Below are 288,358 nucleotides of genomic sequence, written 5' to 3' on the forward strand. Positions count from 1 at the left end.
AGAAGAACCTAGCACTGCCCTGGACATATATGTAGTCTCCTTATGTACTGGATAGTGTGTTATTATACAGTATTAATAATTAACCCTATTGATGGTCTATAGCAGTGCACCCCTAACAGTGCATGTTTCCACATCTCCTAGCACAGGTATATTTATTACTGGCTGACACATTTTAAAAGATCCACAGGTGGTGCTAATAATTTCATTTGTGATACTGAGAAGAACATGCAGCACTAGTAACATTTATTATATTACTATTTTCTATTGTGGTCATGGTGTGTGCTGGGGAGGGGAGTTTCCAGGCAGACGGAACCCCCCCCCTGCGTTTGCCTATGATCATTAAGTTTATAATATAACTAATTATCACACTTTTCTTCTAAAAGAAAGGAAATTATTTGTGCCCCCCCCCCCCCCCTCTCAAGCTTCTATTATACGATTGGAAGTAATAATAAAACAGGACAGAATTCATGTTTTTTTCAGAGCATGATTTTATTCACTTTATAGAATCCTAAATATCCAGAATTTCAATAGCATAGGAGTGCACTTCTGCTGGTTGCATAACTAATACATAACCTTTGTTAATACTAACTGTTTAATTAAATTAATAGCAATTCTGGAAGACAAACTCAGTTGATAGAAAATATAAAAATTTTACTGTACAAAATTTTACATCACATTCAAAAAGATACGTGTCCATTACACCATAGTACAGACTCCATTTACATATAGCACTGAAGTCTCAGCCAGTAGAGCAGTATTGTACAGCATTGTCCACATTTACAGATCTAAAAGGATACATATTTTACAGTTCACTCGCTTACACCACAAGAAGAAATATTACTTAAAAACAGTCACATTTAATTTAGTGGTCGTCAAAATAAAAAACCACATCTAATGAAAAAAAAATGTAAAAGCAAAATATAAAAAGTACATAAAATCAAGACACAAGTGCATAAAAGCAAACATAAAACTGAATCATAAGAAAAACACACATTTTGTTGTCAGTGTTGGGTACTGTGCTGTTCAATAGTTGAGGGTATAGCTATAATCCCTTCCATTCTCTCATCTGTAAAGCCATGTTTCTATAGACCGTTACCTTTTCATGTTATGCTTGGCATCACTGGTAGACCTTTCCAGACAATGTTATTCCATGTCCACGTGACGGTTTTCCATTATTACCATAAAATTACTACTTTTTGTATTGCTAGTCTACAAAATGGTGATCTAGGTTTGCACAATGTAGTAGGTCATTACTTTTACAAATTTATCTTTACCACATTAATTACCAATTTATATACCATCTTTCCAGATATATCTCATGAAGCCAGTTTATGAACTATTCCAGTAATGTTAAATGTGTAATTGTTTCTTGTTTCCATGATCTATGATAAAAAGGTTATTCTATAATGGTAATGTGAAACACACATTTGTATATACGGCAGACATTGATTTTTGTTTTTTCTTTACTTGGGACTATTTTGCAGCTGGATCACATTTAGGCCTCTACCAGTGAAATTGAGATAATGAAGGAGGGCAGTATGGTACATGGAAAATAGAACCCCCGTTTAGTTTGGTCAAGGAAGGACCATACAAATATGATGTAAAACGATCACTTGCAGCACAGTATATGGAAACAGAAGAAAGAGGAAACACCAGGTTTAGGAATTCAATAAAGTCATGAAGGTAAATGGTACTTTTCAGCCAGACAGAAATTTAAACAAAAGGTTTTGAAAAAATGTAAAGACCTTCACATCCTTATATAAATACACACCCTTTTTCTCTGAATAGTGCTAAAAGAAGCTAATAGCCTATATTTAAGTTAACATACAATTTGACTTGTTTGTTGAAAGAACATAAAATGCACACCTAGAAAACAATAAACCATTAGAATTTAGGGGATATTATTATAAAGGTGAATGCTTAACGGTTATTTTTTTTGTACAAAGGAGCATTGTAAAGAAAAGATATCCAGTGCTATTCAAGTTTTAAGTTCATGAGCCAACTGACTGAAACATTGACATTCTTCACCAATTTCTCAGTGAACCATAGGAAATTTCTGAACAGCTACTTGTGTCTGACAGCCCACGGAGGTCGCAGGCTGGGATCACCATCGCGACCATCGGTGAGCGATGGTCTTAATTGTGGATGGTGCTGGGCAGCCAGCCAGCTGAGTAAGCCTAGCTTATTCAGGCTGGCCGGCTTGCGAGGCCAGGACATTGCATCGATCGACGCAGTCCCTGTCCTTGCCACTCCTGGAAAAATGGGGCGCTACGCCCCCGTTTCCGGGAACGCCGGCCGCCCCCGCACCGCCCCTTAAATGCCCTGCCTGTCAATCAGACAGAGGCACAGAAGGGGGCTGCATGTGACTACGCAGGACCCATTCTGCTCATTTGCAGAATGGGTCCTGCGCACACGCAGAATCCTGATGATCGGGTATCTGCGTGCACTGCTAAATCAGCCCCACGGACCAAAGAATTGCTATGTAATTCACAGATGTGTACTTAACTCAATTGTAAACATTTTCAATGTTTAACATGAAAGAGGACTAAGAACACTTTCAATAAAATCTTAGCCATGAATTACTAATCTTTTTAAACTGGAGGCTGAAGTGCAGAGAAAAAGCATGCCTATAAAACTTATCTAAGGCATTGTTTTATGTTAGTAGACAAAGACCTTTCACACCCTGTGTATAAAATATAGTAGCATGACAACATTCCGCTCCAAGATCTCTATAACCTGAAAATGGCATGCAATAGCATTTGTATGGCGAAGAGTTGCCGAATCACTGTATAAATAAGGTACAGTGCGCAATCCTGACATGGTTGACACGCTATTTAAAGCATACAGGCCCTGATTCAGAGCCGGACGCTCTGACAGAGCGCTCGCTCTGAATCAGGGCCGTCCTTATCTGTTTTAAGAGCGGCCTCCTGGCCGCTCGCATAGCTGTGGGTGACCACCCACAGCTATAGCGAGCGGCCAAAATGATGGTCGCGATGGTCAAGACCATCGGGCTTGCGACGAGACCTTTGCGGTAGGGTCTCTTTGCCGCAAGCCCTGGAGTGCTTTTGGCTCTATTAGAGCCAAAAGCACTCCCACTGACATCACTAGTGATGTCAGTGGGGCCGGCCCCAGACAGCTGGCGTTCCCAAGGGAACGCCTCCGTCTGGGCAGCCACGCCCCCGGCACGCCCGCCAAAGGGGGCGTGCTGTCACTCACCATCGACAGCACGCCCCCTTTGGTGCAAGACCCATAACGACGGCTCGCGAGCGGGTCTGAATCAGGCCCACTGTGCGGTATTAGAACTTTAAACATGCTGCTGTTTAAAATTAGAATGCCCACACGGATACAAGGCTTTAAATTGCATGTCAAGCATGTCGAGATGGTGCTAGCTTTCTTAAGTCGACATAGTTACTGTAGACAATTCGCATATAATAATCAGAAACGCCATTGCTTAGTCCAATTCTCTGTTCTTACATCTACATACAGCAGTACAGTGGTGTAATAATAGGGGATGCAGTGGTGGGAATGGTGACCAGGCCTTAGTCACAGAGTTATGGGGACACAGACAGACACAAAAATTTAAATTCTAGATGCTGTTTATTGGTATCAAGCCACAGGCATATTTCCTCCGTATAGCATGTACTCACTGCTGTATTAAAAGTAATGATGTTTCTGATTAAAGTATTTTATGAAAAACTATGGTTAAAAGTTGTCAACTCTTCCAAACTTCCATGGACAGTCCTAGTTTTAAAGATTTGTCCAAGTGTAGGGAATTCAATTCAATCGCAAGTTTTCCCTTGCACCGCCATGGAGGCAGACACAATGTGCCATGCAAGAACAACACATCATGTCAACCTCAGGGAATTGAAATCCCCCATAAAAGTGTGTGTCAGTGGAAATGTCACTATTTTTAGTATAGATCAACTGCACAATAAAATGATCTTGGTCTGCATGATAGATACAATTCTTACAATGCATTCTTACTTCCTGCCCTTTAAAATTTGATATTTATTGAAAGTATTTAAAATGCACAGAGAAAAGGACATTTCTATTGAAATCAGATTATACAACTTGTTGTGGATTCTATTGCTCCTAGGTCCACCCAGGGCCAATGTTTCAAATGTTATTGACAAAGGTACATTTCTTAAAATCCTTTTTTTGAATGTTTCAATTTAAATTTTTGGTTAAAAGTCATTGCTTCTTGATGCCCATAAAAGTCATATTTTCTTAAATATTGTCCATTGGCATTTTGGGTGAGAATTCCTTAAAACTAAAGCTTGAAAAGTGCACGATAAGCAATATAATCACCAAGTACAAAATCACAATGCTGGAGGGAGAAAAAGGAATTGGGGCTAAACTATAACACCTTTTAGACACTAGGTCACAGGCAATTAATAATTTAGTAACTGATTGTCTATTTTGCAGCATCATATAGGGCCCATACATCTGAGATGGAATGCCCCAATTGCATGTTTTGCCAACGCCAGGGTCGTGAAAATGGGGAAATTCAACATGTTCAAAAATATCGATTCCCTGTTCCCAAACCGAAAATGGTCAGAACCGGCGAGTCGGGGGGATTTTTTTTAAATGTTAAGTTTCCTCCCGATCCATTGACGGATCGCTGATCTGCGGATCGGGAGAATTGGGGCCGTATATGTATGCATAGCTCCCAACTTTAAGTCTCATCATGTGGAACATTTTGCGTGCCTGAAAAGGGGGCGGAACTTTATGTAAAGGGGTGGAGCATCTGTGAAATGGGGCGGAGCCTCGTTGCACCCCCATTTGTTACAGACCTCTCAGAGATCCTTGGCAGGCCCCAGTAGATGCCGTGCAACCCCCAACTCCCCCCACCACCACGGGACACTGCAGCTCACGGGTGGGACAGTCCCAGAAAAACTGGACTGTACCGCTTAATGCAGGACAGTTGGGAGATCTGATGTATGGCCTGCATTATTTCTATTGGGCGATCCAGAGAGTTACATTTTAATGACTGCATACTACAGTGAGTTCAGAAAGTCTCTCTGCAGTGACTGTGTGCCAACCGTGTGACAGACAGTGGCGGCTGCAGAGGTGGGGCTGCAGCACAGTCCAAAACTCAAATAGGTAGCCACACCAACTGTGGCTCCCTTATTTGAATTTTGGACCGTCACACACTTAGTACACAGTCACTGCGGACGGACTTTCCGAACTCCCTGTACAACCATCACATTCTATTGTGCAATGCGGTGTTCAATTCAAGCAATTATTCACAGCTAAAAAGGTAAGACATCCATTATTTCTTTTGGTGAGCATTGTAGGGCAGGAAGTGTTAGTTTGATCTGTATAATGAGATTTCAGAGGTTATTAATAAAACAAAGTACCACAGTGTTTTATAAGAGATAAATCCCGTAAAATGAAAATTGCAGATTAAATATTGCCCACATTATTTAGGCCTTAACATGTAACAAATGTAATTAGTTTGCCAATAAAGAATGGACTTTTTTTTAATAATTACATTGGTACAAAAAAAAATATAAAAAAATTTAATCACAGAATAAAATCACAAGCGGAAAACTCTTGTTTATTGGTAAAATTAAAATTAATATCTTAATGGCCTACAGTACTGCCTATACAGTATGTGAAATCCCATCATACTATGACAAAGGTGACAACGCACACCCCGGTTATCATTAAAACTAGCTAATCATTCACCAAAGGCTAAACATTAAATAAGGAAACACCCTTTAGGTCAGGGGTTTCCAAATACTTTAACAAGCCTTTTAACTCTGCCCATGTTTATTATAGGTGGAACTTCATATGATATTTATGAGGGTGTGAAATGGAAAAAAGAAAAAAAAGTTTATTTTAGGAAAAATATTATACCAATTTTCCCATAGTATTACCATACTGCAATATGTGCATAAAGTTATATGGCATAATTATCGCACTAATACCCACACTTGGCAAATATCAAGGGACAAAACAGCTACTGTACAAAACTGTGGAAATACCCTATATGTATGAAGCAAAATCAAATACAAAATAATACAGGAGTGTGGGAGGCAGCTGTCATGACTGCAAACAATAGTATAGCTTTAGTAGCAAAAACGTATATTATGTACTAAGGTACATGTCGACTTAATCCAGGGTTTCTCAAATCTGGTCCTCAGGAAACCCTCCCATAGCGGTTTTCCAGATCCCCTCACAGAATCACAAATTACATAATTAATACCACCTTTGCACTGTATCGTTTAAAAGATGTTAGTCAATAATTAACACGCCTGTGCTCCAGCTAGATGCCATGGAAAACATGCACCGTTAGGGTTCCTTGAGGACAGGATATGACAAACACTGATTAATAAATGTAACTGATATTAGTGGGGAATATGCAAAGGAGTAGCCCAGTGCAGCCTGATGTCTCAGTTATTTTGATGTTTCAATTACTGTAAGCAACAGGTTTAGATGCCACACACTGAGCAACGCAGAATGATTATGATTAATTTTATTTTATTGGCTACTAGCATTTACTTTATTACAATTATAATAATTATAATAATAAAAAATAAAAGTATTATCACTATGACTTAGTAATATGTTCGCAGATATTATTGTTGAGAAGATCTGCTGATATATTATACTCTGCACCAAAACCCTATTATATTGGCCATTCTGCTTATTTAACATGTTTTGCTACCCTGACCTAATTCATCTTTTTTAGGGTAAATACACTTACTGCAAAGTTGGCTGCAGCGTGCCGGGCCTATGTCGTTTCTGTACAGTAGTGTCATCAGTGATTGCAATCAGCTACACAAATCACTTTGCCAACTAAGGGACCTATGTATCAAAGCTAGATGAGAGATAAAATTGTGAGATATAAATCACCAACCAATCAGCTTCTAACTTACATTTGATAGGCTGTGTTTGAAAAATGACAGTTAGGAGCTGATTGGTTAATACTTTTCTTCTCACAATTTTATCTCTCATCAAACTTTGATACATATGCCTCTATGAACACATATGTACTGTACACCCACTTACAGATACTGCCTCAGGATAACACGGGTCCATCCCAAGACCTCAATGAGAGAGAGGGGGAAAGAGAGAGGGGCTAGGACACAGACAGAACAATACTCATAGGTCTGTGCGTTTACCCTATATTAAACACTTATTAGCTTTGTTATGTTTTACAGAATATGCGCCCAGATTACTGAACTGAATATGCTGCAAAAGGCGTAACCTTAGATTTTTATCAAACTCATGTTTTTAATAAACATGTATTTACTGTATTTTAAAACTGGTCAAATACAGCAAGACTTGTACAGTTCCAAGAGTAGCTGTGGCAAATGTTAGCAGGCAGTCTTTAAAACATAACATAAGTGGAGCTAAAAGTGTCACTTGATATAAAGGTTTTGCTGTATAACACAGTAATAAAGTGCTGTCTGGCAGACCCACACCTCTGGTTACTTCATCTTGAACCCTGTATTGCTTTTTCAAATTATTTCCTAAAGTGCTCCTGAAGTGGTTATTCAAATATCGCTGAGTATGTGCATACTGCTGCCTACCTCACCCCATTGTGTTGTTCCTGACAGGAGAGTGTTCACCGAAGATCTGTGTCGAGTAATTTAATGAGAGCTTATCCCATCCTAGGCTCACTTCTCACTTGGAGAGATTATGTTACAATCTAACCTCACATTCTTATTGGACACTTACACATATTTTCAAGAGGCCATCTAGCTATAAAACAAGGAAAAACAGAACTAAATATAGTCAACCACTGTAAAACCTTCATCTAAAACCCTTATTGCCGGTACAGTGTGTACCGACCTTGCAAGCGACGAGCCCGGGCGGAATGCAGGCATCAGCAAGTGCGTACACACTTGCCGATGTCGGCAGCGACGGCGGGGGCCATGCTGCATTCGGTAGCATGGCCTTCGCTAATGATGTCGCCCATCGGACCTGCATGCAGGCCCCACGGTCGATGTCGCCAACGACGCGCGGGAGCAGGCATCGTCAGCGACATAGCAGGTACACACTAGATGATGTGCCCGATATCGTCTAGTGTGTACCCGACTTAAGTTTTATAATGTAGTAAATATAGCAGTAGATAAAATAGGCATTATACTTCGTACTCAGATTTTACTTTACACCTGACTATAATGATCACTAATGATAGAGCAGGATCATAGAGCTCATTTTAGAGTCTCAGGTAACCAACAGCACTTCCCAGCTACATTTCTAAATGTATACATGTGTATAAGTACTGTGCAACCACTGTAACCAAACGCATAAGAGATTCTACCTACAGGGTAATGCACTCTAACTATAGGGTAATGCTTCTACTGTCCAGGGCCATATTTTAGGGTCAATTCTACACTGTATATGCAATACCATCAACTTCATATAATACAACAGTCCTTCCTTTATATTGAACCATACTTGCCAACTCTCCCACAAGGCTCCCGAATATCTTGGCATTGTAAAGCGGGGGGAAGCAAGGCTGCCAAGACGCAATCACGCCGCCATGCCCCTGCACCACCCACCATTACTGTCGCCATACCCCTAGGGCCGTAGACCTGGCTAAAGTCAGCAAGCATGTATTAAACACATCTGTGCAGAGCAGACGGCTATAGAAGACGATCCATCGCCATTAGTACAGCCATCTCATCAGGTATGGGATCTTTAAATAATTGCTGCTCTGTGGTATTTCCACAGTATGATCGGAGTAGCACGCAAGTCAGCAGCAAAAGTGGCTGCACCGCCCCCATCTATCGGCTTGTGAAAGCAGCTGTCATCACGCGCACTTACACCAGTCTGTAGTCAGATGGATCTCTTCATAACCTCAACTCTGAAGAGTCACAACTCAATCTACACGCCCATGGCACACTGTGTGTAAATGCCCTGTTGCCACCCAGTCACACCCTATCAGCTGCAAGTGGAGATGTGGCCAAGGCGAATGACTCTGAACACTCAACTCGTTCACATGCGCAGTGCAGCAAATCACAAGAGCCATACAACAAACGGATTTAGCTCTGAATCAAGCCCTCAGGTCACTTTGGGGAGCAATGCAACAGGAGGAGATGATCGTGGTAAAAATGGTTTGTGAAGCACGGTAAGAGACCATGCACATTCCAAACTGGTGCTAGTGATTTAGGCATAATGTTTAAAAGGTCCCAATAATTGTATGTAAAAGGTCTCATCCAGTTATCAGTGTTACTGTAGCATCGGTTTGTGTAAGTTGTTAGCAGCAAGGATCACAGTTTAGCCTAAAAAGGTGAATCTGGTTTTCATTTAACTGCAGTTATGAATTATAATAAATTGTTGTTGGAAAAAATTCTTCTAACAGCCAAAACTTCTATAGACACTGCATTAAATAAACCACATTCTAAATGGAATTACTACGTATAGATTTATACTCCCTTCAACGCAAATATTTAAATTCTATGTATAGCCTGTCATGAGTAAACTAGGTTATAGGCATAAAAGGACAATTTCGATGTATTAAGGGAACAAAACCAATTGCTACACCTGTATAGTGATTGAAACGGAATTCTATAGCTTATAAAAGGAGAGAAAAAATCAGTCACATTTATTCATTTTCATTACCACAATACAACTCACATGCCTAAAATAATATGTAAACAACAAAAACAGCAGGTAGAGTTAAAGCTTAAGCCATTCAGTGCTGGAAGGGATAGGCAAAGCAAAGCTTTGCTCCTGTTCAGTGCAGAATGGGTTAATGCAAATTCAGTAAGAGAGAATGAGTAAATCCAATATATGGGGTCATCACTGGCTGCAATTCCAATCTCTGCCGGTTGCTGCAGGACCAGTCATGACATAGACATTGAGATATCCCACAGCAGACTAGATCTTTTGGTTACCCTGCTCCAAGACTCCCAGGCCAAACCTTTCAAAACGGGGGATACTTTTGCTACTGTTAATGCTGGAAGAAGGGGAACAAAACAAACATGTCTACATTAGACCAGTTAAAACCATTTCAAGGTGCATTTCATCCACTTTACAAAATATATTATAATCCATTATTGGTAGAAGATTGTCCAACAAAATGGCAGCAATCAGGCAAATGGCGGGTGACTAGGTCTTGTGCAGGTGACACATAATAAATCACTCACAAATATATACATCTGTTTAAATCACAGTTGCAAAAGATAATGTATACATGTAAATTTACAGTTACTTTTTGTACAGTGTGGTTCTTACACAACAGGAAATACTCTATTGAATAACTGTTCCTCCATCAACCAATATGTTAAAAAAAATGGCCGTTATTTTATAATTTCTAACTTCCACATTGTTGCCTGTGATGACAGAATTAGTCATTAAACTATACTTCCTACTTCTTCTGAAACAATGCGGAGTAGACCACAAGACACAAGAATAGGTCTGGGTCATTGGTGAAAAGAGGAAACAGCTAAATATTACACGGGCTGCTGATCCCAGGTCAGGTGGAGGACAAGTGATGCAGTTGCAACATGAGGGGGTGCAGGTCAAGTGATGAAGAAACATACAGAGAGCAGGGAAACCATGGCCCTATAGATTAATAACCAGCTGTTTGAAAACACAGAGCTCAATTGGGAAAATGTATTGCTATTTATGATAAAGTTATTGTCCTGCAGTTACTTAACTTTACATTTTACCAATGGAAAATAGAGCGGTAAAAGAATTCTACAGTATTCTTACATTTTGTTTCCCCCATCTAATAAAGCCACAGCAGTCTCATCCAATAGTGACCAACTGTGCAAGGCCGGCATAATCTCAAGTCTGCAAAACAGACTAAGGATGTGCAACTGGAGGCCTGCAGGGAGGCTAGGGCTGGAAACCTGAGGTTTTATAGCTTGTGGTGACAAGAGACTGGTGTCCTCTTATGTGACTGCTGATTTGTACATATGTTATCAAAGAAAAACTTCCTGCAGAGGTAAAAGATTGTATACATCAATGAAGACACAATCCATTCCAGAAACAAACCATCAGCATTGCATTGATATATATAAAACATTGTGCTAGACGTCCTTAGATTCTAAATGTTGAGGCTTTTTTTTAACTGGATAGATGAAATCAACCAATAGGACAGATATTCACCCTTAAAATATTTAGGAAAGTTAAGTAGATTGTAACACAGTCCAAGGTGACTGTAAAGGAGCTGTTATTTGGTGGACAATCTTAAAAAACACACATACACAAGCACACAGAGGCTGTAAAAGTGCTTATTAGAAGTACACAGAAGGAAAGCACCCAGTGCAATGATCCACTAGGATGCCGATAACCCTGCTTTAGTAGAAGTTACTGCTGGCTCAGTGCTTGAGGGATTAGATAGACAGCTGGTCCTATGATTAGTGCCAAGAAGATTTCTTGCAGTCACAATCTGTTATTGAAGCAAACAGCCTACACCAAGAGAATAGCGGCGGGAAAAGATCAAAGCGGTAGATACATCCAAAGGGTTAAAAAGGTTTCTTATTATTGGTGATTAATTGTTTTGTGGATGGAAGGTAATGTCCACGAAGCTGAAGATTAGCAGAAGACGCATGGAAGCATGCAAGGCAGAACCCAGTTAGATGACCAGCAGCTATAACCTATGACAAGGAGAAAACACAGATAAATTAGCCATCGGCAAATTTGTTATTACGAAACTATGATTAGAGAGGACATTGTATTAGTAACGTCAGCATACGGTTATGTAAAGTAGCACATTTTTGTTGTTACAGTGATAGAAAACACACATAACTTACAGCATCTTTGCATAAAGTCCATTAACAAAAAAAATGACCCCAGACACTACAAATCTACAGCTAAATTACAACAAGCCCCAATGTAAAAAGGAAAAAAATAGTATTGATCATTTATTTCCTCAAATAGGTTTCAGCTGCATGGCTGATTGAATAATACTGTTGTCTAATGAGCAGTTCTATCACAAATCCGTACAGTACAGTATATGTACATATGTGTCCTCATACACCTACCCTCAATATGCCATGCGAGACGTCTGGTGCGCGTGAGCTGCGTTGAGTGGTGTAGCATCTTTTTCGCTCGTATGTGCGTCTTCGTCGCAAAAAAAACAATTCACGAGACTGCACTGATCAATTTGATATGAAACACTTTTATATCTGTGTGCAACAGGGGGCCTGATTCAGAGCCGGACGCTGTGACCAGATGGTAGGCGTTCCCATGGGGGGCCATCAACAGCACGCCTCCATTGGTGCGAGACCCATGGCGACAGCTTGGCTGTCGCTATGCGGGTCTCGCGCATGCGCACGACGGAGCTCCCTCCGTCATGCGCATGTGCACTAGGGCACCATCGACCCGCTTGTGAGCGCTCAGCGCTCGCGAGTGGGTCTGAATCAGGCCCAGAGTCTGAATCTGTACAGCGGAACTTGGGTGTGAAAAAAAGCCACAGCCACTATATCGTAGCAATCGGTCACACACAGGTATACAACGGATGCATATCAAATGAATCAGTGCAGTCTCATGAAGCGGTTTTGTTGCACTGCATTGTGACTAAGAGGCACTTTCTAGCTAAAAAGATGCTTGGCGCAAGCAGAGCCACACAGGACCTGGCGCTCCGAGAAGGGCTGTTTTACGCGATTGTGGCAATAGTGTATAAGGACACATCTGTATATAGGAGCAATTTGTACTTTAGCTATAGTTGTTTTTTCTTTATAACCATGAGGGAGATTTATAAAACCTTGGAGAGAGATAAAGTGGAAAGAGATGAAGGACCAGCCAATCAGAACCTAACTGCAATGTTACAGGCGGTGTTTGAAAAATAATAGTTAGGAGCTGGTTGGTTGGTACTTTCTCTCTCTCCAAGCTTGATAAATCTCCCACCATGAGTGATAAAATGGAACATATATAGTAGCTTTATAGGAACGGAAGCAATTGCATTTAAGTGAAACAACAATATCAGAAATAATCAGGATTACAAACCTACATTATGTGATCCTACAAGAATTAGGAAGTGAATCCTATGCTACTAGCGGCACACAATCCTGACACCTGTGGCATTCCAGCTGCTGTGGAACTGCATATCCCAGCATGCATTGCCAGTTTTGTTGATAGGGCATGCTAAAACAGTGGCAGGGCATGCTGGGATGTGTAGTTCCACAGCACCTAGAGTGCCACAAGTTGCCTACCCCAGTGTTATGTTTCACTGTTCGCCTTACACAACGCGTGAGCTCCGTGTGACTCAGTAGCGCTGAGCATCTTTTCGTGCAACTTTTTAACTTCAAATGTGTCTTATTTGCACAGCGACACGAATAGGACACACAAGCAGTTGCACAAAAAGACACTCTGCGCTACCGAGTCATGCCACGGCATGGTGCGACTAGAAGGGCTGTTTAGCGCGCAAGGAGGCTAGATATAGGAGGACACATCTGTAGGAAGCTGATGAACATGAAGTTTTGTGTTGGGTAATAATGTCAGACTTATTTTTGGAATAATTCATATAACGTTGAAGCAAACCCCAAAACTATTATGACATGTTGTAAGAGGAAAAGCAGAACTGGCCTTTCAGTGTCACAACAACTCGTGTCCTCATCATTCATATGACAATCACATTTCTCTGCGTTGTCAGATCACATCCCTAGTCACATATTGGGATAAGTATTACCAGCAATGTATGCTACAGCAAAATCTTTTATTCACTTTTAATATATTCTGCCCTTTTGTTTTTTCAGTAAACACTCAGAACAAAGTATTTTTATTAATAAGTGTATATGTAACACCGTATTGCCCACTTTGGTAACTGGACGGTGTCATGTCTGTAAAAATGGAGATAGTAGGAAGTAGGTTTCGGTAGATGTTACACTTCAAATGTAAAAATAAAGGTTTCTAAAACCATGTTCGAAAATACATGTCATTTAGGGTTTAGTTCACTACAAACAGATTTTGCTTTCACAGAAAACATACAGCTTGTTAAACATTGTGTAACTAGTTAAGCAGCAATGTGTTGTGCTATGTTAGCACTTCATTGGGAAAATCAGAAAACCTTTTACCGGGTCCAAAGAAGACACAACTAGTTTTAAAAGCTTACAACTAAAAATCTATTCAGTAAGCCAACGTTACTTTCACTCTCTTCCCGCAAGGTATAATTACCTAGGACTCTGCTATGTCATTTGGGGGTTTTATATATAATACTTTGAAAAAAAATAGTGCATAGAATGCAATGTATATTAGGGATAAGCCTAGCAATTTATTAGTCAGCAACTGGGCAGTGAATGTGACCACCATGATTGTAGAATTGGCCATTAGTGTAAAAATTGTGCCAATGACTTTTGAATGTACAAAGCAAAGTATAAATGATGTCATGTGGAAACATCAAAGTTATAAGAGAGAACAAAGCAGAGTGATGACAAAATGAAGGATCAAATCAGTGCAGTGACATCCAAGGTGTGTGCCCCACAGCAGGATCACGGAGAATGGAGAGAGGAATAGCAGCGATGAGGAGATCAGGAAAAACACCCCAAAGAGAAAGGAAGGTAAAGATAGTCCATTATTACTATAGTGACATCATAGCTAATATATCTGTGCAGCATCACACTGATTCAAAGGTTTTAGGCTTATATGTAATACAGGGTGGTAGAAAGGAATGTTCTAATCCAGTGGTTCTCAAATTCGGTCCTCAGGACCCCCCGCAGGTGCACAGGTGTATGCATTACTCACTGACACATTCTAAAAGATCCACATGTGGAGCTAATGATTTCACTTGTGATTCTGTGAGGAGACCTGGAAAACATGCATTGTTTGGGGTCCTGAGGACCGGGTTTGAGAACCTGTGTTCTAATCCATTGCTGCCTTTATTTATACATGTTGCATAGTATAAATTGTCCTGAAATGTTACTGCACTACCTGATACCTATATCATAGCTTAGCAGCTTGCAAAATATTATGTAAGGTCACTATACTGCCACAAATGTAAAAACACAAAATGTGTTCAAGATAAAATGCATTTAATAGAGTTGAGTCCATGCCACAAAATTAGCTTGATGTGGAGAACATACGATATAAGTGTCTATCTCTCTCTCTCTCTAGTTGTATTGTTCTTTTGCCTCTGAAGACAGTAGTGGAGCAGTACCATATTCTGCTAATTAATTCTGGAACACAATTTGCAACAATGGCATCACAGCAAACAATGTAGAGTTCATATTTGTGCTTACTAGTTATTATGGCTAGCTAGCATCTCACCACCCACAAAGACTTACTCAGGAGCAAATCAATATCCAAAGCATCCAATAATTACACATCAGCTATTCTGACTAGTACCCAAATGTATATGTGTTATATATGTTATCAAACTAAGTTTTCATCTGTGTCTTGGATTTTACATCACTTAAGGGGGGAACTCGATTAGCAGCAGGATTTGCCACGCGGGGAAAAGCTCTGCGTTTCACGCCCAGAGCTATTCAATAAAACTGCCTTTTCCCCGCATGCTAATCCATTCATTCTGTGTAAGTGCAGAATCAATGGGTTTTCCCTGCGTGTTAAGCCCCAGAGGGTGCCTGGTCTCGCAGCTCCTGAAGCTGAGAGGAAAAGTCCACTTCTGGGTCTTACTGTGCGGGGTAAACCCTGCTAACTGAATCGACTGGCACAGGTAAACCCCGCAGCTAATTGGATTCCTACCTAAGTGACACCAGCAGTGTCATGGGATGCTTTATTAAAGGAACACACTTGAAATCATTAATTTGAAACAATGTTCTCTACCCAATACCACAAGTGTCAGTGTTTTCCTAGCAGTCTATTTAGAAAATAATATTTAGCTACTCACTCTGCAGATTTCCAGAAGTGACCTGGATGGGACAACCTGCGATTCAGTTTTGGCAACTTTTCGAGCATGTCCATGAGGAGTGTAAAGCTTGGTCTTTCGCTGACATCAAAGGCCCAACATGCCGCAAGAATCTCCTGAATGAAGTCAAAGTTCAGAAAGATTGAAGGCACTCTAACCTCACAAATGTACTTTTCTTATTTGTGCCTAGTACAGGGGAACCAAATTGCTTCTTAGATTTAGGATAATACTCTGTGTAGGACTAAATCAAACAAACACACCGTACAACAAACTATTGTGGGACATTTATTGGATGGAGGGTCTTAAGAAGAAATATATTATGAGACAGCAACAAAAACATCGGCTTTTTATTTGCAAATATTACGCTGCCAACAATTCGTTGCACATTTTATAGTTCAAATAAACTATAGTAATTCCTTCATCTCAATATTTACAATACACATACAGTATAAAAAGGGAAATTAAAAGACACGTAACTCTTTCCAGCAGACAGAACTTGACTGTTAAAGCCAAATTCTATCAATAAAGGAAAAAACAGTTTCTTGCATCTTAACTCAGGGCAACTTAAATATACTTACAGTGACTTCTTTGCCCAAGCTTATAGTAGACAACACCTGCTTTACGCCTTCACCACTTCCAACTTGCCAGATAAGAGCCTCAGCTGCTTGGATTTTAAAAGACCAATCCCGAGCTTGCAGTTCATACCACACAGTCCTTTATAGAAACAAAAAGTAAATGTTTTCATTTATGCTATTTACATTTTAAATGTTCATCGCTCTATTTTATGAACTTTATGCACATACACAATATAAACATTTATACAGGGGCGTAACTAGGTATTTGAAGGCCCCATAGCAAAAAGTTTGTAAGGGCCCCAAGGTACCACCCAATGGTGAAAAATGTATATAACACATGTAACTTTGACAAGGAAGAGGGGCCCCCTAGCAGCTGCACCCTTTGCACCTATGGTAGTTACGCCCATGCATATATAGAATACAACTATGGGAAAACAAGTGAAGAGAATGGGAACACAGTATTTCAATGCTAACATAAACTATGGTAATTCACTCATCAATACCAGATTGGTTTTTTACATTGGTAAAAATGTCACAGAAAATGCAGCATGTTTATTTAGAAAAGGGGTTCTCAAACTGTGGGTCGCGACCAACTCAGCATGGTGTTGCGAGAGTCGGGGGCAGGACGACTCGAGGAACAGTCCCCACAGTGCCACAACATAGGCCTGCTCCCTGCTCCCATTTCCTCACTGAAATATAATTACTTCCTCAGATAAAAAGTAAAATTAGTACAATGACCATATAAACAGTTAAGCACAAAAGTGTTAATATTTATTATTCTATGCAATAAATTCACATCACAGTAGAGATGTAAATTTGTTTGAGACCAAATAGGGAATAGGGGAAAAGTATGGCACTTATAAATACGCGGGGGCACTCTTCTGTAGTAACTTGCTGGGGTCCTGTGATCATTTTTATTGGGTCCCAAAGCAAAATAGTTTGAGAACCCATGATTTAGAGCAGAGGTAGAAGGAACATTCAAATGTTACATAGGGAAATGTGATACAGTACATTGTAGCTCAGACTGAGCTCATCTTAATGGATCATCACATGAATAAAACACAGCACAAAGCATCGGTTTTATGCGAGTCAGACAGTGGTTTCAAACACACCCAAAAGCATAAACGTCGGCAGCCTTGGAGAAAGGGAGCTGGTCTTCATCTTTGCCAGGGGCCATCTGTCGCACTATTTCAGGAGCCAAATAACACAGCCAATCATGGCTTAATTTCAGCTCATTCTCCCGCCTATTCAAGAAAACAAAAAGAGAAAAAGATGGCATCCTGAATTGGGATTGGTAAATACACATTTTCTTACAGTTATATATTCATACACAAATTCATTTTGCAGCAGGATATTGGTGATCATTGCTTGAAGGTTCCTAGCAATTCATAAATTCAATGGGAGATGTGTAATCTAACAACCAGCTGTTCTACTTAAGCTCATGGAATCCTTATGCATTCAACATAGCTGTGATATAACAGAAGGTCTACGTGATGGAGTTATCCTGGGCCAGGTAGTCAGGACATCATCCCTTATATCATCACATTACATGCTCTCACCTTCCCTCCTGTACAACTCCTGAAATTCCAAACAGACCAAAGTCTGTGATGATCACTTTTCCATTTTCATAGAAAACATTCTTGGATTTCAAGTCTTTGTGAACGATGCCCTTGGCATGCAGGTAGCCCATACCCTAAAAGAAAGGTACAATATTACATAGGACCATGTGCGTTATTGAAAGAGCTATCCATTCTACAGGTGCAGAGCTAGGAAGAGTGGAATACAACATGCATCGCTTTATACAATACCATAACAGACATAGACCAGTCTGTTAGCCCTGGGCCCTCTACACAATAGTAGATACCACAAAGAAATCTGCAGGAAGTCCGTACAGAGTTTGCCTGACTGCACATGCTGGATAGGGGCACCGATGCTGGGAGAACAGTGCTATACTTGTGCTGCTTAATATTCGTTTATTTCATTCATTTACATAAAGCTACACAAACATCTAAAAGAAATGTTTTTAGTAATATGCTCCCCCTTCCTATCTGGTTCTCTTACAGCACAAATATGGGTGCGGGTGGGGGGAGGGTGGAACAAGCATGGTCTGCAATTAAGAAAGTTTGTAATTGGTCCACCTGCTCACACATACTATCACACATAATTTATATGTGGTGAACTATATTGATGTGCCAGTTCTGTATTACACGGCTCCAAGACCCATGGCTACAGGGCTCTGGCTGGGCTTTTCTGTAGATGGAAGTGCAACTTTACTTACTTATTTACCTACTTATTTTATTCTCCCTTAAAAAAAAAACAATACTATCTGTCTGCAGAGGCTAGTAAAATGCTGGTGCGCACATCATATAAGAATAACAGGATATTAGTTTAAAGGAAACCAACAAATCTTCATCTGGTACTACTACAGTTCATTAAACTGCTAGACAGTCTAGTTGCCTCTAGGAGATGTAATTTATCTTAATGTCTAATTGATTGTCTTGCAGCTCAAGTAATGCTTTACCATATATACATTTAATGGAGCATACACACGGTCAGATTTGTCAGATCTGTCAGATGAACGATTGAACGATTTTACCAAAGATTTGAACGATTTGAACGATTTTTGACTGCATTAAAATGAATGGAATCGTCCAAGTCTGACTGACTGCAAACATATCAGATGTCAGATATCGTCATCTGACCATCGGGAACAAACATCGTTCATCGTTCAGGCATATCAGGTATGTCAAGATTTTCCTTCAGATATGAACGACTTTTTAAATCGTTATCGTTCAGATCTGAAGAAAAATCTGACCTTGTGTATGCACCATAACTTGCCTCTTTATGGTTCTTTTATTTTAAGTGTGTTTTAAATGTGTTATTAACCACATGTTAATACAAACAAGTAAACTGTAAAGCGGATTAGTTGCAATATTATGGCAACACCAATATTTTTACTTCAAATGTCAGCATCTATTTAGGATAATATGGGGGAAATTCAATTGTTTTTTTGCGTGCCCGTTAGTAATGGGTGCCCAACGGAGCAATTCAATTGTCGCTCTGATCAGGCACAAGTGCCGCAGCTACCCAGACTTCTGCTCGCACCCTCCTGAGGTGGCGTGCAGAAATCTGCGAAAAGCCAGGCTTTTGGGTGCTCTAACCAGGACTTTAGATGTGTTTAGCCACTTTACGTAGCTAAGCTCTGTACATTTGGGCGTGACAAGCGCGATAAGTAATAGACGCCCGCAGCTCTCACGCCTAATCAGAGCAACAACTGAATTGAACCATCGGACACCTATTACTTAATTGAATTCCCCCCTCTGTCTCCAGAAAGGATTAAAAAAAATGACAGAATAAATAAGATAAAAAGACATGGGGTTGTTGGCATCTGTAAGAAATACAGGTCCATGTATACACAAAAATAGCAACAATGTGTAAGATTGTGCAATTACAGTTGAATAAACAAATATACAATAAAATAAAAAATATCCCACACTATATTGCAATATTACAGCCTCCCTGGTGTAAATGTGCTCCAGATGCTCATATTGGACATCATTCACATTGCTTATACGATACATTCTAATACATGCACATTGCTTACTCTGATTTATACATGTTCAAGGGCTAAACAGATATGTAAATAACGGTTATAAACATTGTGGTATATCAGTCGGACTGCTACATAGAATAATCATCAAGTACAATGTCAGATAACTATATAAAATTACCCACATTCACATGTATATGTTTAAGGACTACATCTAGATATCACTATGTAACAAAGTAAACCGTACTTAGGGCTCTATTTATCAACATTATTTTTACTAAAATAATGTGAAAAAGGGTGTTTTCACACCCTTTTCACATTATTTTAGTATCAACTATAGTTATTACAGGGCAATTGGAGTAGAATTCGTAAAATTCTACTCCAACCCCTAAGTATCGCTTATTTTTAGTAAGCAGATCGCATTTCCCATAACTGTAATGGAGGGGGGATCGCGGGGGGGGGGGCTTAGCACCGGGGGCGGGGCTTAGCGCCGGAGGGGGGGTAGCTGCGGGGAACGGTCGGCGCAGGCACTTAATCACGGTATTTTTTGCGAAAATACCGTGATAAGGCTCCGAAGGGGATTAGCAGGGACAGAGCTTTATCACAAGCTCTGTCCCTGCAAGGGATTTGTAGTAAATCCCTGTGATATTGCCTGAATTCGCAATGCGAATTCACTCGGTAATATCACACTACAATCTGCATTACCAATGCGGATTGTAGTAAATAGAGCCCTATGTAATAGAAGATTGAAAGGTAAGCAAATTATTCACCCATACAGCAAAACTTAAACCATCAGAAAGCATTTAACAAGTGGAACATCACATGCCCATATGGATTACACATAGGGAAGAACACACAATCCATAAATGACAGTATATGTTAACATAATCCTACCCATTTAAATCTTTATTTACCATATCACTCCACCACCCTTAAGTCTTCCAATATTAAAATACACAATACAGGTGTTATAGAGCTGATCACTGCTGCTCACATATCTGGGTACCACCTTTAATGGCAAAAGGATCACTTTTAAAAAACGTTACTAAAATAAAATATGAGATATGGTAAGAACTTACCCTTGTTATCTCTATTTCTACGAAGTCCATAGGGTTCCACAGGATACCTTGGGGTATAGGTGTGACGTCAGTCGCAGGGCACCAAAGAGTTAAGCTTTCAGCCTCCCAGGATGCACTAGGTCCCCCTCCTATACCCCGCCCCCGAGCCAAGGCACCTCAGTTAGTTACCAAGCCATAGGCCGGAGGAGGAGAAGGAAGAGAGAGAACAAAGATCTGGACACATACAAGAATCACATTCTCACCAGAGGGAGACGGAAAACCGGTGACCAGAGCAAAGCCCATCTGCAGCACAGGTGCGACAGGGCGGGAGTCCTGTGGAACCCTATGGACTTCGTAGAAATAGAGATAACAAGGGTAAGTTCTTACCATATCTCATATTTTCTACTTCAGGGTCCATAGGGTATCCACAGGATACCTTGGGGATGTCCCAAAGCAGTATCCTTTAAGGGTGGGGACGCTCCTGTGCAGAAAGGAGAATCCGCCGCCCGAAGGAAGCATCCTGAGAGGCGAAGGTGTCAAACCTGTAATACCTCACGAAGGTATGGACAGAAGACCACGTAGCAGCCTTGCAGATCTGAACTGCCGAGGCACCACGTCGAGCTGCCCACGAAGGACCCACAGACCTAGTGGAATGAGCCTTCAGAGAAGGAGGGACCGGTAGGCCTTCATGAAGATAAGCTTCAGAAATAGCCATACGGATCCAGGCTGCCAAAGTTTGCTTTGAAGCAGGCCAACCCTTTTTACGGAAGCCAAAGAGGACAAACAAAGCGTCCGACTTCCTAAACGAAGAAGTGCGGTCAACATAAGTCCTTAAGGCCCGCACAACATCCAAATAGGCCTCACCCACGGAAAGACCCGGTGAGTTAAAGGCCGGAACAACTATTTCCTCGTTAATATGAAACTGGGAAACAACTTTGGGAAGAAACTCGGGCCGAGTGCGGAGCACTGCCCTGTTCCCATAAAAAACCAAGAAAGGGGGTCTACAAGAAAGAGCCCCTAACTCAGAAACATGTCTGGCCGAAGCAATGGCCAGAAGGAAAACAGTCTTAGCTGTTAGCCATTTAAGATCCACTGAGCCCAGTGGTTCAAACGGCGGTCCTTGGAGAGCCCTCAGGACCACAGCCAAATCCCAAGGCGCCACAGGTGGAACAAAGGGCGGCTGAATGCGGAGAACACCCTGCATAAAGGTGCGCACATCCGGGATTGTAGCAATCCTACGGTGAAACCAGACAGATAGGGCCGAAACCTGTACCTTCAAAGAAGCAAGGCGAAGCCCATGATCTAGTCCCGCTTGCAGGAAGGCGAGAATCCGAGACAGACGAAACTCCCGCGGTGCATAACCTCTCGGTCGACACCACTGGAAGAACGTATGCCACACGCGATGGTATATCCTCGCGGAAGACGGTTTCCGAGCTCGTAACATGGTCCGCACCACAGAGCTGGAAAACCCCCTGGACCTCAGCATGGCCGTCTCAACAGCCACGCCGTCAAAGACAGCCGAGTCAGGTCCGGGTGAAGGCAAGGACCCTGAGACAGAAGGTCCGGTCGTAGCGGCAACCGCAGAGGAATGTCCACGGACAGACCCTGAAGGTCTGAGAACCAGTGCCGTCTGGGCCACGCGGGAGCTATCAACAGGAGCGTCCCTCCTTCCTGTTTGAATTTCCGGATTACCCGTGGAAGAAGGGAGACCGGAGGGAACAGGTATGCGAACCGGAACGTCCACCGGACGGACAGAGCATCCACCAGAGACGCCCCTTCGTCTCTTGTGCGAGACCCGTACACCGGCAACTTGTTGTTGTGCCGGGACGCCATGAGGTCGATTTGTGGAAGACCCCACCTGTCCACCAGTAGTTGAAAAACGTCCGGGTGCAGGGACCATTCCCCCGGATGAACGTCCTGGCGACTTAGAAAGTCCGCCTCCCAATTGAGCACTCCCGGGATGAAGACCGCTGATATGGCCGGAAGATTGCGCTCCGCCCAAACCAGGATCCGAGAGACCTCTACGAGAGCCGCCCGACTGAGAGTTCCTCCTTGCCTGTTTATGTAGGCCACGGTGGTAGCGTTGTCCGACTGGACCTGCACCGGGCGACCCTGGAGAAACCGCTGTGCCTGCTGGAGAGCATTGAAGACCGCACGGAGTTCCAAGATATTTATTGGAAGCTCCGCTTCTGTCGGCGTCCACCTGCCCTGGAACAAGTGTGGACCCGAAACTGCTCCCCAGCCCCGAAGACTGGCGTCCGTTGTCAATAGGACCCAATTTGGAACCCAGAACGGACGTCCCTTGTTGAGGTGGGTCGTCTGTAACCACCACGTAAGGGACAGGCGAACCTCCTGGGTGAGCACAATCGTCTGGGACTTCAGAGACTGAGTCAGCCCGTTCCACTTGGACAGGATCAGGTGCTGCAGAGGTCTGGAGTGAAACTGGGCGTATTCCACCATGTCGAACACCGACACCATGGAGCCCAGTAACCTCATCGCCGAGTGTAAGGACACCCGGCGGCTGTGCAGACAACTGCGCACCCTTGACTGTAAAGCAGAGATCTTGTCCTCCGTCACGAAGATCCTTTGCTGTCCCGAGTCCAATAAGGCTCCAAGATGCAGAATCCTCCGAGACGGGATTAGAGTGGACTTCTGCCAGTTGATTAGCCAGCCGTGCCGTTGCAGCAGTGCAATGGTCAGGTCCAAGTGGCGTAACAGGAGCTCTGGAGATCCTGCCACCAATAACAGGTCGTCCAAATACGGCAACATGCGGACTCCCTGCAGTCGCAGAGAAGCCGCCATGACCGCCATCACCTTGGTGAAAACACGTGGTGCTGTTGCCAGGCCAAAAGGTAACGCCCGAAACTGGAAGTGGTCGCTGCTGATTGCAAACCTGAGGAACTGTTGATGGCGCCAAAGAATAGGGACATGCAGGTAAGCGTCCTGTATGTCCAATGACACCAAGTAGTCCCCAGGTTCCAGCGCCAGAATGATGGACCGTAGGGTCTCCATCCGAAACTTCGGGACCCGCAAAGACTTGTTGAGTGCTTTGAGGTTGAGAATCGGACGATATGACCCATTGGGTTTCTGTACCAAAAATAGATTTGAATAGAAACCCTGGCCCCTCTGGGAGAATGGAACCGCCACTATAACTCCAGCCTGGAGCATAGTGTGCAATACCTTCCGCAGCTCCGTAGCCTTGTTCCGGTCTGATGGGAGACCCGTGGTGAAGAAGCGAGCCGGGGGTCTGTGCCTGAAGGAGAGGGCGTATCCGTGGGAAACCACCTCCAGAACCCAAGTGTCTGTCGTAGTGGTCGACCAACACTGGGCGAACTGTAGCAGGCGGCCTCCCACCCTGGGATCCCCCAAAGGGAGGCCCGGACCGTCAGGCCGCAGGCTTGTCATCTGGCTTGGGGGCCGGACGTCTGGTACTCCATGCCTGCTTCCGGGGCTTGACCGATTTCTTAGGGCCAGCCTGTCGAGGAAACGACTGTGGTTTGGGCCTGCCCTGGGCCCTAGATGACCGAAAGGACGATGGTCCCGAACCAGAAGGAGCAGCGGCCGACGGGAGACAGGCAGATTTGGCTGCCGCCAGCGTGGCCACAATCTTATCCAGATCCGGACCGAAGAGAACTTCTCCGGTAAACGGCAACGCTTCCAGACCTTTCTTGGAATCTGCGTCCGCCTTCCAGGATCGCAGCCACAAGGTGCGACGAGCAGCTACCGCTGCTGAAGAAATTCTAGACACCAGAGTACTAATGTCTAGAGCCGCCTCGTTGATGTAGGTGGCCGAATCACGGAGATTGCCAATCAACTCCGCCTGATCGGCCGGACAGTCGGATTCAAAAGAAGCCTCTAATGAATCCGCCCAGCGCTCCATCGCTCTGGCAACCCAGCAAATGGCCATAGCCGGCCGTGCTGCCCCCCCTGCAAGGGAATAAGCGGACTTCAGGCAGATTTCTACCTTGCGGTCCGTAGCATCCTTAAGGGAGGACATGGATGGCATCGGCAATGTGGCACTACGGACAAGACGGGTCACGTGAGAATCCACCTGTGGAGGGGATTCCCACTTCGCAAAATAATTATCCGCGAACGGATAAGCCACCGCCAGGCGTCTCTGCGGCTGGTATCTTTTGCCAGGTTGTTTCCACGCCTCCTCTAAATGGTCCACCAACTGACCCGAAAGAGGAAAGACTGTGGCATCGCCCTTCACATCTTTGAAAAAGGCATACTTAGATTTAGCCGCTGGGGGAACTTCGTCCTCAATCACCAAGGCTGTGCGGACCACCCGAATAAGTCCAGGAATATATACTTTGGACTTAGCATCAGCGTCCTTAGTATGGAGAGGTTCCTGATCGTAAGGATCTAGAATCTCCCCATCATCAGACGTCCCTTCGTCATCCTCATAAGGAGCGGACAGAGACGCCACCGGCCTTTTATGAGACCGCATCACAGACTCCCCTTGCAACACATCCGACAAGTGCTGTACAGAACTCGTCAGGGAGTTAACCCACGCTGGCTCCTGAGAACCCGGGAGCGGGGAAATAGGGAGACTGTGGGGTACCACCAATTGTCGTGGGAACCCCTGCATGGGTGACGACACCACAGACTGCTGGGACAAACCCATCGGAGTAAACGCGGGCTGCGGAGCTAACTGGCCCACTAAAGCTGTTAACGCCTGAGCGAAACAAGCCCAGGGCGGCTCCTGTACCGGTGCTGTAACCGTAATAGGCCGCGCCATGGACAAACACTGCCGGCAAAGGCCCTCCGCGCTACCCTCCCCCTCCGCTAACGGTACTTTGCACGTGGTACACTGTAGCCGGAGGGGAAAATCACTTTCAGACATGATGGCACCACGTATGTGACCTCTCTCACCAATTAAGTATTAAATAGGCGAGAGACCACCCTGCAGCACCGCACCGCAAGGGCTTTAGCAGAAAGAACAGGGACAGTAATAAAGCTGACAGTTTAGAGAAGAAAAGATTACAGGCAGCAGCGCTAGCACAGTCACATACAATGCAGAAAAATAACAATTCCTGCACTAACAGCGCTGATCACTCAACTACACAGACACAGGGCCTGGTAGGACACAGCGCTGCATACACAGACCTGCCACAGCGGAGGAGAGGTATGCGGGGGGACCCAGACCACGATGCTTCCTTCCAGCGCTTCCAGCAGCGTTCACCATGCGTTCTGGAGAAGATGGCCGCCGAGGAGCAGAGAGGAGGCTGGCCTGGGGGAGGAGCGCTGCCACAGGACCAGTCGGCAGCATGCAGAGAGGGCTGTGTGCAGCGGGGGAGGCGCCGGCTGTGAGACAGGGAAGGCGCGCTCCCCTGGCATGCATTTAACCCCTGGGACGCCGCAGCGCTACCGCTCTGCTGCGGTCCGCTGTCCCAGGGGGTAGTGGAAGCGCAGGTTGGTCGCCTGGCTCCACGCTGCAGCCAGTCCCCAGGGAGCCCCCTGCCTGGGGACTTAGGACCATGTGATCAGCGGGGACCCACCGCGGGACCCCGCTGCTTACCTCTGTCCCCCTTGAATCCGGCCATGGTCCGGAGCATCTGGGGTCACCGCTAGCTGTGACCCCAGACGCCCACCAGCATCCCCGGATCAGTACCGGCGTTCTGGTACCGGCGGGGTGTAGGGAAGACAGCATGGACGTCAGGACTGACTGTCCATGCTGTTCATCCAGTTGTGCAGCCACAGCTGCATGAAGAATAAGCTTCAGGGGCTCTTCTAGCCCCCACTCCAACAGGTGCACCCGACTCCGGCCGGGCACCAAACTAAACTGAGGTGCCTTGGCTCGGGGGCGGGGTATAGGAGGGGGACCTAGTGCATCCTGGGAGGCTGAGAGCTTAACTCTTTGGTGCCCTGCGACTGACGTCACACCTATACCCCAAGGTATCCTGTGGATACCCTATGGACCCTGAAGTAGAAAAATGTATTTTTCCTTGAATAAGGCAAAATGTTGATGTCACTGTGCCCTTTGTCATTGCAAACGCATCTGACAGATGGAGTGGGAGTTAAGAAATTAGGGACATTTTTGGCACGAAGTGTTTAACCTTCATAATATATGTGTAAGAAAGCATGTCCATAAACGTCAAAGCCTCTCACACTATATACATACTAGTTTTATTTCTTCAGCTCCTTTTGAGAGATCTGAAGGACAATCATTTTTGTTTACATAGCAACAGATGCAGAACATGAGCCATAAACGGTCAGTATAAATAAGCCTTAGTCACGCATATACCCAATCATCCAAAAGAAGAACGTAAGTATTCTGCTGTCTAAATCAGCATTTAGGAGTATGTGCTACTCACTCACAAAGTGATTGTTCTTAGTACCTAGAAGCTGGAAGAATTGTAGCCAGGAGGCCTCTGTCACAAGAACAGAGGGGGCTTCAGTAAGTCCAATGTAAAAATGATTTAATCAGTAGAATAAAGTATCACTGGCAATGAGCACACATCTACAGTAGCTGCTTAACACCACATTCACATTGAAGTGCACACTCTTACTTATAGAAACACAGGGCACTTGGCTTACAAATAGCATAAATCAATCCTGGAGCGAATGCCAGAAAAGCCTGCACATGAAAAATTACTCGTAATGGTGAAAAAAGCATTCTTATATATTGCATTACACTTATCAGAGCAGTGGTGTATACCAATCACACGTCAGCCATTTCAGTGCACAAACTGCACTTTTGTCCAGAGTGGCCACACACCCCAACTACACAATCATTGCTTAATAGCTTCAAGCAGTGCCTTTTCTCTATGTTACACAATAGGATATATAACCATTTACTCTGCTACTGCTGAACCACTTGCCAGACGACTTTGGGGTTACATTATATGAAAATTAAATTGTATCACAGCAGATGCCAAGACATTTTCAACTTCATTTCTTTCTACTGATGAACTTAATGTAACTGTCTCAGTGACTTCAGATGATGTAGTTACCGTTGGTGACTGGTTCTATTATGAAGATGATGTAAAGAGTTACCCAGCTGAGATTAAGGACATCAGAGATGGTGAATACTTAGTGAGCACAATGGAGCAAGCTGGCAGCAACTGGAAATGGCCATCATCACCAGATTAAATATTTTATTCATCTTCACAGTTAATCAGGAAGATAAACAGGCCTACATTGATTAATTCACGTGGATTCTACAGGTTTGAGAAATTTGTATCGTAGCCCTTTGACTGGGAGACAGGAACGTAATGTGAGTCACATTCGTATGTAACACAACTCACACGTCAAAACTGATTTTAAGTATAGTTTGAATAACATTTATTTTTTTGTTTGTGTGTCAATCATAAGTTTAGGGTCTTATAAGTGTATAGTATAACAATAATATTGTAAAAATAATTAGGAGAGCAAGTTTAAATATATAAGTCCCCTCAGTTCCATAGAAACATAGAATTTGACGGCAGATAAGAACCACTTGGCCCATCTACAGTAGTCTGCCCTTTTTTACCTTTTGGTAACCTCAACCCTATGTGATCCTCGGTTCTTTGTAAGGATATTCTCATGCTTATCCCAAACATGTTTAAGTTGTTCTACTGTCTTAGCCTCTACCACCTCTGATGGGAGGCTATTCCACTTATCTACTACCCTTTCTGTGATGTAATTTTTCCTCGAATTTCCTTTGAATCTACCTCCCTCCAGTCTCAGTGCACGTCCTTGAGTTCTAACACTTCTCTTATTTTGAAGAATGCCTCCCTCCTGCACCTTGTTAACACCATCTATATATTTGAACGTTTCTATCATGTCCCCCCTATCCCTTCTCTGCTCCAGACTATACATATTAAGATCTCTTCGTATTTCCTGGTAAGTTTTGTGGTGTAGACCTTGCACCATTTTAGTTGACCTTCTTTGTACAGTCTCTAATGTATTTATATCTTTATGGAGATGTGGCCTCCAGAACGTAACACAGTATTCTAGATGAGGCCGTACCATTGACCTATACAGTGGTATTATCACTTCTTTCTCCCTGCTACTGATTCCTCTCCCTATGTAACCAAGCATCTGACTTGCCTTCCTCATTGCTTTGTTACAATGGTTTCCTGACTTTAAGTCACCTGATATAGTGACTCCTAGATCCCTTTCCTCCTCTGTATTTTCCATTAGAGTACCCATAATACTATATTTAGCTTTTGGGTTCTTGAGACCCAAGTACATAATTTTGCGTTTTTTAGCATTAAACTGTAGTTGCCATGTTCTTGACCATTCCTCTAGTCTACCTAGATCCTCCATCATTTGTCTTACCCCTCCAGGTGTGTCTACACTGTTGCATATTTTTGTGTCATCTGCAAAAAGGCATAATTTCCCTTTAATACAATTTGCAAACTCACCAACAAAGATATTAAAAAGCACTGGTCCAAGTACAGAACCTGTGTTTCTATAACTTGTCACAATTCCTTCCTGAGACTGCACTCCATTTACTACAACTGTTTCCTATTCTGCAACCAAGTTCTTATCCATTTAACCATCTTAGAATCCAGTCCCAAATTTTCAAGTTTATCTATCAGTCTGCAATGTGAGACCGTGTCAAAAGCCTTACTAAAGTCTAGGTGACCTACATCTACAGTCCTACCTTGATCTATTACTTTAGTCATCCAGTCAAAAAAATCTATGAGATTTGTTTGGCATGATCTCCCCCTAAAAAATCCATGCTGTTTGGGATCCTATAAATTGTTGGATTTGAGATGTTCCACAAATCTTTCTTTTAATAGTGATTCCATTACTTTCCCTACTACTGATGTAAGGTTCACTGGCCGGTAGTTACTTCTATGTCCATCCTGTTGTAACATGAGTCACGCACAGAAACAATATTATTTAACTACTAAGTGTAATTTTTGTTTTGCTTCTAAGCATTAATTATTACTACCTACCCTGTATATTATTGTCATATTTTTAAAAAGTTGAATTTCAATTTTGCGTGTGGTGCATTTAAACGTCTAAAAGTGAACATGAAATGTAACATGAGTCACATGGAAAGAAGCATGATATGATGATGTATTATGTGCATATACCCTGTGTCTCAGTTTCCAGTATACAGTATATTCTGCTCTTGCTAGTGGTCCTTATTAATAAAACCGATTACTGTGGGTATATTATTTAATACTATTTATATACACTACTGACTTGAGTTTGCACTACCAGAGAACTACCTGTTTCTGATATTGTGCTATTAATATTTTCATAGCATATATTAGATATTTATACTTTGATTTATGTTCTATTGAATAGTACTTTGGAGTTCATCTTATTAGAACCTGGGGTTTCTGTGCATGGGGTGATAAGGCCTAGTGTTTCAGGGTGAAACTGCAATCAACAGGTTAGCCGAACCTTACAGAAACGTAAACAATAAAATAGCGCTTAAAAACACTTATGTATGTTGAAAAATCAATAACTAAGGACAGATCAATGTGTAAAGCTTTACTAATAATACAATTGCTTAGCAATATACACGAAAATCAATTAACTGGTGTGATATAACAAAAAAACAGTGATATGGCCGGACAGTGTCTGCAACATGTGCTGGTACTAAAGTGGTTCAGGTATAGTGGGCTGGACCCCTACCTTGTATAGTGCATGCCAGTACGTGCAAAGTTTAACTTCTGGTGGGCAGAGAGCAGCGTCATGCGTCTCCAAATGATTTTGAAAGCTTTTGAATCTGATTAGTGTACCGTTTATCTCTTACTCATAATACCAATCTGTGATATACCATTACTGCCTAAGCCGAATTCCTTGTGGTATCAAAGTACTGGTAAATATATATATATTACTTCCTGATTAAAATCTATAAAGATTGAAACGTTGAAGTTATTTTTATGTGCTGGTGATTGCTTCTTTATGCCGAGAGTGCTGCACCTCTGTGGGGATATAACCCCCTGTTTCATTTGACACAAAATGAGGGAGATCTGGGGTATAGTTCCCTCCTACCTGTGAAAAATAATTTTTTTTGTGTACTGTTTTAGATTGTCTGGTGCACGCCAGCCATAACTACAGATGTGTCCTCATACACTATTGCTGCAGTCACACCAAACAGCCCTATTCAGCGTGCCAAGTCCCGTGTAACCCAGTTTGCACTGAACGTCTTTTTTGCCTGAAAATGCGTCTTAGTCGCAAACAGATGCAACAAACTGATTAACGAGACTGCACACTCCGTTGTTGAGGACAAGTGGGGCTCATCCTCTGCACTTTGTATATGCATCCCCTGCAGCAAAGGGGTTAAAATGTGTGTTAGAGTTAAATTTTGATTGTGATTTACAACATCTAAAGCTAAATAGTTTTTCTAAGCAATTACCACATTGCACCTCATAAGGTGGGTCCCTAAAATTGACTTACTCAAAAAAGGAGAGTTATTGTAGACTTACGTTTAACTCTCTTTCTTCGAAGTCCATAGGGTCCACAGGGGAGACAAAGGGGGTATAGGTAGTGGTTAGGAGGACTGGACACCAACAGTTAAAGCTTTTCTGTCCAAGGATGCTCTGGTCCTTCCCTCCTATACCCCGCCCACAGCCTGAAGCAATTCAGTTTTGTCAACAAGCCCAAAGCAGGAGCAAGAGAGGAGAGAAGGAAGACTGGTACACTTAAGAATCACACTCTCAAATAATAGAGAAGGAAATAGGTGACCAAGAGAAGAAACCCATGCAAGGTGCGTCAGGGCGGGCGCCCTGTGGACCCTATGGACTTCGAAGAAAGAGTTAACAAAGGTAAGTCTACCATAACTCTCCTTTTCTTCTTCAGGGTCCATAGGGCTCCTCAGGGGAGACAATGGGGATGTCCCAAAGCAGTTGTTCAAGGGCGGGGACGCTCCTGAGCTGAGAGGAGAATCCAGTGCCCAAAGTAAGCATCCTGAGAGGCAAAGGTATCAAAGGCATAGAACCTAAGAAAAGTGTGGACGGAAGACCACGTGGCAGCCTTGCATAGTAGTTCGGCAGACGCACCACGGTGGGCTGCCCATGAGGGACCCACAGAGCGAGTAGAATGAGCAGATATGGTATCCGGCACAGGAAGGGCAGCCTGTGTGTAAGCCTGTGGAATAGTCATGCGAAGCCATCTGGCCAGAGTCTGTTTGTTAGCTGGCCATCCCTTCTTGTGGAATCCATATAGGACAAAGAGGGAATCTGTTTTCTTGATGGAACCAGTACAGTCTACGTAGATCCTCAGAGCACGGACCACATCTCAGGAGGCCTCACCTTCCGAGAGGCCTGGTGATTGGAAGGTCGGAACTATAATTTCCTCATTAATGTGGAAACGAGAGACCACCTTGGGAAGGAAGCCAGGGCGAGTTCGAAGAACAGCACTGTCCTGCTGAAAGATCTGAAATCTAACACCCTATGGGCAGACGCAATAGCCAGAAGAGTCTTTGCAGTGAGCCATTTGAGGTCTACTGAGTCCAGGGATTCAAACGGCAGCCCCTGAAGTGCATGGAGAACCACTGACAAATCCCACAGATCCACAGGAGGGACAAAGGAAGGTTGTATATGGAGGACACCCTGGTTCACACCTTCCTGAAGGAAGATGTGAACACCTCGCAGTGGAGCCACTCTGCGCTGGAACCAGATGGACAGAGCAGAGATATGCACTTTCAGAGAGTCCAAGATCCAATACAGCTTGAAGGAAGACAAGGATCCGAGAAATACGAAAAACCTGAGGGTCATAGCTTCTAGTAGCACACCACTGAAAGTATGTATGCACACCCGGTGATAGATCCGGGCGGAGGCCGGCTTACGTGCTCTGAGCATGGTCTGGACCATGGAGCGAGAAAGCCCTTTGGACCTTAGGAGGGATGTCTCAAGAGCCACGCCATCAAAGACAGACCCGGCCAGGTCCGGGTGTAGAGAGAGACCCTGAGACAACAGGTCCGGCCATTGAGGAAGTTGGAGAGAAGCGTCCATGCAGAGTGGTTGTGTCGTGAGGCCATGAGGTCCACACCCGGCAAACCCCATTTGTCCACCAGGAGCTGAAAGACCTATGGGTGTAAAGTCCACTCCCCAGCGTGCATGTCGTAATGTCAGAGGAAATCCGCTTCCCAATTGAGAAGCCCCGGGATGAACACAGTGGAGATGGGCGGGAAATGACGTTCGGCCCACTTGGAAATGCGTGCCACTTCTGCCATTGACGCCCGACTGCGGGTGCCTCCCTGGTGATTGAGGTAGGCCACCGCCATGGCGTTGTCGGACTGTATCTGTACTGGCCTGCCCTGAAGAATGTCCTGAGCCAGAGTGAGGGCTCTGTAAATGGCTTGGAGCTCCAGGACGTTGATTGGTAGGACCCCCTCGGTGGGAGTCCAACGACCCTAGAATGGGCCTGGAGTGGAACTGCACGAACTCCACTATGACGAAGGTGGATACCATGGACCCCAAGGTCTGCATTGCTGAGGGAATTGACACTCGGCAACTGTGGAGTAACCTGCGCACTCACTGCTGTAGGGCAGAGATTTTGTGTGCTGTCAGGAAGATTTTCTGAATTTGAGAATTCAGAAGGGCTCCCAGATGTACCATCCTTTGAGAAGGGGTCAGGGAGGACTTTTTCCAGTTGATTAACTAGACATGTTGTTGTAGAAAGGCCATAGTTATCTGAAGATGGCGGCGAAGGACCTCTGAAAAGTGTGCTAACAGCAAGAGATCGTCCAAGTATGGGAGTAGTCTGACCTCCTGACGACGAAGATGGGCTGCCATAACTGCCATGATCTTGGTAAAGACCCGCGGAACTGTAGAAAGCCTAAAAGGCAGTGCTTGAAATTGGAAATGTTGCTGTAGTACAGCAAACCAGAGATATCGCTGATGAGAGGGCGCTATAGGTACATGTAGGTAAGCGACATGTACCTTTATGGTGTCCAGAGACACCATAAAGTCCTCAGGTTCCATAGCTAGGGCAATAGAGTGGAGGGTTTCCATACGAAACCTGGGCACACTGATAAACTTGTTCAGAGACTTGAGATTGAGGATAGGCCGATGAAACCCATAGGGCTTCTGAACCAAGAAAAGGGTAGTATAATAAACGACCAGAATTATCACCCCCGAGTGCAGCAAGGACTGAAGGGCCGACGGAAGGAGGAGAACTTTGCTTGGGTCTGATGGAGGGCCTGTGTAAAAGAACTGCTGGGGTGGCCAACTCAGGAATGAGAGGGCGCACCAGTGAGAGACTACTTCTTGTACCCAGGTGCCTGTGGTGGTCAGATGCCATAACTGCGTGAACTTAAGAAGTCAGCCTCCCTCCATTGGATCCCCAGTGGAATGGCGCCCTGAGCTGGAGGAGGGGCAGCGGGGAGAGGGCTGACCTCCCCTATGCTGACATCAACCACCGGGTCCCCTGACCTCTGTTATACCCTGCACCAGTTTAATTTTATGCCCTGGTGGTCTAGTGGAGTCCCGGACGAACTGAGACTGGAAGTAAGACTGCGTATAGACGCGGATTCCCGGGAGCGTCCCCGTGTCCAGGCTACAATATGTGGTCTTCCCGTGGAGCCATGCTAGCCAGGCCTCACGGTGCTCCGCCGTAAATACCAAGCCTGGGCAGCTTAAGAGCTACCCCACTGTGTAATTGGTGATCCAATCCTGCCGGACACCATCGAAAACTGAATTGCCTCAAGCTGTGGGCGGGGTATAGGGGGAAGGACCGGAGCATCCTGGGAGAGAAAAGCTTTAACTGTTGGTGTCCAGTCCTCCTAACCACCACCTATACCCCCACTGTCTCCCCTGTTGAGCCCCATGGATCCTGAAGAAGAAAGCATGTTAATAGTTGGAGTTTATTATAAACATTTGATCATTAGAATGCTTAGTGCTTATAGTGTGTACCTAGTTGTGCTCCCTTTTTCTTCTGCTGTAGAACTACAGGTCTCAGCATGGTAGCACCTCTTATGTTTAAGATTAGGCTGTGCAGCACAGACCCCTCTTTTCTCCTCTGTGTATGTGTGTATTTAAAGTACATTTGAAGATGAGACCCCTCTCTTGGGCTGGCACTCCACCTACCTGCCCGAGGTGATTTTAATTGGTATGGGTCCTTTACATTGCAGTACACACATTTAATGGGCTCTATTAAAGGTGAGTCCTAGATAAATTATTTCATGTGTCAGTATTAGTGATGTTAGGGACCGACCTTATGAGGTTCACCGTGACATGATAGATGGGCAAACATCTTTGGCCAATCACCACATTGGTAAATTCAAGATCTACCCTTTATATACATAAAAATTATAGTTCTTCTTTACTACCATCCTAGTCCAACCAAATATGTGTACCACCTGTATAGGTTTTCATTAAATGCTTATTGCCCCATATGTGTTTAAATCAGGGCTCGACAATTTTTTGTAAAATCTAGGAACCATCTTAAAAGTTTAGGAGCCATACCGTGACCAAAATAAAAACTTGTATAGGCCACCACACATGCTGCTTCAGTGCCCCTCAACCTCCCCACATGCCATTAGACTGCCACACCTGTCTATTCATTGGTCAGCAGGTTCTGCCACATGCCCATACTTGCCCCAGTTTCAAAATATGCCATGCAGTAGGGCTCACATTCATATTAGGAAACACAGTTGGGCCCATATGCACATTATACCACACAGTAGGGCCCAAATGCACATTATACCACACAGTAGGGCCCATATGCACATTATACCACACAGTAGGGCCCATATGCACATTATACCACACAGTAGGGCCCATATGCACATTATACCACACAGTAGGGCCCATATGCACATTATACCACACAGTAGGGCCCAAATGCACATTATGCCACAGTAGGTACCATATGTACATTAATATAATATATATTTTTTAAAAATAGCATTTGGACAAAAGTATATGATGGCCCAGAAGAAAGGTGCAGGAGTCTTATTAATTATATTACAGGGCAATGAGGAGTGCAGCTGATAGTGTATGTAGCAGCAGCCGCCGTGTGGCACACAATCAGTGATCGCGGAGAGAGAAAAAAAATTGTGGGTCCCATGGGCCCCTCACTTTGGGGTCGTAATCCATTGTTTCTGGGTCCCATCAGATATTATGCAGGGTGAAGGCAGACAGCAGCTGGCGCAGTACTCGGGGGGGGGCGAGGAAGGGGGGGGCAGGCAGAGCTAGGGGTAGGAAGGGGTGGCTAGGTTATACAGCAGCTGGCACAGTAATGGGGGGCAAGGATGGGGTTGGGGGTCAGGATAGCAGCTAGGGCCACCCTGGGAGTAGGGACTGCGCAAATGTAGATAACAGCAGGGTCAGTACAACGGACAGTTAGGGGGCATGGGTAGATAACAAGTGGCGCAGTACTGGGGGAAAGAAAAAGGTTAGGGGCAGGCATTACTGGGGTTAGGGGGGGAGGGTAGATAGCAGCTAGAGCAGTATTTGGGGGCAAGGAGGGGGTTAGGGGCAGGCAATACTGGGGGCAGTGCTGGGAGTAGGGAGGGGGTCAGGATAGCAGCTGGGGCAGTACTGGGTGAGGAGGTAAGGGTAGATATCACTTGGGGCAGTGGTTACCTCCTTTGCTCACTGTTGTCCGCCTGCAGTTCCTTTCTGCCTCGGTTAAAGGACATAGGCCCTGATTCAGAGCCGGACGCTCTGACCAGAGCGCTCGCTCTGAATCAGGGCCCACCTCCATTAATATGGAGCGTCCTCCTGGACGCTCGTATAGCTGTGGGTCACCACCCACAGCATATATGAGCGTGCAGGATGATGGTCGCGATGGTCTTGACCATCGCGACCATCGAAACTGCGAGCAGAAGCCTGCGGTTGAGTTTTCCAACCGCAAGGCCAGGAGTGATTTTGGCTCTATCAGAGCCAAAATCACTCCCACTGACATCACTAGTGATGTCAGTGTGGCCGGCTTCAGACGGTAGGCGTTCCCTAGGGAACGCCTCCGTCTGGCAGGCACGCCCACCAAAGGGGGCGTGCTGTCAGTCAACATCGACAGCACGCCCCCTTTGATGAGACACTACGAGCGAAGGAAAGTACTTCACTCGTCGCGTCTCGCGCATGCGCACGACGGAGCTCCCTCCGTCGTGCGCATGCGCAGTGCAGACCATCGACCCACTTGCGAGCGGACAGCCGCTCGCGAGTGGGTCTGAATGAGGGCCATAGTCACCACCCCATTATGAACTGTTCCCCATGTAGCATCTTTTTGTTGCCCTCCTTTACCCACACACTGGTCTGTAATGAAACAAACATCCACTAATACAGACAGCACAGAAAGTTGTCAGTGCGGCTAGGTGGGTCATTTACATTTTCAACACATGCCTGTGTTACCCGATAAAACTGGAGTTTTAGTCAGTGCAGTCTGACATCACACTCTCCATTACAGTGGTGTGAATACGCTGGGCTAGCCATCTTGTGGGGTGTGGTATGACAATCAATATGTAGACATGGTTAAAATACTGACATGTTTACACCAAAAATGCAGACATATATATTTATATTTTAGCCTAACCCTATAAATCAACAAAAAAAGGTTAAATGTCGACATTCTGAACATCGACATTTTAATCATGTCGACCTAATGCATGTCTACATATTTATTGTCGACCTAATGCCAATAGTCAGAATATGTCGACATTCTGAATGTTGCCAAGTTGACTGCATATCGTCTTGTGTTAAACACAGAAGCCAGTGCGTTATGTGTAAATGGAAGGTACCAAAGGGGAAACCATCACCACTAAAAAACTATATGGGAGGTGAGGACACAACCAAGGATATAAAGTAAGCACATCAATAATCGATAGAGAACCCCAAATTATTTGTTGATTAGGGGCTGCTGCCAAATGACACAATATATAATTGTTTGCAGGAATACCAAGAAAAGAAGAAATTATATGTCTATTGTGCGGAGCACAGTCATAATTATTAATATAAATAAATCAATCAATTAGGTATACACTAAAATGTCTCATTATAGGACATGACCAACGAAATAGAGGTTAAAAATAGAAAAAAGGAGGAATAAATGTGATAAAAATAGTTTTTGAAAATCTAGGTTGAGTAATAAAAAGGACATAATAATGGGACATTTTAGTGTAGATCTAATAAAGATTAATTTTTTATGTTACTAATTATTACTGTGCACCGCGCAAAGGAGATAAAGTGCAGCTACATATGAGGATGGGTTGGAACTACCACTGTGGAGCTACATGGGGAAACCCCTTCTAACTGAATGCTGAAAGTGCATTTTTAACATATTTCAAAAATAACCTTATGAGTATACCTCATTGGACAAACTCTGGCCCAAATTCAGCACATGTTCTTAGTACGCAATACATTATTAGGATTTTCCACATTTGCAAAGAAGACCAATGGCAGGCAGATCTAAAGTCTTATTTTATTTTTCAACCATCATCAACTAATGCCAATTTCATATACTTGCCACAGAGTATGGTGTAATTTCAATATACAGTACATTTATGGTACCTACAGTATTTTGTTCCTCCTCCCTTCTTAAGAATTTTACTATTCACTGAGATACAGACACACTGTCCTGTGTTTGGCCATTTCCTGGTACATGTATACATGATACTCCAGTACCAATGTGTTTTGTCATTTCCATTTCACCATCCATTTGATACGACAACCGCAAATTAGATTACTCAGCTGCCAAAATATCATTTGCAGAACACAATATCATGTTTTATTAATGGACAAAAGATCTCTTTACCTTGATAATTTCTTGAGCAATCTGTCGTGTTTTGTTGATGTCGAGTGATGCCTTGGGATCTCTAACAAACGCGTGAAGGGTTCTCCCTTTGCAAAAACTGAAACAAAATAGCAAAAACTTTAAACAAGAAAATACTAGGGATGTGCAGGCTCGGATAGGTTCGAATTTCCAAGCCGAGTTCGGATTTTTCCTCCAAAAAACGGGTCTCAGAAATAGGCAAAACGTCATCTTTCATGAACAAACATCATCTTCCATGGACTTTTTTCCAGGAATGATGATGTTTGTCCATGAAAGATGACATTTTGCCTCTTTCTGAGACCCGTTTTTTGGTAGGGAAAAATCCAAACTCAGTGTGCAAATTCGAACCTACCCGAGCCTGCACATCCCTAGAAAGTACAAAATCATTTTATGAAAATTAGCTTATTATATAGATATAATTTGGGGCTCAGGGACTGCTGCACTAACAGAAGGCTGTCCTGGTAATATCAGTACATAATGACCATTCACAGACTCTTTCTTGTACCACCCAGAGAAGCATGTTCAAATGTTTAGGAACTTATAAATTCATACTGTCTCTTCCCCAAGCCTCATGAGTTCATTTATAAACTCCCGATTGCCCCCTAATAGTTGAGTGGCTTATTTCAATGCACAGAGACCTTTAAAAACCCTTAAACACTGGCCAATGGGCCTGATTCAGCAGAGGATGGAAAAACAAAGGCGCACACAAGCAGCTTTGCGATTCCGTCTGACATCTCCTGCTGCATCTGCGATCCCAGCACTGTGACCAAGATTGCAGTCTGGGAACACTATCAGGACCATCGGTCGCGATGTTGGATTTCACCAACCATCTGAGTAAGCCTTACTGTGCACATGGGCAGAACGGGTGCTGCGCACACGCAGAGGCCAATATTTTACATTAATGGATTATATTATAATTCTAAATTGATACATATATTATCTCTACAGTTGTGACTTGCAAGGAACCACAGCTAGTCTGAGCTATATTCACCCAAATTTTTAAAAAGAAAAGGTCTCACTTTGCACTTTGAATAAACCGCTTCAATAAATATTCACTTACAAAGTGCAAATAATATAGATAACATTTCATCTAGTGTACAAAATTAGAGCAGTTGTACTAAAGAGAGAGAGACATTTGACACAGATATTTTATATACTGAGTCAGTGTATGACACATGGAATATATCTATAGGAGTCATAGTTACATATACAATAGTTTACACAACAGGTAATGTCAATATTACCAATTTAAACTACACAATAAGTGCTTATCTTATCTTGAGCATATAAGAAGAACAAAAGGCCAAAACAAAAAGAGAGAGAACCTGATAATAATCAGTGGAGATATGGTCATAATATTGCAAACGCCCTTCCTGGGGAAAAGTATATTCTGACGTGCTGAAAATCACTCACCTAGTGATGATGGCCAAATGGGGAGGGTGCATACAAGCCCCCATGAAGAGCACCACATTCTCATGCCGTGTCTGCCTGTAATTCATCACCTCCTTTTTAAAGAGTTTCAAATGATCTTGATTGTTTCCATCTATCTCCAGTAACCGGATTGCTACCTCCCCGTGCCACTTGCCTCTGTACACCTTCCCCCATCTTCCTTGACCAATGAGCTCCTCAAGTTCAATTTGTTCAAAGGGTATGTCCCATTCTTGTAAGTACACGCTGGTCTGGCTGGCCTTGCGAAAAATCATTCCTCCAAAAGTACCACTTGTCGACCTCGAGGACGGGAGCTCATCCAGTTCATCGTCATCATACTCTGGCTCAGATTTGTTGGCTTCTTGCTCCTCCACCTGTTGAAAACTGACTATAATCATTTCCTCCAGAAACAGTACAGAGCCTTCATTAATAAATAATCATAAGATAGGTCACAATTAACAAACATGAATTACAAGAATAACAGCAATATATAGATGTATCAAGCTTTTAAAATAATGGAGAAGTTGCCCACATAAACCTATCAGCAGCGGATTTTATAAAATGTACTTGATAAACGCTACCTCACAGCTGATTTATTGCCACGGGCAACTTTCCCCATATCCCACTTCTCCACTCTTAAAGACTTGATACATCTCCCCCATAATGTTTTAATAACAAGAGCAATGTTTAACTATGTGAACAAACTTTAGGTAAATGTCTGCATGGCTTATAAGCCCTATACAGATACCTATTCAGTCTCTTCACTGTGTAATTCTTGTGGACATTTCCTATTCTTTTATGTCAATGAATTCTGACTATTTTGTCAATAGGAAGGATATGGAAATATTCCCTCCACATTGCAATACATACAAGGGAAACAGATAAGATAGGAGATGTGAGGAATCTCAAGTTCCAGAGTTCTTGCAGTCGCAGGGTGAATATGTGCATACACTCTGAAATTGCATAAATGTTTAGGTTTACAAAACGCATTTCTAAAGTTAAAGCAGTATCTTTAAACAGTAATGTGTTTTAAATCACCCAGCTTATTAAAACGAGTTGGGTAAGGGAGCCCGGCACATGGGATGCCGGCTGTCAAAAGACCAACAGCGGCATCCCCATGCTGAGAATCCCAACAGGGGAAACGTAAATATGCTAACCCTCCCCCCTTCATCCTCTAACCCTAACCCTCCTTTTCTGCACTCTAACCCTCTCTACCCCGCACCCTAACCCTCTCGGTCAGTGCCTAAACCTAACCCTGCCCCCTTAGTGCCTAAACCTAACCCTCCCTTAGTGCCTAACCTAACTCCCCTCTGGTGGTGCCTAACGCTAACCCCCCCTCTGTCCGCAGCCTAACCCTAACATACCCCCTCCCGCAGCCCGACCCTCAGCTAACAGCTAATGGTGTCTGCTATACTTTTATTCGGGATCCCGGCGTCGGCATGGGATTCCGGTAAAGGTCTTCTGTCCACGGTTCAGGATTCCGGCGCCAGGATTTCGTCAGCCGACATCCAGATGTTAGGTAGTGTAACTACATCCCAATTAAAACTATAGGTTTCACTATTATAATATTAATATTGCAGACGCTTGTTGGTTTTACACATATATAAACTAATTACCGATTGGTTGCTGTGATTCATTTTTGCACCTACTTTTATCAAGCAACTATACAATTAATGGTCTAATTTTCTTATTGGTTGTAAGTCAGTAGATTCACTTTGTTTTGCAAATATATGCACAAAAATTTCTAAGCACAAATTTGCTTTTTTTTAAAAGTAGTTTTTTGCCTCTAAAGGTGCATACACACGTAACGATTTTGTTAACAATTTCTGAGTTATAACGATGAATGATTATCGTTCATGCGCGTTCCCGTTTGTAGTTCATTCTGAGTGACCAACTGAATGATTTTCATTAAGGGAAGTTACAAAATTTGTTTGTAGTTCAAAAAATTGTTCATTACACTTTAAAAACTCTGACAGATAATCTGACAGAAAATCGTTCATAAAATCGTTGGTAACAAAATCGGTGTGTGTACGCAGCTTTAGTTCAGTAAAATAAGATTTACATTGAGTTGAGGAACGATGAGGTTGCTCTATACATACAGATATAAGGTGCATACACACAACAATTTTTTGAATGATTATCGATAATGATATTGTTTATCGTTCAAATGTTGAAAAATCGTTCACTTTCTGAGTTAAAACGATGAACAATTATCGTTCATGCGCATTCACGTTTGTAGTTCAGTCAGACCGACCAACTCAACGATTTTCAGTAAGGGAATATGCAAAAATCGTTTGTAGTTCAAAAAAATTGTTCATTACATTTAGTAAAGGAACGATTTTGGTAAACGATTTTCGTTAATTTTTCCCTTGGATAAATGAACGAAAATTGTTTATTAAAATCGTTCATTTACTAAATCGTTGTGTGCGTGTGCAGCTTTATACAGACTTAAGAAATAGGGCAACTTGTATTTCACTACAGAACAACAGCTCCCTCTAGTGGTTCAAATAAAACAAAATTGGTTATATGACAAATTCCCGCAAGCTTGAGCACATGCTGTAATAAACAACAGTGCAAGCAAATGTTACTAACATCAGCAGTGGGTACAGTTTCTAGTGTCATTCATTTACATATGTTTTATTAGCAGTTTTAATTCCCGCGGGTATAAAGACTACACATGCACAACTACTTTTATCAATTTAAAACAGAACAAAGCTTGCATATAATCAAGAATCTAAAATATATTTTAATTTATCTTCAAATTCGTTTTATGAAAACCACGGATGTAAAGAGCATCAGTATTCTTCTACAAAGTACCAGCTCCCTCTAGTGGCTCAGACATCACAAAATTGTCTTTACAATGTTATTCACAGTACCTCTGCTTCCTGTTCTTCTGCTACATCTGTTTCCATGTCAGCCTCGGTACTAAGGAGAAATGTTCATTGTGTTAGTGATGTAAGCAAAAGACTTAATAATGTATAAAAATAACCCACAGAATTTAGCAAGCCCTAAATCTTTCGGTAAGTATATAGTTAACAAGTTCTATATGACAAGTACAACAATTAGGAATAAAGCATATATTTTACATTTCATCAGAAAAAGGGGTTAGTCATTTTAGAACCCTTTATGCTTGCAGAAAAATATATATCTACATTTATTGGTAACTAACTGGATATATATATATAGTATATTCCAATTCAATATATACTGTAGGGGGCGATTCAATTCAACAGGAATTAAATAGTGCCGGGAGGGAGCTCTTCAATTCACCGCGATGTTTACTAAAGTGCCAGCCACAAGACTGTTAGCGCTGCGCTAAGCCGGAAATCAGCCTAGCGGCCGGCACTTTAGTCAGATTTCTCCTCGCACCCTCAGGAGGATGAGAGAAGAAATCATTAGTCCGAATAAAAAGCGCGCTAAACTGAATAGCTCCGGGAGCTCCCTCCCAGCACTATTCAAATCATGATGAATTGAATCGCCCCCAAAGATAGGCAATTTACTACTTTGTGCAACATGGTAAACAATGTACGTGTTGGAATAGAAAATGCATAAAATATGTATTTGCATACCATGCACAAAAAAGGACATTTAGGGGCATATTCAATTAGACGCGAAAAGTTCCGTACTTTTCGCCGTCATTGCTGGTTTTCCATGCGAAAAAGTATCGCGTGCGTCCCCGCTTATCTCCGATTCTATTCCAAAGGACGCGAAAACGCGTCCTGGCGAAACTCAAACAGGCAAAAAGTCCTGTCAGATTTGGGGAAATCAGCCTGACACCCCCAAAAGATGCATTAACATTGGGGATCATGGTAGCTGCCCCAGAATAGGCCTGCTGAAGGTATTTGGGGTACTTAAATGCTCTCATTAGCTGCTAAATCGCGTCTTTGCACAAGCGGTGAAGAATAGCATTTAGCAGGTTTTTTGGGTGGAAATAACTAGTCCCAGCAAATTTGGGGTACATGAAAATGGGTGCAAGCATGGTTAAAAATTGCAAAAGTGAGGTCTTAAAAAGCGTGAAAAACGCATCTTCAGCAAGTCGCCACAATTGAATACGGGGATAAGTTTCCACTGGCGAAATGGCATCGTTGAAACTTTTTCGCCGCTAATTGAATACGGCCCTTAGAGAGGTAGAACGGGTTGGGAAAAGTAAGGCAAGTGTAGACAGGCTTTTTTTTTTAGGCGCAAACTCATATGCATCTGTTATGAGGCCCTTCGTAAAAAAAAATGCACTGATGAACTTCAGCGGCTTCCAATTGGCTGATTGTGTCTTGACTCCCCCCTACTGTATATATATCATTACATTTTACCTTTATTACTTTGATAATTTTCATTCACATTGTGACAGTTACAAATAATTCTATTTGCCTTTTAAAAGGGATTTGTATTTAACTGAATTTAAATTGTACTTTTACTTTGTATTTGTTTCTGTATTTAATTGTATATACTAATGAGATATACTGTATTTGACTGTATTTATTCTAATTTTGACCTAATTGATGTGCTTTTTGTTTCTTTAGTATATGGTTTGTACACCCCTGATTTTACAGAGGCACATATACAGATTTTTTTTTTTTTGTTTTTAGTTGCATCAGACATTGTCCTTAAATATTTATGCAGAATTAGACAATTCTTTATTACCTCGGATTTTCAGGAGGCTCGGGTGGCTGTGTTATTGGTGGTGGATTCAAAATTTCTATAAATGACAAAAGAAACACATACATCTAAACTGCAAAATGGGCTAATTTAATGAAGAAAAAAAAAACATTATTGCATGATCTCAATCTCAAAGCAGGACTATTAGAGATGGAAGCCAGACCACGTCACTGTGAAGATGTTAGCATTGCTGTAATGAAACAGAAGCAGAGAATTGGTTTTCCATTACATAGTGCACAAAAGTGATGTTCATTGATCAGGGAGGAATATGTGTGTTCCAGTCTATACCCAAAGGAATATCCTATATGTCTGAAAGTGTCACAATCACGTTTAAATACATTATTAAATATAAACTAATCCAGTAAAAAGCACAGGGTAGGCAACCACAGTCCTTTCCCTAACCTTACATGATCCCTAAAGAAAAGTAAATCTTTCAAGCACAATGGAACGGGGGCTATTTCCAAAGGTTATTCTATGTTTTCAGTTTATTTACTTGCACATCAGTAAATAAATAGAGAGAGAGACTTGTATAAAGGGGATGCGGTCAATATCCCACCTGCGGGGATTCCGGCGCTCAGAATGCCAGTGCCGTAATCCCGACATTTATCAGAATCTCGCCGCCGGCATCCTGAAGGTAAGTAGTGGGGTTAGGGGGAGAGTTAGCGTTAGTAGTGATGGTGTTATGTTTTATATGTGCATGGGAAAAGAAAAAAGAAGCACTTTGTATCAGAATACAAAAAAAAAACAACTATAGGTATATAGCAAAGTGTTAGCAGCACTCCCAATGTTGTTTATATCTCTCTACATTTGTAGATAGAATTTGCAACACTTTGATGTTTATAGCTCTTTTTTTGGCTTGTTGTGAGGAGAGACCTTCAGTCTCATACAGATGGCAGGCAAGCCTTACAGTGGGGACAGAGTTTGGAGGTACTTGTAGTCCCTATCTATCCCTCTCTTACTGCCTACGCGTCCAAAAGTGCGGCAGGTCTTCTTTATTGCTGCTGCCGGGGTGATACGCTTCAGTGTCCGCTCTCAGTTGGAACAGCGGGGCGGGTGAATGCATTCACCCGCTGGAGTGGAGACTGCAGGTCCCGTAAAGAATGATAAATGTTATCTTCATCTCTCCAGCTCCAAGAGAGCTTCACGGGAGCCGCAGTTTGCACACCAGCGGGTGACACTTCGCTATATACCTATAGTTGTTTATTTTTAATTCTGATACAAAGTGCTTCTTTGTTCTTTTCCCATGCAGATATAAAACATAACACCATCACTACACTAATAGTATCAACTTCATCTAATCCACACATAATATTTTTTATATATATTTGTATTTTTATATTTTAAATGTTTTATTATTTTTAGCGCTCGTATACTTCTCTTCAAGTATTCCAAACCTATCAATACTGAGCTGCTTTTAACATTTAGCGCGGATATATATATTGTTTCTGCTTCATATACATTTTAAGGTAGACGGGATTAGTACACCCTGGAAGCTTTGGCACACGTATTAAAACCATGTTTCAGAAATCTTTCATCATATGAAGTATCAATAGTTTTGGTACATAAATATACTACAATGTTGAGTTGCCTGTCATTTACTCAGTAAACAATGCTGAGTGGATGAGGGGAGCGTTAAGGAAGGTCTAAATCCCTGATGTACTAAGTGATTAAACAATAACGATTGAATGATCATTCCTATAAGAACGATATATGTGCTAAAGATCGTCAAAAGTGACGTTTGTAAATGAACTATTGGGCAGAAATGAAGGACAGATCAAAATGTACACAATAATTGCTCAGCATTTCCAACCAATACTGCGCAGCAGGCCAGATCAGATGAATAGATCCGAATGGTTCTTAAACGATAATCAGTCCTGCTTGATAATGTTTACCTAGAACAGATGATCCTTGAAATCTTGTGCTTAGGGCATTTAATACTATAGTTCCTTACAAAAGACATGGCTTTGTACAAACAAACAAACTGATACACACTAACTGGAAGGTTAATGTGTCTTCTTAATTACTAGTATACAGGAAACAGATTACAGCTGTATCTCTTATCCATATAACTGCTGAGTACACACACAAAGGAACATTTCCTGAATGAGTCTCAGTGTGATATGCATTACAGGATATTTAAAGCCTGATAGACAAAGAGTCACTGGTCGCACAACGAGGCAATGACCATACAATTCAATCACATCAGGCACAGTGCTATATGACGCACTTATTAGAGATGAGCACGACTTTACTAAGGTTAGCCTTTGATGCCATGGTAATTTACTGCTCTATTTATAGCCACCCTGCAAGGAAACCAGAATAGGTCACAACCTGATCACTGCAGATGTGAGATCCTAGATAGTTAACGTGCCTCAGAGACAATAAGGCTCACCAGAAAAAAATATATATGTATATAAAAAACATAGGGTCAGTTAGTAGGATTAAAGTGTTAAACTCACCTGGGAAGATAAATTGTTGTCTATGCTGAATGTAGTAGGCAGCTTTTAATAAAAGATGACAGCAACCACCCAGGCAGAATAAGAAAAACAAGCAGTTAGAGAGTATCAGGAGACCTGTCAGAGACTGCCCCACATGTGCCTAATGAATATAGTCACCATGCTGACTGACTGAACACAGCTCTCGTCAATAAAAGAGTGTTTCTCTGCCGAGTCCGGTGGGAGACAACCCCGGGTGGATACAGACAAATGTTAATAGGATTTTGCCAGCTATTACACACTTGCGTGGCTCTCAGAAACATCTTCATGCAAGCAGCTTTCACTTAAAATTTCAATTGCTAATTAAAAGCAATTGAGTAATTCAGCTCAAGTGGCAATGAATAGCATTGTCATGATTATTTCTAGTCACTTCCTGGGAAATGACCAGCAGGTATATTATTAAGGAACTTCATGGTTTAATAATAATGTAATATCAGTGCAATATGGGCTCATTCATACAGATGGTTTTATTTCTCCCTCCTTTTGGCACAGTAATGTTAAATGCACCTTTTATAGGACAAAAGTTAAACAAAATAATGTAAAAATGACAAAAAAAAATGGATAACAACTAAATGTATCAGCAGGTCACTGAATATCACATTCTTCCAGGTGTAAAATAAAACCTTAAAAATGCTTAGCATACATTTTTCAATGCATCCACAAACGTTTAATAATAATAAAATCACTGAATGGATAAAATAAATACTGGGTCTGTGTTGATAGTAAAATTTGTTGCAACCTAGTGAAAAAGTACTTTGTTTGATGCTTTTATGTAGTTTTCAATTTAAAACTTTGGGCTAATATATGCATATACATCACATTCAATGGAGGAGAAAATAATAAAAACAACCAAAGAAAACAAACACAATCTGACCAAAATAATATATATATATAGAAAGTATGGATGTTATCTATGGGATTATTATGTATAGAATACCTTAAATGCATTATGACACAACCACACAAGAACTTTCTGTCTACATGTTACCTCTCAGTGCTATATATATTAGACTATTAATTTATTACTGTTATGTCCACACAAACATAACATAAGAAATACTCAGATTTATTTTCATGTTGTTATTTTCTTCCTTGTAAAAAATAAAATAAAATATTTAATTGTAATGTGTTATTTGCTGAATGTCTTTACTTCATTTTTCTATCTACAGCTACAATTTAGTACACCAGCGGCAGCTTATAATAAGGACGATCGGGGCAGTAGCCAAGAGCGCTCTACCCTACTCATGGTGCATACTGTACGCTACTCATGGGAGGTTATAAATCTACTGCAATACACTGTACTAAACTGCATTTACTGTAAGGTTTGCAAAACTGATCCATCAAATAGACCAAACAATGATCACTCTACATTTATTGTCTGACTAGAACATGAAAGCAATTCCATAAAAGTTAACAGCACAGTCCTCATGCTGTATGAAGTATTATGAGGTCGGTATATGCATTTTCACTTTCCAGTGAATGCAGCCAAGGATAATGCTGCAATACCCAAGAGTATGAACTTAGTTGTGCAGAAAGATACAGTAAGAGCGAATGGCCAGAGCTGCACAGTCTGATGTCAGGTGACCAAATTCATTTCAAGGGGGCTTCACTGTTAGAGTACAGGATTTTTCTCACACCTTGAGAATGATGTAGTATCCAATGTAAGCTCCCCTGTGTACATTAGGAATTAAGGTCAGATTTTAAAAGTAATCGCACATCTATGAGTAAGTGATTGTTCTGCCAAAAATGTGACTTTAGTAACATTTATCTATTTTTGATTAAAAAAATAGCAAATTTTTTAGTAAAGAAAAAAAAATTATCATTGCAACTGTGTAACTATTCTCTTTATTAATCACTCAATAAGTAGGATAATTATTCAGTATACATTAGATAGTTGTATTCAGTGGGGGAGGTTTTTTTTATATTTTGTTCAAAAATATATACATTTAAAAAATTACAATATTTTACATATTAAGGGAAAGAATATTAACAGTAAAAAGGAGGTGTATAAGGGAATGAGATGCTGTTCATTCAAATCTACACTCATGGACAGCTTTAATAAGTGGTAAGGTCCTGTGCAGACACTACGTGGGATAGTAACACAATAAAACCTTGCTTGTTTTTGCTCATAGAGGTACAAGCTACAAATAAGCAAGGTTTCCTTACCATAATAATCTGAGATGTGCATAGCCACACAACACGAAATGGACCCTAGGGGCTAATTCAATCTACCTCTTCCACCTCAGAGCGTTTGTAAGTGCTAGATGGATAGAGGCAGATTCAAAGTAAGCCTTATAATGTCAGAAACATTGCTCATTTCTGCTTGTGTCGTATGGAGGTGGGGGCAAAAATAAGTCATATTTTACCTACTCTAAAACCCGGAAGTGCGCACAGCCTCACTTTACGCTATGCTCTTACAGGAGTTGGTGGCTATCTGAATCTCCCAGATAATTTTCATTTATCATTCCAACTGTGTTGTACTTTAAGCATGTGTTATAGTGTAATCATTGCACTATTATCATTGTGCTGGGTGTGTAGGCAACGTGTTCAATTGCACACCCTGTACGGGTAGGGTATGTAATCTCGGCCTCTGCATAGCCGACACTGGAAGACCGAACAGTCAGAATCCCGACGGACAAGGTAAGTACCTTATCCATACCCCCCGCCCCCCCAACCCTAACCCTCCCTTAGTGGTGCCTAACCCTAACACTCCCGGGGTTTGCCTAACCCTAACCCCCGCCCGACCCCTAAACCTAACCCTTCCTGGGGGGTGCCTAACCCTAACCTCCCCCCTGGGAGTGCCTTACCGTCCCCAGGGGGTGCCTAACCCAAAGTCCCGCCAGGGGTTGCCTAAACCTAACCCTCAAGCCCCCCCCCCCCCCCGCGACTAACGCTAATCCCGTCCCCGCCTACCTTTGTTCGGAAACCCATCTGTCGGGAATCCGTCATCGGGCCAAAGATAGGTGTCGGGATTTAGACGCCTATCTTTAGTCCTATGTCAGGATTACTGCATCCCCCCTGTACATCACACTTCAGTGGTAATATATGAATACTTGCTAAGCTCAAGTTATGAGCTGGATAATTGACAGTCTATACTGAAATAAACTGCTGCACAACAACACGTTACCAGGAACAGAGAATTAATGTAAGTCAATGCACAAGTCTAAATAAAAAATGAGAATAAAGATATATTTGATGTCTCAATTTTTCCATGGTCACATTGTTTAAATCTCATGGCAGCATTTTGATGGCAGAGGCCAAAAATCTATATGAGTCCTTGTGTCAGTGATTGAGTGAGGGGAGTGCACAGCTGCAAGTGAACCCAGGCAAACAGCTGTTGGTCTTACTGGCTCCACTATGCTATTTTTGTTTTGGCATCTTGCTGTATTAAATATGATTTACATACTTAACCCTATCAATACTTGAATACATATGCTAGAGCATTAACTGAGATAGATTCAAAATGCTAACAGTAACTTTAGAGAACCTGTAAAGTATTTTACATATTTATATTTATTTGCAGATAATGCGTCACAAATGGCACATGGAATACATCAGAAGATGTCATTCTAAGTGGATTACTAATACTTATTTTAAAACTTTGGGGTTGATTCAATTAGATTCACCTGTGAGTCTGTTCAAATAAGTCCAGCCAGACTAGCTGATTTTTGTTCATCATCCCCGCGGGGCTTCGTGAGATGAGGTGCGTTACCTGCTTTCCACGCCACTGCAATGGCAGCTGGCCACCCTCGCGGCTAATGGAACCAAGCCCTTTGTTTCAAATCAATTTGTATTTAATTAATCCCATAAATAATGATAAAGATGGAGGATCATTGAGTAGAGAGACATACACCAAAGATTGAACAGACCACACTGAAACACGTAAGCTTTGCTATGCATTCACACATTTGATGCTGTTTCTGCTACTCATATTAATGTAGGCGCAACATTGATGAGAAAGATTATTCAAATTTGGATATTCCAGTATTTTACCATAATAAGTATATTTATTTTTTAAACACCCGGTTTGGCTAAAGCTGTGTTCATATGGACTCATCACAGTTTGTTACTCACGTAGCATGCAAGGAGGATGAAAGGTATATTACATAACAATAAGATACATGCAGAATGCAGCTGTATTCTAAAGCATTCCACAAGAATACAAGGTTGTGTGCTCACTAGTAAGTTGTGACCTTTGCTTCTTTAATGTACCAGGGTATTCAATTTCTGTGTCTCACTTTTAGTTTGGACTGGCTAGGCAGTATCGCCATAAAATATACAAAGGATCTCATTACAGTAATTGCACACTATAAGAGGTTTAGTGCATAATGGTTTAAATTGTGATATCCTCGTCAAAAGTAAATTCCAGTTGGTCTTTGAGGCTCATATTTGCTAACATGTCCTCTTTTATTAAATTTTTCATGGGGATTGGTACATACACATATGTATATACTCACATACCATATTCCTTTAAACATCTTTTTTTTTTTTTTTTTAATATAATCATTTCAACCTAGAGTACATAGGCATACTTAAAAGAAAAATCCTTGGAGAGCTACATGTTAACCAAGGACACCAGCTGTCCAACCCTGGCTTCAATACTTCATAACAACCATGACATTTAAATAGCTCTTGAATATACTAAATAATAACTCCTATATGGTTCCATAGATGTCCCACTTGGACATGTCGCCACTGCTTATGCTATGTAATGGTGACAAATATTATAACTGGTAATGACATCAACTACTTCATCAATACAGGTTGAGTCTCCCATATCCAAATATTCCGAAATACAGAATTTATTTAGCGTGACTGGGATAGTGAAATCTTTGCTTTCTGAGTTCAATGTACACAAACTTTGTCTAAGGCACACAATTATTAAGAGTATTGTATAAAATTGACTTCAGGCTGTGTGTATAAGGTGTATATGAAACATAAATTAATTTCATGTATGTACACAAACTTTGTTTGAGCCACAAAATTATTGAAAATAATGCATAATATTACCTTCAGGCTGTGTATAAGGTGTACATAATACATAAATGTATTCTGTGTTTAGATTTGGGTCCCATTCCCAAGATATTTAATTATGGTATGGAAATAATATGAGATATGGTAAGAACTTACCCTTGTTATCTCTATTTCTACGAAGTCCATAGGGTTCCACAGGATACCTTGGGGGTATAGGTGTGAAGTCAGTCGCAGGGCACCAAAGAGTTAAGCTTTCAGCCTCCCAGGATGCACTAGGTCCCCCTCCTATACCCCGCCCCCGGGCCAAGGCACCTCAGTTAGTTACCAAGCCATAGGCCGGAGGAGGAGAAGGAAGAGAGAGAACAAAGATCTGGACACATACAAGAATCACATTCTCACCAGAGGGAGACGGAAAACCGGTGACCAGAGCAAAGCCCATCTGCAGCACAGGTGCGACAGGGCGGGAGTCCTGTGGAACCCTATGGACTTCGTAGAAATAGAGATAACAAGGGTAAGTTCTTACCATATCTCATATTTTCTACTTCAGGGTCCATAGGGTATCCACAGGATACCTTGGGGATGTCCCAAAGCAGTATCCTTTAAGGGTGGGGACGCTCCTGTGCAGAAAGGAGAATCCGCCGCCCGAAGGAAGCATCCTGAGAGGCGAAGGTGTCAAACCTGTAATACCTCACGAAGGTATGGACAGAAGACCACGTAGCAGCCTTGCAGATCTGAACTGCCGAGGCACCACGTCGAGCTGCCCACGAAGGACCCACAGACCTAGTGGAATGAGCCTTCAGAGAAGGAGGGACCGGTAGGCCTTCATGAAGATAAGCTTCAGAAATAGCCATACGGATCCAGGCTGCCAAAGTTTGCTTTGAAGCAGGCCAACCCTTTTTACAGAAGCCATAGAGGACAAACAAAGCGTCCGACTTCCTAAACGAAGAAGTGCGGTCAACATAAGTCCTTAAGGCCCGCACAACATCCAAAGAGGCCTCACCCACGGAAAGACCCGGTGAGTTAAAGGCCGGAACAACTATTTCCTCGTTAACATGAAACTGGGAAACAACTTTGGGAAGAAACTCGGGCCGAGTGCGGAGCACTGCCCTGTTCCCATGAAAAACCAAGAAAGGGGGTCTACAAGAAAGAGCCCCTAACTCAGAAACACGTCTGGCCGAAGCAATGGCCAGAAGGAAAACAGTCTTAGCTGTTAGCCATTTAATATCCACTGAGCCCAGTGGTTCAAACGGCGGTCCTTGGAGAGCCCTCAGGACCACAGCCAAATCCCAAGGCGCCACAGGTGGAACAAAGGGCGGCTGAATACGGAGAACACCTTGCATAAAGGTGCGCACATCCGGGATTGTAGCAATCCTACGGTGAAACCAGACAGATAGGGCCGAAACCTGTACCTTCAAAGAAGCAAGGCGAAGCCCATGATCTAGCCCCGCTTGCAGGAAGGCGAGAATCCGAGACAGACGAAACTCCCGCGGTGCATAACCTCTCGGTCGACACCACTGGAAGAACGTATGCCACACGCGATGGTATATCCTCGCGGAAGACGGTTTCCGAGCTCGTAACATGGTACGCACCACAGAGCTGGAAAACCCCCGGGACCTCAGCATGGCCGTCTCAACAGCCACGCCGTCAAAGACAGCCGAGTCAGGTCCGGGTGAAGACAAGGACCCTGAGACAGAAGGTCCGGTCGTAGCGGCAACCGCAGAGGACTGTCCACGGACAGACCCTGAAGGTCTGAGAACCAGTGCCGTCTGGGCCACGCGGGAGCTATCAACAGGAGCGTCCCTCCTTCCTGTTTGAATTTCTGGATTACCCGTGGAAGAAGGGAGACCGGAGGGAACAGGTATGCGAACCTGAACGTCCACCGGACAGACAGAGCATCCACCAGAGACGCCCCTTCGTCTCTTGTGCGAGACCCGTACACCGGCAACTTGTTGTTGTGCCGGGACGCCATGAGGTCAATTTCTGGAAGACCCCACCTGTCCACCAGTAGTTGAAAAAAGTCCGGGTGCAGGGAGCATTCCCCTGGATGAACGTCCTGGCGACTTAGAAAGTCCGCCTCCCAATTTAGCACTCCCGGGATGAAGACCGCTGATATGGCCGGAAGATTGCGCTCCGCCCAAACCAGGATCCGAGAGACCTCTACGAGAGCCGCCCGACTGCGAGTTCCTCCTTGCCTGTTTATGTAGGCCACGGTGGTAGCATTGTCCGACTGGACCTGCACCGGGTGACCCTGGAGAAACCGCTGTGCCTGCAGGAGAGCATTGAAGACCGCACGGAGTTCCAAGATATTTATTGGAAGCTCCGCTTCTGTCGGCGTCCACCTGCCCTGGAACAAGTGTGGACCCGAAACTGCTCCCCAGCCCCGAAGACTGGCGTCCGTTGTCAACAGGACACAATTTGGAACCCAGAACGGACGTCCCTTGTTGAGGTGGGTCGTCTTTAACCACCACGCAAGGGACAGGCGAACCTCCGGGGTGAGCACAATCGTCTGGAACTTCAGAGACTGAGGCAGCCCGTTCCACTTGGAAAGGATCAGGTGCTGCAGAGGTCTGGAGTGAAACTGGGCGTATTCTACCATGTCGAACACCGACACCATGGAGCCCAGTAACCTCATCGCCGAGTGTAAGGACACCCGGCGGCTGTGCAGACAACTGCGCACCCTTGACTGTAAAGCAGAGATCTTGTCCTCCGTCACGAAGATCCTTTGCTGTCCCGAGTCCAATAAGGCTCCAAGATGCAGAATCCTCCGAGACGGGATTAGAGTGGACTTCTGCCAGTTGATTAGCCAGCCGTGCCGTTGCAGCAGTGCAATGGTCAGGTCCAAGTGGTGTAACAGGAGCTCTGGAGATCCTGCCACCAATAACAGGTCGTCCAAGTACGGCAACATGCGGACTCCTTGCAGCCGCAGAGAAGCCGCCATGACCGCCATCACCTTGGTGAACACACGTGGTGCTGTCGCCAGGCCAAAAGGTAACGCCCGAAACTGGAAGTGGTCGCTGCGGATTGCAAACCGAAGGAACTCTTGATGGCGCAAAAGAATAGGGACATGCAGGTAAGCGTCCTGTATGTCCAATGACACCATGTAGTCCCCAGGTTCCAGCGCCAGAATGACGGACCGTAGGGTCTCCATCCGAAACTTCGGGACCCGCAAAGACTTGTTGAGTGCTTTGAGGTTGAGAATCGGACGATATGACCCATTGGGTTTCTGTACCAAAATTAGATTTGAATAGAAACCCTGGCCCCTCTGGGAGAATGGAACAGGCACTATAACTCCAGCCTGGAGCATAGTGTGCAATACCTTCCGCAGCTCCGTAGCCTTGTTCCGGTCTGATGGTAGACCCGTGGTGAAGAATCGAGCCGGGGGTCTGTGCCGGAAGGAGATGGCGTACCCGTGGGAGACCACCTCCAGAACCCAAGTGTCTGTCGTAGTGAACGACCAACACCGGGAGAACTGCAGCAGGCGGCCTCCCACCCTGGGATCCCCCAAGGGGAGACCCGGACCGTCAGGCCGCAGGCTTGTCATCTGGCTTGGGGGCCGGACGTCTGGTACTCCATGCCTGTTTCCGGGGCTTGACCGATTTCTTAGGGCCAGCCTGTCGAGGAAACGACTGTGGTTTGGGCCTGCCCTGGGCCCTAGATGACCGAAAGGACGATGGTCCAGAACCAGAAGGAGCAGCGGCCGACGGGAGACAAGCAGATTTGGCTGCCGCCAGCGTGGCCACAATCTTATCCAGATCCGGACCGAAGAGAACTTCTCCGGTAAACGGCAACGCTTCCAGACCTTTCTTGGAATCTGCGTCCGCCTTCCAAGATCGCAGCCACAAGGTGCGACGAGCAGCTACCGCTGCTGAAGAAATTCTAGACACCAGAGTACTAATGTCTAGAGCCGCCTCGTTGATGTAGGTGGCCGAATCACGGAGATTGCCAATCAACTCCGCCTGTTCGGCCGGACAGTCGGAATCAAAAGAAGCCTCTAATGAATCCGCCCAGCGCTCCATCGCTCTGGCAACCCAGCAAATGGCCATAGCCGGCCGTGCTGCCCCCCCTGCAAGGGAATAAGCGGACTTCAGGCAGATTTCTACCTTGCGGTCCGTAGCATCCTTAAGGGAGGACATGGATGGCATCGGCAATGTGACACTACGGACAAGACGGGTCATGTGAGAATCCACCTGTGGAGGGGATTCCCACTTAGCAAAATAATTATCCGCGAACGGATAAGCCACCGCCAGGCGTCTCTGCGGCTGGTATCTTTTGCCAGGTTGTTTCCACGCCTCCTCTAAATGGTCCACCAACTGACCCGAAAGAGGAAAGACTGTGGCATCGCCCTTCACATCTTTGAAAAAGGCATACTTAGATTTAGCCGCTGGGGGAACTTCGTCCTCAATCACCAAGGCTGTGCGGACCGCCCGAATAAGTCCAGGAATATATACTTTGGACTTAGCATCAGCGTCCTTAGTATGGAGAGGTTCCTGATCGTAAGGATCCAGAATCTCCCCATCATCAGACGTCCCTTCGTCATCCTCATAAGGAGCGGACAGAGACGCCACCGGCCTTTTATGAGGCCGCATCACAGACTCCCCTTGCAACACATCCGACAAGTGCTGTACAGAACTCGTCAGGGAGTTAACCCACGCTGGCTCCTGAGAACCCGGGAGCGGGGAAATAGGGAGACTGTGGGGTACCACCAATTGTCGTGGGAACCCCTGCATGGGTGACGACACCACAGACTGCTGGGACAAACCCATCGGAGTAAACGCGGGCTGCGGAGCTAACTGGCCCACTAAAGCTGTTAACGCCTGAGCGAAACAAGCCCAGGGCGGCTCCTGTACCGGTGCTGTAACCGTAATAGGCCGCGCCATGGACAAACACTGCCGGCAAAGGCCCTCCGCGCTACCCCCCCCCTCCGCTAACGGTACTTTGCACGTGGTACACTGTAGCCGGAGGGGAAAATCACTTTCAGACATGATGGCACCACGTATGTGACCTCTCTCACCAATTAAGTATTAAATAGGCGAGAGACCACCCTGCAGCACCGCACCGCAAGGGCTTTAGCAGAAAAAACAGGGACAGTAATAAAGCTGACAGTTTAGAGAAGAAAAGTTACAGGCAGCGCTAGCACAGTCACATACAATGCAGAGAAATAACAATTCCTGCACTAACAGCGCTGATCACTCAACTACACAGACACAGGGCCTGGTAGGACACAGCGCTGCATACACAGACCTGAGCCACAGCGGAGGAGAGGTATGCGGGGGGACCCAGACCACGATGCTTCCTTCCAGACTTCCAGCAGCGTTCACCATGCGTTGCAGAGAAGATGGCCGCCGAGGAGCAGAGAGAAGCGGCCTGGGGGAGGAGCGCTGACACAGGACCAGTCAGCACAGTGCAGAGAGGGCTGTGTGCAGCGGGGGAGGCGCCGGCTGTGAGACAGGGAAGGCGCGCTCCCCTGGCATGCATTTAACCCCTGGGACGCCGCAGCGCTACCGCTCTGCTGCGGTCCGCTGTCCCAGGGGGTAGTGGAAAGCGCAGGTTCAGTACCTGGCTCCACACTGCAGCCAGTCCCCAGGGAGCCCCCTGCCTGGGGACTTAGGACCATGTGACCAGCGGGGACCCACCACGGGACCCCGCTGCTTACCTTTGTCCCCCTTGGATCCGGCCATGGTCCGGAACATCCAGGGTCACCGCTAGCTGTGACCCCAGATGCTCACCAGCATCCCCGGATCGGTACCGGCGTTCTGGTACCGGCGGGGGTGTAGGGAAGACAGCATGGACGTCAGGACTGACTGTCCATGCTGTACATCCAGATGTGCAGCCACAGCTGCACTGAAGAAAGCTTCAGGGGCTCTTCTAGCCCCCACTCCGACAGGTGCACCCGACGCCGGCCGGGCACCAAACTAAACTGAGGTGCCTTGGCTGGGGGCGGGGTATAGGAGGGGGACCTAGTGCATCCGGGGAGGCTGAAAGCTTAACTCTTTGGTGCCCTGCGACTGACATCACACCTATACCCCCAAGGTATCCTGTGGATACCCTATGGACCCTGAAGTAGAAATTCCAAAATACGGAATATTCAGATTTCCAAAATACCCCTGGTCCCAAGCAATGTAGATATGGGAGACTCAACCTGTATAAGCAGCACAAATGATATACAAATGGGACCATTATTTACAAAAATGGAATTAAATAAAAAGAAAAGCCTTCCATGTCACTTTATAAAAAAATAAAAAAACAAGCACTTTATGGTCTCGTTCTTCCTTATGAGCTTTGTAAAAATGGGCAAAATGTTTGAAAATATTTTGCTTTAGTTATGCATTTTTAACTGTTTTCCATTTCCTTTTAATACACCGCACTACTACCAATAAAATGCACTTCGCTGGTAGTGTGAGTAATACTGTGTTCTAAAATTTTTATAGATCTTCTTGAAAACTTCTTGTTAACGACTGAAAGCCATATTAACTGTGGATAGGTTTAAGAGGACTAAACAGTCTCTTCACAAAAATAAGCTTCATAGCACCGGACACCTTGCTGTACAGAAGCTTGCACAGCAATGTGCAACTAGAAAACAAATTGTTGGACTGTGCCCAGAACACATACAGTATATATTGGAGATTAATCCAATTTGTGTGTAGGGCGGGAGTTTCTACAAATAGTAGTTTACACAGTGCACCTCTCTGTACCTTGCTTAGAACAGCAAGAGGAAGAGTGAACACAGGGCTGGGCATACCGATATGCAGCAGGGGTTGAACGAACAGTAGGGGCTAAAATAGGGTTGGGCAAAAAAGCTGCCCTCCAGCTGTTGTAGAACTACTACAAGTCCCAGGGCTAAAAGGTGAAAATAATACTCTCTTATGACAAAACTTACAAACGCTGAAAAATTAAGCTTTCGATTAAATGTGAAGACAATTTGTTGAATTGGCCCAAGTGCTTGTAAAAATGAGAGAATAAAAAAAAAAAACCACTTAAAACAAATGGTTCTAGCAACAACATTCTATATAGCTGTTCTAATTCATCACAACCTTTTTATTTTCTTGGTCACTTACGACACCAATGACATGGAAACGTCACCAATGCAGCATAACCATTAAATATGTTACCTGGAAAATTGAAACGACTATCTTTGTAACCCATGGGAGATGGGTTTGGAGGGGTGGTAGCACTTGGAGGATTTGAGGACTGGAAGGGTGCTGGTGAAGAAGGTGTAGAAGAAGTGGTTGAAGATGGGTTGCTGCTTGAATCCAAGTGGTTTATTGCTGGTGGATGGTCCTATATATATGTAAAAAATAAATAAAATGGTTGAAAGTAAACTAAATTCACATAATATTATTTCCAGTCTTATCTCCAAATAAATAAATTTTCTGGCACAGACAGAGAGAGAGGAAAAAAAAAAGATAACATACAGAAAAAGCCAAAGAGACAAAGGGCCTGATTCTAGTACTCATCGCACCGCCCCACTACTTCTGTGTCCAAGAGCAACTGTTATCATTTGTATCGGCATTTACACCTTACCCCACGAGATCAGACTGAATTGGGCTTTGAATAGGATGCCTCTCTTACAACACGCCCACCAACACTCCCATGAGGCTGCTCTCTTGCGTGCATATGCCCAGTTGCCACACAGAAACAACCATTACACGGACAAAATGAAAAATCCAAGGTGTGCCCAATTCAGATGCAAAGATGAATATGTTGCCCTGATTGCTATGAATTAATGCACCAATAAAAAAGGCTCTATGATATGACTAGACAGAGGAAATCATTTATGATAAACAGCATTCACACAATGCTTAAAAATCAGATTGCAAATAAAAGGAAACTTATGTACTTACCTGTTAATCCTTTTCTTCGATTCCTTAGGGGACACAGGCTTTATGTTGGTTATAGGTTGGTGGGTTGGTGTCTGGGCACCAAATAGTTAATATTTGTTCACCACAGGTCAGGCTCCCCGCTCCCCCCCACACAGTGGCACTTCAGTTAAGTTAGCAAGCCTAAGGCAAGGAGCGAGGAGAAGGAAGACCAGCACGCACTCAAGTCCAAACACACAGCAGATGTGAACAGGAGAACACTGCAAGCCAGGTGTGTCAGGGTGGGCGGCCTGTGTCCCTTATAGAATCGAAGAAAAGTATTTAACAGGTAAGCACATAAATTTCCTTTTCTTCTTCCTCCATAGGGGACACAGGATGTACGCTGGGACGTCCCAAAGCTACAACCCTAAGGGAGGGGATGCTCAAGGGCTGCGATGAGAACTCTTCGCCCAAAAGCCACATCAGGGGAGGCAAAGGTGTCAAAGGAATAGAACTTCAGAAACGTATTGGCAGAGGACCAAGTAATCGCTTTACACAGCTGGTTCACAGAAGCACCACGTCTCACTGCCCACGAAGTTCCCGCCGACCGGGTAGAATGAGCAGTCACCACGGACAGGGCTGGAAGCATAAGCATGACGACTAGTCAAATGGATCCATCTGGCCAGCGACTGCTTAGTAGCCGGCCAGTTCAGTTTGTGAAATTCATACAGAACAAAGAACAAAGTCATACAGAACAAACTTCATCCTACGCAAATCCTTTGTCCTGTCCACATAAATCCGGAGAGCCCGCACGACATCCAAGAAGGCCTCCTCCGGTGAAGAATCTGGAAAGAAGGAACCACAATCTCTTGATTAATATGAGACATGGAAACAACTTTAGGAAGGTATCGTAATCACGTTCAAAGGACAGCTCTGTCCTGGAGAAAGATTAGAAACAGAGAGCGACAGGACAATGCGCTCAAGTCTGACACCCGCCAGGCAGAAGCTGTGGCAAGAAGGAAGACCGTCTTCCAGGTAAGCCAATGAATGTCCACTGTGTCTAGAGGCGAAGACTGAAGGACCCTAAGAACCGAAGACAAATTGAAGCCACCGGCGGTACAAATGGAGGCTGTATGTGGAGGGTGCCCTGAAGAAAAAAGTCAGATCATCAGGTAACAGCACAATATATCTCTGAAAGAATGTCCCCTGTAGAATGTGGGCTCTCTACCCTCTTGTGCTTTTGCATTCTCTACTTTCATCTACTTTTTACTCGCTACTAGGGCACCTAACACTTGGTTGCTTTACTCTGTTGCTTATCTGGGTATTATGGTCGCGAATGTGGCAATGTGTATTATCCATGTCCTGTATTGTATTGTACTGTAAGTCATTGGTCAACCTATTTGTTAATGTACTTTGTAAAGCGCTGTGGAACACTTGTTGCGCCATATAAATAAATGAAAATAATAATAATGAAAGAGAACAGAAAGGGCTGAAACCTGCACTTTCAGTGAAGTAAGGCGGAGGCCCAAATCCAGCCCCATCTGCAAAAAGGAGCGAACTCGAGAGAGTCGGAATGATCTGGGGTTACGATCCCTAGCCGTATACCAGTCAAAGTAAGTCCTCTGAACCTAATAGGAAATTCTAGCTGAAGAGGGCTTATGGGCATTGAGCATAGTGTTAATGACTGACCTTAGCTCTCAAAACGGATGTCTCAAGAGCCACCCCGTCAGAGCAAGACGAGCCAGATCTGGATGAAAGCATGGGGCCTGAGACAGAAGATATGGCCGCAGTGAAAGACGCAGAGGAACGTAGATGGAGTCCCTTAAGATCTGCGTATCAAGCCCTTCGCGGCCAATCGGGAGCCACTAGGATCACCGTGCCCCCCTTCAACTTTAACTTGTGGAGGACCTGCGGAATCAGAGAGATTGGAGGGAAGATGTACAGGAGCAGGAAGGTTCACTGAACCGAAAAAGCATCCACAAGAAAGGCCTCCAGGTCTCTGGTGAATGAGCAGTACCTCGGAACCTGGCGTTTGTGTTGAGACGCCATCATGTCGATGTCCAGCAAGCACCAGCAAAGAACCAGGAGTTGAAAGACATCCAGATGTAGGACCCATTCACCTGAATAAACATCCTGGCGGCTTAGGAAGTCCTGTCCCTGTTGGCGGTTTACATTCCCGGAGTGCAAAATTGGGAAATGAAGATGCCTTTCGACCCGGAGAAGAATGCAACTAACTTCCCTCATGGTGGCGCGACTGCAAGTGCCACCTTGATGGTTTATGTAGACGACAGCCTTCGCATTGTCAGATTGTACGACTCCGGAGGAGAGGCAAAGCCAGACAAAGAGCTCTAGAAACTGCTCGGAGCTCCAGAATGTTGATCGGCAATTGGCTCTCCTGAGCCGACCATTGACCATGAAAAGTCTGCTGGCAGGACACTGCCCCCCACCCATGAAGACTTGCATCGGTGGTGAGGAGAACCCAGTCCTGAACCCAAAAGGGACGTCCCCTGGACAGATGGGACCTCTGGACCCACCACAAGAGGGAATGACGCACTTCTTGTGAGAGAACAATCACTTGAGACCTGAGCTGCAGATGGGATTTGTTCCACCGGGCTAGAATCTCCAACTTGAGAGGCCAGGAATGAAACTGGACATATTCCACCATGTCGAAGGTGGAGACCAGAGAGCCCAGAATCTGCATGCAAGAGTGTACTGACAACCGGCAAAGAAGCAGAAATAAACAAATTTTGGTCTGCAAGTCCCAAACTTAAGCAGCCACCTCACGGATATGCTCTACAAGAGACAAAAGCTCATTCCTGTGGGTACCTGAAGTGAGGCCATCCTCCAGGGCATCAGTCCAGCGACCGATGGCCTTAGCAACCCAGGCTGATGCGAGGGACGGACAAGCTGCTCCACCTGCATTAGAGTAAATAGACTTAAGAAAAGTTTCCAACTTCCTTCCCTCGGATCCTTAAGGGATGCTGTGTTAGTAAGAGGAATGGTGGTATTTTTCACCAGACGGGCCACATGCGCGTCGACCGGAGGAGGGGACCCCCATTTAGCCCAATACGCAGTAGGCAGAGCATAAAACGAAGTAATGCGCTTAAAGACCTGGAAGCGCCTATTAGGATGGGACTCTGCCTCTACCAAAAGGGCCTCAAGCTGTACCGAAGAAGGGAACTGTGAATCTGCCTTCTTTTGATGTTTAAACACAGGAGCATTGGACATAGGGGCCGGTTCCACATCCTTGATCTCCAGAATAGAAAAGGACTCAACAACAGAGTCTACAGATATGTTTTCCTCATGGTCTGTGGAAACTTCAGAATCTGAATCAATATCAGACAAGCGTGTAGAGCTGTCCCTTCTAGAGGGCTTATGTACATTTAGAAACGCGCTCCCTGTCCAGCATCTGTTTGAAAGATTTTGACACCTGTGCCAAACCCTGAACTGACTGCGTAAAGGATCCAATGAGGTTCCCACACACCAGAGCTAGGAACTGTGATGTGCCAATAAGGGTAGAGCAATGAATGCGAATGCACCACAAATAGAAAAATAAGTGGGGCTATACAGAGACTGAGACTATGCAATGTACATTAAACAGTCATACACACAGAAACATTCAATACACAGTAGAAAAGGCAATAAGCTCTCAACAAAAAAACCCCAATAGGGAAGGAAGGAGCTATATGTATAACCTGACCACTGAAGGCGAGGAATACAGGGAGACCGCGAGCCTGCACTCTATGGAGACGAGCTAAACCAGCAGGCACTATGAAAATGGCTGCCCAGCGTCTATGAAGGAGGGAAGAGAGGAGAAGTCACCCTGGGACAGAATGCGTCTTATGAGGGAAAGGGGCCAGGGGCGTGGGAGGAGGAAACTAGGAGAGCCTACCTCCCCCTTCTGGCAGGACAAATGGCTGCTTACACCGCGGCACCCCATTGCTCACCTGCCCTAGTGGTCTAATGGGGATGCAAAGAGGATCTAGGTTCCCACTGCCAGCACCGCTTGTGTTTTTGACCTGTGGTGAAAAGCTGCGACAACGCGTCTCCCTGCAAGCAGGGAGCTACCTTACCTGTCCCCTGGTGTGCCAGCTGCGGCTTGCAGCTTCCTCCTGTGTCTGGAGCTCCTGCCGAAGACGCTGACCCAGTTGCCAGCGCTGCGGCCGTCGGCGCTGAGGTGATAGAGCAGCAGTGTTGACGTCATTGCGCTGCAAATCTATTTGCACAGCTTACACAGTGTGGCAATCTGCTGCAGGCACCAACAAAAAACTGAAATGCCTGTGGCTGGGAATGGGGTATAGGGGTGCCTGGGCTGTGGTGAACAAGTATTAACTGCGTGGTGCCCAGACTCCAACTCACCAACCTATACCCAGCGTAAAAATTGTGTCCCCTATGGAGGAAGAATATATCTATATTTTGTCTAAAGGTTTTTCATAAAAATATTAGAAGTGGTAGCACATATAAACCTTTAAGTCAATGGCTATTTTTATAATATGGAAAACAAAAAAAACACACAAAACAATCTTAGTGAAAGTAAAACAAATACAATTTAATGTGAGCATATATAATTATAGTGTGAGCAATACTCTGCTCTGGAAAGCAGTCACTCATCATTTTACAGTACTCCACGCTCTAGATACCTTCTTAGTGAGGGCTTTTGGTAGAGTCCCAAACAGCGGTTCTGCAGGTCTATCCACCTGGTTGTTAATATCCGATGGCACAGACTCCGTTCTTCTTATTTTTGGTACTGCAATTAAAGCAAAAAAAAACAATAAAAAAGTATGTGTTTGTTTACTGCGACTTAAGCAGTGATCTAGAATTGTGAGGGCTACCACCCCTACCCCTATCTCAAACTTGTAACTTACAAGGAAGGAATGATATTCTACACGGTGGGGCTTCTTTTGTGCATTTGTTATGACATTTTAACCTGCAGGTTGAAAAATAAAACAAAAAACATTATGTTCATTTCATAGTATTTTGCCAGCACCACTTCAAGGACTGTATATATTATTATATTAGGATGAGAACAAGGTATATTGATGAGGCAGAGAGATCAAGAAATGGATATACCCACAGGCACTTTAGTTACAGATAATGAATAAGGGACAAAGCAAAAGGGAATTACACCTCTAATAGAGACAGTGATTTTGCCATCACTGTGGGTGATTAATAAGACCCAAAGGGAGGCCTGTCACCCCAGCATGGGGGCCAATACTAGAAGCTCCAAAAAGCAGTTCCTATTGCGGCATCCTGTGCCTAGAGTGGCGGATCGGGTCATCCAAGAACAAGTCACTTACATTTTACATCTACTGTACACAAAATTGTGTCATGCTCTAAATAATGCCCATAGTAACACATATTGCAACTGTTTGGGCATACTGGTATGTTATTTTAAATATTTAAAGCTATATATTTTTTCAATATTACACTATGATGTGCTTTGTAAGTTGAGATACATGAATCTTCATGGAGTTTTTTTGACAACATTGCTCTCAGTGCAAGACATATTCAATAGAGTGGCGTGAGATGGCGCACTGTGGCAATGACACTCTCACGCTAAGGTGCTGTGAGTGTATTTTTGCACTACTAATCTTACATTTGCATAGCACTTTCAATTTCAAAAATTTGCACAAAAGTAGCCAAAAATTTAAACAGATCAGCAAACAAACAGCAGAATACTAGAGAAAAAGTAGCAGGATATAGGCCCTCATTCAGAGCCGTACGCTCTGAGCAGAGCGCACGCTCTGAATGAGGGCCGTCCTCCATAACTATGGAGCGTCCTCCTGGACGCTCGTATAGCTGTGGGTCACCACCCACAGCCTATACGAGCGTGCAGTTTGATGGCCGCGATGGTCTTGACCATCGCGACCATCAAAACTGCGAGCCGGAGCCTGCGGTTGAGGTTTTCAACCGCAAGGCCCGGAGTGATTTTGGCTCTATCAGAGCCAAAATCACTCCCACTGACATCACTACAATCAACACAATCTCCCACTGACAATCAACATCGACAGCACGCCCCCTTTGATCAGACACAACGAGCGAAGGAAAGTCCTTCGCTCGTCGCGTCTGGCGCATGTGCACGACGGAGCTCTCTCCGTCGTGCGCATGCTCAGTGCAGAACATCGACCCACTTGCGAGCGGACAGCCGCTCGCGAGTGGGTCTGAATCAGGCCCATAATACTTACAGAAATCTGTTGATATTCTGACAGTTGGGATCCCTTACCCAGCCCAATTATTTCTATCTATAATCACCTTCTAATATTATATTAGTAGTATTTTTAAATGCTGTCAGACTTTAAGCTCCCTATAGAATGGCATGCTTGCTACTGCACGCTACCCCTCCAGTACACACTTGGCATCAAAACACAACAAATACAATAAAAACAGACAATTGGGTATAAGTTACCTGCAGTGTTTACATTTAACTCCGAACATCATACTCTTTTGACAAACGTGACACATTTGCGATAACCAAGATTTTGTAGAAAATCTGTTAAAATAAAGAAAAACATGAATAGGCCGCTGCAAATAATATATAAAGCTAAAAGAAAAAACAAAAACATGTTATTCAAACCATAAAGGTGGCGCCACATGGCTGCTTTAAACCATACCGCTCATTCACTTAGTTAAACTGCCATATTCCCATTTTACAAATGTTTAATTACTGCTAAAAGAGGACACGGCATGCCACAAATAAAATGGACGCCTGTAGAACAGCATATTATGTGACCACTGGTTTTTACACTTTCCCCAAAACACTTCATTTAATAATCTGCTCCAGTCCTTAAGTTACTGTATGACACACTGTTTAAAACTCATTGCCATCTATGTAAAGTTCAAGTAGCACTTACACAGCACAAAAATTACCCTCAACAATACTTTTCTCGGTACATCTACTGTAAAAAAACAACAGCATAAAGTATGTATGCAAACAGACACATGTCCATAGACTTTTGGCAAGGTAATTTTTTTAAAATATTCAGAATTACAAATATATAAAAACACAAGACAGTCAAAAGTACAGCTAAGTAGGTTTTATTTTCTTTCTAGAAAACGATTAATTGAACAGTGCTGGATTGTGGAAAATGTAACAAAATCTTAGCCACAGGCACAATGATCAAGAAATATATTGGAATACACTAGTGATAGATAATCACAAGGCTTCCTCTTTTAATTAAGGCTCTCATGTCCTATGTGTTGCAGAATATCACTAATTAAAAACAGAGAAGCCATTAAGTATTCCACAATCCATCAATGCGAACTAAAAAGGTACACGTACACCTTCTTAGCAAGCAGCATGTTTTCTATGCCACACAGGGCTTCTGTAGTGTTATTTTGTAATCATGAATAACACTTTGTGCTCTCCTCATTCTATATTTCTCTGGCGGTCCTCCTGGCAAAAATCCCCGGTTGCCTGGCACTGTGATCTGGTGCTCAACTGACGTTTCATATAAAAACGTAAGCACAGCGCAACTTATTGGCTGTGTCATAGTGCTGGCCAGCATCAGAATGGAGTGCAGAAAAGATCGATCCCCCATTATAGAAGGAAGGGAGCGGTTGCCAGCGGGAACAGCAAAAAAACAGCACTTAACAGGGATTTTGTTTTGCCTGCCTCCGGGCAGGTGGAAAAAAATTCACCGATAGTGCCGGCTAACGGGGATAACTGAATAACCCCCGGGGGATCAATTAGCTGCGGTAATTTACAACGGCTAATTAAATTCCCCCCCGAGAGTTTAAATCAGAAAACAACAATCTTAAGTTTCTAAAAGAAAAATGAAGGTTCAAACTCATGAACAGAGCCAGAGATTCCCAACAAGGACATTGCACACTGGCCTGGTCTATCTTATGAATTACCGTCTGTTTCGCATGAAAAATGTTTCTCTAAACAACGCACTAAACAGTGACAGCTTTAAAACATTTCAGTGGTTGTTGGTAATGAAATTATGTGTTCCATGTGTATAAAATATGCAAAGAGACGGCCACAAACAAGGAAGTGACTTGGGTGACCATTCCGTGCAAAATACTTTGAAAAGAAAGTTTAATTGACCATGAGCAAAGTAAATTACACACTGTTTCGTGTTCAAATATACTGGATAATAGAAATTAAACAATGCATTTCAGTTTTGATTAACTTGCAGAGAGATGCTTTTGTGGGAGCTTTAAGAACTATGTATGGGTTGCCAAACTACCACACACTACATTGTACAGAAATGTGCTTGAGCACTGCAAGGCTATGGGTTATACATACATACATAAAGCATTGTGATATTGGAAATAATGCAAATTACTCTTTGGAAAGAAAAATGCAAGTATTGCTTGAGATCCTAGCTTCACAAATGTAAAATACTGCAATATTTCCATTCAGCAGATTATTTCATTGTTTTGTGTGATACGAAAGACATCTGTGTTTTGAAGCAGCTATGCCTATATAGGGTAGATAAAGTGTAACTTGGTGGGTCTAGGCTGATGGGGCAGCTGTCATGATTAGGAAGCACAAAGGAGAAGCAAACCTGCGGCGTCTCGGCCAACTGTCATTGTATGAACCACCGACTGGCTTTTGCTAGTGCCCAAGAGCTGCTCAGGTGCCTTAATTAGTAAAATTGAATGATATCTTAAGACAACTGTTCTTTTTTCAAAATGTCCCCATTAGAATGGCCAATTTCACTGAAATGGGCAAAATAAACTGAACAGTCCTCAGATTGAACGTAAAATGGCTAGTGAGGTGGCCGTCTGTTGACTTTCTGTACAGCCTTTAACCACCTACCTGGCATGGTCGCATTGTTTATGACCACACCAGGCAGTGCGTTAACTGACTTCTCAGCCCCTCTGTATCCTCCCCCAGTGACTGCCATGCTGCAGATCAGTCAGCATGGAAGGACTTCTCACCTGGAGGCTGCAGAGAGCAGCAGCCGCGGGGGAAATGTAAATTAAGCCTGCCCTACCTCCGTGTGTGCGTTAAGAGAATCCTTGGGTGGTGTCATTGCTGAACTAGAAAGAATCCGCTGAATGAATTGACGACATCACAGCTGAAGGTCTAAGCAATTATGAGAACATACAATTTCATAGCCTCACTTATGATGCTTTCAGATGTGCTGCCTCATTTCTCTAAATTATCTAATTGACAAAAGCAAGATGTTCATTTAACAGATATAGACCCTATCTAAGAAACTACAAAACTATGCATTATGGAATTGTAACACAAACCTGCTACTCATTTTAAAAATCTCCATCTACGTCTTGCTTGTGAATGGTCAGTCCTTAGAATAAATTGTTCTAATGCTACTGCTTTTAAGACAAATATCTATGGTAACTACATAGACCACCTAGAAGCAAGATTTCCAAATATGCCAATCATATTCTGTTTTTCAAGAGTTATCAATATAGAGAACCATGAGAAAATGAGGCTTGCGATATTCTTTTTGAGCATTATTCTAAAAATGGAAGTTCTTCAATCTTAAACTATGAAAGTAGTAAACTAGAATGGGCAGCTGCATCAAAAGGAGTCCTTCAAAATCTATATTCTAGACACAATGCATACATTTTCCACATCAACTGAGCTCTAAGAATCTGTTCCACATTTAGCAAACTTGCTGCTATTGGACTGACTATACCTGTAAGCACATTGAATGTAAAAGATGATTTTCTACTTTATAATGAATTAAAAGCTATTTAAGGAATCATAAGAAACAGAGCCCACTAAATAATCTGATGCTGATTTCACTATAGAGGTACCAGATCCTACAAAGTTTCATTATGAAAAAGATGCAGACAACTGGACCTCTAAGAAGAAGAGAATAATATATAAAATGTTAATCTTAACTTTAAATTAATAAAAGGTCAGAATTTCAATATGTCATTATTGCAAATGCCCCCACACGGCTACTTCTTGATGCCACAGAGCTGGCAACATTTTCTGGGGAACACGGACTTCACTGTAACTACTCATACAGTGTGTGTATTCTTACAGTTACTTCCTCTCCCAGTTCTGTACTGCTGAGAAAAATGCATCAGATCAATTTCAATCATTAATCAATTTTAATTAAGAAATAAATTTAGAAACTAGTTTATAAAACAGATTTGATAAACGTAACAAATCTCCAAAAATGTTAAATGTTATTTATAGCCACAACATCGTACTGACAATTTTGTAAGACACAACAAACTGATCATGCCGTATACTTGTGGAGGTTTCTGGATCAATGTAATAGGGCATGTATGGAAGAATATCAGGTCTAGATTAGCCACCACAAAATGATCATGCTGTATACTTGTCGTGTCTCCTGGATCAAAGAAATGGGGGAATTCATGGAAGGTTACTGAGAAAAGGGACCATACCCCCTCCCCTCCCACCTATTTACCATATAGTGGGGTGCAGATAAGCACAATCGTGGGGGGGAGCGACTTTCTACTAAAGATCACATTAAATATAGCAAGAAAATGCCCTGCAGATGGTTTACCTATATATATTAATGTTAAGTTAAGCTCCATGTCACACAAGAAATATGTATTGTTTACACTTGCCAATTCCTTGTTATAGCTTACCTGTGAGTTACTGAAAGCCCTATATCTCTCCTTACCATCTGTGGCGACCCTTGTGGAACATCTGAAAAGATAGACATATTCTCCTTATATCCAACACTATGTTTTTTGCACCGTAAATACTGGTGAAGTGATTCATGTAAAACCTTGCTTACTTTTAGCACAGCTCTGCTGTTACATTTTCAAAAGGAAACCCACTAACCAACAAGCACCATGAAGAACAACCCCAGCTACAGCTGACTGGGTTATCAATGTGGGATCAGCTAAGTCATAAATAACACACAGGGTATATACAGTATATACTAAATAGGAAAAGTGTTGTTGTTGCCCATAGCACCAATCACATTCCAGCTATCATTTACAAGAATGGATAAGATACTCAAGCTAGGATGTGTTACTATGAGGATACCTCCACTTTTCCTTTTTAGAAGTTTTAGTAAATACAACCCTAAGGGGTAAATTTACTAAGATGGGAGTTTTATTAAGAAGTGATGTTGCCCATAGCAACCAGATTCCAGGTATTATCTTCTAGAAGGTGCCAGATAAAGGAGAAGTAGAATCTGACTGGTTGCTATGGGCAACATCACTTCTTAATCGAACTCTCATCTTAGTAAATTTACCCCTAAGAGTACTAATTTTGTGCAGCTACAGTAAACAGACTTAAATTTTACGTAACTATATCATTATTATTTTTAATAATCTTTGTTTGCTACAAAGACATTGAAACTGCTCATGCCAGTTGTAAAGTGTTACTGGATTTTAAAAGACAGACAGATAGTGAATTAAAAGTTTAACTTTGATTGCATTTGTTTCTGCTTTAGGAATATCCATAAAAAAAAAAAAGTACAAATTTAGCTATTTCTATCTGGAGGAACTAAAACAATAATTAAAGTTAAGGTGTCAGGTTACTGCTGTTTAACCAGCAGTATTTAAAAAATATGGATAGTTCAAGAACTTAGAAGTTTAAATTTAAAACAAAAAATTGTTAAAAAAAAAAAAAAGTAATGCAAAAAAAAAACATCAATTGATAAAATGACAGCAGCAAATTACGTAGATTGCCATAAAAATAATACTGTTCTTTCATGTTGATGTTACACAAACGTCGTCCACATAGGCACATTTTGATTGCTTACCCAACCTGAAAAAAAAAACACAGAAAAAAAAGACTGTTACAAGATAGTACTACAAAGCATACACTACTTCAACACTCAGGTTGGTCATATAGTTACAGAGAAAAAAAGGCAAGATATACTTGGTTGATACCTTAGTGATATTTCTAACTCTTTAATAAATGCAATACTAAATAGATTACAAAGTTACCAAATAAGTATAAAAACACATGAAGTGCGCAGACTTTATTATTTTAAAGATTTTAATGTTCTGGCTTTATTAATTGAAAGATTTTAATCTTGGCCTGCTAGTTAAAATATTTTTAGTTTGTCACAATATGCCCATATGTTTAATGAATCAGTCCACTATTTATCACATCAAAAAGGTAATAAATGAAATCATTCACTTTAAATCGAAAGAACCCTAAAAACCTTATATAAGATTGCTGTTGACTAATACAAAAAGCTAGAAATGTGTCTCTGTAATGGGAATAAGCAGTTATATCTCTCCATAGATTGCAGTTTGTGTGTCTTTAGTTACCACATCTAGACATCAAAGCTTATGACTTATATTTTAATGCACCAAAATACGGAGACCGAAAAATATGAAATTACTTTAAACTCCATTAACCCTTTTACTTTTGAGTGTTGTATTAATCCTGTGCGAAGGCCAAATTTCAAAGTAAGGGCTCGTCACATTCCAAAATCAATATTACGTAACCGAAATCAAACGTGATTTTGTTTTTTAAGTAAACACCACAAATAAATACTTTGCGGTTCTTGTTTCGACATTAATCTACCTTTCAAAAATAACAAAAAGCAGGCTTCCACGGGGCATATTTAACTGACCGTGAGATTTTTGAAGCACAAAATAAGGTGGCTTTCATGCTCAATTTCAGATTAACATTAGGTGCATTCATTTTTCTGCAAAAACCAGAAGGAAATTGAAAATAAACATGGGGTAATCAGCCTACCCTAAAAATAGTTAAACAAATATTGGATCACATTCTAGACATTTTTTACTGTCCATAATAAAAATACGGTATATATATTTGGTGCTTTTAAATGGCTGAGTTTAACTATTTTAAGAACAGTTAAAAAATGATAAAACTATTTTATTTTTGTTAAAATATATTCTGTACTTAAATATGGGGTGCATAAATATGTCTGTAAGCAGATTTTTGAGTCATTTGAAGACACTTTAAAAAAAACACCTGTAACTCCCACTGGCAATCATAGAAACACCTGACCCATCCATACAGCACTCCCATATAGATGTCCCACATCTTATAACCCATTATTCTGTACTTTGACATGACAAGTAATTATCGGCCCAATTAAGTTCATTAAAAACTTTTAATTGACTAATTGATCATTGGGGGGTGGGGGAGGGTCAAGTCCCAACATTTTTACCTCAAAATAATGTTTTTTTTCCCAGGCTGCGAGGAGAGTCATTTTAAATCCAATTGAAATTACGAAGCCTAAAACTCTCACGGCTAACTGAATAGGAAAATCCTCGCGGCTGCGTGGGGGAAAAAAATTAACGAGCCCAATTCACTACACTATGTAGAAAAAAGTGATTGGACGCTGACAGCAAATAGATCTACGAGATTTTATTGATGTCAGTATTTTGTAGGTCCACCATGTGCAGTGATTACTGCAGACACCCTTCTTGGCAAACTTTCCACAAGTTCCTGGACAACAGCAGACTGTATGTTTTGCCATTCCGCCCTGTGTAAAGTGACCAACTGTGACAATGAAGAAGGTCGAGTTGGCCTAGAATGCACCCGTCGCTACAATTCATCCCAGAGGTTCTCAATGAAGTTAAGATCTGGACTCAGAGCTGGCCAGTCCATCCAGGTTACCGAATTTTCTGTATACCAGTCCAGCCCTGGAAACATGACAGGTGACATTGTCGTCCTGATAAAAACAATTGTTGTTTTCGTTGAACTGCAAGTGCATGGGCCTGCTTACGAGTGTTCTTGTCGAAAGCACCATATTAATGTCGATGGGGCTGTAACCAGGGCAGCGGGGCGTTGTTCGGGGCTTTATAATCATTCTCACTTGTAGCTACCTCTTATTTTATCCCCAGCATCTCCTGGCCTCCCCCATCTCTTCCCTGGTCCTTCCCCATGAGGCCATGCCCCTTTTTTGGGTGCGTTTTGTCCCCATTTGAAAAATAGGGGGGGGACGCCAATGCTCTTTCTGGCACAGGGCACCAAAGTCTAGTTACGGCTCTCAGTGGCCATTTCTAACTTGTGTGTAAATGGTATGCATTTCGCTTGCGTGGGGGTGTCCAATCACTTTTGTCTACAGTGTATTAGTGTTCACACTTAGCTGTTGTAGCAGCCTCGCCGCTGCATGAATAGATGCCGTGCGCATATGCAGGGCATCCATTCACCTTAAGGAAGAGCTTCGGGGAAGCCCAGCACCTATGTAGATGCTGGGCACGCCTCCAATAGTGATGCCGTTAAAAAAAAAAAGTTTATTCAACATCGGGTCACCAACATCGGAAACATTGAGACTTTTTATTTTTACAGGGGCTTCTTGCACCAGGTAAACTTTAGGGAGTGAGGGGAAATGTACTTTTTCCCAGCGTCTGTGTGTGGGGGGGGGGGGGGGTTTCTGCTGTGCTGACCGATCAGCAGTAATTGGCAGCACTGCAGACACTGGGGGAGGGTGCATGTCCCTCTTAGAGCAGCAGCTGTGTGAAGATTCTCTTTCTGCGGCTGCCCACAATAACTGACTGGTCACCTTATTGCGACCAGGTCAGATAATGCACAGCCTAGTGTGGTCGGAAAAATGCGAACATGCCAGGCAAGTGTTTAAATGAAAGGAGCCCTTTTTTCAATTTGGAGGAGATCAGGTGTTTAGGTACCCCCGCCCAATCTGTGGAAAATTGTATTTTTTGTGGTACAGTTTCAAATATTGTCTTGGTTCTTACCAGACAATAACTACTAAAGGGGGCACTTCGTTCGAAAAGGGACACTCTTAGAAACGAGCAGGGCCGTAACTAGGGTAGTGCGACATGTGCCACGGCACAGGGCTCCACAGAGCAGGGTGCGCTACTCAGCGGCACCTGTCAATTTTCTGTTTATAATAATTCTCACTAGTAGCTTCCTTTTCTTTAATCCCCTGCATCTCTTGGACATCCCCATCTCCTACCTGACTGACTCCACTTTCATTTGGCCACCTCTCCAAGCACCTTCAGTCACATCCTCCTTTATTTAATGTATTCATTTCAAAATAGTATCGTACCTGGGACTCAAACCCATCACCTCTCACTGGGCAGTCAGACACCTTACACATGCAGCTATCTGCTCCTGCAAATCAAATTTCTTATGCCCCTTCCCCATGGGGCCACGTCCTTTTCCAGACGAGCTCCTAATGTCACCAATTGAAAAATGGGGGGAGGGTGCCAATGCTCTTTCTGGCCCAGGGCACTAAAAAGTCTAGTTACAACTCTGCAAACAAGGGTACTTGCATCTTTCGATGGGACAAGGTGGGCATGATAGAGGGACTTAGGTTTTTCCATGCTGCATGGCCGCTACATTTTAAAGCCAGGTTGTCATTTGGCCAGGATATACCTATAACACTACCCAACAGACATTTTGATTCTGAAATTATATCTATCTATCTATCTATCTATCTATCTCTTTAAAGGGGTTATGTATCCAGCAGTGAAAATCGTGGTGACGTGGACCAGTGGAAAAGTTGCCCATAGTAACCAATCAGCTTTGAAGTAGCATTGATCAAGTATAGTCTATAAAATAATAGGCAGGAGTGATTTGTTTACATGCAGTCGTGGCCAGTGTAGCTGCACTTTCTGTTACTCTGACTGTCACCGCCCCTTCCCCGCCCCTAAATGGCTGCAATATGTCAATTATGCTGCAGCTTAGGTTGCACTATGAGCAATCTCACAGACACTGATCGGCGCACCAATCAGCCACCATCAGAGTTGTCTGCAAACCGTCCGGTATAACTCTGAGTCAGGTCCATCATGAAGACCATTAATATATAGACACATGGGAATGTTGTCAAGGTCAAAATGTTGGTAGTTAAAATGTCCAACGTCTGATTTTTGTTCACAAGGGCTCTGGCTCTCTCTCAGACCTACCACTGCAATGTTCAACCCAATCCCTAAATCCCTTTGAATATTTCCAAATACAATATTTTTTAGGCTCCTCACCACAGACCCCACTGCTCCGCGACCTCACTCCTTTTGAACGACTCTGTAAATATTGCCCCATGTATAAAGGGATGATCTCTCAAATATACGGCATTCTCATTGATGCTGCTCTGCCTACTAATAATCCCCGTGAATCCTCCTGAGAGATAGATGTTGGCCCTCCACCTGAAGAAGAGGCTTGGGATGGCATGAGACTGGCAATTGCTAAAACCTCTATTTCTACCCGCCTTAAAGAAACTTCTTACAAATTGTATTACCGTTGGTACCATACCCTAGTACGGCTCTCCCATATGTTCCCTTCTGCTTCACCCCTCTGTTGGAGAAACTGTGGCCTCCGAGGTACCCTAACCCATATGTGGTGGACCTGCCCGGCTCTTAAGCCTTTCTGGGCCTCGGTTCATGCTCTTCTGAACACTGTCTTTGGAGACCCGATTCTGAAAGACCCATGGACCTTCCTTTTAAGTTACCCCCCTCTTGATCTCAGCAACCGCTCTGTTAAATTATTGTCCCATGTTTTAGTTGGTGCTAGAAGTTTGATTGCTGGTAACTGGAAAAACCCTCTTCCACCAACCATCTCTACCCTAAAGTCACAAATTCGGCATATAGCGGAAATGGAAAATATTACCTACTATCTTCATGATAGAGGCCATATGTTTTCTCAGGTTTGGGCTCTGTGGCTCTCGTACGATGGCACTTCGCCACCTCTGCTCCCTGTGCTCACTACCCATATGTGATTCATGCGCAATGGCTGAGTCTGCTCCCCCCAATCTGACTCCTCTATGACAAACCTTCCTAACTAACTGAATACTCTTTTCTCCTGTTATCCAAATGGCACGTGTTTCTTCCTTATAATGCTTCTTGTCTAGCATTTGGCATTCTCTATAATATTTTGCTTCCCTTGGTAGTCCTGTTCCCATAACCCCAACACCCTCCCACCCCCTCTACTGCCCCCTCCCCCATATGCTTATCGCTAATTATTTAATTAAAAAAAATGGCTCATTTGTACTGTTTATTATATTTGTGTTTTTCCATATGATTTCTCTGTGAGCTTTCTAAATAAAGGATTTAAAAAAAAAATGTCTAATGTCATAGGGCACGATTCAATTCAGCACGATGTAAATAGCACCGGGAGATAGCTCCCGGAGCTATTCAATTCATCGCGCTGTTAGGTCGGGGAAGGCTCGTCATCGCGCCTTAAACAGGGTGTATAGGCGCGATAATGGACATTCCCCGACTTAACTTCCCGGCGCGAGGCTGTTTTCCCGGCGCTAAAAGCAGAAAACAGCCTCGCGCCGGGACTTTTGTCGGATTTCTTCTCTCATCCCTGGAGGGATGAGAGAAGAAATCATTAGTCGGACTTGTCAGCGCGATGTATTGAATAGCTTCGGGAGCTCACTCCCGGAGCTATTTACATCGCACTGAATAGAATCGAGCCCAGTAAGTAGACAACCAAAATTTAGAAACTGTTAAAATGTCGGCAGTCATCATATAGATATGCCCATATTATGCATGTCTATTTGACCATAAATAGTTACATTGATGAAAAAAAAACTGGAGTTCCCCACCAATCCATAACCAGCCCCGGGCTAGCACTGGAAAATAGGGGTAAAAACAGTGTGGGGTTCCCTTTATTTCCAATAACCTGCACCAGTCCAAACCTGCCGGGGTATAATGCTATAGCAGCATGGGGTCCCCCTTCCATAACGTTAAGCAGACCAAAACTGGTTAGGCCAGCGCTGGAGTTCCTCAGAAAGTCGGGACCACAAAAATGAAATGGGGTCCCCCCTCCCAAGGAACAACCAAACACCTGGGCAGTAAGTGCGGAGTTTATGGTAATTATATAGTTAATGTTCTTTACAGACTTCCTAAAAGTCCAAGCAAACCTGCCCCGGCATGACGGCACTTGTTGAACCACAAGTGTCAGCATGCCCGGACATTAAGGGCCTGCATATGCTTGTAGTCTGCCTATAAAGCAATTATTATAATAAAGACAAACCAGGAAGCAAGCCACTGTTGCCCTAGCCACCACTGAGTATATGGCACTTACAGAGTTAGCCAAGGAAGCCTTACACCTAAAGAACACTTTTTGTGAACTGGAACAAGATGAAACTATCAACACAGAGTGTGACAATAGAGGTGTCATATACGGTACTTGTCCTACAGTACAAAGCACCATGGACAGTCTAAGCACATAGCTATCAGACATTACTCTATCCAAGAGGTAGTGGACAGGAAGTCTGTCATTGTCAACTTTGTGGCTAGTGAAGATAATGAAGCTGATATGATGACAAAGGGACCAACTTCACAAGTTCTATGTGTGTTCCTAAAAGCATGTGGACTGGAATACATTTGATATGTTGAGATGTTTCATTGTTTTTTGATGCATAACCAAAATGTTTATGGTTATAGGATGGACTATTGAGTAAAGTGTGATGTATGGGCCTGATTCAGACCCACTCGCGAACGGCTGTCCGCTCGCAAGTGGTTCGATGGTGTGCACTGAGCATGCGCACGATGGAGGGAGCTCCGTCGTGCACATGCGCCAGACGCGACGAGCGAAGGACTTTCCTTCGCTCGTTGTGTCTGATCAAAGGGGGCGTGCTGTCGATGTTGATTGACAGCACGCCCCCTTTGGTGGGCGTGCCTCCCAGACGGGGGCGTTCCCAAGGGAATGCCTACCGTCAGAAGCCGGCCCACTGACATCACTAGTGATGTCAGTGGGAGTGATTTTGGCTCTGATAGAGCCAAAATCACTCCGGGCCTTGCGGTTGAGAAACTCAACCGCAGGCTCCGGCTCACAGTGGCGATGGTCAAGACCATCGCGACCATCAACCTGCACGCTCGTATAGGCTGTGGGTGGTGACTCACAGCTATACGAGCGTCCAGGAGGACGCTCCATTTTTATGGAGGACGGCCCTCATTCAGAGTGTGCGCTCTGCTCAGAGCGTCAGGCTCTGAATGAGGGCCTATGTTTTTACGTAACCGGAACAGCCCAGAGCAAGGAGGGGTGTTAGAGAGCAGTGTGCTACAGTACTGTCTCCTCTCTCTACTATACATGTTGGGTACTAGGACCCAAAGTCAGAGGGAGGCGCGACCTCTGACCAGAGGATGTTGGGCTACTGCTCGTGTGGAGCTGGCGCCATCTTTACTGTGTAGAGAGTGTCATAGTACTATGCGGATGCACCGTATTTAGTTCCTGATGTGAGGTAACTAAATACTGATGTTAACCCCTGCAATATCACTATTCTGCTTACCACTGATACCGCTGTTACCCTATGCTGTTTTTCTCCCTGCTATAGCATTATCCTCCTGGCTGGTTCAGCCTGGTCCTGGCTATTGGAAAATGGGGGAATACGGCGTGTGGTTCCCCCTATTTTCCAATTCCAGCCCAGGTTGAGAGGTCCGGAGGAGTTAAATTTAATTATTTATGGTCAATGTAGACCTTGATAATACAGACGTGTCTATATAATGACTCAACATTTTTTCTGTATCTACATTTTGGTTGTCGACATTGTGACCCTGTTGACATTTTGCCTGTGTCTTCATTTTAACAGTTGATCTTATGTCCATGTCAACATTATGACAGTCAACATTTTTATTGTCTATGTTTTGACCACATCTCGAGCTAGCATATGGTGTTATACATTATAGATCAGTATTGTTATATAGCCAATAAGTTGTCTGTGGATGTTTTGATGGAGTAATAGATGTGATAAAGGATTTTTTTGGTAACATTGCACATATGTGATATATAGGCTATATAAGAGTTTGTGATTGATACACTACAGTTGGAGTTTGAATGCATAACTATGCATTTGTACTTGGAACATGAGGTCCTATTGGAAGGGGAAGCAACGGAGGACAGCTTGTATTTCTGTATAGTAATAATAATGGGGTTTTTCCCCTTCAATGATTTTGAAATCTTATGTTGTAGCCACTGTGGTAATGATGACCTATGTGATAATTTGAGGTCTGTGCAAAATAGAATTTGCACCCTGGCAACCACATATGAATGCTAAACTAATGTGGTTCACATGGGAATTGTATAGGAGTCTCAAACGCACCCAGACACTGAACCATACACAAGTTGCACATCTATTAAACAGGTAAGGAACTCACAGTAAAGGAAACTTCTTTTAATATAGACATACATAAATCTCCCCCCCCCCCCTTCCCCAATCATTTATATTGGCAGAACTCATAAATTCAGTGTACTGTATGCAGGTACTGTATATTTCATTGCAATTGAAACAGCCTACAAGTCAAAGTGATTGATTTGTAAAAGAGTGTAGGTGTGTGGGCAGCCATAAGTTTCATCACACTGAGGTTTATTAGATATAGTAGTTAGGCCATGTTGAGGAGAGCAGCAAAGACATGCACTGGGACAGAGTTTTATAGCATAAACATTATCTTGTCTTCCTAAGCAGTTTACTTTAAAATTTCAATGGAAGTGTAAGATAAAATTGGGACACCTGATCATATTTATGCCGGGAACACACTAGATGATATATCGTCCTATCCGGCGCATCGGACGATATATCTGGCACATCATCTAGTGTGTACCCTCAATGTCACTGACGATGCAGTGCATTCCCGGGCATCGTCAGCAACATCGCCTGCATGCAGGTCCCACGGGCGACATAGTCAATGGGGGCCATGCTGCTGAATGTAGCATAGCCCCTGCTCTCGCGCCGTCACTCCCAGCATCGGCAGGTGTGTATGGGCTTGCCGATGTTGGGATGCAACGCTAAAGCGGTCAGTCTACATTAGACATCATCTAGTGTGTACCAGCCTTTAAACATATGAGCACAGTGCCCCCTATTAGAAAGATTTCACAATGAGCTGTATCAATCACCAGGAAACCACAATAATTAACGTATGTTTAATGCATTGAAGAGATGCTCTGGTTCATAAAACACCCAGCTCACATCTCAAATACCTCTTTTACACAGAGTATTTGATCTGGGCTTGTGTCGGTGTGAAAAAGTCAAGCCGGGTAATGTTACAAGCTGCTCACTGACGGATCAGGAATTAGGTGAGAAAGTAGTATAATAGTGTCACTATTGTAAGTTCCATGCTATAACTCAGGTATACAGATGTGTCCTCATACACGATAGCTGCAGTCATGTCAAACCACCATCTTGGCGTGCGTGGTCCCGTGCAACTCGGCTTGCACTGAGCATTTTTATTGTTTCTTATTCACCCGAAAATGCATCTTAGTTGCAATGCGATGCGAAAAAACTGCTTCACGAAATTCAGACTCAGTAGCACACAGATATACAAGTGTAATGGTGCATACACACGGTCAGATTTTTCTTCAGATCTGAACGATAACAATTTAAAAAATCGTTCAATCGTTCATATCTGAAGGAAAATCTGACATATTTGTCAGATGAATGATTTGAACGATGCGCGTTCCCGATGTTCAGATAACAATATCTGACATCTGATGTGTTTGCAGTCAGACTTGGACGATTCCATTCATTTTAATGCAGTCAAAAATCGTTGAATCGTTCAAATCTTTGGTCAAATCGTTCAATCGTTCATCTCACAGATCTGACAAATCTGACCGTGTGTATGCTCCATTACATATGAAACTAATCAGTGCATTCTTGTAAAGATAAAATGTTACTTATCGTCTTGCATGAGTTATATTGAGGGAAAATAGTGCTTTTCCCCTACTTTGCTCCAAATAATGACAACATAGATACAAAATATATTTACTTGACTATGGTTACAAAGGAAAAACCTGTTTTTAGTTGTTTGTTTTTTAACTTGAGAGAATTTAAATCTTGTTTCCAATTAAAGAATGCAGAGAATACTGAAAATAACAAAGTTCACTTACTTTAAAGGAGGAACTTCATCTATTCTATTCCCGAGCTGTGATTCATGAGACTTGCTCCTTTTGAGTGTTGAAAAGTTGGGAAGCAACTGCTGGAAAACCTTACGGCTGGGTGGTGGTGGTGTCCGAGGAGGCTTCAACTTCATGTGCCTCTTTGACACTGGAGTGGTGGGAGGGGTAATTGTAATCCCATGGGGAGTCCTCAAAGTTAGCCTATTGCTTGGTGTTGATGATGTAAAGGGATCCTGGAAGCTCTCTGGATAAATATAAAGTCCATGTGATTCAGAAACAGGGATGGCAGACACTGATATGGATCGAGGCTGGTGGCTGTTGGACTTTGGAAGTTGAGTGTTTAAAGTCCAAACAGTCCCCACAGAAGATGAGAGGTCAGATGGAATATGGGAAGAACTTTCTTTCCGGGTTTCAAGAGGATTCCACAATGCATCCTTTGTGTCCCCACCTAGGCAGAGCAAATACTGTGAAATTCTAACATAGAATTCCAACGACAAATCTCACAGACCTTAATACAATATATAAAATTCTCCTATTATATAATATCCTCATTAGCTAGACAGGAGCTACATAACAGCTGAATGCTGGCAGTGTCTGGAAGAGCAACGACGAGTTAAAAAGATCCGCACAGACTCCTAATACTCCATCATAACAAAATAATGTTATTTTACCCCTTCTGGATTTTATATAATTACTATTTATCTCTCACCAAGGGGGGTGCACCCAGGAATAAATTTGATATGAACAAAAACGAAAAAAGAAAAAGTATTCCTATCACGGGGCACTCAAGAACAAACACATATAATTGATTTTTAATTTCTAAATCCACATAACCACCAAATATAGCAACATTAGTGACCCATATTATACCATTTTAAAACTTAACCTTTAATCAATCCTTAGATTGGATAGGGCGAAATATACTCTATTTTTATGATTTTAATATATTTAAAAACAATTCAGTCTTAAATCCACCCCACAATATTTGATAATTATAAATTATTCGGACTAGTTATATCATATTCAGTATAGTAATATGTCTCTCATGAGCGTCAGTAGACAACGGACATCTATTATATCAGAAGGTAGAATATCTCTGGTTATGAAAAACCAGAATTAATATCTTAGTTATCACATTCTAAAATCGCCTACTGCATCCTTCAGCAATTATGGACACTAAGTCAAACATATGCCTAGTATCTGAATAACTGATGTTATATACTATATTAATATTGCAGGCATCATTCATGTTTTGAAATGCATACAGTAGTCTTCAGCTTAATTATTGACACCAATGTTTCATGAATAGCTCTGAATGTCAGATCATAGGTGCCCACTAATCATTGTCCTATAGTCTAACAGACGCCTATAAATCTTTACTTAGTATAGTGAGGATGGGCAAAACCTAAACATATACCACACCCTTAATCAATCCCTGGATTGGATGTAGCGAAATGTATAATATTTAAATCAATATATAAAAACATACAATAAAATCATTAATTCCACCTTGTTTAATAGTTCTATATTATTCGGACTAACCACATAAGATACTGTATAATTAGATGTCTCTCCCGAGCGCCTGTAGATAACGGATGCGCATTATTCACCATTTATTATATCTCTGTTAATAGAGAGCTACTATTGGTATCCTTATTCCTACAATCCTAAAAGATCACCTACTACCAATAAGGAATTAATGTCAATCTACTTTACAATCTATTCAGTATAGCTGATCTGACATTTTAAACCAATGAAGCGTTCATCTGGCAGTAAGTAAATTTATTATTGACACATTTTTTCTGCAACTATGGATACAAAGTGTTCAGTTACATTAATGTATTATTCTGAACTAATATATCTCTCATGATTTTCATTACACGAAAGTTGTAATACCAACTGCACTTTCCTTAGCCCAGATTAACGTATTGGCAAAGGGTTAATTTCTTCATACATTAATCCTGTGTTCCAATATTGCTGTTATAAAGTCACAAGGCAGGTTGTATTTTACAGAGATATATCCTACATCTAAATGATTATTGATGAAAGCCTCTTGAATATATTTAATATCCCATGTGCAGTAATCTTCGGCTTGGTATCTGGCATAAATGCCTCTTAAATAACTCTGAAAACCGGGTCACACGCACCCGCTTAGTACCTGGCAATAATGCCTCTTAGATAACTCTGAATATTGGGTCACACACGCCCGCTAGTCAGTTCAGCTTAGTATTTGGCATAAATGTCTCTTAAATAACTCTGGATACCGGGTCACACGCACCCACTAATCAGTATCCTGTAATCTCACAGATGCTCATGTACATATATAACATTGTATCTAAAAGGTGGTCACAACATAGACATACACACTACACACGCCAGACAGCGTGCATCACGTGTCTCCTGACGTGCGTTTCGCTGTGTGGCTTAATCATAGGAGCAACCCATCCGTCGGGTTGTGAAATCCAATATACATAGTAACCACCAATCAGCTTACTCCTTTCTGACTGATGGCATTACCAGCCAATCCGTTTAGCCTGTCAGCGTTCTCGTTGGTTTACAGCCAGTGGCAATGATTTCAACAAAGTCGGAATGTACTTAATGATTAATAAATGTACTATCAACCTTGACAATCTGTCACAATGCAACAATAGGTCAGTACTTGATCTTAGCCAAAATACTAAGATAAGTTAAAATTAAACCTCAAGGGGTGATAAAATTCTCACATAAAGTGACTCTTTACAAATGCACAATTTTACCACCTATAACTCAAATTAAGAGAGTATTAAATAGCCATATTTCTCAATGCTTAAAAATTTATTTCACATATTACTAATTAGTACCTAATCCTTAGTATTAGAATTGTTCAACTATCACCAATATTAATATATTCCAAAAAATATATTCTAAACGACAATTAAATTACAACATAAAAAATATAAAAAAAAAGAAAAAATATATTTATATTAATAATAATAGTAATAATAATAATATGCATCACAGTCATTAATGTGATATACATCATAATATTTCAACTAATAAATCAACTGTAATCAAATTATTGAATCTCAATATAACCCTAGTGTTGATATTCCAATATCCCCATAAATATGTTGTTACTAAATAATTTATTAAATTATATCCAAAATCATTATTAATAAATGTGATACAAATAATTAATACTCATTTAAATGTGCCTAAATCTAAAATATGAAATAATCATAGTGCTCTGTGATAAAAAATAAAAAAAAAATGTGATAACACGTGACCAATAATAAACTACGTGAAAATAATTAGGACAGGTATATAAACCTGATCAATAAGATAATAATGATAATGTACATATTCAATATTTAGTATACCCTTAATATACAAATTCATCAATTTTCAAATTATTTTAGCAATGCACCAAAATTAAAATGTTCATTCATTCTGACTGGTTGTAAACCTCCCAGTAGAAATGTCCAATGACTCTCTCTCTTCAATAGCTGTTGAGTAATATCACCACCCCTAATCCCCAAGTTTACTTTTTCTATGCCAAAGGCTCCCAGAGCAGAGACATCCCCATTATGTTGATCATGGAAATGTCTCGCTACAGATGCAAGTTGTTTGAACTTCATCAAATCTAATTTGGAGTTTCTTATACTCCCTACATGTTCAAGCAATCTCTGTTTAAGGGGTCTGGTGGTCATTCCAATGTACTTTTTATTGCAAGGACACATTAGACAATACACAACTCCTGAGGTGTTACAGTTTATATAATCTTGTATTTTATGAATATTATTATACTTATCAATCACCTCTGTGGTGCGAGTCATAAATTTACAGGCTCTACATCCACCACATTTAAAGGAGCCCTCAGCCACAGGTTTTCTCTTCCTATTGCTAACAAAGTGGCTGTGAACCAATTTGTCCTTGAAGTTGGTTGACCTCCTCCAACTCATAGAGACCTTAGGTCCAATATGCTTGGCAAGAACTGGGTCCAATGTCAATGCCGGCCAATGTTTATGAATAATGTCCTGAATTTGTTGCCATTCAGCACAAAAGTCTCCAACAAACCTGATTTTTTCCGACTCCTTCTCTCTGGTTTTATTGGGGTATAGTAATGAGTTCCTATCTCTAAGGCTAGTCTCATATCTAGCTTTCTTAATTGCTCTCCTACTATATCCTCTTCTAATCAATCTCTGATAATTCCTCCGATCTTAACTGGAATTGGGTAGGATCTGAACAATTTCTTTTAAGGCGTAGGAACTCCCCTTTTGGTATTCCGTTCAGGACAGGTGGGAAGTGTGCACTGGATCTATGTAAAAGACTATTAGTGGCCGTATGTTTCCTGTACAAATCTGTGGAGATGTAACCATCATTCTTTTTTTCTATCCTCAGATCAAGAAAGGTAATTTCTGATTCACTGACCTCATAGGTAAGTTTAAGGTTCATGTCATTCATGTTCAAGAGATTGATGAATTCCACAAATGTATTGTATGTACCATCCCACAATATCAAGAGGTCATCTATATACCTCATCCAAATCAGAATATGTTTAGTATAGGATTCATTGGTCTCGTTAAAAACCATAGTCTCCTCCCACCAGTAGATGCTGGCATACGTGGGGGCACATGCCGCCCCCATAGCTGTGCCCCTTACTTGTAGATAAAACTTGTCATTAAAGACAAAGAAATTCTTGGAGAGTACAAAAGAGAGTAATTTCATTAAGAAGTTTCCAAATTCTGTAATGCCATCCTTCTCCAAATAATATCGAACTGACTCAATACCTTTCTCATGTTGAATGCTGGTATAAAGTGACTCCACAGCGCACGTAGCGAGTAGAACACCTTTATCAACATGAATTTCATCCATTTTATGTAGGACGTCCATCATATCCTGTGTATTTGAAGGTAAATTGGTCACAAATCGTCTTAAGTGGGTGTCCAAAAATTTACTGGCTTGCTCAGTTAAGCTCTTTATGCCGGACACTATTGGACGTCCTGGGGGTGCCTGATCATTTTTGTGAATTTTAGGTAGCATATAGAAAGTGGGTATCACTGAGAGACATATTACTATACTGAATATGATATAACTAGTCCGAATAATTTATAATTATCAAATATTGTGGGGTGGATTTAAGACTGAATTGTTTTTAAATATACTAAAATCATAAAAATAGAGTATATTTCGCTGTATCCAATCTAAGGATTGATTAAAGGTTAAGTTTTAAAATTGGTATAATATGGGTCACTAATGTTGCTATATTTGGTGGTTATGTGGATTTAGAAATTAAAAATCAATTATATGTATTTGTTCTTGAGTGCCCCGTGATAGGAATACTTTTTCTTTTTTGTTCAGTGTCTGGAAGAGGTCATAAGTTGAGCATTTGCGAATACAAGTCCTTACTTTTGCTTACAGAGCGCACAAATACAAACTATTCTTTTGTAAGCTTATAAAATGCACTGAACATTATGTAAATTGCTAACATAATAATGTGATAGGCCTTTCAGCTAATTAACATTCTATTACTACATTTAAATGTATCCTGTATATTAAACATTTTCATCAATGTCAATTATTGCATAATCTGGTAAAAAAAGGAATAAAGAAATATAAATAAGAAAAAAAATTAAAGAATAAAAACGCTCAAACAAAGCAAGTTACATATCTGTGTCCTTCCAGTCCTATCCTGTTAAACATGGTGGGGAAAGTAGACCGCTAGGTAGCACAGCTAGTTTGTGGGAGTATATAAATCCAATGCCACATCGGTCTATTTTCTGATCTGTGTATACCGGTTTGCCTGTATGTATGCATGTCTGAGTAAATCATTTAGGTTTTCTGTTTGAACTCCTACCTAACACACAATCTTAACTAGCTAGTGGGGCAAGGCCTAAAATGTGCCAATTTGTAAATTAGGAATGATGGGAGGTAGGACACATATGCTTATGAAGGTTGATGATTGTTATAACATAACACCCAATAGTGACTTAAAATAACCTTGGGTCCTGTGAGGATTCCAAGATATGGTGCCATCGCTGTCTGTTTCACCAATTTTTAATTAAAGGTCACTAATGCTGCCCATCCATTAGCAGACCATAGAAACGACAGCATGATTATGACATTGTAATCGTGCTGTAGTTTCTGTGTGTGTGATAAGCCTACACTCAACGAGCAGTCGTTCAGTGCAGGCTCAGCAATCATCTGGCAAAATGCTGAACCTGACGTTATCGTCAGGTTGACCAGCATGTTTGCCCGATGACTGATGTCGGAAACGACCAGCGGGCGCGCACATCGCTGGTCATTTCCGACCTTAAAGTGCCCAATTTGCGGACGATTTGCAAGAGACTGCACGATAACGACATCATTATCGTGCAATCGCCTAGTGGATGGGCAGCTTAACAGTGACTGAACCCTAAATAAGCACTGCTCAAAAGTTGTTCTGTGCTTGTGCATATAGACAGGACATCACAAATATTAAAGGTAGGCAAAAAAAAATTGCACATGGCAATGTATAACAGAAGTTGTTATTCTGTACTGTACTCGGCAGTAACCCTTTATGTTTACATGACCTCTCTCAGGCTTGCTCACTGTCTACCCAGAACCACTATGCTAACATAAAATACAACAGTGATGGAGTGGGCAGCAACTGTATTCTCTAAACGATGTATTTGCAGGAATGGAGATCTGTAAAGAACTGTGGATGTTCTGGGCGTAGAGTAAAATTATATTTTAGGCCATTCTTACATGTAAATTACAAGATGCTATGTGGTCAGATATGACTTTGCAGCTGTTGGAATACATTAAATGTATAGTACATATCAGTGGATTTTTTTCTATAAAATATGTACCAGTACTCAGAAAGGGAGAATACTATCACAAAAAAGCACTAGTATGTTTGTGTCTATGTAGGTTATTATTCTGTAAATTAGCCATATGTGATAATGACCTTTTCAATACATGTTAATCTTCATTAAAAAAAACTGTTGCTAACTGAAACTAAAGGGTTTACATATAAACCTGGGAACTGGAGGCAAACGGCTTTACCTGGCCATGCTAATTTCTTCAGACAGCTAAGAGCTCCGTTCAGCCGGGAGCACTCTTCCGTGCTAGCTCCATATCTCTTCATGGTTTCTTTTACTTTTAATTCATTCATCTCTAGTAAGGCATCTAGTGTTAAATCTTTAGGTATTTCCTACAAGATAAAAAATAAAAATTACAGTATGATTTAAAATAAAAGCCAAGAGGTATATATTTTTTTTTACTACAAGCTCTGACAGTGTTGCACAAAACATTTTTGTTACAAAGTTCATATATATCACTATATTGTATATTATACCTGCAAAGATGGTCAGATTGAACACTGATTCTTATACTGAGTTGGGTGCAAAATTTCAACATGAGAATGTCACCATGGTCATAAGTTGATGTTTATCATATTGACATTCACCATGTAGACAGTAACGAAACATCGACATTACGTCCTAGCAGTGACTTACCTTCTCCTGGTAGCTCCAGCATCATTGATACGGTCGACCTCTTGACCACATCCCCATGTACCCACTATCAACTACAGTGGACTTTACTGTGTTACAGGCCTACATATTAATAAATAATATCCTACTACAAACACTTGTTGTGAAAGCATAGCATCTATAGGCGTCAAAGCAAATAACTCTGGTAGAAGCTTTAGAAGATCAGAAAACATGGACAAGAGGTCTTACATTATTTTCCACATGTAACCAGCAATAATCATGTACATTACAGATCCTCACTCTTGCTCATTTTGTTTGCCCCACCCACATGAACTTCAAGAACTGATTATTCACTTGCTGCCTAATATATCCCACCCCTTTACAGGTGCCATTGTAACAACATAATCAATGTTAGTTACTTCACCTGTCAGTGGTTTTAAAGTTATGACTGATCTGGTATATCTCACACAAGACACTGAAAACACTTTCATTCATGCACTCATTACCTCCCCCTTTGACTACTGGAATAGTCTCCTTCATGGTTTTCCAGTATAACGTCCTGTTCTGCTCTATTTGTTAATAACCAGTCTTGTTGTATCACAGTTGTTTTCCTAACTCAAAATTGCACAGGAATATACTTGTGCTATATAAATAAATGCTAATAATAATAGCATTTGATACCGTGGACCATGGGATTCTAATTTATTGCCTGCAAAATTCTGCGGACTGGATGGCATAGCGCCTTATCTGATTTGAATTATTTTTCACTGACATGTCATAGACCGTATCTTCAGGAGTATACCCAGTGCCACTGCCTTTCTGTGTTCCCCAGAGTTCTATTCTATCTTCCATACTACTTGCAGCAGACATGCACCCATCATGTCCAATGCAGATGAAAATCAACTGTACCTGTCCATTACTCTGGGTACTGAGAACCCAATACCAAACTTTAATGGCTGTCTAGCTAAGCTCCAGGAGTGGATGAGTGCCAGTTGGCCGCAACTGTATCCTGATAAAACAGAGGTACTTAAGGTAGGATCTCACCAGCAAAAGAGCAAGACTGCAGCTTTGCCAAACAACTGGACCTATACTTGGGAGTTTGGAGTTAAAAACATTGCCCAGGTGAGATATTTTGTTGTTGTTCTGGATTGTGGCTTGACACTTAGGGGCATATTCAAGTAGGTGCGAAAAGCCGTTTCCGGCGATAAACTTTTCGCGAGTGACATCATTTCGCCATGTGAAAAGGTTCCGCCGTATTCAATTCCGGAGACTTTTCACCGGTGGGGAAACTCAATGCAATTGAACCAGCAAAAAAGTTTCGCCTATGAATAGGTGTCGAAAAAAAGTGCAGACTTGGGGTTTTGGGGTGCAAACCTCGGAAAAACCCCCTACACCCTTGGAACAGCCCCCCCAAAGGTAAACTGCATAAAAAAAAAAAAAAGTTTCAAAAATCCTTTAGATCACCACAAAAAAGTACTTTAATTTTGGGGGTGAAAAGTCCAAAGTTGAGGGACAAATTTAAAAACTAGCAAAATAGACTCCAGGGGGGTCTCCAAGTGTGCCCCAGGTGTTTTTAAGTTTGTAGGTGGCTGCGTCAGGTGGATTTTGTGCATTTTTTAAAACTTCACTTTAGCAACTTTTAAATGTGCTTGCACTAATTTTTGTGTACAGAAAATTTGCTGGGACTAATTATATTCTGGAAAAAAACCTGCTAAATGCTATACTTCACCGCTTATGCAAAGACGCTAATTAGCAGCTATTGAGAGCAAGTACCCCAAATACCTTCAGCAGGCCTATTCGGGGGCATCTATAGTGATCCCCAATGGCAGTGCAATTTTTGGGGGGTGACAGGCTGATTTTCCCAAATCTGACAGCACTTTTCGCATGTTACAGTTTCGCCGGGTCTAGTTTTCGCAGATTTCTAATTGAATACAGGGATAAACGGGGAGGCGTGCAATACTTTTTCGCATTGAAAACCAGCGATGTTGGTGAAAAGTCCGTCATGCGAAAAGTACGTGACTTTTTGCATGGAATTGAATATGCCCCTTTGACGTCAAGTGTCAGCCATCACCAAATCTTCATTCTCTCATTTGAGAAAGATAGCCAAAATCAAGAACTTGATTCACTGAAAAGATCTTCCTAGACTAATATATGCATTTGTATTATCACCACACTTGGACTACGGCAATGTACTCTACCTGAGTCTCCCAATAAAGTACTGCAACGATTGCAGCTGGTACAAAATGCAGCAGCCAGGATGCTAACTAACCAGCCCTGTTTCCTCTACATAACACCCATTCTATACTCCCTTCCTTGGCTGCCCATAAGATGGCTAAACTTTTTCAAGATTGAATTAGAAACTTTGAAGGCCCTAAATAAGCAGGATCCAAGGTAATTCAAGAAGCTTCTAATTACATATTTGATTACTTCAAATCGGCAGGTGAAGGACTATTAGAATCTCATAGTCTTCATTTGGGCTAGGGGTGAGCGGGTTCGGATTTCTGAAATCCGAACCCCCCCGATCCGAGGCAGATCCGAGTCAGGCTCGACTTTTCCCGCCTGACTCGGATCTGAAATCGAGGCAAAACGTCATCATCCCGCCTTCCGAGTCTCGCGGGTTTTGGATCCTATATAAGGTACCCGCGTCGGCGCCATTTTCTCACTCGGCTGTGGACAGTGAAGAGGGAGGGTGGGAGTTAGGGCTATGTAGTGTAGTGTAGTGCTGCTGTTGTCCACTACTTCAAAGTCCATAGGGGCTGGCTGTGTTGTGCTGTGCTGCTGTTGTTAATAGGGGCTGTGTCCACTACTTCAAAGTCCATAGGGGCTGGCTGGACTGTGTTGTGCAGTCAGTTCTCCATAGGGGCTGTGTCCACTCCAAAGTCCTGTGCAGTGTCCCAGTCCTAAAGGGGTGCTGTAGTGTTGTCCAGGGGGTGCTCTGTCCATCAGGGGTGCTCCCCCCAAGTGCTAAAAAAATAATATTTTTTGTGTGTTTGTGAATTGTGTGCGCAGTAGCCGCACGTGCATCAACAAAGTAGTGCCAAGCGTGCGCCTGTGTCATAAGTAAAGGGCCGGCTGGCTTGACCGTTAAAGGGTGCTGTAACCCCCGAAAGTACACTCCAGTCCAAACCAAAAAAAAAATTATTTTCTGTGTTTGTGAATTGTGTGCGCAGTAGCCGCACGTGCATCAACAAAGTAGTGCCAAGCGTGCGCCTGTGTCATAAGTAAAGGGCCGGCTGGCTTGACCGTTAAGGGTGCTGTAACCCCCGAAAGTACACTCCAGTCCAAACCAAAAAAAAAATTATTTTCTGTGTTTGTGAATTGTGTGCGCAGTAGCCGCACGTGCATCAACAAAGTAGTGGCAAGCGTGCGCCTGTGTCATAAGTAAAGGGCCGGCTGGCTTGACCGTTAAAGGGTGCTGTAACCCCCAAAGTACACTCCAGTCCAAACCAAAAAAAAAATTATTTTCTGTGTTTGTGAATTGTGTGCGCAGTAGCCGCACGTGCATCAACAAAGTAGTGCCAAGCGTGCGCCTGTGTCATAAGTAAAGGGCCGGCTGGCTTGACCGTTAAGGGTGCTGTAACCCCCGAAAGTACACTCCAGTCCAAACCAAAAAAAAAAATATTTTCTGTGTTTAGCCGCACGTATATATCAAATCGATATAACATAAATGGAGGACCAAACTTTCTCCGATAAAAATAAAATAGAGAAAGATCGAGAACCACTTCCTCCTAGTGCTGAAGCTGCTGCCACTAGTCATGACATAGACGATAACATGCCATCAACGTCGTCTGCCAAGGCCGATGCCCAATGTCATAATAGAGGGCACATACAATCCCAAATGGCAAAGTTCAGGAAAATGACCTTGAAAAAGACATTTAAATCAGCTGAAGAGAAACGTAAACTTGCCAATATGCCATTTACGACACGGAGTGGCAAGGAACGGCTAAGGTCGATCCCTAGTATGTTCATGACTAGTGGTTCAGCTTCACATGACGATGGAAGCCCTCCTCCCACTAAAAAAATCAAAAGAGTTAAGCTGGCAAAAGCACAGCGAAGAACTGTGCTTTCTAAGAAGATATCACAAATCCCCAAGGAGAGTCCAAGTGTGGTGGTGGTTGCGATGCCTGACCTTCCCAGCACTGGACGGGAAGAGGTGGCTCTTTCCACCATTTGCACGCCCCCTGCAAGTGCTGAAAGGAGCACCCACAGTCCACTTGCTGATATGCAAATTGAAGATGTCACTGTTGAAGTACAACAGGATGAGGATACTGGTGTAGCTGGCGCTGAGGAGGAAGTTGGCGAGGAGGATTCTGATGGTGATGTGGTTTGTTTAAATCAGGCTCCGGGGGAGACAGTTGTTGTCCGTGGGATGAAAAAGCCCATCACGGTCATGCCTGGGCAGAAGACCAAACATTCCACCTCTTTGGTCTGGCAATATTTCTATCCAAATCCGGACAACAACTGTCTTGCCATATGTACCATATGTAAAGGTGAAATAAGTAGGGGTAGGGACGTCAACCACCTAGGAACATCCTCCCTTATACGGCACCTGCAGCGCGTTCATAAAAAGTTACTGTCAAGTTCAGAAACTTTGGCTAAGACCGTAAGCAGTCCAGGGACACCTAAATCCCGTTGTCCTGTTGTACCCAAGCGCCTGCAAACCACACAGTCAACTCCCTCCTCGTCAATTTCCTCCTTAGTCAGGATCGGAAGTAGTCCTGCAGGCCATGTCACTGGCATGACTGACTCTCCTATCCGGGATTCCTCTGGAGGATCCTGCATTGCTACGCCTACTGCTGCCGCTGCTGCTGTTGCTGCTGCTGGGAGTCGTTCATCATCCCAGAGAGGAAGTAGGAACACCACTACTTTTACTAAACAATTGACCCTCCAACAGTCCTTAGCGAGGAGGATGAAGTACGACAGCAGTCATCCTGAAGCAAAACGTATAACTGAGGCCTTGACTGCTATGTTGGTGTTAGACGTGCGTCCGGTATCCGCCATTAATGCAGTGGGATTTAGACAATTGATGGAGGTAGTGTGTCCCCGGTTCCAAATCCCGTCTAGATTCCACTTCACTAGGCAGGCGATACCGAGACTGTACAGAAACGTCAGAAAAAGTGTCCTCAGTGTCCTGAAAAATGCCGTTGTACACAATGTCCACTTAACCACGGACATGTGGACAAGTGGAACAGGGCAGACTAAGGACTATATGACTGTGAAAGCCCACTGGGTAGATGTATCACCTTACGCAGCAACAGCAGCAGCGTCACCAGTAGCAGCATCTCAGAAACGCCAGCTCGTTACAAGGCAGGTTACGCTGTGTATCACCGGTTTCAGTAAGAGGCACACCGCCGACAACCTCTTAGAGAAACTGAGGGAAATCATCGCCCAGTGGCTTACCCCACTTAGACTCTCCTGGGGATTTGTGATATCTGACAACGCCACCAATATTGTGCGGGCATTACATCTGGGCAAATTCCAGCACGTCCCATGTTTTGCTCACACAATAAACTTGGTGGTGCAGAATTTTCTGAAAAGCGACAGGGGCGTGCAGGAGACGCTTTGGGTGGCCCGTAAAATTTCTGGCCACTTTCGCCATTCAGCGACTGCGTGCCGAAGACTGGAGCGCCAGCAAACACTCTTGAACCTGCCCCGCCATCACCTGAAGCAAGAGGTTGTGACGCGGTGGAACTCAACCCTCTATATGCTTCAGAGGATGGAGGAGCAGCAAAAGGTCATACAAGCCTATACATCCACCTATGACATAGGCAAAGGAGGGGGTATGCACCTGACTCAAGCGCAGTGGAGAATGATTTCCGTGTTATGCAAGGTTCTCCAGCCCTTCGAACTTGCCACACGTGAAGTCAGTTCAGACACAGCCAGCTTGAGTCAGGTCATTCCCCTCATCAGGCTTTTGCAGAAGCAGCTGGAGAAAGTGAAGGAGGAGCTAAGACGGAGCGATTCCGCTCGGCATGTGGGACTTGTGGATGAAGCCCTTCATTCGCTTTGCCAGGATTCCAGGGTGGTCAATCTGTTGAAATCAGACCACTACATTTTGGCCACCGTGCTTGATCCTAGGTTTAAAGCCTATGTGGTGTCTCTCTTTCCGGCCGACACAAGCCTGCAGAGGTGCAAAGACCTGCTGGTGAACACACTGTCAGCTGAAGCGGAACGTGACACGTCAACGGCTCCTTCTTCATTTTCTCCCGCAACTGGGGCTGCCAGGAAAAAACTTAGGTATCCTAAGCAACCCGCTGGCGGTGATGCAGGGCAGGCAGGACCAAGTTTGGACATCTGGTCCGGACTGAAGGACCTGGCAACAATTTCTGACATGTCTACTGTCACTGCATATGATACTGTCACCATTGACAGAATGGTGGAGGATTACATCGGTGACAGCATCCAAGTAGGCATGTCAGACAGTCCATACCTGTACTGGCAGGAAAAAGAGGCAATTTGGAGGCCCCTGTACAAGCTGGCTCTATTTTACCTGAGTTGCCCCCCCTCCAGTGTGTACTCCGAAAGAGTGTTTAGTGCAGCCGGGAACCTTGTCAGCGAAAGGCGTAGGAGGTTGCTTCCACAGAATGTGGAGAAGATGATGTTCATCAAAATGAATTTTCAGCTCTTCCAGGGAGACCAGCCTCCAGAAGGTACAGAGGGACCTGTGGTGGTGGATTCAAGTGGGGACGAGTTAATACTTTGTGAGGATGAGGATGTACACACTGAAGAGGGTGAGGAATCGGTGGATGAGGAGGATGAGGATGACATCTTGCCTCCGTAGAGCCAGTTTGTGCAGGGACACATTAATTGCCAGCTTGTTTTGTGGGGGCCCAAACGAACCAATCATTTCAGCCACAGTTGTGTGGCAGACCCTGGCGCTGAAATGATTGATTTGTTAAAGTGTGCATGTCCTGTTTATACAACATAAAGGTGGGTGGGAGGGCCCAAGGACAATTCCATCTTGCACTTCTTTTTTTTCTTTGCATTATGTACAGTTTGGGGCCTAGTTTTTCTAACTGCCATCCTGTCTGCCACTGCAGTGTCACTCCTAGATGGGTCACGTGTTTGTGCCGCCCACTCGTGTCGCTTAGCATAGTCATCCAGCTACCTCGGTGCAACCTTTTGGACATAAAAACACTATTGTGAGGTGTGAGGTGTTCAGAATAGACTGGAAATGAGAGGAAATTAAGGTTATTGAGGTTAATAATAGCATAGGAGCAGAGAAACCAACAAATTCTGTGATTTTAGCTGTTTTTATGCTTTTTTTTTTAAAAATACAGATCCAAAACACAAAACCCAGAACCCAAAACACGGAAGGGTGGTTTTGGCAAAACCAATCCAGATCCAAAACACGAAGAAAGATCCAAAACCAAAACACAAAACACGAAAAGTGGCCGGTGCACACCCCTAATTTGGGCAGGTTGAAATTTTAGCTTTATGGTTCAGACTCTCCGGAAATTGCTGGCTCACATAGCCTCTGCTCTAAAAGCCTTAAAAAAGTGACTCAAGACTTCTGTTTACTCAAGGTTTCAGTTATGTCCACAAAAATAAAAACAAACCCAAATGTCTAAGGGCTTGATCCAATTACCCGTGCTCAGAGCGGGCCGCGAGGGGTGCAAGATGCGGTGCCGATGCATGAATTTTAACGCCTTGGCAACGGCACATCGCACCCTTTGCAAACAAATGGATTGAGCCCTAACTCTCTTTTCTGTAGTCTGTAAGCACAATTTTTTTTTATACATAATAAACTTATCAGCAAATATAAAACATTTTGGGGGTCGGGGGCGTGGCCACGGCAGCAATAGTGTAGGACACAGGGACTCTGAGCTCTCCGGCTGATAATCCTGCTTAACCCTCCTGAGACCCCTATATCAACCTTACTACCCTGCTGTCTCTCACATACCTTGCCAGGAACCTGCTGACTTGGTTGGAGCTGTGTGGAGTGAGGAGAGTGGCTCTTGAGGGCCTCCATTGCATTCCCTGGGCCTGCCTATCTGTGATTCCAGAGCTGCACCCAGGCCTCTCCTCTCCTGTTGGCTTCTGTATTATGCAGCCTGTCTGTGCCTGACAAGGGGGCTTTGCTGGGAGCTTCTGGGCTGCTTCTCCTGCCTGGCTTGTGTTTAGAGTCAGGGTCAGGGAGGTTATCTCTGAGTCTGATACAGGAGTTCTGCCAGACATCACTATTTCTCCCTGCTCTGTGTGAAGAACTGTCAGCTCTGCAACTGTGGGACTCAGCAACACTTCTTTCCTTGTAAGTGATTTCTAAGTTTGGAGGAATCTCTGCCTGTTGCTGCTGCTGTGTCACTACCTGTGCATTTATATATTATTTATAACTAGTCTCCTACATTATTCTCTTACATTATATTAATACTATGGGGAAAACAGGTCATGCTGTTGCTGCTGCTGCTGCAAAACTGGAACGCTTTGCCCGTTCCTCTACTCCTGTGCCCCCAGTGTGTTGTGATCCCCAGGGTACTTCCAAGTCTGTGACCCCACCTCCCCCTGCTGCATCTGGGTCAGATTCATCACCAGAAGTTACGCTGCAACAAGTGCTGGAAGCAGTTACCTCCTGCGAGACTAAATTGGCAGATAAGATTGAGAAAGTTCAATCAGATATATCTTCTCTTCATCAAGGTCTCCAGCAGGTCCGCGAAAGAGTCGGGGAGGCAGAAACACGTCTATCTAATCTGGAAGATTCCAAGACCCCACTACGGGCTCAAGTGGCCTCCCTGACATCCCAAATGTCCGCAATGCAGCATAAAATTTCCGATATGGAGGGCAGACTGCGCCGCAATAACGTGCGGTTCGTTGGTCTCCCGGAAAGAGAGGAGGGGTCTTCACCTGAAACATTCCTTGAGAAGTGGTTGGGGGATACATATGGCAGAGACTCATTTACTAACCAATTTGCTGTGGAGAGAGCGCATCGGATCCCTACCCGTCCCCTGCCGCCTGGCGCTCCGCCACGCACATTTATAGCCAAATTTCTTCATTATCAGGATCGTGATACTGTGCTTCGATTGGCTCGAGTTAAAGGGCCACTGGAACGCAACGGTGTAAAAATTTCTATGTTTCCTGATTTTGCAATGGATGTCCAAAAAGACAGAGCTAAATTCCTTCCAATAAAGCGTCGTCTCCGGGATTTAAATCTTCAGTACGCTATGATTTTTCCATCTAAGTTGCGAGTGGTTGCGGATGGAGAGTCAAAATTTTTCTCTACACCACGGGAGGCTGCGGTGTGGCTGGACCGGAGATCTCCTGGGAACAGGCAAATGGCACCGGAATGACTGTACTGATTGCATTTGCTGATTATATTTGTTTATGGCCAGAAATTGCTAGTGTCATTACGACATTAAATAGGCCTTTTTCTGATATTCCAATATTTATATTTCTATAATAATATTTATGTTGTGATATTGGTTGGATATTGTTCTATGTCCCGCTCCCCTTACTGGGTATATATATATATTTTTTTTCCTGGTAGGGTTTTTCTTTTTCTTTTGTTGTTTATGTTGATATTTCGGTCAAAATATGGCCGGAGAGTTCCGTTGCATTGGTGGTTATTTTTATTCCAGTGCCTTTTACGCCTATAAGGATCGAGTAGTTGTATCCTGTGGGTTTTAGTGTAGTTTAGTTTAGTTTTGGGTTTAAGTATGCCTAAGTTCGGGTGGGTATACAGGGTGGGGGGTGGTTTTGGATGGGTTGTCCAGTATTTTTCTTACAAATGTTTTTTTTAATTTTTTCTGTACCACACTATTTTTAAGGTAACTTCAATTATGCTTTATAGTTCAATGTATTACAATGGTGAAACTTTCAACATGGAATGTCCGGGGGGTTAATGATCGTTTAAAGCGCTCTTTGGTCTTTAAAATGATTAAGCAAAATTGATGGAGGTAGTGTGTCCCCGGTTCCAAATCCCGTCTAGATTCCACTTCACTAGGCAGGCGATACCGAGACTGTACAGAAACGTCAGAAAAAGTGTCCTCAGTGTCCTGAAAAATGCCGTTGTACACAATGTCCACTTAACCACGGACATGTGGACAAGTGGAACAGGGCAGACTAAGGACTATATGACTGTGAAAGCCCACTGGGTAGATGTATCACCTTACGCAGCAACAGCAGCAGCGTCACCAGTAGCAGCATCTCAGAAACGCCAGCTCGTTACAAGGCAGGTTACGCTGTGTATCACCGGTTTCAGTAAGAGGCACACCGCCGACAACCTCTTAGAGAAACTGAGGGAAATCATCGCCCAGTGGCTTACCCCACTTAGACTCTCCTGGGGATTTGTGATATCTGACAACGCCACCAATATTGTGCGGGCATTACATCTGGGCAAATTCCAGCACGTCCCATGTTTTGCTCACACAATAAACTTGGTGGTGCAGAATTTTCTGAAAAGCGACAGGGGCGTGCAGGAGACGCTTTGGGTGGCCCGTAAAATTTCTGGCCACTTTCGCCATTCAGCGACTGCGTGCCGAAGACTGGAGCGCCAGCAAACACTCTTGAACCTGCCCCGCCATCACCTGAAGCAAGAGGTTGTGACGCGGTGGAACTCAACCCTCTATATGCTTCAGAGGATGGAGGAGCAGCAAAAGGTCATACAAGCCTATACATCCACCTATGACATAGGCAAAGGAGGGGGTATGCACCTGACTCAAGCGCAGTGGAGAATGATTTCCGTGTTATGCAAGGTTCTCCAGCCCTTCGAACTTGCCACACGTGAAGTCAGTTCAGACACAGCCAGCTTGAGTCAGGTCATTCCCCTCATCAGGCTTTTGCAGAAGCAGCTGGAGAAAGTGAAGGAGGAGCTAAGACGGAGCGATTCCGCTCGGCATGTGGGACTTGTGGATGAAGCCCTTCATTCGCTTTGCCAGGATTCCAGGGTGGTCAATCTGTTGAAATCAGACCACTACATTTTGGCCACCGTGCTTGATCCTAGGTTTAAAGCCTATGTGGTGTCTCTCTTTCCGGCCGACACAAGCCTGCAGAGGTGCAAAGACCTGCTGGTGAACACACTGTCAGCTGAAGCGGAACGTGACACGTCAACGGCTCCTTCTTCATTTTCTCCCGCAACTGGGGCTGCCAGGAAAAAACTTAGGTATCCTAAGCAACCCGCTGGCGGTGATGCAGGGCAGGCAGGACCAAGTTTGGACATCTGGTCCGGACTGAAGGACCTGGCAACAATTTCTGACATGTCTACGGTCACTGCATATGATACTGTCACCATTGACAGAATGGTGGAGGATTACATCGGTGACAGCATCCAAGTAGGCATGTCAGACAGTCCATACCTGTACTGGCAGGAAAAAGAGGCAATTTGGAGGCCCCTGTACAAGCTGGCTCTATTTTACCTGAGTTGCCCCCCCTCCAGTGTGTACTCCGAAAGAGTGTTTAGTGCAGCCGGGAACCTTGTCAGCGAAAGGCGTAGGAGGTTGCTTCCACAGAATGTGGAGAAGATGATGTTCATCAAAATGAATTTTCAGCTCTTCCAGGGAGACCAGCCTCCAGAAGGTACAGAGGGACCTGTGGTGGTGGATTCAAGTGGGGACGAGTTAATACTTTGTGAGGATGAGGATGTACACACTGAAGAGGGTGAGGAATCGGTGGATGAGGAGGATGAGGATGACATCTTGCCTCCGTAGAGCCAGTTTGTGCAGGGACACATTAATTGCCAGCTTGTTTTGTGGGGGCCCAAACGAACCAATCATTTCAGCCACAGTTGTGTGGCAGACCCTGGCGCTGAAATGATTGATTTGTTAAAGTGTGCATGTCCTGTTTATACAACATAAGGGTGGGTGGGAGGGCCCAAGGACAATTCCATCTTGCACTTCTTTTTTTTCTTTGCATTATGTACAGTTTGGGGCCTAGTTTTTCTAACTGCCATCCTGTCTGCCACTGCAGTGTCACTCCTAGATGGGTCACGTGTTTGTGCCGCCCACTCGTGTCGCTTAGCATAGTCATCCAGCTACCTCGGTGCAACCTTTTGGACATAAAAACACTATTGTGAGGTGTGAGGTGTTCAGAATAGACTGGAAATGAGAGGAAATTAAGGTTATTGAGGTTAATAGCATAGGAGCAGAGAAACCAACAAATTCTGTGATTTTAGCTATTTTTATGCTTTTTTTTTTAAAAATACAGATCCAAAACACAAAACCCAGAACCCAAAACACGGAAGGGTGGTTTTGGCAAAACCAATCCAGATCCAAAACACGAAGAAAGATCCAAAACCAAAACACAAAACACGAAAAGTGGCCGGTGCACACCCCTAATTTGGGCAGGTTGAAATTTTAGCTTTATGGTTCAGACTCTCCGGAAATTGCTGGCTCACATAGCCTCTGCTCTAAAAGCCTTAAAAAAGTGACTCAAGACTTCTGTTTACTCAAGGTTTCAGTTATGTCCACAAAAATAAAAACAAACCCAAATGTCTAAGGGCTTGATCCAATTACCCGTGCTCAGAGCGGGCCGCGAGGGGTGCAAGATGCGGTGCCGATGCATGAATTTTAACGCCTTGGCAACGGCACATCGCACCCTTTGCAAACAAATGGATTGAGCCCTAACTCTCTTTTCTGTAGTCTGTAAGCACAATTTTTTTTTATACATAATAAACTTATCAGCAAATATAAAACATTTTGGGGGTCGGGGGCGTGGCCACGGCAGCAATAGTGTAGGACACAGGGACTCTGAGCTCTCCGGCTGATAATCCTGCTTAACCCTCCTGAGACCCCTATATCAACCTTACTACCCTGCTGTCTCTCACATACCTTGCCAGGAACCTGCTGACTTGGTTGGAGCTGTGTGGAGTGAGGAGAGTGGCTCTTGAGGGCCTCCATTGCATTCCCTGGGCCTGCCTATCTGTGATTCCAGAGCTGCACCCAGGCCTCTCCTCTCCTGTTGGCTTCTGTATTATGCAGCCTGTCTGTGCCTGACAAGGGGGCTTTGCTGGGAGCTTCTGGGCTGCTTCTCCTGCCTGGCTTGTGTTTAGAGTCAGGGTCAGGGAGGTTATCTCTGAGTCTGATACAGGAGTTCTGCCAGACATCACTATTTCTCCCTGCTCTGTGTGAAGAACTGTCAGCTCTGCAACTGTGGGACTCAGCAACACTTCTTTCCTTGTAAGTGATTTCTAAGTTTGGAGGAATCTCTGCCTGTTGCTGCTGCTGTGTCACTACCTGTGCATTTATATATTATTTATAACTAGTCTCCTACATTATTCTCTTACATTATATTAATACTATGGGGAAAACAGGTCATGCTGTTGCTGCTGCTGCTGCAAAACTGGAACGCTTTGCCCGTTCCTCTACTCCTGTGCCCCCAGTGTGTTGTGATCCCCAGGGTACTTCCAAGTCTGTGACCCCACCTCCCCCTGCTGCATCTGGGTCAGATTCATCACCAGAAGTTACGCTGCAACAAGTGCTGGAAGCAGTTACCTCCTGCGAGACTAAATTGGCAGATAAGATTGAGAAAGTTCAATCAGATATATCTTCTCTTCATCAAGGTCTCCAGCAGGTCCGCGAAAGAGTCGGGGAGGCAGAAACACGTCTATCTAATCTGGAAGATTCCAAGACCCCACTACGGGCTCAAGTGGCCTCCCTGACATCCCAAATGTCCGCAATGCAGCATAAAATTTCCGATATGGAGGGCAGACTGCGCCGCAATAACGTGCGGTTCGTTGGTCTCCCGGAAAGAGAGGAGGGGTCTTCACCTGAAACATTCCTTGAGAAGTGGTTGGGGGATACATATGGCAGAGACTCATTTACTAACCAATTTGCTGTGGAGAGAGCGCATCGGATCCCTACCCGTCCCCTGCCGCCTGGCGCTCCGCCACGCACATTTATAGCCAAATTTCTTCATTATCAGGATCGTGATACTGTGCTTCGATTGGCTCGAGTTAAAGGGCCACTGGAACGCAACGGTGTAAAAATTTCTATGTTTCCTGATTTTGCAATGGATGTCCAAAAAGACAGAGCTAAATTCCTTCCAATAAAGCGTCGTCTCCGGGATTTAAATCTTCAGTACGCTATGATTTTTCCATCTAAGTTGCGAGTGGTTGCGGATGGAGAGTCAAAATTTTTCTCTACACCACGGGAGGCTGCGGTGTGGCTGGACCGGAGATCTCCTGGGAACAGGCAAATGGCACCGGAATGACTGTACTGATTGCATTTGCTGATTATATTTGTTTATGGCCAGAAATTGCTAGTGTCATTACGACATTAAATAGGCCTTTTTCTGATATTCCAATATTTATATTTCTATAATAATATTTATGTTGTGATATTGGTTGGATATTGTTCTATGTCCCGCTCCCCTTACTGGGTATATATATATATTTTTTTTCCTGGTAGGGTTTTTCTTTTTCTTTTGTTGTTTATGTTGATATTTCGGTCAAAATATGGCCGGAGAGTTCCGTTGCATTGGTGGTTATTTTTATTCCAGTGCCTTTTACGCCTATAAGGATCGAGTAGTTGTATCCTGTGGGTTTTAGTGTAGTTTAGTTTAGTTTTGGGTTTAAGTATGCCTAAGTTCGGGTGGGTATACAGGGTGGGGGGTGGTTTTGGATGGGTTGTCCAGTATTTTTCTTACAAATGTTTTTTTTAATTTTTTCTGTACCACACTATTTTTAAGGTAACTTCAATTATGCTTTATAGTTCAATGTATTACAATGGTGAAACTTTCAACATGGAATGTCCGGGGGGTTAATGATCGTTTAAAGCGCTCTTTGGTCTTTAAAATGATTAAGCAAAATTGATGGAGGTAGTGTGTCCCCGGTTCCAAATCCCGTCTAGATTCCACTTCACTAGGCAGGCGATACCGAGACTGTACAGAAACGTCAGAAAAAGTGTCCTCAGTGTCCTGAAAAATGCCGTTGTACACAATGTCCACTTAACCACGGACATGTGGACAAGTGGAACAGGGCAGACTAAGGACTATATGACTGTGAAAGCCCACTGGGTAGATGTATCACCTTACGCAGCAACAGCAGCAGCGTCACCAGTAGCAGCATCTCAGAAACGCCAGCTCGTTACAAGGCAGGTTACGCTGTGTATCACCGGTTTCAGTAAGAGGCACACCGCCGACAACCTCTTAGAGAAACTGAGGGAAATCATCGCCCAGTGGCTTACCCCACTTAGACTCTCCTGGGGATTTGTGATATCTGACAACGCCACCAATATTGTGCGGGCATTACATCTGGGCAAATTCCAGCACGTCCCATGTTTTGCTCACACAATAAACTTGGTGGTGCAGAATTTTCTGAAAAGCGACAGGGGCGTGCAGGAGACGCTTTGGGTGGCCCGTAAAATTTCTGGCCACTTTCGCCATTCAGCGACTGCGTGCCGAAGACTGGAGCGCCAGCAAACACTCTTGAACCTGCCCCGCCATCACCTGAAGCAAGAGGTTGTGACGCGGTGGAACTCAACCCTCTATATGCTTCAGAGGATGGAGGAGCAGCAAAAGGTCATACAAGCCTATACATCCACCTATGACATAGGCAAAGGAGGGGGTATGCACCTGACTCAAGCGCAGTGGAGAATGATTTCCGTGTTATGCAAGGTTCTCCAGCCCTTCGAACTTGCCACACGTGAAGTCAGTTCAGACACAGCCAGCTTGAGTCAGGTCATTCCCCTCATCAGGCTTTTGCAGAAGCAGCTGGAGAAAGTGAAGGAGGAGCTAAGACGGAGCGATTCCGCTCGGCATGTGGGACTTGTGGATGAAGCCCTTCATTCGCTTTGCCAGGATTCCAGGGTGGTCAATCTGTTGAAATCAGACCACTACATTTTGGCCACCGTGCTTGATCCTAGGTTTAAAGCCTATGTGGTGTCTCTCTTTCCGGCCGACACAAGCCTGCAGAGGTGCAAAGACCTGCTGGTGAACACACTGTCAGCTGAAGCGGAACGTGACACGTCAACGGCTCCTTCTTCATTTTCTCCCGCAACTGGGGCTGCCAGGAAAAAACTTAGGTATCCTAAGCAACCCGCTGGCGGTGATGCAGGGCAGGCAGGACCAAGTTTGGACATCTGGTCCGGACTGAAGGACCTGGCAACAATTTCTGACATGTCTACGGTCACTGCATATGATACTGTCACCATTGACAGAATGGTGGAGGATTACATCGGTGACAGCATCCAAGTAGGCATGTCAGACAGTCCATACCTGTACTGGCAGGAAAAAGAGGCAATTTGGAGGCCCCTGTACAAGCTGGCTCTATTTTACCTGAGTTGCCCCCCCTCCAGTGTGTACTCCGAAAGAGTGTTTAGTGCAGCCGGGAACCTTGTCAGCGAAAGGCGTAGGAGGTTGCTTCCACAGAATGTGGAGAAGATGATGTTCATCAAAATGAATTTTCAGCTCTTCCAGGGAGACCAGCCTCCAGAAGGTACAGAGGGACCTGTGGTGGTGGATTCAAGTGGGGACGAGTTAATACTTTGTGAGGATGAGGATGTACACACTGAAGAGGGTGAGGAATCGGTGGATGAGGAGGATGAGGATGACATCTTGCCTCCGTAGAGCCAGTTTGTGCAGGGACACATTAATTGCCAGCTTGTTTTGTGGGGGCCCAAACGAACCAATCATTTCAGCCACAGTTGTGTGGCAGACCCTGGCGCTGAAATGATTGATTTGTTAAAGTGTGCATGTCCTGTTTATACAACATAAGGGTGGGTGGGAGGGCCCAAGGACAATTCCATCTTGCACTTCTTTTTTTTCTTTGCATTATGTACAGTTTGGGGCCTAGTTTTTCTAACTGCCATCCTGTCTGCCACTGCAGTGTCACTCCTAGATGGGTCACGTGTTTGTGCCGCCCACTCGTGTCGCTTAGCATAGTCATCCAGCTACCTCGGTGCAACCTTTTGGACATAAAAACACTATTGTGAGGTGTGAGGTGTTCAGAATAGACTGGAAATGAGAGGAAATTAAGGTTATTGAGGTTAATAGCATAGGAGCAGAGAAACCAACAAATTCTGTGATTTTAGCTATTTTTATGCTTTTTTTTTTAAAAATACAGATCCAAAACACAAAACCCAGAACCCAAAACACGGAAGGGTGGTTTTGGCAAAACCAATCCAGATCCAAAACACGAAGAAAGATCCAAAACCAAAACACAAAACACGAAAAGTGGCCGGTGCACACCCCTAATTTGGGCAGGTTGAAATTTTAGCTTTATGGTTCAGACTCTCCGGAAATTGCTGGCTCACATAGCCTCTGCTCTAAAAGCCTTAAAAAAGTGACTCAAGACTTCTGTTTACTCAAGGTTTCAGTTATGTCCACAAAAATAAAAACAAACCCAAATGTCTAAGGGCTTGATCCAATTACCCGTGCTCAGAGCGGGCCGCGAGGGGTGCAAGATGCGGTGCCGATGCATGAATTTTAACGCCTTGGCAACGGCACATCGCACCCTTTGCAAACAAATGGATTGAGCCCTAACTCTCTTTTCTGTAGTCTGTAAGCACAATTTTTTTTTATACATAATAAACTTATCAGCAAATATAAAACATTTTGGGGGTCGGGGGCGTGGCCACGGCAGCAATAGTGTAGGACACAGGGACTCTGAGCTCTCCGGCTGATAATCCTGCTTAACCCTCCTGAGACCCCTATATCAACCTTACTACCCTGCTGTCTCTCACATACCTTGCCAGGAACCTGCTGACTTGGTTGGAGCTGTGTGGAGTGAGGAGAGTGGCTCTTGAGGGCCTCCATTGCATTCCCTGGGCCTGCCTATCTGTGATTCCAGAGCTGCACCCAGGCCTCTCCTCTCCTGTTGGCTTCTGTATTATGCAGCCTGTCTGTGCCTGACAAGGGGGCTTTGCTGGGAGCTTCTGGGCTGCTTCTCCTGCCTGGCTTGTGTTTAGAGTCAGGGTCAGGGAGGTTATCTCTGAGTCTGATACAGGAGTTCTGCCAGACATCACTATTTCTCCCTGCTCTGTGTGAAGAACTGTCAGCTCTGCAACTGTGGGACTCAGCAACACTTCTTTCCTTGTAAGTGATTTCTAAGTTTGGAGGAATCTCTGCCTGTTGCTGCTGCTGTGTCACTACCTGTGCATTTATATATTATTTATAACTAGTCTCCTACATTATTCTCTTACATTATATTAATACTATGGGGAAAACAGGTCATGCTGTTGCTGCTGCTGCTGCAAAACTGGAACGCTTTGCCCGTTCCTCTACTCCTGTGCCCCCAGTGTGTTGTGATCCCCAGGGTACTTCCAAGTCTGTGACCCCACCTCCCCCTGCTGCATCTGGGTCAGATTCATCACCAGAAGTTACGCTGCAACAAGTGCTGGAAGCAGTTACCTCCTGCGAGACTAAATTGGCAGATAAGATTGAGAAAGTTCAATCAGATATATCTTCTCTTCATCAAGGTCTCCAGCAGGTCCGCGAAAGAGTCGGGGAGGCAGAAACACGTCTATCTAATCTGGAAGATTCCAAGACCCCACTACGGGCTCAAGTGGCCTCCCTGACATCCCAAATGTCCGCAATGCAGCATAAAATTTCCGATATGGAGGGCAGACTGCGCCGCAATAACGTGCGGTTCGTTGGTCTCCCGGAAAGAGAGGAGGGGTCTTCACCTGAAACATTCCTTGAGAAGTGGTTGGGGGATACATATGGCAGAGACTCATTTACTAACCAATTTGCTGTGGAGAGAGCGCATCGGATCCCTACCCGTCCCCTGCCGCCTGGCGCTCCGCCACGCACATTTATAGCCAAATTTCTTCATTATCAGGATCGTGATACTGTGCTTCGATTGGCTCGAGTTAAAGGGCCACTGGAACGCAACGGTGTAAAAATTTCTATGTTTCCTGATTTTGCAATGGATGTCCAAAAAGACAGAGCTAAATTCCTTCCAATAAAGCGTCGTCTCCGGGATTTAAATCTTCAGTACGCTATGATTTTTCCATCTAAGTTGCGAGTGGTTGCGGATGGAGAGTCAAAATTTTTCTCTACACCACGGGAGGCTGCGGTGTGGCTGGACCGGAGATCTCCTGGGAACAGGCAAATGGCACCGGAATGACTGTACTGATTGCATTTGCTGATTATATTTGTTTATGGCCAGAAATTGCTAGTGTCATTACGACATTAAATAGGCCTTTTTCTGATATTCCAATATTTATATTTCTATAATAATATTTATGTTGTGATATTGGTTGGATATTGTTCTATGTCCCGCTCCCCTTACTGGGTATATATATATATTTTTTTTCCTGGTAGGGTTTTTCTTTTTCTTTTGTTGTTTATGTTGATATTTCGGTCAAAATATGGCCGGAGAGTTCCGTTGCATTGGTGGTTATTTTTATTCCAGTGCCTTTTACGCCTATAAGGATCGAGTAGTTGTATCCTGTGGGTTTTAGTGTAGTTTAGTTTAGTTTTGGGTTTAAGTATGCCTAAGTTCGGGTGGGTATACAGGGTGGGGGGTGGTTTTGGATGGGTTGTCCAGTATTTTTCTTACAAATGTTTTTTTTTATTTTTTCTGTACCACACTATTTTTAAGGTAACTTCAATTATGCTTTATAGTTCAATGTATTACAATGGTGAAACTTTCAACATGGAATGTCCGGGGGGTTAATGATCGTTTAAAGCGCTCTTTGGTCTTTAAAATGATTAAGCAATATGGGCCTGAAATTTCTTGTCTAATGGAGACGCCTTTGGTCGGGAGTAAGGTACTAGCTCTAAAAAGACCATGGGTGGGATGGGCTTATCACTCCTCGCATACTTCATCATCCAGGGGTGTCTCCATTCTTATTAATAAATCTGTCCCTTTTTCTTTTACTGCGGTCCAAACTGACCCTTATGGCAGATATGTGTTTCTGGATTGTGTACTGTATTCTAAGCCCATTTTATTGTTAGCAGTGTACATCCCCCCTCCTTTTTCATATGACGTTTTAAAAAAAGCTGCTGAATTTGTGGCCCGTTCTCCAGATACGCCAGTGCTCTGTTTGGGAGACTTCAATAATATAATGGACCAGTCTATGGATAAGTGGCGTGAGTCTTCAAGTTCTCTTTCTAAAGGTGGTGAGGGCTTTGCTAAGTTTGTAACTGACTTGGGATGGGTTGATGCGTGGCGAGTTAAACACCCTGGAGTACAACAATTCTCCTGTTTTTCCTCCGCGCATCACTCTTTCTCTAGATTGGATTTGGCCCTGGTGTCCCCATCTATTGTACCTAATATAACTAACATTGAATATAAAGCCAGAGGAATCTCAGATCACTCCCCACTTCTAGTAGAATTGAATATGTGTAGTCCTAGAGGTCTCCGTTTATGGAAACTACACCCCTCTTGGCTTCTTCAAATGGGTGCAGGTTCAGAGCTGGAAGTTATGTGGGATGGCTATTTCACTGACAATGTGGGATCTGCCTATGTAGCTAATGTTTGGGACGCCTTCAAGGCCTATTTACGTGGGTCTCTGATCAAAAGGGTAGCAGAATTAAAAACATTTTATAGGGAAAAAGAACGTGTTTTGGAGATGGCCTGTAGAAATCTTGAGTTGGATTACTTGGGGGACAGGTTGGAATCTTCACTTTTAAAATGGTTGACTTCACAGACAGAGTGGACTGATCATTTGACAGATAGAATGAACCGTAGACTGTTATTCCGTTCTCATTTATATTATATGCAGGCTGACAGAACTGGTAGTTTTTTGGCACACTTGGTTCAAGCTGATCGTCCTTCTGCTGTTGTCTCGGAACTAATTGGGCCTGAGGGTTCTATGGTCACATCTACACAAGATATTGCAGAGGTTTTTAGTTTATTTTATAAAAACATATCACAGTTGACTGAGGACGTGAATGCTTTGTCATTATATGTTGCTTCTGCTAGGCTTCCAAAATTGTCATCCGAGGCTCGGGCGTATTTAGATGCCCCGTTGACCCTGGAGGAGGTAGATGCTGCGATTAGTTCCTTTCCCGGTAACAAGGCACCCGGATCTGATGGGATTCCCATAGAGATATATAAAAAACATGCTCGTATCTTTGTTCCAAGACTTTTAGATCTGTTTAATGGGCTCTATGAAGATAATTTGTTCTCTCCATCTATGTCTGAAGCCATAATTGTTGTGCTCCCTAAACCCGGGAAGGACCCTAGATACCCTGATTCCTATAGGCCAATTTCTCTAATTCCCACAGATGCCAAAATTTTGGCTAAGATCCTTTCTATTCGGCTAAACACTGTTATTACTTCGATTGTTCTCCCAGACCAATCAGGATTTATGCCAGGCAAGTCGACGTCGGAGAACATTAGAAGGCTGCACACTTACTTACAGGCCTCCCATGGCGAAGAATCGTCCTCTGTTATTGTGTCATTAGATGCTGCAAAAGCATTTGACTCTGTGGAGTGGCCCTTTCTGTGGGAGGTCATGTTATGTTTTGGGTTCGGGCCGGTGTTCTTGAAATGGGTAAAGCTTATGTATGCGAACCCTACTGCCAGGGTGTCAGTGAATGGGTTTATCTCCCCATCCTTCCCCCTGTATCGGGGCACAAGACAGGGTTGGGTAATAGAATGGACAAAGTTTCCTTATATGCAGATGATTTATTACTTTTTTTGTCTGACTATGTAACAGCTATGCCTGTGGTTCTTCAAGTCATAGAACAATTTGGTATTTTTTCTGGTCTTAAGATAAACTGGGACAAATCATCTATCCTTCCTCTTAGGGGGTTGTATCCGACTGTTCCCATTGTCACTCTCCCTCTCTGTTGGGTAAATAAATTTAAATATTTAGGTATCTGGATAACTAATTCCCCAAAGGACTATATAGTATTGAATGTTGAGCCCCTGTTTGTCTACTTAAAGGGCAAACTTCAGTCCTGGCGCCGGCTCCCTCTTACCGTTACTGGTAGAATTAACTTAATAAAGATGGTGGTGCAGCCAAAATTTGTGTACGTTTTGCAGCATTCTCCTGTTTTTATTACAGATACATTGTTTAGGCGTTTGAATAGTCTTCTTTCTTCATTGGTCTGGGTGAATCGTCGACCACGTATTCAATTGGCAGCTCTGACCCGATCTAGGTCTGGGGGAGGTTTGGCTCTTCAAAATTTTAAATTTTATTATTATGCGGCGCAGATGGCACATATACGGTTATGGCTTCAAGATGACTCCCCTAATGCCCTGCACGTTTTGTTGGTTTCTCAGATTTTCCCTAACTTTACACCATAGCAGGCCTTGCTTGCGGGTAGAATTATACAGAAAGGCCCTCCCCTGTTGATGCAAGCTATTAAGATATGGAAATTGGTATCTAGTATTCTACAGTTTACGGGATTAGATCCAGACACTTCTCTATGTAGTTATCGTATATTACCTGAACTGGCCTCTTTACAGCTTGAGGTGACATGGGGTTCTAACGGTGTAACTACATTGGGTCATTTATATGACACTTCAATTCTTAAATCATTTGCACAACTCCAAGAAGCTCATCATCTCCCTCAATCATATTTCTATAGATATTTACAATTACGGCATGCTCTCTCGGCTCAATTTTCAGATGGCCCTCCTCTAATTCAAATATCCCCATTGAAGTCATTCCTTTTATCTTTAGGTCCCCGGAAGACGCTTTCTTACTTATACTCCTATATATTGTCTTCTTATCATAAGGATAGTTTACCACATCTTAGATCAAAGTGGGAGAGAGATATTGGCCTTATAAGTGATGCGGAATGGGATAATGCTCTAGAAGCTCCTCGTATTTCCACAACTTCTATAAGATTTCAACAGATTTATTTTACACCGTACCTATTTAACTCCTGTTCGTTTGCTGAGATTTGGGGGGAGAGCATCTGACATATGCCCTAAGTGTAAAATTAGTAGCGGTACTTTCTGGCACCTTCTATGGGATTGTCCGGTGGTTAGCACTTTTTGGAATAAGGTTCTGAGAGTTTTGTCCAATACAGGTATTGCTCCCACTTTAGCTACGCCATTGACGTGCTGTTTAGGCTCTATGGACGATGAGGTAGTGGACAGATATCTTAAACAATACATTGTCAATATGTGTACACTAGCTAAGGTATGTCGTGGATGGCTCCTACAGGACCAGATTATAATGCTTGGCTGTCCTTGGTCCGTAAAACTGTTGAACATGAAAAACATGTGTTTATTTGTCGCAAAGCTGAGAAGAAGTATGAACATATCTGGAGCAGTTGGCTTAAATCCTGTTATGCCCGTGCATTGCCTAATGATTGACCGGTATATTATTGTTAGGATAATTAGGTAGATTATTACTTTGTTGGAGGTAATGTGCTGTGTGATAAGTTGAGAATTTGTTGGGATCTAGTTGATTTTGCCAATTTTTCAGGTGTTATTTTTGACAATATTCCAATATTTGTATAGTGTGGTATTTTTTTATATATATATATATATATATATATATATATATATATATATATATATATGTTTTATGTGTATATATATTTTGTTTGGTTATTTGTTAATGTATTTCTATAAACCAATAAAAATTTACTCAATTTAAAAAAAAAAAAAAAAACATTTTGGGGTCATCCAATTAGGTGAGAATTGCGAGGTACGAGTTGCTGTTTCTCTTCGAATTCGCATGGCAAATTTATTTTGGAATCCAATTAGCAACTCGCACTGAACCAGTCAGAGTGAATTAAAATTTTTCCATTCGCACCTCCCTGAGGGTGAGCGATGGAGAGGAAAAATCTTTATTTTAAAAGGTTAAAATGTCAGGATACTGTGCTGTAACCCCTTGGACACCCCCCACCCCTAAAGATATTTAGGCAATTGGAAGTTTCCAATTAGTTTAATTAGTCTAATAATTACATGTCATTTTTGGGGTTAAAAAACTGGCCTCAAATTACCCAAAAATCTACTTTTTGTTAGTTTAGGCACCCCAGATTTAGTTACAGTATTTTTTTATATTGAAAAAAAATTGTTTTTTATATCTTTTATTTACAATTTTGCAAAGTGCCCTCAAAGTACCCCAATCTAATTTTTTCCTACATTTAATTTGCATTTTTTTTATTTTATTTGAGATTAAATAAAAAGTTTGCTTTTTCTTAATTTTTGCATTTGAAAAAAAAAAAATCAGCCATTTTACACCATTTAGACACCTTCAGGGCATTACTAATGCCCACAAGCAGCCTTTTATATTGTCTTGTTAACAAAATGATCAATTTTGGGGGGTCCGGATTGGTCTCCCCACTTTTTCATACACTTCTCTAACATCGCATTTGGCAGTCAATTCGCAAACCTCCACTGCGAATAAGCATTTTTAATTGGATTGGAGAATTCACAGGTGCGTGCATTCGTGCAAAGTCGTCGAGTTTCATGAAACAAATTTTCTACTCGCAATTCGCACCTAATTGGATTTACCCCTTTGAGTCCTGTTAGGAGAAAAGTGCTATATGAATAATAATAATAATAATAATAATAATAATAAAGGTTTACAAAAACAGTATTCGTTATAGTAATTGAAAATAGTACTACAAATTTTAGCAGCACCAAGCAGTTATTATTTTAATTAAAACACCACAAATGATGGCTAGTAGCTGTTCATGAAACAATGAATAAATCATGTATTGCTATGTAGATGAATGACTACATTTTGCAGAGATAGATGAATAAATAGAGAATAACAAGCTAGAGCTTTTTGCATACAAGTGCTGGAGTGCTGTGGGTGGAAGGCTGTACACTTCTGCCCATCATACTAGTTTACAATGTTGGGCTATTTTTGCCTAGACAGCAGCTGTGAGACCTCACCCACTTCTCTCCATGGAACAGAACCTCAACATTCATCTCCACTACCTTATACCAGGAATCTGCAGCTCGCAGACAAAAGCATAAGGGATAGCAAAACAAAACTAAAAAGTTAAATAACATACACAAAATTCTATAACACAAACTTCTCTATTAATGATAATATTATCATTATATAATAATAATAATAATAATAATAAAAAAAAAAAGGTGGGAAAATAGCACGACCGTTAAAACAAGCATCTAAAAAACACAGTACTTCTCACCAAAATCATTTCACTTATCAGGAAATAGGACATTAGTAACTGACAATACTGCGCTACAGAGGCACACACTATATTGTCCCAAAACACATGATGAAAAAGAAAATAAAAATAGAACAAGAGGACAGGGAAAAATATTTAAATTATTTTACTTGTATTACATTATCCCAATGGTGGGTACACACTGGCCGACATATGGGACGTGTGCACGTTGGCCAGTGTGTACAGTCGATATGTCTGTGAACGACATCGTTGACAGACATATGGCGTCGGCTGTGCAGCACAGCCAGTGGCAGATATGTCTGTTCATTGTGCTGTGTGTACAGGCGGTCGGCCGACCGCCTGTACACACAACATGATAAGCAGATATGTCTGCAAAGGCCGCCGGAGAGGTGGTCGTGGCGCGACCCCCGGCCAGCGGGACAGCAGTGATAGCTGTTCAGTGTGCATGCACAACCATCTTCTGTAGATATATCTGCAGATCATGCAATCTGCAGATATGTCTTTCTGGTGTGTACCTACCTTAAGGTCCATTCTATCTCCAAATATATAAAGTAATCAAACGGTGTATAGAGCAGGGCTAGACAAATTTTTCTAAAATCTAGGAGCCAGGATGAAAGTGTAGGAGAAAGACCCCCCCTTCCCCTGGGGCAGCATTACTGAGCACCTACAACCCTGACAACCAACCCCCATGGCCACACCACTAACGGGGTACCCTAGGTAAATCACCCTCCCACAGCCACATTACTCAGCAGCTAACACCCCTCTCCAGGCAACCAACCCCCAGAAAGACCACCCCTCCGCAACCAAAAAACCCAGGGCAAGCAAAGCCACCGCCGGCAGTGGCCGAACCAGAGAGTGATGGGCCCAGATGCAAGACTATGCTTTGGGCAGCCCTATGCAGTGCCCCCAGTAGTGATCCTCTATGCAATTTCCCCAGTAGTAGTCCCCCCAAAGCAGTGCCCCCAGTAGTAAACCCCCCTCTGCAGTGCCCCCAGTAGTAGCCCCCCTATGCAGTGCCCCCAGCAGTAGTCCCCATTATGCATCTCCCTTAGTAGTGCCCCCCTATACAGTGCCCTAGTAACACCCCCCCTTATACAGTGCCCCCAGTAATGGTCGCCCCCCCCTATGCATTGCCCCCAGTAGTGGCCACCCACCTATGCAGTGCCCCCATTAGTGGTATCCATATACAATGCCCCCAGTAGTGGTCGCCCTATCTAATGCCCCTTTAATCAGTGGCCCCAGAAGTGGTCCCCCCTATGCATTGCCCCCAGTAGCTGTCCCCCCCAGTAGTAGTCCCACCCTACACAGTGCCCCCAGTAGTAGTCCCCCCTATGCAGTGACCCCAGTAGTAGTCCCCCATATGCAGTGACCTCAGTAGTAGTCCCCACTATGCTTTTCCCCTAGGAGCAGCCCCACCCTGTACAGTGCCCCAGTAGTGGCCCCCCCCCATACAGTGCCCCAGTAGCGGCCACCCCCACAGTAGCAGCCACCCAAACTATACAGTGCCCCCACAGTGCCCCTAGTAATTGCCACCCCCCCTATGCAGTGCCCCTTAAAAAAACCTGCAACTTACCTGATTCACGCTCATGCTGATGCCCGCCGCTGTCTGCTCCTCCAGGCCCATTCTGCACCTGCTGCGGGGTGAGCAGGAAGGTGGAGCTCATGAGCAAGCTCCAGCCGGCTCACTCCGTGGACGACGCAGCAGGCAATGAGAGTCTGACAGACTCTCATCGGCTACTATAACAAACATACAGCCACCGCTGGCGGCTGTGTGTTTGTTACTCTGTAGTGTGGACCGCGCTCGCCGTCTGCACTACAGGGCCTGGGGGTTGCTGAAAATCTGGTCGCCAGGCAGCCAAATCTAGTCGCCATGGCGACCTGGCCCCCGGGTTTTGTCGAGGCCTGGCATAGAAAGACTATTGTTTATTTTATTTTATTCAGGAAATTGTACTAATAGCAACTGGAGGCACACATCCACTAGACGATTAAATTGAGCGATTGAACGATATTGTTATCGTTTAATAATCGTTCGCAAATCGTTTGAAAATAGTTAAGAAAAATATCTAAAACGACCAGCAATGCGCGCCCCCGCTGGTCGTTTAGACATCTATCATCGGGCAAATATGTTGTATAACCTGACGATAACGTCAGGCTCAGCATCCTTGCAGATGATTGATGTGCCTACATCGAACGACAGCTCATTCAGTGTAGACACATCACAGACTGACAAACGACTGCACAATTACAATGTCGTAATCGTGCAGATGCTTGCCTGTCTTCTAGTGTGCCCTTAATAATTTCCAGTGATCCAGTAAAGAATTGCATTATTCTAATACAGTAGATAAAGTTAAATACTCACAGACAATTCTTCATCATCTTCCACTATTGAGTAATGCGGCATATTTGCAAACAATATTAATGCACAAATACTATCCAACATTTACCTATCAAAAAAATAATCATCATCATCATTTATTTACATGGGGCCACAACACTGCAGTCAATACAACAAATCATATGAAAGACAAATGTAGAAACACAACAAGGACCTACAATCTTTTTGGAGAAAGTGCATACAGGGAAGTGTGGACTCATTAGAGCTACAAATACAATGGAATAGGTTATAATTTATTATGGTAGGATTTGAGTTACCAAGAATGAATAAAGCATGGATATCAAGCACCAAAACTAACCATCTCTTATGAAGTACAAATACTAAAATTTCCATTATTCTGTAACCAGTCACCTAAATTTACCATGACCACGCTGCAAAATGGGTCATTTTATTCACAAACCCCAACATGATAGGTAATTTGAGGCAAATAACCATTTGTCATCAATTGTCTCTAATTATATATATATATATATATATATATATATATATATGACAAAAGGTGAGAATACAGCACCTCCTAGTGTAATAATATCAAAATTATTGAGAGGTAAGATGTTAATATGCGTACCATATTGGTGATTTAAATGAATATATATCCTATCTGGCTTTTTCCTTATTTTACAAATATTAGGACTGAGGCTTCTTGTGCCGGTCGTCCACCATAGTTAAGACGTTTGCTCATTGGTTCATAAAATACACAGGTAAAGAGAGAACAGGAACTCCCATGGTGTAGTATTTTAAAACATTTATTACATACACCACACAAAAAAGCATAAAATCACAATTACCATATAAAATCTTTGGTAATAGCTTATCTGAAATCACCTGGTTGGAGGAAGTACCCATCACCACGTCATCTACGTGTTTCGTCACTCACGCTTGTTTAGCTGGACTTCATCCGGAGACACCTCCCATGGAAGCCAGCGCTATTCTCGTACAGGGGCACCACAGCGAGGATGCTCAAAAGGAAGCCCAGTAAATAAAGGGTACATTGTGCACAGAGTACATTGCTCATTGCCATGTTCGGAAGCTGGGGAGGGGTGCGCATGGAGGCTGTGAAAATGTGCACAGGTGTCCTAGCCCCGAGGAATGCTGCTGATAATGCTTACGGTAGCTGCAATACCATGATCCTGCCCTTTCTAGCACATCCCAGTGGCAGGGCCCCGGCAAGCTGCAGAGCAGCAGCTGTGAAGGTTGTGGTGACACTGGTGAGATGCAGATGGCAGCAGTGAGAAGCATGGGGTTGTGGGGAGATGCAGGGGGCTGTGGTGACATGGTGTAGGTTATTAAGAGATGCAGGGGACTGTGGTGACATTGCATAGGTATTTATGAGATGCAGGGGACTGTGGTGACATGACGTAGGTTGTTACGAGATGCAGGGGGCTGTGGTGACATGACGTAGGTTGTTATGAGATGCAGGGGTCTGTGGTGACATGGCGTAGGTTGTTACAAGATGCAGGGGGCTGTGGTGACATGACGTAGGTTGTTATGAGATGCAGGGGTCTGTGGTGACATGGCGTAGGTTGTTACGAGATGCAGGGGACTGTGGTGACATGAAATAGGTTGTTACGAGATGCAGGGGACTGTGGTGACATGACGTAGGTTGTTATGAGATGCAGGGGGCTGTGGTGACATGACGTAGGATGTTATGAGACGCAGGGGACTGTGGTGACATGACGTAGGATGTTATGAGACGCAGGGGACTGTGGTGACATGACGTAGGATGTTATGAGACGCAGGGGACTGTGGTGACATGACGTAGGATGTTATGAGATGCAGGGGACTGTGGTGACATGACGTAGGATGTTATGAGAGTAGGGGGCTGTGGTGACATGGCGTAGGTTATGAGATGTAGGGGACTGTGGTGACATGACGTAGGTTGTTATGAGATGTAGGGGACTGTGGTGACATGACGTAAGTTGTTATGAGATGCAGGGGGCTGTGGTGACATGATGTAGGTTGTTATGAGATGTAGGGGACTGTGGTGTCATGACGTAGGATGTTATGAGATGCAGGGGACTGTGGTGACATGGTGTAGGTTATTATGAGATGCAGGGGTCTGTGGTGACATGACGTAGGTTGTTATGAGATGTAGGGGACTGTGGTGTCATGACGTAGGATGTTATGAAATGCAGGGGACTGTGGTGACATGGTGTAGGTTATTATGAGATACAGGGGTCTGTGGAGACATGATGTAGGTTGTTATGAGATGTAGGGGACTGTGGTGACATGACGTAGGATGTTATGAGATGCAGGGGACTGTGGTGACATGACGTTGGGTCGTTACGAGATGCAGGGGGCTGTAGAAAGATTAAATTTCTTCCGTGTGAAGACCTGGACAGGTCGCTAGTAAGTAATAAGCTCCCCTACTGTATATGCTACATGCTGCAGACATAAATCTCTGACTAAAGCAAATACAAGTAGTTTCTTATTAAGCTAATTTGCGGCAGTTAATCACTAATTTATTAAATTATGAAACAAATTTGTTGTTATCATTGCTAAGCCCTTTTATCACTGTATATATTCACTGATGATAGTATGTAGTAAACAGGACTAGCATATTAGAGGACTATAGTTACTATGTAAGAAGTGGAGCTGTGATACTTAAACAGAAGTGCCAGGTGAGGAAGTTATTTCAATTACAATGGGCTGTTTCACACAACATCTAGTAATTATTCGCATACTGCAGCAGGTGTCTGGAGTTTGTTCGCATTACGTACGACTCAGAATCTGGCCCAACATGTCCATATTACACGTATACCTAGGGAAAGATGGACAAACTGCAAGATTTGAGGACTTTATCCAGCACATTTTCAGAAGGAGCCTGTTTGAGACAAAAGCGCGGCACACGACTGTATGGAGATTGGACAGCATCAAGCAGAACTGACTCTACTCACTCACACATAGTATGTATGAGAGCACAGCATAACTAAGCGGACTTGGCAGACCACGTTACTACATACTTGCCTACTTTTGAAGAAATAGTTTCAGGGATATAATTTATGGCAGTATCAAGCGCCGCGCACGGCGTGTCTAGATCCACCTATGGGCATGCATATCTATTGCCAATTGGGTGTGTTCTAGACCAAATTAAATGACAATGATTTTATGACATATGACACTAAGGGCCTGATTCAGAGCCGAACGCTCTGAAAGAGCGCTCGCTCTGAATCAGAGTGTTTTTTTTTTTTTTTTGTGCGACCTCCTGGCCGCTCGCTTAGCTGTGGATGACCACCCACAGCTATTGCGAGCGGCCAGGTGATTGTCGCGATGGTCTCGACCATCGCGGCTTGCGACGAAACCCTTGTGGTAGGGTCTCATACCCGCAAGCCCCAGTGAGTTTTCGGCTCTATTAGAGACGGAAGCTCACTCACTGACATCAGTCGTGATGTCAGTGGGGTCGCCCCCCAAATGGCAGACGTTCCTTCGGGAATGCCTCCGTTTGGCCAGCCACCCCCCCTGCCCGCCTCCAAAATGGGGCAAGCTGTCAATCAAAATCGTCAGCTGCCCCGCTTTGGTGCGGGACCCGTAGCGACGGAGCGCCCGTCGACAGACGGGTCTCGCGCATGCGCACATTGGAGCCGGCACCGGCGTGTGCATGCGCAGTGACCAAACATCGACCCGCTCGCGAGCGGGTCTGAATCAGGCCCACAGTCACCAAAATATTCTTTAATTGGCAAATTGGTGTCAGTACATTTCCATATGGAGACAGAGGCATAAGGGGTCCTTGCAAAAGGAAATGTGGCAAAGTAAGAATATGCTCCTCCACAACCATTCTAATCAAAATGCTTCAACCTTTAATTTTGTAATATATAGATGAGCACACAGCATTTCAGATGACATTTGTTGTGATCAACGGCACAAATGATCATATAATAACACATCTTACTATACTCTGACATCCTAGCCTCCCCACTGACATTAATACTAGATCTCCGTCTGCCACATTCACATAAACATATCCCCCCATTCACATTAATAGAACACGCCCCCACACATTCACATCCATAGAATCCCCCCGACAGACATACACACAGATTCACATTAATAGACCCCCCACACACACAAATTCACATTAATAGACCCGCCACACACAGATTCACATTATTAGAACACCCACACAGATTTACATTAATAGAAGCCCCCCAGACACACAGATTCACATTAATAGAACCCGCCCACAGACACACAAACATTCACAATAGAACCCCCTCACAGACACACACATTCACAATAGAACCCCCCCACAGACACACACATTCACATTAATAGGACCCGTCCATAGACACATTCACATTAATAGAACCCACCCACAGATTCACATTAATAGAACCCGCCCACAGAGCACATTCACATTAATAGAACCAATCCACAGACACACATTCACATGGCGGACCTGGGACCCATCTCCGGGCTCCATATCAAACAGACTTCCTGCCCCTGCATCTTCCTGTATTCAAGCCCAGGCCCCACCGCGCATGCGCAGTTAGGATTTTCTGCAAGGCATTGGGGAAAGCAGGGGATTGCATATACCTTGCGGGGTAGCGGGAGCATCTTAATTCAGCAGGCTCCTGCGGATCTCCGGAGGGTAGACAAGCATGCATTACTAATACTACTACAGTTTCAAATACTATTGTTTAATATGCATATTTAATTGGAAGTCTGAATTTGACACTCACCAATTTCTAAAAGGGTTGAAACAAAGATAGAAGAGTAAATAGCACTGTGTATTACTGCACATCTTTTGCACTGGAAGCTGGAGATTGACACAAGGCACATTTTAGCTATCAGTCCACTTTCTGTTCACAGCCAGTTGCTGTACTGGTAAATCATTAAACAGGCGGCACGCCAGCTAAGTCTGTCTTTATATAGAGCTTGTAGGCACCATTCACTAGAAAGGAGAATAAGTGTCTCTAATAGGTTTTATCGGTGCTGTACAAGCCAACTGCCTGACATGCTCAGCACCCAAACCCTGTGGCACCACTACAACTCTAAATACATTCATTCTTCTATTCTTTCAGTCCGCCTTCTTTCAGATCATTAGTGCAACAGAATAGGGGGCTGTTTAGAAGGTATAAATAACGGAAAGCAGATTAGATCATAAAAACCTTAATGACTTGAAGCGATGAAGCTCAGGAGAGCTTTATGGACCTGCTGCCAGGGCCCATGACACGCGACAGTACAAGCTAACCAAGGGGGGCAAAAACAAGAGGCTTTCTTATTATCCTTACTAAGTGCCATATGCACGCTTTACAGGATTCAAAATTTCTCATTTACTCATGTCACATCAGGCCAGTTTTCACATCAGGCCAGTTTATCAAGGCTGAAGAGCCCTTTTGCTTCGTACTATTAAAAGGGGATACTGCTGGTGAGGACTTTCAGTTCTGAGAGTTCTGTCAGGATTCTCTCCTCTGCATTTGGGCTTCAGTCTATAATTTTTGTATAATGGTTTCTGCTATTTAGGGTCCCTTTCCCAATTCCTCTACTGTACATACTGAACACTTTTGCCCCTCTAGTTACCCATTTGCTCCTTACCAAACATGCTACAAGACCCTTTCATTTTCCCCTTCTCCACCTCCAGTTGGTGTTTTTTGCACAAGCTTCAAAGCTAAAGTAAAAACAGCACTAAAGGTGCGTACACACAAAACGATTTTGAACGATTTAACCACAACGACGTCATTATCGTTCACAAAATCGTTCATTGTAAAACGATAAACGATGAACGATTATCGTTCATGCACGTTCACGTTTGTCGATTGTAGTTTAGTCAGACTGGCCAACTGAACGATTTTCAATAGAAGTTGCAACATTTTTCCTTCAACACACAGAAAATCGTTTATTATGTAAAGTAAAACCAAATACTTTATAAATACGATTTTCATTCACTTTTTCAAGAGACAAACTGAACGAAAATCGTTCAACGAAAATCGTTCATTACTTACATAATTATGCACCTTAAGTGCTAAATAGGCTAAATTAGTAAAAGACTAAGGGCCATAGCCAATTAGCTGCGATAAGCCGTATTTGTGTAAAAAGCTTACACTTGTGAGAACTTTTTGGCAAAAATGCGTATTGCGCTCTCTTATTAGGAGCGCCTTTTTGCAAGTGCGAATTCTTCATAGTCAAAAGCGGCAAAAAGATTTCACCATCTCAGAGCAGGTGAAAAGTTGTGCAAAAAGTTTTGGGACTTTTAATTAGCTTTTCAATTAGCTTAATTTGGCCAATAATGACATGTCATTTTTGGAGTGAAAAAGTGTTGGTAAATAGGTTTGAAGTAGTGGGATTGGTATTTTGGGGGGTTGTATGGATGGGACAGGTGTTTTAAGCATTGCAGATGCATGTACAGGAGTATTTTAATTTTTTTTCAACAATGCACTTTTAATGACACAAAAACATACTTACACTCATTTTAATGTACTCCCAATTTAACTACAGCATTTATTTTGCCCCCAAAAATATTGCTTTCTAACATTTTTTCACTCTTAGTGAAAAATGCATATAACAGCTATTTGACATAATTTGAGAACCCCAAACCCTTGGATTATGGCCTCGAACAGACTTCTATAATGTTGCCCTATGTAAATTTACCTTTTTTTGGGGTACAGGCAAATTTCCCTCTTTTCAGCTGTACTTTCCGGCACTAACGCCAAGTTATTTTTGGGGGGCGGATGCCGCATTGAGTCTTTCACAATAAGACTACTTGAATAAAGGTGTCACATTCGGGCGTACATGGCGCAAAGTTTTCGCATTCTGTACGGCTTCACAGAGAAATATACATTTAATAAAACAATAAAAAAACAATACTTACAGATGTGTCCTCATATCTAGCCTCAATATGCCATGTGGCACGAGATGCCTGACGTGAGTGAGCCGCCAGGTCCAATGCAACTCTGCTAGCGCTAGGAGTCTTTCTTGCCGGAAATACGTCCCAGTTGAGATGTGTTAATAGACACCAGGAGACTGCGCTGATTAATTTGAGATGTGACACTTGTATAACTGTGTGTGACTGAGTTTGTATATGTAGAACAAACGAACTTGGCGTGGAAAAAAGCCGCAGCATCATAGTACTTTGTATATAGATTCAGATACTCAGTAGCAAACATGGTTTACAAGTGTTGCATATAAAATTAATTAGCGCAGTCTACTGGTGCGTCCTATTCACACTGAATTATGACTAAAGCATTTTCGGCAAAAGATGCAAAAAAGAAGATCTCCGGAAGAGAAGAGAAGAGCATCACGGCAACAGTTCCGGCGGCCGCGCAAGAGGCCAGAAGACGGCGTGATCAAGAAGGAAGAGGCGGCGCCGCTGGCCAGGACGGGCCAGCGACAGAAGACTGAAGCTGAGGACTGAAGAGGACTGCAGGGGTGGAAAGCAACAGAGCTAACGAAGCTCCCCCCCGCAGCCTCTTCCACCATACTGGTAGGCGGCCTTGGGCCACTGGTATTTTACTCCTTCCTAGACCACCAGGGTTGTCGGGCACTAGGCCCGTGGGATAAATACAGGCAATAGGCCTGTGGGTGTATAGGCGGGCACAAGGCCCGGGCAACATAGGGGGCATTAGGCCCAATTGAAAGTATATGCCCCCCCAAATAGGTGTGTGACTTGGGCATTAGGCCCAGGTCACTACAGGGGAAATAGGTGGGTACCCAGCAGTTGACCCACCTATTTGCTTTTTAGTGACCTGGGCCTAATTCCCAAGTCACACACCTATTTGGGGGGAAGATACCTTCATTGCACTGCATAGGGGGACTACTACTGGGGGCAATGCATAGGGGGACTACTACTGGGGGCAATGCATAGGGGGACTATTACTGGTGGCAATGCATGGGGGGACTACTACTGGTGGAAACGCATAGAGGGACTACTACTGGGGGCAATGCATAGGGGGACTAAAAGGCATTAATGTGCAGCATAATTTTGTAAGGGGTATTACTGCATGGCATAATGAGTTAAGGCCGGGCATTAATGTGCGGCATAATGTGTAAAGGCTGGGCTTTGCTGTGTGGCATAATGTGTAAAGGGCATTAATGTGCGGCATAATGTGTAAAGACCGGGCATTTATCCTTTGATAAATATGCCTATTACCTAAAGTGTTATTCATATGCTAACCATACTAAGGTTCTGTGACTGGCTGACTTCATGCCTGGATTTCACCTGGTTTTAATGAGCCACAGAATGTGTGTAATCCATGAGTGTCCCAGTTTAAAGGGATGATATGGTAAGCCTACTTATTCACTATGGGTTTTGTGAACAGACAAGTCATATTACCTGAAAGATCATGGAGGCATTAAAACATGCATTTAGGGGCTTGTGGGGATATCTGATGCTGTTGGGGGTATCAGATCTGCATTTTAGGGGCATTTGGGGATGTGTGGTGGCATATGGGGAGCTCTAAAGCATAAATTATGATGGGACCCAGAAATCGTCAGATAGGACCCCATTTTTTTTAAAGTGGTGGGTCCCTGGGACCCACAAATTTTGTCACTCACCGCGATCACTGTATGTGTACCCACCATATCTTCCTGGAACACATCGTCTAGTGTACCCAGCTTAAGTGAGGCGTCCATACAGTCTATTGAGCAAGAGTTTCTCATAGTTGTTTGTGGCTGTTGGAAATCCTATGCTGGAACAGCAAGAAGTATGCAGTTTGTACTGATCCAGGTGGATCAATAGCATGTGGTCCAATTGCATCGTCTTTTTTTTTGTTTATTCTAAATAACATAAAAATATCTAAAAGTACAATTTAAAAAGAACCATACAAAATGTTTCAAACCAAAAAGTTCTACAAAAAGGAGTTTCACCTTTAAAATGTTTCTATATATTTTGATTTGGAATAAAGCTATCATCATATATTTTACAGAGGGAAATTTTTCTTGTGGTCATACTAACCTTTGCTACAGCACATACCATAAATGTTTCTTTTCATTATTCTATTCTCCTCTTCATCAAACATACCATATCAGTAAGCACATTATCCAGCCATGAGGTAACTAGTGGGATGAGTCATTTCAGTTAACTAGCACAAATAATGTCAATGTTCTCTTCACTGTAGAATTCTGGCCTGCTGTGAGTGGTGTGATGTGTGCTCATCTGTAAAAGGCTCTTAGGGCCCTATTTACTACAATCCGCATTTAAAATGCAGATTGTAGTGTGATATTTCCAACTGAATTCGCATTGCGAATTTAGGAAATATCACAAGGATTTATTAAAAATCCCTTGCCGGGTCAGAGCTTGCGATAAAGCGAATCCCCGCTGCAGCCTTATCACTGTATTTTTCGGAAAAAAACAGTGACAAGGTGCCACGCATGCGCCGACCAGCCGCCGCTACACCGACCTCACCCCTCCCTCCGGTCATCACTGCTCCGGATGATGCCCTCTCTCTGGGGTTCCGGTCAGCTGGTCTATGCAGCAGCTGACACGGGACACAGTGCAGGAGCTGGGAGACCAGCTGACCGCAGCCACGGAGGACATCACCAAGCACCGATCTCCCTGGAATCAGATAAGTGTTAGGATTTTTCTTGCAGTGTTCAGCTTGTGGTCTGTTTAGACCACACAGCTGATCACTGGGACCTGGCTCTGCTCTGCCTGATAAGAGACCCTGGATAACGCCATCTCCAGGTGGCGTTATTATCTCAGGGCTTCCCTCTACATTTTTTCACATTTTATTTTTAGTAAATCTCAGGCAGATCGCATTTCCCATTACAATTATGGGAAATGTAATCTGCTTACTAAAAATATGTGATAATTAGGGTTTTACGAGTTCTATTCAATAGCCCTTTAGTAAATTTAGGTGAAACTAAAATAATGTGAAAAGGGTGTGAAAACAAACAAATCATAAAAGCATACACAAATACATTAATGAAAGAGACACCCAATATGCAATGACAGTAAGTAAACAGACAATGAGATTACAGAATTCACTGCACAGTGTAACTAATCTGTGAATTTTCTATTAAACGGCTGGAAAATGCAAAGAAAATTCTTGGTAGATACAGTAGAGAGCTTTATCTTGCCGACTACAATGTACAAAAGACGCAGATTACCAGAATCGACTTAAAATGTTTAAATACTATATAGCCAGATATTATGTATTCCCAGTGTAAGGTAGGAAGTACCATTTATGCAGCTCTTCCCACGCTAGATCAGCAGCATGTCATGTAACAATTATCACAAAACAAATTGTATTAAGTTATCCAATTAGGGGAGTGGCGTCTTTATGCCACCCATGCAATAGTATACACTGATCGTGGGAATGGCAAATATTAAACTGCTAAAAATTCCATTACAATTTCAATACATTGCTGAAAGCAAAGAAAAGTAGTTTTAGTGAAGATGTTGCTATTTGTGCAGTTTTTCAATACAGGGGATGAATTTTTGCAGAAATATGGCAGGAAGCAGAGGACGTTTTCAGAAGAGTTTTCTAATTAACCAGTTGTTAATAATTTGAAGATGAAAAAATACCATACCAGTTCACTTTCATATTCAATACTGCATACCATTCAATATTATGTTTAGTTTCCATAGATGGTGTAATGGTTAGCGTTACTGCCTCACAGCACTGAGGTCGTGGGTTCAATTCCCACCACGGCCATAACTGTGCGGAGTTTGTATATTCTCCCTGTGCTTGCGTGGGTTTCCTCCGGGTACTCCGGTTTCCTCCCACATTCCAAAAATATACTGGTAGGATAATTGGCTCCCAACAAAAATTAACCCTAGTGTGTATGTGTGTGCGCATGTGATAGGGAACATAGATTGTAAGCTCCACTGGGGCAGGGACTGATGTGAATGGCCAAATATTCTCTGTAAAGCGCTGTGGAATATGTGTGCGCTATATAAATAACTGATAGTAATAATAATAATAATAACAAATATCATACATTGCTCTGTCTCTGAAGTCTAAAGTCTATGAAGAGAGTTGGAATGGAATGTGAATGTAGCAAGTAGAATATGACTTCTCTCCAGTCTGCATTGTGTAACAGATGGATTGGAGAACAACATTTCCTGTACTCAAGAGAGGAGGCTTCATTCAGCTGCTGCCTTCATCTGTCAGCTACTATCCACACTATCTATCCTATTTTATTTTCGATATAGACCTATGGGAACCTTTAAAAAAATAACTTTAATATGAAATTGAATACCTAGTAGCTCCAATATTTCTATAGCAAGGGCATCCAAACTTTTTCTTGGAGTGCAGTGTTAAGAAATTACTTTGAACGGAGGATCACAATTTTTCTAAAAAAAAAATAAATAAATACTAAAAATAATAAAAATATCTTGAAATAAACATTTTAATAACTTTAGATAGCAGTTTTACTCACTGTGATGAGATGTTGTATTAATGCAAATAGTGGAATTGTGACTGACTGCAGTTGATATATTCTCCATACTGTCCTTTCTCCCACATCAGAGTAGATGTACATATGCATGCCTTTCTGCCAACCCAGTACAACATTGCATTACATCATTAACTGTAATTTCCAACTAAGGCACCAGAACCCATATATGGGGGAGAAACACTTTAGGCTTCTTAAATTTAAGAAATTGAATATTACATGAACTATATTTTATTGCATATTAAAAACTATTATTTTAACAGGTTATGACACGGACCCGGTTCCAAGACACTCCAATCTCTAACCGCTGTCTGTAACTCACTTGAGCCTGCGTGACATGTGTCTGACACAGAGATGATAATAAAAAAATAACCACCTTGTCTGTCTACAGAAATAATTACAGTCTCTAGTATCACTCAATATTAATTTGCTACCAATAATTACTACAATGGATGTCGATTCAGGAGTAACACACTCCTAGTAGGACATTTTTCATCTCCCTATGCAATTACAACTAAGTCCCAGTTATTATCCAAATAATATCCTGTAGTACAGATATGTACAGATGTATCCTCATACACCTAGCCACAATACGCCATGAGCACCTGGTGCAGGTTTGCTCCACAGAGTGGTTTAGTGTTTTATTCATGTATGTTTAGCTGGAATGTGCATCTTAGACGCAACACGATGCGTCAAAATAGCTTTACGAGACTGCACGGATTCATTTTATATGTGACACTTGTATATCGGTGTGCGACTGAGTCTGTATCTGTACAACAGAATTTGGCATAAAAAAGCCATGCCCAATGCATAATCGCACTTTGTATACAGATTCAGACTCAGTCACACAAAGATATACAAGCGTCACTAATAAATGAATCAATGGAGTCTCATGAACCAGTTATATAGCATTGCGGTTAGACTAAAATGTACATTTGTAAAAACAAGAAGCTCAGAGAAAGCTGAGTCGCACGGGACCTGGCAAGCTGAAAAAGGCTGCTTGCAATAGTGTATGAGGACAAAATGGATCCAATAAGAATTGCAGAGACCAATCTTATTAAATGAAGTTTAATATAAGAAAGATGCAATGCTTAAAGTTTGTACATAAAACAATTAATTAGAATGACATACAAAAATAGTCCTAGGCAAGTAATTTTCTTATAATACAAAAAAAGTAAAAAAGTAATAGCACAGTGTCACTTACATGAATCTATTTGTGGGGAGACACAAGAAGATGCAGCATTCCCCAATGTTAGATTGGCTTCCAAGAATTATACAAAGTTTCAAAAGTTCTACATGGTATTTTATACCTACCTGGGCTGTAACACAGCCTTTCTTCTGCTGAATGTCTGTCTTGTGTAGACGCTAATTAGGTGTATTGGCCCTTTGTCCAGAGTATGTTGTCACTAGGGTGACACTCCCCAGGTCAACCTCATGTTGGTGAGAAGGGCAAGCCGGAATGTATGACCCCATAATTTTACCATTATCGGTCTGTTGAATTTGCTGGCAGTCCTAATGGGTTATACATAGATCTGCCAGCCTCCCCCTGACATGGCATCTTCTCAAATATTTAGCCCTGTAGCTGGACTTCACACATCAGGGTCATTCGCAGGTCACAGTGGTGGTAATTAAAATAGATACACTTAATAAACATAAAGGGTTACATATTGTCTAATATCTTGTGATCCATAACAATCATGAAAGGTTAAATTATAGTTTAACATTTGTGTTATCATATAAAAAGTAATAAGTGAGTCAGCAGGTGTCAAGTTATCAGACAGACTACACACAGATCTACTACCCTCCATCTTTACTACCACAGTTTGCTCAATGTTTTCATGTCCAATGTTTACGGTTAAGCTGGATACACACTACACTGACCCAGTGGCCGACCAGCCATCATGCTGACCAACTAGCCTATTTGGAAAGCTATACACATTTACCAAATGGCCGCTCGATAGGTTTGGCCTAACATCATAAATGGGCGAGCATTTAAATTTGCACACCCAGTTGTGATACCAGTGTCAGCGGTCCCTGTAGCAAGTGTACGGGGGGTCGGTGGGTTGTCTGTACACACATGCATGATATACTGGTATTGGCTGTGTTACAGGGCCGACCTGAAATGTCTGAACAACGTCATTCACAGACATATTGGGTGTACACACCCGCCAATGACCTCATCGTTTAGCAGCTGGCTGACACTTGCTCCCATGTGTTTAACCCATTGGCACTCAGGAATTTCCACAATTGTCCAGTTATGTAACCACAAGACTTAGCTGGTTGTTTACTTTGCAATAAGTACCACCAAATATAATGGAAATAGAACAACCAAAATAAGTATTACAACTTATATGCAACTTACTAGACAGGATGCCATACTGGCAGATCTATGAGCAGACCAGGGGCTTCAATTTTTTTATAATCACAATGTTGAAAATAAATATAATTGTTTTTCACCATATGCTACATATTTACAAATACATTCCTATCTGGACAGTGCTCCCGAAAACGAAGAAGAATCTCCCAAAATTCCTATTTTAATCAACGTTTTTCTCCTACGCAAGACAGCAACATACGTTTGTAGGCTAGAGCGCAGACATCTGCCTGCACATGTGCAAAACGGGTGTCACTGCCACATAATGGCTCCTGTCAGACACCACTCTGTGACAGGGGAGGAGCCGTGCATTGTGGAAGAAAGCAGGAATAGAACTATCATCCAGACTGGCGTCATGTTTTGAACAAATGATGAGAGAAATTAAGCTTCTCTCATCTTTATAAATATTGGACCTGCACAGACCCCATTGCGACCTAAGAGGGCTATCGGAATAAAACAAGCCAAACGAGTCACAGATGTCTCCACACTTTCTGATTAGTAGGTATAGAGAAAATCTAGAAAAAATAAAAAACATGCATTCTGAAGCTAAAAAAGTTGGACAAAACTGTTTTACACCTTTTATAAATAGACCCATAAGGATGATATGACATTATGAGGCTATTGCCATGATGATTTATATTCACATTACTAACTCTTAACTAATTTGCATATTGTATTATACAAGTTAAGACACTCAGAAACAAGCTCACAAAGGAGAATGTGCAGCGTGACACCGAAACAACAACAATAATAAAATGCATGGAGTGTGCTGACACTTCTTTATACACATAGCTCAGAAGTGTCTGAGATTTCATGGAGATTGGCTCTCAGACATTTGGGAGACAGCCAGGGAGTTACTGCAATATCAAACAGGTTAATCCAGTGAAGAGGAAAAGGCATAGCAACCACAACTTACTGTGGTCTGTGAAGGAACAGAGGACTAGAGGACGGGTTGTGCTTGTTTATGGATACATATCAACTTGGGCATTTTTCAAGGGGTATATACTGTACGTTCTGTAAACTGCAAAAAAAAAAAATAGATGAAAATATTTCCAGTGGGCCTATACCCCTTTATATTCTATACACATTTACTTCAATGCATTTAAAATGCAATATTTTATAGGTGTTATGTAGTATTGCTCACTACATTCATTGTAACTGCATATTTTTACATTTACACCAGTGATGGGCAACAGAGTACCCTCCGAACCTTCACTTGTGGCCATCCAGCTCCATCTTGCTTACCACATACTTGTAATGCTTGTTTAAAATGCCTGTTGATATCTTAATACATAAATGGGTCTCTTTTTAAATTAAATGTGAGGATTTTTCTTCTTACTGAGATTTAGAGTATTGTAAGACCCTTTGAAGGTAAGAGGGCTGTCAAATGTGGCCCATGAAGTGTGACTATCACTGGCTTACAGTGTCCTGAAATGATGCAGTCAATATGCACAGCCTGCATTGTGGTACTTTAAATGGAAAAAAAGGTACATAAAAGCACATCTAAATTCTGTTTAAAACGCTTACATTTACACAGTGCTTTTGCATACATTTTGGCCTTAAAAAAAAAACACACAAAAAAAAAAAAAACAACTCAAGTGAATATATACCGTTTAATTGCAATTTTTGCAATTATATAATAAACACACATATATCATAGTTCTCGTTTAATCTAACCAAACAAAAGGTTTATTTATTCTTAAATTACTAAACAAGCAATATTTTTAAACTCTCTGAACAAATAACACAGTCAGAAGACATCCAATAAAGTGACAGATATACAATATTAATTCAACCGGATTCCTAAATTGAATTCTAGCTTTAAAAGCAAAACCACACGAAGTTTGCAGAGATTCAGACAGCAAATCACTACCATGACTGCAAAATAAACCTACTTCTATTACAAGCAAAGAAATAAGACTACAAAAACAGCGGATAAAATGAACACAATAGGTAGTTACATTCAAAGGCATATCCTAGACACAATGATAAGAATGCTTGCTGCACAACAGCACATAAACAGGAATAGAAGAGACATGCATATAATCAATTTGTATTAAAACGTATTACCTTTAGGATGACCAAAGCAGCATTTACCAAAACTACATTTGTGAGATGGGAGAAGACGACACCGTGCTCTAGCAGTCCTTCCTAGCCCCCTGGCTTTTGAGAACTGTTTCTCTTCACAGGCTAGCGAGTTAGCACAAGCACAGGCGTCAGGAATACTCCTGTGCAGCCTCCAGCTCTTCATCAGGAAGCACAGTGCTGCCTGCACACATGACTGCAGAGTTAACATACTCTACACACTACGCTATACATCCCTCTGGCACCAAGATGCTTATAGATGATTAATCACACATTCCCTGATGCAGCTGGCACCAAGGCTACTGAATATTCTAAAGTCATTTTGAAACTACATTAACACCTCTCTCAACTACACGCGTCAAGACGTCTTATAATATTACAGATCTCAACCTATATTTATGTCCATCAGATTGTACACAAAGTCAACACTTCAACCAAAAATAAATAGCAATGATTACCCTGCAAACTAAAATCCATATCGCTTTTATGCTGACTCGAGCTCTGCTGAAATATACAGGAGCATCCTGTAACTAAAGTAAAACATCACTGTGGGAATAGGTGAGCAGCTTATAAAAGGTCATACAAATGAAATCAGGCATTTTTTTTTTCATATGTTTTAAGGATCTGTATGCACAAAGGGCATTACACAAATAATACTGACTCCACTCACAGCTGCACTATTACAGTAGTAACAGTGACTTACTGCAGGGCTTGACAAATCCAAAGGGCCAGGTCGCCATGGCTACCAGATTTTGCAGTGAGGAAGGAAGCAGATCCTCATCAACCCCTGCGGAGATTCATGCCTATAGTATTGTGGCGTTCATTTCATGCACAGGAGTGCATGTGCTGAGTGTCGCCTGCGGTGACTGCTGTGCCTGTGTCTGTCCCGGCATGAACTGACTCCTCCTGACCGTCCCATCCTGCGCAGACTCCTCCTATCCGTCCCATCCTGCGCTGACGACTCCTGTCCATCCTGGCCTGCTCGGACCCCTGCTCTCTGTCTCAGTCTACGCTGATCCTCCTGTACATCCCGGCTGTCTACTGTCTCTGGCTTCACAGCACTCCCCAGTAATAGGGTCTATGCGTTGCCAGGTATTGCGGAGCGGATTCAGAGGGATAGTGATGTGACCACGAGGGGAGGGGGTTTCTGTTGTACTTTCTGGCACCATTGTTTTATATGAAATGTGATCCATTATTACTGGAGGGTGGGGGGTGGAGCAGGGGAGCTGTGCAGAGCAGTGAGGGGGCCTCCATGTTACTGTATCCATTCAACTGTGACCATTTTGTGGACTAGCATAGTGTGTATAACAGTTTCATAACACACAGAGCTGTGCTCCTCAATCACCCCTGTAATTTTTTTTTTTTTTTTTTTTGGGGGGGGTGACACAGTGATCTGGCTCCTACACTTTCATCCTGGCTCCTAGATTTTAGGAAAATGTGTCAAGCCCTGACATACTGTAAGAGATGCATAGTTTTGCAGATGGAGTTTGCCATTTTAGCACTGCACATTCTCTTTAGAATATACATCTACAGGTGATTCTGAGTTTTACTCATTTCAGTCACAAATACTTGAGTCTAAATGAATGGAACTGCGTTTGTACATAAGCTAAGTTTAGTGAGCAAGTGTCGATTGTTGTATGTAGGCTATACAGAGTTGTGTGTACACACAGATGTCCTTCTGTTTTTAAATGGATCTCTTGCATCAAGGATGGGGCTGATAATGATGATGGGTATTTAGCCAAACGCATGGATAGGGGACGTGCAAATGCATAAATGCGGAGAACTTGACATATGTATAAAGATCCGCATTAAGTGGCATGCATGCTGTGTGTAATTGAGGACGAGAGGTGTACAACTCTGAATCAGATCTTTAGGGGGTATATTTATTAAAGTGCAGGTTTATAGAAGTGGAGTTGTTGCCCACAGCAACCAGATTCTAACTATTATTTTCTAGAAGGTGCTAGATAAATGAGAAGTAGAATCTGATTGGTAAATGTACCCCTAATGCTGCGTACACACGCAGCAATAATACTGTTCGATTTGAACGATAACAATATCGTTTTCATTGAAATCGTTCAGCAATTGTTCAGCACCTGCCAACCCCTGAACGATCAGCGATGCGCGGGCACGTATGGACGATAGCGATTTCGTCCATCGGCCGTGCATGCTGCCCAACCTGCTCGATATCGAGGAGGTGGTTACTATAGGGACCCGCGACCGTGGGTCGCTATAGTTGGTGGGCAGTTGGTGGTGTATGGGATAATCTATATAGATCATCCAACACACCAGGCTCAGTGCAGGGTGATCAGCCAGCGATATCGCATCGCTGGCTGATCGCTCCGTGTGTACGGAGCATTAGTCTGTACTGTAGCCTTTACCTAGGACCAACTGCACATGTACTGGAGGATCAGTGAGTGGCTATAGGAATATACAATAAACACAAGCCTCAAAGCATTGCATGACTGCATACTGACACATGCTTTAAATGCAGTTAATTTATGAGTGTGTGCGACGCGATTTACAGAATGTACGTGTTAAACAGGTAATGCATTCAGATAACTCTGAGCCACCATACTGTTCCATGAAGGATTTTCCTTTACATTTATCATACAATGGAATTCTACATTTCATGTATTGCTGTTTTACTTATAAACACAGCAATGAAAAGAATTTCAACTATGTGTGAAAGGGGATTCAGCGTTTATCAATATACACCCAACTGAGATTTTTTTTGTAAAATCATTTTTTGTATACACTTGTAGAAATATGCACTTAGTCACATAAAACAAAGATATTTCAGGAATCTATCTGTAGGATGTGAAAGCTATCTGTAAGGCATGCATATATAAATCCAATTGTCCATTTGTCTTTAAGGTAAAGGTATTTTTGGTGGTGTCTAAGGAGGAGAATTAGCAAATCTTGGAGAGAGATACAGTACCAACCAACCAATCAGCTGCTGTAATGTTTCTAGCACAGCCTGTAAATGACAGTTAGATGCTGAGTGCTTGGTACTGTATCTCTCTCAATTTTATCTCTCTCCAAGATTTGATAAATCTCACCCTACATGAGGAAAATATATTTACAAGAAGTAAATAGTTTCACTTTAACTTTCAATAAATGTTCAGTGAGACTTAGTAGATATTTCATTATTAGTGCAAAAAAGAAGACTAAATATGAATCTCTCACTCTCTCCAACAGGTGACAAGCGTGAGAACCATCCATACTAAATACCCAACATACCTTCTTGTCTGTAACCTCTCTGCAAAACAATCTTCTCAAGCATCTCGGTGTGACTGGCTGTTTGTGATCCATGTCAGAAATTCCGACTGCTGTCTGGGGCAACAACAGTACATTATTGTCCAGCTAATCTCCCTGCAGAATCTGAGCGCAGTGCATGTTGGAGACTGAATGTTTAGAGACAGTAAATGAATGCAGAGGGCTTATAATATTACAATGACTGCAGTGAACTAGTTAGTCACTGGTCAAATATAGGAGCTTCTCAAGATCAGGCGAATCAGCACATAACATAACAGTGTGGCTGCATTTGTGACATGACAGACTGTCAACTTCGGGGCTTTCCAGTGCGGTAACCTATTTTTAAACCAGTCACTTCACTCAATACAGGGCAAGTGTCCAGGTTACCATCTAATATATTGAAAGAATCATGCACAATTACAGAAATGGATTTCACTTTGTTTCCCTGTGGAATGGGAGACCATACATGTGTTCACACTGTGCTGTACAGACAGGAAGTTTTCAAAAATGATTAGTCACTTCAGACGTTTACTGAGAAAAGTGCAATAAACGATAATACATCTTCTTTCCCCACCCAAATGTTTTTTAAGCCATGTCAAACAGTATATATTAGTACAGCTGTGGTGTTATACAAATACTCCAAAAATACAAACCTCAAATACAGTTTAGAAGCATGTTATCTATACCTCAATAAGTGGCTCACACTTGTATATGCATGAGGCAAAGCCCAGATTCTTACTTTTAGTAGGTCAGGTAAACATACACAAAAAATTTGCTTCACCTTTATGGTCACAGCTAGCACAGTGAAGGACTTTCCTGAATATAAGACTGCATGATGACAAAGCCTAACCAGTTACAGATAAAGTGGAGAAGGATAATGTACAAAGCAATCAGCTTCTGTCATATTACAAACACCTCCCAATTTTCCCGATTTCATCGGGACAGTCCCGTTTTTTTCTACACTGCACTGCAGGCATGCCACAGTGTACAGTGGGGCGTGACACTATCGCTGCTGGGCGCAGAATTTATTTACTGCCAAGAGAGGCTGGGGGCAGGATGATAAAATCTTAAAAGGTTCTTTGATGGAAAATAAACCAAATCATATATATAAAATTCATTGGTCTATTTGCTTGTATGTATGTTTATTTGTCTGTCTGTCCGGTTATGCATTCAGCCAACCCTGCAACGATTGGGATGAAATCAATGCAAGGTGGTCCAGTTGGAACCTCCCGTTGGTGTACGCTGGGCAGAACTTTGACCCGGGTAGCCTGCTCTGAGCCTTCCACTGGATGGATTTGGACGAAAACGTCACAGAGTGGTAACATTGGATCCCAGAAGACAAACTATGGGGTTGAGGTCCCATAAGGACCTCACGTTGGTGTACACTGGGCAGAATTTTGACCCATGGAGCCTGTTCTGGGCCTTCCACTGGATGGATTTGGATGAAAACTTCAAAGATGGGTGGCAATTGGTCTGGGATGCTTACAGTGGTTGGTTGGACTGACTGTGAAGTCCGAACAGGCTCCCTGGGTCAAAGTTCTACACAGCACACTCCACTGAGTTATAACATTGGGTCCCAGGAGACAAACTAGGGGATTGAGGTCCCGGTTGGATCTCCCATTGGTTAACGCTGTGTAGTAACTATTGGGGGCAGAACTTTGACCCAGGGAGCCTGTTCTGGGCCTTCCACTTGGTGGATTTGGACGACATCACATACTAAGACTTAATAACTTGAAGATTTAAACCTGAACAACGCTGGGTACTTCAGCTAGTGTACAATAACTAAGACAATGATATATTCGTTTCAACAAAAAGCTTTGGTTTGTCATTACCTAGATTTGGCACGTTCGCCCTAGAGAATACTACGGATCGACACTTTAACCTTCTTTCTTACGAAGGTGGGAATTTTGCAAGCAGTGCTGTAAGAGGCGTAGCGAGGGCGGAGCTCATGCTCCAGGATTCTCCACCAGCCGGGGGCGCCGTCTGCATAACAATGAATTTTTGTTGCCCCATACAGCCACTACTGACCGCCAATGACAGTTTCCGCCTGGCTCTGCCCCTCCTTCTTTCTGCTCTTTCCCTCCTCCGTCCCTCCTTCATTCGGCTGCATCCCACCTCCCACTGCCAGGCCTCTGACCGGACATTGCGCACCGGGATGACCGCAGCCTAGTGTAGTGCTTGCACAGTGGGGTTGAATTGGGTCAGTGTGCCCAGTTAAAAGGAGGGGTGCCTGTCCAGGCATACATCTGCCCTGTCCAATTGGCTTATCCATACACCCTGCAGTGGGCGTGTCCTGTTCCCCACACAAGGTGTTACATTTAACTAGGGCTATTTTACAAGCACCAAATTTTGGCTTCAAAGAACCAGAGCCGTAACTAGACTTTTTGGCGCCCTGTGCCAAAAAGAGCATTGCTCCCCCTATTTTTCAAATGGGGACGAAAGGCACCCGAAAAAGGGGCATGGTCTGAAGGGGAAGGGCCAGGGAAAAGATGGGGAGGCCAGGAGATGCTGGGGATAAAATAAGAGGAAGCTACAGTGAGAGTGATTATAAACAGAAAATTGAAAGGCACGAACAACGCCCCTGCCCTGCGGTGCCCTGTGCTGTGGCACAGGTCACACTACCCTAGTTACGGCCCTGCAAAGAACCAGAACTGTGGCCCCCTTTAAGCGCATTATATAGCTATACAGGGAACAAATACATAAAACAAAATATTGTTCCCAACTCATACATCACTGTATGTATTCCTAAACCAGTGTAAATAGGTCCATGAGGTTAGTTTTTGTTACAAATAATTAAAATTTCCTATATCGGGTCGATATCGAAAGAACGGCCCGAGGTTTGTATAGATGTGTACCCAGCTTCAGCCTTATGCACCATTACTAGTATATACGTAGCCATCATTGCTGCATTGAACCTTGCATTCTGATGACCAATTCATAGATGCAAACTAAAAATAGAAGGAGACAAAGGCCCTCATTCAGAGCCGCACGTTAACAACAGTACGCTCGTTCCGAGCGATGTTTGCACATCTGCGCATGCGTACGCTTTTTAGTACGCATGCGCGAACCAGTCAGTGCGGCCGAAAATCCTTTGTACGCTATATAGCGAGTGCCGGCTATTTTGAGTGACAGAATGAGGCGTATGTGGGTGGTAACAGGGGAAGGTGCTTGAAAATGGGGAGTGGAGATCCGAACGCAGGCGTGCTTAAAGGTCAAAACGGGCGTTTTATGGGTGTGTATATTTAAAACAGCAGCGTCATTGACCACGTCACTGGGTTATTTTATAGCCCGAACTGCACGCAAATTTGTGGTAGCAAACACCAACCACAAGAATAGCGAGCAGTTCATACGCTGGTCGATGTACTCGATTAATCTAATAAATAGCGGACATGACGTAGGATGCGTGCGGCCAGGGGGCGTTTTTAACAAATAAACGAGCGTATGTTTTGCTCGCTCGTTCAGACTTAGAGGCGTGAACAGACTGCAATGTGCGTACGGATCATTTGAATAGCCACCCCTTGTTTTTAAACGAACGACCGCAAATAGCGTACGGCTCTGAATGAGGGCCAAAGATCTTTCTGATACAATTAGTTTTGGAGAACACAAATAAATAAAAATTACTGAATACTGCAATTTTACAGTCTTTATATTTAATCTGCAATGGATTACATTAATAGTAACAAATTATTTAGTAGATTATTTTAGGATATTTTATGCTGCTTTTACAATCCCAAATCCAGGCTCACTGGGGATGCTTTAGATTTTGCTTAAAAATAAATAGTGCCGGAAGCAAGGACTGCCGCGGTCGATGCCGCATGAAGAATCGCTTTACCGGACATCTCCGTGCATCCGGTTGCAGTCCGGGCCTCAGCATCGCTGCTAGCAAGCTCTGCCGTTATCCGCCGAAATTGCCAGAGACGTTACTGGCGTTGCCGCCTGGCGGAGACAGACTGAGTCGCAGTGCAGGCGTCTTAATTCAGACGCTCAGCACTGCCAACTCAACAAGACAGAAATAAAATAACACATAAAATAAAAGCTTGGGACTGCCTGAGCAGTCCCGTTACAAAGGTGCATCTGAATCCTGCTGCACCAAACGAACAACTGAATGCCTGTGGCCGGGGGCGGGGTATACGTGGTAGAGGACCTGAGGCATCTGGGAGCTGAAAGCTTAAATGTTTGGTGCCTGGATCACTCCAACCACATTATCCCATGGAATCCCTGTGGATCCCTTTGGACCCTGAAGAAAAAAAAACTTTCACTTGGATAGTGCTTTGGCACAGTGGTTAGCAAATGCTTCCTCACAGCACTAAGAGCAGGGTATCTATTTCAAACTAGCATAATCTGCGTGGAGTTTATAAGAAAGGGTCCTGGACTGCACACTCTGAATATATATAATGGGAGGTGCTACCTGTTGAGACTATTACTGCAGACACAGAAACAGACAGATCACAGGTGCACAACTCCAAATTACTGATTATATATAAATACATTATGCAATAAAATTTTGCAATGAATAGAGGTTTTTAGCATAATCATGGCCAAGGTTATGAGCCTACCCACCATATCCAGGTAACCTCTGTAGGGTAGGTCCCTAAGATACTGGGGATCAAATCCAGAGAACAGGATACCCCCCAAAGCAGCTCAGCCGAGCCACCCCAGGGCATCACTCTAATGAGAAAACTGAGGTGTAAAGTAAGAAGGGTAAGAGCAGCTGCTGCTGCATGTATAGGATAGAAAAGTGAAACTACAAATATAATAAAAACAAACAGTAAAAGTGTTAAAATGTGCAAAAAAGGAAAAGTGTTATAATATGATGCCCTGAAGCAGGCCAACCAATCCAATCTGTTTCGAGGTCTGTGTGGAGTTTGCATGGATTTCAACCAGGTGTTCTATTTTCCTCCCGCAGTCCAAAATACTGGCGATTAATTCACTGCTGACAAAAATATATTCGAGAATTTAAACTGTTCGTGCCAATAGGACAGAGACTGATGTGAGTCATTAAATATTCTTTGTAGAGTGCTGCGTAATAAAGTGGCACTAGATCAACAATATTGTTAAATCAATATAGGGCAGCACAAATGGTGTAATGGTTAGCGTTACTGCCTCACAGCACTGAGGTCGTGGGTTAGATTCCCACCACTGTGTGGAGTTTGTATATTCTCCCTGTGTTTGCGTGGGTTTCCTCCAAGTACTCTGGTTCCCTCCCACACTCCAAAAATATACTGGTAGGTTAATTGGCTCCCAACAAAATTAACCCTAGTGTGTATGTGTGTGTGTGTGAGCATGTGATAGGGAATATAGATTGTAAGCTCTTCTGGGGCAGGGACTGATGTGAATGGCCAAATATTCTCTGTAAAGCGCTGCGGAATATGTGTGCGCTATATAAATAACTGGTAATAATAAAATAATAATAATTAAGCAGTGCTATTGTACAGTCACCTTTTTTCTGAGTACTGGTCCCTTTTTTCACAGAAAAGCATAGAAGTTGAGCATCTTATAATTTGTAGGATGTATGTGTTGATGGTTTAGTATTCATTTGAAAAAAAAAATAAAATAACTTCACAAGATCTACTTATTATCATGGTCCTCCCCTTTTACCAAACATCACAGCATCATATTCCAATGCACTGTCCTGTGCTACCACAATCCGCTAACTGCCAGAACCTCATCCGTCATTTCGGAGTCATTTACCATAATTACTTAGTTACCAGACTGATAGTTTGCATGCCAACATGTTCTTCCTTGATTTCTATTAGTGGCACCATTGCTTGAAAAGACAATAGATTTTAACACTGCTGTAATCGCCAGGCATGATGATATCTGCAACCTTAAAGTACAATATCTTTATTTGCTTAACGAAATCTTTACTTGACAAAAACATTTTAATTTGAAATATTTAATTCCGGAGATTCTTGATTATCCTCCAACTGCTTGGTCAGCTGTTTGTGCTTTTACGGCTATTATGTTAGTCACCCTGATGTCACCACCAGGGGCTCAGCATGCATGCCCATTACAGCAATAATAACATGTTCCACTTTCCAGTCAAATCACTTCACAAGTCAAGCACACAATAGAGAAGTGCTGCCAATATAGCGTTCACATTTGTTTTGCTTGGCTCTGTTCTGTGAATGTCACATTTTATCAGGTCCACACCCTGTCAAAAATCCCTCTATAGACACTAATGTACAGTTGCAAGTATTTTAGAAATGAAGCACAAAAGGTATTGTAGCAACTATTATGCAAAAGTGTAATTTGTCCTTAGATATAAGAGTAGATAGTCTATGTACATGTGAGTTTTCTAAAACAAAAAGGAAAATAGAACCAAGAAAGGCTCAGCTGACAAAACATTGCACAGTACTTCCAAAGGCAGAAAATGTATCTAGCTGCTACAGAACAGATTGCACAGAACATGCAGTATCCAGCGCAGAGCATACAGCAACATCAGCAAGCAAGACATACATGGGGGAGGAAAGGGTGTTGATCAGCAATGAAGTGATAATTAATTCCTACAATCTGCAGAGAAGGACTACATATCTGCACAAAGAATCCTATATTGAATGTACTTGCGATTCTACAGGGACACATCATTTTATTAATATTATACGCAATTTAAAAAAATAAGAGCCATTATTCCAGATACTTAAAAAAAAAATGTATTTAATAAAGTATCCAAGCTAATATTATTAGATATTATATTAAAATTTAAGGACCAAATAACATAAAAGCAGAAGCCAAAAGGGATTATATGTAGGTGATCATACTTTACAGTGTAGCAGGAAATTGAATAGCTATATAGTAAGTATTCATCATTACTGCAGCTTGGTTTTGTTATGGGTTGTATTGTTGCTATGGTACCCAATTAGCAATCCTCCTGTGCTCCCCCATGGGACAACTGCTTGAAATTTTTAATAGGTAATTCAGGCAGCAGTGATAAAAAAAAAACTCTGTGCTAAGAATATATATATTTTTTTGTCTAATTAAGATAACATACCTATCCTGCTGCTGATTTCAGGAGGAGAGAGGGGAAGGATCCAGAAGTGATGTTTCCCTAGTAAAACTAATCATATATTATATGTATCAGCTTTGGACAAACTTTGTGGTCTTTGTGTCTTGAAAAAGGGTCCTCTGAGGCCCGAAACGTCGACCAAATGGACTAGTGGCAATATGTGAGCTATTAAAAAGTGTATTTTCACTTTTTTATGTTAAGAAGACTGGTGAGTGCTCTCTTTATTCTACAAAATGTGTGTATATATGTGTGTATATATATATATATATATATATATATATATATATATATATAGCAATTTTTGGCTTCTATTATATTATTTATTAATCAGAACAAAAACGAGCCTGGGTCATAACAGACAGACAAATAGATAAGATGGCAATGCTCGCAAGCTTACAATCTATAGGAATATAGGAGTTTGATACATGAGGATAAGTGCCACAATATTGGTCCAGTCAGATTGCAAGGGTAAAATGTTCTTGCTGGAATATGTGATGCAATCACGCAACATTGTTTGCCTGGGGTCAGTGGATTGTGTGAGTGTAGAGAGAACACGTGTAAGTTTTGTGTGAACTGTGTAGAGAGGAGATAATTGGATAGAATAGTCTTGTTGTGTGAGGGAGGGTGTTCCACAGAGTAGGTGTAGAATGAAAAAAGTCCTCTACCGTGAATGGGAGCAGGTAATGTGTTTGTAAAAGACAGATCTTGTGCAGGAATAAGAGTCGAGTTGGGAGATCAGTGGCGGGCTGGGCCGGGGGGCAGGGTGCCATGTGCCCCCCGGGCCGCAGCGTCATGCGGGCCGCGGGCAGTCTGTGTCAATGTGACACAGACTGCACCGCGCGTGTAGCTCTGACCGGACGGAGTTCGGTCAGCGCTACACAGCACAAACACATAGCCACCGGAGCCGGCAGCTGTGTGTTTGCTTTAGCAGCTGATGAGAGTCAGACAGACTCATCGGCTGCTGCTCCCACTGCCAGAGCCGGACATCTTCCGGCTCCCGCATTGGGTAATGGGAGTGACGCGTCACTCCCATGATGCGTCACTCCCATAATGCAAAGCGGCAGACGGAGGAGCTGATCTCGGCGGCGGGACCAGGAGCAGGAGTGGGTGTCACGTAAGTGTTGCTTTTTTTTTTTATATTATGTGTGTCTACTGCGGGGGGTCTGGCACTATAAGGAGGAGACCACTACTGGGGGCACTACAAAGAGGGGGGACTACTACTACTGATGGCACTACAAGGGGGGGGGGCTACTACTACTGGGGGCACTACAAGGGGGGGGGGGGACTACTACTACTGGGGGCACTACAAGGGGGGGGGACTACTTCTGGGGGCACTACAAGGGGGGGACTACTACTACTGGGGGCACTACAAGGGGGGGGACTACTACTACTACTGGGGCCACTACAAGGGGGGTACTACTACTGGGTTGGACTACTACTAGGGGCACTACAAGGGGACTACTACTAGGGGCGTTGCATAGGGGGGAGGGGACTACTACTAGGGGCACTACATAGGGGGGAGGGGACTACCACTGGGGGCACTGTGGGGGTACTGTATAGGGGGAAGACTACAACTGGGGCCACTATTTAAGGGGCACTGCATAAGGGTTACCACTACTGGGGGCACTATATAAGGGGCTTAATACTGGGGGCACAAGGGGCACTGCATAGGGGGGATCACTACTGGGGGCACTACTCGAGGCCTGCATTAGGGTGGGGAGGGCGCCGTAGCACGCACGTTCTTTCGGGCACCCTGACTGCACGCTACTCCTCTGCCAGGGCCGCCTGCATGCATTTGCCCCCCAGGCTAAAAGTTGCCAGCCAGCCACTGTGGGAGATAGTTTGAGATTAGCAAAGAGATGTATGCTGGTGTAGTTTTGATGACAGTTCTGAGTAAAGAATAGCACCTAGTCAGCGAGCTTGATGGATATGGTTGACCTCTAGTAGAACAGTGCTGCTTGAATAAGGCTACTGCGAGACGGCTTGACTGCACAAGTGGATCGGTAGTGATAAGATAGCTAATTACTACAGTATATCATTCTTTTATTTATTTCATTTTTTTCCTCATCACAAAAATATATACATCTACTACTAGTGACTATCGGGAATGACTATTACTTGTATTTTTCTCAGACATGACTAATGCTGGTGACAATATTTTGCATTACTTCTAGTGGATTACTAGAGAATATGTTTAGTTCTGTATACATACCTCCATATCTGTTACTGCTGGATTATTAAAGGGTCCTGCCATTGGTATATTACTACATCTGTACATACTGCATGGTATATTACTACTACTGGAGGATTTGGTTTCTATTAGTTGCTAAGACACTAGTTGCCTCCAACACCTGTGTTGAGTAATGCAGAACAGGTATAACAGGTATACAAGATAAAGCCATAATAGTGGAGGCAGTTATCAGTCAGCCACTCAAAAGGTACATACAGTATATGGAAGGAAAGCAAAAGAAAAACTGCAATTAAAAGTGGAGTTATTAAAGAATTTTAGAATAGGGCTTTAACTCAATTTACTACTTAATATTTTCATAATTAACTTTCACAAACAGCTAGAAATACAATTCAGGAAAAAGTGCAGTAAAAACTAATTACTTTCTTCATTTTGTTACAGGAATATGTACTTTAATATTCATAAAATACACATACATATCAACATCCACACATTTTCTTTTAAATTGCCATAACTGTGGTTCTCCATTGTAATCAAAGCACTGATCACAATAGCCAAAATAGAAATAGGTACTGTAATTAGGAAGAATGGTGAGAAAAAATCACACACTTCTACACAAACAAAACAAATAAACCCATCAATGGAAAAACAGCTACGTTTGAATGCAAAGCTGGTTACCCTATTTGACAAACAAAAGCTGCTTGCTTATAATCCACTGAACACCAACGTACTTAAGACACAATACAGTAAATCTGGTCCTGTATAAAGTATTACTTTGGGCATTTCTATTATACAAGACAAGATCCTACACATAATAACGACTGTCTCTCAGTTAGATCACATATATAAGAACATTCACCACCTGTGGCCACAGGATATTTGTTATATTTGTATTTTATATATGTGCCTTTTTGCTATAAGTACTGTCAGTTGTTCGCTCTGATTGTACTCTATGCTTTTATTGTTTGCATTATTATTTACCATATGTTAGATCTCAGTATCTTTTTTATCCTTCCTTACGGGGCTGCTAATATTTATGCTTATTTAGTTATTATTTTTCTTAGTCATTAAATATTTGGTTTGGGATACTTTTTGCACTCCCAGTTTTCTTTTTTTGGTCGTCCTTCTCACCTAGGGTGTAGCCACCTCTATCTGGTGAGCTGCTCCCGATATCCCATATCTCCAGACCCAAACTGAAGCGCCAAGTACATTTGTTGTTTTTTTCCTACACATAATATACTAGTCATGTGCCCACATACTGTATATCACACCAGTTTCCCCAAATAGATTATAGTAAATCTATGATCACCATACCCATGTTGTTCCAGTTGGGAAGATTATACATATTAAACCTTGGCCAATGCCAGCACTAGTCTAACCATGTATCCCTAAAACATATCCCGCCATATGTCCTCACAGTATGTGTGCTTAAACACTGTTCTCGACTACATCTCCCTGGCAAACCATTTAAAATTGGTTCCTATCTGTTCTACCTCTCATGTACTGCGATCTATAAGAACACACAGGCATATGTGCAACAGTGGCAGGTACAATAACAAAACATTATATAGAACATTGTCCACAAGATGTGTAACTGCTGGCAACCAATTATTATGGTCATCAGTTAAGTACCTTAAATCTTGATCTTGTTGGTTGGAATGCAGCTGAATGACAGACCAATTATTAATAAAAAGTTAATGTGAGCAATTGCCCATCTTAATGTATACAATGGTCTCTGGCAGCCTTGGAAACCATAGAGACCAAACAAAGATGCTTTAAGAATTGAACAGTTTCATTAATTAATTACTTCAGCAGTAGTCAATGGTAAATAGCCCTAACACATACTCAAAATCCCATAAAATAACATAGCAGCCACTGTGGAGAGTATAGATCAGTGGTCTCCAACCTGTAGCTCGAATAGCTTAGCCAGGAGCCCATTAGGTGGAAGTGACCTCTGATGCATGTTCCCCTGTGGCATTGACGCCATGGGTGGAGCCACAGGGAAGCTAGTCAAGTGATTGCCATAGCCGCTCTGATCACCTGACGTGCTTCCCCTTGGTTCCACCCACTGCGTCTAAGCCACGCTGAAGCGGCACAATACGTGACAGACACCGCGAGTGACTCCCGCCCAGCCCTCCCAGAAAATCACACAGCAGCCCTGCCTATATCTTTTGCTCCTCTACTGCACTTACCTCCTTGGAGACGGTAATTAACAGTGAAATGTGTCTGTTCTTAAAGTGATGTACAAATTGCAACAAGATCACTGTATTAATTAAATGCATTGTTGTTTTCTATGAAACATTTTTTTCATTTTCATTAAATGACCTTCATTTGTTCGGTTATTAGCCAGATTTTTTTTTCTACCATTTTAGTCTCTCTTAAGGAGGTATAATTTGTCTCATATAGCTCACACCAAAATTAAGGTTGGCGACCACTGATATAGATCAAGCACTATTAGTGTTAGCTGCCACCAGCAGAGGAGGTCATAGAGGAAGTAGATGCAGTGTTCTCCCCAGGCTGTTTTCTGCAGGTGCATCGCCTGCAGAAACAGCCTGCCGCCCGGCACTTTCCCCCGCCGAGGAACGCTGGCCTCTGTAGTGACCGGTGGCTAAAAAAGCCTCTTATCGCTTCAGAGGCAAGCGTTCCCAATGATGCACTGCGCTGGTGATGTGAGAAGCCTGCCCCGTGCGCCTGCTGGATCTAGTTAGATCCAGTCAGCGCGAGGCAACGGGAGTGGGAGCGTGAGCGGCCAGCAAGTAAAGGTAAGTGCTGGGCTGGGGCTAGGACCAGTGTGGGGGCACTGCCTAAGGGGCAGTATTTAAGTCTGGGGGCACTACATAAGGGACCATTCTGGGGGCACTGCATAAGGGACACTTTAAACCTGGGGGAACTGCATAAGGGGCCAGCCTGGGGGCACTGTATAAGGGACACTATTTAAGCTGGGGGCACTGCATAAGGGGCCAGTCTGGAGGCACTATTTACGCCTGGGGGCACTACATAAGGGACCAGTCTGGGGGCACTACTTCAGCCAGGGGACACTGCATAAGGGCAAAGCTAAACTACAGGGGGCAATGAATAAAGGGGAAAACTACAGGGGGCCCTGCATAATGGGCACTTTTGACTGAGAGCCAGTGGGGGAGCAGCCTGAGACATGTCAGGCTGGATTGGTAAGGGAGATACCCCTTTTCCCGGCGCGCACATAATTGCGAAGGCTCCCACCCGGCTACTTTTGGCTTCTACCCGGCTAGAAAAAATTTCTGGCGAGAACACTGAGATGGAAGATAATTGGGTGACCACAAAACTAACAGACTAGTTGCTTTATGGGCAATTCTATGTGAAATTGAGGTTGTACAGTATGTCAGACATCTACTACAAGTTAGTCATTGGCAGCTGTACAATAATGAGGATGTTAGCCTAAATATTGGGTATATTTTACTATAATGAGTCTCTCGCACTGCTTGTGGACAGGGCAAAAAACTGGGAAGAATGGAAGGAGAGTGGTGGCTGAATCTTGGAAACATACATGTTACAGCAAATGAGCCTATAGATGAAGCACAATATAACCATCTCTAGTATAAGTACTACAAAAAATGAAGACCACACCAGCATATTACAGTAAGAACCACAGATGAATGGATTTATTCCTTTTCAAGATTCTACTATTCCAAAATATAGGTTTTCAAAAAGGAGAAAATTATACAGTATCAAGTCAGACTTAAAGCAAACCAGGAAGAAGAGCAGATACAAAAACCAGTTTAAACTACAATGCTGCTAAACCAGATAAAATACTCAGTATGCCAAGAGGAATGAAAACATAGACAATGGAAAAAGTACACTCACCTGCACCAACTCATTTCTCACCCGGACAGTGTGCAGCCAGTCACTGACTTTAGGATAACTGTTTAACATCTCTGTTCTCTCAGAACGAGGCACATGAAGCTTGCACCGAAGCTGTTTGCTAATGTAGTTCATCAGCTTTGCCTGCAAACATTGTGAAATATATTAGTATACTGCCAAATGCATGTTAAGATACATTTGCTCTACTGAAAACCATAAAAAAAGGTTTTACAGAAAAAAGTATTTGGGTTATTCAACAAAATGTTATTACAATGTATTAATCTTCAAATTTGTGCCAGCAGTGCATTAACTAGTTCACAATTACCAGGTCACCATATATGCAGGTTTGTAAGTTTCAACCCTTGAGCTTGTAATAGTGTATATAGAAAAATGCTGTGTGTCAGAGCAGACTCAACAACATGGAAGGAAAAGTCCATCTTTGTTTATGTAACATTTTTATTCTAATTACTAAATGCAATAGACTTATGGGGTCTAATTTATAAATACAATTGTCTATTTAGCTAGAATTTAAGAGAATGTACCCTACAGTTACTCTATATTTTTTAAAAAGTCTTTTAGACCTCCCCACTAATTGAGGGGTCGTACTCTGCTGACCTGGTTCTGCACTCTGAGTAGCTTTTCATTCTGTACAGTCCAAATCTGACGGATATCTAATGCAGAAAGAGGGTCCGGCATCAACTAGAGCAGGGGTGACCAATCAGTCAGAGGCAAAGAGCCCAAAAATATCTGTAAAGAGCCGATAGCAAATATGGGGAGTGGCCTACCTGTCACAAGGCCACACTCCATTTTTGTGCGCACGCCTTTGGTATGACATCATTTTTTTTTTTATTAGTGGGACTTTGACAATCCTTGTTTTGAATCATTTTTGAATGCCACTTATGTAGTAGTGCCCATTATGCAGTGCTTCCTGTAGTAGTGCCCCATATACAGTGGCCCCTGTAGTTGTGCCCCATATGCAGTGGCCCCTGTAGTTGTGCCCCATATACAGTGCCCCCCTGTAGTTGTGCCCCATATGCAGTGCCACCCTGTAATTTTGCCCCATATGCAGTGCCCCCCTGTAATTGTGCCCCATATGCACTTCCCAATAGATCCAGCTAACCCAAAATAAAATGTCTATTCAAAGGTAGACCATTCCTTTAGGAAAACACAAACATATTAAGGATAATTATCATAATAAAACATTTTATTTTAAGACATTTTTTTCACACAGATAATTATTTTACTAAAGTTTTTTTAATCTACATGACCAAGTTTAAAACAAATAGTGTTGTGTTTATCTATAGTAAGTGCAGTGGCAGAAGCCAGCTTTCTATCTAGGGGCCTGAGTTAGCAGCAGACGCAAATTATTATTATTATTATCCTTTATTTATATGGCGCCACAAGTGTTCCGCAGCGCCTTACAGAGTACATAGAACTAATAGGTGAACAGGAAACACGTAACTTATAGTACATTACAGTGCAGGACAAGGACACGACTTATATACATTGCTGCAATAGCGATTAAAGCACTCACAATAAGCAGCCGGGAGTTGGCAGTCACGTGTTAGGTGCCCTTATGAGTAAAGAGTAGAAGAAAATGTAAAGAGAAGCACATTAGGTAAGAGGTCCCTGCTCATGAGAGCTTACATTCTAAAGAATCGCAAGTGCAATCGCTTACGGACCGCAGTTGCTAAAATCTGCTTGCCAAAGCACAGCCGGCATAAAGACGCCCACTGCTGCCTTCTCTTATCTCAAATCCATCCAATGTCGCACTCTTGCGTAAACATCGGTACCATCGACAAACATCAAGCAGTCACGCAGCATGTATGGCAGGTCTGACCAGCCACATACACTGTAGCTCTCCCCATACGCAGATCTCATGCTGCCAATGCAATCGCAATGGCTAATTTATGCATGCCCATGACACGGCGTTGAAATGGTCAGACATGCCTGCGTTAACTTAAAGACAACCCCGTTACCTCCCCCAAACGCTGATAACATGACACTCACTTTGCGAATGGGCATACGTAATCGCAATGCAATCGCGACGCATGTGCAGTGCTACTTACGTGCATGCACAATGGCAAATAATCATTCGAACTGCGTGAACATCGGCATTGCGCCTGCTGCTGAATCATGCCCTAGGTTATAATGCCTGTAGTATATTGCACTGGATACATTAGAGAGACATTAGGCAGATGCTGGCAAAAAAGCATAGGAACATCTTAGACAAACTCATAATAAGTATTTCTGGTAATATGATAAGGTTGTTATGAAACTTAAACAAATGTATCTAATAATCTTTTTAAATAATCCTTTTACCAATTAAAAATAGATTAAGTTATTGGTAAATACAATCTTTAGTTAATGGACTTGGAAAGTCTTATTGTCTTTAGATAACAATCCCATTACGAACACCACCAGAAAACTAAACACCAACTTGACGGACACCATGCACTATTTTCCCAGGTAAAACAATAAAATAACACTGCAAGTCAATGTGTTTAAAAGATGATCAAAACAGAGACAAGGACTTACACTGTAACCTTTAGTATAGTCAAAACCATAGATAGTCACTTGAAGTAAAATAAAAAAATAAAAAATCTGATAACATAGTACAATATTACTTAGAAAGTCTCAGCATTTCTTCCACCCACTACTGCAAGCTGCTACAAAACACACAGCAGATTTCAGACAATGTACAAAGGGGACCAAATAGAACAAAAAATTGACACAGCAAAGCACATAGGGACTCGCTTAGTACATAATTCTATTTATTTATTTTTTGGGTAAAATAAGCATTTTCACACCGATCAGGCAAATCATATTTCCGGGGATCAGTATGAAATCCAGACGCCGGCTGGTAAGTACCCTAACACTCCTTTAGGGGTGCCTAACCCTAATACTCCCAGGGTGGTTCCTAACTTCAAGTCATTCCCGGGGATGGCTACACCTAACCCCTCCTTCCCGCACCCTAAACCTCCCGGGGGGGGTGCCTAGTCCTAACCCTCCCCCCTAGGGGTGCCTAACTCTAACCTCCCCCCCAAAATCGCTAACGACGCCCCGGTCTTACCTCGTTCGTGCTGTCGTCCTTTGGCATTACGGCGTCGGGATTAAAATAGGCGTCTGTATTTCGACGCCTACCTTAAGTCCCCCATTGGGCTTCTCCTGTCGGGATATAGACTGGCAGAATTTAATCCGCCGGTCTATAAACTGTATCCCTATGTCCGTATCTATTTTTGGTGTATTTTTATATCTGAATAAGCTTAACCACTAGACCAAAGATACAAAACTTTACAGTGTTATTTTTTTTTTATATATAGTCTGGCTTCCCCTCAAAAGTGAACCAGGAACAAGCACTCATAGCCTTGGCTTTTCTACCATAAATGCGCAGCATGGAGTCACTCTGTCTCGGCGCCATCAAGTTCAGCAAGGTATTTCCCCGCAGAAATATAAAATAAATGCTGGCACACTCCTAGTGCCAAGAGAGGGTATGCGTTCAGCATCTCGGCAATCGGGATGCCGATGCTTACATTACTGGCACCAGAATACCAGAGAGGACAGAGTGTTATTCTCATTTGCAGCTGAAGAAACACCACACAATACCCCACAAGAGAGAGATTTCAAGGTGGAGGGTAAGCCAATGGGAGCACAAAAAGTGAGACGATAAACTAACCAATACTACAATACATCAAACAATCTGTAGCTTGACACATTTTCCATTCTCTATGTACATTTTGGTAAAGTATTACATTTCCTGTAAATTAATTAAATTACTACTTTGTACTGTGAAAAATATGAACTCAAAAGAGTGAATTGATGTTTTACAAATGTGCAGTAAATTGGTCATATTTTTATAATTTCATGTGTAAAAACAATTTCTTGGGGTCCTGTAATTTGTTGCAGCCATAGGCAAGATTGCAATGAATGTAACTGTATGGGCTTCTTCTGTATCTTGTTGCTTAAGCTGCCCATCCACTAGGCGATTAAACCTAGCGATGGAGCAAAAAACGACGGTCATTATCGCTCCATCGCTTGGTAATCGTCCGCAAATCGGGCAGTAAAAGGTTAAAAACGACTAGCGATGCACGCTCCCGCTGGTCGTTTTTAACATCAATCATCGCCCGAACATGACGGTCAACCTGACTACCGCCGTCAGGTTGCCATGTTCGGGGATGATTGATCTGCATACACTGTACGTCTGAACGTTCAGTGTATGCAGTTCACCCCGCGGGAGACGACAGCATCTTAATCGTGCCGTCATCACCCGCATTGTTAAGTGGATGGGCAGCATTAGTCTCCTGAGATGTTTGAAGCGTAGACTGCATCCCATTACGATGACCAGCTTGTTAGTTTTATATGCAAAATATCTTTTAGCAGTCTCCTAGGGTGAGATTAGTGAAACACCAATAAAGATCTGCTGGCTATTTACATCTTTATTGATATAGGAGAATGCTGGAATATACAACAGGTGTACAGTATGCAAAAAGTGACTTATCACAAATGTCTCTCACTGTAAAGTACTTGTTATATACTTCAGCTAAAACAATCTGATCCTGTGAAACCTACTTGATTTGAGTTTAATTCCAAAGAAACTAATATAAAAACTAAAATTGAAAAAGGATCGTGTTTTAATATGGTCACTAATCTAAAAAGGTCAAGAAAGATATCAACAACAGACCACAAAATCTACTATATCTGCAGTAATATTGTAAAATTAGCTCAACATCACAGCTTGTGGCCCCATAACTACTGTAGCTGGATAATGGTTATTATGTTGGTAAAACATGGTTGCCATCAGATCCTGTCTCTATGGTTATATTTTGATTATTAACAGCTGACTCCCATTCATTTTGCCCAAGTGCCAAACATCTTGCTCTTGTGCCCATCCACATATGTAGCTGAACGATGGACAGTGAACTTCATGCTCAGCTGCCAATGTGTTTTTGGCCACAAGTAGCCCATAGGCTTTACTCTAAATGCACGGCCCTACCTCTATCAATCCAGCTGTACAGACGGATTGTAAATGAATAGCTCAATTTCATTAACAGCACAACCTTAAACTTGCAAATTGGAAAAAGACCATTACGACACTTGAACACAGAGATGCAGTTCAAACTCTTCAAGGGAGATTTCCTTTTCTGTATTTATGTTGTTCAGCATATCATAGAACAGTAGGTAAGTAATGTTTTCCCTTTAGTGTCAGGCGTTTAATATTACAAGCCAAAAAAAAACAAAAAACTATCTAGGAGTGCCACAACCATAACAATATATACAAACATTTACAAAAGATGGGTATTAGAGATGTTAGTGGCTTCTCTATTCTTTTGTTTAAGCTCATTTGCTCCGGTTAGGTTGTGACAGGGTTCACTCACCAGAGAACCAGGCTACCCTTGGTATGCAGGCCATGGTTGTGGTTCTTAATTTTGTAGAGGGTCTAGCAGGAGGGAAGGGACAACGCAGCAACAACAACAGGAGTGGAACAGATACTTCATGTGCCTCTCGTAATCTAGACATGGGCGGTTTGGTTTAGACACTGTTATTTTCCCCAAATTAGCGCATGTTTGGGTTTCTTATTGCCTATCCAAAACACCTGACAGACAGATCGCCAATAAGATGCCATTTTTGAGACCTGAACATAACTGAGTAAAACCAAACTGCTCATCTCTGTTCTAAATATCTCACATGCCACCTTGTTGTATTAGTGCCAGTGGTTGCCTACATCTGTAATAGATTATTGCAAACAGTGATGCAGAAATAAATATCCAACTAATGTTTCAGTTTTAAAAATCTATAAATCACTATATTACGCCAACTTTACAAGTTGGTGACATGTGGGTGAACATTTTTATGTGATCAGCTGACACCGCTGGACCTGGAAGACACCGCTGCACCGCCGAAGCTGAACTGAGGTAAGTGATCGCTGCATCACCGGGACCCACTGCTTTGTCAACATTCTGAGCATATCGACATTCATCAGTATCGACATGCTGCATTTAGACAAAACATACCGAACCCGCTATCAGTAACATTCCTTTTTTCCCCTTGTATACCACTTTACATTAATGTTACTGAATATTTTCCTTTCACTCAATTTATTGCCTTAGGTTACACATAAGTTATGGTGTAGCATTACAGCAAGGCAAACAAAACCCATTGATACTGAAGGAGAAAGGCTCAAGTCATAACATCGGCAGCTTTATTCATTTACAGTTATTTATATTATGAAGAATATTTAATTTACAACAATACCTGACCCAGTAATGCTTCCAATCTATATTTTCTACCACTCGGACCAACCACATACAGCAGGATTAATATTGCCAGAAATCAATTAAATTACAATGTATATTTATTGGTGAACAACATACTAAAATACACAGAAAGTGGCATGCTCTTATATGTGGGTATAAAATGATGTGTCTGTTGTGCAAACAGATCTAAACTACACAGATTGTTTTTAATTCTTCATTTTAGAGGCAACAAAATATACTAGTACCCATTTTCAAGTACCCCAAATTTAACATCGGTACTTATTTTTCAATAAAAACATTGCTTTCTATCATTTTTCCACACATAAGCAAATATGCATAGGACAATCCTTTGCAACAACATATGTTCACTAAATACCTTTATTAGGGCTACTACTACAGGTCGAGTCTCCCATATCCAAAATGCTTGGGACCAGGGGTATTTTGGATATCGGAATATTCCGTATTTTGGAATAATTGCATACCATATTGAAATGTCTTAGGAATAGGGCCCAAATCTAAACACAGAATGCATTTATGATTCATATACGCCTTATACACACAGCCTATAAGTCATTTTATACTTTATTTTTAATAATTTTGTGGCTCAAACAAAGTTTGTCTACATTGTACCATCAAAAAGCAAAGATTTCACTATCTCAGTCATGCTAAAAATATTCCGTATTTTGGAATATTCCATATATGGATATTGGAGACTCAACCTGTACTATTCTATATTGATTCCCAGGGTAACTGAAGCTTGTTATGGAATACAGACTGATTCCCTTTTCGCTAGTTTCACTTTGGAGAATATTCACCTATCCGCGTTTTTGCTTGTTTTTACAATCGAATAGGTCGAAAAGCAGGGATGCGCATGGATAAAACATAGCGGCAAAACAGGCGAATTCAATCCGCTCTTCGTCAGATGCCACTTTTCGTGGCTAACTGAATACAGCCATATATGAGAAAAATTCAGTTAAAACAGGGTACAAACTTAAATAGTAATAGAGAGTTAAAAATGAGCAGGAATGCCAAGTTTATTTGCTGAAGTTAAAGCCTTGAGGAAATAAAACAGTGAACCCTATAATATGGGTTTGTATTAAATATTATTATAGTGATGCAAAGAACATTAGGAAAAATACGGTGCATTAATATTTTTAAATAAGGGGAACCTAGTAATATTTATAGAAACAGGGCACTAACATTTTTAGGAAAAAAGATTGGAACTTCTGGACAAGTGCAGACTCATATATTCGTTACATTACTCTTGAACCCCAAATATATTATTTGATCATATTATTTATTCCTGTTCCTTACTGGGGGTGCTGCCTCTTGACAACTTTCAAAGCCCAATAGAAAATACAGAAATTATTTCCATAAAGTTCTTTGTATATGTATGTGTGTGACCTAAAGTTAAATCACGGATCCCACACTGCCTAGTATACTTATGTGTAAGATAGTAATTGGTATATATCTTATTATGCAGTTATTGTTATAAGCCACAAATAAATCCTATAGTCACCATAGATTAGTTTATAGTTATAAAAATGAGATAAATAACATATATAATCTTCTGGGAGCCCGGTGGACTACCCAAAAAATTGTGAGTTTCCCGCAGGTTCCGGGAGAGAAGGGTTGTAGAATTCACCTCTGTCGCATTAAAACTCACCTGAGCCTGGCCGAGATGTACTAAAGGGGAAAATGCGGTAAAACCCCCAAAACGGATCCCTCCCATCACCTTCTGCAGCCAGTGTCCTTCTGCGCCTGCGCAGAAGGACACTAGAGGGACTTCTGGGTTTTAAACCCAGAGGTCCCTCTGTCTGGGGACATAACAATGGACAGCTCTTGTCGGGAGAGCTGTCCTGTGCACTGTAAATCACATTTCTAGGCACATACTGCGGTAATCTTCGCCCTACAAGAGGGTGGCAAACATGAAATCTTGCAAATAATTTGCCAGGAAACATGGAGATACGCATAACAAATGGATGAACATTTTATGGTGTGATAAGAGATTAAACTTTCAATACCCAAGTACAGTATTAGCTGTAGTGTGAGCCTAACACTGTGCATCATCCAGAGAACACTAAGCCTACCATTAAGCATAGCAGTCAGAGGAACTTGTGTACTTAACGGACTCATTGCAGAGAGAACCCAATGAATGTTTTAAACGGTACTTGTGTACTTTACGTACACAAGTACCGAAAGTTGTCCCCACCTAAAAGAAGAAAGTTGTCCCCTAGCGGGCTCGCTGCGCTTCGGGCTCGGTGGCTCGCCACAAGGTTATATTCCCCCTCTATGCCCACTTGGATGGTAGGGAATGACGCTGGGCACTGGGAATGACGCTGGACACTGGCTGATGACATCAGGGTCCTCTTCGTGAAGGGGATTTAGACATTACCATGATTGATAATAATATTGTGTAGGGACACTTGGGTTCTTTCTGCAATGAGTCCATAAAGTACACAAGTACCCAGTCAGAATATAAAGATATGGGGAAACACAGGAAAAAAAGGGATTCGGGGAATAAAAGCTTGTTAATATTGAGTGATTCAAGGATTTGAAAGCTTGTCAGAATGGAGGAAGGTGTAGACAAAGCCTGTATTCTTCAAGAAAAACCGAGGACTTGAGAGAAGATTTATATTCCAGGAGGGCAGCGACCCAATGGATAGAGAAAAGTCACATTGGAGTGACTTACTAAGAGAATTAAAAAAAAAGGATTAAAATGAGTGACCCACTCTAAATCCTGGAGAGTGCCCCTTACAGCAGTGATTCTCAAGGCACACGATCAGTCCTAGTTTTAGTGATATCCATGCTTGAGCACAGGTGGGTAAATCAAAATAACTGCGGTACTAAGTAAGTCACTTGTGCTCAAGATGGCTATCCTTAAAACCTGGACTGTTTCATGTCCCTTGAGGACTGTGGTTGGGAACCGCTGCCTTACAGAATCTGTGGAATTGAAAATGTATGTTCCACTAAGGTCCCCCGTCAACTTAACACTTTAAAGTAGAATGGGTGAATACTGCAGTGACCAGATATATAAAACAGGTGATGACATACCCAAATAGGCTCACAGCTATAATCAATAATAAGCAAAGGTTGGTTGGGGGGTTGAAAACTTAATTAATTAATTGAATAACAGCTTTAGAATGGTTTATTAGACACTAGCTTGGACACCCGGCGTTTCCCGGGTTGAAGACTTGACCTTAAAGTACACCTGCAGCCTTTATTTGTTTAGGTTGTCCTCGCCTATAACCCCAATCCATTGATCCTGAAAAGGACCCCACTGTTTCCTTACATGCTTGCAAACAGTGGAGTAATTACCATGGGTGCAATGTGTGCAGCTGCTATGGTACCCGAGCTGTCTCTGTGGCCCGCCGCTCCCCCTGCACCCAGTCACGCACTCAAGGTGGGCCGGCCCAATCAGGGGCATCGAGGGGGCCTGGGTGTCAGCAATGTTGATTTAGTGCGACCCACAAGCTGATTACAGCTGGCGCACTGACAGGCAGGCATGCAGAGGCAGCGCCGCCGGTCACGAGGCAATCGGAACTCGTGAACTGGCAGCCAATCAGCAGGGGCGGCTCCCGATGGGCTGCCAGATTCAAATTGCGCCAGCGCCATCACTCCATGTGTGTCACTGCCTGCTGGTTCGCCAGCTGTAATTAGCTGGCGCCCCAGCCCCCAAATACACACCTGCTGGCTGCTGAAGGCACATATAGAGAGATGAGAGGCTGCTGGAGGTACATGGGGAGATGAGTTTCTGGGGGAGGCATAATGTGTAAGGGGCACTACTATTGTGTGTAATAATGTGTTATATGGAGCACTACTACTATGTGGCATAATCTGTAAAGGACTTTACTGTGTGGTATAATGTGTAAAGGGTATTACTGTATAGTGTGAGGGGCACTACTGTGTGGCATGATGTATAAGGGGCACTACTACTGTGTGGTATAATGTTTATAAAAGGTACTGTGTGACATAACCTGAATGGGCTCTGTGTGGCATAATCTGAATGGGGTCAAATGTACTTGTTTTTTTATTACATCTGGGGGGGCCCTTTTAAGATCTTGCTGTGTGGTCCACAAAGTTCTAGTTACGCAATTGGATGCAAACACAGGGGCTCTGGATTTAATATGAACTTGCAAAAGTCATCAAGTTTGCGCAGACTGAGGTTAAAATTATACTTTTGTTGCATTCTTACAGGTTTTTGGCAATAAAGCCAGCCCTGGAATCTGTGTAAGTTAAGAGTGTCCCCAAATTTTAGAGATTGTGTGACAGTGTGTGGCACTGACAAAGTTCAAACCTAGGCAAAAACCTAATCCTGGTCAAACTACACCACCATGACAAATTTGGTGGAGCTAGGTCCAAAACTCTGACTGTGCATAAAGGACAAAATGACAGACGGACAAGCTTTCTCTCTTATTATATAGATTAGTGTAGTTTTGTTGATTAGCAGTAACAATTACCACTTTTATTCCTTTAAGAAAGTAGATAAAATATAATAAATGACCAAAAGGGGTGAATATTTTACAGCCACTATAGCAGTACTATATCAAACAAACAAAAAGCCACGACACATTGTATACAACACACATCTTGCAAGGATAATTATATCTACGTTCCCATAATTCAGAACGCCACCTCCCTAGATTTTACAAGGGTCTCCATGGAAACTAAGCTTTTGTTTAGTTTAAGCTACTATTACCCTTCAGAAAAATAAATTTGAGCTTTTCTATAAATAATGACAAACTAATAACCATATGCACATTAACAACTTGAAACAACTCAATTATGGCATTATACTTCTTATAAATAAAAAAAACTAAATTTTTTTACATTATTCTAATATTTAATGAAAAACTATAGCTATGGAATTAGAAAAAAAGCTTAACTTGTCCCCGAGTGTATTTGATATATGCTTTGTACCTATGCATGGTGCACAAGGTTCTCAAAGCTTTACAGTTATCCAATTAATGATGAAAAAAGTACAACAAATGGCAATGATTTGTGGGTACTCTGCATCTCTCTGTGTGATCCTATCCCAAACAGTTATACAGAGTAATAGACCACATCGAAAGCACTCAAGTAAAACAAATTATTGTTTTTTTTGCTGTGTGTTCTTTTAAGTCTTCCATTCTTTGGACAATTCTAGCCTTAGATCAATTTGGATTCCTAAGGTGATATAAGAATTGTATGGAGTTGTAGAACTCCTTTTATTGTAAAGGTTAAATTACTATTTAATTTGCGGTAAATAGCCAATAGACGAAGGTATCCACTAGAAACATGAAAACATGCTGACGTTTACAGTACAATATGAATTTAAAGTAGCTTTGATGTATTTTCAAGTAGAACACTGTACCATTTACAGTATTTGGGCATAGATAAGTAATGGGCACAGGTTTCTGAAATGTCATTCATTTATAGACCATCAAAATGATACAGGAGGTATTTACAGCTGATTTTCAAAGGCTAAAGCAAATCCATACATAGCAATCAATTAAGATTTAGGACTCAAATTTAGCAGCAGAAGAGGTTTAAAAGGGTTGGAGGAAACTACTTTTACAAAAGGTACCTTAGATGTAGAAAATGATCCTTTAGACACTAGAGGTTTACAGCAAATTGGCAGATTATTAGTACCATATGTGTATGCCATGCAATAACTGCTAAATCTCTTACTGCATCCTATGACCAAAAAAATGCAATGTAGAGCACATAGTCAAATACACAATTCAGAATCAGCAAATTAAAAGAAAAAAAAAATGTATTGAGTGTACCAAGAGCAGCCCACTACCCAAAAAATAACCAGCCTACAATGGTCCAGTACATGGTGAAACCCCCATGAATCCTTTCTGTCTTTGGGCAATATTGCAGTACAGACGTAAACATCACTGCTCATGTACATTGTGTGATGGCATCAGTGTTTTCATCTTTAAATAGTCATTTTCAAGAATGCTCCAAGCTAACAAAATACGTAAAGTCCTGACGTGCTACCAAGACCACAATAGAGTATGAAGCTTAAAAGCAGTGGCCTGCCCCGTGGCCACACTGTATCTCAATCCAATCAAGAAACTCTAATGAAATGGAAAGAGCTATTTGTAGCAGAGTTCCACCAATGACTACAAAGCAACTGATGCATTCCAGCTCACGTGATCCAGCAGCATTGTGTGCTACTTTCCACTTTGACATTTCCGGTGTCTGTGACCTGAAAAATCATGATGTTCTATTAGGTAGATGTACCTAATAAAGTAACACCATCTCCCGTCCACTTAAGATTATATCCAAAAACTCACAATACTATTTTGTAGGTTTAACTTATCCTTTATGCTGTGCATACTGCCTGTCTAAAAGTGAAATTAAATCCAAATATAAAAAAATATATAAATCAATTTGACAGGTTGTGCTCGAGACTGAACTGCACGGTTGTGCTTTTCTTTTAATGTCATTGCTTGTTAATTAGAACGTTATGAAAAAGCTTCTCACTGAAGGTTGACATCACTTTGCAAAGTCCATCTCACATCCCTAGTTACCATCCTTAATGAATGCAAAACTAACATTCTGAAGTAGAGAGGGGTTTTCATTTTACAATAAAAAAAATCACAGCAATCCGTGATAAGCATTTCCATTATTAATCAGCTTTCTTTGTCTCATAATATGTCGTAGACTACCGCCCACTTAGAGAAACATGAACATCAGATTTGTTTCTGAAAACGTCCCTGTTTTTCAGTATTGACCAACTACACAATAACATTATTAGGTGCAATTCTCACCATTTGTACTTATTCTATAGGCCTTATAAAAGTGTTTAAAAAGTGCATTAATTATAAGGTTCTGTAAACATGACGAGACTTGAAGTCTTCCCAAAGTCCACATGAATCAATGAATCGTCTCTACATCAGTGTGTCCCTGGAAAGCTTATTAAACTGTTGCGAAGTATGCTTACCTACAGATCATAGCAAACCCAGCACAAATGTACACAATAAACTACATATATAATTGACAAAACCATGAAATAAACTAATACCCCTTTTACAGCAGGGCTAAAACCCGGGTTATTGCAGGGTTAAATCGGTAGCTCTTTGTTGTAAAAGGGGAAAGGGCTGGATTGCCGGGGCGAGTGACACGGCAATTCAACCCAGGTAAGTTGCAGGACTTAACACGGGAATAACCCATGAAACCCTGCAGTGTAACAAAGCGTGCCAGGTCAGGGTGACCTGGATTGTGCCACAATTGCCTGCAGATTGGCCGACTCCGGGAGAGACCTAGAATCTCAGTATAAAGCGGTATTAATGTCAAGCGCTCATATTCAAAAAATATAAGGCCTGCACCCTGTAATTATAAAGGCACAGAGGCTATGTACACACTAGTGTTATGTCTACATTCAAGAAGCATATTTATCTGCATTTTCACGCATGTTTAAAAGGCCCCTATACACAGAACGATGTAGGTAACAATCTCGTTTTCCTATCAACTGCTGAACACTCCCGGACAAAACGATATTGTGCATACACATGGAACGATTGTACAAACAATCAAACGATAATGACCCATCTATAACGACTGCAAATAGTTAACAATATATCGTTTGGCAGCAAACAACCTCACCATGCATCTTCTGGAATTTAAATAAAGGGCAGGCTTAACTAGGGGGTATATAAAGCAGGCGCCATTTTACCTCTTTGCACTTCTGCTCTGTGACTAGTGAGGCTTGGCTGCTGAATGATGTACATTGCTATTGTGCTCTGCTTTGTTTTCCTGGCTTAACAAAGTGCGTTTTTCCTGCGTTCTATCCTGCATTCTATGGTGATTGATTCCTATCGCTATTCACTTCTGCTAGCCTATGGTTATGTGAAACTGAGAGGGATCAGCAGAGGAGGGTGAGATCCTGCTTGATGAAAGAGTGGCTGATGAAGAGGGACACTCGCTCCCACATGCCGCTGCTGATGGAAATTTGTGAGAACAATCCTGATGACTACCGCAACTACCTGCGCATGGATGACGCCACCAGTTGCTGCTTGGCTTGGCGACTCACTACATCTGGAGGCAGAACACGAATATGTGGAGGACCATCCCTGCTGAGGAGAGGCTGATTACTACCCTGAGGTTCCTGGCTAGAGGAAGGTCACTGGAACACCTGAAATTTGGGACCCTCATCTCCCCGCAAGCTTCCGGAGACCTGCAAGCCACTGTGAATGTGCTGAAGTAACAGTATTGTAAGGCAAGTAAAAACGCTACATATGTTTTTCTTGTGCAAGAATTTTATTTTTTCACACAATGTAAAAGAAATGTACAACCAACATGGCTGCATTTTTTAAATGAGGCAACAAACATGGCTGCTTGTTAAAAATAGCATAATGTAACATTTTGAGCCACTGTAATAACAATATTAAAACTGCATTATCAACAAGTCCCAATAGCTATGCTGCTCTATGATATATTGTGGGTCTGACGCCAATATGAATAGGCCAAGAAACACATGGCGCAAGCGCAGATTGTGGCCCCGGCTTCCAACAATCTGACCTTACGCCATGTGTTTAGTGAGAGTGTCCAATCAGCGTCATTACCACCATATACCATAGAGTAGCTATTAGGAAAGATAAAACTTGTTGATAATTGGGGTAGAAAATATAAATTTTGGGTAGATTTTCAGAAATGGCTCCCGATGATGTGCAAGGGTATGTGGCCTGGGGAGCAGGGTATGTGGTTTGAGGAGTAGGGTGTGATTGGGTTGGACCCATCACTGTAGTGGGCTGGGAGGTTAAAGTGTGATGGGGAGGGACCAATCACCTGAACGGGCTGGCCAGTTGCCTGGGGCTCATCACTAAGCCGTGTGGTAGAGGCTAGCTGTTTGGTTTTCCCCCTTATCACCATGTCGTAGAGCAGGCGTTCAAAGTGGATCTGCTGATCTGGATCCATTATCCTAATCGAACTTGCAATATGGGTCATAATGATCCGGCGGTTTCTGTAGTGCCTCTTCCACCCGCTGAAGTATTGCCGATGAGTGTGTCGGGTAGCTTGGTGCCTTGCGGCGATATCTTTTTATAGTGGGCGGTAGGCTCAATTCACCCTTACTTTCTGTGATGCCAGCAATATTGGGTGTTGTGCAGACGTCCGGGTTAGGTGTAGAGGACTGTTGGAGGGGAGAAAAATTTCCATAAATATCATGTTGTAAATTTGTTTTTGTTTGTTTTAATTCTAGTTCCCGTCAATGGTGGAGCAGTGGAAAGCCATCGTTGATGATTTTGCCCGCAGTTTGGAATTATCCAAACTGTGGGGGAGCCATTGTTGGAAAGCATATCTGCATAACCCCACCGCGGCTCTTATTAATACAATTACAGTATAAGAGGTTTTTAAGTATTTTTCTCATGGCGGTGGTGAATGCCATCTAAGAGTTCATCTTTGTTGATGTTGGAAAAAATGGGCATGCTTCGGATGGTGGATCCTTGAAAAAAAACCCTATTCTACAAGGGGCTCAACTCCAATACCCTAAAATTGCAGACTGTGGAGGAAACAAAGCATGGCCTAAACTTTATGTTTGTGGCTGACGAGGTGTTCGCACTACACAAACACATAATGAAGCCATACGCGCAAAGCGGCCTGACCAAAGAGAAGCGCATCTATATTTACAGGGCACGGCGGATTGTGGAGAAAACCTTTGGTATCCTGAGTAACAGATTCCACATCTTCCACACCACCATCAACCTGCACGTGGACAAAATTGATTGGGTCGTCTTGGCATTCTGTGTCCTGCACAACTTTCTCAGGCGCAAAACTACCCAACAAAGGATATCAGGCACAGCTATGCCAGACGACCCAGATCAGCCGGAGAAGATAGTCCAATTGCCCTCTGTGTCAGCGCCTGGACTTCTAGAAACAACAGGGACTGCTCAGGCTAAAGAGATCAGGGAGCAATACCTAGCCTATTTTAACGGAGTGGGGACATTGCCATGGCAGGACTGTCTACAATGAACCATTGTGGACAATTGGGGACTGCTAAATAAACTTTAGTACATAAAAACATTTGGCATGGTGTGTATGCACTGTAACTGCAACGTTCTCCACCATTAGACACTGGGATGGTCTATCAGGATCTTGTTCGTGGATGAAACAGAGCAGGTCATAGTACCATAAGGAAGTCTTGTATACGTCCTCTGCCCCTGCTCCAGAAGCCTGCAAGTCCTGCATCTATTTGTATTCTTTCAAACAGACAGTGCGGGAATTCTTTATCTTGGCCTTGACCCATTTAGGGCACGCTTTCTTGTGGTATGGCGTGCTGTAATCAACAAGCTCCTGAATGGCTGCTGCCTTCTTGTGCTTGTTGCTGTAGTCGCGGGACTTGACCTTTCGCAGACACTCGTGGTCATGGTAAATTTCAAGGAACCCAGTCAGAAATTTCCACTCTTTCACTTGCCATATTTCTGTAAAAAAATGTTTTATATACACTTGTAATTTTAATGTTTTTACTGTTGTAATGTTTTTAATGTTTAATATTTTTCAAATTAAAATTGCTCTCCTGTGTATAGTTTATATGTTTTTGTAATACATTAAAATTCAATTATTTGTGTTTAACTTTTTGCATTGCATTTTAAAGGTAAATGAAAACATAAAAAGAGACAATACCAAAATAATTCACACAAAAGGTAATGGTTTCTTAAAATAAGCTCACTAACAAAATTAACTGCAATAAAATAAAAAAAAATAAAAAGTGTGAATGAAATAAACATTGGTGTTCAGTGGCATAACATTGGGGGGGCAGTGTCATTACAATTACTGGGTGGGCAGTGGCATAACTTAGGGGGGGGCAGTGTAAAAACATTGGTGGCCCAGTGGAATACATTGGCGCTTTGTAGAAAAAAGATTGCTGTCTATACTCACAAACAAATCTGAGGAAGCCAAGATGATCCACGCTGCTTTGTCCATCGACGATGCTCCATCGTCGTCTGGCACAAAATGGTGGAGGAGAATGGCCAGGAAAAATTACGACAAATTGTTTGTCGTCAATTAAATCATTCATCATGCGTACACACGGAACGATGTGTGGCAAATCGTGAAAGACAGGTCGTGATATTTATGCATGTTGTAGAGATCACAGACCATGACCAAAGACCAGCGGGAAAGCGCATCGGCATCGTGACTAAACATGGTACTTTTTAAACGATTTGTCATTGCAATTGGTCGAAAACGACAACATCGTTTAAAAAATCGTACCATGTGTAGGCACAACTATTTTTTTCTTTACTTTTTGTCCCATTTCAGTGTGTCCAACACACATAAACACATTGAGAACAAAAGCAAAGTGGGACCAATCTGTCGCAATGGGAACTGGTGAGTGGAGTTTTTCCCTCATCCGTACAGCAGTTCATACTTGTAGTGCAAAGATGTTCACAGTTGCCAGTCGGTGTGGCAGCCTCTAGCGGCTTCGGGGCACACAGGCCACCATCATGGAAGGAGAGCTTTACTGGAACATTGATTAGCATCAATATTTTTTTTTTTTTCCTAGAATTAATGATATTTTAGCCCGACACAATATTTTAGTAGGACCAATTCTCACAACGGAGTGTGTGGATCTATTCTGCCATTGTGATATATTTTTATACCCAGTTGCTTTTTCCATCTGTTTGGAGCTATCCTGAGATTCTCGGAGAGAGATTCAAGGACACAAGGAACTTTTTGTTATCTTTTGATAGGCTCTTCAGCCTCTCAGAGAATCTCAGAGCAGAAGCCCCTTACCTAGATGTGGTGCACACTGCAACTGACCATGCGCAGTATTATATATCAATGTTTGAGAAAGTCTATATTATTCTCGCGATAATTTCCTGTATTGATACAAATATTAATTCCGAATGTTAATACAGGACCTCCGATTGGCCATCCCTACTAGAACAACCTCTTGCAAGCTCCAGTCATGTAACTGGGCTTAACCAATAGCAGAGATCCTCCTATTAGGTGGGCTATTTAAACCTGTCTATTCTGTCTTTTCTCTGCCAGACCAGTCATTCCTAATTTTCTTTTGTCCCTATTTCCAGCCATGTCCTGCTACTTTGTGCTAAAGGACTTATTCTTGTCTACAGCTCCTGTTCTGCATTTTTTTTTCAGTGCCTCATACCTTCTAAGACACACAAACTTATCCAATTTGTTATAGTTTATACACGAGCTGTCTCCTGCTGCCTGGACCCCCTAACCTTAGTCTCACAGACTAATTACTCTTCTGGTGCCTATTGCCTATTATTATTTCCTTGTGGTTATAGTTAACCTAACAACCTGCCTGTACCTGTCATCCTAGAGGGTTCGGTATGATTTACCCCCGGCCGGTATGATTTTTTGCACATGAGCAGATCTATCTGCAGTTGAATTGCACTAGGTTATAAATTCCCTAACCACAATTAATCAGTTCTAATGCAACGCAGGAGCTATAGTGACAATAGGTGTAAGGCTGATATGCCTTTTACACTGGCCAAATAACCCTGGTAATTGCCATGTCAACCCGAGTTGCAGCTCAGTGTAACAGAGTCCCCGAAAAATAACCCGGCAATCGAACCAGGGTAGCGAGCAGGGTTGGACCCAGGAAGGACCCGGTGGGATATGGAACAGCTTGTTCACGGGCGCGTGGAGATGATGCCACCTCCAAGTGCCGGCAGAAAACTTAACACTGCACCCGTGTGCAATGTAAACGGCCCGACCCAGGAATAACCTAGGTGGGAGCCACAAAAGGAACAGGGGACTTCCTGGATTGGAACAGTAATTTATTTTTAAAAATTACACCGTTATGAGTGTACTTTAAAAATAAAACCACAGCAACTGTGAGGAGCACTGTGTCGCGACCAGAGTTTCTCGGGATGGTGGTCGACGGGTATTTACCTGTGAGGTCACTATGGCGGGGGGCGTCTGGCGGTGGCGCTGGTGTTTGGCGAGGGGCGTTGGCTGTGCGTGGTTCTGTGTGGACATGTTGTCACTTTGGGCTGGTGAGGCCTGGTGGTGCTTCTGTTCCGCTTCGGCATGGGTGCCGCCATCTTGCCTCTGGTCACGTGACCTAATCGCACAATCCTGGTTTGTCACATGCTCTCTCTGGCCAGTCACGGCACAGCACTTGGTATTTTAGGGAGGTTCAGAGCCTCACTTCATTGCCAGTGCAACGTTTTTCTCAGCATAGCTGAGAGTTCCCTGTGCTCACCGCCGGTTTCCTGTGATACGCTACCTGCCTGCCTGCTCCAACCCCACTGGAATACCCTGCATCCTCCATTACCTTCTCCTTGCCTGAGTACCCGAGTCTGCTGTTCACCCTGCACCTTGCCTCCCCTGACACTCTGCTGGATGATTCTTCCTGCATTCATCATTTCAACCACTATACCTGATTTTCCCTGCCTGTCATTACCCGGACATTTTCTCTATTAACCAGTCACTGCCTGGACATTTTCCATTGCCGGTCACTAACTGGACTTTTTCCCATTACTTCACCACTTCTCCCAAGTGCACGTAGGGCCTCATTCAGAGTCGGTTGTAAGCGGGTGCTCGGTCGCACGCATCCGATGTTTCAAACCACGCATGCGTACGGTTAGTTGTGAGCATGTGGGTAAGAGACCTTGCGATCCAAAATGCTGTCGATCGTACGGCTTACGAGCAGGAAGTGGCTTCCGAGAGTTGATTGACATGAAAGGCCATGTGGGTGTTGTCGGGGATGGTGGTCTGAAAACGCAGGTGATCCTCACCGTTTTAAGGGCGTTTAAGGGGCGTACATAAATTACCTGCTACGACCGACATAGAAGGCCGGAAGTAGTAAAACATCCCTCTGAGAGCAGGTTAGAGGCCTGGCTGATCGTACAGCTTGAGGTTGGGTCCGTGCTCTCGCAAGCCCCAGAGTACAATCGATACTATCGAATGTTACTGGTGTTAGGATTGATGTTTCTATTTTGAGCCACACAATGCAAGCAGCTAATAATCGTTTGTTGTAGTTAATAACACTGCTAATTGGCCTGTAATTGATTCAGTTGCGTTTGCATTAGCGAATACTAATAATTGCCAACAAGCTAGTAACAAGCTGCACGATAGAGCATGGAAACATGACATGTGGGCATCAACACAACACAAGCGGCCACAACCATCAGAAGAAATTAAACATACAGCGACTGACAACGATTGACTCAATCGCTAGCTGCTATCACTCGCAAGCTAGAGGAGGTGCATTGTTCACGTATGGGCGTCACTTTGGCTGTGACCAACCAGCCGTGCGATTGCTTCCTTTTTCAGTTTCTCGGTCGTTAGGCATACGACCGAGCGGCCGCTTACGACCGACTCTGAATGAGGTCCTTACTGCTATATCTGGACTTTAGTTTTTGTCATAATCATGTCTACCAAACCACCAATTAAAAGTTCCACATTTTCATTTAAACCTGCTTCAGTGTCAGCTCCTATCACCACCCCGGGCCCACAACAACACCAGAACCTCACACACTGCTACACAAGATTATTTGGAGTAGAATGGTAGTGTGAGGAAAGATGTCATTCTTATAAGTAATTTTGTATATTTTAAGCATCGTGTTCAACATTATGGAGACATAAATTTGATAGATTTATAAATAATGAAGTAAAAGAGCATAGAACATGGATGGACAAATCCAGGTTGCTAGGTCTCCATGGGAACTGAAAAATGCACCCTGGCAACTGGAGCATGATCACCTTCTGTACGCCCTTCTTCTCTCACATGAAGCTGATACAGAGCACGAGGTTCCTGGTGTCTGAAGCTCACTTACACAACGCTATACGGTCAGACACTGCTATTATTGTCAATAGCTGTACATTAGAAAGTACATTAGAAAGTCAATGATGGTGCTTTGAACACAATCACAGGGTAGATAAAGCATTAATCGCCATTTTGTGTCAGATTATATCGCCGATTTTCCTTGCAGCACTTCGGCCATATTTATCAATTTGCCAGAGGTATTTTTTTATTTATTTATTTTTTTAACTCCCCCTTCCAACCATGTGTGTTTCCATTTCTGGCATCAGCGTTATGATCTCCTCTTCCGTGTCACTGTTCATACTGTCATGCCTTGTTAGAGTCGGGCTTTCAGCTGCAACTGTCCAAAGAAAACATTCCAAAAAACAATATTTTTACATATTTTTCTTGGAAAAACTTATTTTGTCATATCTCCCAACATCCTACATATGATCGAATGATGTGGCATAATGTCCTGCAGCACCACTTAATAAACCAGCATACTGCTCTGTTTTATTAATTGCTATTACACAGTCCCTGGAGCACGTGGCAATGGCAAGGCTTGAGGGGCGATCAAAGTGGGTGAGGAGCAGCTACCAACAGTGGTGCGAGGAGAGAAAAAACACAAACTGCTGACAGGATCATGTGTTACCAATAACCATCAATTCAAGAGGTGGAAAGAAGGCTATACCCATCCTGGGCGAAACAAAAGGAAAGTCTACTGTGGCACAAATCGCAGAACATTTTAATGATAGTGATGAGTCATGACACACAGTGCATTGAACCCTGCTGTATATGGGGCTGCGTTTCACAGGCCAGTCAGAGTGATCATGCTTGCCCTATCCATCGAAAGCATCTACAATGGGCAAGCAAGCGTTGGAACTGGAGCTTGGATCAATGGAAGGTGGTTACCTGGTCCTATGAAACTCGTTTTCTGTTGCATCATGTATATGTGCATGTGCTTCATTTACATAGCAAAGAGTTGGCACCAGGATGTACTGTAGGAAGTAAACAAGCCCGTGGAGCAAGTGTGTTGCTTTGGGAAATGTTCTACCAAGATACCTGGGTCCAGTCTTTCATCTGGATATACATTTGATGTGTACAAGCTATCTAAACATCATTGCAGACAAGGCACATCCTTTCATGGCAACAATATTATACAATGGAAGTAGTCTCTTTCACAGGATAATGCGCCCTGCTAGACCTCAAGATTGTTCCAAGAGGTTACGCTGGCCTCCAAATTCACTAGATGTCAATACTATCATGCATCTGTGGTATTGTGTTGAAATAAGTCCAATCCACTGTGGTTTCACCTCACAATTTATAGGTTAATAGATCTGCTGGTAATATCCTGGTACCAGATTCCACAGGACACTTTCCGAGGTCTTGTAAAATCCATGCCTCGGTGGGTTAAAGGCTTTTCGTGGCACATGTGTATTATGCGGCTGGTCATCCTGTTTTGGCTTATCAATGTATAGACTGGGTTGGGTACAGGATGCTGGCGCTCGGGATCGCGGCGATCAGAATCCCGACGCCTGCATCCTGTCAGTTAGGATACCGACACCTGTTGGTCAGTGTCCTAATCCTCTCCATACCCCTAACACTCCCTCATCGCTACTTAAACCTAATCTCCCCCCCACCAGTGCCTAACCCTGAGCCTCCCACCTTAGTGCCTAACCCTAACCCTCCCCCTAGTGCCTAACCCTAACCCTCCCACTAACCCCAGTACTTAAAATCGGGATGCCGGCGCCAGGGGTTCTAACAGGTGTCGGCATTCTAAGCGCCAGCATCCCGACTGTCGGGAATATAACTACATCCCATATAGACCCCTAAGTTCTAAGACTATATGTGACTCGCTGAAAAAAAAAAATGCAACTTAAAGGGGAAGGAACCATATAAAGGCAATAATGAAAATACATACTGGCAATATATACATATGATGGGTGCACAGGCTGGCAAAACTAGGTTAAGTATTTTGGATGATTATACACTGGCTGTTATTACGATTATATACTGGCTCTTATCCTATTATGTCAGGACTATCTTACCTATCAAAATGCATCACCATAGTCCTATTTTAACATAATTATCCAGTGTTCTCCCCAAAATATTATCAAAAAGTAGCCATGTGTGGGCAATGTAATACCTCACAATAATGAAAAACGTTGATATCATATTTAAAGACTTTTGCAGATACTGAACACTTACATTTTTATTTAGTTTTTTAAAACCCTGAAATGTATTGCCCACTTGCTGGCTGGACACAGATATAATTGTGACAGAGTACGGCATGCTGAGAGACACTGCACATCTGTACTCTCTGTCTATCCTCCCTGCAATGTTCCTGCCATCCAACCCAAACCCTGCCACTTAAAGATGGGGGCGGGATCATGATGGGGTGCTATTGGCTGACCTCTGTATTGGTCACAAAACCACAACACTGGTCACACTCCTACGGTCACTCACTCTGGGGTGCTGTCTGCTTGGAGTGAACAGAGAGGTGAGCTTCATGTAATAAGATCCGGGTGAAACTCCAGCAAAATTGATCTTTGGGAGAAGACCTGTCAAATTGCTAGTTAGAACTTTGCAGAGAAACAAAAAAAAAAAAAAAAAAGACAAAAGATTTTTGCTAGTAATAAAATTGCTTGGTGCTGCCTTTTGCTCCTTTTACACTAGAATATTACTGCAGATTCCAAAAATTTGCATCACTAAAATGTCCACACTCACACACAAAAAACAAAACAAAACACAACAAGTTGTGGTAACATACACAGTCCATGTAAATATTGTGATGTAAAGAGCTCCATAATGTTGAACAGATACATTTTTGCATGTGTATGTCTCTAAATTATACGTAGAAAAGCTATTTTTCTAAATCAGAAACCAAACTAAAAAGTTGAAACATTATCCCAGTATGAGTAGCAAAAATAAACCAAGTATTTTAGTTTGATTATGTCTGTTAGAAAGCACTTTAATGTGCAAGTCATTTTTACTTTGACTATTATAGATATTCAACAGCTGGCAGCACAAAAAAGCAGCGGCAAGCTTGGCACTACAGACTAAACACAGGTCACAAGTTGGGTTAGGAATGCGAATCTCTTGACACCAAGACAACTGAGATGACTGTGTAAGTTTCCATGGCATGTAATAAATAAATGGACAAAGGGAGGGGAGACAACAAAAAACGATATATTACAGTGTAACAGTTTTTGATTGACCGGTTTCCAAAACATTTGGAATGAAGATATTAATATTTATTTTGACTTTCCGTCACAGTACAAACACATCATTTCTAAAAGTAGTTAGACTTTAAAAAGTTTTGTACATTGAATATTAGTTTAACAGCTTAAAATTTAATGTGTAGTGAAGAGACAGGCTATATAAAGACAAATACACTAATTGTAGTGGTCCTACCCATGAGAGAAATAAAAACATATACAATTAACAAAAATGCAATCCAGATTCAAGACATCTACTATAATATGATCAGGTGGAACACGCTTCAAATAATGCAGATCTTATGTTTCTCAATATTTTAACCCATTAGAATAATTGTGGTCCACACAAATGCCTTATTTGGCTTGCCTTTGAGCAGACAATATTCAAGATCAGATTTATTTCTTATGCTGGCCTATCCCCATAAACTTCTAGATATCCATGGTTCTATCCCCCACTGAATTCCATCTCTATAAAATATATAAATTGTAATAATTCAGCTGCTGATTGAATGTTTCAACTATGTAGATAAATGTTCACTATAGAAAATGAATTAAAAAAAATTAAACCACAAACAATAACTTGCAAAAAAGTGGCCAATCTTGACTTTTATGGCCTTTCCACAAATATGGGCTTAATAAAGTGGGGACAGAGAAAGGCAGTGGCTACTATTTTTATCCTAAACCCCCACTATATAAAGTGGAAGCAATAGAGAGCTGGCTCAGTAATCTTAAATGGACCAGTTAAAGTATATAAGTTATTAGCATCCACCTCACTTATTTTTTTATTCATGTTTTAGTCTTTCTTTCCTATTCTCACCGAATGTCCCTCGAGTTTCTCAGGGAGTTCCCTCGTACACATAGGTGACTAAGCCAACCTCCTGAAACCCGCATTACCTTTTGATAAGTGGGGATCAAAAAGTAGGGCAAGTATGCAATGTTTTACCTATTTGTGAAAAATATTCATTAAAGAACTTCAGAATAAGTGTCACTCACGCAAAATACATGTAATGATCACTAGTACAATGCAAATTTGCTTGAGAGAGAGTGTGTGTGTGTGTGTGTGTGTGTGTGTGTGTGTGTGTGTGTGTGTGTCACACAAAGACACTTGGCTAACATTTTTAAGTAACTTGTAGACACGCATTTTTGAGTTTTACTGTGTTGTCAGGTTAGATTTTTTTATAAAGTTCCCAGGAAACGAGGGCACACAAGAGGCAAACCACATTTTTGAGATGAGAGCAAGTTTTGTAGAATCGGTGACGCACATAATATCTAAGCCTCACATCTCAGACCACAAGGTGACAGATAGTATGCCAACACTGAAATTTTTTAAGCTGTTCTTAGGAATATTTCTTAAGTATTTGTTGAATTAAATACATACCCAAGTTAATACAAATAGTGGCTAGAATAGCTATGTCCATTTTTCCAGAACGCAAAGTAGATACAAAAAAGCATGGCAGCCACTAAAGTGACAAAGCAGTTGACATAACACCCCAACAATCTACGGGGGCGATTGATTCAACACAATGTGAATAGCGCCGGGAAATAGAGTTTACAGAGCTATTCAACTGTCCCCATCGCGTCCTGCACTTAGTCAGGAGATGCCGGTTACGACGCCTGTTCAGTCGTGGTAACCAACATTCTCTAACTAAAGTGCCAGCTCCAATGCGCTAATCCAGAAAACGGCATCGCGGCTTGGACTTAAGTCGGATTTTTGCTCGAGGAGGGTGCGAGCAGAAATCCTCTAGTCGAACTTAAAGCGCGGTCAATTGAATACTCCGGGAACTCGATTCTGGCGCTATTCACATTGCGTTGAATTAAATTGCTCCCTGTGAATTAACAATAATGAATGTCACATAGAATTTTCAGTATAGGTATTTTTGTAGAATGCTTTCATAGATCATGTTATATTTTGAAGAGAAAAATTATCTTTAACTTTTGATGGTTTTAACTAAAAAGGACTTTTGTGAAACTTACTACCAAGAAAAAAAAAAAATCACATTAAGGTTAATAAGGGGGATTTAGCAAGTCTTGGAGAAATAAAGTGGCAACCAATCAGCTACTAACTCATTTTTTTTCTAGCACAGCCAGTAAAATAACAGTTAGCAGCTGACTGGATGGTGCTTTCTCTCTCTCCACTTTATCTGACTCCAAGATTTGATAAATCTCCACCCAAATGGTGTATTCATCCTGGACCATCACATTTATTAAAAAGAAAAGAAGAGAAAAAAAAAAAAGTGTTTGTTTTTTTTCAATCAGACGAATAGAATGTTATGAGGAAAAAAGGAGGGCTGGGTTGCACATCCTAATCTTAAACAAAATAGGAGGTGCTACTATGCTGAGTCCTGTAGTTCTACAGCAGAAAAAGGGAGATGCAGGTGCACACTATAAGCACAGAATTCTAATGCTTGATCTATTTAATGTGTCAGTATTAAGGATGTTCAGGACCCACCTTATGAAGTTCACCGTGACGTGGTAGGTGGGCAAACATCTTTGACCAAATATGTACTAAGAACCTTACTAAAAAAACATGTTAATTGTTGCCGTTTATTATAAACATTTTGCGCATTAGAATTCTTAGTGCTTATAGTGTGCACCTGCATCTCTCCTTTATTCCGCTAATAGAATGCTATGTCAGATATTATTTTCTAAAGCATCCATGTGCCAGTCTCAGGTTTACTTTCTACGATCGCTGATCTCTAAACAAACAAAAGGATTTATTTTGTGGGTTACACTTTAATATCTTAGAACTACTGACTAAACAAGAACAAACTTTAATATTAAGATATTATTGGAAAGAGTTGGGTACAGGATGCCGGCGGCTCAGGATCCCGGCGGTCAGAATGTTGACAAGTTTAGGATACTGACACCTGCAGGTAAGTATCATAACCCTACCCCTACCCCTCCCTGCAGCCTAAACCTAAAAGCCCCCATACATCAGCAATTGATTGCAGCAAACGTGCAATTTGCTATCGATTGTGTATAAAAATCTTTTGTTTTTTCAATCAATTGTGGCAATTCTGCAATCTGCAATCGATTGAAAAAGGGAAAGATTTTTTTATACACAATCGATTGCAAATTGCACGACTGCTGCAATCAGTTGCTGATGTATGGGAGCCTTAACTCTCCCCCCAATGCCTAACCCTAACCCCAATACTCACTGTCGGGATGCTGGCAGTCGGGAAGCTGGTACTATGATTTTGACTCATGTCAGGATTCCGGCACCGGCATCCTGACAGCCGGGATATGAACTACATCCCATTGAAAATCATCATTGGAGCTTCCAAAGCAAGTAAGACAGGTAGAGGAAACCACAATGAAACTGATATAAATCAGTTAAAGGGACCTATGCATTAATAATTGTGGCACTGCAGCGATTATTAACAGTCTGTATTGCAACAGATATTTTTACTTTAAACAAAAATATCCCTGCTATGTACTAACTGTAACCCGCACAGACAGCATTAGAGCTAGCAGCTGTCCTTGTGGGTTACATCTCCGGCATATTGGAAGAGAGTCTTTCACTTGTGTGAAAGACTCCTCCTGGAGAATCTGACAACGTGCATACGCCGTGTGTCAAATTCTGGAGATTATGGTCTGACCCCGATGTACCAAACGTTTTTTCTGAGTTTGACCACTTAGGATTATGCCATCCTCAAAAACAGTTTTAAGCCTGTGGAGGCATATTCACAGGAGAAAGACTCTTACAGGCTTAAAACAGTTTTTGGAGGATGGCTACGGATTGGTACCAAGGGGTGAGGGTTAGGTTTAGGCACTAACGGGGAGGGTTAGGGTTAGTGTTAGGATACACAAAAGGAGGGTTAGGGGGAAAAGCGGGGACGGTATATTGACAGCTGGCATCCCGAGTGACGGGATTTCATACTGACTCCCTTTATAGACTTAAGACTAAGTAATAGTCTGTGTATATATATATATATATATATATATATATATATACACACACACACACACACACACACACATATACATACATATACAGTCATACACACACATACACAGTACAATTTGTAAACTTGAAAAGTTTAATTATCATGTCAATAGGAAAAGATTATAGCAAATGTACAGAAATGTGTGCGGAGATTACCATCTCTCCAATACTGTATGTCAGCTTTAAGATGCTCCCTGTCGCAGTTCTGTCAATTGCCATTTAAAATCCCAACACTCATCAAATGCAGTCAACCAATTGAAAAATATATACGCCATACATTCCCTTAGGAGGTAAAAAGGTGAAATTAAATAGATTGTGACCCAGGCTTCTAAAGAAAACCTTAGCAACCTTGCCAAAACAAAATGAACAAGCCAAGGACACTTTGCCATGGTGGTTATCTGGAACAATGCCCTTCCAAAAGCAGTCTTCCAAAGTATTCTCGTATGCAGGTTACATTTCATTCTACTGTAACCTGATACACATATAAACAGACTCTTGTGAGCAACTCTCAGAATAAAGAATCTGCTGTGCAGTCAGCTGCATGATTTTTCCTTTATAGGAGCCGCTGCGCCTGCTCCTGCTATAATTTATTAAGAAATGGCATTAATATACAACCAATTTACTCACTGTTCCCTGGATTTTCAAAAAAGTATTAAATACAATAGCAGTGTTCTCCCTAGAAAAATTTGCCAGCCGGGTGGGATCAATAGGTAGCCGGGTGGGGGCCTTCAAAATAAACGGCGCCCAGATACTGCTCAATAATTGCTTTTGAACATAGATCATTTTTTAAACAGTGCCCAGATACTGTCCAATTTTTGAAGGACCTTTTTTTTTTTTTTTTTTTTTTTTTTTTTAACAGTACTTCGATACTGGCTACACAGGAGGGTGCTCAGCTACAGGTGGTCACAGACACAGAGTGGATGCAGGAGGACCGCTCTCTTCACTGTTCCCGCTGGCAACTGCAGCACCCTATTGGCCAGTGTCAGGAAGAGCAGGGGGAGATAATGGGCAGTGTCAGTATGAGAATGGGGAGATATTCATCAGTGATAGTTAAGGGGAGATAATAGTCAGTGACAGTCAGTATCAGTTATACCCCTTTCATATTGCCAAAATAACCCGGGTTATTCCCAGGTTATTGCCGGTTCGACCCGGGTCGACGTGATTTTAAAAAGCACCAAAATGAATAACCCTGGTCGACCGACCCGGTATTTCAACCCGGGTTGAAAGGAGGGTTAAACACGGGTCGGACCCAGGTTATTTGGCTCTTAAATGGTACACACCCGGGATATTCGACCAGGGTCTGAGAAAATAGTGCTGATTGGCTTTTTCCAGTCAGCTGACCAGCCTGCACACAGAGGGGGTCATTCAGACCCGCTCGCGAGCGCAGGACGCTCGCAAGCGGGTCGATGTTACCCCACTGCGCATGCGCGCGAAGGAGGGAGCTCCGTCGTGCACATGCGCGAGAGCCGGCTAGCGACGGGGTAGCCGTCGCTCCGGGTCTCGCACCAAAGGGGGCGTGCTGTCAATGGTGACTGACAGCACGCCCCCTTTGGTGGGCGTGCCGGGGGCGCGGCTGCCAGACGGAGGCGCTCCCATGGGAACGCCTACCGTCTGAAGCCGGCCCCCACTGACATCACTAGTGATGTCAGTGGGAGTGATTTTGGCTCTGGGCTTGCGGCAGCGAGACCCTACCGCAGGGTCTCCGTTGCAAGCCCGATTGTCGCGATGGTCTTGACCATCGCAACCATCATCATGGACGCTCGCATAAGCTGGGGGTGGTCACCCACAGCTATGCGAGCGTCCAGGAGGACGCTCCATTTTCATGTAGGAGGGCCTGATTCAGAGCGAGCGCTCTGGTCAGAGCGTCCGGCTCTGAATCAGGCCCAGAGCACATGTCTCTGTATTTACATTACTGTCCTGCACTGCACACTTTGGGGAAAAGGCAACCAATAATAGGCTATATACAGAAAGCACATTGTACTATACTGCACTTTACTTTCACTGGATGAATCATGGGAAACTGGAGTGATGAAGAAGTAATGGCGTTGCTGCCGATCAGGCATGAGGAAGAAATATGTAAACAGATACCTGGCACTGTCAAGGATGCAATAACTTATCGCAACATGAGCAAAATGTTCCCTGCATCTGGATTCATCAGGAGCCAACAGCAGGACGACAATAAGCTGAGGCACTGAAGAAGCAAATTCATAAGGTGACCGACCACAATAGAAATCGCAGTGGTACTGCCCGCATGGACTGGAAGTTCTTTGAGCTGTGTGCCAATGCATTTAGCCATACTGCATTAAGCAGACCTGTGACATAGTCATCCGCACTGCAAGCATTCCCCAGCCCCTCCTTTTCTTTACTGAAAACGTCATCATAATTGTGAGCCAATAAAATCCTTTAAAAATGACATCACACTGTTTTAACATGGGCAACCCGGGTTGAGTTAAAAGGCACCAAATCTGCAATAACCTGGAAATAACATGGGTTATTAAGGCGATGTGAAAGGCCCTGACACGGATCCGACCTGGGTTGGACCCGGGTTCAAAACCCGGGTCCGACACGTGTTTGCGATGTGAAAGGGGTATAAGGGGCAAGGGTGAGATATTGGACAGTGTCAGTAATAGGAGGGGGAGATAATGGTCAGTGTCAGTATAAAAAGGGGAGATATTAGTCAGTGTTAGTAAGATGGATATTAGTGACAGAAGTGTCAGTAATGGAGAAGGGTGAGGATACAGGTTAGCTGTAGGAGGTTATCGTGATGCTGCCGGGTGTCGGTGCTGAAGTCCATGATGTGGTCAGCCAGCTGGTCGCCGTCAAGTATGCATGGTGATGCCAAACATGGAGCTCATCTTAAAGGATGGTGGCAGGCTGGTCACTCTCTCGTAGCGTGATGATAAAGATCACATTGGATAAGACAAAGTCGGTGGCAAGGCTCAGTGCTGACTTGGTGAGGACAGTTTCCTAGTGGCCCCTGGGAGTAGTGCTGCTGCCTGTGTGACCTGGCTCTGTCACATGGTGGCCGGCGGGTCAACACTGTCCCGTGTGTTACTCCCAGTCCTCCTCTTATACAAGGGGAGGAGATCTTCTCTGCCCTCCTGTCTGACACCGCCCGCCACTGTGACTTTCGGCAGCATCACAGTGACAGGCGGTAGTGCTCAGTACGTTACAGTGCCGAACGGTGGGGGATTTTTACCGGGCGGACGACCGCCCGACAAATAAAGCATGGGGAGAACACTGAATAGTGCATTAAAGCTAGACAGAAACACTCATTTACGATTTAGCTTATCTTTGCTTAATGGGCACCTCCACCTAAAACTACTTTGTTTTAATGAGGGGTTTTACAATGCTTACATGGCTGCAATTACTCAACAAATCCCTCACGCACCTGGCCAGCTATGCATAAAGATGCCCATACATCAGCGACGGATCGTCGTGATGCAGGGATGCGATCGGAAATTTCCGATCAGCCATCGGAAACTTCCGATCGTCTGCCATCGATGTTCTGCGATCCGTCACCGGATCGCAGACATTTTCCATGTTAACTGTCGGCGATTTGACGATCGCGATCATTTTTTGATCGCGATCGTCAAAATCGGGAAAATCCAACATGTTGGATTTCTGCGATGCTGGGTTGCCACATCGCGGGATCGCGGCAATCCATCGCAGATGGATGGGGCCCATAAGAAATGGACAAGAAGTTAAATCATTTGGGGAAGACGCCATATTTTAAAATGTGAGGTATTCCATAGTAATAAACTTGACAATACTTTGCTGTAATTATTGTATGAATGCATTTTGGAAAAAAGAAGTAAACCGAAGCTGCAATGTGCTTAGAATGTTTTTCTTTTATGTAATGGTTTGCAATCCATCGAGGAATTATATATCTGCAGCAGTAAGTGACTGTCAAACACAGCACTGACCTTGGAGTTGTTAAAGAGGATTATAATCAAAGTGTTTAAACCAAGAAAATGGTAAACTGATGGCAACATTTACAGGTGACATCAGTACTGACAGGGACAATACATTTTTTTTGGTGGATATCTCCTTTATTCCTATTTTAAATAATAGTCTCCAAATTATATTTCACATGCCCGATAAATTGTCTAGGTTTATTGAAACCTGGAGGGAAGATCTAAGTAAATACAAGCCCCTGGAATGGACATTTTACTGGTCTACTCTCCTGGTAGTCTGGGAAAAAGTTGGGAGTCTCCCAGACATTCCGGGAAGTAGGCAGATTTGGGCATAAAGCCCTGGGCTCACCAACATAATGGGGGGGGAATTCAACTGTTTTCGTCACCTGTAGCCGTACTGCACGCTCAACAGCAGCTATTCAATTGTTCCTGCCGACGGGCGCAATAGCATGATTTCTGCTCACACCATCCTAAGGTGGCGAGCAGATAGTCAACGAAAAGTTCTGGTTTTGAGCTCTCAAACCGCTGGTCTATTAGGACATGACATGCGTGAAAAAAAAATGGAATATTGCCCCTTCACTTTATAGGACCATAACCTGACAAAATCTTACATATGGGGGAATTCAATTGTTTTTATGTGCCCGATCATGCCTTATCCTTCATCTAAATATTCAGATTCTGTGCTTGCTATAGGCTATTCTGTTCCATGTCCACTATAAACATTGTATACAAAGACAGACAGAAAAAGTAGTAAACAAAAAAAATGTAAACAAAAAAATGGGCCACAAGTGGTTTGTCACTAAAAAAATACAATGGATAGTGCCAGGAGGGGTAGTGTGCCTGCATGGAGCATGCAATGTAAGTGGCAGGAACAGTGCACCAGCGATACTGGGTACACACGTAAAGATTTTCTGTCCAACCATCCAACTAGTTGATTGGTTGGAATGAAAATCTGGTAAGTTATGAAAGCAAATGACAATCAGCAATTTGCTCCCAAACGGCGCAAAATGGACAAAAACTGTTGTTTGAACAAATTGTTTAGATCAAACATTTAACAAACTTGTCTGACGACCATTTTCATCTGTTTTCTGGCATTTAGGAGCAAATTGCTGATCATCATTTACTCCCATACGTTACCAGATTTTCATTCCAAACAATCAACTAGTTGGATGGTTGGACAGAAAATCTTTAGGTGTGTGTGCAGCTGTGTGGCCAGGCCAGGCCAGGCACAGCAGTTAATGAATGTGTATAAATGCAGAGAGTTGAAAATAAAGAATCAATAGTGATCAAAAGGTTTATTTAGCTAAACAGCAATGACATGCAATCACTTTGTTTTGCAAATAAAATCATCGCCATTTTAAATTTGGGGATAAAAACATGCTAAGAAGCAGCGCCGCCTTAATATTTAAACCCAAAACGTACGTGGGCAGCACAGTGGCGCAATGGTTAGCTTGCTGTCACACAGCACTGATTACCTTGGGTTCAATTCCCGCCAAGCCTCCAACTTAATAAATAAGAATAATACCTATATTTAACACCTTTATTAATATTACAATTATACCAGTTGAACGGTAAAAACTATATCAATAAATCAGAAGAGCATACAGTTAGTATAAAAAACTGGGAGTGGTGCAAAGTGCTGTAAATTGGCATCAGGATCCTTGGTGGAAGTGCCTGCACACCTGCTGTTCATACAAGAGGCAATATAAATCGTCAAAGAAACAAGAAAATATTTTGCATCCACAGCGCTTGTTGGTTTAGAGTACCCTTATATCTGCAATGTACTGGGGCAATTCCTCGATCGCCAGACGCTGGGGCATCGGTGAAATCCAACATGTTGGATTTCCCCCGATTTGCCGATCCCAACAAAAATATGATTGGGATCAGCAAATCTGGGATTTTTAATAAAGAATTTCACAGATTCCCAGATGGATCGGCGAACATTCATGTCGGAAAGGGGAATCGGCCGGCAGGTGGATGGTGGCCTTGAGTTAAGTCTATTTGCTCCCAAAAAAAAAAAAAAAAGTCACTTGGGCAAATTTGGTCACATTGTACATGGGCACAACTTGTAATTTAAATGAAACATATTTTATACAGATGTGTCCTAACATCTTTGCAGCAGACTCGCTAAAAAGCCCATCTCGGCGCACCAGAACCCGTGAGACTGCAAGCGCCAGATGTCCTTTTGCCAAAAAGCTCTGCTAACGTTGGGCATCTTTTTTTGCCAACAATGCATTTGAGTCGCAATGCAATGCAACTAGGAAGCACCAGAAGACTGTGCTGATTAATTTGATATGAGACACTTGTCACTTAGCTTGTCTTCATATACAGAGCTTGAATGTAAGCTGACTGCATTTTTCATTATATTTTGTCTGCTTAAAACTACTCACTGTTTTGTATGTGAAAGTGTGAACCTGAGTCTGTATATGAAGCACAAGTGTCTCATATCAAATTAATCAGCACAGTCTGCTGGTGCTTCCTAGTCGCATTGCATTGCATCTTAGAAGCATTTTGGGCAAAAAAGATGCCCAACGTTAGCAGAATAGTACAGGACCAGATGGCTCACTCACACCAGGCAAGTCGTGCCGCGTGGCATACTGAGGCTAGATGTATGAGGACACACCTGTACTTGCAGCTCCTTGCACTCAGAGGTTGATCTGTAAGTTACATTTAATTTTATGCATCTCATAGTCCCGGAGCAAGTTTCTGTTGTGCATCACACATGCAAGTGTACAGTCAGATTTTTACGTGCATACAGCTCTAAACCAGGCTCAGTGTAAAGGTGCCTATCCACTAGACCAGGGGTGGGGAACCTTTTTTCTGCAGAGGGCCATTTTGATATATATAACATTAATTGCGGGCCCAGTGCAGGCCACCCCCCTCCGTGTGACGTCACAGGGGGCGGGGCCGAAATTGCTGGTGATTATAGCAATGCTCAGAGCATACTGAGGATTTCTGGGGAGCTGTAAGGGCAGCGGTGTGACCGTCTGAAGCATCCTAAGGATGCTCCAAGCCTAACTGCTGCATAGATTCTGCAATTCTAGGCACCCTGCTAGCCAGATGAGGCTAGCAGAAAAAAGCTCAGAGGGCCAGATCAAATGATTCCGAGGGCCTTATACGGCCCCCGGGTCTGAAGTTCCCCATCCCTGCACTAGACGATTAAAATGAGCGATTGAACGATAACGATATTGTTCGATAATTGTTCGAAAATCGTTCGCAGATTGTTTAAAAAAATTGGTTGTTTAGACATTATCATCGTGCAAACATGCTGGTCAACCTGACGATAAAGTCAGGTTCAGCATGTTGGCAGATGAGTGATTGTGCCTACACTGAACCACTGCTCATTCAGTGTAGGCACATCAGAATGACAAACGACTGCGCGATTACAATGTCGTAATCGTGCAGTCTCTTGCTTGTCTTCTAGTGGATAGGCACCTTAAGCCAATACAAAGAAATGTATGTATAAGACCTTAGCCTTCATCTACAGACTGCAAATACAGCTATACTCCATTAGAATTGAGAATGTGAAAAGTGTCTTTAGATGCTACTCATGCAACAATTCTTGTAATAATTAAAGTAAATTGTTTTATATCTTTTGTTTAGTTTCTTGACAACTATTCGCCATCTTATTTATTAAGCCCTTAAGAGCAACAATTTTCCTTTTTCTGTTTCAAGGATCTTAAAAAGGTCACCTAATCTCGATGGCGGTAAGCTGCTTAATCAGCTGCTATTCTCATGCGCTTTTACCTAGCTGCTCCTTGGCTGGCCTTGAATCCCCCAGCAGTCTTCAGCAACCAGACACTTTCACATACAAAAAACAGTGAGTAGTTTAAGCAGACAAAATACTGTATAATGAAAGAATGCAGTCAGCCTACATTCAAGCTCTGGCTCTGTATATGAAGACAAGCTAAGTAAGCAAGAAAGGATTGACATGCAAAAATCACAGATAAAGTTTAAAGTAGCAAATGATGCCAACTGACTATACGTATGTACACACTGAAACTGCCAATATTATGTTTAGCATTGCAAAATTACATCAAATGTATGTAACAAAAACTCACTGTTATAGATATGTTAAGGTTGCAGTTGGTTTGAAGTAAGCTTATATATAAACATGTATCAATTTTGTCAAGCATCGCTACTGTATTAGAATTCTGCACCTGTATGTACTGCAGCAAATTCATGAGAAATTCTGCAAAAGCAGGGTATTCGTCAAACTAATACCTCTTTTCCACCAAAAACCCAGGTCCGACCTGGGTTTTTGGACATGGTTCCGACCCTGGTCAAACCCATTTACACTGCACCTTCGATCTGGGTTACTCTCAGGTCAGCCCTGTTCACACTGAACTCAGGTCTACCCTGCTAAACCTGTGAGGTCATAAAAAGTGGGAGGTGAATGATCCACAACCACCAATCAGTTCATTTTAGGCATAACCCAGGTCAGATAACCCGGGTTGCACCGTTTACACTGCACCATTACCCAGTTCCATCCATGGTCCAACCCTGGTAGCTACCTGGGTTGGATTGCTGGGTCACTTGACCTGGGTTATTTTTCAGGGACCCTTTTACACTGAGCTGCGACCCGGGTAGACCCAGCAAAAACCCAGGTTTTTGCTCTGGTGTAAAATGGGTATTATATAACCAAGACACACTCTCCTTCTCAACATATGCACTTGAAAGCATACTATTGGGCATATCCAATTAGCTGCAGTGTTAATTATCGGCGCTGGCCAATTCAATCAGTGGCAGATACCCTACGTGTTACTTACCAGAGGGTGCGATTTCCTTCGGAGCTGCGGGGAAAAGTCAGCATAAAACTGTACCTCTGGTAACCAACATGCTGGGAATACCACTATATTCTGCATTGGAATAGTGGGATACAACGCAATACCAGAGGTTTTACTGCACTGGAAAAAGGCCAAATAATTGAATAGCTCTGGGCATTATACCCAGAGTTTTACCAACACGGTAAAACTCACGCCTAATTGGATATGCCCCTAAGCCCAGTTTAAAAAGATAGAGCCTAAGCCCAGTTTAAAAAGATAGAGTTATTCTTTAGCAAGACTGCAGTGGCATACACACTAGACTGTGTGTGTTGTTAAAGATAATGATGAAAGATTTCCCTTGAACTTGCCAGAGTGCAGGACAAACGATATTGGGTGTTCAGCGATGTCATCCTGCCACATTCCTGAACAGGCACTTTCTGGCGATATCGTCAGATTGGCCTGTATGTTTGCACGACAGCAAACATAGTTAACGACCCACGGGAGCGCACATCGTTGGTCGTTTGGTGCATACACACTGGACGATATATCGCTGAACGATCTCATTATCGTTCACTTTTATCATCTAGTGTGTATGCCCCCTTAGATTCATAGCTTTGCAGCAGATCTCCTGCAGATGAATAGTGTCAGGCACATTGATATACAGTAGTCAATTAACCAACATGTGCTCAAAGGGGAAGAAAGTAGCAAATTAAAAAAGGGTATGCATGTGTGCTTTGGCCAGTTCTGTCTTTATGCCAGCTGAAACTAGTCTGCATTTATAATTTTCTGTAAATAAACTTATCTATTTTTCTTTAATAAACATTGTGCCTTTTTTGTCATATTAAAGTTAATTTATTAACATTCTATTTTTATGTTCTTAAATATGACACATCAGATTCAGCTGTATATGAACCTTGTTCCCCCTCAGATTGCCAGTGTGTGTGTGGCAGAGGCAATCCAGTCCAGGGAGCCGTGGACATGGAGAGAATGAATCAGATTGGGGCCTGGTGAAGTTTTAGGTAAGATTTGACACTGGGCTGGCAGCATATAAGGGGTCTCTTTCATATAAAGGGGAATGGGATGCTGTGTTGGACAAGATGGGGCTCTGGGCAAACATAGGGGCAAGAGGGGGTTATGGGCAGACATAGGGGCAAGATAAGGAGGGGCTCTGGTGCAGGCATGAGGGGGCTAGATGGTTTTGTTGGTTGTTAAATCCAGGGCGCAGGGCCCTGGGGCTGCCAGTGTCACTGCCAGTGTCACTGCTTCATGACACCTGCACTTGGGTTGCATGATGCCTTTCATGCTGCTCTTTATATTGGTGTCAGTAGCCCTGTCCCACAGCATAATGTCATTATGTCACATGTTCTGGGACAGGGCCAGCACAGTGCAGAAATCACCCTGTTCCAGCATGGTGTCAAACAAACCTATAACACATGCACAGGTGAGGTTTGTCATGACATATGAATTAATTGCAAATTAATTATGAGATTATCTTCTGTGTAGATCAATGTAAACATTGAAAACTGTTACATGCGATCATTAAAGCATTCCTCACATCTCACTCATTTGTTTCACTTTTGCACTTGGGCTCAATGGGCTAAATCCAATTACTCGCCCCCGCACGTGAGGGCAGAGTTAACGTTGCAATAGGGTGGAAATGCCTGGCAGCAGCCCTATCTCGCTCCAGAATCCTGGATCTTTGTATGCAGCATTATGGGACTGAACAAAAATCCACAACTCCGGCGGTACCATAAGTGCAGCATATAGAGGTCAATCCAATTACCCATGAATTACTCATGGCCGCAAGTAAGGTTGGCTATATGCCGCACTTTCGTTACCTCTAGAGTCGTGTATTTTTGTTGGCATCCCTAACAATATGCAAATCCTGGACGAGTCCAGGGCATGAGGGGAGGTAATTGCATTGCCGGCAATAAAGTGGAAACGCCATTGCAAGGATAACTTGCGCCCTTTTCAAGTAATTGGATTGACTCCAGTGCCGCAATTATTCGAACCCGCAAATAAGTCATGGGAATCTGGATGCCTGGAACTAGTCAATATTATTGTTTTCAGTTAACATTTATGGATCATAATAGAGTTTGCTGCTTTTCAGTTTTACAGGTGTGCAGTGTTGGACTGTGTACATCAAGGATCTAAGGGCCTGATTCAGAGTTGGGAATAGAGAGAGACATCTCTCTCAACTGATCATCTTGGTGAAGCCATGCTGCACTGCAGGTGGGGCTGATTTAAAATGTGCAGAGAGAGTTAGATTTGGGAGGAGTGATTCCAAACTGACATCTATATTGTAGAGTAATAATAAAGCTGTGCAGTATTTGTGGGCTACATGCAAAAGCAGCCAGTATTTACCCCACATGTAAAAAAATGTATGTATTTACACCCCTTGCATTGCAACATGGTTTGTCCAGGTTCACAGTTAAGTGCTATCTCTCTCTCTATTCCCAACTCTGAATCAGGCCCTAAGTCAATAGTGGTGAGATCATTCTGCAGGAATGAATTTGTTACATTATCGCATCCAATCCACTGACCCAATAGAGATAAACAGATATAATTACAAAAAATAATTAATAAAAAAACACTATAAAGAATATAAAATTCTAGTTACAGAAAAAACAGCTCACTAGTTGACCTCATACTCTCTCTCAAACCTTTAAGATATTGCCAAGTTAGTGTGCTACTCAGAGCAGCTACCACATTTATTCAGAAGAAACCAATCTTAGATGGAAAAAAATAAATACGGGTTAACACACACAAACATACAGATCTTACAAGATTATAGAGTCTGAAACTGAAGAAATGCAAGAGTAGCAAAGACGTAATATAGGGTTAGCGGGCAATAGACTAAACTTCAAGATGTATATTACCATTAATATCAGTAAGAAAAGTTTAACATAGACAAATGTTCCCCTCTGCGCATCTCATGCCTCAAAAATATACAAACACAAAAAAATGCAATGCAAAACACTGCCACAAAAGGACCCTTAAAAATTCCCCATGTCACTTTCACACCCCCCCCCCACCCAATAGGCCTCACCAACCAGTAATAATTTATCCACTAATAGTTTACAACTAATAACATCACCCTACACAAAAAGTGACTTGCCATGCTGGTCAGGATTTAGGAATCAGGGCTGAGTTTCCATGGTGCCCATGGTACTGCATACCCTCCCCTCCTCTGATCTGTACTCCCTCTTCCTGCCCCTGCAGTGTGTAGTCCGGTAATGCAGTAGCATCTGTTCTGCTCATGCATTCTTTTGTTTTGTTTTTATAAACTCTGAGCTCAGGTAGCATTTCTAAAAGCAAAACATATATATCCGGTAAATGTCCAACTCACAGTTGCACATTAGAGGTCTCAGGGAGACCCCAACACCTCCCTAACCTCACAGTTCTCGCTGGCTGCCTGACACACAGTCTGGTTATACTAATTATATATATATATATTAGGGATGTGCAGGCTCGGATAGGTTCGAGTTTGCACGTGGAGTTCGAATTTTTCCCTCCAAAAAAACGGAACTCAGAAAGAGGCAAAACGTCATCTTACATGGACGAACATCATCATTCCTGGACAAAAGTCCAGGAATGATGATGTTCGTCCATGTAAGATGACGTTTTGCCTCTTTCTGAGTTCCGTTTTTTTGGAGGGAAAAATCCGAACTCCACGTGCAAACTCGAACCTATCCGAGCCTGCACATCCCTAATATATATATATACACATACACACACTATATATATATTATATACACACACACACACACACACATATATATATATATATACATATATATATATACACATACATATATATATATACACACACATATATATATACATATATATATATATATATACATATATATACATACATATATATATATATATATACACACATATATATATATATATATATATATATATATATATATATATATATATATATATATATATATATCTCCAATAAAACATATATAAAAAAAGTGTTAATGAGAAACTTGTAATCACACAATACAGAAAGAATCCTTGTGAAAGCCACACACTACATTGCATAGAGCATCCCTGTGAGCAGCACATAATACAGAGAACTTCCCTGTAACTTCCTAACAATGCAGAGACTCTTAGTAACCGCCACACAATACAGACAGAACCCTGTGAGCTCCACAAAACATCCTTGAACACAAACAGGACTCCACATATGCTACAATAGGGACAAATAAAGGGGCTTGGTGACCAAGATTCTTTTGGGTCACAATCTAATATGAATATGAAGAAGCAACTTAATAGAAAGAAAAGAAAATAATATATATAATTTCTTTGTGAAATCATTAGTTGGTCTGCTAATTTTTTATTTGCCATAATAACTTAAAAAAAAAAATATTATATAAAATTGCTATCACCCCTTAACTAAATGTGAATTTCAAGCTCAGCAACTAAATCCTGCAAGATTAAAATGGCATGGAAAACCTTGGCCAAATAGTCATCCATTCTGTTGTTTGAAGTGCTCATAATGTAACAGATTAAGGGGCAAAAAAAAAAAAAAAGAAGCAATTTGACCCTGGAACCAGCAGGACCATTGAGACAACCGCAGGCCCCTGGTACAGAGGGTGGCGTGGTCATATTAGGGAGGTGTGGCCACACCCCCTCTGAAAAAAGAAATCAATAAAATATTATGCTTCCCTGTGCCACACACTGCAAAGGGGGTTATTTGTCCCCCACAGTAGCTGCCATGGGCCGAGGTATTTAGTACCTCTCAGCTCCCCTAATTATCAGGTGATCGGGCGGATTGTATAGGTGTTTATGTAGGAGGGTTAGCCGATATATGGCTTAAAACACTCCTGCCACGGTTGGGATCGGGAGGTCGCATCTTATGTGCTGCGATCTCCAGATTCCATAGAAGCCCGTCCACACTGAGGTATTTCTAGCACAGGGTCTCATTCAGACCCGCTCGTGAGCGCAGGACGCTCGCAAGCGGGGCGATGTTACCCAAATGCGCATGCGTGAGACTCGGCGAGCGACGGGGAAGACGTCGCTCGGGGTCTTGCACCAAAGGGGGCGTGCTGTCGATGTTGATTGTCAGCACGCCCCCTTTCGTGGGCGTGCCGGGGGCGTGGTTGCCAAACGGAGGCGTTCCCATGGGAACGCCTACCGTCTGGGTCCGGCCCCACTGACATCACTAGTGAGAACCTACCGCAGGGTCTCATCGCAAGCCCGATGGTCGCGAGGGTCTTGACCATCGCGACCATCTTTTTGGCCGCTCGCATATGCTGTGGGTGGTCACCCACAGCTATGCGAGCGGCCAGGAGGCCACTCCAAGTTTAGGTAGGAGGGCCCTGATTCAGAGTGAGTGCTCTGGTCAGAGCGTCCGGCTCTGAATCAGGCCCACAGTCTATAAGGGGCTCACAGGGGGTCAAGCTGGGGACACAGTACTCGGCTTATCTGGAGCGTTAACCTGATCAACAGAGTGATTGCAAAGGTGTGTACCCTGCTTAACTCTGATTCAAGCCCAATGTGGTTATGTTGCAATTAAAAGGCAATTGCAAACCGGAAATTAAAAATCCACTAAAATGAGTGTAATATAACATTTGCAAAAACAAAAAAAATATAGACAAGACAAACCAAATATTACATTTTTTTGTTAAATTAGCTAGTCACTTATTCAGTGGACAAGTATATATACACTACACTAAATGTGAACAAATTAGTTTGCAAAATTAAAAATAATTTATAGACGATAAATTAGTACAAATGAGTATAAAGTATTTTAAAACAAATTCCTATTAAATCATGTAATTTTGAACTTGAGACTTTGTTTTTTATGCTGGAAGTCAGTCAGGCGTCTGTCAGAAGTATATGTGCTAACATATTTTCTATCAACAGTCAGTTTTATTACATAGTTTTCACTTACCTTAATTTAAAGGACATGTACATATGTCCTGCTGTACTCCCACTGTAAAACAAAGAAAAGACCTGCACAAATGAATGATTATAACCTGATTATTTCACACACAAAAGATTTCATAGCAAGTACTTAGAAACTTAGATATATGGATACAAACTAAAAACATATATACTGTACAGTAGCAGAGTAGTATCTAACTGTGGTATGTGAATGCAACCCTATTATAAGAATCTGGTTCATAGGCGTTTGTTAATATACGATTTAATATATACGATTAAGGGATATCCCTGATTTAGCAAACATTTGCACTCTCAATGGAACATTGATTTGAATTTTTTTTTATCTGAGACCACTTCCATAAAAACTTTATCCAGACACGACTTTCTAGCTAATTGGAATAGAGTACTCTTCGTTACAAATGTGCTACATTTATGTTTTTTTTAACAACAGTTAGATACTACTCTGCTACTGTGTATGTTTTTAATTTGTATCCATATATCTAAGTTTCTAAGAACTTTCTATGAAATTTTTTGTGTGTGACATCATCAGGTTATAATCATTGAATTCTGCAGGTCTTTTCTTCTTTGTTTTGCATCTCTACTTTAGAACACTCACAGTTGGTTTTATAGGATTTCCAGCAATTGATGCAGTCTTAATTAGTATATTTTCTAAACTAAGGGCCGGATTCAACTAGAGGCGAAAAGTGCCATTTGGAGAAAAAGTGTCAGCGGATTGGACTTCCTACCTGTTTTCAAAGTATCTCCATATTCAATTCCAGGACGATTTCGCCTAAACGGAAAGTCAATACAATGTAAAAGGCGGAAAAGTATCTCCTATGAATAGCAGGTGAAAAAAGTTCAAAACCTTTATTTTGGGGTACAAATGTGGGGAAATGACTCAGAGCCCTAGGGACAGCCCCCCGAAGGACAAATAGTAAAAAACAAAAAGTTACCTTAAAACTCCCCCAAAAAGTACAAAAAGTACTTTGGTTTTGGGGGCGGAAAAGTAAAAAGTGGGGGGACAACTATAAAAACTAGCAAAATAGACTTCTTGGGGTGCTGTAAGGACGGGCCAAGTGTTTTGGGGATTGCAGGTGCATGTTTGAGGGTGGTTTTTCAAATTATTTTTTTTTAAAAGTTCACTTTACAGACATAAAAATATGCTAGCACCCATTTTCAAGTACCCCAAATTTTACTGGACTACTTATTTTCACCAAAAAATACTGCTTTATGCCATTCTTCACCAGTTTTGCAAAGACGCTAATAAGAAGCAATTTAAACTACTTAAGTACCCCAAACACTTTTATTAGGGGTATTAGTACACATCTACATTGGTTCCCTATGTTAGTGCATCTTTTGTTGGGGTACAGACTGATTTCCCCACTTCTGACAGTACTTTCCGCCTGTTCCGCATTCGCCGCTTTCCGTTTTCACCTGTTTAGGAATTGAATATGGAGAAAAGCGTGGAAGCGCACGTAAAGTTTACGCAGGTGAAACTTTTCCGACTTTTCGCCTCTAATTGAATACGGGCCTGAATTTTAAAGCGCCTTGGTTATTGCTTGGTTTTTGAAGTACTCCCACTGTGTCTGCAATAAATCATAAAACACGAATTGCTAATATATACACATATATATATATATATATATATATATATATATATACACATATACACATATACACACACACACACAAACGCACGTAGGGGTGTAAATAGGTATTTGAAGGCCCCATGGCAAAAGTTTGTAAGGACCCCTATGTACCACTCAATGGTAAAAATGTATAGAACACATGCAACTTTGACAAGGAAGATGGGGGGGGCCCCCCTAAGCTATGGGCCCCCTAGCAGCTGCACCCCTTGCACCTATGGTAGTTACGCTCATGTACACACAAAACCATCCTACCAGAAGTACTGCTTCATTGCTTCATGAGTAGGAAGAATGGGTGCAGGTCTTTTATTGTTTTTAACCCTTCTATCTAAAGGCCTATTAGGAGTAACAGTGCTTGCAAATCATAGCATACTATAATGCACTGCGGTGGTAGCACTGACATCACAACCCAAATATGGCTGCCTTTAGTTCTTATTTTTAGACCTTCTGTTCAGCTTATCTGAAGAGAACTCTTTTTTTTTTTACATTTTACTGTAAGAGGGTGCAGCTAAACACTCTGTACATTGTTACATGTTAACATCCGGAAATCACATGCAGCAGAGTTATCAACATTTCCCAGCTAAAAAAAACAGGATTACATCACACATATTGACTTACAAGCAAGTCTTATTGCTATAGATATTAAAAAAGTAAAAAATTAACTAATGGAATTGTCTATGTTACTGTGTGAAAATGTGCGTTTTCCATTAGCTGTGTATGTACTTAGATAATGAAACTGGCATACAGGATAATTTTGACAACGTTTTGAGAATCTTTTGACCCAATTTAGCTTGTAATGTTGTCAAGATTGCACAGCAAACAAAATTCTAGATACATATAGGCGTCATATATAGTTAGGAAGTTAAGCTAGGTACACACCTGACAGATTTGCCAATGACTAGACAAATTCCATGACCAAAACAATCCTGATAACACCAGATGTGCAGTGTACACACTAAATAAATAGTTAAGGTGACATTTTTATGTGCAGGATTGGGCCAATCTCTGTACACAATACAAATTACGAATGACGAATGACGTCTTTCCGACATGACAAACATAGCATGTGCAGAACACGCCATGTCGGTGACAGATCAGACAGGTTATCGAACAACAGTCGGTCCCTGGTGCAGCATAGACACTAAAGAATTCTCGGGCCAATGACCAACTATCGGACAGGTTGGTCCCAGGAATAGTATAGTGTGTGCAAAGCTTTAGCAGTAAATCCAGCTAAATTTGCAACTGTGTATCTGGCAAATCCATGCTACGATATAGGGGGGTGCAAATACATGTCAGAAATCCACTGCACTCGCCACTCCCAGATTTGGGGTGAAAACCTGCACTCGCCACTCCCAGGACTGGGATGCAAGTGGCTTGTGACAACATTGCTTAAATAAATAAAAACAGAAAACTCAGCACTCACCATTGTTAAATCACTCACAATAATAAATAAATAATGGGGTTTTGGTTCATGGATTGATCAGTGCATTTAAGCCTACAGCCCTCATCACGGGACCCCATTATTTAATTATTATTGTGAGTGATTTAACAATGGTGAGTGCCGAGTTTTGTTTTTATTTATTTAAGCAATGTGGTCACAAGCCACTTGCACCCCAGTCCTGGGAATGGCGAGAGCAGGTTTGCACCCCAAATCTGGGAGTGGCGAGTGCAGTGGATTTCTGACTTTGTTTATTTGGCTAATTTTTAATTAGCCTTTTTGTGATTACAGCTGTCTCATGCACCCCTCTGCAAGCTCATTTATATTAAACTGTGTCAGCTGCCTTTTTGGTAATATGATAGAAGCTATGGTTTGGTGACTGTCTTGCCTTTAAAGCCATAAGTGGCAGGTAAACTTTAAACCAGTTAAAACATTTTCAGTTTAAACTCTGTGATAGCAGCTACCAGGTTTCCATAAGTATGATAGATAGTGTAGGACCTGCAGAGAAATGGGGTCCCGTGATGTGGGCTGCAGGCTTAAATGCATTGATCAATCCATGAACCAAAACCCCATTATTTATATATTATTGTGAGTGATTTAACAATGGTGAGTGCTGAGTTTTCTGTATGTATGTATGTATGTATGTATGTATGTATGTATGTATATATATATATATATATATATATATATATATATATATATACACACACACACACATATATATATAAAATTATTTTTTTTTAAGTGAACACAAATTAATTGAACATGCTGAGTCCACAAGACGCCATTGTCTCTTTGCTCCCAGCCAATGGTGAAAGCTGGTACGGGATTATTGATTCTAATAGTAAGTCAGTAACCAACCTTAAAGAAAAAAAATTTACATTCATTTACAGTATATCTGTTGTTATTTTGCCAAGTTATACAATCAAAATGAACAACTAGTTAGAAGCTAAAGAATAGATTCTTTGGTATGCAGACAAATAACCTTGCACCACAGTCAAATCAACACACTGGTTAAAAAAAAAACCTATAAGCTCCACTGGTTCAGGGATTGTTGTTAAATTTTCAACATTAAGCACTGCATAATACATTTTTGTGATAAAAAATAATAAAAGGTTAAGAAACCTTATTTTGTTTTATAATTACATAGTAATGCCATTTCTGTACACATTAAAAATGGGATTTTGGTACCTACCGGTAAATCCTTTTCTGTGATTCCACAGGGGACACTGGAGGTGCTTACGCCCCTGGGGTATAGAGGCGTGGAAAGCTGGAGCCGGCACTTCAATAATTTAAAAGTGTGAAGCTCCTCCCTCTCTATGCCCCACCAGCCCTCAGTTTAGAAAATGAAGACCGAGAGGAGGTGGAGAACAAGCGGAGTAAAAAAGGAGAGAAGAACACACAATAACTGAATCATTCAACATACAGAACAAAACTGAACAGGCAGGCATAGAGCGCAGAGGTGGGCGTCCAGTGTCCCCTGTGGAATCAGAGAAAAGGATTTACCGGTAGGTACCAAAATCCCATTTTCTCTTTCATCCACTAGGGGACACTGGAGGTGCTTACGCTGGGGACATCCCAAAGTTATCCCCACGGGCGGGAGTGCTCTGTGGCGCCTGTAGAACAAGGCGACCAAAACGGGACGCCGAAGAGGCAAACATATCAAATTTGTAAAACTTGACAAACGTGTGAACTGAAGACCAAGTGGCCGCCCGGCACAATTGTGACATAGATGCTCCTCTACCGGCCGCCCATGACGCACCCACAGAACGTGTGGAATGAGCCGAAATTGACGAAGGAGGCCGACGGTTAGCACTAACATAAGCTTGATGAATAGTCAGCCGGATCCAACGTGCTAAAATCTTCTTAGACGCTGGCCAACCCCTCCGAACCGCATCATACAGGACAAAAAACGACTCAGACTTACGAAGGGAAGCAGTCCTGTCAACATAGATGCGGAGAGCCCTAACTACATCCAAGGTAGAAGAACCAGAGTCCTCCACCAACGATGGTACCACAATAGGCTGATTGATATGGAAAGCCGACACGACCTTAGGAAGGAAAGTGGCTATCGTCCGGAGTTCCGCTCTATCCGCATGAAACACTAGGTAAGGAGGTTTATAGGAAAGAGCCCCCAATTCCGAAACCCTACGAGCCGAAGCGAGAGCCAGGGGGATGACCGTCTTCCAAGATAGGTACTTAAGATCAACCTCCTCCAAAGGTTCAAACATGGGCAACTGAAGGAACAGAAGAACTAGATTAAGATCCCAAGGATCAATTGGATGTAAAAAAGGAGGTTGCACGCGCAAGACCCCTTGAAGAAATGTCTGCACCTCAGGAATGAGGGCCAATTTCCTTTGAAAGAAAATGGAAAGGGCAGAAACCTGCACCTTTAAGGTTCCCAGACGAAGGCCATAATCCAGACCCGTCTGAAGGAAAAGCAGAAACCGGGATAAGCGAAAGGTCCTAGACGGAAGATCCCGACTGGAACACCATGAGATATAAGCACGCCAGATGCGATGATAATGCGCAGCCGAAACTGGCTTCCTGGCGCGTAGCATGGTGGGAATAGCCATGTCTGGGATACCCCTACGTCTTAGGATATCAGTTTCAAGAGCCACCCCGTTAAACGTAGCTGCGCTAAGTTGGGGTGTATGAAAGGGCCCTGCTGTATAAGATCCGGGCGCAGAGGAAGGGGCCACGGATCATTTGATAATAGGGACCGAAGGTCCGAGAACCAACTTCTCTGAGGCCAGTTCTGGGCCACGAGAATTACCGAGGCTGACTCCTGTTTTATTCTTTTTAGAAGACGAGGTAGAAGTGGAACCGAAGGGAAAAGGTAGACAAAGTCGTAGGTCCACGGACTTGTCAGAGCGTCTACTGCTTCCGCCTGCGGATCTCGAGTTCTTGACACGTATACTGGAAGCTGACTATTCAATCGTGATGCCATGAGATCCACCTGAGGACATCCCCATCGACGTATCAGCGCGTTGAACACGTCTGGATGAAGATTCCATTCCCCGGGATGGACATCCTGTCGACTTAGGTAATCTGCTTCACAGTTGTCCACACCCGGAATGAATACCGCTGACAGGATTATCGACTGATTCTCGGCCCACCGGAGGATCAGAGTTACCTCTCGCATAGCCATGCAACTCAGAGTCCCTCCTTGGCGGTTGATGTAAGCGACAGCCGTTGCGTTGTCGGACTGAACTCTTACCGGACGAGCCTTTAGCAACTCTGTTGCCTCTATCAGAGCATTGTAAATAGCTCTGAGTTCCAACACATTTATGGGCCACTTCTGTTCTAGAGGGGACCATCGACCCTGAAAGTAATAATCGAGGACTACTGCGCCCCATCCTCGAAGGCTGGCATCCGTGGTTATGATGATCCAGTCCCACATTCTGAACCGTTTTCCCGCTAACAGATTGCTGGATTGTGTCCACCAAAGAAGGGCTATTCTGGTAACCGGGCTCAGACGGATCTGTCGATGTAGGAACAGATGAGACCCTGACCCCTGTGCTAACAGGTCCAGCTGAAACACCCTGGAGTGGAACCGGCCGAACTGTAGTGCCTCGAAAGCAGCTACCATTTTCCCCAAGAGACGCAGACAAAGAAGCATTGACACAGTCTTTGTTTTGAGGACAGCTGAACTAACAGTCGGATATCCTAGGCCTTGTCTGTTGGAAGAAAAATCCTCTGAGATTTCGTATCCAATATCATGCCCAGAAATAAAAGTTTCTGGGACGGACTGAGATTCGACTTCTTGAAGTTGATTATCCGACCATGTTGGATTAGAATGCGATATGTCAGTAAGGCATGATCTGATAGAAGAGGCACCGATGGAGCCTTGAGTAACAGATCGTCCAAATAAGCTATTATGTTCACTCCTGATGACCGAAGGAGAGCGATCATGACTGACATGAGTTTGGTGAAGATGCGGGGAGCCGAGGAGAACCCGAACGGCAATGCCCGAAATTGATAATGATCCTTCAAAATGGCGAAACGCAGAAAAGCCTGGTGTGGTTCCCAAATGGGAACATGGAGATATGCGTCCTTGATATCCAGGGATAATAGGAACTCCCCTGGTTCCAAGCTCGCTATTACTGACTTTAGAGATTCCATCTTGAAACGATACATCTTCAGATACCGGTTCAAGGACTTTAGGTTTAAGATGGGCCTGACCGAGCCATCCGGCTTGGGTACTACAAACAGGTTTGAGTAAAACCCCATAACTCGTTGAAGTTCCGGAACTGGAACTATCACAGAAGATACTACTAGAGACTGGATAGCCTCCTGTAGAACCTTGGCTCTTTCTGCCTGTATTGGCAGACTTGTAGTGAAGAACCGAGGTGGAGGGGAGGTCTCGAAATCTATTCGGTACCCCAGGGTAATTAGTCTTCGGATCCATGGTTCTGTGGAAGTCTGGTTCCAAACTTGTTGAAATCTTTGCAGGCGGCCTCCCACTGCAGATGGTCCCAGGTGGGACGGAAGACCGTCATGCCACCTGTTTCTCAGCTGGTTTAGGCTCTGGTCTATGAGCAACCGTGTGTGGATGACCTCTACCTCTGCCACCTCTTGGTCGCGTGGGCGCACCTCTGGTCCTACCACGAAAGGAATGTGTCTCCCGAAAGGAATTAAACGAAGGTCCAGTGTAAATTCTTCTGGGAGCCGATGCAGCTGACGGGAGGAAAGAAGATTTACCCCCTGTGGCTTGGGATATCCATTTGTCTAATTCCGGCCCGAACAGCATGTCGCCAGTGAATGGTAGACTTTCCACCGCACGCTTGGAATCTGCGTCAGCTTGCCAAGTGGGTAGCCAGAGGGCTCGGCGGGCCGAAATCGCTGAAGCAGATATGCGAGCACTAATCTGACTGATATCCTTTGAAGCTTCTCCCATGTAAACTGCAGATTCACGGATGTGGTCTGCTAGTAGACGTAACTCTGCTCTGGAATTACCTGAGTCCAATCCTGTAATCAATTGATCGGCCCAGGAAACCACCGCCTTGTTAACCCAAGCGGTAACAAGTATGGGCCTGAGTTGAGCACCCGCTGCTGTATAAATAGATCTTAGCGTCACTGGGAGTGCTGTTTTCTTTGAGAGACGGGAGACAGACGCATCTACTGGAGGAGGGTTTTCCCACTTCTCCATCATGGATGAAGGAAAAGGGTAACTAGATGAAAACCGGCGCGGAATCTGGAACCTCTTATCCGGCTGTTTCCAAGCTACCGAGATCTGTTGCTGAAGTTGCTGCGAGAACGGAAAAACTGCAGAGCTCTTCGGTTGTTCGTTAAATAATTCAAACTCCTGTGATGGAGGAATTATATCCTCACGTAAATTCAGGGTCTTTCTGACCGCCAAAATTAGAGATTCCACCCCGGGAGAGGTGGACTCTAACTCCTGAGGGGTATCGTCCTGTAAAGCTTCCTCCAATTCCCCTTCTTCCGTATCCTCTGTAGCGAGAAATTCTTCGTCCAACTCCTCTGACTGGAGAACAGTCGTCAGAGTACGCTTCTTCGGTCTTTGGTAGGAAGTGGAGGTTGCGGATGTCGCTGTACCCATAACTTGTACCAAGGTGTCTAGAGTCTTTGTTAACCCCGCCACCCAGGGAGGTTGAGACTTACATGCCTCAGCTAACTCTGAGGCTAAGTCTGACATAACGCCTACCATGTCAGCAGCCCATGGGGGAGCAGCTGAATCAGTAGTAGCCATAGGCTCTATTGCTATACATAGGCTCTATTGCTATCTATTGCTATACAAGCATCACATAACGAAGACCCAGTGGCATGCGGCTTAGTTATACCCCTTTTACACCAAACAAATAACCCGGGTTATTGCCAGGTCGATCCGGGTTGAGGCTCTGTGTGAACGGCTCCCAAAAAAATAACCCGGGTCGATTTACCAGGCAATCTTACTCGGGTTGAGAGCAGGGTTGAAAACGGGTTGTTCCCGGGTCATGAGGCAGTGTAAACGGGTGCTACCCTGCTTATTTGACCCGGCTAGCTCTGAATGATGCTGATTGGAGCTTCTGGGGCACTGGCAGATGATATAATTTGTCAGTGCCCTGCATAGAGAGACTCACATGAAGCCATCGCTTGCCTGCCTAACCTCCTGCAGCACAGCAGCCTGACCAGCAGCCACAAAAGCAGGCAGGCACACAGCCTGCCACAGCCAGAACTGCAGCCTGCACCACAGCCTGACCAGCATCCATAAATGCAGGCTGATACACAGCCTGCCACAGCCAGAACAGCAACCTGTAGCAATGCTGTAAGCAGTCCCCACCCCTCTCTTTTGCTGCCTTTTGTGACCATCTTTGTCAGACCTTAAAGCAGACCATTTTTAATGACTTCTGTAGAGAAAAGCAGGGATTACCCGGGTTCAGTGTAAACGGGGCAAACCCGGGAATTAAACGGGTCGAGTTGCAGTGTAAACGGGGTCTGAAGCAGAGTTCAACCCGGGATTGACCAGTGTTCAAATTCCAGGGTCGGACCCGGGATTTTGGTGTAAAAGGGATATTAGTTTGTTGTTACACCTAGAACAGACAAACATCTTTTGAGCCGCTTTTGTTCTATTTGACATGGATAAACAACAGTCACCCAGACACACATCAGTGATTAGAAATAAAACAGAAGGCTGGTTGGGACACCGAGGAAGAGGTACCCCCCCCCCCCCCACAGATTAGATTCCCTGCACTTACACCCCAGTGACTACTCACAGCCTCTTGCCAGGGATGTAGTCAGGAGAATCAGCCTTCTGCCTGTGCCGCACCCTACCTATAATGCAGAGATGCAGGCAAACAACAGGTTAACAAACAGCAGCCACGCTGTTCTCACAGCCGCTCAAGCGTAAAATAGACAGGGAGCCCGCACAGTTAAGCTCCGCCCCCCTTCCGCAAGCCTACATGGCTTCTAGTATGGCTGCCTGCAGTAATCACCTCCCCCTGCAAGCCCCGTTGTAGAAGCCGCCAGCCGCGCACAGCAGGGAGCTGCTATATCTGCTGTTACCAGCCCCACTGAGTAGGAGCCGCCTAGCCGCGCTCAGCTGCGGGGAGAGGGGAGCTGTAATACAGGAGCAGCGCTAGCAGCTGTTGCCAGCCCCGCTGAGTATGAGCCGCTTAGCCGCGCTCAGCAGCGGGGAGAGGGAGAGAAGATGACTCATGCTCCATAATGCTCTCTGCATCCAGCGCTGACAGCGGGGCAGGAGACGGGGGATGCGCAGGTGATACTCACTGTGCTCCCTGGACGGCTTCAACAGCACTTGTCTTCGTGTTTCTGAAGGCAGTTGAAGTGCTGTGTATGGGAGTGGCGTTAAGGAGCTGTCAGATGCTTTTCTTTGTAAGTACTGCACACTCCTTCCTGTTAACCCCTGGAGGTGTGACAGGGCGCCAGGTGCCCGGACCCCACCTTTAGAGAGGTGGCGAAGGGTACCTCAATAAAAAAAAATTTAAAAGATGTTTAAAATAATAAAAAAAAAATTAAAAGAATAAATGTTAAATAAAAGAAATAAAATAAGTGTCCTGCTGGAACACAGCAGGTTGTGACCAGCTCCGTAGGCACATTTTCTAAACTGAGGGCTGGTGGGGCATAGAGGGGGAGGAGCTTCACACTTTTAAATTATTGAAGTGCCGGCTCCAGCTATCCACGCCTCTATACCCCAGCGTAAGCATCTCCAGTGTCCCCTAGTGGATGAAAGAGAAATGTCTAAAATAAACTAAATCAGAGGCAATGTGTGATTTTCCTGCTGTTAAAAAAAAAAAAGTATATGATGTTATGGTTTTGAGCCATTTCTCTCAGTACTCAATGCTTCCTCTACGGACCCTGGTCATCTCCTTCCCCACAGTCTAAGCAGTCATTGCAAAAGGGATTTGTACGGGACAGTAGCAGATTTCTTGGAGAAGCACAAGAAAGTTAAACAAGCAATTACATACACATAATTTCTTTTTCCACTCCGATATTGTGCCCCATCTTGCATCCCTCATGTCCTTTTATATGGCATCAGAGATGCCTTCATGCCCCTTATATGCCAGAGTCCGCTCCTCATGTGCCACCAGTACCCACACCCTTATGCCAGCAGATTAGAAGTAATTTATAATATGCCAGCAGCCCTGGGCCTGAGCTACATCATCATTCATCACACAGTGCCCTCCATAATCACATACACTGACATAGCCTTACCACTCCAGCACCAGTCCAGGTTCGGACGGCACTCCTCCATCTCTGCAGCAGTCTGCAACCGACAGCTGAGTCAGGCCAGCACAGCAGAGCACCCAGTCTCCATCCACACGGTGCACAGTCACTAGAAGCCGTGCCAGTCTCCTCCGCACCTGTAAGCCGACGCTGGACAGGTGGTGATACCCCGGGGCCACACTACAGTGTTTGACATGGCTAATGTACATGATATAATACGGGGAAATGGGGAATTGTGCTGTGAATGAGCATGTATAGAAGAGGGTATTATAAAGCATCCCTGCTCTCTACATCAGATCAGGTAACTTTTATGTGAAATTAATTATGCTTTTATAACCTGGCAATATAATAAACAGAAGCAAACTGTAAATCATTAATAATCTAAATCATTATTAGCAGCTTGAAAAAAAACAGGACATACACACAACACACATGTGATTTATGTTATTAACATTATGGTAATTAATTTGTAAGGTGCTACAAGGAATACAGTAAATTTATCTATCATTAGAGCCCTGTTCTTCTAAATAAAAACACAATAGAACTGGATGCATGTGTGTGTGTGTGTGTGTGTGTGTGTGTGGGGGGGGGGGAGTGGATAATTGTGAAATTTCTGGTTCTGTAGGGGGTATATTTTTGTCTCATGGGATCATTGTGTTCATTCTAGCACCCTGGACCTGTCACAACCCATGCAGTTTCTCTTTCCTGCCTGGGTTATCGCTCTATGCTCTGGAGCTTCTAGCACACTCTGGTCTGTATCTGAGCAGTTTGTTGCATCAGCAGGCTGTGCTAGAAGCACCAGAGATGAAAGCGACACCCCAGGCAGGAAAAAGGAACTGCACGAGTTGTCACAGATGCAGGGTGCTAGAATGAACACAATCAGCATTTTAAGTGCAATTATGAGGCCCAGTCAGGAGGTCTCAAAATTAAATCATAACTCAATATGTTTAAAAACTGCACAATCCACAGAAAATGTACATGAAATAAATAAAACAGGAATCTTGATCCCCCGTTTTTTTTACCCTTATAGATATGTTTTTTTTCTCAACTACTAAAGTGTATATTCTGATGCCAGGAGCATCAAAAGGATATTGCAGCAGTGATCCTGGCTGCAGGGTGCCATTTCAGGGAGTGGCAATGATGCCACCCACAGAGCCTTGTGCTCTGTGCAGCGGCAACGGTCACACACATGTACAATATGGGTAAAATAGAACATGGGCATATTTCTTTTCTCTGCAGTTAATACTCCTTTCAGACATACAGCAAAAACACAGATTTTTGGATGTGAATGTGCCATCAACCCAGGTTTTTGCTAGGTGTGAACAGAAATGTCCTGAGTCAAAGTCCTGGGTCCATGACCCTGCTGTGAAACCTGGGTCGGCTCTAGTGTGAATGCATCCAACCCAGGTTTTTAGACCCGGGTTTTAAGAAAATTCTCTCACTGGCTGTTTCAGTGCACCTGAAGATAACGTCAACTTCCTAGAGGCTATATTCATAATTTTCTTATATTGTAATGTAAAAATTTATTGCTTTTCAATCAAAAAAACACTGGAAACAAACAAACTTTGTGGCTTTTACTCTAAAAATGCTAATTTGTATATTATGTCATTACTGTGAAATAAAAAGTATCCCCTTTAAATTCACACCATATTCCAGGGCAGACCTGGGTTTAGTGTGAACGTATCAAACCCTGGAATTTCCCGGGTTTTGGTGTAGTGTGAATAGTCTCAGATTAAGACCTGGGAATTCCCAGGGTTGATAGACCCGGGAAGTACCCATGTATTTCCCGGGGTCTTATGTCTGAAAGGGGTATTAGGGATGGTAATACTTTGTGCTTCCAATATCTCATTGGGGAGTGAAGTTGCCTTTTTTAGAGCATGTTAAACACCTGTTAGGGCTGGTTCCATTTGAAAAAATTAACAAAAGCTGTTTGAAAGTCAACCGGTTCTGGGGCTTTATCCTTTGGAAAAAAAAATTAACAAGCCAATACTGGTAGGTTAATTGGCTCCAAACATAAATGAACCCTAGTGTGTATGTGTGTGAGCATGTGATAGGGAACATAGATTGTAAGCTCCACTGGGGCAGGGACTGATGTGAATGGCCAAAATATTCTCTGTAAAGCGCTGCAGAATATGTGTGCGCTATATAAATAACTGGTAATAAATAAATAAATAAATAAATAATGTTACGTTCTATCCAAACCTATTATATTTAATGTGTCCAGAGTCAGGGACAGCAAGTAAAAGAAAAAACAACAAGTAAAAGAAATTAGCACTTAATGACGTAAACTATGTGTATCAAATAAAAATAAATACATACACAAGAATGAGGTTTGCACCATGATTTCCTATGGATCGGGGAGTGTGTGTATGTGTGTGTTTGTACAACATATATACAGGTTGAGTCTCCCATATCCAATTATTCCGAAATACGGTATTATTTTAGCATGATAGTGAAACCTTTGCTTTCTGATGGTTCAGTGTACACAAAGTTTGTTAAAGGACATTTTTTAAATTATTGTATAAAATTACCTTTAGGCTGTGAGAATAAGGTGTATATGAAACATAAATTAATTATACGTATGTACACAAACTTTGTTTGAGCCTCAAAATTATTGAAAATATTGTATAAAATTACCTGCAGGCTGTGTGTATCAGTTGTATATAAAACATAAATGCACTCTGTTTAGATTTGGGTCCCATTCCCAAGATATTACATTATAGTATGCAAATATTCCAATATCCAAAATACCCCATGTCCCAAGCATTTTGGATATGGGCGACTCGACCTGTATATAATTTTTATTTTTTTGTATTGCAGCAGAATGGGCTCCACAAGCTCTCTTAGATACTGTGTGAATAGTGTAACGTTCCCGCTAGCCTGTTTCAGCGGGGCGCCGCGCCCTGCCCTATTTCGTAAGGGCAGAAAGCACCCTACCCTCCAGCGCGGCGCCCTGCTGAGACAGCCTGCGGGTTCCGTCTCCACCCGCGGGTTGCAGTGTCCTGCTTGTGGTCAAATGCTTCATGCTTGGTTTGTGCTCTTACAGGCACTGTCAAGTGTGGGACCTTATATAGACAGGAGTATGCCTTTCGAAATCATGTCCAATCAACTGAATTTACCACAGGTGGACTCCAATTCAGCTGTAGGAACATCTCATGGATGATTAGTGGAAACAGGTGAGCTAAAGTTTGAGCTTCATGTCAAAGGCCATGAATACTTACGTACATGTGATTTCTTAGTTTGTTTGTTTTTTTAATTAAATTTGCAAAAATCGAAAAAAAAAACCTTTTTAAACGTTGTCATTATGGGGTATTGTGTGTAGAATTTTGAGGACAAAAATGAATTTATTCCATTTTGGAATAAGGCTGTAACATAACAAAATGTGGGAAAAGTGAAGCGTTGTGAATACTTTCCGTATGCACTGTTATACCCCTTTTACACCGGAGCTAAAACCCGGGTTTTTGAAGGGTTAACCCGGGCAGCTCCCTGGTGTAAAAGGGGAGAGAGTTGGTTCGCCGGGTCGAGTGACCCGGCAATCGAACCCAGGTAACTAGCAGGGTTTAACACAGGCATAGCCCGTGAAACCCTGCTGTGAGAACAGCGCACTCCGGGTCACGATGACCTGGAGTGCGCAGCTAGCCGGCCGATTGGTCCAGCTTCAGTGGCGCTTGGAGATGACGTAATCTCCAAGCGAGCACTTTCACTCCGCAAAAGCCGGGTCTATGCAGACCCGACTGCTGTGTGAGCGGCGCTGACACGGGAATATCCAGAGTCGGCGCCGGCAAAATTCCGGGTCTGATCCGGATAGGAACTTTGTTCCAACTCTGGGTCAGACCCGGAATTTAGGTGGAAAAGGGGTATAAGTTAGATGTCGGATGCAAGGGTGCACAACGGGCTGCTGCTTTACTTGCTGTGACAAGGTTCGGGCCTCCTAATGGCAACTGGCAAAAACAACTGGGGAGAACACTGTCGAACACTGATGTTACTTGTGGCGCCAGCATTAGATTTGCTGTTATCTGCGGTAATGTCGCACGCTGGTGGGATGTTACAATGCATGCCAGACAACGCTGTCCACGATGATCAGTTTTTCATCAGTCACAGAGGTGTCGCATGCTGGAGGTCTTCCCTTATGTTGTGTAGTCACGGTACACCATTGAAATTGTTGCAGTGAAAATCCAAATTTCGTGTTGATTTCAGCAATGGAGTGACTGATTTCTATTACAACTATTATCACGCTTCATTCACTTAAATCGAATCGTGATACGCTCCCATTTTCACTGCAAATTATATGACAACGGATTGCAGAAATAGCAGAAGATAGTCAGGTGCATAAATATTGGGACATTGACAGAATTTTCATATTTTGTCCTCTATTCACCACCACAATGGCTTTGAAATGAAACAAACAAGATGTGATTTAACTGCAGACTTTCAGATTTAATTTGAGGGTAATTACATCCAAATCAGGTGAACGGTGCAGGAATTACAACGGTTTCTATATGTGCCTCCCACTATTTAAGGGGCCAAAAGTAGTGGGACAAACTAAAACAATCCTAAATCTAACTTTCACTTTTTAATACTTTGTTGCAAATCCTTTGTAGGCAATTACAGCCTGAAGTCTGGAACGCATAGACATCACCAGACGCTGGGTTTCATCCCTGGTGATGCTCTGCCAGGCCTCTACTGCAAATGTCTTCAGTTCCTGCTTGTTCTTGGGGCATTTTCCCTTCAGTTTTGTCTTCATCAAGTGAAATGCATGCTCATCTACCTCCTGGAGAGTGTTCTTGATTTGGCCAACTGTTGTGAAGGGGTTTTCACTTCACCAGGGAAATAATTATTTTGTCATCCACCACAGTTGTTTTCCGTGGTCTTCCGAGTTTTTTGGTGTTGCTGAGCTCTCCGGTGCGTTCTTTCTTTTTAAGAATGTTCCAAACAGTTGATTTGGCCACACCTAATGTTTTTGCTATCTCTCTGATGGGTTTGTTTCCATTTTTCAGCCTAATGATGGCTTGCTTCAGTGATAGTGATAGCTCTTTGGATCTCATATTGAGAGTTGACAGCAACTGATTCCAAATGCAAATGTCACACCTAGAATCAACTCCAGACCTTTTACCTGCTTAATTGATAATTAAATAAATAGGGAATAGCCCACACCTGTCCATGAAATAGCTTTTGAGTTGATAGTCCCATTACTTTTGGCCCCTTAAAAAGTGGGAGGCACATATAGAAACCGTTGTAATTCCTACACCGTTCACCAAATTTGGATGTAATTACCCTCAAATTAAATCTGAAAGTCTGCAGTTAAATCACATCTTGTTTGTTTCATTTTAAAACCATTGTGGTGGTGAATAGAGGCCAAAATCTGAAAATTCTGTCAATGTCCCAATATTTATGGATCTGACTGTGTGTGTGTGTGTGTGTATATATATATATATATATATATATATATCACTGTGTGGTCTGCCATGGTATTTCCTGTATGCACAAAACTCTCAAGCTCGGAAGGCAGAAGTTCTATGTTATCTGCAATGAGAGAGCAGGGATAAGCTGTTGTAGTCGCTGGGCCAGAGAGTTAGAGGAGCCTGTGGGCAAAGTGAGCATCAGATAGCTGGGAATATTATCAGGAATAGCTGAGGTCATGCACAGATAATAAGAAGTCAAAACATTGGGCCAAGGCAGACAATACACTAATCTGGCAGTTTGTGTAAAGAATTCTTCAAATAAAAAAAACAAAAGATTGGGTAGAACCGAAAGTCATCAAGAATACGCTAGTGTCCTAGTTCCAGCAAGCAGATACTGACTAGTTTATGTTCAATTATGCTCGTTAACAAGCACTATTAGTCAGTAAAGAGATAATGGACCAGAAATGTAATTGCAAAATGCATCTGAAAAAAAAAAGGAGTACTTTGTGACCTGCTCAGAGTTGATTACATATGCAATTTTGCAACTACGACTTCCTCCCCTTCTACCAGGGTCAGAAGTAGCTGGAATACGCCTGGAGATGTGGTTCACTGCGAGTACAAATGCTAAAAAATTGCATTACACAATGGAAAAACTTTACATTTATGGCAAAACAGTACAAATAATAGACACATTTAAATATTTATTTTACTGATAAAACTTGAAAATATATATATGCAAATTTCCCCAGCTGAGTGTGACACATTGTGTTTGCATAAATGGGAGTGTTTTTAACATTTGCAACCACTCTGATGCAGGCATGATCATCAGTGTACAACTTACACCAGAGTTCTAGCACCTGCAAGTCAGACTCCTCCAGCCATCTACATCTGCTATTTTTGTGACGCCCATCTTATTTACAATTCGCAACTACTCACCTACATCACTGTGCTTTGGCCGACTGCCTATGTCTGCATACCCATTCCAGCCACGGACTGGGATCCCTAGTCATATACCTAAAAGGAGACGCGCATGTGTACAAAAAAAAATGCACGTTTCTGCCGGAAAAATAAACTAAACTTGTGTTTACGTCAGACTCTGAATAAGGCCCAATGTGTCCAACACAAAAGTTTAGTAAACCAACCAGGCACAAATATGTCTTGTCCCAAGCAAGCTGTATACAGAATAAGCAGCTTCAAGCGACCGTGCGTGCATTTATTTGTCAATTGCTTTTAAAAAAAATGAGGCCAGCAGCTGTAACACAAATAAAACATATCAAGCACAGAGGAAAAAGGGAGCAGTAACTGGGTCTATTTCCCACTGGCATCTATCCACAGACAACTACAACTGAGCAGCCAATACAAGGACCTGTCAGTGAATTCAGCTCCAGAATTGGAATGATACTCTGGGGTAAATTTACTAAAGTGAAAGTTTTTAGAAGCGAGTTTTAAAAGTGATGTTGCCCATAGCAACCAATCAGATTCTAGGTATTATCGTCTAGAATGTGCTAGTTAAATGTTAAGTAGAATCGGATTGGTTGCTATGGGCAACATCACTTTTAAAACTCACTTCTAAAAACTCTCACTTTAGTAAATTTACCCCTCTGTGTCCTATTTTAGCTTAGAACACCGCACTTGAACAAGGAATAGAAGAAATTATGTTTTTGGATCAAATACACCAATATGTGGAAACCTCTCTCCTTATTCGTTTCTCCACTTAGGGGAAAGGTTTCATGAAAGGAAATGAAAACTGTATTGTTAGTGACTATGTTTACCACATATTTATAATCACCAATAGTTTAAAGTTTATTTATTTTTACTTAGCCCCTGAATTCTTTTCCTGACTAGTTGTCCTCTATATTTACAGGCCAGAGGGTTGTTTGCCTTACTGCTTTGTACATAATATTTATGACTTACGTCATTTAGCAACTTCTGAAACTTTATCATGGAAAAAGTGACCATGTATTTTGAGAGCACTTTCTGGAGTGTGAGAAGCAAGTCTTCTTCGATAACAAAATATCAATCTTATTCTATTTCTTATTGTATATCTCCTGATATTGTTTTATTCTAGAAGCAGCCTGAATTGCAGTACCCCTTACCATAGCTTTCAGTGCCGGCTTAAGGGGCCATTAAAGCAGAGCGGCCGAATAGGGGCACAGAGCAGCCAGCAGTTTCCCCTCTCCGTCTGCTCCACCTCTTCCCACCCCGCAGCAATTCTCTGCCCACCTTCTCCCACCCCGCAGCAATTCTCTGCCCGCCTTCTCCCACCCCGCAGCCCTTCTAAGCCCCAGGTGGCACTGCTGCATAAATTCTGGCTGCAGGATGCCATTCTAGGCACCCTGCTAGACAGATCAGGCTAGCATACAAGTGCCAGACCAAATGATTACGGGGGCCTTATACAGCACACGGGCCTGAGGTTCCCTATCCCTGGTGTAAAAGGACATCTAGCATTAAACAGAAATTAAGTGGTTACATTTTTCTAGGACATGTAGGAAATGATTATCATATCTGTTTGTTGGGGAGCTAGAAGGTAAGTGTGATTCCTGCAAGGCAACTACTGTAGCTTTATTCTGCAGAGCATGGTTAATCTGCAGAGAATGCAGCATGGGATCCCAATGCAAAGCCTCTGGGGCAACAACCAGAAAATTTCAATAAGCCCCTTCAAAATATGCTTGACCTGAAAACTGTGCATGACAACAATAAAATAACCAGAGAAAGGGATGGAGTATCATGGAGTAAACGGATTTTAAAGTTCGCTGCATATAGGCTGTCAGGTACCGTCCTCTGCTGTGCTCCCAGATGTAATGTGCTGGTGACACTCAGGCACTAGTAATGTTAACAAGCTGGGTCTGGTACACAAGCAGACCGTGGATAAGCAAAGTGGGTCAAAAAAAGGGAAAGTCAAGATGAAACAGGTCAGAACCATACAGTCAGAATCATGGCCAAATCATCACGCAAGAGAAAAAAAAATCAAGAGCCAAGCTTGATCAGATGCACAGGAATTAATGAGAATTCAGGGTATGGATAACCAGGACAAAGGAATAGTTGGCGCACAGGTTGTGAGCCTAATACTTTGGGTACAGGTTTGTGCACAGAGCTGCATTAAATACTCTTATAAATTTGCATTGGCAGGGCTAAATATCAGTAGTCAAGTGACTGGTCCATTGAATTTTCAACAAAAAGAAATGGGTGGGTGGGTGATTCAACAAAAAGAAGTGTGTGTGTGTGTGTGTGTGTGTGTGTGTGTGTGTGTGTTGCAGTCACACAGAGAAGGCGTAGGGAGAGAGAAACGGACAATGAGGAAAGCATCAGCAGAGGCGCCTACCAAACACGGTATGTTACCATTAGATGCTGTGTCCGGAGGAGTCTGATAACTGAAATAGAGCTACTAAGAGGCTCATTAGTTTTATCACATGAAAACTAGATAATTGAGGACCTGTTTGTATATACCAACTTAATATAGCATTAAACACACAAACTGAATGTAGCAATGCAAGCAAAATATCACACATTCAGTGAATTAAAATATTTAAATAACACATTTAAAGGATGCAATTCAATAATCTTGAATTATTAGTAACTGAAACCAAGGTGACCTTGCCACCAGTGAACATGTGTTAGAGTTAATATTGCTCACTCAGGGGCCAATGAGGAACGGAACACAAGTCTATTCATGGAGCATACCCAGTACCAAGCATAAGCCACTACAGTCAATTCAGTCGCATCTCTACTTGCTTTCACCTCTGCATCGGCTAATTATCGTATTCAATTTGAAGGGGGAATCCGTGCACACCAAATTTGGTTCAGCTATTCTGCAGAGGTGAAGATGTGTGGTCAAGTTCTGGGTCTATGTAAATGTTCTATTACAGTATATGCCTAAAAGTCCTGATCTAAAGTAAAACTATAAGATACCATTTTTCTTTGAGGGCTGAAACGAGCTGGAAACGTCACGGAAAATTTGGATAACCGCGAGGATGACTTTGCTGCATTAAGGAACTGGTCTATGATGATGAGGAAGAAATGTACAACCAACAGGATGACATAAGAGAATGATTTGGATCTTTTCTATTTGTTTTCCGTCCATGCTAAAGTCATGATTTGATGAATAATGCAGTAGGCTACTATAAAGAACTGTAGTGTGTGCTTCTGACTGACTTTAGTACAGATAGAGGTATGTCTAGCAGCCTGAGATTCTTGCAATGTGTCTGGCCTTCAAGGCTTGTCAAATTTCCTTCTTACAGCCAACAGATCTTATACTAATGGCTCTTAGACAGCAATGAAATCAACATGTAAAACAAATGTTTCCATCTTCCAGGGATTGTATTAACTCCTTTACAGGTAACCCTAACACACTGTAAAACTCTGGCACTCCTACAGAAAAGTCTCAGGCATCTACTCAAGGCGAGGAGGTCACCAGCGCATACAGAGGAGGAGGGAGTGCACTTAGCACACTGAAGTCTACACCACAAGGTCTCCTTCCAAGCTTTGTGGGCTTCAGACTGAAGGTAAGCAATTGTTAGGCTGGCATTAAATAATCATTTAATCAGTGACTAGTTACTAGATAAGAAGTGGATGTTCACTGGTTCTCCTTGTGTGTGGAAGCATATGGGAAGGTTTGAGCATCATCTGGGGAAAATGGGGGGGTTGAGAGATATGTGGAAAAGCCCTTCAGACAGTTTTGGAGTAGATGTGTAATTGGAGAGCATGTGGGACATTTTGGGATGAGGTTTACTTTTAAAATTAAAGGTAAAGAGTGACCCACTTTGAAGGTTGAAATATATCAGGTAGCACATTACCATTCTAGACTGTCAGGAAAAAATATTAACTACATATTCTGGACGAATAGAAGCATGCATTGCAACTGTTATCTGGAGATCTTGAATTAAAAAATGTGTCTTAGAATGTATTTATTTAAGAACAGTCCTTTCCTGTCAGCTGACAGGATACAGGGAGTCTCACGTGACTGACAGCTCTCCTGTGTAATTGTAGACATGATTTGCATTTCTGAAACTCGGGTGATTTTAGGCTGCCGAAACTCTCAAATTTACCAGAAATCGTGATTAGCTGAGAATGAGTTTTCCAATGGTGTATGTGATCGAGATTTCTCACCCAAAGTTCCCTGAGTCTGACCGCAGCAAAACTCTTCCAAAACAAGTAGCCCGTACATATCAATGAGACAAATGCTTGTGTGTTTTAAAAGCATCTAAATAGTTAATGTTAAAAAAATAAATTACATAGGGTCCTCCCCCAAAAAGCATCATCTGAGCCAGTCCTGGTTCTTAAGATAAGGGGGAAAAAAAAACTAGTAGGGTTCCCCCATATTTTATGAACCAGCACTGGACTCCCAGAACCAGTCCTGGTTTTAAAAAGTAGAGAGAAACAAATGCGTCGGGTATCCCCTATTTTTAAAACCAGCACCGGACTCAATTCTAGCCGGGGTGTAATACTACAGCCAAGGGACCCTTTCACCGGGTCACCCTGGCCAAAGCATTAACACCCCAAGCTAGCCAGCACAAGCCGGGGATCTCAGGGGATATAAAATCTACGGTGTGTGTGTACTACGGTGTGTGTGTACTATTTTATAAAAAAAATTTACAGTGAGGGTACGAGTGACGGCCACATAATGGCACTTGTAGTTCCACTTTAAAAAAACAATAATATTCATCTATTCTTTACACTATTACCCCTGCACCCACCAGCCAGGGAAGAGCCCCGGGCTTCAGCGTAAGCCAGGGGTGCTCGGGAGAGGGGGGTCCCTTTATTTGGGGTGTCTCCACCTTCCCTGAGATCCCCGGCTTGCGCTGACTAGTTTGGGGTGTTAATGTTTTGGCCGGGGTGACCCGGTGAAAGGGTCCCCTGGCTGTGGCATTACACCCAGCTAGAATTGAGTCCGGTACTTGTTATAAAAATAGGGGGAGCCCAGTGCTGGTTCCGAAAATATGGGGCAACCCTACTTTTTTTTTTTCCCCGTATTTTTAGAACCAGGACTGTTTCAGGAGCCTGGGGCTGGTTTAGCTTTTTTGGGGGGGAACCCTACGTCATTTTTTTTAAATTAACGATTTAGATCAGTGATTCCCAACCTCGGTCCTCACGGCACACTAACAGTCCTGGTTTTAGTGATATCCATGCCTAAGCACAGATTGTTAAATCAAAATAACTGAGGTACTAATTAAGTCACCTGTGCTCAAGTATGGCTACCCTTAAAACCTGGACTGTTAGTGTGCCTTGAGGACCGTGGTTGGGAACCCCTAATTTAGATACTTATTACAGGCAGAAACATACACAGATCACACTGATCTGTGTAGGTTTATGCAAAACTCGCAACTCAGGGGGTAGTCGATTTGAAACTTCTATTTAGGCCTGAGTTTGCTGAAATTACACCCGTGATTCTAATCACAATGCTTGGTAAATTCTCAAGTTGTATTTTTTCCATGAAAAGGACTTGTGAGTTTGGCCGATGGTGTATTGATTCGTGTTTGCTTTCTCACCCGAGATTTCCTGTTTCAAAAGATAAATCTCTCCCGAGTTTTTCTTTAGTAAATTTGAGCGTTGGATAAAATGGCAAAACACACCCGAGATTGGAATCTCGACCAAACACAAACCTTAAGGCGCACATCCACATGCTGACTAGGGAAAGACAGTATGGTTACGACATCGTGATCGTACCGTCGTTCCCCATCCCCTGTAGTGCCTACACTGAACAATTAGTCGTTCAGTGTAGGCACCCTCCATCATCCCCGAACATGGCCAATCTGTCGTTATCGGCAAATTGACCTGCATGTTCGGGCGATGATTGGAGTCGGAAACGACCAGCCGGAGTGCGCATCGCTGGTCATTTCCAACATTATAGTGCACGATTGATAAGCGATTGCACAATTATGATGTCGTAATCGTGCAATCGCTCATTAATGTCGCCTAGTGCATGTGTCCCTTTAGTAAATTTACCCCATAGAGTTATATTTGTAGTGTAGTATCTGAAACTCCCATTTGTTACAACATTTGTGGAATTCTATGTGCCATTGTGAGGAGCAGATATTGCAGAGTCCTGTTAACTTCCACATTCAGCTCTGCATATTTTGTTTCCTATAACATTCCTCAGGTTTCCTCCACTTCCTGCTCTAAATTTCAAGTGCACACTTTAATATGATGTTTTGGTTGCCTGGCATGTGGCCCAACACCACTCTGCAAGATTATAAGAGGCTTGGTAGTGTTCTGACCATTCCAGCAATAGTGAAGTCTGCAGACCACAAGGATAATAATTATACAAGGCCAATACAGTCACGTAATTTGATAAACAATTTATTTGTATATAAATTGTCCTAAGACAATAACTCTGTAAGAAAGAGTACTGTAGCTCAGTGTTTAAGCATGGTCAGCTATAAAACAAGGATACTGATCCCATTTACAATCCATCGTCTGCTCCTGGTAAACTTGGCCAAGGCACCAAAGCAAGAGTGCAAGTTAAATTGGCAAAGAAACAGTGCCTGAAAATCGGTTCTCTGTCATATTTGCTAAATAAGAGGATAAAAAGGTAAATAATATTAAACTAGTCCTTACGGAAGGCAATGCTATGAGTTCTCTACTTTTCTGAGAGCAGAGCTAAATGCATTTCAAGCGATAAGCCGTTTAAACAAAATTGCTAAACATGTCAGGATTTGTCAATGCAATTTCACCCACACAGTGTAATATAATACACCACTTTGTTTGAACATGTCATTTAAAAAGAAAAAAAGGGGAAAAAAAAAGTGTACTGCAAGAGATATGAATACACGCTTCAGTGCTGCACTACAGCAAATTGGTAATTTATAACAAGGAAGTAAGCCCCTTCCACTTGTCATCAAGACATTAAAGACTACTCATTGATACATATACAACAGTTCAAGAAGCTCAGAATGTACAACTCAAAAAGGTAGAACCGTAAACAGGAGTTATCAATAGCTGGATGAGATCATGGAATTCTTATTGGTTACAAACTTTTTGGCAAAAGACTACGATATATATGAATGTATTTAAGTTAGGTAATTAAATAATTTCAACGTAACATAATGGTCAGCAATGCCATTGGCCCACATACTGCACTAGACATAAGACTACGGGTGCGGCCGGCGGTTCAAATCCCGGCAGCGGCAGCCCAGCAAGGGTGAAGATTCCGATTGTCCTAAGGTAAGTATCGCTAACCTATTCTACCCCCTAACCCTAACCCTCCCTTAGGGGTGCCTAGCCCTAACCTCCCCCCCAAGTGCCTAACCCTAATCCCCCCTCTAAGTGCCTAAACCTAACCCCCCCTTCTCCGCTGCCTAAAACTAAGTCTCCCGGGGGGGGTGCCTAACCCTAAGTCCCCCCTGGTTGTGCCTAACCCTCCCTCCCCCTAGCCTATACCTAACCCTAAACCCAACCCTCCCCCCTGGAAGTCTGGAAGCCGGTGGTCTGCATTTAGACCGTCGGCTTCCAGACTACATCTCCACAATTAAAAATGGTATCAGATCCTCCAGCTTATAAGATTTTACTATTCTGTTTATCTAAACCTTGCCACTGAGTCTTTGGGGGCAATTCAATTCAGTGGTAATTGAATAGTGACGGGAGGGAGCTCCCAGAGCTATTCAATTCAGCGAGCTGTTTAGTCCGACTAGTAATTTCCTCTTGAGTGTGTGAGAAGAAATCGGACTAAAGTGTAGGCCGCGAGGCTGTTTTCCAGCTTAGCGCGCCGCTAACAGCCTCACGGCCGGCACTGTCAGAGTAATCATCGCAGAGAATCGAATAGCTCTGGGAGCTCCCTCCCGGCGCCATTCAACTCCAGCTGAATTGAATCGCCCCCTCTGTGACTGATGCAGAGTTGTGTAGTGTAAAATAAAAAAATTGCCTTTGCATATGCAGCTGCATGAATCTTACATATATGACTAGTGATGACCAGAGATAGCTCTGCCATCTGCAAATAACCTTCGATAATATGGTTAGGCTGTGCGCATGCACAGACGGTGCTCCGCACATGCGCATAGCGAGGCCGGTAGTCACCATTCGAGATCTGCCACCAATGTTTACCATCAGTGTCCTCCTGTCGATAATGAAACCATTGCCTCTGACCATCGATGATTGCTAACCATGGTTGATGGTCAGAGCTACATATGACTGCTTGCATTAAGAGACGAGACGGGAGGAAAGATGCTTTCTAACATAGGGCCCAATTTTGATATGTACATAATGCTGATATTTACCCAGCTGGGCGATTACTGCCCAACTGCATGGTCACAATGTGCACGTGCCAAGGTACCTTAGCGATGCCTCTCGCAGAGAAAATTACTTTGCAAAGCTATTGACAGTCAGGGACAGTTTGGGGGGCGATTACTGGGAGTGGCAGCAAAAACTCAGGTGTGTCGTTAACGTTTTGGGGCGTGTTTCAGCCTACAACTGCGACCCTCTACGCATATAAAGTGGTTCTGATGTCTCAGTTTAGTTGGCCACGCTGCACGACCATGACTGTAGTTTCTTGGATTTGTGATGGACCTGGTGGGCATCTAAATACATATCCCGGTGTCTGCGACATTTGCATCTTACAGCTGTGACTGCATTAGTGTACATGTCTGAATCAGGCCCATAGGCAGAACACAGGAAGTATGTTCATATAATTGCAATAGACTGACAAAGCGATAAATACCAGCCTGTCAAAGCCATATCATTTGTGGTGGCTGAGAGCTGGTGCATACACATTCCAATGATAACAGCACTAGCTAGTGGCTTCTGATTGGCCAATTATGGATTCACCACGGATATGGTGCCTCTTTTGCATTGTTAGTGCATAGAACAGGGCTTGACAAATTTTTCTAACCACTGTCGCCGCAAAAAAATTACAGGAGTGAGTGAGGAGCACAGCTCTGTGTGTTATGCAACTGTTATACTAGTCCACAAAATGGTCAGTTGAATGGATACAGTAAAATGGAGGCCCCTTCACTGCTCTGAACAGCTCCACTGCTCCACCCCCCACCCTCCAGTAATAACGGACCACATTTCACATAAAATAATGGTGCCAGAAAGTACAACAAACCTCCCTCCCATCGTGGTCACACCAGAGACCCTACTACTGGAGAGCTCTATGCAGCCAGAGATAGGAGACAGTAGACAGCTGGAACGTACAAGAGGATCAGCATAGACTGGGAAAGACAGCAGGGATCAGAGCAGGCCAGGATGGAGAGGAGTCATCAGCGCAGGCCAGGATGGACATAGGCACAGCAGTCACCGCAGATGACACTCAGCACATGCACTCCTGTGCATGATATGAACACTGCAATAATATAGGCACATATCTCCACTGTAGCTGATGAGGATCTGCTTCCTCCCTCACTGCAAAATCTAGTAGCCAGGCAACAAAATCTGGTAGCCATGGCGACCTGGCCCCCGGGATTTGTATGGTCCTCCGGTAATGTGACTGGCTGTACCTCTGCTGCTTATGCAATCTCCTCGCTCCACGCCGCGCCAGCAGTTGAGACTCGGAACATGACTCACAGAGCCCCGCTTCTCCGGCTATATAGCTGTGCAGCAAGTTCACATGGTAGACGACGCTACCTGAGGCTAATAGTGTTCCGCTGGTGACTGAAACCAGTCTCTATAGCCACACTGCAGTCTCTACATGGATAGTTACCCTGATTTCTTAACGCGTTTCTCTTTCGATGTAAGAGAAATGCGTTAAGGAATCAGGGTGGATATCCATGTAGAGACTGCAGTGTGGCTATAGAGACTGGTTTACATCAGCCACCAGCGGAACACAGGCACTCCAATATCTATCTATGTTATTAAAGCAAAGGATTTTAAAACATGAAGTATATCTTTTGCATACCTAGTAGTGCAGAGCTGCTCACATCTTGTCATTTTAGCAACTTCCTATGCGCGCAATTCAGTTTTTTTAGTGAATGCATTTTTGTCTGGAAGCAATTGCATTCAAACTCATCATCAGTCCCTTTATGGTCAAAAAACACATCCTAAAAAGGTCTCATATCCATTAACCTACTGCACACATCAGATCTGGGGATCTCAGACAGAAGATAGTCACATGCTTTAAAGATACTTGGTCTGATATTTAGAAAAAAGTAGCAAATATACCTTTACAAGTTTATTGCAGCACACTGATACTCAGGATATATAGGACCAAAATAAAATTACCTCATATAGATACTCTTAGGGAAGGGAGTGCAATAGTCATTCCTTTAATATTTTACCAAATAATTCAGTTTATGTCTCAATTGTAAAAAATGCCTATAAATAACTATTCCACTGTGCACAATCGTTACTATACTCTCTAAAATGCTCCCAGGTATTGCAACTAATTATTGGAGGTAGACGTCCCTTAAAGGAACGCATTTAATGGAAATGTCCCAAGTTAAATACATTCTGATCTGAGGATATAAAAGACTAAAATAAGATTACTCAGTGATCACCATCCAATTCTGTTGGTTCACCAGCCCGCCACCATATTTACTCAATATAAATTAATGTAGCCAAATAGCAACCTTCATTATAGGTACTATTGTGATGTGTGTATAATGTGAAATATGGAACTGGGCCACTTATTAGGATAGAAACAGAAAAATTCCCAATACACACTGTTGATACTAAGTAATCATTAATAATTACATATTATATATCCTCATTGCAATCTTACCTTAAATTCACACACTAGGCACCAATGTCCTTGCTAAACTATGGGCTACAAATCTTTCGCCTCCTCCAAACATACAACTATGCACAGAGGGCCTTATTCACTAGTGTGCACTGCTGAACGCAGATTCCCGATGCAGCGGCTGTCAGTAATTGACAGGCTGCTGCTGTTTGAGGACGGGGCAGCGACGGCCCCAAACTCACAAAACGAATGCGTGTCACCACCGCTGGCCGGTCTCCGTGACCCGATGATCACTCAGCCGGCCATGGATCACGCAGATGATCCAATGCCGTGTCCATGGACACAGGTCGGATCATTAATGCATGCAGGAGGCATGGCGCAACCTGCTGCATTAACATAATTGCAAGGACGGAATTGCAAAGCTGCTTGCATGCATCACATCCTGAGACAATAGTTTTTACCGGTCTCATGCAAACAAAACAGAAGCAGGTGTAAAAAAAAACATAAATTACCCATGTACAGTAACATACAAAATCAGGTTTAAAAAAATAAAAATAAAAAAGCTCTAAAAGAAAAATGATGCATTCTTTTCAGATTTTATACTTTTACCAGTGTTCCTTCCTTGATGATGCTCATAATCAGAAATACTTCATTCCATGTCACCATTTGTCAGTGTGACAGGTTCAGCGACAGTGTTATGAAAATAAACTTCCATTTCTAGGAAATAAAATGTATTGCATAAAGCAAGGTTGTTCCCATTGATAACCTTGGAATGTCAGACATGTCGGATGATCCTGGAACGGCCTCTGCATAACATGTTGTAAAGCAGATTGCTGACATACATTTGCAGAGTTATAATGCCTGAATAGAACAGTGACTATAAGAATATACTGCTATGGGACTTTAGCCTTCAGTCATTAGATACTGTGCAATGAGCAAATACATCAAGGAGTTGGAATACATACATTTATTATTTCTACAGGTTTTAAACCAATCTTGTGGGGTTAAAGGATAGATAAATAAATTACAACTAGATATACCTTTAAATAATAAAGTGGGGGCAATTAAACTAGACACGAGGGGGGTTAGTTAACATAGTAACAACATGGAAATGCCAGTCACGGTACCGTAACTCGCCACTCTTGCGACCCAATCTCGCACCAGACTTTTGGATTTTTGTACGCAAATCAAACAAAAATCTGCAAGTCCATAAGTGTGGAATATAGACGCACTTACCGCAGCCGTGAGTAGCTGGTGCCTAATTGAATCGACCGTAGTGAGTTTGGATATGATCAGTACAGTGGTCATTGGGAAAACTTGAATATTGTAATAACACCACCCCCCCCATACTGTAAGTTATTTTATAAAAGCACTAAGGCCCACAGACCTCCCAGGCTATATACAGCTATACATAGTCTAATATATGAAGTGCTCAGAGCTGGTTACGAAAGTCATCTTGACTATTATACTTTAAAATATGACTTCAGGGGGTAAATTTACTAAGAATCGAGTTTGGTTGAATTTGCAAACTCATGCGAGTTTAGTCTTTTCTTCAAACTCGCAAATTTACTAAGACCAAACAGGTGCAAGTTTGAAAGTGAGTTTTCTCTTCTCACTGTTAAAACTCATGCGACTGTAACAATATGCTGTAGCGTCTTGTTACAGTGTCTCCGGGGCCCTCTTTGGATTACTGCGGAGAACATCGTGGGACAAAAGGGGAGTATTGGATCTTTTTTTTTTTACAGGCACAACCATTGGATACTTTACGTTGAGAAGGGGACGTGAACATCTGTTATCAGGTGTGTATGTATGTATGTATAATAAAACTTTAGTTTCACGGTGTGTGTGTCTTGTTTTTACACATTTCGTTACAGGTAAACTACAGGTACCAGTGGGCCCTTAATGCCCCACATGCTGGTACTTGTGGTTCTCCAAGTACCACCATGCGGGGGAGGCTTGCTGGGACCTGCAGTTCGACTGTAAAGATAATGTTGTTAACTCGATTTTTAACACTATACCTACATTATCAACCCGCCACCCACCGCCCAAGGGTGGAGAGGATAGCCCCGGGCTATCAGCCTAGGCCAGGGGTGCCCTGAAGAGGGGGACCCCTTTATTGGAGGGGTCCCCAACTCCCCAGGGATCCCTGGCCTGGGCTGACTAGCGGTCAGGGCTGATGCTGCGGCTGGGGGGCCCGGTGAAAGGGCTCCCCTGGCTGTGGCATCAGCCCCCCCACTAGAAAGGGTCCAGTGCTAGTTTTAATTTTAGGGGTACCCCTACGCAAATTTTTTACCCCTATAATTAAAACCAGGACTGGTCCTGCAGCCAGGTGCTGGTACCTAATTTACGGTGGAACCCTACTCATTTTGTTCCCTGTAATTTTTGGTGCCATGACTGGCTGGCAAGTACGGGGGCTGGTTATCCTTTTGGGGGGGGTATATTATGTAATTTTTTTTAAAACTTTTAACAATTATTTTATAGGTTCAATACACAAGCAGCCTTCACATATTTCATGGATATGTGCAGGCTTCGAGTAAGTAATCTCATCTAAACTCGCGTCTAAACCAGTAATTTTGGGGGGGGGGGGGGGGAAAAACTCACTTTGCTTCACCATCGGAAAACTCACTTCTTAGTAAATTTGCGAGATTTAAAAGGGAAAACTCTCGAGTTTTTGTGAAGCAAAGTGAGTTTAAACACAACCAAACTCACCCAAACTCTATTCTTAGTAAATTTACCCCTTACACTCTATATTTAGATGTTTTAATAATTTTGCTCTGCAAAATAAAATCTTGTTTATGCACTGCTGTGCAAAGCAAGGCGCTCCAGCGAACCTACTTCATGCAAGGCAAGGAATACCCTAATTATGCCCAACTCCTCCCCACAGCCTGAACAAAGTACAGCATATCTTCTCATAAACCTGTGTGTTCTGGTGGAAATATTGTCACATGGAGGGACCAGCACTGATTCTGTCCTGAACTGCAGTTGTTTTGCACTTTGCAAACTAATGCTGGGTACACACTTGGCTGTCTCAACGACCAAGCGTCCGATTTGTAAGCTATACACACTTACCAATCAGTCGCTTGATATGCCTGGCCAGACATCACAACCGGACGGGCATTTAAATTGGGTGTGATGTCAGTGTTTCAGCGGTTCCTGCGGCCTGTGTACAGGTGATCGGTAGGTCGTCCATACACACAGGCAGATATACCGATATATATAGACATCAGCTGTGCTGCAGGAGCGAGCGACCTGATATGTCTGCGAAAGACATAGTTCACAAACTATCTTATCGTTCTATTGTGAATATGACAAAAAAAATAGATGACTGATGATATAGTAATAATAATATACCAGCCATCCTTGAGCCCCCCACCACAAGTCCAGCCAGCCTGCCTTCCCTGCTTTTTGCCCCCCCTAGTACAACCAGCCTTCCCTGCCTTTTGCCCCCCCCCCAGTACAACCAGCCTTCCCTACCCTTTGCCACCCAAGTCCATCCTTCCCAGCCCAGAAGTGCCCCCCTTGTCCAGCATTCCCTGCACTGTGCCCCCTCCACCATGTCTAGCCATCTCTGTGCCCCCAATAAGTCCAGAATCAACGTTACTTTCCCTATATATTTAGTATAGATTCTGGTTTTCTGTGTGTGTGAGAATTTGCAGCAGTTTTGAGAATTCTTAAACTGGTTTACACACTAAATTGCACCCACTTTTGCCCCAAACCCCTGGTGGGGGTGGGGGGCTGCCTATTTTGACATGGAAAGAGGGTCCTGCCTGCGAGAGTTTACATAGCTAGAGGGGGAGGAACAGTTGGAAGATGAACTAGGGAGTAAGGCAGGTTAGGGCTGGGAAGTGAAAGGAGGATGGTAGTCTAATGAAAAGGTGTGCGCACATTTCAAACTGAAGAGACTGGTAGGTCTATTATTAGTCTTGACATTCCTTTCTATATTTAAATCTTCCATAGAAACATAATACTTTGAATTTCAGTAGGCCTTATTTTCTGAGCCCCCCCTCACAAACACACACACACCCCAACTATTGTATGGGTAATTGAATGCAAAAGAATAGCAATAACTTTGATATGCTCCAAATACACAAAATAGTCCTGACACATAAAAAGGGAAATACTGAGAACAAAAGAAACCTAAAATTAGAAACGGTCAATCTCTTTCAACATCTCAACTAAGACACCGACTGCAAAGGGAAGAGTGTTTAACATCCTGAAAGTAGCATTGGGTGCTGCAAGATTATCTTTTATGTAATAAATACAATAACACACATTAGTCCCCAAAAAGCAATTATCTATCAGCAAAATATTAACATAAAGAATTGGAAATATGTGTCATTAATATATTATTTTCTTTTTGCTTAATACATTTGTAGATCTTTGCGTGTCTATATTAGATTAGAATATAGAAAGGTCCTAGGGGCAGTATTAAAACAATAATTAACCTACAATAAAACTAACACTTTAAATAAGGGCCTGCAATGAGCCATGCTGCCTATGGTGTACTGTCAGAGATAACTGCTCACGCAGGTTGAACAATTAAGAAAATATGACCTGGTGACTGGAGAAAGTCCACATTCTCTATGCTTGGCCTTTACACTGGGAACAGATTCTGGGTGACACATTGCTTATACATGTCTGTTATCATCCTTTTCTCTCTATATGTTTTTTCTCGATCCACATTTTTTTTCATTGCCGGTGTCCGTGATTTGTTCTTTTTGCCTAGAACTGTTGGCTGCCCCCTACATAATTACATAGTTATTACCATCATGTCTTTGTTGTCTGTATGTTCTTTTTCTTTGTGCTCCACCAGATTTATCTGGTCTATCTCTGTCCTTCCCTCATTTTTCACTACACTACGCATTCTATGACGCACCTAGGGTGTTCCCTTTCACTCAGCTGCACTACTAATGGCTTATCCAGTCAAGAGATAACTGAACATCCCTTACAATAAAACTTTGCTATGCGTATAATTTATGGTCTTAAGAGCCTTCACCACCTACCTACCAACTAATAACTTAGCCTACCCCCTAGGAATCAGCTTGGGCGAATGCCATTCCAAAAATAAGCCTGCACTGTTAGTCCTGCTCCTCCAAATCCTGGGATATGTGAATTTTGCCAGGACTGGGAAAAGCAGGGCACAGATTGGAGGCTCCTTATTTTGTGCCATTCATTCATGCCTGCAGCAATGTGACAACATGTGTAATACCCTATAACTTCATGCTTACGCTTCATTCCAACAGGCAAATGCTGCTGGGATAGGTCTGCAATTACCTCTTAGCATGGCCTGACACAACTATATCACCAAACAGTCAACTCAAAGGAGCAAATTCAGCAATGTGGGAATAGAGCAGGTTACGGTATAATCCCTGCCAATTTATACAATATTGTTGGCCATAACTTTTGGATATATTTATCTAGATTTCATAAACTATATTAAAAATGCATTATCAACACAGAGAAACAAGTGACATTCTATCTGCATGGTGAGTAACATGTACTATAGGATAATTATGGGGTGAGGTTTTCAAAAACATAAGTCCACAATTCTAATGCTACATTCTCTACCATATGGTGTCAGCACAATGCTACATGCAGAGATCAGTCATTCCTGACAGTGTTACAATAACAGAAGCTAAACCTTGACATCTACAGTATAATGGCTGGCCATCTACTATTTATATCCTGCACATTCTATGCATGTACTTAGGACTATGACAAAGCATGCTATTACTATGACAAAGCATGCTATTACACATTTGGAAAATTACTTATGTTACCAAAATAAACAGTTTTTTATTTCTAAGTGGAAATCAAATAGTTACAATAAAGACCCACTCGGACTCCTCATATTCCAAGGATTTTACAAAAATTGCACAATCTTGCTGGTCTCAAACAACACAGACTTCAAAACAATAACTTGATTAGCAGTGTAATGGGAAATCCTTACCTTCAGACACATTTATAATAAAACATTTCTAAATATACGGGCCTAACTGTGACTTTCTGAAACACCACAGCTGAGAAAGGGGAAATCCAAAGACGTCTAACAGCAGCTTCATCTTCATCTGTCAAGTTAACAAAGCTTTAAGATTCTCAACTTACAAAAAGTAACATATAAATGTAGCAAGTGAAATAAAAACTATTAAAAATCTGCTACAAAAGTGCATATGCACTATCAGCATAACGTTATGTGTAAATAATAAAAATGTGCAAACTATGGAAACAAATTTAGAAATGCCCATACACAGGTATTGCCGAATCTGAAACAATGATCGCACCAACAATGATCCTATCTGTCCCTCCCAACCAATATGTAATAGATCCCAAACATGTTTATTGGGAGTGGCGATGTTTTGGGAAGGTACAGCCAATGAGGGAACTGCTTAATTACACATAACCAGGATCAAGGATACCTGAAGCAGATTCTGATTCCCTACTGCCCCACTCGCTGTGATCTACAGATGAAGTACTATTAGTAGTACATAGAATCTCCCATTAATTAATTTGAAGATTGAGTTTTTAGCGTTGTAGCTCCAACTATCTGGAACTTGCTGCCGCCACTTTAGAATCCTTCAAAAACAGACTCAAAAACTTACCTACCGTGATTCCCAGATAATACACAGTCTTATTTTTTTTGTTCAAAAAAACACCATAGGGCTTATTTTCGGGGTAGGTCTTATTTTAATTAAGATCGACAGCAGTGCCCCTTATGCAGGCCCCCCCCCTTGCAGGCCCCCTTGTAGAAGTGCCCCTTATGCAGGCCCCCTTGTAGAAGTGCCCCTTATGCAGGCCCCCTTGTGAAGTGCCCCTTAGGCAGGCCCCCCCTTTGCAAGGCCCTCTTGTAGCAGTGTCCCTTATGCAGGCCCCCCCCTTGCAGGCCCCCTTGTAGCAGTGTCCCTTATGCAGGCCCCCCCTGTAGCACCACCCACCAGTACAGTACTTACCTGACTCGCCGCCGTCCGGGATGTCCCTCTCACTTGCACGCTGACTGGATCTAACATGATCCAGCAGGTGCGGCCGCACAGGATCCTCAGCACGCGGGTGACGTCATGACGTCACCCGCGCACTGCATTACTGGGAACGCTGGGCTCTGAAGCGTTCCCAGCTCAAAATGGGATTTTGGTAGGTCTTATTTTCTGGGTAGGGCTTAATTTAGACCGGGTTACAAAAGTAAGGGTAGGGCTTATTTTCGGGGTAGGTCTTATTATCGGGGAAACACGGTATCTACTCTGATGCATTCCATTAATGTCCCATAGCTTCTAAAATATATATTATATATACACACACACACAACCCAAATGCTTAGCTCTCTTTTCTGTAGTCTATTAATACTTCATTTTATTTTGTATCTTGTGTTTTTTTGAAACGCAAATGGAAAGTATTTTGAGTTCAATTAGGAGAAAAGCGCTATATAAATAAATTATTATTATTATGAATTAAAAATTGCACCTTAAGGTTATAAACAGAAGTTGTTGTCATATGTAATACAAAACCGACTGCATTGGCAAATATAAAAACAATATCTGTCATTAGCGTTTCCCATTTTGTGCCTTTAAATAGAGCACTCTGTGTAACAACACTTCAGATAATCATTTAACAGGTTTGAAGCAATGTTGAGCGATATAATAATATGTGTCTGTGTTCTACAAAAGGTCACACATAGAGGAAAAGAACTTTGACTCTTCAGACTGTTATCAACAGCTTCTGGTACCAGTATCTTTACCTATCAGTATAGGTAAATAGTATTATATAAGCAAGTCTTACAATGTGTGTACCTAGTGACGGTGCAATGTGATATAACGATACATCGCGCTGCAGGATCTGTTGTATGACGGCGCAATGTGTTGTTACATGATGTATGTCACAGCACAACGTAGTTCATTGCATCTGCCGTGCAGGCCAGCAGATAGGACAATGTGATGAATGACCTTTGTTTACGATGGATCGGACATTCACACTAAACAAAGTGTACTATATATCATTCCGATCCGCGTTGTAGTGTGTACTCAAAATACACAGGGTGCTATCAATACAGAAGTGTGCCAACATTGTTACAACATTTTGCAAACCATTACTTGTTACACTTCAGATAAGGGAGCAGAAAACACCAACTGTACACTTGTTGACTTCCTAATATCTGTGTCACTCTGCTTGGCTGCCAGAAAAAAATAAAAATCTAGGGGGTCAATCCAATTACATGCAAAGGATGAGAGTTGCAGTTGCAACGGCATCAAAACGCTGGCAACAGACCAGCATCGCGCACCCTTTGCGGTCCGCTCTGAGCCCGAATTCGCCGAGTTTTGCAGAAAGCCCTATGGGACTTCGAGCACTTTTAAGAGAATCACTCGATCTGCAGCTACATCTATAAGGTGTGTACCCAGCTTTAGATTTGGGAGGGCTGTCCTAGCATAAATCTAGATTGCTGCATAAAAATTAAGCTGTCCAGCATTTGCGGGCTACATGCAAAAGCAGCCAGTATTTACCCTGCTTGAAAAAAAATGTATTGTAACTAGGGATGTGCAGGCTCGGATAGGTTCGAGTTTGCACGTGGAGTTCGGATTTTTCCCTCCAAAAAAACGGAACTCAGAACGAGGCAAAACGTCATCTTACATGGACGAACATCATCATTCCTGGACAAAAGACCAGGAATGATGATGTTCGTCCATGTAAGATGACGTTTTGCCTCGTTCTGAGTTCCGTTTTTTTGGAGGGAAAAATCCGAACTCCACGTGCAAACTCGAACCTATCCGAGCCTGCACATCCCTAATTGTAACCCTTTCATTGCAATATAGTTTGTTCAGGTGTATAGCTATTCCCAACACAGAATCAGCCCAAGTGTCAGTTATAACCCTGTCACAGTTTACAGGCAATGACGCAGAAAGATTTCTAGAAGACACATTTGAAAGCTTTAATAAGGTTAAACATGTGGCTTGGCTGGGCTAACATTAAATTCCACCCAAACCACAAACTAAACAATCCCTCTAATTAGCTATTTCCTTTTCTTAACTACAATCATGGCAGTTTTCCTGAGTATATCATAAAACATGTGAAACCTGTCCAACTACCTTACACCTTTATACTGAACAAGAGACAACACTAAGAGACGAGCCCCAGCAGGAGAATCATCTAATATAGCAACCAAGACTGTGCCTGCAGGTAAAATTAAAGTACATGAACACAAACAAGTTTTTTTTAAAGGGTAACGATTGCATATGTAATAATAAGTTATAAAAAAAAACATCTTACAAACATCTGGGTTTTTAAAAAAAACAAACAAAAAAAAACACGTTTATTATGTTGGAAGCTCTAGTTAGTCTGCCTGCACATCAATGAGATGTGTGAACATGACAAGATTACAAAGCAAACAATTTACCAGAAAACAGACGGGCATGGTCCACCTATGGACATACTAGCCTACATGGACCTGCTTAAAAGAACACCACCCAAAACGAATTTAAATAAAAAATGATTGTAGTTCGGATGGGAACTGTAACCAACTTACTCAACCAATAGCCAAATCCAGCAGGATTGCTGATGGATACAATTATCATAAGCCACACTCTGATCTACTCTTCCTGTGCAGCATGATCAGCCCACCGATTTCATCAGAGATTACGCTTACTCTGTGCCTCTTTTTGAGTGATGTTATCCTTTAAACTGGTAGGAGCATCCGCAATAGGTTACAACAATTGAGTTGTAAAAAACGGTAGTTTCCATCCTGCTTTCAACTTGTTACTATACAGGAAACACAGTGGAAAATAATTATGAGAACTGTGCATGGGACAAAAACCTGTGACACGCAGCCACCAAATGTTTCCTTTTATTTTTTTTAAACGATGCTACTGTATGTGTTACAGCATCTTTTCCATGTGTACCAGTTTTAACAAATGTGCATTATCTTCACTGGTGGTTAGCAAATGCAGTTCATGTTTTATAGCTCAAAATACAACAAGATAACTTTCAGTGGTCTTATTGGAGGAGATTCAATTCACGGCAAAGAGCCAAAGCAATATACTGTATAGCTGGACATATCAATGTCTATTATGAAGATCGCATGCACACAGTGTCAGATTCGGGAGCCGGTTGGAGGCTGCGGGAGAGGGATCATAAGATCCCCCTCCTGTGATTATTCCTCCATAAGCTTAAAGCCGTTTACAACATTGGAGGATGGCGTAAACTTATGGAGCCAAATTCCGAAAAGTGGTACATAGGGATCAGACTGTAGTCCCCATTGATAATAATGGGGACTGCGGTCTGCCGTGTTAATTAGCCTTCTGTAGAAGATTTCTGTGAAGTCTCCTGAATTAGGCTATTAGCATAGAGCAAAAATTCATAAAAGTATGCAGAAACTTAAGTTTCTAAATAATTTTATGAAAAAATTGCATGATAAATAAGCCCCTATGAGATTTTTAGGTATATGATGCATGCTGGCAGCATTTAAATGTTGTGACCAAATGGGGGGAATTTCATTGTTAGCGCTGGCCGTCTAACTAATGTGCATCTATTGGAGCAATTCAATTGTTGCTCCGATCAAACGCCCATTAGCTGTGACTGTCACATTTTTCCTTGCAGCCTCCGGAGGTGTGACAAAAAAACATGTGAAAAGTCCAAACCAGGAGTTTAGATGACTTTTCAAACATTTTTTCTCACACCTCCGAAGGCAGCGAGAAAAAAAATGTGACTGATGCGGCTAATGGCCACTTGATCAGAGAAACAATTGAATTGCTCCAATAGACGCCCATTAGTTAGACGCCCAGCGCTAACAATTGAATTCTTCCCTAAGTCTCAAAATAACAATCGCAGCTACATGGATAACATTAAAGTTTCACAGGTAATTATATCATTGGAGAGAATGTATAGCTGTCAACTCTTTTACGGTGAACATTGGGAAGTAAAACACGTAATGTGATGACATAAGGTACACATGAGCATGCCAAACCTGTCCAACTCACTCTTCTACCATAACACAAAATGTTTTCATTACTTAATCTTTCAAAACAACCATAGCTATACAGCAGCAATATCATGTATACACACACAAGCATACAAACACACACAAAACTTCAAGTAAATCATAGGTGCACCACTGCATATGGTCTGGAATATCTCTAAATGTAGATCATTATTAAAATCATGTAGAGTAGATGGGGTGGGGAGACAGGGTAATATAGATGCAGATAGAACTGTTAAGGATTTCAGAAAACTATTGCTGATATGATGAGGCCCAAAAGTACACACGTGGCATCATCCAGCTGTGTATTGCCACGTTTAGAGAAAGAATGGACAGATTTCAGCCAATATTAATGGAAGAAACCAGAAAGTACTGTGCATAGCAAGTGTAACAGCCTCATTGTGTGTTACTGATGGGGATGGGGGTTGGGCCACACCAGATACACTTGAAGTGGGACACAAAGTTTTGATTTTCAGATCACAAGAGATTCATATCCTTATGGACCAGAACATTATATTGTTCAAAAATGTTGCAGGGGATTTTAGTGGTACTGCATGTATACCTAGGTCAGTGGCATCTAGAATGCCCTATGTAGATAAATAATAGACTCTCAAGCATTATTATAGCAATTTTTTTCCGTAGGGTGAATAAAATTGTTCACAAGTTCATAATGCAGCTGAAAAACAGCATATGATGGGTAGGTTATAGTTCTTAAAAGTAGTCTTTATGGAACTAGATCCCTGGCAAATGCTATTCAAGGATGATAGTAGTGATCATGGTGTAAACTTTGTTTACTGAAGGTTATAAAAGTAGATATAGAATTTTAAAACACACAATAAAACAAACTGAACTTATTTATTTGGTTAATCAGTTATACAACATTGGCATGTACTTACTGGTAGCTACCAGGAGGCGCTTCCTAAACTTGGCAGTACTTTGTCTGACAGCCTTTCACAGGAATATGATAGCACCCTGTGATCCACTAACATGTTGGGGCATATTTACTAAACAGCGGATTTTCAAAGCTATTGCTTGTCATTTGTTCTGGCCACAGAGTTTAAAACGACAATAATATAAAAAGCAAAACCAGGATTATTTTGCATTTGATAATATAAATATTATTGCTCTTTTAAATTTTACTGCCAGAACCACCAGCAAGTGGCAGCTTTGAAAAGCAACCACTTTGTAAATACACCCCATTATCACCTTTTTACATGTAGCCATTCCAAAAATAAGATAAGGGTAACATTATGCAGTTCATACTTTACTGCAGTATATATTATATTTTTTTAAGGCTTTAGGCCTCAAACTGGGTACACGTCTGGCAGACCGGCCACCGACCTAACGATTGGCAAGTGCATATAGACTTACCAATCGTTCGGGTGATATATCTGACAGCAGAGCTATTTCAATATGACTGCCACTAGTGACGTCATATTCAATGACCTCTGCTGCAGACATATCAGGCTGAAGGCTGGGCGGCCATACAGACATCCACATGAAACAATATATCTGCTAGATATATCATCATTGGCTGTGCTGCAGGGCTGATTAGATATGTCTGTGAATGACATTGGTCACGGACAGATCAGGTGTACACACCCACCGATGCGCTACAAACATATCGCTCGTTCAACTGAACAGGCGATATATATCAATCAGTGTGTACCCCCCACAAGGCACTACAGGTATATGTAATTCTAAAATTTAAAGCACATATTTGTAAACGTGCACCAGAACAATTATTTATTTCATAGGACTCTCAAAAAAAGTAAACATTAGGTGTGCAAGCAGGTGGGTAAGTCATATCCGCGTATAATCTACTGCATCAGTTTGTAGTCCATGCACTATATTTGTGATGTGATATCAAGTCATGTGCATTTTATACCAAGCAAGTTATATATCACTGGATGGTAATGATTCCCGTCTAAGCTAAAATGAAGGAAAAACGTTAAATCACATGAAGGCTCCACACTGATGGTTCCCACCAGCAATTTACTATTTAATAATTTCAGGTTTACAAAGCTTAGTGGCTTTTTCTTGCATATCCACTTTTATTACTATTTAACTAGCTGTATTTTACTAGTACTTGAAAAGCACGTGAAAATAAAAATAGGATGGATTCTTATGGGTTGTTCCTCCACTCTGAAATTTTAAAGCCACATTTAAAAGTTCATAATGCAATTCAACCTATTTCTTAAGTGTTAACATGGTAAAAGCATAGGGCCTGATTCAGACCCACTCGCGAGCGGCTGTCCGCTCGCAAGTGAGTCGATGTTCTGGACTGAGCATGCGCACGACGGAGGGAGCTCCGTCGTGCGCATGCGCCAGACACGACGAGCGAAGGAAAGTCCTTCGCTCGTTGTGTCTGATCAAAGGGGGCGTGCTGTCGATGTTGATTGACAGCACGCCCCCTTTGGTAGGCGTGCCGGGGGCGTGCCTCCCTGATGGGGGCGTTCCCACGGGAACGCCTCCCGTCAGAAGCCGGCCCACTGACATCACTAGTGATGTCAGTGGGAGTGATTTTGGCTCTGATAGAGCCAAAATCACTCCGGAGCTTGCAGTTGAAAACCTCAACCGCAGGCTTCTGCTCGCAGTTTCGATGGTCGCGATGGTCAAGACCATCGCGGCCATCAAACTGCACGCTCGTATAGCCTGTGGGTGGTGACCCACAGCTATACGAGCGTCCAGGAGGACGCTCCATTTTCATGGAGGCCGGCCCTCATTCAGAGCGTGCGCTCTGCTCAGAGCGTACGGCTCTGAATGAGGGCCATAATGCATTAAAACAAAACACTAGGTTTTACCCATTTTCCCACAGTATGTGTACTAAACAGAAGTAGACATAATAAACAAATCAAGGATTAGAAAGTCACTCGAGCTGTGATAGATGTCAAGTGCCGCCTAGGAGGCCTATGCAGAAAGTCACAAGCTTATCCATGGTTATAGACCCCCGCCCCCAATTCCACCTTTCATCCAATACTTTGTCAGAGTGTATAGAGCAGTGGTTCTTAAACTCGGTCCTCAGGACCCCACACAAGTCATGTTTTCCAGGTCGCTCAGCAGGTGCACAGGTGTATTCATTACTCACTGACACATTTTAAAAGGTCCACAGGTGGTTATAATTATTTCACTTTTGATTCTGTGAAGAGACCTGGAAAACATGCACTGTGTGGGGTCCTGAGGACCGAGTTTGAGAACCTGTGGGATATAGAGCATATGAATCTGCCAACACAAGTGGGAAAACCTGATCCTACAAATTGATATGTATCAATCACACATTACCTTTCAGACACCAAGGTTGAATGTGTTCAGACATTTTTCATTACATACAACCTGATTGAGATTGTTAAAGTCTATCATTTTACACATTGTACAATCCTGCCACTCGTGCTCTGTCACTCAGCTCTTGGGCCGATCAGATGGCTCTTTTCTGGCCTCACAGGCCTATTGTTGCAGTCATCTTTCAGCATGTTTGATTTTTATCTGATCAAATTTGATTGGATTATAATTGAACATCAGGGTCTGTTTAGGACCGCAAAGACTGTGATAATGTGCCAACTGGCATATATAGCAGCATGTGCAGCCAGCATTTGTGGTCACAAATGCCAATATGGCAGTTTGCACTTGTATGGCTAGCTATAGGATCAAACGTGTTATCAAAAATCATTTATCATGAGGTCACTATGAATTCCTCAATTGGAAGGAAGGCCCATAATAAAAATAGTACATAGGCCTACTTCTTAATTTATTTTAGCCCAGTTAGATTTGTTTCATACAGAAATACTCAGGAAGTATTACATTGGTTTGTCTTTCATGGTTTGGTACAGAGGAAACTGCTAAAAAGACAAGCTACAAATATATATATATATATCAAAATTCAATCATTCTGTTCCTGAAGTGCAGTTTTGTTTCATATACTAAACACAACCATGCTTATAATTAGATACAACCATTAAACCCTTGAACCAGTGCTAGTAAAATCGTGTAATATAAAGGACATTACATAATATAACACCGTGTCACCAATGCCAAATACATGCAGCACAAGTTGCTCAAACAAGAAACCAAAGTGAAATGCATAATAGAGAAAAAAAACACTTGAAGGAAATAGATGGTCGCAGATACTGACAGCACCTCTGCCTGCCTAGCATGTAAGGATGGATTACGCCCTATGCAAAATAAGGAAATAAATGATAATTGTGGCAGATTAACACATTGGACAGCATTCTTGTTGTGACAACAATAATGGCTGTAGTATGGGAAAGAGAGGTGCATTGCCCCTGGTGCAGGCCTGGCCAGTAGCAGCAGCGCCGTTAGACTGAGAGACCCTCCTGTCACTGGCAGTGGGTGTGTGACTACTCTACTTCAACCAGTTACCGGCCCGCGGCACTGTCAGTGAGGCTGCTGCCCCCTCTAGCTAGCCCCGCTGCGGGAAACAGACGCTCATTACACTCTATAGTGGGCGACTGACAGCCAGCCATCTGCCCCGGTGCCGATTACCCACCTCCAGGGTCCGGATCTCCTGCTGCGTGAGGTCGTTAGAGGCGGCACACTGTGTGCGGAGCCCCCGCAGGTTGGACATGGAGATGTCGATCATGTTCTGGATGAGCTCGCAGTGCTGCCGGGCGGACAGGGCCAGTCCGCTCTCGCCGCTCCCCAGCCCGGTACCTCCCGGCTTCATCTCTACCATCTTCCGGCTCTCCATCTCCTCGGCATCGGGAACCGTGCAACCGGGGAATACGGCTTTGTAAAAAAAAAAATATATATATATACAAAATATATATACTGACAATGACTGTAATCCCGCTGTATGTACGGGTAACTTCACGCTAATGCATGTGCAATCAGAACGCAGAGGGCGAATATTGCACAAGGGTCACATAGCCAAAGTGACGCTGTGCATGGCTAAAGGTGCTAATCGTGCAATGCATCCATGCAGGGTGGGGATTACATATAGTCCAGTTTTATCTCGGTGCTCTTCAGCCTCCCACACCCACCCTGAGAAGCAACGATGCTATTACAGTGCACGATGGAGGTGTTAGGAGCAGCAAGTTGATGTAAATAAGAAGGGACGAGTAAAGTAATAGTCTGACAGCAGCAGCAGCGCCACTCAGTCAGCACTGGCTGCTACCAGCTTCCCCCTCTCTGGCTTTGCTTTCTAATGTCAGACAGAGCTCGGGTCAAACGCAAGGAATGCTGGGGCTTGTAGTCTTCTACAGGAGAACACACAATACTGCAAGGGAGATGCTACTGTGAGATGATTGGTGTCTTCCTCAGTGGGAAATACTTTTACTTTTAAGTCACTGGAAGGCAGCCTCCAGCCATGACCAAAACTATGCATATAGATGTTGCTGCAATAAATAGGCAAGGCCATTCTGCCAGGCGTGTTATAGTCTGCTCTAAACAATACAACCTGATGTAGATCTTTTTGGAAGCATTGCAGGGCAGTCATCATAGCATCATAGGTGTAAAACATCTTATATAAATAATCTATTTTAGTTGTGGATTTGGTGTTGGTGTGCATCTAAGCTTTATGGTTTTACATATATTACATTACAAAAGAGATTGGCACAGTACACCTATAAAATGCCCCTACCTATGTGCTGGGATAACAGGAAGTGGTGAAATATCTGGAAATTCGTAACACTACCATAATTACTGTATTAATAGATAAAGCTGGTTTCAACACTAGCCACAGGAGCTGGTTTCAACACTAGCCTCCCCTTAGCCATACTGGGGGTGCTTGAGCACCCCCAGTATGATGCATACCAGGAAGAAATAGTGGAAATATTGTAGAAAGGATGCATCATGTATTAAAATTTTTCTTAACGTAGAATGTTCTTCTTCTTCCTCTTCTTCACCTCCTCCTTCTCACCAGAAGGGGTCCACAACAAAAAAACAGTGCAAAGATAACAATAGTCATGGGCGCATCTATAATGGGTGCAGTGTGTGCGGTGCTTATGAGCCCCTGAGTCCAAGAGGACCCACACTGAACACCCTGTACCAATTCACAATACTTACCTCTCTGTTGGCGCCGCAGATATCACTTGAAACATGGCGAGGGCACTATTTTCCAGGAGATCGACACATGCGCAGTAGAATTTGGTAAAGTGCTAGAGTAAAAAGAAGCATGCCTCCCAACCGTCCCGCATTCAGCGTGACAGTCCCGTTTTTCTGGGACTGTCCCACCTGCGGGCCGCAGTGCCCCGCTGTGGGGGGGAAGTTGGGGGAAGCAGAACAGCGGGTATGCAGAGCAAGAATAGATGCTGTGCACTTGTGCACAGCATCTATTCACAGTACGGGGGGAAGCCTGGGGGCAGCCCAGCATCTCGGATATGCTGGGCATGCCCCTTAGTGGTGTAAACGGGGGTGTGCCGTTAGGCCACGCCCATTTACCATCAAGCCACACACCCTTTTTGGCCCTGCGCGCCTTCGACGTGCGGAAGTTCCGACTCCTCCTCGTCAAATGTTGGGAGGTATGCAGAAGACATGCACCGGCGATGGCCCGCACAGAGGCTCTACACAGGCACTCCCCTCTCTTTATCTACCCCTGAATAAATGAGTGCAAAAGACAGTACAAAACATAGAACATAGGACACCAGCTATAAAATCATTGCAACATATGCAGTCAAAATTCCCAAAAAATCAGTGCCATGCGAGCCCAAAGGTTGAGTGTTGTTGTTGGTAATAGGAGATAGGTATAGGTCAGAGAAGCAAAAGGGAAGTGGGTCCTGCTCATTAGAATTTATAATCTATAGGGGAGGGGCAGTCAGACATGGGTGATATAAAAGGGAATACCATTTTAAGGAATCTATGCATAGTACAAAATAAAGTCCCTGGTAGACGTCTGTCTGTTTGTTCGGGTAAATCTCAAGAACCACTGGACAGATTTTGATGCAGTTTTCACTATTCTACAGAACATTTGTGGAGGAGGGTTTAGGTGTATGAAACATTAATGAATGACAAAAGGGAGCCGAGCATTGACGATTTAGTGATGCAAGTCAATGAAAAAGCGGACATCCGAGTGCTTTCTTGGCTTACGCTGCCTCAACCATTAAAGATATAAAAATGGACTTTATTTTATACCATGTAGAGATTGATACATATTATCCAGTTTCTCCAGCAAAATTGATGTTAGCCCTGTTTACTAATACAAAATTTCAGTTTTTAACTTTTTTTTACCATTCTTATTTTATTTATGTGTCATCTACAAGGCAATCTTATAAAACCTTAAAAAAGACTATCGCAGTAAATTCCAAATTGCTCAAGTTCAAAGCCAGGGCGGGTCGCTAGTATAAACAGTCAGTTCCATAAATATTGGGACATTGACAGAATTTTCATATTTTGTCCTCTATTCACCATCACAATGGCTTTGAAATGAAACAAACAAGATGTGATTTAACTGCAGACTTTCAGATTTAATTTGAGGGTAATTACATCCAAATCAGGTGAACGGTGTAGGAATTACAACAGTTTCTATATGTGCCTCCCACTTTTTAAGGGGCCAAAAGTAATGGGACAAACTAAACAATCCTAAATCTAACTTTCACTTTTTAATACTTTGTTGCAAATCCTTTGCAGGCAATTACAGCCTGAAGTCTGGAACGCATAGACATCACCAGACGCTGGGTTTCATCCCAGGTGATGCTCTGCCAGGCCTCTACTGCAAATGTCTTCAGTTCCTGCTTGTTCTTGGGGCATTTTCCCTTCAGTTTTGTCTTCATCAAGTGAAATGCATGCTCAATCGGATTCAGGTCAGGGGATTGACTTGGCCATTGCATAACATTCCACTTTTTCGCCTTAAATAACTCTTTGGTTGCTTTTGCAGTACGCTTCGGGTCATTGTCCATCTGCACTGTGAAGCACTGTCCAAAGAGTTCTGAAGCATTTGACTGAATATGAGCATATAATATTGCCCGAAACACTTCAGAATTCATTCTGCTGGTTTTGTCAGCAGTCACATCATCAATAAATACAAGGGAACCAGTTGCATTGGCAGCCATACATGCCCACGCCATGACACTACCACCACCATGCTTCACTTATGAGGTGGTATGTTTTGGCTCATGAGCAGTTCCTTTCCTTCTCTTCTCTTCCCATCACTCTGGTACAAGTTGATCTTTGTCTCATCTGTCAATAGGATGTTGTTCCAGAACTGTAATGGCTTTTTTAGATGTTGTTTGGCAAACTGTAATCTGGTCTTCCTGTTTTTGTGGCTCACCAATGGTTTGCATCTTGTGGTGAACCCTCTATATTCACTCTTGTGAAGTCTTCTCTTGATTGTTGACTTTGACACATATACATCTACCTCCTGGAGAGTGTTCTTGATTTGGCCAACTGTTGTGAAGGGGTTTTTATTCACCAGGAAAATAATTCTTTTGTCATCCACCACAGTTGTTTTCCGTGGTCTTCCGGGTCTTTTGGTGTTGCTGAGCTCTCCGGTGCGTTCTTTCTTTTTAAGAATGTTCAAAAGAGTTGATTTGGCCACACTTAATGTTTTTGCAATCTCTCTGATGGGTTTGTTTTAATTTTTCAGCCTAATGATGGCTTGCTTCACTGATAGTGATAGCTCTTTGGATCTCATATTGAGAGTTGACAGCAACTGATTCCAAATGCAAATGTTACACCTAGAATAAACACCAGACCTTTTACCTGCTTAATTGATAATGAAAAAATGAGGGAATAGCCCACACCTGTCCATGAAATAACTTTTGAGTTGATAGTCCCATTACTTTTGGCCCCTTAAAAAGTGGGAGGCACATATTGAAACTGTTGTAATTCCTACACCGTTCACCCGATTTGGATGCAATTACCCTCAAATTAAATCTGAAAGTCTGCAGTTAAAGCACATCTTGTTTGTTTCATTTCAAAACCATTGTAGTGGTGAATAGAGGCCAAAATCTGAAAATTCTGTAAATGTCCCAATATTTATGGACCTGACTGTATCTATACGTGGTAACAATGGAAAACATCTGACTGGTGCCTATATTTGCTGTTTCACTGTAGTATATGTCCTAACACCACCTCTATCTGCCAAGAAATAGTCACCTTGGGACAACGCCCGCCCCTTTCTTGAGGCGCAAATTGGGAGTTATGTTCTATGTTTTCTTACTCATTTTACTGTCATTCAACTGTATATTTTTGTGGTTGAAATTGTTTAATGTTGTATAATTTTTTTTCCCAAATGTATTAATTTTAGTTTGTTTGTTTTTTTTTTTGGAACATTATATATTATATTAATGCTGGCAAAAACCAAACAGAATTAAAATAAAAAAAATTACTACACTTACCATTCTCATTAACGTGGGCATACTTATTTTCCCCTCCATAGTTTTTGTGTTTGCTCAGCCACTGGAAAACTATTGGCAGCTGCTGGGCATGAGGTCAAGATCATCATACAGCTGAGGCCTGAAACATGAAACCAGCACACTGCTATGAAATACTCCTCTCAGTATTTCCAGAAGTGATGCAATGAACAGAACCACTATTTCAAAGAATCAACCACTTTGTATTTCTCATGGACCCTCCCAGAAATCCATCTTTACATTGTAAACATGTCTGTCGAAATAAAACAATTAGTAATACCAACATAATAGGCTTTAAAATATCTATTCAGCATTCAAACTAAGGGCCTGATAAAGAGATAGACGCAATGACAGTTGAGCGATTATCAGTGATCTGCATATAAGTTGCACTGCACATGCCTTGTTTCATTACCGTCAGTGGTCGCAGAGAGGATTTGGCCAAATGGTGATTGACAGAGCGTTGGGGGAGTGGCAACACTAACACAGGTGTTTCGCAACCATTTTGGGGGCATCGCAGACTGCAAGTGCGATCCTGTACACCAGGGATGGGGAGCCTCAGGCCCGGGGGCCGTATAAAGCCCGCGGAATCATTTGGTCTGGCCCTCTGAGCTTTTTTCTGCAAGCCTCATCTGGATAGCAGGGTGCCTATAATGTCACCCTGCAGCCAGAATCTATGCAGCAGTGCCACCTGAAATGTCCTAAGGAGGCTTCAGATGGTCACACAACTGCCCTTACAGCTCCCAGAAGCATCCTCAGGATGCTCCAGACATTGCTGTACTCACCGATGATTGTGACCCCGCCCCTGTGTGACATCACACAAAGGGGGCATGGCCTGCACCGGGCCCGCAAATAATGTTATATATATCAAAATGGCCCACGGCAGAAAAAAGGTTCCCCATCCCTGCAGTAAAAATGGCTCCGGCGTCTCAGTTCCAGTGGCCATTCTGAGTAGACATAGGGTTACTCAGAACTCTGATAATCGACTGATCTGCATCTTTGTATGTGGTTGCTTGGATTTGCGAAGCCATTGGTGGACGTCCAAAAACAAATCATGGTGGCTGCGACATTTGTATTTTTTTTCGAGCTCCTGCTGCATGTACATTCACAGCAGCGGTGTCATTAGCGTACATCTCTGAATCAGGCCCTAAAACGCAAAATTACTAATGAAAACGTAGCAACAGTAAAGGAAAAAGTAGCAAAGTTGAGGCAAAAGACTGGTCAGACATGAGTGACCCGTGTCATGCATTGTTATGTTTCATCTGTGACTTTATGGGAATTCCTCTACGACAAAAAAAATAATTTTAAGTACTTAGGGCCTGATTCAGAACGGACGCAAAGGCGATTACGCACGCAATCAAGAGATTGCCATTGCGCATGCGAATAAGCCGCACTGCTTGTGCGCAGGGATCACACTACGATCACAGACATACATAGGAATCCATCGTAGAGAGGGTGACAGGTTGTCAGCGTTTGGGAGTGGTGATGGGTGGTGGTCTGAGAAACACAGGCGTGTCTGTCCGTTTAAACGCCGTTACATGGGTGTGCATAATTTAGCCACTGTGAGTGCATGCGCAGCTCTGCATGTCTAAAGAGCTCCCAAGGCTGGTGCAGGTCAGACCTTCCGCAAGGCCAAGATGGCCACCGATGTGCGGCAATGTTACCGATAATTACGCAGGTACGCAGCAGTGGGCGTCCTTATGCTCACATGATCTTTGCAGACATTAGCATATTTTTGCTGCTGCGTTGCCTGTGAAATTGCAAGTGCGATCGCGTTAGCGTCCATCTCTGAATTAAGATGAAACATTGAGGATAAAGTAGTATAAGGAAGGGAAAAGCAACAAAGTTAAGGAAAAAGTAACAAAATTGAGGAAAAAGCATGCAGCAAGGGAATTGTGGCAGGTGTTTTGTGCCATATGGCGCAAAAGAGATACTGTAGGTGTATGAGGATACATCTGTACCTGCTGTTGCTGCTGGTTTATTAAGCTTTTCTTATGCTCACCTAACTCCTGCAATGTGGGGGCCCTGTTTAGAAAATAGATAGATACTCAACACCTTCTTGAAATTGGCGGGTGTATACAACTGATATGTCTTTGGACGATGACATTCAGACATATCAGGTCGGCTTTGCAGAACAGCCGATGCCAATATATCTTGCAGATATATCAGTATGTCTGGCTGTGTGTATGGGCGACCTGTCAATCGCACATACACTTGCTGCAGGAACCGCCGACACTGACATCACAAATGGACAGGCAAATTTGAATGCCTGTTCAGTTGTGATGTCTGGCCAGACAATTTGAGTGTCCAATTAGTAAATGTGTACCCATCTGTATGCCTGGGTGTAGTAGGTATTACCGCCGGTCACATGGCCGGCGTTTCAAATCCTGACAGCGGAAGCCCAGCGGGGTGAAGATCCCGAAGCTACAAAAGGTAAGTACAACTAACCCTATTTTACCCCCTAACCCTCCTTTAAGGGTTGCTAACCCTAACCCCCCCTTGCCCTAGCCTAACCCTTCCCCCTTGCGGCTGTCCGCGCCCAGCTTACCTTCGATCGGTATGCTCCCGGTGTCAGGCATCAGGATTTCGTCGCCTGTCATTAGTACCTTGCCGGGATTTGACAGTCGGGAAGCCGGCGGTCGGCATTGCAACCGTCGGCTTCCTGACTGCATCCCGTATGCCCAACTGTATGCCATACTGACTAGTGCCTTAGTAGATAGCAGATGCTATGTTTCTATGGGGCCAGATGTAGTAAGCTCTGAAAAATGATAAACTGGAGAGTGATAACTGACCAGCCACTCAGCTCCCAACTGTCATGTTACAGGCTGTGTTTGAAAAATGACAGTTGGGAGCTGATTGGTTGTTAGTTTATCACTCTTAAGTTTATCATTTTTCAGAGCTTACTACATCTGGCCCCATGTCTCTCACTGCAGTGTATGCTGAATGGGGTACTTGTTCCAGCCATAATCAGACTCCATCAGTCTTGGACTGGAGTGTGAAGGGCCCACTGGGAAATACAGTGATAGGGGCCCATACTTAGGTGTGTGGCCAACCTTGGCTAACCATTAAAGAGTGCATTGGCTGGGCCCCTTTAAAAATATATATATATAGTAAATACTGCGGGAGCATGCATGATAATGTACCAGATTAATTACAGCAAGGCATTGTAGAAAATACACCATAGTCCTGTGCAGTATAATGTAACATTTATATAAAGTATAATTCAAGTGCACAGTCTGGTACCTGATCCCTAGAGGAAGGGTTGGCTCTCAGCCAGTGGGGCCCACTGGGGGCTTCCCCTCTACCCCTGTGGGCCATTCCGACCCTGGACTCCATTGTCAGCACCATCATGCATAGAAAAGCTCTGTCTTGTAGGCATTATAGGTACCGCTCATCTCTCTTTGCGGTCGGAAATCGAGCGCTCGCAAAATAGCGAGTGCCTGCTAATTTGAGTGACAGGACGAGGCGTTTGTGGGTGGTAACAGGAGAAGGTGCTTGAAAACGGGGAGTGGTAATCCGAACGCAGGCATGCCAAACGGTCAAAACAGGCGTTTTAAAGGTGTGCATAATTAACAAAGCAGCGTCATCGACCACGTCACTTGGTTGTTTCTTAGCCTGAACTGTTCGCATGATTGCGGTAGGAAAATCCAACCACAAGCACTGCGAGCAGTTCAGACGCCTTTCGATGTACTCGATTAATCTAATAAATAGCGGAGATGACATAGGATGCGAGCGGCCAGGGGGCGTCTTTACAAAATAGCGAGCGCATGTTTCGTTCGCTCGCTCAGATATAGAGGCGTCAACAGAGCGCAAAGAGCGAGCGCTCAATTTAAATAGCCGGCCCATTTTTCTGAACGAGCGAGCGCAAATACTGAATCAGGCCCAGTATGCGGACACCTACTGACAGAGCTCTTCCCTACAGCTGGCTACCTCAGTCAGCTCTCAGTGGCAAGTGGCATTGGTAAATTTTCCCACTACAACACGAGACATCAATTTTCTCACTCACAGCTCAAGCCACCTGTTTCTCCCTTAACTTTGATAGTAACTGGTCTCCATAGTTAGCGATCCCCGCTGAGCCAAACTCCAATGCATGAACAAAGCTATGTGACTGGCAGGTAGCCCTTCCAATGGGAAGCCACTGCCAGTCGCAGTGCAGCCAGTGCAGTCACGGACTGCACTGACTACACTCTGGTCAGTGGCGTATCTATAATGGGTGCAGTGTGTGCGGGGCACACGGGCCCCCGAGTCCAGGGGGGCCCCGCACCGCACACCCTGCATCCATATTATTTTAACCTTACCTGTCCGTGGTCCCGCGGCGGGTGTCAGCGCTGCTCAGAACACCGGAAATGGCCGCCGTGGACATTTTTCCGGTGTTCTGCGCATGCGCAGTAGACTCTGGGCACACTCTAGTGCCCAGAGTTTACTGTGCATGCACAGAACGCCGGAAAATGGCCGCGGCGGCCATTTTCCTGGCATTCTGCGCATACGCAGTAGACTCCGGTCACACTCTAGTGCCCGGAGTCTTCTAATGCTCCGGTGGTTGGCCAGCTGCATCAGTCAGCTGCCGGCCACCGAGAAGAGAGGAGGGAGCCCCACACGGGGAGTGCACACGGGCCCCCTCCTCTCTTAAGATTCCCCTGACTCAGGTGGCGGATTTTACTGGGGGGGGGCTGTAGGCAAAATCCGCCACTGGTTCTGACCCGTTACCCGGTCTGAAAAGGAAGAACCATCAGCACTAGATGGTGATCTGTCTCTCCCTCTCAGTAAAGCTCCACACTGATATGATGCATCTCATGGAAGGCACTGCTATTTCACACAACATATACTGACTGGAGGCTTTAAAAACTGCATAAAATTAACTGGTGGCACCGAAATGTTGCACAGTATGAACTGGGGACACTATGGTGTGGCACAATATGAATTTAGGGCAATTTATTGTGGCATCATTTGAACTGAGGGTGTTGTAATGTAGCACAGTATGAACTGGGGCACTGTAGTTTGGCATCATATGACTTGTGGGGCACTGTAATGTGGCACATTATGAACTGAAGCCAATACAGTGTGACTTAATATAAATATGAGGTACTGCAATGTGGCATAATATGAACAGCAGTGACATGCGGTGAGGTAAATGGCTGGGGAGGCACTGGCTAGTATCAGAGCCAGAGTTACATATACATATATGCACCCGAGGGTTCATGTGGGCATTATACAAAGGTGCAGCAGTATATAGTGCTGGAAATTGTTATGTGTTTTGATCAGGGATGTGCAGAAAAGGTAGACAGGGGAGGCAGTGCCTCACCTGCCATACACTTTTTACTCCAAAGTTTTTATTATAAAAATGATTACAGTAATACAAATATATTTATAATATTTTCTTAAAATGTTCTTATAATTTTTGTAGTAAAAACTGTGGAGTATATCTAAGTATGACAGGAAAGGCTCTGTCTCACCTGACCACACATCACTGATGAACTGGGGGAACTACAATGTGGCATACTGTGAATTGGCAGCACTACAATGTGGCATATGAATTGAGTGCACTGTATGGTGCAGTGTGGACTAGGGCACATCTATGGTGCATAACATTAATTAGATCACTATTATGGTTCTAAATGTAACTATGGTTCAAAATTTAACTAGGGCTCCAATATCACTTAGCTTAAACCGAACACTGCAGCTCTTGTCATGGCAGCAGTAATGGGGCTTACAGTGGTCTTTCTAGAATGTATTGTAATGGTTTTAGAAATATAAATGTTGATGTATCAAGTAGTGAAAAGAGTGAAGAAGTGGACCATTGCAGAACTTGCCCATAAAAACCTATTATTTTATAGAATGTACTTGATAAATACATCATCAAAGCTAATTGGTTACTAGGGGCAATTTCTCCACTGGTCCATTTCTCCACGCTTTTCACTGCTTAATACATCAACCCCAGTATCCGATCGGCATTGTCCAATATCCTTTAATGTTTCAACTGTAACTGCTGCCTAGGTTTAAAATGGTTTCTAATGATTGCAAGTGGAATCCACCATAATCATTTTGTCTTATCTTGTCTGCAATATTATCCAACTGTAGTTGTCAGGCTGAGCACTACCAAAGGTTATACTAATATGCTTTCCCCAAACAGAAATGATTCATCCTTCGACTCACCTCCATATTTCATATCTATAAGCTCAATGGCCACTATTCATATTTTGTGTATCCGCCTATTTTCTTAATCCCCACCTATCCCCAATGTCTCCCTCTTCCTGAAAAGAAAAGGACAAAGCCCTTAATGAAGGTGTAGTAGCAAACCAGGTGAAAAAGAGTAGCTAGTCTGTGGCAAGTGCCAGGAAGCTTCCCTGCATTGCTTACACATGTCAGAGCATGGAGCTGGCAAACCGTATAAAGTAAGGCTGCAGGGGCTGGTATGGTGGACCATTAAGAAATTAGCCAGTACGCCGTACCGCCCGACCACCTTACTGCCACGGCACCGCCATTGGCCGAGCAAGACACAGTGACAGTTTCTCTATTTTTACCTGGCTGCAGTGAGGGCTGCAGGAAGCACAACACTGACATCACAATGTCATGTCACACTCCCTGCTCTGGCATGAAGAGGAGCTGAACTTCCAGCCGTGCCCCTGTCTTTCTTCCATGGGCAGACTGCCCATGGAAGGAGCATGAAGAGAAGCATGCAGGCAGTGAAACGAAAAAAGTAACTTGGAGGAGGCCGTGGATGGGTTGACTCTTGGGGTGACACATAAGGCTGTAAAGACAGGAGGCTGGAGTGACGGGGCAGGAGGCTGGAGAGACAAGGGACAGGAGGCTGGAGTGACAGGAGGCTGGAGAGACATGGGGCAGGATGCTGGAGTGATCGGGTAGGAGGCTGATATGATGGGGCAGGATGCTGGAGTGATGGGGCTGGAGGCTGATGTGACAGGGGGCAGGAGGCTGGAGTGACGAGGCAGGAGACCGGAGAGATACAGGGGGCAAGCAGTATCCTCTGCTTGTGTGGGGGGAGAGATCATACTGATAGCGCCCACCCCTGGTTTTGCGCCGGGCTGTGGGGCCCACAGTGCCCCCCTCCCCAGCATGCAGCGCCACTTCGCTGTGCTGCAAATTATTTTTTTTCTAAAGGGACTCCCACGATTAGGCCACACACTCCGATAGTAATGGGGCTGAGCCCTGTGGAGGGGACATGAGGCAGGAGGTGATACAGGGGGCAAAAGTCTGGTTGAACCTCTGTTGTATGATGAAGACATTGGTTACACAAACGGGCATCTTCTGGACCATGTGATCTTCTATGGGATGTAGTCAGGAAGCTGACGGTCTAAATGGCGACCGCCGGCTTCCCGACTGTCTAATCCCGGCAAGATACTAATGACAGACTTCGAAATCCCCGACGCCTGTCATTAGACCTACGCCGGGAGCCCAACGACCGGCATACCGAGCGAAGGAATGCCGGGCACCGGGCGTGGACAGCCGGGGGGTAGGGTTATGTTTTAGGGTTCCCGGGGGGACTTAGGGTTAGGCACCCCCCGGGAGGGTTAGGTTTGGGGAGGGGGGAGTTAGGCATCCCCGGGGGGAGGTTAGGGTCTGGCACCCCCCGGGAGACTTAGGTTTAGGCTGTGGGGAAGGGGGGGTTAGGTTTAGGCACTTAGAAGGGGGTTAGGGTTAGGCACTTGGGGGGTAGGTTAGGGTTAGGCACCCCTAAAGGAGGGTTAGGGTAGGGAATTAGGTTAGAGATACTTACCTAATTAGCAGTCGGGATCTTCACCTCTGCTAGGCTTCCGCTGTTGGGATTTGAATACCTACTACACCCTCTCCTACATGAATAGTGAATACCGACTGAAGACACATGGAGAATTATTTTCTTCAGAGGTTCCCAGTTGCAGAGAAACCACCATATAGATAAGGTGAATTTTTATGTAGGACACACATAAAAATAGTATAGATTTTTTTTTAAGGGGGGTGCCAAATAGACTTTTTTGCCAAGGGCTCTACTTGGTCAAGAACTGGCCCTGCTGGCTTCAGATCAACTTTAGTCAGCTTTTAAGACGTCTTATGCTTGTCTTTGTTTGTAAATATGTTCCAATAGTGACTGTGTTCGTAAATGTCACTAGTCCTAGGGGTAAATTTACTAAAGTGAGAGTTTTTAGAAGTGGAGATGTTGCCCATAGCAACTAGGGGTGAGCGAGTTCAGATTTCTGAAATCCGAACCCCCCCGAGCCCTCCCGATCCGAGTCCGATCCGAGTCAGGCTCGAGTTTTCCCGATTGACTCGGATCTGAAATTGAGGCAAAATGTCATCATCCCACTGTCGGATCTCGCGGGTTTTGGATTCTATAAAAGGTACCTGCATCAGTGCCATTTTCTCACTCGGCTGTGGACAGTGAAGAGGGAGGGCTGGCTGGGCTGTATAGTGTAGTGTAGTTTAGTGTTGTGCTGTGCTGCGCTGTGCTGCTGTTGTCCTTAGGGGCTGTGTCCACTCCTCCAAAGTCCATAGGTGCTGGCTGTGTTGTGCTGTGCTGCTGTTGTCCATAGGGGCTGTGGCCCTGATTCAGAGCCGGACGCTCTGACAGAGCGCTCGCTCTGAATCAGGGCCTTCCTTCTCTTTTTTTAGAGCGGCCTCCTGGCCGCTCGCATAGATGTGGGTAACCACCCACAGCTATAGCGACCGGCCAAAAAGATGACCATCGCGACCATCAGGCTTGCGACGAGACCCTTGTGGTAGGGTCTCGTTTCCGCAAGCCCTGGAGTGCTTTCGACTATCGGAGCCGAAGGCACTCCCACTGACATGACTTGTGATGTCAGTGGGGCCGGCCCCAGATGGTAGGCATTCCCATAGGAACGCCTCCGTCTGGGCAGCCACGCCCCCAGCATGCCCACCAAAGGGGGCGTGCTGTCACTCACCATCGACAGCATGCCCGCTTTAGTACGAGACCCACCACTTTGCCGTCGCTATCCGGGTCTCGTGCATGCGCACTGGGCCAACATCGACCCACTTGCGAGCGCTCAGCGCTCGCGAGCGGGTCTGAATTAGGCCCTGTGTCCACTCCTCCAAAGTCCATAGGGGCTGGCTGGGCTCTGTTGTGCAGTCAGTTGTCCATAGGGGCTGTGTCCACTCCAAACTCTTTAGGGGCTGGCTGGGCTGTGTTGTGCAGTGTCCCATAAAGGCTGCAGTCCTAAAGGGGTGCTGTAGTGTTGTCCAGGGGGTGACCTGTCCATCGGGGTGCTCCCCCCAAGTGCAAAAACAACCCATAGTGCACACCAAAAAAATATAATAAAATATTTTCTGTCTTTGTGAATTGAGTGCGCAGTAGCCACAAGTGCATCAGCGTGCGCCTGTCATAAATCAAAGGCCGGCTGGCTTGTCGGTTAAAGGGTGGTGTAACCCATAGTGCACGCCAAAAAAATATAATAAAATATTTTCTGTCTTTGTGAATTGAGTGCGAAGTTGCCGCACATGCATCAACAAAGGAGCAGCGGCAAGCGTGCGCCTGTGTCCCATAAGTCTGTTAAAGGGTGGTGTAACCCCCAAAGTGCGCTCCACAAAAAATAAACAATTCTTTTTTTTCTGTGTTTGTGTGCGAAATGTATGCGCAGTAGCAGCACGTGCATCAACAAACGAGCAGCGCTAAGCGTGCGCCTCTGTCCCATAAGTCTGTTAAAGGGTGGTATAACCCCCAAAGTGCGCTCCACAAAAAATAAACAATTCTTTTTTTTCTGTGTTTGTGTGCGAAATGTATGCACAGTAGCCGCACGTGCATCAACAAAGGAGAAGCGCCAAGCGTGCGTCTGTTTCCCATAAGTCTGTTAAAGGGTGCTGTAACTCCCAAAGTGCTCCAAAAAATAAAAAACATTTTTTTTCTGTGTTTGTGACTTGTGCTGTAGCCGCACGTGCATCAGCACAGTAGCAGCGCCAAGCGTGCGCCTGTGTCATAAGTCAAGGGCCAGTTTGGACATCTGGTCTGGACTGAAGGACGTGCCAACAATTTCTGACATGTCTACTGTCACTGCATATGATACTGTCACCACTGACAGAATGGTGGAGGATTACATTGGTGACAGCATCCAAGTAGGCATGTCAGACAGTCCGTACCCATACTGGCAGGAAAAAGAGGCAATTTGGAGGCCCCTGTACAAACTGGCTTTATTTTACCTGAGTTGCCCCCCTCCAGTGTATACTCCGAAAGAGTGTTTAGTGCAGCCGGGAACCTTGTCAGCGAAAGGCGTAGGAGGTTGCTTCCACAAAATGTGGAGAAGATGATGTTCATAAAATTAATTATCAACTCTTCCAGGGAGACCAGCCTCCAGAACGTACAGAGGGACCTGTGGTGGTGGATTCCTGCGGGGACGAATTAATACTCTGTGAGGATGAGGATGTACACAACACTGAAGAGGGTGAAGAATCGGTGGATGAGGAGGATGAGGACGACATCTTGCTTCCATAGAGACAGTTTGTGCAGGGACAGATTAATTGCCATCTTGTTTTGTGGGGGCCCAAACGAACCAATCATTTCAGCCACAGTCGTGTGGCAAACCCTGGTGCTGAAATGATTGGTTTGTTAAAGTGTGCATCATGTCCTGTTTATACAACATAAGGGTGGGTGGGAGGGCCCAAGGACAATTCCATCTTGCACCTCTTTTTTTTCTTTGCATTATGCACTGTTTGGGGCCTAGTTTTTCAAACTGCCATCCTGTCTGCCACTGTAATGTCACTCCTAGATGGGCCACGTGTTTGTGCCGTCCACTCGTGTCGCTTAGCATAGTCATCCAGCTACATCGGTGCAACCTTTTGGACTAAATCAATATTGTGAGGTGTGAGGTATTCAGAATAGACTGGAAATGAGTGTAAATTAAGGTTATTGAGGTTAATAATAGCATAGGAGCAGAAAAACCTACAAATTCTCTGATTTTAGCTGTCTTTATTTATTTATTTTTTTAAAATACAGATCCAAAACACAAAACCCAGAACCCAAACCATGGAAGGGTGGTTTTGGCAAAACCAATCCAGATCCAAAACACGAAGAAAGATCCAAAACCAAAACACAAAACACGAAAAATGGCCGGTGCACACCCCTAATAGCAACCAGTCAGGTTCTACTTAACATTTATCTAGCACCTTCTAGAATAGTGATTCCCAACCTCGGTCCTCAAGGCACACTAACAGTCTTGGTTTTAGTGATATCCATGATTGTGCTCAGATGGTTAAATCAAAATAACTGAGGTACTAATTAAGTCACTTGTGCTCAAGTATGGCTATCCCTAAAACCTGGACTGTTAGTGTGCCTTGAGGACCGTGGTTGGTAACCCCTGTTCTAGAAGATAATAGCTAGAATATGATTGGTTGCTAGGGGCACAAACTCTCACTTTAGTAAATTACCCCATAGACTCACTTGGCTGTGCAATATATATAAGAATTGCACATAGTACATGTGCCGGGGTTTTGGAATTGCAGAGAGAGAGAGTCCAATGAGCTGCAAAACAAAAGATGTGGAAAAGCAATTCCACAGACAGAGCCATAATAGGGCACAATTGCGCCCTGTGCCTGCCCCGCCCCCTGATGTCGCGTGCATGATGTCTTTACGTCGTGCAGAGGGGGTGTGACCGGCAGCTCTTGTAAGTGCAGTGCTGACTGGGAGGATACCTAATCGGCTCCATATACTGTGCAGGGTGCCCGCAAGTGCTGCAGCAGCAATCCTAGATGCAGGGTGCCGTACACAGAGCCTCTGCACTCTAGTTATGGCCCTCTCCACAGATGACATCTTTTGTGTTGCAGCTCATTGCTCTTGTCTGTTTCTACAATCCCAAAACCCCAGCAATTGTACTTTGTGCAATTCTAACGCATGGCCATGCTCCCCTGATTTGTGGCCATGCCCACAGAGTACCTGCAAGAGATGTATTCTACTTGCACCACTGCCACCCCCTTCCACTCAAACCCAGGAGCAGATTAAGGTTTGTAGGGGGCATATGGCAACTAACTGTTGGAGGCCCTTACCAATAAAATATTTAATAAGTTATGCTGGCTATGTAGTTAAAAAGTTTAATGTTTATATACTCCCAACACCATAAATGTTTTTAAACACACTGTAGTGCCCTCAGTTCACATTATGTCACAGAAACCCGAGTTAACATATGCCACAGTGCTACTCCATGCTGGTGATGTAGCTATGTGTTGGGGCCCTCCAATGTGTGTGGGATTCTGGGCAACCGCCCTAGTCACACTGTCTTTAATTTGGCTTATCTCACACCTTCCCCTTATGGCCTTCCAACTCATACCACTTACACTTAAGCCCTCCCCTACTTGATACCTTCACGCGTGCCCCCACCACCTGGAATGGAGATGAGAGTGATTGAGTGGTGGAGGGGGACAAAGATGATGAGAGAGAGATTGATTGACAGATATGAAAGAGAGATGGTAGGAGGGGAACAGAGATGACAAAGGGGGAAGGGGAAAGATGGAACAGACATAAGCGAGATGGGAGAGTGTTGTGTTGGGATGGACAGAGTTTGTAAGGTAGAGGAAGACCTGTTAGTAGTTGGAGCTGGCACCCCCCTGTGCAATACCACGCATGTCCCCCACCCCGTGCTCGTAACCCCCAACAGCCCCACCCACAAACCTTCCCCCTTCCCAATTGGGCGTGGGATAATAGGGAGAGAGGGAGATGGGGGGAGCAGGCTCTGTAGCTGTTTTCAACTGCAGAACATGAACTAGGTATTAATAGACAGATAAAGAGATAAGAGTGTTGCAAAAGGGCTGCATGTCCAGATCATAGTTGCTAACTTTCCGGCCTCCCCCTCCGGGACGGGGCCGCCAGGCCAGCACAGCACAGGGTGTGTGGGGGACTTGGAGCAGAAAATGGGGTGGTGCGAAGGGCGTGATAACACAATTGAGTTGTTTGCATTGTAAAGTGTGTGGGGGGGTGGCTATAATGATGCGATACAGTGCAATTCACGTCATTGGCCACCTGGAATGCCCACTTTACTTGGAAAGTGGGTGGCACCGGCGGACACGGTGATGCACACTGGAGTCTCCAGGAGACTTCAATGCTCTTCTGGTCGGCCGAGAGCAGCACCCAAGATTCGGGAGCCTAGGCAAGTATGGTCAAGACATATCCAAATTCATTAGATGTCTTTGGAATGCACATTGAAACATGTATGCGTGTGTGTGGGTATTCTCATCAGCAAGTGCTTTTCAATCTTTCATTTTAAAGTGAACTTTGACATTCTCACAGATATAAGTTTTCCCAGAACAGTCTGCTCTTACTAAAACATTAATACTAAATTAACAGGGTAAGGAGAGATAGATTTTATCTGTGGCCAAAAGGGAAGTATTGGGCATAAGCAAACGTTAAATTATATAGAGGGCCTGGTGTTTAGTTTAAAGAAAATGAGAGCTCTACACATATAAGCTATTGAAGGTGAGGTGTAATTACAATGAGAGATTGGTATGGAAAAGATCATGAGGTTAAACAAGCTGTACCATTCACTGCCCAATGATAACTTCCGAATTCCATAGATAAGTGCTCCTTGCACCAGGGGCTGCAGAGACTTTTTCCAGAATTAATTGTACACTTTGCCGCAACCTTTCAAGTGGCTGGTAAGGATGAGTTCAAAAATGTGTAGACTCATGTGGACTGTGGGCCTGATTCACTACGGATCGCTATCCTGCTTACACGCACGCAACGCAGTTGCTAATATCAGAGGCGATATTTAAATGTTTGCATCACATTGCGATCGCAGTCTGACATAACGACGCTCACTTCCCCTTACTCACATCCGTATACTTTGACAACATATAATCGGTAACATCGGACCCTATGCACAGTTAATGTAGGTCAGACCTCACTCAGAAATAGTTTACTTCAGCACTTGCTATGAGACCACAGGCTGCGTAGGGAATCGCTGTGGCTAATTTGTGCACACCCCTGCAACGCCGTTGAAAGGCACTGGCACGCCTGCGTTCGCCCGACCACCCCCTGTCACCACCCACATATCAATCGCTCTGCCATGGGTCTGCGTAGCCTCTGCCGATCGCAGTGGCTAGTTCGCGCACGTGCACGGCGATGCATATGCCTGCGCAGAATACAACAATCAACTGATAGTGTGACTATAAGCAACTGCGTTCCTTGCTGAATTAGGCCCTGTGTCTGCCTCTGTTTCTAAGTTGACAGAGAAGCTTTTGTTATAACAGGCAAATATCTATGCATTGCACACAGACCATTAGCTTCCAGGATTTCCGCCGGCCATTCTGAGTAAGTTTAGTTGCCCATGATGGATGCAGTGGACGTCTTTAGCCTTCAGAGGCCTACTGCGGCATTAGAATACCATAACACTCTGAATCAGGCTCAATGTCCATATTTTTTCATTATTGATGAACTGCACTTATATACTACATGAATTTCTCATGTTATTACAGGGGTAAAATGAAAAGTCGCATACTTGTCAACTCTCTTGGAACAGCCGGGAGAGTTTCAAATTTAGGTGGGCACTCCCAGCCTCCTGAGAGAGTTGGCTCTTCTCCTGCACTTCCGCAGGGAAGTGCAAAGCTCTGGTATTGGTGGGATTGGATGACACAATATGTATTGAATTGCATCATGAAAGCCCTACCCCACATGGTAAAATTATGCAAATTGCAGCATTGAACAGCCCATGAGACATGAGTGATTGTTTAATATGCAAAACAATTGATTAACTGCCAAAATCTACTGTTCAGGTTATGTCTCAGGAAGTAGTCAACACACCTGATTTACGAAGCACACTGTGGGCCTGATTCATTATGGATCGCTATTGCGATCACAGCTGCGATGACTTATGCAGATCTGCTGCAAAAATATGCTAATGAATGCAATTGCAAAGCTGTCACACAGACAGCATAGGGACGCCCACTACCGCTATCTCACATCCATAATACCATGCAGTCCTGCGTATACATCAGGAACATCGAGTTACATCAGCCCCTCACGCAGAATTACAGTATAGCAGTCTGACGTTACTCAGAAATGCTAACCTTGTGGCACGCAGTGAGTACTCATGCTGTGTGTGTATGCCGTCGCAGTGGATAATTTATGCACGCCCAAGTAACACCATTTAAACGGACAGGCACGCCTGCGTTTCTCTGACCACTCTACTGTCACCACTCCCCAACGCTGACTTCCCGTCACTCACCCTTCGATGGCTTTCTTTCTGAGTGGGTGATCGCTGCGCGATCGCAGTGCTAACACGTGCACTGCGGTCCATACGCATGCACAGTATGCACCATTGACCGATCTCCATACGTGGTTGCAATTGCGATCCATGATGAATCAGGCCCTGTGCAGACAACAAAAATATTTGTTTTTGTGCACACACTTAGGACCTCATTCAGAGTCGGTCGAAGCGGCCGCACGGTCGTACGCCACCGATGTTCGCTATACTGCGCATACGTAAAGTTCGCAATGCGCGTGCCCAAACTAGCCGCTACGATCAGAAATTTCTCTCTCCTTGAACACAGCCCGGTCGGTAGTTTGAGTGACAGATTGAGGCGTTTGTGGGTGGTAACAGGGGAAGGTGCTTGAAAACGGGGGAGTGGAGATCCGAACGCAGGCGTGCCTAATTATGCGAACGGCGTTTTGTGGGAGTGCATACGGTTTATGGGAGTGCATAATTAACAAAGTAGCGTCATGGCACATGTGACATGGGAGGCTTTTACACTGACATGATCGTAGAGCTTAAGAGAGGGTATGGTCAACCTTAAGCTCTACGACCAGTTTCGATGGTACCTGATGGTCTCGATTAATCCTTATATGCCCGGAGATGACGTGTAATGCATACGAGAAGGGGGCGTATTTTTTTGTCTTCCGACCGTTTCCTCCCCTTGGTCGGCCAGCTACCGATCCGAACTTAGGGAAGCAACTTGCGAGAGAATTATTTGCATATACGGACCCTTTTCCCGTACGACCGAGCGGCCGCTTCGACCGACTCTGAATGAGGTCCTTATTCTCTACTCTCAAAAGACATTATTTTGTGAAGATATATATTTATATATATATATATATATTTTTTTTTTTTTAATTGAGCAAGATGAACCTAGGAATGTACTTTCACATTACCAGGTCGGTTGGTGTCATTTTTAGTGGCGTAACTAGGGTATTTGGAGGGTTTACAGTCGGGAAGCCGGCTGCCGGGATCCCGACAGCTGGCTTCACAACTGCTTTATCCCCGTGTGGGATAACTGACCGAGCGTCTATATCTAGATGCCTGCCATTTCCCCGACGCCAGGAGACCAGTGTCCGGCATCCCGATCAAAGGGATACCGGGCGCCGCGAGCGGACAGCCGCGGGGGGTGAGGGTTAGATTTAGGGCACCCGGGGGGGACTTAGGGGATAGGCACCTCCCCGGGAGGGTTAGTGTTAGGCTAGGGGGAGGGAGGGGTAGGGTTAGGCACCCCCGGGGGGGACTTAGGGTTAGGCACCCCCCCGGGGGGCTTAGGTTTATGCAGCAGGGAAGGGGGGGTTAGGGTTAGGCACTTAGAGGGGGGATTAGGGTTAGGCACTTGGGGGGGAGGTTAGAGTTAGGCACCCCTAAGGAGGATTAGAGTTAGGGGGTATTTCATAGCGATTCCATTTGGAGGCCAGGGCAAATAAAAAAAATGGAGCCCCCCAAGTAGGTGCGCACTCCATAAGTACGTCCCGAAAAAGTAAGCGTGGTCACATGCCCCAAGTGGCGTGGACACTGAAAAATGGGGGCATGGCAACATGACAAACCACCGTTACTCGTCACTCTGGGAACATTCCTTTCCATTCCATATACACCTTAATGCCTCCAAGTAGTAGTGCCCCACTTGCAATGCCCATTGTAGTAGTGCCCCTTATGTAATGTCCCCAGTAGCAGTGCCCCTTATGCAGTGCCCCTTATACAGTGCCCCCAGTAGTGCACCCTTATACAGTGCCCCCAGTAATACACTCTTATTCAGTGCCCCTTATGCAGTGCCCCTTATACAGTGCCCCAAGTAGGGCCCCTTATACAGTGTCGCTAGTAGTAGTCCCCCTATGCTGTGCCCCCAGTAGTGGTCCCCCCTATGCAGTGCTTCCAGTAGTGCCCCTTATACAGTGTCCCAAGTAGTGGCCCCCCTATACCATGCTCCCGGTAGTGCCCCTTATACAGTGCCCCTATTACTGCCCCCCCTATGCAGTGCTTCCAGTAGTGCCCCTTATACAGTGCCCCCCCAATAGTGCTCCCCCTTAAGCAGTGCTCCCAGTAGTGCCCCTTATACAGTGCCCCCAGTAGTGGCCCCCTATACAGTACCCCTTATACAGTGCCCCAGTCGTAGTCCACCTATGTAGTGCCCCCAGTAGTGGTCCCTTTTTGCATTGTTCCAAGTAGTGCCCCTTATACAGTGCCCCCAGTAGTGGTCCCCCTTATGCAGTGCTCCCAGTAGTGCCCCTTATACAGTGCACCCAGTAGTGGTCCCACCTATGCAGTGCCCCTTATACTGTGCCCCAGTAGTAATCCCCCCCTATGCAGTGCCCCCAGTAGTGCTCCCACCTATGCAGTGCCTCTTATATGATGCCCCCAGTAGTAGTCACCCCTATGCATTGCCCCCAGTAGTGGTCCCTCCTATGCAGTACCCCCAGTAGTGCCCCCCCAGCAGTGCTCCCAGTAGTGCCCCTTATATAGTGCCCCCAGTAGTAGTCCTCCTATGCAGTGCACCCAGTAGTGGTCTCCCCTATGCAGTGTCCCCAGTAGTGCCCCTTATATAGTGCCCCCAGTAGTAGTCCCCCCTATGCAGTGGTCCAAATATAATGCCCCCAGTAGTAGTCCCCCCTATGCAGTGCCCCCAGTAATGGTCTCTTCTATGCAGTGCCCCCAGTAGTGCCCCATATATAGTGCATCCAGTAGTAGTCCTCCCCAGAGCCGTAACTAGACTTTTTGGTGCCCTGTGCCAGAAAGAACATTGGCGCCCCCCTCATTTTTCAAAGGGACATAATACACCCAAAAAAGGGCAATGGCCTCATGGGGAAGGGCCAGGGAAGAGATAGGGGCAGCCAGGAGTTGCTGGGGATGAAATAAGAGGAAGCTACAAGTGAGGATGATAATAAACAGAAATTTGACAGGCCCAAACAGCGCCCCCTGATCTGTGGTGCCCTGTGCGATGACACCGGCCGCACTACCCTAGCTACGGCCCTGGTCCTCCCTATGCAGTGCCCCCCCAAGCAGTGCCAGACAAAGACACACACACAAAAAAACCCAAACACCTGAATCCCCGCTCCTGTGCCCGCCGCCGTCCGCTCCTCTGTCCAAACCCACCACGGTTTAAACCTAACCCTTCCCCCCTGCAGCCTAAGCCTAACAATCCCCCTAGTGCCTAACCCTAACCTTTCCCCTAACCACAATACTTACCGTCAGGATATCAGCGGTCGTGATGACGTGTCTGGATTTTTACTGGTGTCGAGATTCTGGCGTCTGCATTCTGAGCGCCAGCATCCTGATCGCCAGGATCTAACCTACATCCAAGGTCTGATACAAGGGCATTATGTCGACATGCAGAATGTCTACTTTTTTATGTCAACATGATCTGCATATCGGCATGGACAAAATGTCAACATTTACAATGTTAATATTGACATAATGTTGACATTGTCAGAAGTCCATTTTAGGGTTACGGTTAGGCTGTGGTTAGGGTAATATTAGGGCTCAAATCAGCTGAAAGCACTATGTTGACATGCCAACTGTTGACATTCACAATGTTGACATTCTGGTAATGTCAACATTATGCCAAAGTCGAAACGGCCTTGTGAAAATTCTGGTGTTGACATCTAAATTAACCCCATTAAGTTGCATGGGAAGGTTGGCTGTTAGAAGGGAAGACCATAACTGGCCTCAGTATAGAGGGGCATCACTGGAGATTAATTGTATCAAGTAGGCAAAGGTAAACTACTGACAGTTTTACTCCATCATGCCATATTAAAACTGCACCCTTATTTGTTTTAACTTTTATGCATTTGTCCCAATTTTGTGTTTGTTGGTCAATCATTAAAGGGGTTGTATCATGCAAAAATCCACTAAGGTAAGATTTGAATCAATTATTGCATTTTAATTATAATTGTCTTCTGATTTATCAGGTTTGGTCCTTGCATTGGGAGAGAGATCAATAGTTTTCACCTATATAATATATACAGTACATTAGTGTTCTATGGGGCATATTCAATTAGCCGTGATATGGAGCATACACGTGGTCAGATTTTTCTTCAGATCTGAATGACAACGATTTAAAAAATCTTTCAATCATTCATATCTGAAGGAAAATCTGACATATCTGACATATCTGTCAGATGAACGATTTGAACGATGCGCATTCCCGATGGTCAGATAACGATATCCGACATCTGATGTGTTTGCAGTCAGACTTGGATGATTCCATTCATTTTATTGCAGTCAAAAATCGTTCAAATCGTTCAAATCTTTGGTAAAATCGTTCATCTGACAGATCTGACAAATCTGACCGTGTGTATGCTCCATTACTCTGCAAATCAACTAATGTTGTATGGATGGAACAGGTGTTTATATGCTTGCTGGTGGGAGTTACAGGTGTATTTTCATAATTGTTTTTATAAAAGTGGCTTCAGATGACACAGAAATCTATTTACATGCATTTACATTACTTTTATTACAAATGCAAAAATCAGCCATGTGAAACATTTTAAGAGTCCCAAATATTTTTCTTTTGCCCACTAATAGACATATATACGGTTCTCCTTAAATTTTTTGCACTTTTTAGGGGTACAGGATGATTTACCCATTGTTTTCCCACACTTAATGCAGCTATTAACAACTAAAATTACCACGCGAGTGCTTTTTCCAATTGAATTGGTGGAGAATCAGAAGCATAGACACAGTGGGCCTGATTCAGAGCCGTTCGTAAGCGGCCGCTCGTTCGCTCCGAGCGATGTTCGCACATCTGCGCATGTGTATGGGTCGTAATGCACATGCGCCAACCAGTCAGTGCGGTCGGAAATCGAGCGCTCGCAAAATAGCGAGTGCCTGCTAATTTGAGTGACAGGATGAGGCGTTTGTGGGTGGTAACAGGGGAAGGTGCTTGAAAACGGGGAGTGGAGATCCGAACGCAGGCGTGCCAAACGGTCAAAATGGGTGTTTTAAGGGTGTGCATAATTAACAAAGCAGCGTCATCGACCACGTCACTTGGTTGTTTCTTAGCCTGAACTGTTCGCATGATTGCGGTAGGAAAATCCAACCACAAGCACTGCGAGCAGTTCAGACGCCTTTCGATGTACTCGATTAATCAAATAAATAGCGGAGATGATGTAGGATGCGAGCGGCTAGGGGGCGTCTTTACAAAATAGCGAGCGCATGTTTCGTTCGCTCGCTCAGACATAGAGGCGTCAACAGACCGCAAAGAGCGAGCGCTCAATTTAAATAGCCGGCCCCTTTTTCTGAACGAGCGAGCGCAAATAGCGTCCGGCTCTGAATCAGGCCCAGTATTCACAATTGTCCTGCGGTAGGCTCGTTAATTCCATCCACAGTAAAACAATTTTTTCCCTCGGATAATTGAATATGTCACTATATGTTATGTATGTTTTATGTAACATGTCAGTGTTGATTTAAATCATCTATAATAAACAATTCCTTTAAAGCATAACTTGATATATTGGATTTTTTATTTCTTTGCTCAAGCACCCACCAGCATTAAGGACTCTATTGTACACACAGATATTACCGGTTTCTCTACTACTCAACAGGACTCAACGTTGGAGTTGAAGGAGTTCAACATCAATTTTGTCCTCACGTGCACATCTTCGTTTGTGATCTACTTGATATTGTGCCCGTGTGGATTGGGGTATGTGGGCAAGACCACTAGGACAGTATGTGAACGCATGGCCCTACACCGGTCAGCTATTAAAGCGGCATTAGCGAAACAGACCTCTGAACAACCAGTTGCGAGACACTTTTTTCAAAATAGACATACTTTGGCATCGTTAAGGCATATAATTATCGATCATGTGCCGATTACATTGCGAGGTGGTGACAGGGGAGGTCGCTTATTGCGGCTTGAAACCATGTGGATTCATAGATTAAATACGTTACACCCAGAGGGTCTGAATGAAAGACTTCCCTTAAATGTATTTCTTTAATGTGGGGTCTCAGTGTACTTTGTATGGACTCAGTATTTTAGTAGTCAATTATATATAGATGACTAGCTTCTCATAACGTTTTGTAGCATTACGATCTCTCTATGTTTGTGGTTGTATGTGGGCATACATATGTCATATTTGAGCATCATTTCACTACTGATTATGTTTAGCCAGTTTGCAATAGTGTGTATATTACTTATGTGTGCTTTTTGTATTCCCCCTCATTGACAGCTGGCAGTGGGCCGGGGAGACGTGCCTTAGCAACCGGCTGAGTCGGGAGTGACGTCATCAGGTGGGAACTCCGACACCTTGCGGCAGCGCGGGATTCCCGACGTGACCCGGCCTGCTCCAGCTTCAAGGATGGATGCTATTTAAGGTAAGAAAATAAGCGTATTTGTTTTATTGTGCGATTTGATACACTTGATGTGCCAGCCTTGAGAAAAGGGTCCTATGCGATCCTGAAATGTTGGTGATTGTGGCACCGAATAAAGACAATTTTTCTTTGGATTACTAAGTCCTGGAGTGCCGCTGTTTATCTGCTCACTTTACCATTATATTTGCAGAGGGCACTCGGGCGATGACTATTACCTATGGGATTGAGTGCCAGTTCTTATTGTGGACTTGTACATATATATATATATATATATATATATATATATATATATACATACATACAGTCAGGTGCATAAATATTGGGACATTGACAGAATTTTCATATTTTGACATCTATTCACCACCACAATGGCTTTGAAATGAAACCAACAAGATGTGCTTTAACTGCAGACTTTCAGATATAATTTGAGGGTAATTACATCCAAATCAGGTGAACGGTGTAGGAATTACAACGGTTTCTATATGTGCCTCCCACTTTTTAAGGGGCCAAAAGTAATGGGACTATCAACTCAAAACTATTTCATTGACAGGTGTGGGCTATTCCCTCATTATTTCATTATCAATTAAGCAGGTAAAAGGTCTGGAGTTGATTCTAGGTATGACATTTGCATTTGGAATCAGTTGCTGTCGACTCTCAAAATGTAATCCAAAGAGCTGTCACTATCAGTGAAGCAAGCCATCATTAGGCTGAAAAATCAAAAAAACCCATCAGAGAGATAGCAAAAACATTAGGTGTGGCCAAATCAACTGTTTGGAACATTCTTAAAAAGAAAGAACGCACCGGAGAGCTCAGCAACACCAAAAGACCCGGATGACCACGGAAAACAACTGTGGTGGATGACAGAAGATTGAACAGTTGGCCAAATCAAGAACACTCTCCAGGAGGTAGGTGTATATGTATCAAAGTCAACAATCAAGAGAAGACTTCACAAGAGTGAATATAGAGGATTCACCACAAGATGTAAACCATTGGTGAGCCACAAAAACAGGAAGACCAGAATAGAGTTTGCTAAGCAACATCTAAAAAAGCCATTACAGTTCTGGAACAACATCCTATGGACAGATGAGACAAAGACCAACTTGTACCAGAGTGATGGGAAGAGAAGAGTATGGAGAAGGAAAGGAACTGCTCATGATTCAAAACATGCCACCTCATCAGTGAAGCATGGTGGTGGTAGTGTCATGGCATGGGCATTTATGGCTGCAAATGGAACAGGTTCCCTTGTATTTATTGATGATGTGACAGCTGACAAAAGCAGCAGAATGAATTCTGAAGTGTTTCAGGCAATATTATATGCTCATATTCAGTCAAATGCTTAAGAACTCATTGGACAGCGCTTCACAGTGCAGACAGACAATGAACCGAAGCATACTGCAAAAGCAACCAAAGAGTTTTTTAAGGCTAAAAAGTGGAATGTTATGCAATGGCCAAGTCAATCCCCTGACTTGAATCTGATTGAGCATGCATTTCAGTTGATGAAGACAAAACTGAAGGGAAAATGCCCCAAGAACAAGCAGGAACTGAAGACATTTGCAGTAGAGGCCTGGCAGAGCATCACCAGGGATGAAACCCAGCGTCTGGTGATGTCTATGTGTTCCAGACTTCAGGCTGTAATTGCCTGCAAAGGATTTGCAACAAAGTATTAAAAAGTGAAAGTTAGATTTAGGATTGTTTAGTTTGTCCCATTACTTTTGGCCCCTTAAAAAGTGGGAGGCACATATAGAAACCATTGTAATTCCTACACCGTTCATCTGATTTGGATGTAATTACCCTCAAATTAAATCTGAAAGTCTGCAGTTAAAGCACATCTTGTTTGTTTCATTTCAGAGCCATTGTGGTGGTGAATAGAGGCCAAAATATGAAAATTATGTCAATGTCCCAATATTTATGCACCTGACTCTGTATATATATATATACATGTATATTTTTGGGAGTTAATCTGACATTGGGGATTGCAGATGTCCCTGATGCAGATAGAATAGGACAAACCAAGTTTAACTAGCAAGTCAATTTGTTAAAAAGTCAAAGACAGAATGTTTTTAAATGGAGTTAAAATGTCACAATGCTTAATAACTTAACAAATATAGAATAGCTAATTAAATTACTTAGTTAAATCATTAGCAAACAAGTTTCTTTAAAAAAAAATCCTAGAAACTTCACTTATTTTTGTGTAGCTGTACTTGGGTAAACTTGAAATATTGGATATTTTTCAAAATCAAATTGATTTTCAAGGAAATTACAACGTATAACATTGAGGTAACAAATTTAAAACCATTCCGTCCACCTTCCACCCCCTGCCTTGTGAGGTCGCAAATAATCAGTATGCCCCTAGGCCCTGATACTTTTATATCTGACTTGCTGCTAAATTCAGCATTGGACCATATTACAAGAGCAATATTGAGTTGCTCTGGTGAAGGGATGACTGCTCTGAAAAGCAACCACCCTCGCAATCACTACCACTACCAATTCTGATAATGACAATACTTACTAGCAGAGGAGCTATACCTTGCCATCGCTGATCTGAAAAGGTTAGTACATGCTATCAGAGGGGATACAGTGTGGAGTGGGTTGAGGAATCTGAACAGATCCCTTCTTGCAACCTGGATCTCCTTCCCATTGGCTCCAGGAACCAATGGCATCTGAAGATGGCATAGGTTGCCACAATCAAACTCCAAAAACTTTGCCTTCAGAGTTTGATAAATGAAGGTCCCCATACTGTACAAGTGTAGGGACTGCTGACTGTATCGAGGTTGCAGGAAAAGCAGGAGATATCTGATATCTCCTGTATTACCTGTGTAGTGTATAGCCCCTATAACTGGATTTTACAAATGCAAGTGAAAATTACATTAAGTGATAATGAATGGACCCTGAGCATCATGGGTGGTACAATACAGAGGCTGCTAATGTGTAAACTTTTGTAGTCAGTCATAGCAAAGCAATCAGGAAATGCTGGACTAGGTGCAAGAGCACAATAATCCCGCTACCAGTGTTGGTGGTTTCCATCTTCACTCCATATTACCATATTAGTTTGCAGGTGATCAATGCAAATTCATGCGGTTACGTTCTACTGAATAAGTACTTTAACATACTAACACCATTTGTTGCTTGTTTATAGTAGAGATATATGCGATTCAGTTTTCCTGAAAAACAAACACAGCCGGTCTTTGGGATTCCGTGATAAATCGAGTTTAAATCTTGGATTTAAAAACCGAATCACAGGTTTTGGATTGCATGTACACAGGTCCAAATCAGCCAAAATAATGTCGACATTTCGATCCCATTGAGAATCTTTGTCAAGACAGGAAAATTAATGTAAAGAGAACATGGTCAGACAAGAGAAAACAGAAATGCCTCCCAGGTCCCAATATATATATGTATATATATATATATATATATATACATATATGTGGAAATAACAAATGATACAGCGACAGGCGTCACTTAAAAAGTGCACAGTGCAATAAATATAAAGAAATTTAATCGAAAATTCATATAGACATACTAACATAAATACATGTAAGAACGCACAAAATGAATGGGCAAAGATCGCATAATAGCTTAGAAAAGCATATCAACATATCTCAACACCACAGTGTTGGAATAAAGTGCAAATGCATAATGGTATATATTGCACAAGCCCAATAATATATATTAAAAACAGATAAACTGAGAATATAGTTTTAAAAACAGCAATGAATTCAAAGGTGCTTATCTTAGTGGATTTAACATTTATACATATATATAAACGACAGGCTTAATCCACGGCACTCAACCATCTGGGGTGCCCTTGGCATGTGACCACACCATCTAAACTATATATATATATATATATATATATATATACATACCTATAAATAGAGATGTGCGCCAACCACTGTGTTTTGGTTCTAATTCATCATCAGGTTTGGTTTTGCAAAAACCGCCCTCACGTGTTTTGGTTTTCGATCTGTATTTTTTTTTTAAATTGATAAAACCAGCTAAAATCACATAATCTGGGCCTGTTTTGTTCCTTATAGTATTATTAACCTCAAAACCATTAATTTCCACTCATTTACAGTCAGTTTCGACCACCTCACAGCTCACAATATTGTTTTCAACCAGTTTAGGCCAAAAGGTTGTGCCAAGCTAGCTGGCTGACTAAACTAAATGACAGCAGTGGGACAAACACGTGGCAGTTCAACTTCCAACATGGCACATCTAGGAAACAGAGTGGCACTGCAGTGGCAGATGGGATGGCAGTTTAATAAATTATGCAACCCCAAAGAAACTAAAAATATTTTTAGTAACAAGATCTAGATCAGAAGTCCGATGGGGGTGGAGTATGTATGTAGCGGAAGGCAGGGAATGGAAGGAAGGATTGATTTATAAGTTAGTTTAATTTCATTTTTGTATTTTGAAGCAAATTTATGAGGGAGGAAGGGAGAGCTTTACAAGGTTAACTATAAAAAAAAACAAATCAGAGAAGTGGAAAACATTGTTAAAACACAAGCATCCAAAATCCCAATAAGTTTTTTGATTTATTGACTTTTTGATTGAGTAATTGATTAGTGTTGATAATTTAACTTTAAAGAAAAGCAAATCAGAAAAGTGGAAAGCATTGTTAAAAATATCAAAATCCAAATGAAATTAATTCCTCAAGATTTAAAGCCTAGTCAAATTGAATAATTAATTATATGATTTGCTGATACTAGTCTGTATTTGCTGAGAAGCTGCAGAAATTGGGGCCTATATGCTTGGATGAATAGCTTATGATGGATGGCATTGCAAGATAAAAAAAAACGTGAACACCCCAATACAATACAGTGAACACACACAATCATGGCAAAGCCCATAATGAAAAGTGGTGCAAGATGGAATTGTCCCACCCACCCTTATGTTGTATATTAAAAAAGACATGCACATTTTAACAAACCAATCACTTCAGTGGCAGGGACTTCCACTTTTGTGGCTGAAGTGATTAGTTTTGGCCCCCACAAAACAAGCAACCAATGGGCAGCTAACAGTGCTGTTAATGATGGGATTAAGGAAGCTAGCAGTGTTATTGTTAATGATGGGTTTAAGGCAGCTAAGCTTACAGTGCTGTCAATGATCTCTACAGTGGCAAGATGTCATCATCTTTATCATCATACTCATTAGTGTTAACATTATCTTCACACAATATTAATTCATCCTCGCTGGAATCCACCATTACAGAAGTCTCTGTACTTTGATGTAATTATAAAGGTCTTTCTTGTGGAATTTATTGTTTATTTTGATGAACATCATCTTTTCCACATTTTGAGGAAATTGCCTCCTACACCTATTGCTGACAAGGTTCCAAGCTGTGCTAATAACTCTTTCAAAGTACACACTGGAGCGTGGGCAGCTTAAGTAATGCAAAGCACATATAAAAAGGGGAAACCAGCACTAAATGTATGTTCAGTGTATAAAAATAGATGATGGACGGTTTAGTAAAACAAATCATTTAGAATAGAATTTAACAAATTAAAATAAACACATTATACAGATGAGTTTGACATCTGAGGTGATAGGCAAATCAGCAGATCACAAGTAGATAGACATATATATTAATTAGGAAAATGGAAATGAGATTCAATAAAATACTATAAAAAATCCACCTGGAAACTGAAATGATAGTCAATTGTTGGATTAGGGCTCTTTCCACATGGTCCCAAATGAGAAATGGTTAGCAGCAATGCAACTTTACCAATAGATGGCTGAAATAGCTGTCAGGGCATCCTCTGGCATCCAGCAATGATGATGTAATGAAGCACAATTCATAAGGAAACATCCATAGCTGAAAATGATTAAAGTTCCAATGGATAGTGGGAATCCAATAAGCGTCCAACAGATATAAATTCCAGATGGATGGTATCCAAAAGTCTCTCAACGCGTTTCAATGAGCAATGGCTCATTGGCTCATTCCTCAGGAGAGTAAGTAAAGCAAAGCCAGTTTGTACAAGGGCCTCCAAATTGCCTTTATTCCTCCCAGTGGTCAAAAGGACTATCTGACATGTCTATTTGTACACTGTCATTAAAATAATCCTCCACCATTATATGGATGGTGACCGTAACAAATAATGTTATGGTAGAGGTGTCACTAATTTTGGGCACATTTTTTAGACCTGACCAGATGTCAAAATGTTGTGTTGCCTCATCCACATAACCAAGGGTCTCTAGGGAAAGCTTAGTTTTTTCCTGGCAGCCGTAGTGGCAAACTGAAGGATGAGTTGTTGTGTCATGTGCCACTTGAACTGACAACCTGCTCACCAGAAGCTCTTTGCATCTCTTAAGATATGTGTCAGTTGGAAAGAAAGACACACAACTTAAACCTAGAATCAAGTATGGTCGACAAAATGTAGTGATCCAATTTCAAGATGTTGACAACCTTTGGATCCTGGCAAAGTGAATAAAGGACTTGATCTACAAGTGTGACATGCTTAGGAAAACTGCTGTGTTTGAGTCCAAGTGGGGTAATCCATTTTGAAATGGCATCCCTTGGTTTTTCTAAGAGGTGGGCACCGTTATGCCTCTTAGTGAAGCTGGTGATACAGAGTATAGCCTGCCTGGAAACGAGCTGGCGTTTGTGCTCCTACCGCTGCTGAAGGCAATACACCTACCCAGTGGGCTGTCACATTCATGTAATCTTTCATTTGCCCAGTACCGCTTGTTCACATATCTGTGGTTAAGTGGACCGTGGGTACAATGGCATTTTTTAGGCCAATAAATATGTTTTTTTAACATTGTGGTACAGGCGAGGAATTGCTTTTCTAGGAAAATGGAATCGATATGGAATTTGGTAGCAGGACAAAGGACCTCAATTAACTGTCTAAAACCTGATGCATTAATGGTGGATATTGGACGCAGCTCTAATACTAGTTAGCCATCATAGCTTCAGGGGTCCACTGTGTGACTGGCTGACAGCTGTCAAACTTGCTTCCTCTTGCAAAGGATTGTTTAACAGTCCCCTTCTGGGATGAAGATCCACCCACAGCAGCAGTAGCAGACCTAGCATTCAAACATTCTTCTGATGAATCCTGAATATTGGAAGATTCAGTCAGCCTTAGAAAATTGGATGCAGGACTAGCTCCGATCATTAGTGAGGATACTGATAATGAAGATGTTGGCGGTGGAGATTGCAGGTGCAGGGATCTAGCTGAGTGAAGGGAGTTAGCTAATGCTCGACTGCTTATTGTTACTTTTTTAGCCTAAGTTTCTGAGTTTGACAAAAACTTTTCATGAACAAGCTGCAAATGACGTAACAGGGAGGATGTTCCTAGATAGTTAAAGTCCCTACCTCTACTTACTGTGGAGGAGGTTCCTATATAGTTAAATGATGTAACAGGGAGGAGGTTCCTAGATAGTTAAAGTCCCTACCTCTACTTACTGTGGAGGAGGTTCTTAGATAGTTAAAGTCCCTACCTCTACTTACTGTGGCTTTACAAACGCTAATAATGGCTTGACAATTGTTGTCAGGTTTGGTTAAAAATAATTCCACAAATAAGAAGTGGATTTTTTCATCTTATGTCCAGGAATGAACTGCTGCCATTGTTGCTTCACTTACATAAATAACATCCTCATCATCAACATCCTCATCATCAACATCATCATTAGCACTGGCATCAGCTACACAAATATCCCACTCATCTTGTTGCACTTCCACAGTAGCATGCTCAATTTCTAGCTCAGCATCTTCTTGATTAATGCTGCTCATCCCCACAATGGCAGAGGGTGCAGAAATGGTGGAAGGAGGTTTCTCTACGAGTACTGTATCAGAAAGGTCAGGCTCACAAATAGCACTCTTCAGGGATTTGTGATGTTTCTGAACACACAGTTTGTTCTACTGCCTTAGTGTTTTTTATCCAGCACTGATATTCTGGTTTTCATTTTTTTGACACCTCTTATAGACTCAGGACCTCATTCAGTGCCGCTCGCAAAATGCAAGCGCCTGAATGAGGGTGGCCGCTTCTCTGTAAAGCACCGGCCTCCTCTCTGCTCGCTAAGCTGTGGGTGGTCAGGTTGATGGTCGTGATGGTCAAGACCATCGTGACCATCGGGGCTGCGACGAGACCCTTGTGGTAGGGTCTCATCTGCCGCAAGCCCCAGTGAGCTTTCTGCTCTAATAGACCCGTAAGCTCACCACTGACATCACAAGCGGGAACGCCTCTGTTTGGCCAGCCACCCCCCCACCCCGCCTACAAAACGGTGCGAGCTGTCGGTCATCATCAACAGCCACCCCTTTTGTAGTGAGCCCCGGAGCAAGAGAATTTCTCTCTCGCTGTGGGGCTTGCGTAAGCGAAGTGTGGCCACTGCGCGTGCACAGGGCCTCAACATCAACCTGCTTGCAAGCGCTCAGCACTTGCGAGAGGGTCTGAATGAGGCCCTCAGAGTGCATAGTCATATGAGGTAGAAGAAGATACCTGACTGACAGCAGTTGCAGAACCAAAAATCCTTTCTTTGCTACTGCATGTGGTATATGGCATGTTGGCAATTTTATGCAGGAAACATTCCCTTTATTAGAGGTTTGTTTCTTCTTTTGCAATGTAAAAAATTGTTTAGATTTCAGATGTCCTGAGTGAAACCGTCTGTGCCCTTGAGCACTGGCTTTAGTAGATGATGTTGAAGGACTAGCATCATCATGACTGGTGGCAGCAGCTGCAGCGCTAGTATTTGATTGCTGCTCCTGCTTGTCTCTCAATTGATAATCTATCCATTTTGATGAACAACACAAGTTGTACAAAAAACTTTATTTATAATTTTTTGTCATTATTAATGACAACTCACACTGCAGAGTCACAAAGTGCTTATATTAATGAAGAACGCAGTGCAGCACCTACAGCACACACAAGTTGCACAAGAAAACAACAACTTTATTAATTTTTGTCAATATTAATGACAACTCACACCATGCAGTCACAAAATGTCTATATTTATCAAGAACGTAGTGAGGCACATACAGCACACACAAGTTGTACAAAAAAAAACAACTTTATTTTTTATTTTTTGTCACTATTAATGACAACTCATGTAATCAGTTTTATGCAAGTGTGTATTTCACCAGTTATGTGATAACGTATTGGTATAATGTTATTTATTTTTATTAAATTGTCTGACAGACAGCGTCTTTATATTTTTGATTTTGTATTCCTTGCAGAGAAGGTTACAGTTAGCCCTTCAATTAGCAGTCTGACAACTATACAAATATTTCCCATTATCTGCTTCCGATTGTTTTCTTTTTCTTTTTAAAGATATAAAAAAACCTTGATTTAAAAATAAGCAATCGTCCTCTGTGCTGTCCCTTTAACCGTTAATGTATAGAATTGCCATGCACTCTAAATTTGCAATGAAGCCATCCATTTAATTAGCACCATTTTAACTTTAGTAAATTTCTTTGCTAACATTAAATATTTGAGTGCAACTGACTTCCAGAGTGTTAGCCCCATTTGATATGGCAACAACAAACAAATGTAGACTAATAAACTGATACTGAGTCATCCATAGCTTTTAAATAGCAAAAACAAATAAAGACTTGTTCAGGTGAATAAAGAAATGTAGATGATAAATACTTTACTGCTGCATGTCCTATCTTTTATACTAAACTCCTATATGAGACTTGTGTTATCACTAAGAAATAAGGAATGTGTTCTGATAAGAGAATGGTTTTCTACCCTAAATCTTACTGTGTACTACAAGTTTTATACTTTCATTCATTGTTTAATACTGTAAAAGTAATGTAATTCTATAATGGGATGGTGAGTCTTGTAGCAGACGTAATGACTAATTAATTTCTGTCCTTCATATGTGCCTGATTTCTGAACAAACATGATTAATTATTCTACATTAAGGGAAGCCTCTGGATATTGATTGATTCTATAAATTAAGTGATTTCAGAAAAAGTGGGATGTAGACCTCTAGAAGAAGGGGTAGGTAAAGCCAGACAGTTCCTAGGTTTATTTGGGGTTTTATGTCCAGTAACCTGTAAATCCCTTGTAGTGTCCGAGTGTTATGATACCTGATGAACTCCTGCACTGTCAAAACCAAAATAAAGTGCCCTTTTTTTAATAATAACCCCTTTTCCTGGAACACACACTTGTTCATAGGTACTCGACTGCTGCCTGGACTTCGCACTTAAAGGAAGCATAGGTATCAAAATATAGACAAAGGAATGTGACACTCTAAAAACTCATATAGGGAACTACACCTAGATTCTCAGGAGGTCTCCCATCCAGGAATAAACCCAAGTCCTTACTACTTAGTTTACCAAACTAGACAGAAGAAGTCTGTCTAAAGCTAATTGATGTAGTAATACAAATAACCCTCCTAATCAGTGATTACCAGAATACTCTCCTGCAGTTCATGTTACTGCAAGCTAGTAAACAAGGGTTCAATTTAGCTACTTATAATTAAGCAGCAAAACAAAAGTTATATTTTCACTACATTAATAATATATACATTCTTAATAATAATAATAATAATAATAATAATAATAATTCTAGAATGATAATTCAATAAACATGAGAGTAGTTGCAAAATTTCTTTAGATATACAGCAATGCAGTAGAAGACATTTCAAAACACATGGACTATCCAGAGTAGTTATTTAGCCAGGTGTATATCTGCTAGCAATAATATGTAATAGAATGTATCCTGGATACTTAGCAGATGAAGAAACCAGCAATCCTTCCTAGGCAGCTTGCAAACAGCTAGAACCAGGGACCAGGCAAGATGTGGAATCCTGTTGGAGAACACAACAAGCCAGCACTTGATTAAAACTGCTGGCAAACCAATCACAGTCGACCAGGCCAATGCCCAGGCTGACATCATCATAACAGGTGAACAAATCAGCAACCATGATTCAGTCAAGACTTGACCAGCCAAATACAGATATAACACCGAACTATGTACATCTGACCATCCAGGCAAGAATTTCTGGATTCTAATACTGTATTTTATTCTTGAGTTGTGTTCATGGTGAGAATTGTTATGGTATTAACTTGTATTTTATAACTTTATTATATAGGTCAATGTAGATTGTACAGAGAAATAGAAGAGGTAGTGGGAAATTAATGGTTTCTTAAATTGACCAAGTCCATATTTACTCAAGTTGCCTTGTCACTGAAGCTCACAAAAGCATGGCATTTGTTATGCGTAAATCTTTAAGCATTTATGGATTGAGGTATGAATTTGTTATAGTACATGATAATGGGCATCTGTGGAAAGAACATGGTCCTCACTTCAGGTGGACTACACATAAAAAAGTAATTTATGCATACTTACCGTCTTTTTCCAAATCCTCTCCGGGAGCAACATTGAAAAGAGACGCTGCTCTCAACTTCGGGGGGTGGGGCCAAACTGTAGCCATCATTTAGCCCCGAACCCACCTCGTACATTTCCCATAAAATCTCCCCATGCTGCCCACTTCACTAGGAAGTGGGCGGGATGCAGGACATCTGCCTACTCTTTCAGATTTCCGGGGGGCTACCTCAAAAATCGGAAGCCTCCAGTGACTTTTGGGAGAGTAGGCAATATTGATTCCTATTGATTCCTACCTATCTATACTCTCTAAAATGTCGCTATTTAGCGTTGTAAGTCGCACAAGAAATAATTACTCTTCAAAGTTTGATTGTTTCAAAAGCACAAAGAGATATTATTCACCAAAAAGCAGATGGTTACACGCTGTGATCTAAATACAATTAGCGCAAACAAATTATATAATCACAAGGTACAGTCGGTACATACGCAGTCGCTCTGGATCCAGATTTCCGGCATCAAATGTGAAGCCTCTGTCAGAAGAAAGAACAAGCAGACTAACTTATGGAAATAGATCGTCCGTATATGTACCCTTACAGAGATAGGCAATACAATAGAACAAGTTGGCATAATCCCATTGGTTTTTCCTCCTGGTTCTTCTGTTACAAAACAGTAGGTCAGTTTGTATTATCACAGTACAGCCTCCAACAGCCCTTTGTATCCATTTTCCTGCTGAAGAACAAGTCTAAACTGGCTGCATTACATAATACATTTAATGCTTATCTATCTATGATCCTTAATTCTCAGACACATGTTGCGATTTCTTTGCAGATGGAACCGGAAGCCTGCAAATACACAGTGGTTTAGAATAGCACCAAACACGGTCTGTTTATCATGTACTAAACCTGAGATCTTAAATAAAGTCGCTTTATTACATACTTAATAATAAATAAAACCTTGAATATAAACCTTTATGCTAGGGAACCTGTTTATGTAAGTGTGCAGTGTGTAAGTGTAAGGATATTGCATATAGTTTCACTAATATGTGTGGTGCGTTTATGTGTTTTGTGCTTTGATACATTTATATGTTTTATTTAATGTGTGTATGCATGTAAGTCTATGTGTGTGTGTTATGCAATTCAGTGTATTTATGATGGATTTAATGTATATATTATCCCTTCCTAATATACTTTAAAACTACAGTGCAAGGTGTTACAAGCAGTGAGGTTCACTTTCAAGTAGGGTGGATACCCCCAGCTGACTGCCATTGCCACTTCAGTCTGATAGCTAATTCAAAGGTTTTCCTCTGCCTATTTATAATACACTTGTCAGTACTTCTTAAGCAAACCTCCGACCATTGTTCCTAACTTCTCATTCAGACAAATTCAATTGTGCATATCAGTGTCTGGGTTATATTTCAATTGCCACAGCCATACTTGTCTGTATGTGGGGCTTCTCAATTTATGTGTAAAACACTCACAGTATCCTTATGTATATATTTTTTAATTACTTTTCTCAGACATGTATACAGAAGCTGTTTCTCATTACTAGCTAAACCCTGCATGAATATTGTGTTTGTCAGTGTGAGAGTGTTGTATATTATTCGCTATTTAGTGTTGTGCAAATGTGTGGATACGTGTGCACACTGGGTGCATGCGCACATAATGGTGCATCATGGATTGTACCAACATAAATCGGACAGCGGATGACCAAATCATCCGATAACAGTTGAATTGCGGTCGCATGCAATTATTCGACTTCGACAGTCCACCCTTTGATAGCAAACAACACGCTATCACAAATTTATCCTACTTAGTCATGCATAATAAATTATTATCTAATGTCCTATATGGTATGACACAGTTAGGTCATTGAACCGGAAGGGGTAAAGCAACCCTTATACGCGCTCAGCAGATCTATACCGGACCATGGGCAGGATGTGGGATCTCATTGAACCTATAAGAGTGGAGTGGGGGAAATGGAGACTACATTAACTAGGATGTTTAAAGGAACATTTGCAATATTTTAGCATACATGACCAATCCTAAGCAATCACCTGATTGTACACTCTAGTTCAGGATTGTAATACAGTGTGCCATTTACCTTGGCATCCATATTATTGCTACTAACCACCATCATGATTTCATTCTCCATGTTAGTTTTAGAAGTACCTTTTCCACACTTCATCACAGTAGGAACACACCTGACACATAAGCCAATAACTAAGATGACAACCACTATGAGAATCAGGAGTTTACCTACACTAGCAACCAACTCATGGACCCACTTTCCTAGACTGGAGAACCATTTTACGGGGTTCAACCAAGAGAACCACTCTTCTACCTTTTCCGCTACTTCAGCCACTGAAGCATTATGGTTCTTACGAAATTCCCATTTCAGCTGCAGAATCTCATCCATCTTCCGGTCTATCACCTCCTTGGGGTCATTAGTGTTATTGGCGATGTACGTACAACACTTGACACCAAACTGGGTGGCTAGAGTCACACAGTATCCACCAGTAACAGCTATTAAATAATTTAACACTAACCTATATTGCACAAGTTCTTTCTTGTAGGCCTGTAACTCCTTACCCGTGTACCTAAAAGTGTCACCATACATCTCGGTGATATTATCTATCAATTTGGCAAGATCTTGTATATATCTGAAATTTAGAGTACCCCGAGCGATCCTGGCGGGATCCAATGCTACTAAAATTTGAAAGCCAGTTGTTTCACTGATTAACTGTGTGGCTTTATGTACATCACCAGGTATCATATTCCTTTGTCTCTGTGTTCATACTGTGTACCCTTCTGGTACCCTACCGACCATTTCTTTGGAGACCTCAGAGACATTTAATGGGAACGGCTATAACCCTACATTATGCTGTCCATAAGGCACATGAGAACACACCCAACAGTCAGTCTGGTTTAAAACTTTGCCCACCATAGTATGATAATCCTCTAAAGGATACCCACCCCAATACTGGTTATACTTAGGCTGGCACCGCTGGATGCATCTCTCATCGACTACGGACCCACAAAATTCACACATACAATAATCCTCAGATGATAGACCCTCACACTGTGTCTGAGTTTCCAGAATAACAGATCTCTTAACAATTACTGTACTGGGTTTGGTCAGGTACCGCCCTGTATTGCTCCTTCTCCCAACTCCACTCCATTGATATCACCATCAGCTCCCCTCTTTGTCCTCTGTCCTCCGTCACAGAAATGAGACATCCCAAGACAAACTAAAATCCCAGGAAGAAAGACCTCCCATAATCACAGCCTGCCACTCCATTGCTGGAATAGTGGTCTGTATATTTCTGTAGCTCAGGTGTTCCACTGCAGTCACCAACTCTCCCGCAACAGGCTCGCAATCGACAGGTGCACATTATCTGCCTCTATTCCACCTTGTATCTCCTCCTAGTGATTAACCTTTTTGCAGTGGCTGGAATGGACCCAGGTATCTCTCTCGGCTACTTTCCCAGATATCGTACTTGTCAGCAGCACCTGATATGGTCCTTTGCACCAGTCAGTCAAACAACCTGAACGCAAAAAATTACGGATCATTACATATTCTCCAGGTTCAACATCATGACAGTTTGTCTCAGGCATATCAGGTGAAAATAATTTCAATTTCTGCTGTTGTTGTTTCAATTGCTTACTCATTTTTATAAGATACCTCACAGTAACCTCATTATTACCCTTTAAATCATTCTGTGGACTTACAATCAAATGAGGTTACTTACCGAACAGTATCTCAAAGAGGGACAGATTAACAGGCAGCCTGGGGGGTGTCCCTGACGCTATTATTACCCATCAACTTACACATGTTCTGGAAGACATCACCTGTGAAATGAGTACCCCTATCACTTACAATAATTCTAGGGATACCCTATCTGCAAACAAACTCCTGTACAGCCTTTTTGTCAGAGAATACAGCAGTATTAGTGGAAGCTGGATATGCCTCTTATCCAATTAGAAAACACATCTGCACAAACTAATACATACTTAAGACTCCTGCAGGGTGGTAATTTGATGAAATCAATTTGCATTACCTGAAAAAGTCTGTCTGTCGGAGGGATGTGTGATGACTCGGACAGTATAGTTTTCCCAATGTTTTTCCTCAAGCAGGTCAGAGTCAGACTGTGCGCTGCCTCAGTCAAGCTTGAGTAATATGCCTTGGGAGCCACTGGCTTACCTTGTCCATCTCTCCAGAGTCCAGAGGACTCTGGCTCACATCCCTTTGATCTCCAGACTGCCTTTTCCTGAATGGAACACAAATTTTGCATCTCAATTAATTTCTGCATATCAACAGTTTGAAAAACCACCCTTTGATCAACCATCATATTTATTCTTAAACCTGCTTCCCCTTTTTGCAGCTTCGTCTGCCCTATTGGAACAGCTGTTAACAGTAATGTTGTAGCCCCTGGGTTTAGACAAAGTCCCAAGTATTTGACCCAGGTCTGGCATGGCCGTAGTTTGTTCTTTGCAACCTTGTGTCCTGTTTATGAGAAATGAAGCACAACAGTTTAGTATCATTAAACATGACATAAACAAAATCAGACCACAACAATAAATCATCTACATATCAGATCCATTGCTTTAAAAACATGCCCTGTATAGTTTCACTGCAGATATACTGCAGGGGTTAGTGTGCTCCAGTTCTTAATCTCAATGTTTACTGTAAACAAGGACACTTGATTTTACCAACATGTACAATGACTTGAGGCTTACACACACTTATTACATTTCCTTAGAGGTGCAGTGCCCTAGAGGTGACTTAAAACTAGGGGTGTGCACCGGCCACTTTTCGTGTTTTGTGCTTTGGTTTTGGATCTGGATCTTTCTTCGTGTTTTGGATCTGGATTGGTTTTGCCAAAACCACCCTTCCGTGTTTTGGGTTCTGGGTTTTGTGTTTTGGATCTGTATTTTTTTTTAAAAAGCATAAATACAGCTAAAATCACAGAATGTGTTGGTTTTTCTGCTCCTATGCTATTATTAACCTCAATAACCTTAATTTCCACTAATTTCCAGTCTATTCTGAACACCTCACACCTCACAATAGTGTTTTTATGTCCAAAAGGTTGCACCGAGGTAGCTGGATGACTATGCTAAGCGACACGAGTGGGCGGCACAAACACGTGACCCATCTAGGAGTGATACTGCAGTGGCAGACAGGATGGCAGTTTGAAAAACTAGGCCCCAAACTGTACATAATGCAAAGAAAAAAAAGAGGTGCAAGATGGAATTGTTCTTGGGCCCTCCCACCCACCCTTATGTTGTATAAACAGGACATGCACACTTTAACAAAGCAATCATTTCAGCGCCAGGGTCTGCCACATAACTGTGGCTGAAATGATTGGTTCGTTTGGGCCCCCACAAAACAAGCTGGCAATTAATCTGTCCCTGCCCAAACTGGCTCTACGGAGGCAAGATGTCGTCCTCATCCTCCTCATCCACCGATTCCTCACCCTCTTCAGTGTTGTGTACATCCTCATCCTCACAGAGTATTAACTCATCCCCACTGGAATCCACCACCACAGGTCCCTCTGTACGTTCTGGAGGCTGGACTCCCTGGAAGAGTTGATAATTCATTTTTATGAACATCATCTTCTCCACATTTTGTGGAAGCAACCTCCTACGCCTTTCGCTGACAAGGTTCCCGGCTGCACTAAACACTCTTTTGGAGTACACACTGGAGGGGGGGCAACTCAGGTAAAATAGAGCCAGTTTGTACAGGGGCCTCCAAATTGCCTCTTTTTCCTGCCAGTACGGGTATGGACTGTCTGACATGCCTACTTGGATGCTGTCACCGATGTAATCCTCCACCATTCTGTCAATGGTGACAGTATCATATGTAGTGACAGTAGACATGTCAGAAATTGTTGCCAGGTCCTTCAGTCTGGACCAGATGTCCAAACTTGGTCCTGCCTGCCCTGCATCACCGCCAGCGGGTTGCTTAGGATACCTAAGTTTTTTCCTGGCAGCCCCAGTTGCGGGAGAAAATGAAGAAGGAGCTGTTGACGTGTCACGTTCCGCTTCAGCTGACAGTGTGTTCACCAGCAGGTCTTTGCACCTCTGCAGGCTTGTGTCAGCCGGAAAGAGTAACACCACATAGGCTTTAAACCTAGGATCAAGCACGGTGGCCAAAATGTAGTGGTCTGATTTCAACAGATTGACCACCCTGGAATCCTGGCAAAGCGAATGAAGGGCTTCATCCACAAGTCCCACATGCCAAGCGGAATCGCTCCGTCTTAGCTCCTCCTTCACTTTCTCCAGCTGCTTCTGCAAAAGCCTGATGAGGGGAATGACCTGACTCAAGCTGGCAGTGTCTGAACTGACTTCACGTGTGACAAGTTCGAAGGGCTGGAGAACCTTGCACAACACGGAAATCATTCTCCACTGGGCTTGAGTCAGGTGCATACCCCCTCCTTTGCCTATGTCATAGGTGGATGTATAGGCTTGAATGGCCTTTTGCTGCTCCTCCATCCTCTGAAGCATATAGAGGGTTGAGTTCCACCGCGTCACAACCTCTTGCTTCAGGTGATGGTGGGGCAGGTTCAAGAGTGTTTGCTGGCGCTCCAGTCTTCGACACGCAGTCGCTGAATGGCGAAAGTGGCCAGAAATTTTTCGGGCCACCCAAAGCGTCTCCTGCACGCCCCTGTCGCTTTTCAGAAAATTCTGCACCACCAAGTTTATTGTGTGAGCAAAACATGGGACGTGCTGGAATTTGCCCAGATGTAATGCCCGCACAATATTGGTGGCGTTGTCAGATATCACAAATCCCCAGGAGAGTCTAAGTGGGGTAAGCCACTGGGCGATGATTTCCCTCAGTTTCTCTAAGAGGTTGTCGGCGGTGTGCCTCTTACTGAAACCGGTGATACACAGCGTAGCCTGCCTTGGAACGAGCTGGCGTTTCTGAGATGCTGCTACTGGTGACGCTGCTGCTGTTGCTGCGTAAGGTGATACATCTACCCAGTGGGCTGTCACAGTCATATAGTCCTTAGACTGCCCTGTTCCACTTGTCCACATGTCCGTGGTTAAGTGGACATTGGGTACAACGGCATTTTTCAGGACACTGAGGACACTTTTTCTAACATTTCTGTACAGTCTCGGTATCGCCTGCCTAGTGAAGTGGAATCTAGACGGGATTTGGAACCGGGGACACACTACCTCCATCAATTGTCTAAATCCCACTGCACTAATGGCGGATACCGGACGCACGTCTAACACCAACATAGCAGTCAAGGCCTCAGTTATACGTTTTGCTTCAGGATGACTGCTGTCGTACTTCATCCTCCTCGCTAAGGACTGTTGGAGGGTCAATTGTTTAGTAAAAGTAGTGGTGTTCCTACTTCCTCTCTGGGATGATGAATGACTCCCAGCAGCAGCAACAGCAGCAGCGGCAGCAGGAGGCGTAGCAATGCAGGATCCTCTGGAGGAATCCCGGATAGGAGAGTCAGTCATGCCAGTGACATGGCCTGCAGGACTACTTCCGATCCTGACTAAGGAGGAAATTGACGAGGAGGGAGTTGACGGTGTGGTTTGCAGGCGCTTGGATACAACAGGACAACGGGATTTAGGTGTCCCTGGACTGCTTACGGTCTTAGCCAAAGTTTCTGAACTTGACAGTAACTTATTATGAACGCGCTGCAGGTGCCGTATAAGGGAGGATGTTCCTAGGTGGTTAACGTCCCTACCCCTATTTATTCCACCTTTACATAAGGTACATATGGCAAGACAGTTGTTGTCCGGATTTGGATAGAAATATTGCCAGACCAAAGAGGTGGAATGTTTGGTCTTCTGCCCAGGCATGACCGTGATGGGCTTTTTCATCCCACGGACAACAACTGTCTCCCCCGGAGCCTGATTTAAACAAACCACATCACCATCAGAATCCTCCTCGCCAACTTCCTCCTCAGCGCCAGCTACCCCAGTATCCTCATCCTGTTGTACTTCAACAGTGACATCTTCAATTTGCATATCAGCAAGTGGACTGTGGGTGCTCCTTTCAGCACTTGCAGGGGGCGTGCAAATGGTGGAAAGAGCCACCTCTTCCCGTCCAGTGCTGGGAAGGTCAGGCATCGCAACCGCCACCACACTTGGACTCTCCTTGGGGATTTGTGATATCTTCTTAGAACGCACAGTTCTTCGCTGTGCTTTTGCCAGCTTAACTCGTTTGATTTTTTTAGTGGGAGGAGGGCTTCCATCGTCATGTGAAGCTGAACCACTAGTCATGAACATAGGGAAAGACCTTAGCCGTTCCTTGCCACTCCGTGTCATAAATGGCATATTGGCAAGTTTACGTTTCTCTTCAGATGATTTAAATGTTTTTTTTAAGGTCATTTTCCTGAACTTTGTCATTTGGGATTGTATGTGGCTTCTACTATGACATTGGGCATCGGCCTTGGCAGACGACGTTGATGGCATGTTATCGTCTATGTCATGACTAGTGGCAGCAGCTTCAGCACTAAGAGGAAGTGGTTCTTGATCTTTCTCTATTTTATTTTTATCGGAGAAAGTTTGGTCCTCCATTTATGTTATATCGATTTGATATATACGTGCGGCTAAGGCGCACACAAACACAGAATTTTTATTTTTATTTTTGCGGAGAGTAGTGCACTTTGTGGGTTACACCACCCTTTAAGAAATGAGCCAGCCGGCTCTTTACTTATGGGACACAGGCGCACGCTTGGCGCTGCTCCTTTGTTGATGCACGTGCGGCTACTGCGCACACAATTCACAAACACAGAAAATATGTTTTTATTTGGTTTGGAGTGTACTTTGGGGGTTACAGCACCCTTTAATTGTCAAGCCAGCCAGCCCTTTACTTATGACACAGGCGCACGCTTGGCACTACTTTGTTGATGCACGTGCGGCTACTGCGCACACAATTCACAAACACAGAAAAAATATTTTGTTATTTGGTTTGGAGTGTACTTTGGGGGTTACAGCACCCTTTAACGGTCAAGCCAGCCGGCCCTTTACTTATGACACAGGCGCACGCTTGGCACTACATTGTTGATGCACGTGCGGCTACTGCGCACACAATTCACAAACACAGAAAATATGTTTTTATTTGGTTTGGAGTGTACTTTGGGGGTTACAGCACCCTTTAATTGTCAAGCCAGCCGGCCCTTTACTTATGACACAGGGGCACGCTTGGCACTACTTTGTTGATGCACATGCGGCTACTGCGCACACAATTCACAAACAGAAAATATATTTTTTTTGGGTTTGGACTGGAGTGTACTTTGGGGGTTACAGCACCCTTTAACGGTCAAGCCAGCCGGCCCTTTACTTATGACACAGGCGCACGCTTGGCACTACTTTGTTGATGCACGTGCGGCTACTGCGCACACAATTCACAAACAGAAAATATTTTTTTTTTGGGTTTGGACTGTAGTGTACTTTGGGGGTTACAGCACCCTTTAACGGTCAAGCCAGCCGGCCCTTTACTTATGACACAGGCGCACGCTTGGCACTACTTTGTTGATGCACGTGCGGCTACTGCGCACACAATTCACAAACACAGAAAAAATATTATTTTTTTTAGCACTTGGGGGGAGCACCCCTGATGGACAGAGCACCCCCTGGACAACACTACAGCACCCCTTTAGGACTGGGACACTGCACAGGACTTTGGAGTGGACACAGCCCCTATGGAGAACTGACTGCACAACACAGTCCACCCAGCCCCTATGGACTTTGAAGTAGTGGACACAGCCCCTATTAACAACAGCAGCACAGCACAACACAGCCAGCCCCTATGGACTTTGAAGTAATGGACAACAGCAGCACAGCACAGCACAACACAACACTACTCTGCACTACACTACACTACACAGCCCAGCCAGCCCTAACTCCCACCCTCCCTCTTTACTGTCCACAGCCGAGTGAGAAAATGGGATGATGACGTTTTGCCTCGATTTCAGATCCGAGTCAGGCGGGAAAAGTCGAGCCTGGACTTACTCTTTAAGTGCGAATAATATTCCCCCTCCTGCTACGCTCTCCACTACTCTCACTGTTTTCAACTGCTGCCCCTGCTGGTTGCAGATTAACAGCTTGGGCAATGACCGAATTTACGGTGGATTCATCATCATCTATAATTACATTCTCCTGTGGGTAACTTAAATCAGGGTATAAGTTACTTATTATGATATTTTTTTAATGATTTTTGAGATTGACTGTACCTTCGCCCCCATCCGCATAGGGCGGTGGTGGTGCGCGTGAACTACTGACATTACCTTCCTCAATGCTACCTTGCTGTGTGTGCGCAATATTTCATGGCGTGCACGCAACGCTGTTTAGCACTGCGCACTCCCCTGTATCGTGCATGCGACACTGGTTTGCATCGCATGCACACCCCTAAGCCACGTATCCCCCTCATGCTGCCATAGCTTTAAACAATCATTATACTTTATCTTTTTCTTTTGAGAGTGCATCATACAGGTTTCACGCTCTTCCTCGTCATTTTAAACCATACATCACAGTACCTAGTTGCATAAGCACCGTACCTAGTATGCATAATATGCCGTGCCGACCCGATCGGCACTTCCAAAAGCAGCACATCATCTAAAATCTCTACCGTTTGCTTGGCTCCCATCTTGGGAAAATAATTCTAAACTTTTCAATAGAGATTTAAATCAGTGAAAGAATGTCAAGGCTACTTTCTCTTACCTGTGGACGATATTAACAGGATGCGCCCACACACCTATGGAAGAATAATGAGGCTGCTTCCACCCACCTAAGCCCTTTTCGAGTACTTTGCACTGCTAGAATTTAAGCATTCCAATAACACTTACCTTTTTCAGTGATTTCGTCCACCACTGCTCAGTTCACAATCACAATATGCCACAACTGTGAAGTTCAATCACAATGCCCAATAACCCTAACTGATCACTGGATGCTGCAATCACACTGAGAGCCGATACCTACAACAAAACAACTACATCTGCTGTGTGCATAGACTTTGATATCTACTACCGAGCCACTAGGCCGACACCAGGTGCCTAGCCCCTAAGGGCCTTACGATACCCCTAGCTAGGGAACATGTTACCCCTACCAACACAGTGTTACACACCTTTTTCCTGCGTAGAAAAATAAAAGTTTTCCCCGATATGGCAGCACCGACTAAGATATTTACAACAATGCTATCATGCTATCAATATCACAATCTCAATGGCTTTGTTTAAACATGTGGCAGCAATACAGGAAATACGTATACGCTATTGTGCGACTAGTTGCATACACAATACTGCGACCACTGCACAAAACGTATTATTACCCTTACGGTATTGTGCGCCTTCCCTTTTAACATGAAATTCTATCAACGAAGGAAAACAAACTTTTTCCTTCCCTGTCCCTGGATTCTAATCAGCGCTCCTTGAACTCACACAATAACGGATAGTGGTCTCTCAGCAACAAAGTGGTAGCAGGTTTTCGAAGGCACAATGCATTCTTTCCTGCGTATGGCGCCTCCACCCTTTTGCTGAGAGATCGATAACCGTGTGTTACCGTGTGAATGGTAGCGTGAATTCACTATGAGCCCCCATCTATTGATTCCTACCTATCTATACTCTCTAAAATGTCGCTATTTAGCGTTGTAAGTCGCACAAGAAATAATTACTCTTCAAACTTTGATTGTGTTTCCAAAGCACAAAGAGATATTATTCACCAAAAAGCAGATGGTTACACACTGTGATCTAAATACAATTAGCGCAAACAAATTATATAATCACAAGGTGCAGTCGATACATACGCAGGCGCTCTGGATCCAGATTTCCGGCTTCAAATGTGAAGCCTCCGTCAGAAGAAAGAACAAGCAGACTAACTTATGGAAATAGAGCGTCCGTATATGTACCCTTACAGAGATAGGCAATAAAGAACAAGTTGGCATAATCCCATTGGTTCTTCCTCCTGGTTCTTCTGTTACAATACAGTTCATAGGTCAGTTTGTATGATCACAGTCAAGCCTCCAACAGCCCTTTGTGTCCATTTTCCCGCTGAAGAACAAGGCTATACTGGCTGCATTACATAGTACATTTTAATGCCTATCTCTCTATGATCCATAATTCCCAGACACATGTTGCGATTTCTTTGCTGATGGAACCGGAAGCCTGCAAATACACAGTGGTTTAGAATAGCACCAAATGAATATAAACCTTTATGCTAGGGAACCTTTTTATGTAAGTGTGCAGTGTGTAAGTGTAAGGATATTGCATATAGTTTCGCTAATATGTGTGGTGCGTTTATGTGTTTTGTGCTTTGATATATTTATATGTTTTATTTAATGTGTGTATGCATGTAAGTCTATGTGTATGTGTTATGCAATTCAGTGTATTTATGGTGGATTTAATATATATATTATCCCTTCCTAATATACTTTAAAACTACAGTGCAAGGTATTACAAGCAGTGAGGTTCACTTTCAAGCAGGGTGGATACCCCCAGCTGACTGCAGTTGCCACTATGTCTGATAGCTAATTCATAGGTTTTCCTCTGCCTATTTAGAGTACACTTGTCAGTACTTCTTAAGCAAACCTCCGACCATTGTTCCTAACTTCTCATTCAGACAAATTCAATTGTGCATATCAGTGTCTGGGTTATATTTCAATTGCCACAGCAATACTTGTCTGTATGTGAGGCTTCTCAATTTATATGGAAAACACTCACAGTATCCTGGTGTATATATTTTTTAATTACTTTTCTCAGACATGTATACAGAAGCTGTTTCTCATTACTAACTAAACCCTGCATGAATATTGTGTTTGTCAGTTTGAGAGTGTTGTATATTATTCGCTATTTAGTGTTGTGCGAATGTGTGGATACGTGCGCACACTGGGTGCATGCACACGCAATGGAGCGTCATGGATTGTACCAACATAAATCGGACAGCGGATGACCAAATCGTCCGATAACAGTTGAATTGCAGTCGCATACAATTATTCGACTTCGACAGCAAGTATGCTTTTATAAATGATATATAGAGGTGAAAGATCACATCAGCGCTGGGAAAAAAACTTCTAAAAAATACTCACACAATTATATGACATTGAAATATATATATCACATTTATTTCAACAAAAAACACAGGTAACAATAAAAAAACATCCTTCAGTGAGGGACTACGACAAAGAAATGTACTTGGTATAATAGAATAAAGACAATTACCTTTCAACAGCGGAAGTAAAAAAAAAAAAAATAATCAGAAGGTGGCAGACACATACCCTGTTAGTGAGCACTGGAAGCCCTAGGTTACTGGTACCCTAAATTCCTGGAAAGTCCTAAGGGTCCCAATGCTTATAGGGTCCTTGGATCACCTGTCTGGTCACCTCCAAGTGTGCACACCTGCAGCTGTTAACACGTTTCGACCTTTGGGTTTTCCTCAGAGGTAAAGGTAGCGCCTAAAAGTGTCCACATACCTCAATTATTCTAAGTATGCCTTTATGTTGTTTAACATAGTGATACAATACTGTTACCTTCTGTTGCCACTATTATTGTATTCACTACACACCGTGAGAAACACACAATTATCCAAATGAAAGTGATTTTGTTGATTTCAGTGTGAGAATCCAGCTCTGTCTCATAGCACACAGGTAACCACAGCTAATATGAACAACCATTTTCTCCTCTTTCCACATTAGGTGACTTTGCTAATTTCCAAAATTAAATGAAAGCTTTTCACATTAGGTGACTTTGCTAATTTCCAAAATTAAATGAAAAGTCATTTATATTTTTATATAGCATACAGTCTGAATATTCATGATGGCTGTTTAATGGTAACTATGATGCCACTGCCATAACTTCACAGTGGTTGCACATATAAACAGGGTTGGGTTGCCCCATGTTTTACTTTGTTGTTCAAAAGTATTTTCATGTATGCTCAGGTAAATAATGTAGGCAAGGTTGAGATTACACATATAGCAGCACAGCCCTCAGGGACTATTTGTAAATATTCAAATAGTTTTATTCAAATTAAGAAGTGTTGCAAATTTGAATATGATATTTCTTGTCTATACTCTGTTGGGGTGAAGGTTAACTATCTGAAAATGCAGGTACAGTCAGCAAAAGACTGCTTTACAATTTTTTCCAATGTTTTGCATTTATTCGATTATCAACTTGGGATAACCATCGCAAGATTACCATCAAATAGTGGATGGTGACATCACCATTGAAACATGCCTTCAATGGCATATATCGCCATAACAAGGCAACAATTGATGATTAAACCATCGCTAGTTATTCAGTGTGCATGCGCAGTCAGGTCAGAATTATGTAAAAATATGCTGTGCTGTGGGCACTACTTCCGGGTCTCCGCAGCTAAATTAACTAGTTAATTAACATCGGATGGACAACAAAAACTGGTGTGCAATGATGAACAATTATCGCAAATCCAACATCAAATGGAAAACCATTTCCATCGATGGTTTCTGATGTCCATCACTATCATCATCTCAGATCAAGATACCAGTATGTAAGGTTTTAGAAACAAAACAGAAATTATATTGTCCTTACATTCCACAGGCTTGTGGTCAGGTAGAGAAACAGAATTATAACTTAAAAACAAGGATTCTAAAATATGTTCTGGAACAGATCTTAGGTGGCCTGATGCACTCGATGAGCATGTCACATCAACAACATAATGACATGAAGGGTGACATTTATTGAGAGGCATGTTTGCAGGGGCTTAGAAGTTACTAAATGTAATTTTAACCCTCTAAACTGTCAATCCCTGCTGGGATTCTAAACTAAACCCAGATCTCGCCGCAGCCCTGTCAGGTAAATGGTGCAGTTTAGAAGTGCTGCATGGATCCCTACTATCTTTGCAGGCTTCTCTATATTATTTTGCAAATAAATAAATAAATAAGTATGTGATATATCCTCACATATTGCTAACAAGGTGATTAGGCCACTACCAGCTTTTAAGTATTGGTTAGTAGTGGCCTATTGACAGTTTCAGAGGTAGTACTGCATTACCTATATTTTTTTTTTGTGCCTAAATTCTGGAATGGCAACATGGAACCAAGAAGACCTATCTCAGTGGTTCCAAAACTGTGCTCCATGGCACCCTGGGGTGCCTCGGAACACTTGCAGAGGTGCCTCAGGTTGGTGGTTAAGCACCAAATCAAATAATTTATGGTCAATGTAATGTAAATGTGTAGGCAAACAGAAGTGCAAACCTGTCCACCACCACATAACTGCACCTAAGGATGTCAGATCAGCACATTTTACTTCACTTTACTACTTCATTTTTTTCTGCATTTCTCAATAACAAACTTAAACTTACGGGTGCCATGAAAACAATGCTGATACTCAAGGGAACCGTAATTCAAAAAAGTTTGGGAACCACTGCCCTATCTGGATGGATATGAGTGAGCAATAAAGTAGAGAACAATTGGTCTTTAGACAGGGCCGCAACTAGGGGGGGCTAAGGGGGCAAGTGACCCGGATGCCGGACTTAGGGAGAGGCTGCCGGGAAGGCTCTTTGCTGCTCTTGTGGATTTTGAGCCGCATCCCAGCCTTGAGAGACACAGAGACACCGGTAGTCTAATGTGGTGCCGGTCGCAAGCCAATCAGTGCTCGCAGACCAGCAGCCAATCAGCAGAGGCTGCCGGTCTGTGAGCTTCAACTGGTTTGCGCACGGCGCCATATTACAATGACGGCAGTACTGACAGATCCCCAGTGTGTGGCAGCACCATCCTGCTCCAACCCAAGCTCAACCACCCTTCAGGCCATGGCAAGTAAGAGAAGGGAGATGGAGCCTTATTGTGGCTTAATGTAAAAGAGGCCTTGCTGTGGCATTATGTATAAGGAGC

General features: G+C 42.9%; 1 protein-coding gene across 1 annotated transcript; it reads right to left on the reverse strand.

Annotated features, from left to right (window-relative positions):
* Window positions 1-6,972: 6,972 nt before the first annotated feature.
* KSR1 (kinase suppressor of ras 1) lies at window positions 6,973-235,627 on the reverse strand. The gene is made up of 19 exons (XM_088456139.1): window positions 234,981-235,627; window positions 148,536-148,676; window positions 88,683-88,830; window positions 81,648-82,104; window positions 77,519-77,523; window positions 70,508-70,568; window positions 66,372-66,455; window positions 64,831-64,892; window positions 64,606-64,712; window positions 59,279-59,447; window positions 44,686-44,740; window positions 42,924-42,972; window positions 40,033-40,421; window positions 38,602-38,698; window positions 17,907-18,040; window positions 17,460-17,591; window positions 16,351-16,486; window positions 15,755-15,888; window positions 6,973-9,919 (listed from the first exon to the last, which is right to left on the reverse strand). The coding sequence occupies exons 1-19, from the start codon at window positions 235,179-235,181 to the stop codon at window positions 9,841-9,843; spliced, it is 2,640 nt and encodes an 879-aa protein (XP_088312265.1). The 5' UTR covers window positions 235,182-235,627; the 3' UTR covers window positions 6,973-9,840.
* Between the last annotated feature and the right edge of the window lie 52,731 nt (window positions 235,628-288,358).

Source organism: Taudactylus pleione, unplaced genomic scaffold (genome assembly GCF_031769625.1).
Source record: "Taudactylus pleione unplaced genomic scaffold, aTauple2 ptg000687l, whole genome shotgun sequence".
In the NCBI taxonomy this organism is placed as follows: Eukaryota; Metazoa; Chordata; class Amphibia; order Anura; family Myobatrachidae; genus Taudactylus; species Taudactylus pleione.

Bases quoted from the DNA above. Each gene is read 5' to 3' on its own strand.
- KSR1 (XM_088456139.1), bottom strand. From the start codon at position 235,181: ATGGAGAGCCGGAAGATGGTAGAGATGAAGCCGGGAGGTACCGGGCTG. The intron at 44,741-59,278 runs GTAACATATTTA...TGTCATTTATAG, and splicing joins TAGTCGTTTCAATTTTCCAG to AAATTTTGAATCCACCACCA. The intron at 38,699-40,032 runs GTGAGTGATTTT...ATTTTGTTTCAG, and splicing joins CATTTGGCCATCATCACTAG to TTTTTGCAAAGGGAGAACCC.